General features: G+C 37.8%; 2 protein-coding genes and 2 long non-coding RNA genes across 17 annotated transcripts; 2 read left to right on the top strand and 2 right to left on the bottom strand.

Moving 5' to 3' along the window:
• Window positions 1-48,070: 48,070 nt before the first annotated feature.
• CAMK2D (calcium/calmodulin dependent protein kinase II delta) lies at window positions 48,071-210,279 on the bottom strand. Of its 12 annotated transcripts, none has more exons than XM_039361275.1 (21): window positions 207,733-208,999; window positions 206,275-206,369; window positions 133,212-133,271; window positions 116,853-116,907; window positions 114,615-114,680; window positions 112,122-112,194; window positions 107,143-107,245; window positions 105,876-105,959; window positions 102,537-102,631; window positions 100,131-100,253; window positions 99,094-99,177; window positions 98,296-98,338; window positions 89,356-89,393; window positions 87,611-87,643; window positions 83,384-83,443; window positions 81,948-81,989; window positions 77,995-78,043; window positions 57,374-57,449; window positions 54,241-54,335; window positions 51,523-51,751; window positions 48,071-50,140 (listed from the first exon to the last, which is right to left on the bottom strand). In XM_039361275.1, the coding sequence occupies exons 1-21, from the start codon at window positions 207,795-207,797 to the stop codon at window positions 50,137-50,139; spliced, it is 1,572 nt and encodes a 523-aa protein (XP_039217209.1). In that variant the 5' UTR covers window positions 207,798-208,999; the 3' UTR covers window positions 48,071-50,136. The 12 variants fall into 12 exon arrangements, with proteins under 12 accessions (XP_039217209.1, XP_039217211.1, XP_039217212.1 ...); XM_039361277.1 differs by lacking the exon at window positions 207,733-208,999 and adding an exon at window positions 207,480-207,720; XM_039361278.1 differs by lacking the exon at window positions 207,733-208,999 and adding an exon at window positions 207,054-207,072.
• Window positions 210,280-228,520: 18,241 nt separating this feature from the next.
• Window positions 228,521-228,855, top strand: LOC120316086. The gene is made up of 2 exons (XR_005558865.1): window positions 228,521-228,580; window positions 228,679-228,855. It is a non-coding gene; the product is annotated as an uncharacterized LOC120316086 (long non-coding RNA).
• Window positions 228,856-230,897: 2,042 nt separating this feature from the next.
• On the bottom strand, window positions 230,898-257,167 carry ARSJ (arylsulfatase family member J). 3 transcript variants are annotated; one of them, XR_005558866.1, is made up of 3 exons: window positions 256,263-257,167; window positions 237,952-239,413; window positions 230,898-231,791 (listed from the first exon to the last, which is right to left on the bottom strand). XR_005558866.1 is itself a non-coding variant. In XM_039361288.1 (2 exons), the coding sequence occupies exons 1-2, from the start codon at window positions 256,568-256,570 to the stop codon at window positions 238,030-238,032; spliced, it is 1,692 nt and encodes a 563-aa protein (XP_039217222.1). In that variant the 5' UTR covers window positions 256,571-257,166; the 3' UTR covers window positions 236,954-238,029. The 3 variants fall into 3 exon arrangements, 1 of the variants encoding a protein (XP_039217222.1); XR_005558867.1 differs by having other exon boundaries at window positions 230,898-231,788; XM_039361288.1 differs by lacking the exon at window positions 230,898-231,791 and having other exon boundaries at window positions 236,954-239,413; window positions 256,263-257,166.
• A 158-nt stretch (window positions 257,168-257,325) lies between these two features.
• LOC120316089 lies at window positions 257,326-287,995 on the top strand. The gene is made up of 4 exons (XR_005558868.1): window positions 257,326-257,472; window positions 273,396-273,481; window positions 285,994-286,071; window positions 287,772-287,995. It is a non-coding gene; the product is annotated as an uncharacterized LOC120316089 (long non-coding RNA).
• Window positions 287,996-288,358: the final 363 nt, after the last annotated feature.

Below are 288,358 nucleotides of genomic sequence, written 5' to 3'. Positions count from 1 at the left end.
ATAAGTGCCCTCCTAACCATACTCAAGCACTCTGAGTTTGTTAGCGGTGTCCATTTTGCTCTATAAGTTCATGGTGACCTAACCCTAAGTGGAACTTTCCTCCTATCAGATTTTCCCATGTATTTTACCAGGAAACATAGATAGGGCAGCCTAGAAAAGTAACTGCCCTCCTAACGATACCCAAGCACTCCGAGTTTGTTGGCGCTGTCCATTTTGCTCTATCAGTTCATTGTGACCTAACCTTACGCCTAAGAGAAATTTTCCTTTTATGGGATTTTTGCATGTATTTTACCAGGAAACATAGATAGGGCAGCCAAGAAAAGTAAGTGCCCTCCTAACTATACCCAAGCACTCTGAGTTTGTTGGCAGAGTCCATTTTGCTCTATCAATTCATGGTGACCTAACCCTAACCCTAAGTGGAATTTTCCTCCTATGGTATTTTCCCATGTATTTTACCAGGAAACATAGATAAGTCAGGGTAGAAAAGTAAGTGCCCTCCTAACCATACTCAAGCACTCCGAGTTTGTTGGTAGAGTCCATTTTGCTCTATGAGTTCTTTGTGACGTCACCCTAATCCTAAGTGGAATTTTCCTCCTATGGGATTTTCCCATGTATTTTATCAGGAAACATAGAAAGCGAAGACTAGAAAATAAGTGCGCTCCTAACCATACACAAGCACTCCGAGTTTATTGGCAGCTTCCATTTTGCCCTATGAGTTCATGGTAACCTAACCCTAACTCTAAGTGGAATTTTCCTCCTATGGGATTTTCTTCTGTTTTTTTATCAGGAAACATAGATAGGGCAGCCTAGAAAAATAAGTGCCCTCCTAATCATACCCAAGTACTCCAAGCTTGTTTGCAGTGTCCATTTTGCTCTTTGAGTTCATGGTGACCTAACCCTAACCCTAAGTGGAATTTTCCTTCTATGGGATTTTCCCATGTTTTTTATCAGGAAACATAGATAGGGCAACCTAGAAATATAAGGGCCTTCCTAACAATACCCAAGCACTCCGAGTTTGTTAGCGGTGTCTATTTTGCTCTATCAGTTCATTGTGACCTAACCCTAACCCTAAGTGGAATTTTCCTTTTATGTGATTTTTGCCATGTATTTTACCAGGAAACATGGATAGATCAGCCTAGATCCTGTGGGATTTTCCCATGTATTTTACCAGTAAACATGGATAGGTCAACCTAGAAAAGTAAGTGCCCTCCTAACTATACCCAAGCACTCCGAGTTTGTTGGCAGTGTACATTTTACTCTTTGAGTTCATGGTGACCTAACCCTAAACCTAAGTGGACTTTTCCTCCTATGGGATTTCCGCATGTATTTTACCAGGAAACATGGATAGGTCAGCCTAGAAAAGGAAGTTCCCTCCTAACTATACCCAAGCACTCCGAGTTTGTTGGCGGCTTCCACTTTGCTCTATGAGTTCATGGTAAGCTAAACCTAACCCTAAGTGGAATTTTCCTCCTATGGGATTTTCCAATGTATTTTACCAGGAAACACAGATAAGTCAGCCTAGAAAATAAGTGCCCTCCTAAGCATACCCAAGCACTCCGAGTTTATTGGCAGCTTCCACTTTGCTCTATGTGTTCATGGTAACCTAACCCTAACCCTAAGTGCAATTTTCTTCCTATGGGATTGTCCCATGTATTTTACCAGGAAACATGGATAGGTCAAACTAGAAAAGTAAGTTCCCTCCTAACTATACCCAAGCACTCCGAGTTTGTTGGTGGTGTCCATTTTGTTCTACCAATTCATGGTGACCTAACCCTAACCCTAAGTGGAATTTTCCTCCTATGGGATTTTCCCATATATTTTACCAGGAAATATAGATAGGGCAGCCTAGAAAAGTAACTGCCCTCCTAACTATACTCAAGAACTACGAGTTTGTTGGCGATGTCCATTTTGCTCTATGAGTTCATTATGACTTAACCCTAACCCTAAGTGGAATTTTGCTCCTATGGGATTTCTCCATTTATTTTACCAGGAAACATAGGTAAGTCAGCCTAGAAAATTATGTGCCCTCCTAACCATACTCAAGCACTCCGAGTTTGTTGGCGGCTTCCATTTTGCTGTTTGAGTTCATGGTAACCTAACCCTAACCCTAAGTGGAATTTTCCTCCTATGGGATTTTCTCCTGTTTTTTATCAGGAAACATAGATAGGGCAGCCTAGAAATATAAGGGCCTTCCTAACAATACCCAAGCACTCCGAGTTTGTTAACGGTGTCCATTTTGCTCTATCAGTTCATTGTGACCTAACTCTAACCCTAAGTGGAATTTTCCTCCGAGGGGATTTTCCCATTTATTTTATCAGGAAACATAGATAAGTCAGCCTAGAAAAGTAAGTGCCCTCCTAACCATACCCAAGCACTCCGAGTTTGTTGGCGGCTTCCACTTTGCTCTATGAGTTCATGGTAACCTAAACCTAACCCTAAGTGGAATTTTCCTCTTTTGGGATTTTCCAATGTATTTTACCAGGAAACATAGATAAGTCAGCCTAGAAAATCAGTGCCCTCCTAAGCATACCCAAGCACTCCGAGTTTGTTGGCGGCTTCCACTTTGCTCTATGTGTTCATGGTAACCTAACCCTAACCCTAAGTGGAATTTTTCTCCTATGGGATTTTCCCATAAATTTTATCAGGAAACATAGAAAGGTAAGCCTAGAAAATAAGTGCCCTCCTAACCATACTCAAGCACTCTGAGTTTGTTAGCGGTGTCCATTTTGCTCTATAAGTTCATGGTGACCTAACCCTAAGTGGAACTTTCCTCCTATCAGATTTTCCCATGTATTTTACCAAGAAACATAGATAGGGCAGCCTAGAAAAGTAACTGCCCTCCTAACGATACCCAAGCACTCCGAGTTTGTTGGCGGTGTCCATTTTGCTCTATCAGTTCATTGTGACCTAACCTTACCCCTAAGAGAAATTTTCCTTTTATGGGATTTTTGCATGTATTTTACCAGGAAACATAGATAGGGCAGCCAAGAAAAGTAAGTGCCCTCCTAACGATACCCAAGCACTCCGAGTTTGTTGGCAGAGTCCATTTTGCTCTATCAATTCATGGTGACCTAACTCTAACCCTAAGTGGAATTTTCCTCCTATGGTATTTTCCCATGTATTTTACCAGGAAACATAGATAAGTCAGGGTAGAAAAGTAAGTGCCCTCCTAACCATACTCAAGCACTCCGAGTTTGTTGGTAGAGTCCATTTTGCTCTATGAGTTCTTTGTGACCTCACCCTAATCCTAAGTGGAATTTTCCTCCTATGGGATTTTCCCATGTATTTTATCAGGAAACATAGAAAGCGAAGACTAGAAAATAAGTGCGCTCCTAACCATACACAAGCACTCCGAGTTTATTGGCAGCTTCCATTTTGCCCTATGAGTTCATGGTAACCTAACCCTAACTCTAAGTGGAATTTTCCTCCTATGGGATTTTCTTCTGTTTTTTTATCAGGAAACATAGATAGGGCAGCCTAGAAAAATAAGTGCCCTCCTAATCATACCCAAGTACTCCAAGCTTGTTTGCAGTGTCCATTTTGCTCTTTGAGTTCATGGTGACCTAACCCTAACCCTAAGTGGAATTTTCCTTCTATGGGATTTTCCCATGTTTTTTATCAGGAAACATAGATAGGGCAACCTAGAAATATAAGGGCCTTCCTAACAATACCCAAGCACTCCGAGTTTGTTAGCGGTGTCTATTTTGCTCTATCAGTTCATTGTGACCTAACCCTAACCCTAAGTGGAATTTTCCTTTTATGTGATTTTTGCCATGTATTTTACCAGGAAACATGGATAGATCAGCCTAGATCCTGTGGGATTTTCCCATGTATTTTACCAGTAAACATGGATAGGTCAACCTAGAAAAGTAAGTGCCCTCCTAACTATACCCAAGCACTCCGAGTTTGTTGGCAGTGTACATTTTACTCTTTGAGTTCATGGTGACCTAACCCTAAACCTAAGTGGAATTTTCCTCCTATGGGATTTCCGCATGTATTTTACCAGGAAACATGGATAGGTCAGCCTAGAAAAGGAAGTTCCCTCCTAACTATACCCAAGCACTCCGAGTTTGTTGGTGGTGTCCATTTTGCTCTACCAATTCATGGTGACCTAACCCTAACCCTAAGTGGAATTTTCCTCCTATGGGATTTTCCCATATATTTTGCCAGGAAACATAGATAGGGCAGCCTAGAAAAGTTAGTGCCCTCCTAACTATACTCAAGAACTACGAGTTTTTTGGCGATGTCCATTTTGCTCTATGAGTTCATTGTGACTTAACCCTAACCCTAAGTGGAATTTTGATCCTATGGGATTTCTCCATTTATTTTACCAGGAAACATAGGTAAGTCAGCCTAGAAAAGTATGTGCCCTCCTAACCATACTCAAGCACTCCGAGTTTGTTGGCGGCTTCCATTTTGCTCTATGAGTTCATGGTAACCTAACCCTAACCCTAAGTGGAATTTTCCTCCTATGGGATTTTCTCCTGTTTTTTATCAGGAAACATAGATAGGGCAACCTAGAAAATAAGTGCCCTCCTAAGCATACCCAAGTACTCCGAGTTTGTTTGCAGGATCCATTTTGCTCTATGAGTTCTTTGTGACGTCACCCTAACCCTAAGTGAAATCTTCCTCCTATGGGATTTCCGCATGTATTTTACCAGGAAACATGGATAGGTCAGCCTAGAAAAGGAAGTTCCCTCCTAACTATACCCAAGCACTCCGAGTTTGTTGGTGGTGTCCATTTTGCTCTACCAATTCATGGTGACCTAACCCTAACCCTAAGTGGAATTTTCCTCCTATGGGATTTTCCCATATATTTTACCAGGAAACATAGATAGGGCAGCCTAGAAAAGTTAGTGCCCTCCTAACTATACTCAAGAACTACGAGTTTTTTGGCGATGTCCATTTTGCTCTATGAGTTCATTGTGACTTAACCCTAACCCTAAGTGGAATTTTGCTCCTATGGGATTTCTCCATTTATTTTACCAGGAAACATAGGTAAGTCAGCCTAGAAAAGTATGTGCCCTCCTAACCATACTCAAGCACTCCGAGTTTGTTGGCGGCTTCCATTTTGCTCTATGAGTTCATGGTAACCTAACCCTAACCCTAAGTGGAATTTTCCTCCTATGGGATTTTCTCCTGTTTTTTATCAGGAAACATAGATAGGGCAGCCTAGAAAATAAGTGCCCTCCTAAGCATACCAAGCACTCCGAGTTTGTTGGCGGCTTCCATTTTGCTCTATGTGTTCATGGTAACCTAACCCTAACCCTAAGTGGAATTTTTCTCCTATGGGATTTTCCCATAAATTTTATCAGGAAACATAGAAAGGTAAGCCTAGAAAATAAGTGCCCTCCTAACCATACTCAAGCACTCTGAGTTTGTTAGCGGTGTCAATTTTGCTCTATAAGTTCATGGTGACCTTACCCTAAGTGGAACTTTCCTCCTATCAGATTTTCCCATGTATTTTACCAGGAAACATAGATAGGGCAGCCTAGAAAAGTAACTGCCCTCCTAACGATACCGAAGCACTCCGAGTTTGTTGGTGGTGTCCATTTTGCTCTATCAGTTCATTGTGAACCAACCCTAACCCTAAGAGAAATTTTCCTTTTATGGGATTTTCCCATGTATTTTACCAGGAAACATGGATAGATCAGCCTAAAAATTAAGTGCCCTCCTAACTATACCCAAGCACTCCGAGTTTGTTGGCGGCTTCCACTTTGCTCTATGAGTTCATGGTAAGCTAAACCTAACCCTAAGTGGAATTTTCCTCCTATGGGATTTTCCAATGTATTTTACCAGGAAACACAGATAAGTCAGCCTAGAAAATAAGTGCCCTCCTGAGCATACCCAAGCACTCCGAGTTTATTGGCAGCTTCCACTTTGCTCTATGTGTTCATGGTAACCTAACCCTAACCCTAAGTGGAATTTTCTTCCTATGGGATTGTCCCATGTATTTTACCAGGAAACATGGATAGGTCAAACTAGAAAAGTAAGTTCCCTCCTAACTATACCCAAGCACTCCGAGTTTGTTGGTGGTGTCCATTTTGTTCTACCAATTCATGGTGACCTAACCCTAACCCTATGTGGAATTTTCCTCCTATGGGATTTTCCCATATATTTTACCAGGAAACATAGATAGGGCAGCCTAGAAAAGTAACTGCCCTCCTAACTATACTCAAGAACTACGAGTTTGTTGGCGATGTCCATTTTGCTCTATGAGTTCATTGTGACTTAACCCTAACCCTAAGTGGAATTTTGCTCCTATGGGATTTCTCCATTTATTTTACCAGGAAACATAGGTAAGTCAGCCTAGAAAATTATGTGCCCTCCTAACCATACTCAAGCACTCCGAGTTTGTTGGCGGCTTCCATTTTGCTCTATGAGTTCATGGTAACCTAACCCTAACCCTAAGTGGAATTTTCCTCCTATGGGATTTTCTCCTGTTTTTTATCAGGAAACATAGATAGGGCAGCCTAGAAAATAAGTGCCCTCCTAACCATACTCAAGCACTCTGAGTTTATTAGCGGTGTCCATTTTGCTCTATGTGTTCATGGTAACCTAACCCTAACCCTAAGTGGAATTTTTCTCCTATGGGATTTTCCCATAAATTTTATCAGGAAACATAGAAAGGTAAGCCTAGAAAATAAGTGCCCTCCTAACCATACTCAAGCACTCTGAGTTTGTTAGCGGTGTCAATTTTGCTCTATAAGTTCATGGTGACCTTACCCTAAGTGGAACTTTCCTCCTATCAGATTTTCCCATGTATTTTACCAGGAAACATAGATAGGGCAGCCTAGAAAAGTAACTGCCCTCCTAACGATACCGAAGCACTCCGAGTTTGTTGGTGGTGTCCATTTTGCTCTATCAGTTCATTGTGAACCAACCCTAACCCTAAGAGAAATTTTCCTTTTATGGGATTTTCCCATGTATTTTACCAGGAAACATGGATAGATCAGCCTAAAAATTAAGTGCCCTCCTAACTATACCCAAGCACTCCGAGTTTGTTGGCGGCTTCCACTTTGCTCTATGAGTTCATGGTAAGCTAAACCTAACCCTAAGTGGAATTTTCCTCCTTTGGGATTTTCCAATATATTTTACCAGGAAACACAGATAAGTCAGCCTAGAAAATAAGTGCCCTCCTAAGCATACCCAAGCACTCTGAGTTTATTGGCAGCTTCCACTTTGCTCTATGTGTTCATGGTAACCTAACCCTAACCCTAAGTGGAATTTTCTTCCTATGGGATTGTCCCATGTATTTTACCAGGAAACATGGATAGGTCAAACTAGAAAAGTAAGTTCCCTCCTAACTATACCCAAGCACTCCAAGTTTGTTGGTGGTGTCCATTTTGTTCTACCAATTCATGGTGACCTAACCCTAACCCTAAGTGGAATTTTCCTCCTATGGGATTTTCCCATATATTTTACCAGGAAACATAGATAGGGCAGCCTAGAAAAGTAACTGCCCTCCTAACTATACTCAAGAACTACGAGTTTGTTGGCGATGTCCATTTTGCTCTATGAGTTCATTGTGACTTAACCCTAACCCTAAGTGGAATTTTGCTCCTATGGGATTTCTCCATTTATTTTACCAGGAAACATAGGTAAGTCATCCTAGAAAATTATGTGCCCTCCTAACCATACTCAAGCACTCCGAGTTTGTTGGCGGCTTCCATTTTGCTCTATGAGTTCATGGTAACCTAACCCTAACCCTAAGTGGAATTTTCCTCCTATGGGATTTTCCCATATATTTTACCAGGAAACATAGATAGGGCAGCCTAGAAAAGTTAGTGCCCTCCTAACTATACTCAAGAACTACGAGTTTTTTGGCGATGTCCATTTTGCTCTATGAGTTCATTGTGACTTAACCCTAACCCTAAGTGGAATTTTGCTCCTATGGGATTTCTCCATTTATTTTACCAGGAAACATAGGTAAGTCAGCCTAGAAAAGTATGTGCCCTCCTAACCATACTCAAGCACTCCGAGTTTGTTGGCGGCTTCCATTTTGCTCTATGAGTTCATGGTAACCTAACCCTAACCCTAAGTGGAATTTTCCTCCTATGGGATTTTCTCCTGTTTTTTATCAGGAAACATAGATAGGGCAGCCTAGAAAATAAGTGCCCTCCTAAGCATACCCAAGCACTCCGAATTTGTTGGCGGCTTCCACTTTGCTCTATGTGTTCATGGTAACCTAACCCTAACCCTAAGTGGAATTTTTCTCCTATGGGATTTTCCCATAAATTTTATCAGGAAACATAGAAAGGTAAGCCTAGAAAATAAGTGCCCTCCTAACCATACTCAAGCACTCTGAGTTTGTTAGCGGTGTCAATTTTGCTCTATAAGTTCATGGTGACCTTACCCTAAGTAACCCTAACCCTATAGTGCCTAGAATAACTTTTCTCACTCCGAGTTTGTTGTGTCCATTTTGCTCTATCAGTTCATTGTGAACCAACCCTAACCCTAAGAGAAATTTTCCTTTTATGGGATTTTCCCATGTATTTTACCAGGAAACATAGCCTAAAAATTAAGTGCCCTCCTAACTATACCCAAGCACTCCGAGTTTGTTGGCGGCTTCCATTTTGCTCTATGAGTTCATGGAACCCTAACCCTAAGTGGAATTTTCCTCCTATGGGATTTTCCCTGTTTTTTATCAGGAAACTAAGCCTAGAAAATAAGTGCCCTCCTAACATCAAGCACTCTGAGCTCTATGTGTTCATGGTAACCTAACCCTAACCCTAAGTGGAATTTTTCTCCTATGGGATTTTCCCATAAATTTTATCAGGAAACATAGAAAGGTAAGCCTAGAAAATAAGTGCCCTCCTAACCATACTCAAGCACTCTGAGTTTGTTAGCGGTGTCAATTTTGCTCTATAAGTTCATGGTGACCTTAAGTGGAACTTTCCTCCTATCAGATTTTCCCATGTATTTTACCAGGAAACATAGATAGGGCAGCCTAGAAAAGTAACTGCCCTCCTAACGATACCGAAGCACTCCGAGTTTGTTGGTGGTGTCCATTTTGCTCTATCAGTTCATTGTGAACCAACCCTAACCCTAAGAGAAATTTTCCTTTTATGGGATTTTCCCATGTATTTTACCAGGAAACATGGATAGATCAGCCTAAAAATTAAGTGCCCTCCTAACTATACCCAAGCACTCCGAGTTTGTTGGCGGCTTCCACTTTGCTCTATGAGTTCATGGTAAGCTAAACCTAACCCTAAGTGGAATTTTCCTCCTTTGGGATTTTCCAATGTATTTTACCAGGAAACACAGATAAGTCAGCCTAGAAAATAAGTGCCCTCCTAAGCATACCCAAGCACTCCGAGTTTATTGGCAGCTTCCACTTTGCTCTATGTGTTCATGGTAACCTAACCCTAACCCTAAGTGGAATTTTCTTCCTATGGGATTGTCCCATGTATTTTACCAGGAAACATGGATAGGTCAAACTAGAAAAGTAAGTTCCCTCCTAACTATACCCAAGCACTCCGAGTTTGTTGGTGGTGTCCATTTTGTTCTACCAATTCATGGTGACCTAACCCTAACCCTAAGTGGAATTTTCCTCCTATGGGATTTTCCCATATATTTTACCAGGAAATATAGATAGGGCAGCCTAGAAAAGTAACTGCCCTCCTAACTATACTCAAGAACTACGAGTTTGTTGGCGATGTCCATTTTGCTCTATGAGTTCATTATGACTTAACCCTAACCCTAAGTGGAATTTTGCTCCTATGGGATTTCTCCATTTATTTTACCAGGAAACATAGGTAAGTCAGCCTAGAAAATTATGTGCCCTCCTAACCATACTCAAGCACTCCGAGTTTGTTGGCGGCTTCCATTTTGCTGTATGAGTTCATGGTAACCTAACCCTAACCCTAAGTGGAATTTTCCTCCTATGGGATTTTCTCCTGTTTTTTATCAGGAAACATAGATAGGGCAGCCTAGAAATATAAGGGCCTTCCTAACAATACCCAAGCACTCCGAGTTTGTTAACGGTGTCCATTTTGCTCTATCAGTTCATTGTGACCTAACTCTAACCCTAAGTGGAATTTTCCTCCGAGGGGATTTTCCCATTTATTTTATCAGGAAACATAGATAAGTCAGCCTAGAAAAGTAAGTGCCCTCCTAACCATACCCAAGCACTCCAAGTTTGTTGGCGGCTTCCACTTTGCTCTATGAGTTCATGGTAACCTAAACCTAACCCTAAGTGGAATTTTCCTCTTTTGGGATTTTCCAATGTATTTTACCAGGAAACATAGATAAGTCAGCCTAGAAAATCAGTGCCCTCCTAAGCATACCCAAGCACTCCGAGTTTGTTGGCGGCTTCCACTTTGCTCTATGTGTTCATGGTAACCTAACCCTAACCCTAAGTGGAATTTTTCTCCTATGGGATTTTCCCATAAATTTTATCAGGAAACATAGAAAGGTAAGCCTAGAAAATAAGTGCCCTCCTAACCATACTCAAGCACTCTGAGTTTGTTAGCGGTGTCCATTTTGCTCTATAAGTTCATGGTGACCTAACCCTAAGTGGAACTTTCCTGCTATCAGATTTTCCCATGCATTTTACCAGGAAACATAGATAGGGCAGCCTAGAAAAGTAACTGCCCTCCTAACGATACCCAAGCACTCCGAGTTTGTTGGCGGTGTCCATTTTGCTCTATCAGTTCATTGTGAACCAACCCTAACCCTAAGAGAAAATTTCCTTTTATGGGATTTTCCCATGTATTTTACCAGGAAACATGGATAGATCAGCCTAAAAATTAAGTGCCCTCCTAACTATACCCAAGCACTCCGAGTTTGTTGGTGGTGTCCAATTTGCTCTATCAATTCATGGTGACCTAACCCTAAGTCGATTTTCCTCCTATGGGATTTTCCCATGTATTTTACCAGGAAACATGGATAGGTCAGCCTAGAGAAGTAAGTGCCCTCCTAACTATACCCAAGCACTCGGAGTTTGTTGGCGCTGTCCATTTTGCTCTATCAGTTCATTGTGACCTAACCTTACGCCTAAGAGAAATTTTCCTTTTATGGGATTTTTGCATGTATTTTACCAGGAAACATAGATAGGGCAGCCAAGAAAAGTAAGTGCCCTCCTAACTATACCCAAGCACTCTGAGTTTGTTGGCAGAGTCCATTTTGCTCTATCAATTCATGGTGACCTAACCCTAACCCTAAGTGGAATTTTCCTCCTATGGTATTTTCCCATGTATTTTACCAGGAAACATAGATAAGTCAGGGTAGAAAAGTAAGTGCCCTCCTAACCATACTCAAGCACTCCGAGTTTGTTGGTAGAGTCCATTTTGCTCTATGAGTTCTTTGTGACCTCACCCTAATCCTAAGTGGAATTTTCCTCCTATGGGATTTTCCCATGTATTTTATCAGGAAAATAGAAAGCGAAGACTAGAAAATAAGTGCGCTCCTAACCATACACAAGCACTCCGAGTTTGTTGGCGGCTTCCATTTTGCTGTATGAGTTCATGGTAACCTAACCCTAACCCTAAGTGGAATTTTCCTCCTATGGGATTTTCTCCTGTTTTTTTATCAGGAAACATAGATAGGGCAGCCTAGAAAAATAAGTGCCCTCCTAATCATACCCAAGTACTCCAAGCTTGTTTGCAGTGTCCATTTTGCTCTTTGAGTTCGTGGTGACCTAACCCTAACCCTAAGTGGAATTTTCCTTCTATGGGATTTTCCCATGTTTTTTATCAGGAAACATAGATAGGGCAACCTAGAAATATAAGGGCCTTCCTAACAATACCCAAGCACTCCGAGTTTATTAGCGGTGTCTATTTTGCTCTATCAGTTCATTGTGACCTAACCCTAACCCTAAGTGGAATTTTCCTTTTATGTGATTTTTGCCATGTATTTTACCAGGAAACATGGATAGATCAGCCTAGATCCTGTGGGATTTTCCCATGTATTTTACCAGTAAACATGGATAGGTCAACCTAGAAAAGTAAGTGCCCTCCTAACTATACCCAAGCACTCCGAGTTTGTTGGTGGTGTCCATTTTGCACTACCAATTCATGGTGACCTAATCCTAACCCTAAGTGGAATTTTCCTCCTATGTGATTTTCGTATATATTTTACGAAGAAACATAGTGCAGCCTAGAAAAGTAAGTGCCCTCCTAAGCACACTCAAGCACTCCGAGTTTGTTGGCAGAGTCCATTTTGCTCCATTAGTTCATGGTGACTTAACTCTAACCCTAAGTGGAATTTTCCTTTTATGTGATTTTTGCCATGTATTTTACCAGGAAACATAGGTAAGTCAGCCTAGAAAATTATGTGCCCTCCTAACCATACTCAAGCACTCCGAGTTTGTTGGCGGCTTCCATTTTGCTCTATGAGTTCATGGTAACCTAACCCTAAGTGGAATTTTCCTCCTATGGTATTTTCTCCTGTTTTTTATCAGGAAACATAGATAGGGCAGCCTAGAAATATAAGGGCCTTCCTAACAATACCCAAGCACTCCGAGTTTGTTAGCGGTGTCTATTTTGCTCTATCAGTTCATTGTGACCTAACCCTAACCCTAAGTGGAATTTTCCTCCTATGTGATTTTCCTATGTATTTTACGAAGAAACATAGTGCAGCCTAGAAAAGTAAGTGCCCTCCTAAGCACACTCAAGCACTCCGAGTTTGTTGGCAGAGTCCATTTTGCTCCATTAGTTCATGGTGACTTAACTCTAACCCTACGTGGAATTTTCCTTTTATGTGATTTTTGCCATGTATTTTACCAGGAAACATGGATAGATCAGCCTAGATCCTGTGGGATTTTCCCATGTATTTTACCAGTAAACATGGATAGGTCAATCTAGAAAAGTAAGTGCCCTCCTAACTATACCCAAGCACTCCGAGTTTGTTGTTGGTGTCCATTTTGCACTACCAATTCATGGTGACCTAATCCTAACCCTAAGTGGAATTTTTCTCCTATGGGATTTTCCCATGTATTTTACCAGGAAACATGAATAGGTCAGCCTAGAAAAGTAATTGCACTCCTAACTATACTCAAGAACTACGGGTTTGTTGTCGGTGTCCATTTTGCTCCATTAGTTCATGGTAACCTAACCCTAACCCTAAGTGGAATTTTCCTCCTATGGTATTTTCTCCTGTTTTTTATCAGGAAACATAGATAGGGCAGCCTAGAAATATAAGGGCCTTCCTAACAATACCCAAGCACTCCGAGTTTGTTAGCGGTGTCTATTTTGCTCTATCAGTTCATTGTGACCTAACCCTAACCCTAAGTGGAATTTTCCTCCTATGTGATTTTCCTATGTATTTTACGAAGAAACATAGTACAGCCTAGAAAAGTAAGTTCCCTCCTAAGCGCACTCAAGCACTCCGAGTTTGTTGGCAGAGTCCATTTTGCTCCATTAGTTCATGGTGACTTAACTCTAACCCTAAGTCGAATTTTCCTTTTATGTGATTTTTGCCATGTATTTTACCAGGAAACATGGATAGATCAGCCTAGATCCTGTGGGATTTTCCCATGTATTTTACCAGTAAACATGGATAGGTCAACCTAGAAAAGTAAGTGCCCTCCTAACTATACCCCAGCACTCCGAGTTTGTTGGTGGTGTCCATTTTGCACTACCAATTCATGGTGACCTAATCCTAACCCTAAGTGGAATTGTCCTCCTATGGGATTTTCCCATGTATTTTACCAGGAAACATGAATAGGTCAGCCTAGAAAAGTAAGTGCCCTCCTAACTATACCCAAGAACTACGAGTTTGTTGTCGGTGTCCATTTTGCTCCATTAGTTCATGGTGACCTAATTCTAACCCTAAGTGGAATTTTCCTCCTATGGGATTTTCCCATGTCTTTTACCAGGAAACATAGATAAGTAAGCCTAGAAAAGTAAGTGCCCTCCTAACTATACCCAAGCACTCCGAGTTTGTTGGTGGTGTCCATTTTGCTCTATGAATTCGTGGTGACCTAACTGTAACCCTAAGTGGAATTTTCCTCCTATGGGATTTTCCCATGTATTTTTCCAGGAAACATAGAAAGGGAAGGCTAGAAAATAAGTTCCCTCCTAACCATTACCAAGCACTCCCAGTTTGTTGCCGGTGTCCATTTTGCTCTATCAGTTCATTGTGACCTAACCCTAACCCTAAGTGGAATTTTCCTTCTATGGTATTTTCCCATGTTTTTTATCAGGAAACATAGATAGGGCAGCCTAGAAATATAAGTGCGCTCCTAACCATACACAAGCACTCCGAGTTTACTGGCAGCTTCCATTTTGCCCTATGAGTTCATGGTAACCTAACCCTAACCCTAAGTGGAATTTTCCTCCTATGGGATTTTCTCCTGTTTTTTATCAGGAAACATAGATAGGGCAGCCTAGAAAAGTAAGTGCCCTCCTAATCATACCCAAGTACTCCAAGCTTGTTTGCAGTGTCCATTTTTCTCTTTCAGTTCATGGTGACCTAACCCTAACCCTAAGTGGAATTTTCCTTCTATGGTATTTTCCCATGTTTTTTATCAGGAAACATAGATAGGGCAGCCTAGAAATATAAGGGCCTTCCTAACAATACCCAAGCACTCCGAGCTTGTTAGCGGTGTCTATTTTGCTCTATCAGTTCATTGTGACCTAACCCTAACCCTAAGTGGAATTTTCCTCCTATGTGATTTTCCTATGTATTTTACGAAGAAACATAGTGCAGCCTAGAAAAGTAAGTGCCCTCCTAAGCACACCCAAGCACTCCGAGTTTGTTGGCAGAGTCCATTTTGCTCCATTAGTTCATGGTGACTTAACTCTAACCCTAAGTGGAATTTTCCTTTTATGGGATTTTTGCCATGTATTTTACCAGGAAACATGGATAGATCAGCCTAGATCGTGTGGGATTTTCCCATGTATTTTACCAGGAAACATGGATAGGTCAGCCTAGAAAAGTAAGTGCCCTCCTAACTATACCCAAGAACTACGAGTTTGTTGGCGATGTCCATTTTGCTCTATTAGTTTATTGTGACCTAACCCTAACCCTAAGTGGAATTTTCCTCCTATGGGATTTTCCCATGTATTTTACCAGGAAACATAGATACGTCAGCCTAGAAAAGTAAGCGTCCTCCTAACCATACCCAAGCACTACGAGTTTGTTGGCGGCTTCCACTTTGCTCTATGAGTTCATGGTAACCTAACCCTAACCCAAAGTGGAATTTTCCTCCTATGGGATTTTCCCATGTATTTTATCAGGAAACATAGAAAGGGAAGCCTAGAAAATAAGTGCCCTCCTAACCATACCAAAGCACTCCTTTGTTGGCGGCTTCCACTTTGCTCTATGAGTTCATGGTGACCTAACCCTAACCCTAACTGGAATTTTTCTCCTATGGGATTTTCCCATGTATTTTACCAGGAAACATAGATAAGTAAATCTAGAAAAGTAAGTGCCCTCCTAACTATACCCAAGAACTATGAGTTTGTTGGCGATGTCCACTTTGCTCCATTAGTTCATGGTGACCTAATTCTAACCCTAAGTGGAATTTTCCTCCTATGGGATTTTCCCATGTATTTTACCAGGAAACATAGATAGGTTAGCCTAGAAAAGTAAGTGCCCTCCTAAGTATACCCAAGAACTACGAGTTTGTTGTTGGTGTCCATTTTGCTCTATCAATTCATGGTGACCTAACCCTAACCCTACGTGGAATTTTCCTCCTATGGGATTTTCCCATGTATTTTACCAGGAAACATAGATAGTGCAGCCTAGAAAAGTAAGTGCACTCCTAACCATACTCAAGCACTCCGAGTTTGTTGGTGATGTCCATTTTGCTCTATGAGTTCATAGTGACCTAACCCTAAGCCTAAGTGGAATTTTCCTCCTATGGGATTTTCCCATGTATTTTACCAGGAAACATAGAAAGGGAAGGCTAGAAAATAAGTTCCCTCCTAACCATAACCAAGCACTCCCAGTTTGTTGCCGGTGTCCATTTTGCTCTATCTGTTCATTGTGACCTAACCCTAACCCTAAGTGGAATTTTCCTCCTATGGGATTTTCCCATGTATTTTACCAGGAAACATAGATAAGTCAGCCTAGAAAAGTAAGTGCCCTCCTAACCATACCTAAGCACTCCGAGTTTGTTGGCGGCTTCCACTTTGCTCTATGAGTTCCTGGTCACCTAACCCTAACACTAAGTGGAATTTTCCTCCTATGGGATTTTCCCATGTATTTTATGAGGAAACATAGAAATGGAAGCCTAGAAAATAAGTGCCCTCCTAACCATACCAAAGCACTCCGAGTTTGTTGGCGCCTTTCACTTTACTCTATAAGTTCATGGTGACCTAACCCTAACCCTAAGTGGAATTTTCCTCCTATGGGATTTTCCCATGTATTTTACCAGGAAAAATGGATAGATCAGCCTAGAAAAGTAAGTGCCCTCCTAACTATACCTAAGCACTCCGAGTTTGTTGGCGGTGTCCATTTTGCTCCATTAGTTCATGGTGACTTAACTCTAACCCTAAGTGGAATTTTCCTCCTATGGGATTTTCCCATGTATTTTACCAGGAAACATGATAGGTCAGCCTAGAAAAGTAAGTGCCCTCCTAACTATACCCAAGAACTACGAGTTTGTTGGCGATGTCCATTTTGCTCTATTAGTTTATTGTGACCTAACCCTAACCCTAAGTGGAATTTTCCTCCTATGGGATTTTCCCATGTATTTTATCAGGAAACATAGAAAGGGAAGCCTAGAAAATAAGTGCCCTCCTAACCATACCAAAGCACTCCTTTGTTGGCGGCTTCCACTTTGCTCTATGAGTTCATGGTGACCTAACCCTAACCCTAACTGGAATTTTTCTCCTATGGGATTTTCCCATGTATTTTACCAGGAAACATAGATAAGTAAATCTAGAAAAGTAAGTGCCCTCCTAACTATACCCAAGCACTCCGAGTTTGTTGGTGGTGTCCATTTTGCTCTATGAATTCGTGGTGACCTAACTGTAACCCTAAGTGGAATTTTCCTCCTATGGGATTTTCCCATGTATTTTTCCAGGAAACATAGAAAGGGAATGCTAGAAAATAAGTTCCCTCCTAACCATAACCAAGCACTCCCAGTTTGTTGCCGGTGTCCATTTTGCTCTATCAGTTCATTGTGACCTAACCCTAACCCTAAGTGGAATTTTCCTCCTATGGGATTTTCCCATGTATTTTACCAGGAAACATAGATAAGTCAGCCTAGAAAAGTAAGTGCCCTCCTAACCATACTCAAGCACTCCGAGTTTGTTGGCGGCTTCCACTTTGCTCTATGAGTTCATGGTAACCTAACCCTAACCCTAAGTGGAATTTTCCTCCTATGGGATTTTCCCATGTATTTTATCAGGAAACATAGAAAGGGAAGCCTAGAAAATAAGTGCGCTCCTAACCATACACAAGCACTCCGAGTTTACTGGCAGCTTCCATTTTGCCCTATGAGTTCATGGTAACCTAACCCTAACCCTAAGTGGAATTTTCCTCCTATGGGATTTTCTCCTGTTTTTTATCAGGAAACATAGATAGGGCAGCCTAGAAAAGTAAGTGCCCTCCTAATCATACCCAAGTACTCCAAGCTTGTTTGCAGTGTCCATTTTTCTCTTTCAGTTCATGGTGACCTAACCCTAACCCTAAGTGGAATTTTCCTTCTATGGTATTTTCCCATGTTTTTTATCAGGAAACATAGATAGGGCAGCCTAGAAATATAAGGGCCTTCCTAACAATACCCAAGCACTCCGAGCTTGTTAGCGGTGTCTATTTTGCTCTATCAGTTCATTGTGACCTAACCCTAACCCTAAGTGGAATTTTCCTCCTATGTGATTTTCCTATGTATTTTACGAAGAAACATAGTGCAGCCTAGAAAAGTAAGTGCCCTCATAAGCACACTCAAGCACTCCGAGTTTGTTGGCAGAGTCCATTTTGCTCCATTAGTTCATGGTGACTTAACTCTAACCCTAAGTGGAATTTTCCTTTTATGGGATTTTTGCCATGTATTTTACCAGGAAACATGGATAGATCAGCCTAGATCGTGTGGGATTTTCCCATGTATTTTACCAGGAAACATGGATAGGTCTGCCTAGAAACGTAAGTGCCCTCCTAACTATACCCAAGCACTCCGAGTTTGTTGGTGGTGTCCATTTTGCTCTACCAATTCATGGTGACCTAACCCTAACTCTAAGTGGAAGTTTCTCCTATGGGATTTTCCCATGTATTTTACCAGGAAACATAGATAAGTAAATCTAGAAAAGTAAGTGCCCTCCTAACTATACCCAAGAACTATGAGTTTGTTGGCGATGTCCACTTTGCTCCATTAGTTCATGGTGACCTAATTCTAACCCTAAGTGGACTTTTCCTCCTATGGGATTTTCCCATGTATTTTACCAGGAAACATAGATAGGTTAGCACAGAAAAGTAAGTGCCCTCCTAACCATACCCAAGCACTCCGAGTTTGTTGGCAGCTTTCATTTTGCTCTTTGAGTTCATGGTGACCTAACCCTAAGCCTAAATTGAATTTTCCTCCTATGGGATTTTCCCATGTATTTTACCAGGAAACATAGATAGTGCAGCCTAGAAAAGTAAGTGCACTCCTAACCATACTCAAGCACTCCGAGTTTGTTGGTGATGTCCATTTTGCTCTATGAGTTCATAGTGACCTAACCCTAAGCCTAAGTGGAATTTTCCTCCTATGGGATTTTCCCATGTATTTTACCAGGAAACATAGAAAGGGAAGGCTAGAAAATAAGTTCCCTCCTAACCATAACCCAGCACTCCCAGTTTGTTGCCGGTGTCCATTTTGCTCTATCAGTTCATTGTGACCTAACCCTAACCCTAAGTGGAATTTTCCTCCTATGGGATTTTCCCATGTATTTTACCAGGAAACATAGATAAGTCAGCCTAGAAAAGTAAGTGCCCTCCTAACCATACCTAAGCACTCCGAGTTTGTTGGCGGCTTCCACTTTGCTCTATGAGTTCCTGGTCACCTAACCCTAACCCTAAGTGGAATTTTCCTCCTATGGGATTTTCCCATGTATTTTATGAGGAAACATAGAAATGGAAGCCTAGAAAATAAGTGCCCTCCTAACCATACCAAAGCACTCCGAGTTTGTTGGCGCCTTTCACTTTACTCTATAAGTTCATGGTGACCTAACCCTAACCCTAAGTGGAATTTTCCTCCAATGGGATTTTCCCATGTATTTTACCAGGAAAAATGGATAGATCAGCCTAGAAAAGTAAGTGCCCTCCTAACTATACCTAAGCACTCCGAGTTTGTTGGCGGTGTCCATTTTGCTCCATTAGTTCATGGTGACTTAACTCTAACCCTAAGTGGAATTTTCCTCCTATGGGATTTCCCCATGTATTTTACCAGGAAACATGATAGGTCAGCCTAGAAAAGTAAGTGCCCTCCTAACTATACCCAAGAACTACGAGTTTGTTGGCGATGTCCATTTTGCTCTATTAGTTTATTGTGACCTAACCCTAACCCTAAGTGGAATTTTCCTCCTATGGGATTTTCCCATGTATTTTACCAGGAAACATAGATACGTCAGCCTAGAAAAGTAAGCGTCCTCCTAACCATACCCAAGCACTACGAGTTTGTTGGCGGCTTCCACTTTGCTCTATGAGTTCATGGTAACCTAACCCTAACCCAAAGTGGAATTTTCCTCCTATGGGATTTTCCCATGTATTTTATCAGGAAACATAGAAAGGGAAGCCTAGAAAATAAGTGCCCTCCTAACCATACCAAAGCACTCCTTTGTTGGCGGCTTCCACTTTGCTCTATGAGTTCATGGTGACCTAACCCTAACCCTAACTGGAATTTTTCTCCTATGGGATTTTCCCATGTATTTTACCAGGAAACATAGATAAGTAAATCTAGAAAAGTAAGTGCCCTCCTAACTATACCCAAGAACTATGAGTTTGTTTGCGATGTCCACTTTGCTCCATTAGTTCATGGTGACCTAATTCTAACCCTAAGTGGAATTTTCCTCCTATGGGATTTTCCCATGTATTTTACCAGGAAACATAGATAGGTTAGCCTAGAAAAGTAAGTGCCCTCCTAACTATACCCAAGAACTACGAGTTTGTTGTTGGTGTCCATTTTGCTCTATCAATTCATGGTGACCTAACCCTAACCCTACGTGGAATTTTCCTCCTATGGGATTTTCCCATGTATTTTACCAGGAAACATAGATAGTGCAGCCTAGAAAAGTAAGTGCACTCCTAACCATACTCAAGCACTCCGAGTTTGTTGGTGATGTCCATTTTGCTCTATGAGTTCATAGTGACCTAACCCTAAGCCTAAGTGGAATTTTCCTCCTATGGGATTTTCCCATGTATTTTACCAGGAAACATAGAAAGGGAAGGCTAGAAAATAAGTTCCCTCCTAACCATAACCAAGCACTCCCAGTTTGTTGCCGGTGTCCATTTTGCTCTATCTGTTCATTGTGACCTAACCCTAACCCTAAGTGGAATTTTCCTCCTATGGGATTTTCCCATGTATTTTACCAGGAAACATAGATAAGTCAGCCTAGAAAAGTAAGTGCCCTCCTAACCATACCTAAGCACTCCGAGTTTGTTGGCGGCTTCCACTTTGCTCTATGAGTTCCTGGTAACCTAACCCTAACCCTAAGTGGAATTTTCCTCCTATGGGATTTTCCCATGTATTTTATGAGGAAACATAGAAATGGAAGCCTAGAAAATAAGTGCCCTCCTAACCATACCAAAGCACTCCGAGTTTGTTGGCGCCTTTCACTTTACTCTATAAGTTCATGGTGACCTAACCCTAACCCTAAGTGGAATTTTCCTCCTATGGGATTTTCCCATGTATTTTACCAGGAAAAATGGATAGATCAGCCTAGAAAAGTAAGTGCCCTCCTAACTATACCTAAGCACTCCGAGTTTGTTGGCGGTGTCCATTTTGCTCCATTAGTTCATGGTGACTTAACTCTAACCCTAAGTGGAATTTTCCTCCTATGGGATTTCCCCATGTATTTTACCAGGAAACATGATAGGTCAGCCTAGAAAAGTAAGTGCCCTCCTAACTATACCCAAGAACTACGAGTTTGTTGGCGATGTGCATTTTGCTCTATTAGTTTATTGTGACCTAACCCTAACCCTAAGTGGAATTTTCCTCCTATGGGATTTTCCCATGTATTTTATCAGGAAACATAGAAAGGGAAGCCTAGAAAATAAGTGCCCTCCTAACCATACCAAAGCACTCCTTTGTTGGCGGCTTCCACTTTGCTCTATGAGTTCATGGTGACCTAACACTAACCCTAACTGGAATTTTCCTCCTATGGGATTTTCCCATACATTTTACCAGGAAACATGGATAGGTCAGCCTAGAAAAGTAAGTGCCCTCCTAACTATACCCAAGCACTCCGAGTTTGTTGGCGGTGTCCATTTTACTCTATCAGTTCATGGTGACCTAACCCTAACCCTAAGAGAAATTTTCCTTTTATGGGATTTTTGTATGTATTTTACCAGGAAGCATAGATAGGGCAGCCTAGAAAAGTAAGTGCCCTCCTAACTATACCCAAGCACTCCGAGTTTGTTGGTGGTGTCCATTTTCCTCTACCAATTCATGGTGATTTAACCCTAACCCTAAGTGGAATTTTCCTCCTATGGGATTTTCCCATGTATTTTACCAGGAAACATGGATAGGTCAGTCTAGAAAAGTAGGTGCCCTCCTAACTATACCCAAGAACTATGAGTTTGTTGGTGGTGTCCATTTTGCTCTATCAATTCATGGTGACCTATCCCTAACCCTAAGTGGATTTTCCCCCTATGGTATTTTCCCATGTATTTTATCAGGAAACATAGAAAGGGAAAGCTAGAAAATAAGTGCCCTGCTAACCATACCCAAGCACTCCGAGTTTGTTGGCGGTTTCCATTTTACTCTATCAATTCATTGTGACCTAACCCTAAGTTGAATTTTCCTCCTATGGGATTTTCCCATTTATTTTATCAGGAAACATGGATAGGTCAGCCTAGAAAAGTAAGTGCCCTCCAAACTGTACCCAAGCACTTCGAGTTTGTTGGTGGTGTCCATTTTGCTCCATCAATTAATTGTGACCTACCCCTAACAGAAAGTGAAGAGGAATTAAGGAGCCTCTTGATGCGGGTGAAGAAGGAGAGTGCAAAAGTTGGCTTGAAACTCAACATTAAGAAAACCAAAATTATGGCATCTGGCCCACTCAATTCCTGGCAAAGAGATGGGGAAGAAATGGAGGTGGTGACAGATTTTATTTTTCTGGGCTCCAAGATCACCTTAGATGTGGACTGCAGCCAAGAAATTAAAAGATGCTTGCTGCTGGGAAGAAAAGCTATGGCAAATCTAGACAGCGTACTAAAAAGCAGAGACAACACCCTGCCACCAAAATGCGTATAGTCTAGGCCATGGTTTGCCCAGTTGCAATGTATGGCTGTGAAAGTTGGACCATAAGAAAGGCTGAGCGCCAAAGAATTGAGGCGTTTGAACTATGGTGCTGGAGAAGACTCCTGCGAGTCTCTTGGACTGCAAGGCGTTCAAACCGGTCAGTCCTAGAAGAGATCAACCCTGACTGCTCTTTAGAAGGCCAGATCCTGAAGTTGAAACTCAAATACTTTGGCCACCTAATGAGAAGGAAGGACTCACTGGAGAAGCGCCTAATGCTGGGAAAGATTGAGGGCAATAGAAGAAGGGGACGACAGAGAATGAGGTGGTTGGATGGAGTCACTGAAGCAGTAGGTGTGAACTTAAATGGACTCCAGAAGATGGTAGAGGACAGGAAGACCTGGAGGAACATTGTCCATGGGGTCGCGATGGGTCGGACACGACTTCGCAATTAACAACAACAACAAAAGAAATAAACCTTTTTAATGGCATTTTAAAATGACGGTATTCTCTATCTTTATTAACGGTATTATCACCTTATTAATAGGGCCAGGGGAGGCCCGTTTGCTGCAACGCAGGCGCGGAAGAAGAAATCTGCTTCAAAAGTTTGCTAAGCTCATAGATGTTCAATTCCTAATCCTTCATTCTTTGCTCTAACCAAGAATAAAATAAATTCTTAAACCTAGTTCAGAAAGCCTAGGATGGCCTAATATTAATAATATTAATAAGTCCACGAGTCGTACAAAGAACATACGGACTGCTATCCAATTTGGAGTTTATTTTATTCTTGGTTAGAGCAAAGAATGAAGGATTAGGAATTGAACATCTATGAGCTTAGCAAACTCCAGGCAACTTGTGGACTGGAAAAACTAACATATGTTGATGGAAAAAATTAATAAAAAAGATTGATACAGGAAGTCCACGAGTCATAAAAGAGCCAAGGTTGCCTACCCCTGCCCTAACCGTAACCCTAAAACCCTAACCCTTTGACCTGACCCCTTGATTTTTGACCTGACCCCTCAACCTTTGATCTTCTTGCCCCAAAAGAGAGATAAAGACAAATGCAACACAGCTACTGAAGTTGCCCCTGGGCTTGGAAAAACAGTGCTGACTTGATAGGACCCAAAATGCTACCGGAATCACCCTGGGCTTCATCTGCCTCCCGCTTGCTGCAAAGCTTGCCGCTTACCTGTCTCGTACCCTCCTTTCCGTTTTCGATTCTGCTGCTATGATGGCCCTGCAAGTCCTTTCTGACTACCACCACCACCACCACCCCGGCCAAAAAGGAAAGCATTAGGCCTGTAGGAAAGGGCCTTGTCTGCACAGCTAACCGGACTGTGCGACGGGACCCTGGAAAAACAGGGTAATCTTGCATCTCTTTGACCGAGCTTCAACCTGAAACTTATCCTGATGCTTACTTTGAACTGATTTCAATGGCATAAGGTTCCTCCTGTTTCCCCTTCATGATTTAAAAAACAAAAGTACCGCTGTTGCAAGCAGGCGCCGTTACAGTTACGCTTTTGTGTTTTTTATTTTAAAAGGGTGGACAGCAATTAACGCTAACCGTTTTCAAAATCTGGTTTACGGTGATGTTTATTCCTAGAGTTTAGTATGCTAAGGTTTAAGATGTAATCTATCTTTATAGTTATTTCTAATTTTACATTGGGTACGTTTGTCTCTAAGTTATTTTATAGCTCGGCAGCTTTTGTTTCTTCTGCCATCAAAGTACTTCATAAAACGCTAACGCTGTAATCTACAAACCACATTAACGCAATTGAAATCGCTCTTAAAATTACACAAGAGGATTGCTCAGAAATCAAAAGCTCGGCCAAAGAGATGCGTTCTTACCTTGTCCCTAAATGCCCGGAAAGCGGGGCCCGTGAGCATCACCCAAAGATTCTGTCGCACGGCCTGCCAGGTGTGCCAGAAAAAGCCCTTTCCGGTAGAGTGCCAAGCTCTGCTAGTGGGAAGGCCCTCGGAGAGGTCCCTCCTGCTATTTCCCACCAAAACTGCAATATTGAGAGGAGCGGTGGCCATCGCAACCTCCCACCCTGTTTCCCGCTTCCTCTTGGGGTTTTTACTGGGCTCCCAACCTTACTCCATTTCCATCCCTGTCTCTTTAAAAGGAAAAGCCTTAACCTCACTGAAAGTGGCAAAAAAGGGGGGGGAATCCTCAAGGACAACTTACCTGTTTCCCCCCAGTTCCTTCTTAACAGCCACAGCAAGGGGGGGGTCACCCATCCGGCGGAGGCTCTAGGCTGGAAATCCAGGGAGCGTGACCTCTTTTCTCCACTGCCTTTTCCAAAAAGGCTGAAGCTTTCATCTGGCAGGCGTCCCCACCCTTCCTCATCGCCGCTACATCAGTCGATGAAGCTGTGACTGGGGGAAGTTAGCAAAATTGTAAGCCGGACTCTGCAAAGATCCGGGTCTCCTGCTGCCCCCAGAGAGACCTGCTTTTCCTTTCTCTTACCTCTGGGCGGTGGGTGGGCTGTTTAGGGCAACACTTTAGAGGAAAGGAAGGAATCTCCTACCCTTCCTAACCCTGACTTATTTTGGACGAAGGTCTATAAAGTTAGATGGACGGCGAACAAAATAATAAAAGCCATTAGTTGCAACTTCTCACGTCTCATACCTTTTATCCATCCTTTAAATGATAAACCTATAAGGGAACAATAGGTTATAAACATTTTCAAAATAAACTGCATTTATTTTTATATTGATTGTTTCTTAATAAAAATGCACACAATTTCAAATAGAGATTTGATATAGCACCTATATTAATACATAGGGATCTCTAAGAAATATAGTTTAGAAACATCAAACGTAAATACAAACCTACATATGTACGATCTCCTTAAAGAAATAGCAGGGCAGGACAAACAAAACTATTCTTGAATAAAAACATCTGGATTTGCTTGAAGGGGGCGAGCGGGGTGCTCTTTTAGGAGCAACCTCTTAAGGTGTAACACAGGGAAGCGCGATACGACTGGTTCTTCTACATCTGGGACTCGGGCCCTGGGAAAACACCATTCAACGGCTGCCTTGCTTGGCAGCCTTCGAGGAGACCCCCGAGACGGGTCGGAACCCCCTTCCCGACCCGGACGCCAAAAGCCTGGAGCGTGCCCCGCCGGTCCCGCCTCTAAAAAGGAGCTAAAAAGAAGCCACGGCTGAGCTCGCGTAAACGACCCCGAAGTGTGTTATTAAAACAAGCTAACTTCGTCTCTACGTTCCCAATTTAGCCCCTATAGCTGAAAGAGAAAGAGCGCAAAGAGACCAGGTCTCACAACCTCCAGCGCCGCCACCGCCACCAGTTCTCGGTTGCATTCTTACAGACATGGGCGGCGAAAGGCCAGGAACGGCCAGGCGGACATCTGAGGGGAGAGGACCAAAGGAGTGGCCAGGGAGGAGGCGGGTGTCACAGGTTCCGACTAATGAAGCACTTCAAAGAACTTATGTTCCAGTATAGACAGATGGAATATGCTTTGAGAATAAGGGGTCTGAAAGAAGATAAAACTCAAGATTTGATGGAAATGGTGATTAATGACTTGGCTGTTATTTTGAATATTGATAAAGAAGAGTTACGTGGGGATGTGGAAAGAATTTATAGAGTTAATTCTTGGATTGCAAAACAGAGGAATTTGCCTAGAGATGTGGTGATATATTTTGCTAAGAAGTCTTTGCGAAATCAGATTCTACAAACTTTTTATAATAAAAGATTTCAGATTGCTGCCCAAGATATTATTATTTTAAAGGAAATTCCACCTAAAATTTTAAGAAGCAGAAAAGATTTTGCTTTTTTAGTAAATGAACTTAAAGCAAGACAAATGCCATTTAGATGGGAGATTCCGATGGGCATTGTTTTGAGCCATGCGGGGACACGTTATAGACTTAATACAGTTGCTAAAGCTAAGGAATTTTATAAAACGGTCCTGGGAGCAGGCTCTCCTTTGCCCATGATGCATAAAGTCTTGAGTGACAAAGAGATGGAACAGAAATCTGAAGGTACAGGGATGATGACTGCTGGACAGGTGGTATGGATGTCTCAACCAGAGGTTAAAGAACAGAGAATGACCCGTGCAGCACATAAACGTAAAGAAAAAGAACAACAGAAAAAAGAAAAAGAAAAAGAAATTGAAGAATCTACTCAGCAAATTGCTTCAGTGCCGGTGGGAGGAGCAAGACCCAAAAGCTCTGCTACATATTCATCAGCAGCAGAATTTGAGCGGATCTTCTCCAGGCTGAAGGCCAAGGGAGATGGCAAAGCTCCTGTCTTGGAATGTTAATGGATTAAACATTCCTCAAAAGAGAAAAAAAATTTACCACTATTTGAAACAACATAACAATGATATTATTTGCTTGCAAGAAACTCATATTACAGCTAAAGATCAAAAATATTTAAATAATTCTCGCTTGGGATCTCATTTTGTATCTCCCGCCCCTGGGAAGAAAGGGGGTGTGGTAATCTATGTTAAACAGAATCTATCCGCTACCTTGTTAGAATCAGATCCTTACGGAAGATATGTTATGCTTGAACTTGGTTTATATGGCAAGAAAATTCTTATTGTGGGGTTGTATGCACCAAACCAGCAACAGGAGCAATTTTATAGGTTACTACATCAGAAAATAACTTTGTTGGACTATAGATCTGTGATTTTAATGGGAGACTGGAATGGTGTCTTAGATATACAAATGGACAAAAAAGGCTCTTCTACCTTTTTTAAACAGGCTAAATTACCTAAAGCCTTTTTTGACATGAAAGAAGATTGGGAATTGAGAGACTATTGGCGTGAACGTAATCAAGAAGAAAAGGATTTTACGTTTTTCTCAGATAGACACCAATCTTTCTCAAGAATTGATTTCTTTTTGATCACAACAGATTTATACAACAGGGTGAAGAATGTAAAAATTTTTCCTAGGACATTGTCCGATCATAGTCCAGTTTGGATGGAACTGTTTGTAGAGAAGGAAGATAGGAGATCCTGGAGGGTGAATGAGAATTTATTTAAACAAGAAAAAAATGTTCATAAATTAAAGGAATGTTTAAAGGAATATTTTACTTTAAATATGAATAAGGGAACATCAATGTCAATGGTCTGGGATGCAAGTAAAGCTTTTATGCGTGGTATTTTGATAAAAATGAATAATTTGCATAGACAGAAACAGACTCAGAAACGGAAAGACTTGGAAGAGGAGATTAAATTTGCAGAGCTACAATTTTGCTGGTCACCATGATGGACAGGTTGATGCCAGAATCTGAACTTCCTTTCGCTGGCATCAAGCTTTTCTTGCTAAACCTCTCCCTTCTCATGCAGTCACAGGTCACATTATCCAATTAGTGTGAAGGTCAAAAGTTTACTTCCTCTTTCTTTCCCGGGCTTTTTTCCCCCCCACTCTAAGCTAAGTATTAACCCAATAAATACCAGACAGTTTTGCATATTGTCAAAGCAAGAATATACAGTATTTGCAGCATTGACATTCGGCCCCCCTTACAAGAAGGACAAATCCTGTAAAGTAAACAAAAGCATATGTTAAGTGTTATCTTTCGGTTTGCTGGGGTGTTTCACATGAAACCTTTCGATCAATCTGTTGGCGTTCACTTCACTAGATTTCACCCAGGTGGCTTCAGACAATGGGTATCCCTTCCATTGTACTAAGTACTGTAATTTCCCTCTAAAGATTCTGGAGTCAAGAATACGTTTCACTTCATAGTGGGTCTGCCCTGCCACTACGAGGGGTCCAGGTGCCTTCTTTGGAGGAGGTCTCAAAGTGGAGCCCCGATAAGGCTTCAACAAACTACAATGGAAAACTGGGTGAATTTTCCCTAACAGTTTAGGGAGTTTTAGTTGTACTGTGACTGGGTTGATGACCTTTACTATGGGGAAAGGCCCCAAGAATTTTGGTCCCAATTTCTTGCTGGGCAATTTGAGGCGTAGATATTTAGTTGACAGATAGACCTTTTCCCCAACTTGGAATGTTCTTTGGGGAGCCCTCTTTTTATCAGCCTGCTTTTTATAGGTTTCAAAAGTCTTTTTTAAAGCAGTTTTTGTGTTTTTCATTTCTAAGTTTTGAAATCTTTCCAACGACTCACCCATAACTGTGTTATCTGTCCATTCTGCTTTTGAAGTCTTCGCTCTCAGCTGGGAAATCTGCCAAATTTCTCTCTCCCCCGGGTTGCTGGTTGTCGCTTCCCCCCCCTCCCCCCGGGGAAACAGTTGCAGCTACGGGGCTGGTCTCAGGCAATCTTTCTTTCTCCATAATGAGATCTTCCCCTAAACTTTGCCAGCTCCTCTCAGGCATAGAGGCAGCTGATGGAGTTCGGGACCGCAGATCGTTTGAAAAGAGTGTTGGATTCTGGCATGATGTCACAGGTTCTGACTAATGAAGCACTTCAAAGAACTTTCAGGCATGTTTCCTAAAGTTTTATTTGCAGAGCTACAATTTTGCCGGTCACCATGATGGACAGGTTGATGCCAGAATCTGAACTTCCTTTCGCCTGGCATCAAGCTTTTCTTGCTAAACCCCTCCCTTCTCATGCAGTCACAGGTCACATTATCCAATTAGTGTGAAGGTCAAAAGTTTACTTCCTCTTTCTTTCCCAGGCTTTTTCCCCCCCCCCACTCTAAGCTAAGTATTAACCCAATAAATACCAGACAGTTTTGCATATTGTCAAAGCAAGAATATACAGTATTTGCAGCATTGACAGCGGGGGAGGGGGAAGGTGGGGATCCCCCGCTAACTAGGTAACAGAGAAAGCCGGTATTTTTCTGGAATCAGGAAATACGGGGATGGCTCGGCTCACCTGAGGCAGTAGTAGGCTTCCTTTTTTCCTTCCTGAGGCCTCGTCAGTAGACGTGCGCTCCATCAACGTAGTGCAGAAAAGAGCACGGGAAAAAGCAGGGAACTGTGCTGCGAACGGATAGGAAGTTGGGGACGGCCTCGGCGGATGGACAGGAACTCGGCCATACATACATAGGGCAGCCTAGAAAAGTAAGTGCCCTCCAAAGTTTACCCAAGCACCCCGAGTTTTTTGGAAGCTTCCATTTTGCCCTTTGAGTTCATGGTAACCTAACCCTAACCCTAAGTGGAATTTTCCTCCTATGGGATTTTCCCATGTATTTTACCAGGAAACATAGAAAGGGCAGCCTAGAAAATAAGTGCCCTCCTAACCATACCCAAGCATTCCGAGTTTGTTGGCTGTGTCCATTTTGCTCTATCAATTCATTGTGGCCTAACCCTAAGTGGAATTTTCCTCCTATGGGATTTTCCCATTTATTTTATCAGGAAACAGAGATAGGTCAGCTTAGAGAATTAATTGCCCTCCTAACTATACCCAAGAACTACGAGTTTGTTGGTGATGTCCATTTTGCTCTATCAGTTCATGGTGACCTAACCCTAACCCTAAGTGGAATTTTCCTCTTATGGGATTTTCCCATGTATTTTACCAGGAAATATAGAAAGGGCAGCCTAGAAAAGTAAGTGCCCTCCTAACCATATCCAAGAACTCCGAGTTTGTTGGCGGCTTCCATTTTGTTCTATGAGTTCATGGTAACCTAAACCTAACCCTAAGTGGAATTTTCCTCCTATGGGATTTTCCCATGTATTTTACCAGGAAACATAGATAGGGCAGCCTAGAAAAGTGAGTGCCCTCCTAACTATACCCAAGAACTACGAGTTTGTTGGTGATCTCCATTTTGCTCTATTAGTTCATTGTGACCTAACCCTAACCCTAAGTGGAATTTTCCTCCTATGGGATTTTCCCATGTATTTTACCAGGAAACATAGAAAGGGCAGCCTAGAAAATAAGTGCCCTCCTAACCATACCCAAGCATTCCGAGTTTGTTGGCTGTGTCCATTTTGCTCTATCAATTCATTGTGGCCTAACCCTAAGTGGAATTTTCCTCCTATGGGATTTTCCCATTTATTTTATCAGGAAACAGAGATAGGGCAGCTAGAAATATAAGGGGGCTCCTAACTATACCCAGGCACTACAAGTTTGTTGGTGATCTCCATTTTGCTCTATTAGTTCATTGTGACCTAACCCTAACCCTAAGTGGAATTTTCCTCTTATGGGATTTTCCCATGTATTTTACCAGGAAACATAGATAGGGCAGCCTAGAAAAGTGAGTGCCCTCCTAAGCATACCCAAGCACTCCGAGTTTGTTGGCAGTGTCCATTTTGCTCTATGAGTTCTTTGTGACCTAACTCTAACCATCAGTGGAATTCTCCTCCTATGGGATTTTCCCATGTATTTTCCCAGGAAACATAGAAAGGGCAGCCTAGAAAAGTAAGTGCCCTTCTAACCATACCCAAGCATTCCAGCTGAAGCTTCCGATTATTATTACTTTGTCCTTGTTTGAGCAGGTGGACCTCCAAAACACTGAGGTAGGCAGTCATTATTTTAATTGTTTAAGAAGCTCATGGCCATTTAGAACCAGAGGAAATAATAGAAAATAAAGACATTGTTGCAGGCTAGCAATTTGTTTTGCTTTCATACAAGGTTCTCCTATCAAGTCTACCATGTTTCCCTGAAAGTAAGGCCTACACCAACAATAAGCCTTAACTTGATTTTTTTGGGGTGGGCCTAATATAAGCCCTACCCTGTTGGTTGTTCAGGAGCGGTTTGACAAGAGGAATACGACATTTGAAGCCCATGTCCAGGATCCGTCTTTGTGTGGTGGCTCTTGATGCACTGACTCCAGCCTCAGTCCACTCCTTGTGAAAGTCCCCAACACTTCTGAATGGCCTTTTCCTGACAATCGTCTCCAGGTTGCGGTCATCCCTGTTGCTTGTGCACCTTTTTCTGCCACACTTTTCCCTTCCACATAACTTTCTATTAATGTGCTTTGATACAGCATTTTGGGAACATCCAACTTCTTTTCCAATTACCTTTTAGGCTTTCCCTCCTTATGGAGGGTGTCAATGATGATTTTCTGCACAACTGTCAGGTCAGCAGTCTTTCCCATGATTGTGATTCCTATTGAACCCGACTGAGAGACCATTTAAAGACTCAGGAACCCTTTGCAGGTATTAGCTGATTAGAGTGGGACACTTTGAGCCTAGAATATTGAACCTTTTCACAATATTCTAATTTTCTGAGATTGTGGATTTGGGGTTTTCATGAGCTGTAAGCCATAATCATCTCACTTATGACCCATCACGGTTTGAACTATCTTGCTTTGCATGTAATGAGTCTATCTCATATATTAGGTTCACCTTTTAAGTTGCATTACTGAAATAAATGAACTTTTGCACGATATTCTAATTTTTCGAGTTTCACCTGTATAACATATATTACAAATAGATTGCATAGATTATTGTAATCAAACACAATCTGATACCATTGATAACAAAGATGACGCAACACATGGAAAAATTGCCCTGATGCAAGCTTCTTAAGTGGGTCTATGACAATTCACCATGGCCAACTTGCCACAACCAACTTGCCGTGGCCAACTCACCACGGGACAAGAGTTACATTAATATCAAAGAAGTGGTAGAATAGAATGTTAATGAAAGTATGAAAAAGTAGGAACAAAATGAAATGTGAATGCCAACAATTAAAATAATTAAATGAATTATTAAATTGTCCCATGGCGAGTTGGCCATGGCAAGTTGGCTGTGGCAAATTGATAATCGCAAGTTGGCAGTAGTGAGTTGATGTGGCAAATTTTCCCAATTCCATTGTTAAATAGAAGAAAGGTGTCATAGAAGAATTCCAAAAACTCTTCAGTGTTGGAATGCGCACAGAACGGAAACTATGGTCCACAGAGAAACATGAAAAATTGGAGAGATATTAAATATGAGATGAAGTTTTAATCCTGTTATTTTATATGCAGATGTAGTGTAATTAAATTATTAAAGTGTTTAAAATGTACAATAGATAACATACTGTGCCAAATATCAAAGGGATCTGGGGTGGTGGGCACATTTGGAATTTTGAAAGATGTTGTATTTCCCCCAAAGTCTGCTGATGGGACTTGTCCATTCACGAATTGTTGACATGCAGCACTTTGATAGCTAGCTGCACAGCAGCTGTTTGCCAAATGCTGCCTGTCTCACATTCCAGCATTCCAGCCGAAGCTTCCGATTATTATTACTTTGTCCTTGTTTGAGCAGGTGGACCTCCAAAACACTGAGGTAGGCAGTCATTATTTTAATTATTTAAGAAGCTCATGGCCATTTAGAACCAGGGGAAATAATAGAAAATAAAGAAATTGTTGCAGGCTAGCAATTTGTTTTGCTTTGCATACAAGGTTCTCCTATCAAGTCTACCATGTTTCCCTGAAAGTAAGGCCTACACCAACAATAAGCCCTAGCTTGATTTTTTGGGGTGGGCCTAATATAAGCCCTACCATGAGAATAAGCCCTAGTTTTGAGGCGAGGCACATGCCTAAAAAACAAGGTGGGGAGGTGGGGAGGTTGGAGCTTACCGTTGCAGCAGGCGTCCCATGGATGAACACTTGCCTTGCCAGTCCACTTCCTCTGCGGCCAAAGGAGCAGCTTCATTCTGCAGCTGAGAATGGAGCTCAGGCCTGCATTTTGCAGTCAGAGGCTTTTCTGGAAGGCATGCGCAGCCGAGAACCGAGCTATGGACCATAGCTCAGTTTTGGGCTGCAGAGGCCTTCTGGAAAGGCCTGTGGCTGTGAAATGCAGGCCCGAGCTCCATTCTCAGGTGCAGAATGAAGCTGCTTCTTCAGCTGCAGAAGTGGGCTGGTTGGGCGGGACTGTTGGTGCCACTACCGTGAGTTGAGTGGAAAAGATACCTCCCCAAAATAAAACTGGTGCCTCTTTTGGAGGCAAAAAAATAAATAAGACCAAGTCTTATTTTCAGGGAAACACGATAGGTTGATGGGCACCAAAGAAGCCTCTGATTCATTGCACATCAATATTGCCATCCATGTTGCTGGAAAAGCCAGACTGCAGAAAAAGCTAGACACCTGGTTTTTCCTCACACCCTCATTATTCCATTATAGACTCAGTTCCCAGCCCAGATCACATCTCTCAAATTCATACTAACTTGAACTGTACTGATCAGTTGGGGGACTACTGATGTCCCAAGACTTTGCAGCTATCATTTCTGGGACAGGGCTCATAGGACACTCATTTTGGTGAAATTGGTGGGGTTTTGTGGTAAGACAACCTCTGACAGATTTTACAAGGTTGGTGGCTGAAAGAGTTGTACATAGCAGGAACAGATTAAATTATCTGAAAAGTTTAGGAATGATTCATCAAACTGCCTTTATGTTTTTGCTCATTCTTGTTAAATAGAGATGGTCTAGAAAAACTGAGGAATGCAATCCAAAATATTGAGTCACCCTCCAAATATTTTCATTTCTAAAAAACAGTGTGCTTCATCCTGGTTTTTGGTTATTTTTCCCCATTGAACAAAAATAATTTTAATATATAATTAATAGGATAACTCAAACTATATAATTAAGAATCTTTCTTTTTAGCACGTGAAACCTTAAAAAATGGAGACTTCTGGAATTGGCATCAGATTTTCAGCAATCAATGCATTTCTGCATTAAGGTATTCCACACTAATGATACATTCAACATTCATCATTAAATGTTGAAAGCTGTCAAAAGTATTTTTATTTCTGTATTTTTTTTCATTTCTTCTCTTTCTTTCTGAGGAAAACCTTTTTGCAGTTTACAGTCAAAATGCACTCATTCTCCTTAAAACAAACCATGCAAATGACTATACTGTAGCGCCACACGAGGGCAGTAGATAGTAATTTTCCAGCAATTGCCAATATGTAATCTTTTGGGGCAAGCTTTTGTGAAAGGATTGGCTGAATTCTGTGCATGCTAGCTAATTCTCAGGGACCTATTCCAATAGATTTATTATTTTAAACAACGCATTCAAATTGTCCTGTTTTTAATCAGAACATTATGTGAGGGATAGGGTTAGATGGATAAAATGAAAATCAATTAGTATTTCTCCAAGTACTAAATTTAATCTGCTACTTTATAGTACCTATTGGATTAATATTAATGTCTCCATTTTGAAACTGATTTTAAATTGTTCAGCATGCCTTTAACATAATACTAATTTTAGAATTTTTCTTCTTTGTTTTGCTCCTAATTATTTATTTATGCCCAACTGTAAATGTTAGATTTTTGTCCTTTGACCAAGCAACATGAATTTACATAACAGGAAATGAAAAATAATTCTCTAGAATTATTTGTATTCAAGTACAAATATATGCAGGCAGATTTAATGTTATAATAGGGATCATTATTTAAGTAAGATGTATTTTGTCGGATATATAACATTTTATAACCTTTGGTCTCCTTCCCTCCCCTCCCTTGCCCTCCTCTCCCCTCTCCTCTTTATTTATTGTAGGCTTATAAAAACCCTATTAATCAATAGTAACATTCCTCCTACAATCATTTTTGATGGACATTTTAATTTATTCAGTATGATTCCATTTCTCATTCTTCCATCATCTCTGTTACATCAATTCTAGAACTTTCTAAAAGCCAATCACAATCGCATTCCATTGTTTCACTGACAAGATGTATGCAATATGGATCAAATTGCAAACCACGTTCCCATTTTGTTATAAAAGCAAAAACAATACAATACTTTCTCTCTTCTCCATAATATTTTTCTCATGTAAATAAAAGATTAAAAATTGCTTATACCAGTGTGTAATGGTATGTGGGAAACACCTTGTTTCCTGAGGGGTAAAGGAATTGGGGAAGACTTGTATTTTCAAACAGACAAGATTCTGTTCATGTAGCTTTACAATAAAGCAGAATTAATCCATCTGCTTATGGTTCCTGTCTGGTCTACCTTGTAAGGCTGACACAATGTGTATATTAGCATATCTGAAATCCACATGGGGAAGGGATGTTATGAATAATCTAGAATGCTGTCTTATATCTTTGGCAAGAAGTTCTTCTAGCATATTATCAATTCAAATTATAGTGCTTTTCTGGATTTCAGGCAGAGCTCTTTCCCACTTCTTGCTTTTCAGCTAATTCTTTAGCTGAAACTAATGAACCAATGACTACTAAATTATTATGCTTCTCAAAAAATTCAATTGTCTTACAATTTAAGAGAGAATTTCTATAAAATGTTGCGCCATTGGTATTTGGCACCAGAAAATCAATCTAAGACAGCAGTTCCCACCTTTCTGGCTCCACAGATTGGCAGCAGTGGCAGCGGTGGTGGGCAGGGGAGATGGAATGGTTTTGTGCATGCAACCTAGGTACCACACATATGCAAATGAAGCTTTGCATGCTTGCCCGCCACTTCCATGGCCCGGTTCCCAGCAGGCTGTGGACTGGTAGCGGTCCACAGCCTAGGGCTTGAGGATCCCTGTTCTACATAACAGTACTATCTGTTTCTGGAAACGTGAAAAGCATGAAGGGACATTTTACCATGCATGCCAGATTCGCAAAAAGTGAAAAATATTGGACACAGATGTATAAGGTGATGCAGAGAATTTTGAAAACTTTCAGTTGAAACCAGAACTATTTTTACTAGGACTTATGAACATGATTCATAATGAATCTTGATTCATTTTAAGATTAATTGAAAATTGGTTTTAGATATGATAACTGCAGCAAAGTTATTATATGCACAAACATGGAAAAATATAAAAATACTCACAATAGAGGAGTGGATTGTGAGCATGGCAGAACTTGCTGAAATGGCCAAATTGATTTGTTTGATTTGGAAAGGAATAACAACTATTTTTACAAAGAATGGAAACCCTTTATGGACTTTTTCCTGAAAAAAGTTTTTTTTAACTTATATTTTAACATTTAATATCTTTTCTTTTTTCTAATTATGTTCCTGTTGTTTTAATCTTCAAATTTTTTTCAGTGAAAATTGTATTAAAAAAATACAACAAAATATAACAAAAACTGTGTTCCATAGGTATACGAACAATGATAGCTAAAAACGCAATTTGTCTTTTGAGTGTAACTCCTATGCAATACGTACATAAAATGGGTTGCCAGGACAAGAAGCTTTGTTAATTATTGAAAGATGAGTTTCCCACTTCTTAATTTTAATTTATAATTTACAATTTTAGATAAAGCTTCTTTATACAAGTAAACTCATGCCTCCTGAACAAAAACCAAAGAATCAAGAAATAATTTTCTTGTAGTCAAGGAAACGTGAACAGTCTTGTGGTGTTTTACAATGTTAGGCAACTGAATTTGGGAATATCTGATTTAAATCAACTTAAAAGTCATAATGTTAAAATAATGATAAATTAATCTTATAATTGATTACTCCCTAACTTCCTTCTATATTGGAGGTGTCAAACTCACTGCGTCACATGACGTGTTGTGACGTATTATGACTTTTTTCCTCTTGCCGGAGCTAGGGTGGGTGCAGCTTCTGCGTGACGCATCCGGCCTGTGGGCTGGAAGTTTGACACCTCTGTTCTATATGGAGAATTTGGAGGGATGCAGGGAGGCTCATTTTAGATCAACTGATGAATGAAAATCATGAGTTTTTATTCTTTTCCATGTTAAAAGTTAAATATATTTTATCCCTAACAACCACTTGCAGTATTATGGCTAAAACTTTTAATGATATCTCAATTTGGACTAGCAAAATTTTCAGCTTTACTTTAATTTTCTAATTAAAGTTACTAATGTGTTACATATGATCACTAAATCCTAAGACAAACACTCCACAATAGGTCTTTATAAACACCTGCAATCAATAAATATGCAAAATTTAAAGCTGATTGGAATATGGATTAGAGATCCCCATTTGGTTAAACAATAGAAAACTGTCAATGTTAAGCAGTCCAATAAATCTTAGTTTATGTCTTCAATTTAGTTTTATTTATTAAACAAATTTATATGGCTGCCCAACTCACACATAGGTGTGAGTGGCTTACAACATTTAAAGGTCCAAAACATAAAAACCCATAACACCTCCCTCCCCATGCAACAGCAATGTCTTCTCCAACAAAAAAGGTTCTGGGCTAATTGGACACTATTGCATGTGTACTGAAAAGAAATTACTAAACTGTTGTGTTGTTGGAGAGTTAGTCAGAATAATGTGTAATTAAAGCATGTTTTTGAAACATGTGGCTCAGCAGTTAAAATGCTGGGCTTTTCGGCTGGAAAGGCAGCAGCCCAGGTTTGAGACACAATGTCATGCCTCCATCCAAAGCTTGAATCCAAGGAAGACATGGAGTTAGAGCAGGACTCTGTTGAGGCCCAGGAGGGGGTGTCTGTGGCTTCAAAGGACTGTAGGGAGGAGCGGGCTGAGGCAGGCCAGGGCTTGGAACAGAGAAGGCAGAGTTTGGAACAGAGAAGGCAGAGTTCAGGGGAGGAGCAAGGCCCCCTCCACCTGATCCTAGAGCAAGGAGAGAGAGAGAAGGAGAGAACAACGGAGGCAGGCTCAATTGCTCTGGAGGAGAGTCCCACCCCACTCCACAAGGCACACCTGGGGATTAAGATTTAAGGAGACGCTGTGAGGTGGGGCATTTGCCGGGAACAAATATGGTATCTTGAGATAGTTGTTAATTGTGCTCTTGTCTTTGTTAACCTGGACACTTTGAATTCCAGACCGGTTGGTTTCCTGCTTCATGACCACAGACTGCATTTCTGTGTCTCTCCTTGCAGTCTGCAGGCAAGCTGAGAGTTAAAAGGACTCATTACGATTCTGTTTTGTTTTCTTGTTATCTGTCTTGCCTTGAGGACATTGTAAACTTCTCCGGCTGTATTGAAATTGCCTTTAACTAGAGGCAGCTGAAAGGAACGTGTGTGTGTGTGTGTGTGTGTGTGTGTGTGTATGCGTGCTTTGGTTGAACTCTTGTCAGCGTATGTGGGAGCTTTTGGGGAACATTGGCAGTGATTAAAGGACTGTTTCTCTTGCCAGCTGACTGCTTTGCCTCCATTCGGGGCCCTGGGTCATCACACACAAATGCCACATGATGGAATGAGCTCCGATCCTCTCCCCAGCTCCTGCCAACCTAGCAGTTCGAAAGCATGCAAATACGAGTGGCTCCATGACATAATGCTGGCCAACATCATGGAAATGTCTTCAGGCAGTGCTGGCTCAAAGGCCTTGAAATGGGGATTAGCATTGCCCCCCCCCCCCGAGTCAGCAACAACTAGCAGAATAAATCTGCAGGGACTCCTTTATCTTTTATTTTGAAACATACTAAAGTTACATTCTGGAAAGAAGTAATGACATTAATTTGACTTTGAGACACATTTTAATATTTCCACATGTCCTTATTGTTCCGTATAACATACCTATTACTGGAAACTGATGGCAGGACAATGCAAATGAATTCTCCATGATCTTCTGATTGCCAAGAGACTTGTTCTTCAATATATGGCCCCTGTTATTCATAGGATTGAAGACTTGATGTTACTTGTGACTTATGAATGAGTCATCGGAGGTGAGAACTGATCCTACCGTTTTGGCCTTATTAAAACTTGCCTTTGCTGATTGGCTTGGGATTCCAAGATGGCCACTCTCTGTTGGAGGTGGTTGTCAGTATAAGGCCACTTCATCCCTGTGCTATCAGTCCTTTATATTTCAGGATGGGTTTTTTTTACAACTTTATTATTTAAATTACTTTACTATTTATCTTTTTATAATCTGTAAGCTGCCCAGAGTCACCTTATAGAGATGGGAAGCATACAAAGTTAATAAAAATATAAAATATTTTCTTGTTTCTTTCCACTATTTTTTTAAAAATAAAATAGAGAAAGATCTATTTTATTAAAAGCAAAACCTTTCATAAAGACAAATAGTAATTTAGTGATGTTTTACACTGTTATAAATGCATTTGGGCATGCCACATTAAATCTGTATAAATTATAGTATTATATTTTTTTCTTTTTTGGATCACTTTCGCCATTGGTTATAAAAGACCCTGGCTGCTGAAGGAAATTTTTCTGATGTGTTTGCTGATCAGAATGAAAAAGCAGCAGCATATATGCAATGAGTCTGAATACAGAATATCTGTATTTATATAGTCACAGATATGCAATGAGCAAATATATATAGTAAATTGAAATAAATAAATAAATATCTACATAAATACAAATGGTTTCTAAAGCCAATTTAGAATTTCAATTGCTCAGCTCCTAATATAATATTTCATTTTTGTCGTCATAGAGACCTGAATATGAAATTCTGATCTCAGGCATTATAGTAGTGTAGTCATAAAAACTAAGCATTAAATCTCATGATTTAATTAGAAATGGAGTAAGATGCATTGGAGAAGGCTATTTAGTTCCTTTAAGAACATATAATTCATTATATGAGCCTTTTATTTGCAACGTCATCCACATCATTAAATGAGATCACTGAGTGAAACCTAAAGCCATTTTTTGGGATTAAGAGAATTGAGTGATACAATTATAAATGGCATTTATTGCTAAAACAATGTTAACAATAGCACATTTGTGAAAGCCATCAACACCAAATAAATCAGCTCACTCGAAATAACAGTCATTTGGCAGCAGATCTGACAGGTTTTTGAAATCAAACTCACCATTCCCATGAATGGCTTTTTGGGCCAGTGGGAATGAACATATTTAGAACTGCTCTTTCTGGAGAACCTCTTTTATTCTGTGCAATAAGAGCTGGTCCACATATTAAATTTTCTTCCTTATATCAGTATAGTTAGATCATCCCAATTTGTCTATCTGAGATAAATCTGAACTTTAAAATCTGTCAGCAAGAAAGGAAGGACCGGTATGTTAGCATTATTCAATGACTTCAATTTTTTTTTACACTTTGGGAAGAAGAGAAGTAATAGGGAAATTGCCAATATGTCATTTAAACTTACATCACTGGTATTTTTGACTATGTTCCAGGCTTTTTGATTCCTAGCAATCACACACAGATAATTTTTCTTCCAAAACAATACATCCCTCACTTGTTTTTCAGGTCTCCCAAAAATGAATTCATCATCTCTATAACTAAGTTCATCCAACTTGCCGCTGGTCATCCTCTTCTCTTTTGTTTACCTTTTCCCAGAATTAGAGCCTTTTCCAGAGAGATGGGTCTTGCATAAATTGTCTGCAGTAGGACAATTTGAACCTGGTATAGGTTGGTATACTACAGGTTTCCTGCCTGAGCAGGGGGTTGGACTAGACCTGTAAGCAGTGGTGGGATTCAAATATGTGAACAACCGGTTCTCTGTGTGAATGCCGCTTCTGGAAGTCCATTCTGGGCCTGGGCATCAAAAAATTAGCTACCGGTTGTGCCGAAGTGGTGCAAACTGGCTGGATCCCACCACTGCCTCTAAGGTCCCTTCCAACTCTGTTATTGTGATCCTGGTCATTTGCATATCAAGCAAGAACTGCGGCTTGATTTGTTCAATGATTCATCGGTTTGTTTTCAAAAGTATTAATACACTTTCTATCCTGCTTCTTTAAAGTCTTTTATTTTCATAGCATGTCACAAGAATACTACGGCTTGCATCTTTCTGATTTCTGTAGGTACAGACACATCATGGCATTTGAATATGATTTTCAATCATGGTTGCTCTACTGAGTCCCAGTCTGTGGCATATTTCTTGACTGCTTGTTCCTTTATTATTGATAGTTGATTCTAAACAGAAGAGACTACCCATCACTTCAATACCTTTATTGTCCATCCTAAGAGTAGTTGTACTAGTTGTTTTTAATTTGATCTTTAATTTTAGGGTTTTGGCCTTTGATTTTTTAATACTAGAGCTTGCAGATCCTTTCCAGCAATTCTTCCTTTTCTGAGAAAGAACTATGGCTTTTTACAATAAACTACAAAATAAAATAGAGGATGCAGCTGATCTTGGCAGACCTGTAAAAGTTCTAAACATTTGGATGGAAAATAATAGTAAATTTGTTTTTGTAGCCTAGAATGGAAAATTAAATATTTTAGCAATGGAAAATAATTTATATGTTGTTGCCAAGAAATTTACATGGATGAATCAACAATCACCAGATGTCCAGATTGATTTGCGGGAGACTTTATCTGTTTCCTATAGTGGTACTCATTACAAGTGAGAACATTTCAAAAATTCATCAGCTAAGAATGAGATGCACACCACAACAACACAAGCACATATTTTGCAAATGGAATTGGTAGATCCTATTTTCTTGCTGTTGCTTCTCTCCAATATGCTACAGAAATACTGGAGAGAGCAAATGCTGGATCAAACTTTATATTTAAAAAAAAAATTCAAGGAGGGTTCAGACATTAAACTAACAATAAGAGCAGCACATAACAAAAAGGAACATTCATTTTTTGCATTTATACCTTGCCTCTTCTCTAAAAATTGATAGGATATATGAAGAGCCTAGTATAACTTTATCGCCAAACAATAATCTAGCCAGGGGGCTGTGCTGAAATGACAGACTGTCCCAGAATGTAATAGTAGTAAAGTTGGAAGGGACCTTGGAGGTCATCTAGTCCAACCCCCTGGTCGGGCAGGAAACCCTACACCATTTCGGACAAATGGCTGTCCAGTCTCTTCTTAAAAACTTCCAGTGTTGGAGCATTTACTGCTTCTGGAGGCAAGCTGTTCCACTGATTAATTGTTCTCACTGTCAGGAAGTTTCTCCTTAGTTCTAGGTTGCTTCTCTCCTTGATTAGTTTCCACCCGTTGCTTCTTGTCCTGCCTTCAGGTGCTTTGGAAAATAGCTTAATTCCCTCTTCTTTATGGCAGCCCCTGAGATACCAAATGGAAATTTGATCCACATTCAATCATTACACATGTAACAAGAAAATATATATGCATTTTTGTTAAAAAAAAACACATGAAATGCTAATAGAGATTTTTATATCTTTTCTAACAATTCTGATTCAATTTGGTGACAATAATTTGTGTTTTAGCATTTACCCAAAGTGATCATGAGGAACCTATGAACCTTGTGGAGCCTCTCAAATATTGGAACACTGCTATTATGTCACCCTTAGTTCTTCATCAGACTAGACATGTACAATTCCTGCAATTGTTCTTCATATGTTCTATCCTCCAGTCCCCTAATCTTCTTTGTTGCTCTTCTCTGCGATTTCTAGAGGCTCAAAATCTTTTTTATATAATCACAAAACTGGATGAATATTCCAAGTGTGGTCTTATCAAGGCATTACAAAGTGATACTAAAACTTCATGCGATCTTGACTCTATCTCTGTGTTAATATAGCCTAGACCACATTGGCTTTTTTGGCAGCTGCAGCACACTGCTGCATCATATTTAAGTGGGACTCCAAGATCCCTCTCAGTTACTACTATTGAGACAGGTATCACCTATTCTATACCTGTGCATTTGGTTTTTCTTCCTTAAATGTAGAACCTTACTTTTCTCACCATTGAATTTTATTTTATTAGATAGGGTCATGTTCTAGTCTGTTGAGATCCTTCTGGTTCATGAACCTATCTTCTAGAGTGTTGGCTATTCCCTGCAGCTTGGTGTTGTCTGCATATTTGATGAGTTCCCCTTCTATTCCTCATCTAAATCATTTATGAACGTGTTGAAGATTACTGGGCCTAAGACAGAACCTTGGAGTACCCCATTGCATAAGTCTGCATACCATGGTGATGTACAAATTGAGTATAATTTGTCAGCTTCTGGTTATAACTTGCTTGCTTCTAGGTGTTTGCAGATCTTCTGCTTTATTATCTTTTCCAGGATCTTTGCAGGTATTGATGTTAGGCTGATTGGTCTGTAGCTTCCTGGATCCATTTTTTTCAACTTTGTTCATGTGCATTTATCCAATTACATTGCTTTGCACATATTTTTCCCATTGTACACATTTTTGTAAAGCCTTTTAATTTTCATCCATTGAACATTTTTCTCTGACATTGTAGTTGTTGCTTGCTTCTTGGAACTAACTGGAAACTGGCATCCAGTAAATTATATCCATTCAAGAAGAAGCCTACCCAATCCATGTTTAAAGCAAAACGTCCTCTTCCCTGGCCCCAAGTGACTCTGGCTTTGGGTTATGATAAGCGTGTTGAACTGGATCCACACAAGAGAGCAATGCATCATCTAAATAATGCTATGAGTGGGTACTAGCATAGACAGGTAGAACAAAAAAAACCAAGGTAGTTTAAATTGCTTAATTGTGATCCTTCAAGTGAGTTTTTCCTTTCATGATTGACCTACTTTAATAATTCTCTTTTGACAAGTTAATTTGGTTATCTAACTGAAAGCAAGTACCATCAAAATGAAGACTACAGAAATGAATAATTAGAGACAGAAGGTTGTTTTAGTTACCATATTTATTGCTTTTGTTTGGAATTATATGACTCCTTATGCCCGAGGATCTATGTTCATGTCCCTAGCATTCTTGTTTTATTGCCGGTCAGAGAAGCCCAAAAAATAGCAGGACATTCAGGAAGGCAGTATCGATTATATTTGGAAAGCAAAAGCTGAAACTCTCCCAACATTACATTTGGCAGAATGAGTAGCATCCTAGACAAGAGAAACTCTGAAAAAACATCCTTTTAAAGTTCAAGTAAGACTAAGACTTAAAACATTTGTTTCTACTTATTAAAGTTTAAGTGTTATCTCAGGATGATAGTTATAGGTTTCAGCTCATTTTTTAAAAATCACATCAACTGAATCTTACTTAAATAAGAGCACTGGTGAACTACACTGGAGGTTTCTTCATTAGCCTGTGGTCTGGCATGGGATAATTTATATTCATTTATTCTACATATTTTCTCTGAGGAGATGTGGAATTGAACATAGAAAAAAAGTTTTCTTCAATATTACATGATTCAGCTTCTGGAGACAACCAGGAATTAAACAAAACCCTGAATATAGTCATCATTCTCTTTTGGTGATTGGTGTTTTACCTTCCTGTTGCTGGACAAGACCATTTTTTATCACATCGTTATCTGATAAATAACTCAAGGGTGACAAACATATATAATATTCCCATATCCTCCTATTTTTCCCAAAACAATCATGTGAGATGAGTTGGGCGGAGACAGACTGACTAGCTCAAAGTCACGCAGCAACCTTCCATGTCCAAGGTGAGACTAGAACTCATGTTCTCCCAGTTTCTAGCCTAGTGCCTTAACTAAAAGTGGTTCTGACATGCTTAGAATGTATTTATCTGGCCAAAGGAAACCTGTAAATTTGTATAGAAAAATATGACACTGTATCATTAATTTAAGCATAAGCAATTCTGCACTTGTCTGTCTTTCCTCAAATCTGATCCTTCTTGTAAGTTATTTTCCCCACATTTGTGTTAGCCATAAACTGAATGCAACCCATTACAAGTACAGTGGGGCAAAAAAGTATTTAGTCAGCCACCAATTGTGCAAGTTCTCCCACTTAAAAAGATGAGAGAGCCCTGTAATTGTCATCATAGGTAGATCTCAACTATGAGAGACAAAATGAGAAAACAAATCCAGACAATCACATTATCTGATTTGGAAAGAATTTATTTGCAAATTATGGTGGAAAATAAGTATTTGGTCACCTACAAACAAGCAAGATTTCTGGCTCTCACAGACCTGTAACTTCTCTTTAAGAGGCTCCTCTGTCCTCCACTCATTACCTGTATTAATGGCACCTGTTTCAACTTGTGATCAGTATAAAAGACACCTGTCCACAACCTCAAACAGTCACATTCCAAACTCCACTATGGTGAAGACCAAAGAGCTGTCGAAGGACACCAGAAACAAAATTGTAGACCTGCACCAGGCTGGGAAGACTGAATCTGCAATAGGCAAGCAGCTTGGTGTGAAGAAATCAACTGTGGGAGCAATAATTAGAAAATGGAAGACATACAAGACCACTGATAATCTCCCTCAATCTGGGGCTCCACGCAAGATCTCACCCCGTGGGGTCAACGTGATCACAAGAACGGTGAGCAAAAATCCCAGAACCACACGGAGGGACCTAGTGAATGACCTGCAGAGAGCTGGGACCAACGTAACAAAGGCAATCATCAGTAACACACTACGCCACCAGGGACTCAGATCCTGCAATGCCAGACGTGTCCCCCTGCTTAAGACAGTACATGTCCGGGCACATCTGAAATTTGCTAGAGAGCATTTGGATGATCCAGAAGAGGATTGGGAGAATGTCATATGGTCAGATGAAACCAAAATAGAACTGTTTGGTAGAAACACAACTCGTGGTGTTTGGAGGAGAGAGAATGCTGAGTTGCATCCAAAGAACACCATATCTACTGTGAAGCATGGGGGTGGTAAAGGGACCAGGACGACTGATTTCTCTGCAAAGGGACCAGGACGACTGATCCGTGTACAGGAAAGAATGAATGGGGCCATGTATCGTGAGATTTTGAGTGCAAACCTCCTTCCATCAGCAAGGGCATTGAAGATGAAACGTGGCTGGGTCTTTCAGCATGACAATGATCCCAAACACACCGCCTGGGCAACGAAGGAATGTCTTCGTAAGAAGAATTTCAAGGTCCTGGAGTGGCCTAGCCAGTCTCCAGATCTCAACCCCATAGAAAACCTTTGGAGGGAGTTGAAAGTCTGTGTTGCCCAGTGACAGCCCCAAAACATCACTGCTCTAGAGGGGATCTGCATGGAAGAATGGGCCAACATACCAGCAACAGTGTGTGCCAACCTTGTGAAGACTTACAGAAAACGTTTGACCTCTGTCATTGCCAACAAAGGATATATAACAAAGTATTGAGATGAACTTTTGATATGGACCACATACTTATTTTCCACTATAATTTGCAAATAAATTCTTTCCAAATCAGACAATGTGATTGTCTGGATTTGTTTTCTCATTTTGTCTCTCATAGTTGAGGTCTACCTATGACAATTACAGGCCTCTCTCATCTTTTTAAGTGGCAGAACTTGCACAATTGGTGGCTGACTAAATACTTTTTTGCCCCACTGTACTTATTTTGATATGAAGTGTTTGCAGAAATTCTCTATAAATTCTGAAAATAAAACAAGGCATTATTCATTTGGCAAGCTACAAGAACAAAAAGGAAAAGGAGGGAAAATGAAATGAAAAACAGATGGATTCATTAATATTAATTTATAAAAGCTGAGTGTGAAAGTAAAATAATTCTGCCATTGCTCTTAATAAAAACAGGGGCATTGCAGTAAATGATCTTATAGATGATATGTGCCAGCACGTAGGATCATGGTCATTTCCACTTGGAGAAAAATTCTAAGATCAGACTGCACGTATTGTATCCAGCCAAATTCAGCCTACCTGTAAGGACCCACCTCACTTTGCATCTTAAGAAACTCTTGGAATAGTTCTTCCAACAGGCATCCTTTATTAAGAGAAAATGGTTGCAGGTGTTCTAGACAGGACTTGGGGTCCAAGCTCTCCCATTCAAGGTTTTAAGGGGTTCCCCAGTAGCCCCACCCAATCACCCCCTTCTTCCAGTGACAGTCTCAGGCATTACACTCCCACCCCCTTTTCCTTACTGCCGGCGGGAGGGAGACTTAAGAGAGGAGTACATGAAAGGTAATAGCCCCATTGTTATGGTTAGTCCTTTTGGTGATATCCACATCCAGTCCCTTTGAAGTGTACTGAAGGAAGTGAGGGCCATAAAGCCCCTTTGTTCACCCCCTTCCCTTCATTGTATGACAGAATCCAGAGAAGGCAGAAATGGGGTTTTCTATAGTTGATAACTAGAGATGAAATATAATTGGATTCTGACACTACCATTATACTATGGACACTTGATGGTATTTTGATGAACAGTAATAGTGGATGAACTTTTTAATTGTGATGGATATAAATCAATCTGTTGGTGCCATAGGGCATACTCTGGAAAAACTGAATGGCTTGTTTGGAAAGGACTTATTTTTTTAAAAGCATAATGTTTTTTTTAAAAATTATCTGTTAGATCATTTAAATCTTCATGGCTAAAGATGAACCTGAACCTGAGCCAGTTCATGACTAGAACTACACTGAACCACTACACTACAATGAAAACTGAAAAATACAGTAAGTGAACCAGAAGACTTTATCCATCTTCTCAAAGCAAACCACATGCTTTCCCCCATCCACTCACTATTCTTATATCAAACATAAAATTAAAGTAACAAACATAATTAATAGGTAAATTAAAACAATTCATGTGACAAATTAAATCCCTTTAAAAAATAGCACAACTTCTTTAATTAAAATATTAGTGAAACCTGGCTTTCATTAGCTTTTGATATGAAAGTACCTGTCTTGGTGTAGCTGTTTGTCTTGAAACCTATTGACCCAAGATTTGAATAGGTCACTGCATTTACAGATATTTTTGCAGCACTGAAAAATGCCCTACATCATTTATGTTATGCAAAATTAACCTCAATACAAGTCGCTAATACAGTAAAGTGTGCAGAATAATTAGTACAAAGCAAAAAAAACCCCAAAACTTAAACTTATAGTGCTCTGAAACCAATACTCGGAACAGCACTAGAAGATAGCCTACGAGATGGCGGTACAATATAATAACACCACTAATAGCAATTATTTGAAATGAACAAGAGTGGTTTTTTTTTAAATCATTTATGGCCTGGATTCTTTATCCACAAACTGGAGCACCACCACAGATATTTTTGTAAAATATGACCGGTGCTAAAACATTTCTGGAATGGATAGAAGAGTGTAAGAATATTTCTGGGAAGAAGGAATATTCTGTTTTAAACTTGAAACAACTATTATTACAGTGCAAAATATTTTGAATACAAATCACCTCACATAGCCCCAGTATGTGCAATCTTTTATGATGGTCATTTTGGTAGTAAATGGAAGCAAGGAATGATGAAGCCTGAAATCTCAAAGAAAAACAATGAAACATCAAATGTCAGCATAAATCACAAATTTATTAATTCTTAAATATATCTGTCAGTTCTTTACCATTATGGCAGGAGATATATATCTATATATCTATATCAATATATCAATATATAGATACACGCGCGCACACACACACACATATGTACATATATATGCATACACACATATATATGTGTACACACAGAGACATATATGTATAAACACACAAATACCTATACACTGTCTCATAGTAAACTGCAGTGTATTAAAATGGCAAAAATTAGATGTATAATTCAGGTGGAGTGCAGAGAACTAACTCACATTGTATTTCTCACATCTCAGTGTGGAAGACAGACGATCTAGAATAATATGGCATCACTGCATGCTATGGTAAAAGAGTAAAAAAAAATCTATGCCATATTTCTATAACGTAAAAATACATTAATGCCACCTAAATCTGCTTCACAAAAGAAATTTATTAATAAAAATTATGCATGAGGCCATTATCTTTTCACAGATCCCACTAGCAGATTAATATGGCTTAAGACAATTACTGATGATTGTTCTCAATACTTCTGTGGGTTGAAAGTATATAATAACTATCATCAGAAAAGCTTAAATTTTTCTAACATAATGTTTACAATATCAAGGTATAAAGAATAAGATCCACTTTTGATTAATAATCAGTATAGAGAAATGAAAGTTATACAAATTGGGACTTTTTTTCCTCTGTCTTTAAAAATTTTCAAGCTGTTATAAGTTGTAAATTTTTATTTACCAAAAAGAATATTAATCAAAATATCATGCGCTATACAGTGTTACGAAAATTGATTGCCCCACTTAATGAAAGAAAAATATTTTAATAAGAAAGAAAAGTATTAATACATTTTTTTAAGAAAAACTGAAATAGAAGGAGCAGTACTTTTGGAAATATAATTTTATATTTATATAAGAAAAGCAAACAAACATCCAAATAATGTGTTCAACTGCTTGTTTTGCAGGTATACATGCAGTAATAGACATTTGAGGGACTTTGACATGTAGGAAAATGAAGAAATTAATAAATCTACAATTACTGTTTTATTTCAGACTTTCAAGGCTGTCAACAAGCCATGAAAAATGGATAAATTACTGTTAAATTTGACAACATTATTAGAAAACAGGTGTTTCCTGGTAATAAATTGATACAAAGAAAATTTAGACTTCTGATACTAAGCTTTTAAGACCTAATTGTTCTAGATTGCTACACATCTTATTAGAATATCAGTTAAAAAATCCTCTACATCTTGCTTTAATAAATGTACTGTACATCCAAAAAATGATTAAGAAAAGTTTTATTTTACCCATAAGCTATATCATCAGAAGCTACATTGAATCTGTTTACTGTTTGGCTTCTGAAAGCTAAAAATGCTGTTTTTTTTCCTCAAAATGATGCTGAATAAGCAATTAGAAAAGAAAGAAAAAACTATTTGCCGTTACATTTCCTGAACAAATGACTGCAGTGACAAATTATTCTTGTTAAAGTCAAATCTGTAAATTTTCTCCTTTTTTCTTCTTCTTCCAGTTATACATAGTGAATCCTAGCAAAGGCAGCTTCCCAAGATCTCAAACCAAAATGCTTTGGTCTAAGTCACTATGTCTACCATACATCTTACATTAAAGATGCTGTTTGTAGGAATTTTATTAATCCTTCTATGACACAAGGATTAGGCAACAACCTTTAAAAACAAATGACTCAGAAAAGAATAAAAATTAAAACAAAGTTAATTATTTTTAACCTTTGTTTTTATAGGGTGCACATGCAGATGATATTTGTATTTTGGCTGGAGATGTATAGTCTGAATATACTCTCACATTTCAATTTTTCCCTTTATACTTTATTCTTGTACCTCTCTTTCCAACTGCCATGAAACATTTCCTTCAGTGAAGGGTAAACAAAAGCTATCAATGGAATATACAACAAAATGATGCAATCACTTGAAGAAACTTCACAGCTTCATGCACTCGGAGAACATGCATGAAGAGAGCCAAGGGATGGCCCAGGGGAGCCAACCAAGTGCGGAGTGCGCGGACACAAAGTGGGTGGCACTGACATTAGCTAAAAGACAACAAGCAGAGAGGGGGGGGAGGGAGGGAGAGAAAGGGGAAAAAAGGAATGAATTATTAATTCATTAATTATTTTGTGCTAAATCTAGGGAATATTTTTCAAACAAACTTATTTTTATTGTTCATTAAAAAGACCCAAACAAATCAAATGTCAAACCTATTTTCTTCTTCACATATTAATATTGAGTATAAATATTTATATTCAAATACTTATATTATTTTTTAAAAAAATAAGGAAAACTGATTTAAGTTTGTACAAGAGGATTTTTTTGCACCTTGCTATTAACAATTATTGGGTAATAATCTACATCATATTCAGACAACCGATTCAATTCTATTGATACTGGTGTTGTGATTTCTGTATGAACATTAGAGTATTATAAACCCACTACTTCTTGATTGTAATGAAGGAAATTAAAAACATGTGAACAGAGGTTAAATCCTTCCTGAACATTATTTAGCAAGCCAGGAATGAACATGAAGGTCACTCAACAGAAGACAGAATACTGTACTCTAATCAAGACTCCCTATGCTCAGACACCACATTCTGAAATTGTTGCATAGTTTTGAACCTCAATTGATCTTTGAAAACTTTTTTCTTATTTCTGGTACTTTTTGGCAATACATCTGGAGATTTGGTTTGAAGGGTTATGTCATGCTAAATCATTTTTAGTCTGAAGCTATGAAACAGATGGAGCTCTCAGATTTTTATTCATTTGTTGACACAATACGTAATAATTTGTGGTTATTTCCACAGCCAAATTAATATCACAACATTCATCTGTTACAGCCTAGTCAACTCAAATCTGTTCTTGAATCTGTGACTGTTCATTGAAGCAAATTCTAAGAAATAATCTGTCATCTTTCCCAAAGCTGATTTGATAAATATAAGAAAGATACAAAGTGAAAATTATTCTTGTGATCTTTTTTGCTTGGCTACATCCAATATGCCCCTAATTCCATTAATTCCCACTGTCTCAGTATGGTTTATTTTATGCAAAATGGCACTGAATACTTATTCATGCTTTGCAAATATACCATATTTTATTACAATCTATTTATTTTAATTCTTTAATGTTGTGAGTTGCTAAGGGCAGAGCTCTACTGAAAAATAATATGCAAATCACTGGTGATGTAAATATGGGGCTTTATTTATTTGACAGTATTTTTATACTGCCCCAACTGATACAGATGCTGTGTGGTGTAAAATAAATCGCTTCAAATTCTCAGAGATGATTAGTTTGAGTAGAATTGGCAAAGAAAAACGTGGAATGAGAAAAATACAAAAGATAAAATGGATGCAATGATGCAACAAAGGTCTAAACCTAGTTATGTAGAAAAGTTGCAATGAGGGGACACAGATCCATTACTCACTTGATAGGGACGGTTGGTGATCCTGAACGGTGAAAGTGAACATTTTGCCATTTTCCATCCCGGCGGTGCCAAACCCGTGTCTCTTCTGACTGCATCGTTTTTGGCATTCCACTTCCATCCATATATTGAGTCAGTCGGATATATGCAATGCAGGCAGCATCATCCCCTACCAGGTGGACATGGGGATTCAGGATAATGGTGTGGACTGGCTTGTTGCTCTTAGACAAAGCTATGGAAGGAAAGACATATTATATCTAAACCCTTCATGCACAAAACAGTTGCACTCCAGATCATCAGATCCCTCTTAGGATCAAAGAAAAAGAAATTCTGAGCAGCCACCGATAAACTCATCTAAAATTCTAAGGATTGTGTTCACAGAGTAAAAGCATCAATGAATATATCACACGGCAATGTATGTTTATTGGCACAGGAGATCTTAATTACATAGTGAGTAGTTAAAAACATTAATTCTTGACCAAATTAGGTGAGGATCAAAATTGGATCTATGACATTTTAAATATTGTCCACCTGTTGCAGCCTAAAACATTCCTCACGTGCTCTGAACAGGGGTATTTTTGTTGTGAAATATGCCATTACTGGGTCAAATTATAAATTATTCTGCTGAATGAGTCTGCAGTTCCTGCCATCTTATTTATTTATGGTTTTGTTTTTCTCCTTTAGAGAGATTGGTATAGACTTAAAACTTATCAAAAAAATAAAATCCAAAGTTATTTTCTAGGACACTTACATACAGTAATAGCAAATAGGTTTCAACTTTAGGGCTCTGAAATGCCAAACATCTGGTGACTACCATTATGAAGCTGGGTTCCCCTCCCCCAAACCCTGGAGATATACTGTAGCAGTTGGAAGAAGCAAAGAGAACAATAAAACTAAAACACTGGTTTTCAGTTTGGTTTTCACTGACAACACCATAGGTTTTCCATTCTATATACAACTAGACAACCCAAGATCCCTTGGGTCATCCTTTCAGAGATATTTCCTTACCAAATTCCTCAATGTCTCCAACAATGACAAAGCCTCTAATAAGTACATTTAAGGTATGTTGGTTCAAAAGGTTTTGTTTATGCCACACCATTTTGCCCACGTAAAGGTTATAAGAAAAAGAGTTTTGGTAGTATATTGATGGGTTGCTTCCAACATAAAACATGAACGTTTTTTTTACAACACCTGTATGAATGTTATTCTAATATTTCAGAGTGTTAAAATTACTGTATAATTTATAGTTTATACAAACTCATTTAAGGAACACTGTGTATCTTCAACTCACATCTTCATTTTACAGATATAAAATATACAATGTTCAGATTAATTGATTTGGTTTACAAATAGCTTCAGGCTGCTGATAGATAACATCTTGCTTTTCAATTATCAGGAGCAGTAATATCTTTTTTAAAAAATCAAACTAAAATGTAATCGTTGCTAATACTATCTGAACATATTAGTTTATAAGAGCTTGTTTGTTCACATTATAATCCAATTTCCTGAGTACAGAACATGAATATAAAGCTTATTGAGTAGCACATGTAGTCATCATTTCCCAAAACTAAATTATTTTTATGCCCAAAGGTCTCCTTCAGTCATTTACTTTTCTATTTGGTTTCCCTATGTGAAGAACTATGCATTAGATTTGGTCAAATTTCATCTTATCATCTCATTTTTCTTTATCTAGAGGAAATCATTTCCTAAAGTATTTATTTATTTACTCAATTAATTAATTGGCTGCCCTTCAAGGTAATTCTGGATGGCTTACAATCAGAAATACAGTCCTTTCTGGTTGTAAGCAAAATCAATTTCTACTCAAGCAACAGTTTTGACACACCCTAAACAACTTTTTGAGAGTAGAACCTATGAAGACCTATGCTTCTGCTCTGAACCCACCAAAACAAAAACATTTATTTTTTCTGGTGATGTAATTATTTTTCAAGTGATGTTACTTGCGACCCTTCAGTGGGTTGGGGAAACTAACTGTGGCCCTTGATCGAAGAAATTTTGCCTCCCAATATAAGTTAATTCCTTAAATTATCTGAATTTGCTGACTTTAAAAAAGGGTTGGACCAATTCACGGAAGTCATAAGGATCAATGGGTATTAGCGTTGATGGCAATGTGAAGGCCATCCGCTGGGAGATCACTTTTTGTACTGTGAAAACTGTGAGAACATAGTGCCGGAAAAGATGGAGCAGGGATCTGATCCAGCTGGGAACTGCTTATGTTCCTGTAGATATGATTAGCTATGCAGATGGCCGTCAACTTACAAGAGTTCATTTAGTTACCATTCAAAGTTACAATGGCACTGAAAAAAGTAACTTATGACCGCTTTTCACTTACAAACTTTGCGGCATCTCCATGGTCACATGATCAAAGTTAAAATGCTTGACAACTGACCCATATTTATGACAGTTGCAGTGTCCCAGAGACATATGAACACTTTTTAATGACCTTCTGACAAGCAAAGTCAATGGGGAAACCAGATTCACTTAACAACTATGTTACTGACTTAACAATTTCAGTGATTCACTTAACAACTGTGGCAAGAAGAGTCCTAAGTTGGGATAAAACTCACTTAACAAATGTCTTGCTTAGCAACATAAATTTTGGGCTCAACTGTGGTCATAAGTTGAGAACTACCTGTATATGAACTTTGTAACATTAATCTAAAAGGTTTGACTCAAAAACATAAACATCAGGTAACAGCTTACCATTTTCAAAATAAAACCGGTGGAAGTCCATCCCTTCTACAAGATTTCCCAAAGCTTCAGGCTCAAATGAGGTCAGACCAGGATCACAGATTTTCCTACAAAGTAAAGGAAAAAAAAAATCTCCTGTACACATTATGCGAGAAAAATGAAAAGCCATTATCTACATGCAGGACATCTTACAAAGTCTCAGTTCTTTCTTTAAATCCTGAATTTCTTGTGGTCCCCTTGGAGAACCACAGCTTTAAGGCACTAGTTTTGCCTTGAAAAAGAGCTGTCCTGGTGCTTTTTCTACTCCTTTCTTTGAAACACACACACACACACACACACACACACTCTGACACAGTAGGTGAAGCCTGCTCTGAGATTGCTGATAGCTGAAAATGTCCTCAGCTGAAAGTGCCTTCAGGAGCTCTTCCATCTCCCATTAATGCATGCATTTCTGCAACAGGAAACACTAAGGATGCTACTAGATGAAAATGTTCCAAGAATGTTCTGTTGCACCTTTGACCCACTTCTCTCTTTTCTATTTTTTTTAAACAAGTTTTATTAATTTTCCAATTTTACAAAAATCCAAGTATTAAGGAAGCAACATGGTGATTGGGTAATCCATAATCCAGTAACAAGCTCTTTCATACATATGTCAGGTTACATCATCAAAAATTTCCTCTCTGTTTCCCTTGGTTATTATATCACATTCAAATTAATACATTGCTAGTTATAACTCAATTGGTTAAGACATTTATCAATTTATTTAACTTATACGCATCCATGTCCTGTTTTTAAATTTTACCTAATTTCAATTACAGTATTCCAGTTAGCTTAATATCCATAGTATTTAGATTTTGGGTAACCCAAAGTTCCCTTAGTTCATTACAAAATAGTTGTCATATCTAAAATACACTTATTATTTACTCGAATAAATTCTTACTTTATTTCACAAACATATTCTATTTCTCATCCTAGTACCTCATCATCTACTAATAAAATAACCTTTACCGTCTCAATCCAACTTCTATATTATAATTCAAAACTATTATTCTAGTGGCTATTTTTTATTTCCCTTATAAGTCTAAATCCTAAATATTAAATCAGTTAGTATCTTTTAAAGTCTCCTTAGCCCATTAAATGAGATTTTAAGCTTTCCATTATAAGTCACATAAACAATCCCATTTTTAAAGTCTAGCTCTAGCTTTCTTTTTGTGCCAAGCAGGCTTCCATAGCAATGCCTTTAAATCCTCAGGTGGCTCTCCCTTCATTCCTACACATTATTTAAATCAAGGGAGACCATCCAATTATCAATTTTTCAAGGGAGCTGGCCCCTTCATAATCATTGGATTGTTGGCCTAATAATTCAAATCTCCATGTTTGGCTTAGTAGATTTGTCGTCAGTTCAGTCTGGTCTTCTTCTTCTTCTGGTTTCAGCTGGTTTAAGTAAAAAGTCATGTTCAATGTTGTAATTGTTGTCTGGGTTGTCTAGGTTCTCAATGTGCTGTACATGTTGGTCTTCAGCATGTTCCATCTTAGTATTGCTTTCTTCAGTTTCTGTTGCTTTTTGAATTGCAGATTTTTTAGTTAAGATCAAGGTTTGGCTATCAGAGTTCTCAGTAGATTGTACCTGCTATTCTTTAAAGTCCACTTTGATGTTAATTTCTTCCTCTTCTGTTGCACTTTGGAATGTAAGTTGAAATCTGGGCTGCATTTTGTAACTTTAAGTTGGCGCCTTTATCTTTCAGTCTGGAATTCATTAGCTTAGTAGCCTCAAGGATTTTTCCAAGTATAAGTTTGTAGTTAAGTTATGGGTAGTATTCCTCCATCTCTATGGTATTTATAGATAGTCCTATGGTGGAGGCTATTTTTGATAAAAGTCAATAAATGTCCATCTCCACTATAAAGAATTGTTTTCACCACCCAGCTGCTTCAAATTCTTACCTTTTTTGATAGTGCCAAGGATAAATCTTAGTCTCAGGTCTCCCAGTCAAAAAGAAATTCACTTGCTATACCACGTTTCACCACAAAATGTCCCCGGTAGTATGTAAAGTCTTTTCCCAAACTCAAGTTAGGCTTTTATCCAGTTTTTTTTAAAAAAATGTTCTTTTTTTTCAACTTAGCAGATAGATAAGGTAATAGGACCCCGTAGAAATAGGAACTTTTTGGGACCCCAAATATCCAAAAGGTGCTAGTCCAATTATTTAGTTGTTTAGTTTAGTTGTTCTTTTCTTTTTCTTTTTCCAAAGCTTTATATTCCCAGGGTAGGCAGAAGCCGCCAAGTTAAGAGGGGGGGAAGAAATTTCCAAAGGCTTTTACAGGAAGATAGTTGGGATACAATTATCTTAGGTAAGGTAAGGTCTCACCCAATTCCTCCGCAGTGCTTTCGTTGTGCTTGGTAGTGCTTTTGGCTTTTGGCTGGCACGGCTTAGTGATTGGCCATGTTAATGGCTGATCTTTTCTTCGTTGTTCCAAAGCAGCTGCCTCAGATCAAACGGAAGGGCTCCCACCCTTCCGCAATCTGTCGAGAGTCCTCCTCACAGTGGTCATCCCTCCAGGACGGCTTTTGACCCTTTTCAGGGTCTTCCGACAAAGGAAAACCAGATGGCGGAGAGAGCGCTCTCCCTGCACGTCCACCGGAGCCACGATTGCAAACTGGAAGCCTCTCTTTTCTAATTTTTGATGATATGTGTAAGCTGAGATAAACACTGCATAGATTACATGTCACTGTCTACAGTACATTTTGGAAATATATTAAATATATGAAAGTCTTTATGCTGAACACCATCTAATAATCCTGGTTGTGTGGTTTCTTACCAATCTGAGGCAGAAAATATAGGGAAATTTCAAACAGTTAAAAGAAAGAAGAATTTAACTTCTGTTCCCTGAAAGCAGAAAAATCCAATCTCTGTCCACAACTGTGATATAAACTTAAATAATGAGCTGATTTATTATAACCCTCAATACCCGCTGACCATTAAAATATCCTCTAGCTCGAATATGAGAAATTCTTTCTTCTTCTCCTCAATATGATCAAGAGAATAGCAATCACATTCTGGTTAAAACCACCAGTTTCTGGAAATATACTCTAACATTATACTGATATCCAAGCAAGAAAAAGCAGAATAGGGAGCAGAAAGAAACTTACGTGTAGGCTTCAAAATCCCCATTATTGATAGCTTCTATCAGCTGCTCGGTAACCTTGATGATCTCTTGTTTACGAACTGGAGACGAGAAAAAAACACGTACAATGACAAGATTAAATATAAAATGAAAGTCAATGGAACAAAAGACTATATGAATAACAGTCTCAATCATAGAGTTATCTCTGATCAATTATGATTGTCGTGCATTCAAACAGCCTCTGTAGTTCATCCTTTGCTGTTAACACAGCTACAAGTTGAGTTGCTTCCAATTTTATGTAACGGACTGACCTCTATATATATTTCTGTGTGGACAAATCAGAAGCAAGAATTGGAGATCTATGGCTTATCCCTTTTTATGCCTTCAGTGAATCTTGCAGCTTCAAAACTATTCAGAAAGGATGTAAAAAGGAAGCATGGATATAATAAGAATAATCCTTTGATGAGTTCCATGCATTTGACAGAATATCTTTCTGATACATCGTGCAGGTTATTTATTCTTATTCTCCTTGTAATTTCAAAGATGGATTGTACGGGATCTTTTGAAAGAGTCCTTAATTTCACATCATATAGACAGATTTAACTGTAGTTTAAACTCATTCCATGATGTTTGTCTATCTATCCATTACATAAAAACACACAAAAAAGAACAAGACTATTTGAATACTTTGTAGAAACTTAATCTTTATTCTTTTCTATGGGACCCTTTAATTGCAGCAATTATTTGCATTTTTAAATTTAAATAGGAATAATGTTAGACCATAATCATTCACACATAAATTGAGTGCAGGTACATTGGTTATGGCTGCTGATAGCACACAAACAATATCTTCCCTAGAGTAGGAGAAAGTATTATTACTCCTCTTCGCAATTTCTAAGAAAGACTGTTACACAAAGTGAGTTTTCTTACTCCCAAGAGAAGGTACATTTTCCTCAAGTGTAATTAGATACATTCCATTCCTCCTTAGTTTTCAGATCACTTTCTCCCCCCAATCCTGCAAAACTTTTTCTCATTCAATATATTGTAAAACAAGAAAAGGAAGATAGAATCAATGTTTTGATCAGGGCACTTAGCTCTGTCAAGAAGTATGTATGCTGTAGAGATAGATAGATAGATAGATAGATAGATAGATAGATAGATAGATAGATAGATAGATAGATAGACAGACAGAAAGACAGACAGACAGAAAGACAGATAGAAGCTTTAACATGGAGAACAACAATCAACAGAATCTCAGAAAAGGAGGAGTAAAACAATGTGTCTAGTACTATTAAACAATGAAAATTCATTCATAGAGTAAAATACACAGAATACATTTGTTGTTGCTGAAATTACTTGCTCAAAAGATCCTATGTGGAAGAGATTTTTGAAATCAAGGAGAGGAAGCAAACATATTGAATACACTCTCTTCATTACTAGTAATTATTTGTAAAAAAAAAAAAAACAATAAAGGAGGGATAGAAATAAATAAAAAATAAAATATATATTTTCAACTTTGGGTACCTTGCAATTCTTTGCAAGTTTGTGAGCTGCAGAATGGTTTACACAAAATATATGAAATAAAATTGTATGACTCTATAGGATAAACACATTTCCATCCAACAAAATGCATCATTTATTTATTTTTAATATTTCTATCCTGCAGCAATCAAACAATATTTAATTGCTTTGATATGAACAGAAATAAAACATCCAGTGAGGCTAATACCAATCTAAACAGTTACAGTATTCAAAGCAATAGCTATATTAACCCCACACGTAAATAAAAGATTACAAAAATGATCAAAAAGAAAATAAATAAACAAGGAACGTATCTATGGAGATTCTCAGTCACCCAAAGGTGGACTTTCTTGTTTTTCTTTGAAGACATTTTGCTTCTCATCCAAGAAACATCTTCAGTTCTGACTGGATGGTGGAGAATGGAAGGGAGCTTCTTAGATGAGCAAAACATCTTCAAAGAAAAACAAAGTCCAGTTGCCTCTTGAAAAAGTGTTTTTGGAATAAAAAAGCAACAGAAAGCATAATATTTGGAGTTTGGACTACCACACATGATAAAAGCCAAGGGCCTCACATGGAATGTGTCTCATTCTGCATCAACCTAACCTCTAATCAAGACATTAGAGCAGTGGTTCTCAACCTGTGGGTTGCAACCCTTTTGGGGGTCGAACAACGCTTTCACAGGGGTCGCCTAAGACTATCGGAAAACACATATTTCCGATGGTCTTAGGAACCGAGACACCGCTCCTCTATCCGGCCACCGCCACTGCCCTCCTCCGACGGCTCCTCTGCCTCCAGGGCACCCTTCTCCTCCAACAGCACCTGCTCCTGCTGCCGCAGCGCCATCGCGCACGCCCTGGGAGGCTCAACTGCGTGGGCGGCCGGGCTGAGCCGAACAGCCAAGATTCAGGATTTGTCCTTTCTCTAATTCTGGCTTTCCAAGAGACAGTAAAAAGTGTTCTCTGGCCCTCTCAGATGTGAACAGAGCCTCTTTTACACACCATAAATCAATGCTTGGCTGCCCTGTTAAGCCATCCAAGCAGAAAACTGTCTTTAGCCAGACAAACAATGACTTATTTAGAGGAAAATTACTGAAGGCTGCTGCTGGGTTGCTCTGCTGCTGCCGCCGCTGCTGGCTGAGCTGAGCTGTGGCGCCGAGCTGGTCCCCACGCCTCCCGGTTGACCGGCCGTGCTCTGCCCCGGCCGTGCTCTGCACCGCGCTGGAGTCTCCCCTGTGCCGCTTGGCCCGCCTCCCTTGCCGCCTGGCCCGCTTCCCTTGCCATTGGAGGCCGCCTTGGCCCTCTGGTGCCTGGCACGGCCCTGGGGCTGGTGGGCAGCAGCGGCTCCTTCCCAGCTCGCCAGGCTCCGGGCCTTGGAAGCGGCCAGGCAGTGGCGATGCCCGCATGTGCGTCGGATGCCAGCCGGCTGGGCCGGGAGAAGCGGCGCCTTCTGAGCGGGAGCTGGTGCTCCGGCCGCACCCCTCTCACATGCGATGAGTCGGGGAAGGGTCGTGGCGGTGAAAGGCTGCGTGGTGTGGAAAGGGGCTCCCGTACCCCCGCTGCTGCGATGGCGCTCAGGAGGTTGGAGGGGCAGGCAGGTCCTGGGGAGGCAGCTGGAAGAGGGCAAGAGGTGCCAGGATGAGGATGGGGGGCTCCAGATTGGCGGATGCAAGAGAGAGTCCTTCAATCTTCCTTCCTTCCTTTCCTCTTCAATCTCCTTCCTTCTCCATCTCCTTCCTTTCCCCTTCAATCTTCCTTCCTTCCTTTCCCCTTCAATCTCCTTCCTTCTCCATCTCCTTCTCTTCCCCTTCAATTTCTCCTTCCTTCCTTCCATCTCCATCCCTTCCACTTCAATCTTCCTTCCTTCCTTCCTTCCTTCCTTCCTTCCTTCCTTCCTTCCTTCAATCTCCTTCCTTCTCCATCTCCTTCCTTTCCCCTTTAATCTTCTTTCCTTCCTTCTCCTTCCCTCCCTCCCAATATTTTTGAGCAAGGAAGAGTAAGCTTCTCCAGTGAGCATTGCTATATTGTTTTTGTGATTAATCATTATGCTTTAATTATGTTCAATTCGTAACAATGATACACCCTGCGTATCAGATATTTACATTATGATTCATAACAGTAGCAAAATTACAGTTATGAAGTAGCAACGAAAATAATTTTATAGTTGGGGTCACCACAACATGAGGAACTGCATTAAAGGGTCGCGGCATTAGGAAGGTTGAGAACCACGGCATTAGAGAAATGTTCTTTCTTAAAGAAAAGTTAAATTATCCATAAAAAATAATTTTGTGAGGATTTTCTAACTCTTATAGAGTATTTTTTTCACAAAAGTCCATTTGGTGTCAACATAGTACCCCTATCAACATCATAAAAATGCTTATAATGTAGGCACTTGGCATGTACACAAATATTTAAATAAAGGCTTTAAGATATGTATATTTAATCATTAATAACTAAGACTCAAAACCAAAACCAATCTCAAATGGCACGAAAGTCTATCAATCCATGGACAATTTTCAAACTTACAAAGTAGCAACTGCAACTCAACTAGATAAATAGAGCTGACCAAGAAGTTAAGCTCTTTTACTCATTCAATATTTAGAAGAATTCTGAATCAAAACAATTATATTTGCTACTTCCAAGCATGAAATCCAGCAAAGTGAGAACTTTCCTCCATCATCCAAACAGATGTCTTATAAACATTGTGAAAAACAATTAAAATTTGGAAGAAATACAAGGACTTTAAGAATGTAGTGTATCACACCTGTGCTTCAGAGAGATGAAGATAAACTTTGAAGGCACAGAGTGTGGGTGTTGATGAAAGAGAGAAAGGGAATTGACTTGGAGAACTGAAAGAGAAACAAGTTGTGCATGAAAGGAAAGAAGCAACCTGGAACTAAGGAGAAACTTCCTAACAGTGAGGACAATTAACCAGTGGAACGGCTCATCATCAGAAGTTGTAGGTGTTTCATCATTGGAGGTATTTAAGAGACTGGACAGTCATTTGTCTGAAATGGTATAGGGTCTCCTGCTTGAGCAGGGGGTTGACTAGAAGATCTCCAAAGTCTCTTCCAGCTCTACTCTGTTTAAAATTGATTGAAAGAGCTGAAACTGAACATAAACCATATGGTGGAATGAGCAATGAGGCAGGTGAAGTGAGAAATACTGGGGCCTAACAACCTCACAAGCATTCTAAGATGTATACTAGTTACAACCAAGCAGCAATGAACAATTGATCCCCCCCCCCTAAAAAAAGTATAACCCAATAAGAATTGATAAGCAACCTCAACCTGCAACAGGACCTACTGAAATATGGGAGCTAGAAAGTGAAAAAATGCATGGCCAAGGAATATGATTCTCAGTCCTTAAAGGAGAAAACTAGAGAAAGAACTATGTTGTGGCAATTGAGAAAGTAATGTTTATTGAGTAATGTAAATAATATCCTTGTCACATGTCATATATACTCGAAACTTTTAGGTGTCCATATATACTCCAAAAATACGGTTTGGCTTATACACAAATAATAGAGACTATTAATTTTACATAAGTATATATAGTAGTTTTTTTCCTCAGCTTTTTAAAAATAATCACAGAAAGCCCATCTATGGATAAGCTTTCAAATTTTTAGCTAATGTATCTATGAATAAAACAAATGTGAAGATTAAAAATACCAAAATTCAAAGGTGGCCATTTTTCATGATACTTTAGTTAAAAAGTCAAGTGTTGGATTGTCTGGGGATGGGCTTATATGCAAGTATAGATTGTATTAAGTACAAATAGAAGGTAAAATTGTATATAATAGGCTTAATACACTGGAGATGCATAGTTTGTATAATTAACATACTTCTTGCAAATATGCGAGAGTACTCTGCCTTTTGGTCTGTGATTTATACCATACCTTAACCAGAAGTTCTCAAACTTTCTTGGTTCATGATATTTTTAATATCTCATTAAATTTTTCAATGCTCCTAAGCCACATCTGTGAATCAACCTCAAGCTAGTTGTCCAAATGTATCCAACAGATGTTGAGTATTATGTTTCATGAACTTTTTCTATATAAATATGAAAGGTACAGATACATCACGCCACATTCCAAAAGGGTAGAGCTTACCTAATGAGTATGGTATAATTTAGCAATACCAAGAAAATTTTTGAAGCTGTAATGGAAATAAAATCCCATGAGTCTGAGCAACATCAAAGAACAGTGGCATTATCAGAAAAAGTAAGAAAAGCAATTGGATTCAAGATTAGAATGGAAAATCAAGAGAGACTGGATTGTTTCAATTTAGAGCTTTAGATTTAAAACAGCGGTTCTCAACCTATGGGTCGCGACCCCATTTGGGGTCAAATGACCATTTTACGGGAGTCGCCAAACAACACGTTCCGCCATTTTTCCCCCTCGGGGTGGCGCCGCGCATGTGCGCCACGCATGGGGGCGGTGCTGAGCATGCGCGGCGCGGCCGTGTGACGGGGGTCACTGTCACACAAAGTTTGAGAACCACTGATTTAAAAATTAAGAAAATAACTTTCAATAAGAAAGGTAAAAAAGTAAGCCGTGGTGGCACAGTGGTTAGAATGCAGTACTGCAGGCTACTTCTGCTGACTGCTGGCTGCCAGCAATTCGGCAGTTCGAGTCACTGGCTCAAGATTGACTCTTTTTTTTTTGAAACACATTTTATTGGTTTTTAATTCTTAGAACAAAGTGCTCAGGACACACCGTGGTGCTGGGGTAATCAAACATCCAAAAATAAAACCATATATAAATAACTCAACTCAATACATTCAATGTTCCCTATTTCCCTCAAATAGCATAATACGTTTAAGATGTCCCATTTCTAATTTAAATTTCTATAACTGATAAACCAGTTTTAAAACTTTGTAAGTTTACAATTATCATAATCAAATTTAACTTTAAATCGACAGGTTATCAATTCAGGTATCCCTTCCAGATATATTCTAATTCTTAATCTCTCACATCCCTCATTTTATCACAAGTCTCATTTATTTCTTCTTCCACTACACAATACATATCCTAATTAAAATAAAATATTAATCTACCCTATACATATATAATCCATCAATCGATCAATCTCTTTAAGATAACAAAATAATACTAAGCTTTAAATCATTTCAGTTCATTAAACAAAATTCAAATTTCATCCAATTGATTATCATGCCTTATCACATCTATGTTATCAGACAAAAACATCATCTTACTAATTTAAAACAATCAATTAATTATTGAAACAACCAAATCTAAAAAACCATTTTTTCCATTCCAATTCATAATAATTTTCATCAAAATAAACCTATTATTCCAAAAACTACATTCTTAATCTATTTAAGATATCTGTTCTAATAATCACCCTTTTTTCTTACTTCTAACTCTGAATCTTAATCCTTAAAACAGTCCATAAATCAACAGTGCCTTTTAATCCATTACACATAATTTTAAATTTCTCTTTTCAGTCTTATTCTGACCTTCTTTCTGTGCCAGGCAGGTTTCTATAACCAAGCTTCTCTTTCAGCCGATAGATCTCTCTTTATTGCTTGCAGTGCCCTTTGGAACAATAGGAATCCCATCCTCTGGATTAGGCATCTATTTCTCTCATCCTTAAAGCTTCGTTGCTTTAAAGTTTCAAGTCTCAATCTTTGATACTTCTGATCCTCAAAGCTATAGATGGAATGTTTGTAAGGTAAAATAAATTCCTCTTTGATCTCAGTTGTTTCCTCTTCTAGTATGCTTTGATTTATAGAATGGTCAGATGTAGTCTGGAGATCAGTTTGAAGGTTTGAAGTAAAACTTCTGGTTCTTAATTCTGTAGTAAACTCTTTCATTGTAGCACATACTTCTGCAGTAGCCTCATAAATCTTTTCCAATATAAGTTTGCAGTTTAATCGTGAATGAGATTTCTGCATTTTGATAGTAATTGAAGAGAGTCTCTCTTTTCTTTTTGTGGAGGCTGTATTTAATAAAAGTTAAGCAGTATTCACCCCCACAATTCCCACAGCTGCATCAGCTTATCTTTTCTCTTCAAAAGTAATTTGAAGGTCAAGTCTATTCCATCTCCAAAGAATAACCAGAAGTTGCAGTATTAGGTTTTCGCCAATAGATGTCCTCAGTGGATTAAAAATAATCTTTTCCAGACACCATTCCCCCCCTTTTTTCTATCTTTTAAAATAAAATGTGGAAAAAGAAATAATCTTCCAGCATAAAATGATAGTACAGCTCTTAGAAAAGAGTAATTCTGTACCCCAAAGCAAATGAAAATAAAATATAGTCTTTGAAATTTTGTTCTATTCTTTTGTTCAATGCCTTTCTTCCCAAACATATAGAAGCTGCTTTTTTAAGACAAGGAAATAGTTCTAACAAGGCTCTTACAGGCAAAAAAAAAAAAAAAAAAAGGAAGATAGAGTGAAGAGAGGAGCAAGGGAAAAGTCTCACCCGGGTTCACCACGGTGGTTCTTAATGCTTAGATGGTTCTTTGACTTGCGGTTGGAGCGGCTAGGTCAGGGGTCGACATCCTAAAATGGTGAAAGAGCCACTTGGACCCATTTTCCTCAGAAAAGAAAAAAATGGGAGCCGCAAAATGTGTGCATGCACATGCGCACACATGTAACGGGGCTTGATTGAAGAGTGGAGCCTAAGGCGACACATGCACCAGCCCTGCCCCTATCCAGGTCTGGTATGGATGGCTCTGCCGTCCTGGCTTCTCCCCTCGGAAAAGACTGCTCTCCCCCCTTTGCTGAAGCGGCGAGCGGGGGGGGGCTTGCCTTGGGCACGACGGGGCTGCTGGAGGCTGAGGCCCCCAAAGGCGCGGACCAGGCTATCTTCCATAGTGACAGGAAGGCGACCGGGGGAGCAAAAGCCTGCTCATCTCCCCCGGTGGTGGCGGCGGCAACTGCGGAGCCATCTGGTGGTGTTTACACGGCCCTTCCTCCACGTGACTGAGATAGGCAGTTCTGCCATGCTCTGCCCTGCCCTCGTTTCTCCAGAGCAGAATTGGGGCCGCGCCAAAGGAGCCGGCTGAAAGTGGTGCCTTGGACTACCCCTCCAAGGACGGCGCTTTGGAAGAAGGCGGCACCCTTGCCAGAGAACTAGAGTCAGCCCCACTAACTAACATGTGAACCCCACACTAAGAATGGTCCTGCCTAAACTGAGCTCAATCGGACAGGAAAGTGCCAATCTGATGGAGGCTCCTGCGAAGTCAGCTCGGTCATTGGGATCACGCAGTTCAGTGGGCTTGGCGCCCCCCCAAGCTATTAATTCAGAACCAGGCAGCGATTGGATTGCAATCAGTTGGACAGGATTGCAGCCAACAATAGTAGGACATTAGAGCCGTCAACCCTGGTTTCCACCCGGGCGGGCAGGTGAAACCTCGAAACCTTTTGCGTTCGTTTGCAAAGAGATGCTGGTGGCACATGGCCCGGGTGGGGGGGGGGAAGACAGCTCCGGAGGGAGGCAGCCATGCAGCCAGAAGCCGGCGGTCCCAGTGGAACGGCACAGAAGACCTACTGGTTGGTGTGGGAGGCTCCAGCACTGCTGGTGAGCAAGGCCTGGCATCCGCAGCCCAGTTCCGCACCCCGATGACCAGCTGGACCGGCTTTCACTGCTTCTTTGCAAACGAACGCAAAAGGTTTCGAGGTTTTGCCTGCCTACCCGCCTGGGTGGAGGCCCTGCACCTCCCCTTCTCCTGCAGCCGGGGAAAGAGGGCCGGCCCCGAGCCTGTCCTGGAGGACTTTTTAGGCCACGGATACCCCCCCACACACTCCCTCCCCTGTCAGCCCAGGGCCAGGCACTATGGTTCCGCAGCAGGAGGGAACCCTCCGGGCCTTCGGTTTTCCCAGCTTGCCAGTGAGGCTTGCAAACTCGGCTCCTGCCAGGGAAGCAGCACCTTTTGGGACAGGCTCTGAGCAATTGCACGCTTTGGGGAAGGAGCACGGAGGCCTGCAAGCAGGCAGGCAGGCAGGCAGACGCTGGGCAGCACGAACTAAGCGGCGGCAGGACGGACGCAGGGCCTTAGCTTGTTGCTTATCAAGACCGTGCTCAGTTCGTGCTGCCCAGTGTCTTGATCCGCCACCACTCAGGCCTTTTTTGCCGCTGGAAGCACGCCACATTAGCTGGCACTGCAGGGGGTGGTCCCACGGCAACACTGACAATCCAGGCCATGCGCCACCAGTGTCTCCGGTCCCAAGCCGCGAGCTGCAGGAAATATCCGGGCCCAAGTTGTCCACTGCAAGGACACCCTGCCCACGGCAGTGCTGCCAAACCAACTTCTATGCTGCTGGCATCCCCGGGCTGGTTGTCGGAGTGCAGAACCGGGCTGCAGATGCCAGGCCTTGCTCATTGGCAACGCTGGAGCTTTCCACACCGACCAGTAGGTCTTCTGTGCCGCTCCGCTCGGACCGCCGGCTTCTGGCTACAGGGCTTTCTCCCTCCGGAGCTGTCTTTCCCCCCCTCCCGTCTATGTCGAGCCCATGGCGAACAGCGTCCCACAAACCAAATAAGTTGAACCAATCAATTCAAACTTCTTTCGTGAGAAGTTTGAATTGATTGGTTCAACTTTTTTAGTCCTATTTTTTTTTGGGCACTGCTCGTGGCTGGGAGCCCCAGGAGATGGCTGAAAGAGCCGCATGCGGCTCTGAAGCCGTGGGTTGCTGACCCGTGGGCTAGGTGATCGGCCATTTTACTGGCCAATCTTCTTCTCCGTTGGCCCTCACAGCTGCATAATGGTCTACCGGCGGAGGGAAGCTAGCCGACGAGGAGACAAGTCTCTTCGTACGACTAGAGGTGCCGCGATCCACCTTCTATTTTTCTGATGTTGGTAAAATGAGGAGCCAGATTGTTGGGAGCAATTTGCTGACTCTGAAAACCACTTAAGAGAGGGCTATAAAGCACTGTGAAGCAGTATATAAGTCTAAGTGCTATTGCTAAAAACATAACATTATGTCTATTCATTCCCTTATTATGGTCTCTATTTGAATTGGACAGCCATAATCTCTATAATAACTATTTTCTCTCATGTTTGGAGGCCTTTTTCAGATCCATTCTGTCATCATCATTATTACCATCACTGTTTGTTATTATTTTCCAATACTTCCTGTAGGAACTCTATGTAGAAGTCTGTAAGGACAGTCAGTATAAATAATGAGCTACTGTACTTTCCAGCGTATAAGATGATTTTCGCAAACTTTAAAATTGGCGCCGAATACGGGGGTCGTCTTATACACCGAGTCGTCTTATACGCCCGAAATAACGGTAGTTTCTGGCATATAAGATGACTTTCTAGGCATGCAATTCGGCGCCGAAGATGGGGGTCGTTTTATAAGCCGGGTTGCCTTATATGCAGGAATATACGGTAGTTTTAGTTCACGTTTTTTCTTTCACAAACCTGCTTCAGCAAAGGTTTCAAACGTGCTGATTCCCACAAGAGCAATTTACCTCCCAGTTTTGTATGGAACCTATTCCCCTTGTTATATAGGTAGTCTTCAACCTATGACCACAATTGAGCCCAAAATTTCTGTTGTTAAGTGTGACATGTGTTACGTGAATTTTGCTCCCTTTTATGACATTTCTTTTCTCAGTTGTTAAGTGAATCATTGCAGTTGGTAAGTCTGTAACACAGTTGTTAAGTAAATCTGGTTTCTCATTGACTTTGCTTGTCAGATGGTCACAAAAGGGGATCACATGATCTTCGGACAGAGTAATGGTTGTAAATATGAACCAGTTGCCAAGCATCTGAATTTTGATTACATGACCATGGGATGCTGGAAAGGTCGCAACTGTGAAAATGATCATAAGTCACTTTTTTCAGTGCCATTGTAACTTGAACAGTCACTAAATGAATTGTTGTAAATCAAGGGCTACCTATATTCAGTCTGTACAACTAATTCAGTTTTGTAGAGTCCTTGTCAGCACATAATCTCCAAACAATCAACCAAGCTAAGAGAGCATTAAGAACTCCACAGTTCAGCTCTGAGCTACATATATTCTTTTCTTTGGTATTTCATTTTTTCTTGTGAATCACAGGTAGGAACAATCTGCCTATCTATATGCATATGATGGTAACTAATTACCATTACCAAGACATTGACCCTGTTGTTAATTAACACAAATGAACCAGATACTTCAACTTGTACCTTAAAAGAGAACAAAACTAAGCCCTTAGTAAACAATGGATTTACTTGAGGTAATCCTTGACTTAACAACCGTTCATTTAGTGACCATTCAAAGTTACAATGGCACTGATTTATGACTGTTTTTCACACTGTTGCAGCATCCCGGTGGTCAAGTAATCAAAATTCAGAAGCTTGGCAACTGGCATGTATTTATGACGGTTGCAGTGTCCTGGAATCATGTGATTACTATTTGAGACCTTCTGTCAAGCAAAAACAAGCAGATTCACTTAACAGCCATGTTACGAACTTAACAATTTAAGTGATTCACTTAACAACTTAAGGCAAAATCATTTGTCAATGGCGGCAAAATTCACTTAACAACAATCTTGCTTAAGAACAGAAATGTTGGGCTCAATTGTGGTTGTAAATTTTTAAGACTGCCTATATAATATTCAGTGAAGACTTAAAAAGAACATTCTTAGCAATTTGTTCATTAGATCTTACAATTAATCTTTAAGAATTAGCTTAATTCTCTCTTGATGTTCTCTCTTGATGTTTATAGGGCATGACCCTGGAAATATTCTTCTAAAATGATAAGAAAAGACTATATTAAGGAATGGTATATTTCAACTGAAGACATAAAAGCATCTCCATATATAAACATCCCATCTGAAGAGAAACTATGTGGTATGCAGGCATATATGAAACTGAGCATGCAGAGAAAAAATTACTAGAATATGAGTTCTTTCTTGTCATACATGAAATCCATAAAAGTTGCAATGTACGTGACCTATCTGCAGTAAAACATCCTCTAAATTGCTGGGGGGGGGGAGAAACTAACTTTGGACAATTGTAGATGAATCTGATAGGCTATTTTCATATTACATAGCTGATTGAAAATTGATTTAAGGTTGATTGCATTAAGACTATAATTTGATTACTAGTAAACAATCTTTGAATTTCACACAGAACAAAAACTGGTAAGAAATATTTAACTTTGAAAAACAAATTATTCTGACATTGCATGCTACAAAAAAGAAGCCAAGGATACTTTTTAATGGATGTGAATAATTTTATGTTGTTTTTAAACAGCATGAACAATTCTCTGTATAGTGATCTGACTTTCACATTTCTGGAGCTTCAAGCAATTCATTCAGTAATGAACTGGCAAGAGTATTAAGATAGCTGATTTTCTCTTCAATTTCCTAAGAACCAAAGATCCTCCTGAGATCCAATGCAACTTTAGTGAAAATGCAAATACTTCATTCCCTAAAATGAAAACCAATAAAGTTACAGTATATTTTTTATTCAAACATACTAATAGATATGGATATCTCTTTAACTAATAGTTATATTAGAATAATTGGCACCTGGCCACAGGTAAATAAATAATTACTCTTTCCCAAACATGTAAATCCTACTTCTACATTTGGCATGAAACTTGATTACAAATATGGGATCACAGTAGTGGGAAAAGTCTGGTCCATGTACTTTTGTCCAAGAGCAATAGCAAGACTAGATGCCTTGACTTTGGGGAGCCAAAAAGCCAAAAATTTATACTTCCTCATATTCTAGATTCACTGAATACTATAAAATTGCTAGCTGGCAGTGCAGAGACAATTTCTTTTATCACTGTCTTTAAATTGGTGACACTATGAGTGAGAATACACAGCATGTGAATTTCTGGGGTGGGTTACTTCTGGGATCAACCAGTTATTTTTAATACTGACAATTTTTTAAAAAATTCTTCTTTTGTAACACATCATGTCTTAGACTCTAACACACAGGGATGGGTGTGTTTGAAAACAGAAAAACGACAACAGGCTCCTGATTAAATAAATTCAAGTCAAGGAGTGAGCTTGATTAAAATGGTAGGCTCTTAATTGCACCACTTCTCTCTTTCTTTTCTGCTATTTCCCTCCATTTTACCAACAAAGAAATCCTTATCTGAGAAAAAGACTGTGGGAAATAATAAGATGGGAAAGGATGTCCCGTGAGTTATCCTTTTCTAGAAATTTTGGGGCTTGCAGCTTACAGCCAATGGAAAAAGACACATCAAGAAGGATTTGAAGTCATAGAGAGCCTCCAACTATTCCTTTTCTTTCATTCTCAGTACAGTACAAGGCTTTCCTTTTGGGAAAGAAAAAAAATCAAAGAGTTAATGGGAAGGTTAAAAAATTAATTAAGATTTAAAACAGATATTGGAATCTAATTCTGAGGTCTACCCAATGTATCCTCAGTCATAAAAGCTCCCTGAATGAATCTGCATCTCTTAGGCTGAACCACTTCGCAGGGTTAATTTCTGTATGGAGCACAAAGGGAGAGATTGTATGTATGTTACCTTGAGCTCTTGGAGGAAAGATAGGATATAAATCTAATAAACAAATAATCCTACATATCCTCATTGCAATATTTTTTTGCCTATATCTGGGAAATGAGGCACATCTCAATTATTTCTAGATAAGAAAGACACAGACCTGATTTCCTGAGGGAGGTTTCACTCTCCCTTTGTGTCCGAAGTTTGATTATAGATGCTGTGTAGAGCATCCTCATTAGCCCCATCCATTTCACAAATGTTTTTGGAATCAACAATACCATCTAGAAAAGAAAAGAGCTGCAACATATCTATCTAATAAGAAGAAGTCACATATTAATGTTTTCTATATACTTTAGGAATAAGATGCTTTCGGTTCTCAAATCTAGTGAATGCTTTGTAATCCCTTACTTGAACGCATTTAAAATGCTTAACATTTTCCTGCCCACTGATATTTCTGAAGTTTGTAGCAGCGATTAACATTCAATACAGAATTCTATTATACTTCATAATAAGGAACTAATGTGGTATTCCCACCCATTTACTAAGATTTGTTTTAGTTCTAGGATTCAAGCTTTACTGTTTTTAGATACAAGGCCATCTTTATCAAATGAACTAAAAAATATGGGCAAAAATCAAGTGAGGGTGCAGAGAACTTCCAGGCAGTCACTTAAATGGGCCCACTCATCAATTTCATAATATTCCTATTTAAACGAAGTATCTGCAGTCATATTATTAATATTTAGCATTTACTCTGGGTTTACATCAAGCCTGTTAGAACATGGGTCCCCAACCTCCGGGCTATGTCCCACTACTGGGCTATGGCCTATTCAGAACCGGGCTGTGCGAGAGGTAGGCCAGTGCACATGCACAGCTCCATTCATGTGAGTGGCGCCCCAAAGGCTTCTCTTCTCTCTTGCATGAGTGGAACTGCGCGGTCCACTGCTCACATAGCCCAGTTCTCCTCTCTCCCCCAGCTGGGCCATCGCCTGCTTCCAATGCTCCAAAAGCAGAACCACCAGGCCACACACCCTCTCCATGGCCTGCCACAGATCGCTCAGGCAGCCTAGCAATGCCATGGCAGCCACACCCTCTGCCTGCGCTCTGCAGCATCATCTGTGCACAATGGGGCGTGAGGGCAGAGTCTTGTCCCTGCTGCCCAGCTGCCATGTCCTTGGCTGTGCTGCTCCACATAGGCCGTGCCCGGGGGTGACTCTCCTCTGGGGGGGGCTGCTGGTGAGGAGGGGGCCACGGGGGAAGGCGGGGCTGGGGTGATGGTGTGCGTGCCCACAAAGAGGGCTCTGAGTGCCACCTCTGGCACATGCGCCATAGGTTCGCCACCACTGATATACTGCATTAGTCCCTGTTCATTATAAAATCATGGAAATAAGAAAATATATTCATCCACAACAACAGAGAAGGACTAAGCCTTCAAATTATAGTAAGTGCCTATTTTCATTTCACCTCTAAACTATTTTTAAATGATTCGTCTCTTAATTTCAACTGGGAATGGTTACATGTACTGCATCTCTCAACTTACATAAAGAAGAGGAAGGAGTGGACTGAGAAGGCTCACATTCAAGCAAGAGATCCTGTGAATCTGTCAAACCCTTAAATCTTGCCACTGAATTGGTGGAAAGAAACACAACAGTTGAATAAAGATGAAACTATAGAGTACAAGGAGAAGTGTCAGGAAACATTGATATAGGAGTAACTAGCAAGACAATTAAAAACATGATCAGTAAAATGAAACGTAAGGGGAGAGGTCAGACGCAAGCAACAAGAACAACTCTGAATAGGATAAAGCTATCCTTTACTGTTGAACACCTATTTATAAGAATCTCACAAAACTGACTGCCCTCCCTTGGGAAACAGCAGATATATTCTCAAGGGTTAGATCGCAGAGATTTTCTCCCCCAAATCGACTCCATGCTGGAATGTCTCTTTACTCCCCCCTGGAAGGGCTCCTTCTACTTCAGATCTATGACAATTTGTCGTGGCCAACTCATCACAGTCAACTCACCGCAGCCAGCTGGCCACGGGACAATTCGCCATAGCCAACTTGCCAAGGCCAACTCACCATGGGACAACTGGCCATGGGGCAAAAGTTATATAATATCAAAGAAATGGTGGAATAGAATCATTAAAGAAAGTTTGCTAAAGGAGAGACAAAATGAAATGACAAAAATTAAAATATTTTTTTAATTTATTTTAAATAATTACATTGAATTGTTAAATTGTCCCACAGCGAGTTGGCCAGAGTGAGTTGTTCTGCCATGAGTTGGCCATGGTGAATTGGCTGTGGCGAGTTGGCAGTGGCAAGTTGACCACAATGAGTTGGCTGAGCTGAGTTGTCTCATTCTACTCTATTTCAGCCGGTGATTCTACCACAGGAGAAGAGGAATGATGAATAGAACTTAATACCTACATGTGACCCTCTTTTTGAGAACTGTACTGGAGGTGGAGGGAGATAGAAGAGATAAAAAGAAAAGAAAAGAGGGCCAGAATAAAACCCCAAAGTAATAATTTAAGTACGCAAACAAATGAAAAAAGAATACTGCAACATCAATAAGATGTGTAAGAAAAAAAGAGGCTGACAAATCACATTTGGTTTCAATTTACATACCAGTAGCATAAAAGATATTCTTAAATTCCCACGATAATATATCATCTTACAAAGATAAATGATTATCATAATAAACAAGGTCAATATACTTGTCTGTTTATAACATTGTGAACCAATTACAAATAATGTAAATCAGTAAATGAATCTCTAATTAATATACAAATTTCATTCATTATGCATATTCTAATGATATCTCAGATTATTAGTCCTAAGAACTACAACCTTTAATAATAATTCCCAGTTTAATTTAAAAAATGATTCCATAAAATGCACGGAAGTATCTTGCGTAAGAATAAGAGAACCACGATCTGCTGCAACTAATTTGGTTGAGAACCATTAAATATTGTCCCAAACCAGTGCTTTTTTTCTTAAAAAAAAAAAAGATATCAGAACTCACACATATCATACAATCTGCTTTGCCTACTCTACAAGGTTCCATCCAATAAAGGTGGTGGAACTCCGTTCTGGGCGTTCTAAGAGAAAAAAAGCCCTGTCCCAAACTATTATCTTATATTGTCCTTTCTAACAAACTTGTGACTATAATGATGAAGTCCACTGCATAACATTGAAAGAATAAATTAATCTTATCAAACAAATTTAAAAAGCATTGCTAAAACCAGGACTTGCAAAACAAATAATTGATGCAATAGTTTATATTGTGTTATACAGTTGTTTCATACTTAGAAAGATACTGAAAGGCTCTCATTATTTTTACATGTTTATTCTAATTTCTAACATACATTTAACTAAGGATAGTTAAATAGCATTAATATTTATAACTTTTATCTCTCTATTGAGAAAATCCTGAAACTACCAATAATACAAAGTGGTGAGGTACAATATCTCAGAATTTAGGAATTTATTTAAAAAATGAAAACCCACCTAGGATATTATCAGTATGAGAAGGCCTTTTTAATTTTTTTTTCTACAATTTCTCTCCGTACTAGCCACATGTAATGTATATCTATATATTACTAAAACGCTGATTCCTGTAACCTTTTCGTGGGTGAAACAGTGCACCATAAGTCAAAATATTTTGAACCAACATACTTCAAATGAGCTAATTTACAGAATGTGTCCAAAATCTGGGATCAATGACTCCCATGGAAATGAAGCTTGGCAAATTTTATAAACAAATTTATGACATAAAGATGATCATAAAGCAATTTATGACATAATACAAAATGATGTTTATTTTCACAGCAGATACATCTCTGAATGTATCCCAATATTTCCAGTGAAGGCAGTAGATTAGGAATTCTGTCATTGTTGAAGGCTTTCAAGGAAATATCTCTAAAACAATGACCCAATGGTCCAGGGATTGTCTAGTCCTATTTACAAAAGGGAGTGCTCTATCTAGAAAAATATGCTTTTTTTTATTTAAGTTTTTTGAAAATTTACAGAAACAAAACAACCCTTCCCCAAACCTCCCCAGCCCTCCCATTCCCTCCCCCGACCTTCCCAGAGCTGAACATAGGCTTAATTAAAATTTCTTCAAAAAATCTTAAAAAGAATATGAACCATAAATAAGTCTAAATACATTAATTGAACAAATTATAATATAATTAACAATAATATATAATATATATATAAAAAGACATAAATACCAAAAGAAAATACTTAAAAAGAAAAAAGAATAAAGAAGAGGAAAAAAGATAAAGATAAAAGAAAGTATAATAAAAATAAGAGATAAAAATGAAAAAAAAAGAATAAAATCTATAAAATATTTTAAAATTTAAATATAAATTATTGGAAAGCTAAAAAATATTTTTTAATATCCAACTTATATTGTATAAAATCTATCCATTTCTTCCATACTGCAAAATACTTCTCTTGCGATTGGTCCTTCAAAAAAGCTGAAATCTTTGCCATTTCCGCCAAATAAGAAACTTTAAAAAACCACTCTTGCAAAGTAGGCAAAGATTCCTTCTTCCAACATTGCCCTACTAACAACCTTGCAGCTGTAATTAAGTTTAACATCAGTGTGGTCTCTTTAGTATCACAATCAGTAACAATCCCTAACAAAAACAGTTGTGGGGTAAATTTTACCTCCTTCTAAAAATTCTTTGAATATTCCACCATATCTTAATCCAAAAGGCTTTTATATTTTTACACGACCACCAAATATGATAATAAGTAGCATCCAAACAACCACATCTCCAACATTTGGGCTGTAAGCTTAAAATAATACAAGACATTCGTGAGAGAGGTGGACTCAAGGTACCGAACTTGAAATTGTACTATGATGCGGTGGCCTTAACATTAATTAGTGATTGGGTTAATTTAACAAATGTAGAAATACTCTTCTTGGAGGGTTGGGATTTACTTTTTGGATGGCATGCCTACTTAATTTTTAATAAAAAACTTGACAGAGTTTTTAAATCTCATATTATAAGGTTTTCTTTATTTCGGGTTTGGAGGAAATATTATAGAAGTGATTTTAAAATTCCATTATGGGCTATACCTTGGCATGCGATAGAGGGGATAAGGAGAGGAGTCAAGATGGATGGTGTTTCTTATGCACAATTACTTAGATGGGATGGTAAAAATTGGCAGTTAAAATCTTTGGAAGATCTAGCACAAGAAAATATTATATACTCATGGTTTCAGTATAGACAAGTAGTGGATAGATGGAAGTTGGATCGTAATGTGGGTCTGCTTAAAGAAGATGAAAATTTTCTTAAACAAGTAAAAGATCAAAGACGAACTCATATTAAGAGAGTGTATGGGGTGTTAGTAGAACTGGATTCAGAGGCAGAACTAATTAAAGAATGTATGATTAAATGGGCACAAAATTTTGGTGAACCAGTTCTACTAGATACCTGGGAAATTATTTGGGTGAGGAATGTCAAATTTACACAAGCCCAGAACTTAAGGGAGAATTTTTATAAGATGTTTTATAGATGGCACCTTGATCCACAAAAAATGTCTCGTATGTATCCTGACTTACAGCCCGAAAAATATGCTTTTGACCTTACATGGCAAAGTCTTCTTTGGCCATTTAATTTTGGAGGAATCATAGCTCTAGAATAAATGTAAGAAACTGATGGCTGTTTAAATTGTTAAGTTATGATTTCCATCCTTCCCTGATCATAGATGTGTGCTAATATCCAAATGGCCAGAGTCTTCCATTCATATCTGAATTATTTTGAAAACATGCTATCCTAATAGAAAAAAATGAGTCAAAAATTTTAACAATTACCCAGAAAGCTACAAAAACTAGCATCTAAACAGGTTTTATTTTTAAAAATACTCCATGTAGCTATAGCTACATCTATGTTTATATCTATGATGTCTATATCTGTATCTATACAAGTCCTTGATTTGATGGAATGGGCACTTGCAAGACTAGAGGGGAAATGTCTGGCCACACAGAGCTTTCCCAGTAGGAGGTTCAGATTAAGAGATGGGAGGGGACTGGATAATTCCCAAGATTCAAGGTAATCATATGTTAGAATATTTCAGGATGTATCTAGTAGGTAAGAATTATAGCTTTAGTTTGGCAAAATTCTGCCTATTAGGTATAAGGAAATAAAGAGTGAAACTCGATTGGGTCTTGCTGTTTCATCTCTCGGCTTGTACCTTACACTGTTTATTGACTGCCTTGTCAGTTCACTATGGGTATTCACTATGAATACTTCCACGAATACTATACATTTAAATAATCTTATTTCTTTTGACAGTATAGCTTATGAAACCAAGAAACTGAGAAAAAATATATTCCTAGAAATCTGAGGAAGCAGCACAACTATGGCATGGAGTCCTGTCCATAATACACATGGCCAATTAATATAGGGTGTTCAAGTTCGGTGGATAATAGTTAAAACAGCACAAACAACCTATAGCTGCTGGGAAAATAAATTACTAAAGTTCTAAAGTCAATAAACTTCTGAATGTGATGTAAATGCCCTTATATAGACAGATAAATTGATGCAAGCCACCTCCTATTCCTATTCTATTAATTTTTTTCTAATATAATGAATTTTTTACTTAATGCGTTAAACAAATAATACCAAACATGAGCAGTTGTTACATTTGTATAAAAAATATGACATCTCTTCACATCATACCTTTTACATCTTCATCTTCAATGGTTGTGTTGGAACTCTCTGTTGATTCCTGTGGAAGTACAAGAGTAATTCATTAAATGATCCCACAGTATTAACGTCTGCTTTGGATGTACAATATTAAACAAATTATGCAAAACTCTGAAGCAGACTATATGAATTTAAGCCTAGGACAAATAAACACAGAGAATGACTGCTTCTGGTTTAAGTCAAATATCAAGCAGTTTGAAAGGAACATTAAAAGAGATGCATTTCCTATTGACCTATGCAGATGTCATAGGAACAAAAAGGAAATACAACAGTGAAGAATGGACAGATTTGGTTTTCTTAAACCCTTTTGACACTTTTTAGACAAATGGTAGCAAACTTATGGACACTGTCAGAACTAGCCATTTAAGACTGGCAAGCACAAGATGTAGAGCTAACCATGTAAAAAAATAGGCCAATACTGCAGTTTGATCTACAACCTTTTAATAATGTTGTAGACATAGAAAACCTCCCATTTTACCTTGACCCAATTCAGTCTGTGGCATTTATTGACATTTAGTGTTCTCCTTTTTATTAATTTTACCTAACTCAAGGCAGCAAAAACACCTTCCTTCTCCAATTTTCCCCACAACAATTCTATGAGGTGGGTTGGGCTGAGAGAGAATAACTGGCCAAAAGTCACTCGCTGGCTTTCTTGGCTAAGATGGGACTTGAACTGATGGTCTCCTGCTTTCTAGCCTTAACCACAAGACCAAACTGGCTTTCTATTGCTAAGATTCAGAGTACTTTACAACCAACAGGTCCCACTTGCTCAAGGGCCGCTGAGCATGTGTTTCTTAAACAGTAGCAGCTCTTACCCTACATTCCCACTTCAACTGATAATATGAAAATGGGGAGTTCCAAGGCATGATATTGTATAATAAGCCTTCATCCTAAATGCATAAATAAAAGTGTGCTTTATTAAAGGTATGACTAAAATTACAGACACACTGTAGGATTTAAAAGAATTTGTGTTCTTTGCTGAAACAGCAAAGTCCAATGTGGATGTTGATGATTTACAAGGATTCCTATGAATATTATATATTTCAGTACTGAGAAATATTGCAGTACAAATATAGCTGAAATATAAATAAGATTTTTTATTTTGTTGCATTTTTTAAAAAATATATTCAATAGAGAAGTAGTTATTGGCAAATTATATAATATAGATGTGCTCAAAAAATGTCCATGTTTATGTTTGTTTTTTGTGAAATTTTCACTCTACCCTTTTCAGACATGTTGTTCTCTGCCAGTTTAAAATTACTAGTTTATCAGACAGCAGATTTTAAAAGCCTACTTTCGTATCAAAAAGGTAAGTACCTCTGATGTTTGGTGGATTATAAATAACAAAAATAGTTAGTTGAAACAGTTTAAAGGACACTATCAAAGATAGTAAAAAGTTTAGTCTCGTATTTTTTTAAAAAATGACTTTGCAAAGGTTTTTATGGAAACTTGGGAAAAGAAAAAAACAAAAGCAGAAAAATAAATAAGATTAAAAATAAAATAAGAAGTAAAATATGAAATAAATAAAATAAGAAAAGACATATAAAACTTCATTTAAGAATTAAGGGTAAGTGACTAAGAATTATGGAGCACTAAGAGCCTTTTGAGCACAGTTCTTATGACTCAAGGATAAGGTCAACAGCTCATTAAATAAAGGTTTGCACAAAGTATAGACTTGTATATCTATTAGTTTAACTATTGAGGCAACTAAGATTCATCACCAGGTTAAAAAAGAGACAATTCTTTTTTTCCTATCCCAAATGTACATGTGGGAAAACTACAACACTATATTATGTGACAGATTTATAAGTCTTAACTTATTGTTTGGGATAAACATAATTCACAAACAATATCAACAGATCTTGGTAGTGTCCTTTCTTTCTGTAATGCTAATTCAAATGAAACATATATTGTCAGCAAGATATATGCACATCAACAAATGTGTCAGTGAATGCCACACCATCCCAAATATTTGTCCATCCATTCCAAATGAACCATCATGCTCTGACTGGTTTAAAAATGATACATACAGAGAGTTGTATCATGCTTGGTTATAAAAGTCACTCTTAGAAATGCTTATGAAACCTAGACACACATATGCAGAAGAAATTTCATGCATCACCTTTGAAGCCAACTCCATGGAAACATAGAATTCGCCCATCATGCGGGGCTTTATTTTTATTGGGGGCAGGGGGTAAGCGATGCACATTTAACAAATATTTCCTCTACAAATGTTTTTTTCTTCCATATTGAAACTCATTTTGTTTTCTGTTTAACAGGAAGTAGGAGGGGCAGAAATATAACCATTTATATAATTATACAAAGAAAAGAGAGTTATGATGGTTTGCATAATATAGATTTTGAGGTCAAGTAAAATTTTGATATTAGTGAAAATATACAGTGTAAATTTCATAATGTTTACATATAATATCAAAGCCAAAATATGATATGAGAAAGTGATAGCAAAGCAAACATAAAAAATATAAAAATGAAAATAAGTCACAGATCTATATAAAATGAGCTAGTATATGAGCTTGAGGAAAGATTATAGTATTAATACTAATGTGCAACTACTATCCAGAAACACAACAGAATGATTACAAGTAAATTAAATCAGACAAGAACACTGATGACAAAGTATATAGCAATTACTGGACTATGAAGCAATAATCACATTGTAGAATTAGACATTGTAGAATTAAACACTGTAGCACAGGGTTTCTTCTTTAAAGTGATAGTTGTTTACCTCAGGATTTAACAGTCACTTAGCCCCTTTTCAAGTTTATACAGAAAGAAAATGAAGATTTAACACAATTCAATCCTACACATACAGCTGAACACTAGAATAAAAATGTAACAGGTAGTACCCACAACAACAATTTTGTCCCTGATTGTGTGAGCAGCTGATTGATTTTTGGAAAGAAGTCTGAAATTCAATGGAAAAGTTATTCCTCTTTTTAGGAAAGGAAAGCTTCTTGTATGGACCATATTGTTTTTGGTTGGTGCTACAACTTTTTCAAGGGTTGTATCAACCTGTTATATTCAGTGGGCTATTGGAATCCCCAGGAAGGCAAATAGGAATATAAGGGATATAAATTTATTTTGACTGCCAATAACAGAATTGCTGTTCATAACTGGAAAAGTTTAAGATGATGATTGGACTGATGATATCTTGAGGTAGGTTCCTTGCCTGATCTAATCTCTTATGTTTGATGCATTTTTAACTTTTTAATTTGACTGCTTTTGATATGTTTACTATTTTTCTACTTTTTGCTGTATGCTGCCTAGCCACTTCTCATGAGATAGGCAGCCATATAAATTTTATCAATCAATCAATCAAGAAATAAATAACCAAACATAGTTGATAATCTGTATTCAAGTTTCTAGGGAGGAAGAGATACTATAACTTTATAACTACAAGTTTCTAGGGAGGAAGAGATACTATAACAGCATCTGTTAAAATGCATATAAAGGTGTGGCCACCAGGGAATTTAAAATTAGCAGTGCTTTGTCAAAGAATCCCTAGTTTGATTGCATAAAGATGAATGACCAGGCTGAGAAACACAAGACAAAACAGACCCACAAGTGTCTTCCTTGAATTTTAGTAATTACTGCATTAAAAAAGACCATCCTGCATTTGAAGAAAACTGCATTTTTTTTTCCTGTTCCAAACCAGAAGCTGAAATAGAAACTAGAAGAATTAAACAGCTCGCACTATAATTTCTTGATTCTCAACCTATCTGATCTCTATTGTAGTCGAGGAAAAGTGATCATCAGGATCCAGTTACAAATGGCACAGGGCTCTACAGACTTCATGAATTCCTAATTAATTTCCTAGCTAACACATGCATTAACATAGTGATTTGGAAAACTGAATGGAACATGGAACTTGAAAAGAGCAGAGCAGACTTCCCCTTACTGAATACCTTATTTCCATCTGGATTGTGGATTACTGTAGTTTGGGGCTCCTGAGTGAGAGTAAAATAGAGAGAAAAAATAGTTCTTGGTCAATAGATTTTGCATTAGTAAGAGAAGGAAGAATGAAATGACCAGATGAAATGTGTTAAGTATGGACAAGAGCTAAAGCAATGTCACTGCTGCCAGAGGATGTCACTGGCCAAACTGCTAGAAAGGTAACCATATCTACTGTATCAGCATGCAAAAAATCTTAGTGATGATCTGAAAACTCGCAGGGCTTTGAGTTCTAGAGATCTAGAGAGGCATGAATTTTCCAAGCAAATGCACTGATCATATGATCATCCTTTTGTTTACATCATTTATACCATCCTATTTTTTGTTAGTTTCCATGAGGGGAAAAAGTATATTAATTAACTAAGACACAATTGAAGTTGCAAAAACACGGGGGACCATAATAGGCTAAACACCTGCATGTGCATTGGTAAGTTTGCAACAACCCAAGGAGCAATGAGGAGTGCTGACAGCCTCTAATTCATTTGATTTAGAGTCTTCCAGGGCCACGCAATCTTTAGGTGTGAGCCAGCATTTTCAACCTGGGATGGATTTAAGTGTTTTTGTAATTTGTGCAAAGGCATTTGGGAAATACCTTGGAGACATATCTTACCAAGTTAGTACCACCAGATAAATAGGAGTGTCTTGCAAAACTTGACAAAAACAAAATTTCTTCAAACTTATGAACTATGCAAGGTGGGATAGGACTTTCAATTAATAAAAACAGGGTTTAATTTTAAAGCTTTGCCACATAGCCCTGAGAAATCAGAATAAACAAAAGAAGCAAGGTTATCATATAAATAGCTAAATCATTAATTACACATTCCCCACAGAGGCTATTATAGCACAATGATTTTTATATAATAAAAGATAACTGTGGTATATAGCAAGCTTTCAGTACTAGATGCCTCTAGATCTCAGTAAGCAAAGTCATGCAAAGTCCTGCTGAGAAAGTAAAGGAATGAAAAGCTGAATAAGGTCTACTTGGTTGTTGCCTAGCAATAATCTCATTAGCTCTCCTTGACTTTGAAGAAATTTGGTTGAAACCTAATTTGTAAATACTGAAATAGCAATCAGGCAAAAAGCTAAAGGCAACACAAAAGCACACTCTATTCACTTTCTTACACAGCATGCAAAGAAAACTCAACTGTGGCAGTGATCAATGTTACTGCATAAGTGCATCCACTTCCATGGCACACCGGCTAATTAGAAACACACTCTTTGACAATAAGCTACCTCCTAAGAAATACAATCCCCAGCTCCCAAGAAACAGAAAAAGAAGAAAACTCGACAATTAAAAAGCAAACAAGTGAAAGAAAGACAAAGGAAAGAGAGTGAGAAAAAAAGATGGAAATGGAACTCAAAAACAAGTTAAGGATAAAGCCAGGTATACCAGCGCCGGGGTGGGAATATTTTCTTTAGGGCTGGTTACTACGTTGGTTTTGTTGTTTATCTGTAGATATGCAGAAAATAGAAACAAAACAAGCCTTAGACCTCTCACTTCACATAATCATATCTACCGGTATATATCTGCCTCTGTAAAATGCTATTGAGTCTGTCTTCTACAGAATGCTATTGAATAGCTGCTCTGTGATGATAAAGATAAACAGATGAATTTACAGCATCAAAATGGCAAGAAGAGATTTATAAGAAACGACTGCAGCATCTTTTCAATCAAGTTTAACATTGCTGTATAGGAGGAATTTCACAGATTATATTTCAAACATGTTACGAAGCAGCTTCTTAAAAATACTTTGTATTAAGCAATAAGTTATTAATGCAAATTTAGATAGGACCACATTTCTAAAAGCTGATTTGTCACTTTCCACATTTATATGAGATATTACTGAACATGACAAAGTGTTTTCTAGATATTTTGTTTGAGTCTCATCAACCTTAGCTAGCATTGTCAATTATTAAGAAAATATGGGAGCTGTAGTTCAGAATATTTGAAAATCAAACCATTGTTTGCTGTTGATTACTGAAGAAGTACATCAGGTATGAGTTCATTTTCAGACTGACATATATCTCAGTCTGCTACTGTAAACATAAGGCAATATTTTCTTGCTACTGATCACATGGGTTCAGTATTTACCTTTAAATAGACTCTGTCGCCCAGATTCACCTTGTAGGGTGATGGGTGGCAGAAACGTTTAATAAATGAATAACTAATAAATAAATAAATCCATCGATCCATCCTCAGGTAAGGTTACTTATAAGAAAACAATTTCTTCAGAAAAATATTAATTTTATTTTGTTAAGTAATATCTCTAAATATGACAAAATATGTTAACTCAGTATCAAGGAAGAAAAATGTTCTTATCTGAAGTTCATGCTAAATTTTCAGCACAATATATTTTTTTCTCCAGATACAAATAAAAATCACTTCACTCAATAATAAAATATTTATTATTACTTAAGTACTATAGCAAATATCTCCTGTATATTGAGCCTTAATAAACATTGTAGTCAGAAAGATTGGTTTCCTGAAATATAACTTTAGGCATGATCTGAATTAATGAACATTGCTCAGCTGAATAATTAACATACAGTATTCATAACAATGAATATATATTTTTTTAGTTGTCAAGCACATTTTAAAGTGAATTACATACAAAATTAATAGATCATTTCATCCAAAATTGGATACAATTTTGTAAACAAATTAATCTTTGTCTAATCCACATTATGAACTAGAGTTAAATGCATGTTTTGTATCTGCAGCTTAAAAAACTGCCTCACATGTTAAATATAATTTTGGAAATTTGACTTATTTTTCTTCATCATATAAGCAAATTAAAATTTAGAACTATCATGTATATATATATTTTCGGGCAAATGGTATATGTGTGTCTATAAGTATGCTTCAGGTGTATGTGTGACTATATGTATGCTTGCATACCCACATATACAAGCATAAACACAGAGAAACATAGAGACTGGAGAATGGAAGCAACCATCAAAACAATAGAGCTGAACAGACAAAAGGTTTACCTGATTAGTAACACAGAATATTTTGTATTGCTATTTCTACCAACACAAAAAATGAATACTTTTACAATATAAGTAAAATAAAAATAATACTGTTGTTTTTCACCCATCTTCTTTGACCAACATTAAATGAATACAGATCAGCCAATAATGTCACATTTAGACTTATTATTGGTTATCCAAGTACTATTCAGGCAGACTACACTGGATGTCAAATGCATTACTATCTTTTAAAAAAGCACGAATGGGAGTAAAACACTGAAACCCCAGAGATGATGAATCTGAAGTGGTTATTTAAAGGGAAGATGGTAACAATTTGGAATTCAAAGGGTAGCTTAGGGCAAAAAGAAGTTATGAGTGTCATCCATAAAAATAAAACAAAAATATCAATTCACAGAAGTGAATGAAACTGTGTGATGGCTTATCTTGCATAGATCTGAGATATAACAGCATGGCAGGGGGATACATCACCAATGTCGTTAACCATCTACAGCAGAGGTCCCCAATCTTTTGGGCACCAGGAACCAGTTCCATAGAGAGAGGTTTTTCCTCTTGTTTGTGCAGCCCAGTTTCGGTCATACTGCAGACTGGTGCCAGTCCATGGACCGGGGTTTGCGGATCCCATGATCTACAGTATGCTTAAAATGGGAAATATTCACAATGCTTTTAACAAAAAATACAGTATAAATAGTAAAAAGTAATCATTTTTTTAGGAATGGGGTCTTGCAGTATGACAAAAATTGTACCAGCTAAGCTCTGTAAATGGCAATTTAAGTAATCTACAAACATAACCTACAGACATGTCCACAGACAATGTGCCACTCCTATATTGTTCAGGAAGTTTTGTATCCTTTCAATGAAACTATTTTTTAAAATTACCAATTTATTTTGAATTAAAAGATGGGTGAAAAAACTAATTTCATGCTTTTTTATATATAACATGAAAGTAACTTAATATCTCAAGCAAGCTCATATTAAAAAAAGTCATAAAGTTAATATGAACACAAGCTGGCATACCACAAAATTAGTACTTTAAAAATAGAGGAAAATATCCATAGACAAAAAGAAAAAATGTGGCTTATCAAAGTCCTGAGCAGGAATCAAATATTAAGTATTAATCAAGCAATTTTAATTTCAAGAAGGATATCTGGCCAACAGAAAATATTTTACAATGTAAATCTGTACATTGGTGGTGTAAATACCTTTCAGAACTTACACGCATTTTCAGGCTCTATCTGCATAGTTGTTTTACCATTATATACAAACCATTCAGAAATTACAATGAAGAGCATTATTTTTATTAATAATGATAATTATCACCTTCAGTGCATATAATCTTATATATATATTTTTAAAAAGGACTTACATTTAGAAAAAGGTTTCAGACGCTAATTCAAAATTTATGGTTCCAAAGTAATATTAACCAATACCTTCTAAAATGAATGTGGAATTGTAGACTCTTTCGTAAAGACTGATATGCATCAATCAGTAGGATAAAAATTCTTTTTCTTTTGTCTTAATTTAGACAGAGTGCATCTTTTGCAGATGTATTACAAACATGATAGAAACAGAAAAATAAGGAAACTATTCTGACAGGAAAAATCAACACTAACTGACTGATTCACAGTCTAATCTATTTTGCCACAATATTAAATATTATAAAAATATTTAAATCACCTAAAAATTTAACAAAGATTTAAAATCGCCCAGGAAAACACAAGCATAGCCAAGTAGGATTCAACATTTACTATTCACCAATGTCATTTTACTTTTTTAAAAATTTGAGTTAGCTATTTATGATACTCTGCAACATTTGTTAATAATTTGTTTTTTTTTGCTTGTTTTTATGAATAAATATCTATGAATATAGGTTTGCAGTTCTAAGCGCATAGTAAACATAGTGTTCTACATTAAAGCACTCTCTAAGTGGTGTACACCAGTAAGCAATGTATATATATATATTTACATTGCCCCCAACAATCTGGGTCCTCATTTTACCTACCCCGGAAGGATGGAAGGCTGAGTCAACCTTGAGCCGGTGAGATTTGAACCGCTGACCTGCTGAACAGTCAGCTAAAGTGGCCTGCAGTACTGCACTCTAACTGCTGCGCCACCTCGGCTCAACATCTATCACACTCAATTATATTTAAAATAAGTATGTGATAACAGAAACTGTATTATTTGGTATAAATACTGCACAATACCCACCAGTGGGTAGTGGCTCCAGTGATGGTTTAAATTGACACTTCCAAATTCCTGCCAGGTTCTAAGACTACTGGAATGAATGTAATCACTTTTTTTCCTTTACTTTCCAGAAATTTACCTGATTTAAGTAAAAGGAGATTATAGGAAAAATATGGAAAGCTTTCAAATAACAAAGGTACTATACTGCAATAGGATCATGGCCAGTATTCCATCAGTTTCATGGCAATATTTGCACAGTATGTAAAAAAATGCAAATGATTTATTTAGGATGTAACACCACAATGATACAGAAGTCACAAGTGTGCATTTTAAAAGTCTTGTAGCTTCTGATGTTACATTACCAACTCAATGATAAATACATCTATTTCATTTCTAAGTGTGAACATTTCATAGGATGAAAAGTCTGGCAGATAAAGTTCCTCACCATCATCTGAACACTCGAACTGGACTTCCTTTTCTGATATGACCAGTCAGAGAGAAAGGAAAAGAAGAAAATATGACTGGTTGGATTTAAAGAATCAATGCACGGAGAACAACATGTTTGTTGTAGTTTGGCTGCTTATTTTAAAAATGCCCAATTTGCAGAAATGGGAGAAATATTTTGCATATGAATAGAATCTCCTCTTTGATAGGCACTGAAAAATTAATTCTCTTTTCATGGTGCCCTATGAGAACAGGTATGAGAAAGAATTCTAAATATTCGTCATAACATCCCCACTCCAAATTGCTGGTAGTAATTATCATCAGCACATCTGTTTAAATAGACCAATTTTAACCAAGACTGTTAGAGATTTGCAATAAAAAATACTATTGAACTACCTGAATATGGGGCATACAGTATTACAGATACATTAAGGCAAGGCATTTCTACTGAACAGATCAATAGTAGGAAAGAAGCAGCCATTTTGTTCCACTGGAAGAGATAGATTTTGGATACAGAGAAATCTGACATAGTCATTGGGGTTAGTTGAAAAAGGAGTAGAACATATTCTCGGTACCACAAATAGCATTCTGCAGTAGGTCCAGCTAATCTTGGGAAATGCACCGGCCGGGTCCAGAAATAAATCGTATTGAATTTGGTTGTTTCAGAATGTCTGGCTTAGATTACCAGTGTGCTTAAACATGAAATATATAAATGTATGTATATCACAAATTTAATAGAAACATACAATGAGTTATTTACTCCAAAGTTCAGATTCAAGAAAAGAAAAATGCAAGAATAGAAACTTAACTCCAAGAATGTTCAGATAAACAGAAAGATCCATAGAGATTACACTTCTAACAGCAACTGAAACATTTCATTTAATGCTAATTATCTTGGATTAAGCTAATTTTTATGTACTACCTGAAACATTATATATGGAACAATCTCTCCTTGTATGTCATTCTAGGGCCAGAGGCTCAGAAATTCTATGTCATATAGAAAAGCTACAACCTTCTTCTATTTCTTACTAATATTGCTTACTCAATCAGAACTTATAATTGAGATCTTAAAATGTATTATTTTCTGCCCAGTACACTGATTTTTTTCTGGCAGAATACAGGTCAATGATTGACCAATTTGTGATAATTTTTTCAATGCTAATATCATAAAATGGCTGCTATTCAAAAATGGCTAGAAAGGGATAAATCACTAACATGACTAGAAAGTAAATTAATTAATTAACACATTGGTTCATATATTGCCCCTTCCTAAGATAAGATTCTAAGCAGGCCACAAGGAAAATCAAAACATATGCAACTCTGAAATATTAAGAAATTCAACAAGTAAAACACGTTATGTGGCTTTTGAACTAAGTAATTATAATTTATCCTTGCCTCATCTACTTCTAAGTAAATATTACTTGCTGCCCCAAAGGCCTCTTGAAAACATACTCTATTAACTTAACTTTCTGTTAAAAAGAAAGTGAAAAGAAAGAGAACTGTATTCTTAACTTTCTGTAAAAAAAACAGCAAGGCAGTGGTGATACCATCCTCTGTTTGTGTTTGGGTGTATATGCGTGTGCACATTTGTTTGCATGTTCTTATGTATGTGCGTACATATATAGACTTCTTAATGAAGAACAGGAGCAGTTATATCAATGCCCAAAGGCATGGAATTTAGAAGGTGATTTGCCAGTGAAAAATGAGTGAGACTATCATTAGCTGCCCTTTATATTTGTAACTTACCTTTACTCCATCAGGTTTCTTCAATAAACTCTTGGCTGCTATAAATAAGAAGGAAACAAATAGGGTCAGTTGACTAATTTAACAAGAAAACTATGAAAAATATTTTTCTTAATTTTGTGAATTTCATTTATTATTATTTGCCATTTCATTTTTCTACCATCTCTTAACAAAGCATTTTCATAATAGTGTGATATCTTTCTTAAACAAACAACAATTATGAGTCACCCAATTTTTTTGGGAAAATATGGAGGGTGGATTCGGTTTCTGCCAGGTACTGTGATCATTTTAAATTAGATTTTATCAAGCATCTAGCACAATCCCCATGGGTTGCTGGTAAAAGAAAGCAAATGTAATGTAATATCCAGCTCTTACTCAAAACTGTTGCCATTTTGATATGTAAAGTATACAAAAAGGAGAAACAGACAAACCTGCAGAAAATTATAGGTCACAATTTTATATGATTTTACATTATTGTTTGTTGGTTTAAAAACTTTTCTTACTAAAAATCTTTCCATCTATAAAAAGATTAGGCTATTATTACTAGTATAAGGTACTATATATATGATAAAATATAGACACTTTGCTTATAAATGAGTGATGGAACAAACCTACTCGTAGATGAGAAAGAAATTCCTGAAGTTGGGCAAGTGAAGAACTGAGGTAAGAAAGCATTCCATGTCTCTCATAGTTTTGCTTTAAATTACCCCTTATTAAACTCAGTGGAATTGATTGAGGCCAGCCCTTCCCACTTGGATCAGAAGAAAATGAAGGGGATTGATCATTTCCTTTCCTCCTCACTTCTACCTAATGGTTTGGGGAACATTCCAAGATCTGGATCTTGTGATTTAGGAATTCTCAGCAGTGGAGACTAAAAAAAAAAAGAAGATGGGAAGAAGTATTAAGCAACATTTTGTCCTCCAAAAAGGAACAAAGCAGAAAGAATAAAAGAAGATTGAATGGTGCATGTTAACACCTATGATCTTGTGGCATGTCCTTGGATTTTCTTTTTAAAAAAGGTAAAAGTTGTACACTTAAGAATAATGAATCTATTTGATAAACTTTTGTAAATGACCTAGCTATTTATTTTGTTTTGTTTTTTTTCCAAGAGAAAATCAGAGTTGGAAAATTGGGCAGATATGCCTTATTCTTCAGTGCCACCCTCACTTGTATTCTTGTTGAAATTATGAGCATAACATTAACAGATATATGAAAAATTAGTATTAATAATATAACTACAATATTGTTAGAATTTATACTTTAGATATCATTATTGCTATATAAATGAAGTTTGTATAGCAATAACTTTACTTGTCATATGAAATAAGTAACTTTTCAAATTATGAATGCATTTGGAACTAGAAATTTAACAAACCATTTTGAGCAAAATGCAATTATCTTAATGAGAGTGAAGCATTATCTGTGGCACTATTAACTTCTGCTCTGAACAGAAACATTTTATGGATAGGAATTCTGTTTTCAAGATGGCAAAGAAAAAATATACAAGATTCTTTCTGCATAAACAATTTGAAAACTGACTTTGCACTTTCCAAAAACTTTATTCTATGGCAGAAGGATTATGCTGCTTTTATAGGTGGTAATTTAGACTCAAAATATTTAAATTGAAGTAGGAGTACAAAAGTTTTCCCAGCAACAGTTGGATGGCTGATGCAAGTCCCAAACAAATGTATTTGTTAGCATTGTTTAATTTTGCTATCTCCATTGCAAAATCCAATTTATAAGACAAACTGCATTGAAGTTGAGGCAAGCCCCCTCCCCTTGCACTTTAGGAAGACTAAGAATATTTATTCACTAAAATATAATTATTCAGATTTTTAAAAATTGAGTATGGTATTTATACATTTTAATATTTTAGTCTTTTTGGCCTTTTGCTTTTGTGTTTATTTTTAAGATACTTTATCATTGTTATTTTTGTACATTGCAAAGAGCCATTAAGGAAATGGGTAAAATATAAATTTTCTAAACCAATAAATATATTGTGGGGAAATTATGTAAGTCCTGCCACTTCAAGAACCCAACCAACCAAGTTTTATTTATCATGTTTGCCACAATAATATATTAATGCCTCTTACGTTTCAAAAATAATATCAGTCTTCAATAATTGAAACTGCCTATGTGGCTGAAGCAATGAGGAAAGGTTCTTGTAAAACATTATTTGAGGAATAATTCTTCCAGCAGTTGATACTTTGGGACTATACATTTCTAAACACAACAATGTATGGATACAAGCATAAATGAAATTAGTATAATTTTACTAATCACTAAGCTTGGTGAATTTGTAGCCTTTTAGCTTGGGTATAATAAGCACCTACCTGATTAACTTTTTGTAAATCTTTGGATTACATTTGGCTGAATATTAACAGGATCCAAATGAATTCATCCTTCTTCTTTAAGAACTGCATTTAAAACAACCCTGAAATGCAGGGTTACAATATCAAGCAAAAAAGTCCAAATCTAACTCAGTGATAAAAATTGTGGACTTGCTTTGAATCAGTAATCATGTTTTCATCTTTTATTACTGAAAGTATCTACACCAACCTTCTCCAGCCAAATTGGTATAACTTCCCAGAATTCCCATCTTGGCTAAAAATTCTTGGAGTTGCAGGTCAATGTATCTAAAGGGCATCTTACTGAAAGAGACTGATATTGACAAAGCATTCCAAGTCTTTGCCTCCTCATGGTCTTACTCCTGATTAACTAAATTAACTTATGCATGCGTTGTACAAAAAGAGAAACTGTGGTTAAATGTTAGTTTATTAATCAAAACCTATAAGCCTGTATTTTATATGAGTTTTAAGAATTGATTCATAAAATATTAAAACAGCCCCCTATTTCAGTCATACTAAGAACACTGAAATAGTATCTGTACATTTACTATATAAGGGAACAGCCTTTTCAATAGTTCACACAAGAGCCATAATAGACTGAGAGAGTTTTTTCTTAAGAATGTGGAGCAAAAATTGGACTGTTAAGGGAAAAACAATCAGATACCCAGATTTCTGAAATCTTATCATAATCCCTTTCAATAAATCTTGTTAAAAGAATCTTGTATTCTATGTAAATGGGTCCATGAAAAATTTGACACAGATAAAACTAAAGAAAGATTCCTCCTAAAGAAAAAAAATAAAGTGATGCAAGTAATGGGAAATAAAGATGTGCATCATGATGATTGGATTTAAATAATTGTGTCAGACATCATAACACAAATAGATAGTTGTGACTTGTGTGCAATATTATACTGCATCTGTTTTGATATCATTGTCGCTTATTATGGAGGCCACAAAAGAGAGGTTTCTGTTCAGACATCAAAGCTATCTTGTAACAAACTGTAAAATGTACATCCAAACTGAACGAACTACTCTGAATATGTGCTTTAGTATAAAAGTGTAAAATTAATTATTTAAATTATATTCTAATGCATGCTAGAGTATAAAGTTGGGTATAAATTAAATAATTAATTTTTAAAAAGAAAGAAATCTTAATTATTCCGTATTACATACTGCATCTACATTAAAACTAAGGTATCACAATGTGCATATCAGCAATATGAACTAAAATAATGATTTACTTGAGGAAGATGCCCCAAATCCCCATTTTGACAAATTATTTTATCATCTTCTTAAAGCTGTAATAAATTTTGAAAACATAAGATTTTCCCCAAGTAAATGAGAACCAGCACAGAAGGCGTATGCTAAGTTATATTAAAATGAAACAGATATTTCACCCATTTCAGTTTTTAAATATTCCTAATCACTCTAGGGATTGGGGGGGGGAACTATCTGGCACTGAGTTTATTTTTCTTAATAAAAGACTATTACATTGAAAGCCCTATTGATTGGTAAGCAGTCCAACCCAAAGAATGAAAATGAGGCTGAAACTGGAAGTTATGGGAGCCATGACAAGCAGTGCCCGAAACGTCCTCAGCCTTCCTCCTCAATATCTAGGATTTTGAAACATGTCATCTTACTTCCTGTAAGATTTTGTTCTGTTCTAAAGCAGCATACAAAAGGCAACAACATCACATAGGTTGGAGCAAGCATTTCTTAGGAGTTTCAGCTTCTTAGGAGCTTACCTCACAAGAAACAAATATTCTACATTACAGGAAGAAACAAAAGGGGAAAAAAGTAAAATATGTTTATAAGTAAATTGAAATGCACAAAAATTACTAAAAGAAAAAAAGGAAGAGTAGCATGTTATATACAGAAAGAAAATGAATAAATTAAAATCAAATGCCCTTCTGATATCTGGGTGCCACATTGTCTTAAATTACATACAATGGGTACCATGACATATATTAACAAACAACACACAAGTTGAATGAATTGATTTACAGTTATTATTTATTTAGTGTATGGCAGTTTGGCTGCCTAAGAGTACTAGCCCATTTGGTTTACACTCGCAAGCTTTCCAAGGTGTACCCCAGGGGATGAGCTAGTTTTATACCAAAAACTGATCTACAGAACTCTTGAGTAAGAAAAGAGTAAAGAGCTAAATCAAGATACAAAATCACATTTGACATAGTGGACCAGTAAGTGCTGAAAATGATAGGTATGTGTTATAAATCATTTTAATGATAAGGAATCTTTTCTGGAATTCTATCTATAGTTAAGCAGAAATAGGTATTTCACAAAAGTTTCATTTTTAATTGAAACAACCATTCAGAAATCATTACAAAATTGTTCTGACTCCAATATACATATTAAAATGAAAGAGCAGGGCTTCCTTTGGCCATCAAAACAGGCAACAGACGGCCACCTGAATGGCAAGTTTAAATTCCTCCAACAAAATTATTAAATTTAAAGCAACAACAGTACTTGAAGAACATTCAGTTCTGCTCCTGGTTCCCTCACTTTTAAAAGAAAGTTATCACATTTCTTGGCAAGCTATACCATTCCTGAGCAGCAGAGGATAAATTTTTCACAACAAATTGCTTAATTTCTATTATTAATGAATATATTTAATTATTAAAATTTAGGAGATTTGTACATTCTTATTTTTTCTTCCCCTTTATGGATTACTGCCTTGTCATCGCAAAGGGGCTTGCATAACTCAACGAAGTTATGAGCTGCGCCATGCAGGGCCACCCAAGACGGACAGGTCATAGCAGAGAGTTCTGACAAAATGTGATCCACTGGAGAAGGAAATGGCAAACCACTCCAGTATCTTTGCCATGAAAACCCCATGGACAGTACTAAAAGGAGACTCCTGCGAGTCCCTTGGACTGCAAGGCGTTCAAACCGGTCAGTCCTAGAAGAGATCAACCCTGACTGCTCTTTAGAAGGCCAGATCCTGAAGTTGAAACTCAAATACTTTGGCCACCTAATGAGAAGGAAGGACTCACTGGAGAAGGGCATAATGCTGGGAAAGATTGAGGGCAATAGAAGAATGGGACGAAAGAGAATGAGATGGCTGGATGGAGTCACTGAAGCAGTAGGTGTGAACTTAAATGGACTCCAGAAGATGGTAGAGGACAGAAAGACCTGGAGGAACGTTGTCCATGGGGTCGTGATGGGTTGGACACGACTTCGCAATTAACAACAACAACAACAATTTTTCTTGGTTGCATAACTTCTGTGAATAGAGGAGATTTATAGATTATAAATGTAAGGATCCTCTTAATATGAAGGGCCAATCTTCTCTCCAAATGCTTTGGAAGCTGTTCTGTATTAAACTTCTGCCTGAATTTATTAGATTGAACAATAAAGTAGCGTCATCAAATTTGAAAAAAATAGGCAGCAAACATTTACATGTAAGAGGTGTATATCTCTCTGCCATTAATGGAATGGTAGAAAGAGTGAATACAAAGAAATAAAGAAAAAATTGATCTTGATCCTGGTGTTCCAAATAACACATACATTTATTATACGCTTGTATGTATTTGTGCTTTTTTCTTATTCTACATGAATCAATTATCACTGGGTTATTTTAAGTTTTCAAATTTAATTTGTGTATTTTTTATGTAGCTTCCATCAAAGTTCAAAATAATTTCCATCAAAATGAGTTTTTTTTTTTTAAAAAAGGTGTGCATGTAGTAGTGTACAAATATGGATTTAAAATCTAAAGGAATACAGAAAACAATATATGCCGAATTCCACATTTTTCAAAATCCCTATTAACAAAGTAAAACAAGAGGAGTGAAAAAGACGTCTGAACAAACAATGACTGTAAATTTTGAAAATAATTATGGGATGACTTTTCCATATTTCTATTTATATAGAAATATATATATATATATTGTATATTTCTAAGTTGGCTTTTTAAATTATAACTGTATTTAGTTTTGTTTTATAATCTGATTATAGAATACCAATCCATCTACTTGAATATATATCATGTAAATAGACAGAAGCAGATAAATACAGTAATATTTTGTAAGATGCCCATTGAAGTGCATGTCTATAATAATAAATGTGGAAAAGTTAAAAATGTGATTAGTAAAGAATACATCTAGAGTAAAAAAAAGCGCTAAAGACAAAACTGAATGGTGGAAACACCATCAAAGCCATCAATACCTGGACTATACCTATGATACAAAATATTCCTTGAATTATTAACTAGGCACAAACTGAAACAGGCAGTTTGAATTGAAAAACAAGAAAGCTAATGATTATTCACTATGTACTACATCCCATACCTGCCTACAGAAATGGAGGTAGATGTTCACTTCAAAGAAAAGCAAACTTTGGCTGATTACACATAAGACAGCCAAGAACAAGCACTGATGCCAGTTAAAAATTGGAACTTATTGAATGTGCAGGAAACAAAACATGAATATCAAAATAATGTAATAAGAACAGAATGCTGGCAAGAAAAAGCATTATAAAGATCAAGGGAATGGTGGATAAAGATAAAATTTGGCAATGGTTTATGACTGGAACATTAAAAAAAAGAATCTGGAGGTTTAATTTTGGCTGCTCAAAAGCAAGCTATTTAAACTCATATAATCAAGACCAGAATTGAAAAATTGTCAAAGGATTCAAAGTGCAGATTGTGCAAAGAGGCAATGGACAGTGGATCATATACTCAGCTTGTGCAAGAAGACTGCACTGATTCTTTTTGTAAATAATGTTTGTAAAACTCTTAGTTCATCACAGACCAGATTTAACTGTAGTTGAAAAGAACAAAGTGTGAATAATTGATGTGGCAATACCAGGGAATTGTGGAATAGCAGACAAAGAATTGGAGAAGATCACAAAATATCAAGATCTGAAAATCAAAGTTGAAAGATTATGGCATAAACAGGCTGTGGTAGCCCAATTGTTATTGGCACTCTAGGCATCATACCAAACAATATTGGCTGGCACTTAGAAAAACTGTGCATTGACAAATTTCTACCTGTCAATTACAATTACAATAATAAAGTTGGAAGGGACTGTTGAGGTCTTCTAGTCCAACCTCCTGCTTAGGCAGGAAACTCTATACCATTTCAGACAAATGGCTGTCCAGTCTCTTCTTAAAAACTTCCAGTGTTGGAGCATTCACCACTTCTGGAGGCAGGTTGTTCCACTGATTAATTGTTCTAACTGTCAGGAAATTTTTCCTTAGTTCTAAGTTCTCCTTAATGTCAAACTCACCACTTGCTTGAATCTGCACATATACTATACTTATACATTACAACATCCTATGTTCCTGGGAAGAACTCAATGTATATGAAGGCCAACAACAAGTAAAGAACTGTCAGTTATGATTTCACACTGTTGTCTGTAACACCATCAAACAAAAACATCTGCCTATCCCAGGTCCTTGAAAATAGGTGAATAAAAATGCCAAATCCAGTTTGAACATCTGGCTGACTATGCATCAAATCATAAAAAATAATAATACAAGTCCTTGGGAAGGACTTGATAGGTGGACAAAAATGCCAAAATCAGTTTTAAACATCCGGCTAATTGTGAGACCAACCCTAACACAAAATAACAAAGATCTGCAAAGAGAATTTAGAAAGACTATGGCAACAGAAAGCAAACATAGTACCAACAATAATAGGCACCTTGGGTGTAATTCCAAACAACCTATAGCATCACTCGAACATCATTCACATTGACAAAAGTGCCATAAGTCAACTGCAAAAGGCAGCCAGATGTTTGGAACAGCTTATATTCTGGGAGAATATAATATTATGAAACAATGACATCTGCCTATATCAGGTACTTGGATAGGTGGACAAAAATGTCAACTCCAATCTAAACATCTGGCTAAATTATTACAATCCTGTAATACTTGTCTACTGTCAGTTCTCATGCTAGCTGGAAAAGTCTTATCTAGAACAATATAAGTAAACTTAAATATCAGAAGCATTTTAAGGTTTCAAGCAGAGACCTGCTCAAATTATATTTTTGGCACAATGAAGAGATTATGGAAGAAATTTGATATACCTTGCATAGGAGTCTAGCAGACAACTACCATACATTTTGAACAAGCGGTTTTTTATCTCATACTGCATATGGCAAGGATGTAATCTAATACAGAAGGAGGACTGTCTGAATACTGAAGAAAAATCCTTCATATCAGGTACCCAATTATTCCTCCAGACACATTTAAAAGGAAAACATAACTCAACAATTGACAGAAATGTTTTAATAAAGTCTGTCAAGAATTAACTGTAGAATTCTTTTCCAATATAAATATAAAATAAAATTTAGGAAAGGATTTGTTGTGATTCTCATGTTTGCGTATTTTAACAAATGCTTTCAAATCTTGTAGTATATTCAGCTGTAATATCAAAAGAAGCTAGAAAAAACACTGAAGAAAGAATGAAATGAAAAGAGATGGTTATTTCATCCCATTCCATTTATAACTAGAGAATGCATAAATAAAAATAAATATATTTGGCAAAACAAACAAAATAGTATATGAACAAATTGATGATTTTTTAAAATACATTCCATGAATGCCATATCAATAGAAGTGAACTACACATACCTGAGAAATTTCTTGTAGCCAACATTGTTGTTAAAATGGCTCCCTGAAAATCCAACATAATGCCAATATTTTAGCAGATTTTTTAAATATCAAAATATGCAAAATTGAATTCTAAATCTATTCATCTTAATATATAGTATTTATAAACAGTATACTTTTCTTCTTAAGTTTGTTGAGGTTTTGTTTTCAAATATGGTAAAAGTATGTGTCAGTTGTATTTGCAATTAAAAACATAAACTGACAATACTTCATACTTTTTGAAAAAAAAGCATCACAATGTCATATTAAAAAGGGAGGTATGCTTGCATTTATTTTCAATTTCACTCATGAACACAAATTTCCCTCCACCCTTCCAAAGTACACATATGTAAACACACATTCAGCCCCACACAGAAAAGAGAGGAAAAGGAATATTAAAGAGAAATCTCTCTAGGGCTCAATGTAAATGTAGTTTCAGATAATCAGTATCTGCTACATTATTTTCAATATCCTGAGAATGCTGTACTCCCACACACAGAGAGCAAGAATTTGCACATACAAATTGGGAAACTGGCTTTATTTTATTAGTTTAAATATTAAAACAAAGGAGTACTGACATCAAATTCTGCCACAAGGCAATACAAAATCTGCACAAAGAAGAAGAATAAAAGCCGATATCCATGTAAATTGGATACTTTTACATATAAAATTAATTAGTATGGATTAGTTAGAATATATTTTTGGGAATGCCATTTTCCCAGCCAGCTATTTAAAGAATAAATAAAGAAAACAAAAGGATTCGTAAAAAAGTACCCTTACCTTGAGTTTCCTTCTTGCATTGAACTTCTTCAAACAATCTACAGTCTCCTGCCGGTGCATCATAGAAGCAACAGTAGAGCGTTGCTGAAAGACAAGAACAGAGTATATGTTTCAATGCATGCAGCTTTATCTACACTGTTATTTAATATAACTCTTTTTTGGGAGGTGCATCCAGAAGTCAATGACAATTTGAGTTCCCAGTCAGAATAACAATGTTCCTTCCCACCACTTAAGGTCAATTTAATTGTGTTGCCGCTACATATTAGATTCCAATAGGGACTTTTTGATCTTTGAATTCTTTTTGTCTTTAAGTTGATCACAGATTATCAATTTCAATATATTATTCAGATCCTGCTTTTATATCTTCTGCTTTGTAAGTTTAATTTAGTTGCTTAATTAAAAGTACAGGTATTCCTGATTTACTGAGCACAATTGGACCTGGCAACTTGGTAATTAAGTGAAGCAGTCACTAAGTGAAAATGTTAACACTACTTACAATCTCACTTCAGCTTTCCTTTGCTTACAGTTATGTGAAGGTTGTAAATATGATTGATCATAAATATATTTTTTCATCACTGCTGTAATTATGAATGGCCACTAAATGAGGCAGTTACTATATGAGGATAACCTACAGCTGTTATCTTACATGTCCCTTTAACAGAAACCTCATGTATTGGCACTACAGAACACCCAATACTCTGGGGAACAAAGGAAAACATAGCTAACAGAATAACAGAGTTGGAAGGGACCTGGCAAATCTTGTAGTCCAACTCACTACTGAAGCAGGAAATCCTATATCATTTCAGACAAATGATTGTCCAATCTCTTCTACCACTGCGGTATAAATTCTGTGTGTCTGAGGGTAAGCTACAATACTGAGTTAAGATTTTATAGAAGGAAGTTAAGAGGCTGCAAAATAGTACAATGAATAGAGAAGGTGTGTATATGCATGTGTAACCAAATACCTAACCTTGCATTTTGCCCCCAACCACATGACTGCTAGGCAAAACATGATTAATGAAGTAAATACTGCTTACACAGATCCATGGGTGTTTGAGGGCCTCTGATGCATGGATGCGTTTGGCAGGATTGATTGTAAGCATTTTGTTGATAAGATCTTTTGCTTCTGGGGTCACCGTATCCCATTCTGGGGAAGGAAACTTGAAAAACACGAATTCATGTAAAATCCAACCGATATAACAACCAAGATGGAAGTGAACTGTTTTAATTTGTGAATTACGATAAGAAGGCTTTTGATAAAACACCAAGTAAATGACTATGTCTTTTAGCCACTTTGCCATATTTTAAGAAAATAAAACATATAATAGAAATCATGTCACATTGAACTAGAGCTGCAGCTTTTGTAGGGATCTTTACTCCTTAAAAACAAAGAAAGGATTATTTTGCCTCTTTTCTAGGGAATAAATAATTTTGCACAGTCTTTGAGGTTGTCTTAATGTGGGCTGGTGGATGATGAGATTTTTCTCCCTCTCTCAAATATGGCAATCTTCCCTCTCTTCCTATGAACTTACAGAAGCATTTGTACAGCTATTTCCCCAATTCACTTCACTTTGAATTCTTCCCATTCTCACAAATTGAGCAATTAAAAACAAGGTGAATGGTATAGCATAGCACTAATGAAAACAAACAAGTTAATTAGCATTGAGCTGAGATACAGAAAACTTGAGTCAAGACTAGATAAAAGAAAACTCAATTGTATGAGATATGAAGAGAGGGAATAGGTTCAAATAATTGGGAAAGATAATCTACTCTTGAACTGACCACTGCGTGCCACTGATTCTTGCCTGTTGGTTATGGAAAGCCATCACTCATGTACATTTCAGCATGGCTGAAGCCTGTAAGACTGGCTGTCCTTCTGAAAGAAGGCTATTATTTTATGAAAAGCAATTTGTATGATGGACTCCTCTGAGATAGCAAGAAGGATAATCATGCTGCAGAAGAGATATTTGCCTATTTTGAAATACATTCCAATAGGTATCAGTGCTTAAAAGGCAGGGTGGGAAGAAAACCTATCATTTTTTTAAAATGATTCTTGTGGCTGCAATTGCTGGACTTGAAAATTATGAGTGGTGAGAAAATAGAATGGAAACACGAAACACTGTGGGCGGCACCAGTTCTTCATGGCTCATTTCCCATCTTTCTGCCCCAGATCTACGTACACAAACTTGTAAAAAATATCAATACAGATTGTAAGTGTGGGAACCTGTAATAAATTGTGGTCAATGAGTGATGTGTCAGGGATGGGCACAATATGATGGTAGAAAAACTATACTGGGAATATTTAATTTACATCAGCATCACTAAGTACCTTCCAGCTCTTTTGGACTACACCTCCCATTAACTGTGGTTGGCATGATGAAAGCTGCAGTCTAACAGTAATGGAGGGATGTGGGTTAAAAAAATAGATTCCTCAAGCTGGACAGATCAATTTAGACCACCTAATTCAACCTTGTGCTCAAGCAAGGAATCCAAATAAATTCTTCATGAACAGATGGCTGTCCCGCTTTTACTTGAGCATGTATCTCAAAGGGAAAATGGGAAATATATGGATAATCAGAGCTCTGGAAGGTTGATTTTAAGATGTACGAGATCAGTTAGCTTAACCAGGGACCTATGTGGTTCAGCATGTTTACACAGTGGTAAACCATCCCCGTCCCGGCAACCCACAAGTGGTAACTGGAAGGTGATAGACTTCAATGCTCACTCTTTAGTAATTGATATTTAAGGCCTGCTGTCTGGAAGATTAATGGCCACAAATTTGTCTAATCCTTTTTAAAAAAATTGTGGCTACTTCTCGTGAGTGTGTGTGTGTGTGTGTGCCTTTGAGTCAGTGTTGACTCCTGGACACTGCCTGGACAGGTTCCTACAGAGTTCTGAAGAAGTGACTTGTCACTGTCTTCTTTCTGTGGCTGAGAGTGATCAGCCAGCTGGCTTTTTAACTACAAAGGGACTAGAACTCACAATCTCCTGATTTAACATGGTGTCTTAACCACTACAGCAAACTGGCTATCTCTATACCTGATTCCAAAAATATAATTATAGCTGTGTAGATACTTATGTGAGAAATTCTTTATTTATTGTTTCTAAAACAGATTTTTGACTTTGCTTTTAAAAGAAATCAAATTATATTACTACATAGGACTACATGCCAATCACCATGCATCAATTTACCCTTATTGTGTCTCTTGAAAGCACATATTGTAAATACTCAAGTCTGCATAATTATTTGAGTATCAGCTAGTAGTGTGTTATACTACATAGAAGAGAAAATACTACAAAGGAAAAAAAATCATCAGAACAATTTCAGAGGTTGGGAGGGAAGTTACGGAATATCAGAATCACAAATACTTAATTGTGTTATGTTTTTGGAGATAATAAATAATTATGATAAAAACAAACGGAAATTGAGGCCTGTTACTTACATCATAAGCACCAGCTTTGATCTGTTGATAGAGTCTATGTTGATCTTCATCCCAAAAGGGAGGGTATCCCACCAAGAGGATATAGAGTATAACACCTGCAAATGGTATTAAATTAATGAGTAAAAGTAGCTCATGTAAAGAATAACTGAGGGAGAAGATACATGGGAAATCCATGAGATCTCCTAGCGCATAAGGCACATGGACACTAATTTTAATCAGACTAGTATACTGAAGAAAGATCAGCAGCATTTTCTTTCACTAAACCTTCTTTTTCTGAATATAGAGACCCAAATGCAGGTGCATATATGTTACATAATCATCCTGGCCAGAGAAATTAGGAGCAGACTTGAATTTCAGATATATGAGAAATGGAAGAGGGAAACTATTACAAGTAATCCTTGAGTTACGAATGTAATGGAGCTTACCCATTACATTCGTAACTCGAAAATTTGTGGGAGTGAATCTCGTACTTTGAACATGATTCACTCCCTGCTTTCGCCCATGCATTCGCTAATCAAATGCATGGATGAATCTGCGGTTCATTAACTGCACGAGGTATCTCAGGGTGGGGAAGGCCATGGAGGGCCTAGTGATGGAACAGACCCCAAGGCCTCCTCGATCCACTAAGATACCTCATGCTTCCCCCTATCTTCCTGCCATGCTGGACTCACCTTGAAAAGGTCCGTCTCCTCTCTGCTGTGGTTCCTGCTGCTGGGTGAATCTGAGGCTGGGGGACGCTTCTGCATGCCTCTGGAGGCTAGATCCAGGCGTCGGAGGCCTTTTCCAGGCCACTGCCGCCTGAATCTGAGGCCAAGGGACGCTTCTGCATGCCTCAGTAGGCCCGTTTCTGGGTAGCAGCGGCCTGGAAAAGGCCTCCGGCACCCAGATTGGACCTCTGGAGGGCAGTGGAAGCGTCCCCCGGCTTCAGTTTCATTTTTTGTTGCAGAGAACAAAAGCCTAAAGTACCATGAGATCACACAAGATTAGTAGCGTGAGATCTGGCGCCACCCATCTTGCGTGAACTTGCATTACTTTAGGCCTCCATTCTCTGTGAACACAACGAAGGCCTGGAGCAGCCAAGAAAATGAAGGATCTTGATCTTCGCAAGGTGAGTATTGAAGGTCTAATGCCTAGGGAGACCCGGGGTGGGGAGGGAGGGAATTGCTGGAAACAATAAATGCTTTTGTTTAGAGTCCCAAAGTAGAGTCTGCAAATATGTAGAAAGAAATGATATGAAGAACATGAAAAATATTTACCCACACACAGTCTGAAACAGAATAAACAACATTAGGGTTACCAATTTCTTCATGTATAAAAGGAGAGAGGCTAAATGAATGACCTTACTCAACAGCCTCATGTGACATTAATTCTTCCCTTTTACTGACAAATTGATGTCTGCAAAGAGAAAACTTGTGTGAAAGCAAACATCTAAACTGGTATTGTTGTAATGAAATTTAAAGGCTATATGATATAATTTGCACATTGGAAAATCTACAAATATAATCACTTGGGGAGACAATGGGGAGACAATGTCTTTCCTTAAAAGCTACACTGTACACTGAGGTTAGCAAACTTTTCAGGGATCAAGTATCGCGTGTGATATAATAACTTACATACTCCCAAATAATCTCACCTGAAATCTTGCAAGGTTGACAATTTGTCCAACCTAAGACCTTGAAATATCTGTGCAAAATAATGGGGAGATTTGGCAACCATTTCTCCATGAACACTATCTAGAAGAGTCATGGATGCCTTGATATCTTCAGATCATGTTGATCCTTATAGTAGATTGAAATATGTGTTCCCTGAATTCCTAATGTTGTTCTAACTAATTTTTAGCTTTTTAAATGTAAAGCATCATTGGTGTGAAATGTAAACTATTTTCATGAATCTAATAAGCATTCTGACCTGTTTATAGGGTTTCGCTTGATATTACAGAAAACTAATGAAACACAGATGTATATAAATTAAATAAAGTATATTACAACAAATTTTATAGGTTTTTTTTTGCAACTGCTCTTATCTTGTTTTTTAATTCTGATAGACTGATTATTTTCAAGTTAAGGTGCGAATTGAAGGTGGATACACACAAGACTACTAAAATTTGCAACTGACCAATGCTTGTTAAAGAAAGCAATATATTAGTTATATCAATGAATAATAATGCTTATTAGCATGTATTGCTGTAATCTCACTTTGCCTCAAAGGGTATGAGAGCCAATTTGGTCTAGTGCAGGAGTAGGCAACCTTGGCTCTTTTATGACTCGTGGACTTCAACTCCCAGAATTCCTGAGCCAGCCATGCTGGCTCAGGAATTTTGGGAGTTGAAGTCCACGAGTCATAAAAGAGCCAAGGTTGCCTAGCCTTGGTCTAATGGTTAAGGCATGAGGTAAGAAACCAGAAGACTGGGTGTTCTAATCACACTTTAAGCATGAAAGCTGGATGGGTGACTTTGGATCAGCCACACTCTCTCAGCCCAATCCACAAGTTTGTTGCTATGGGAAAAAGAAGTATTAGGTATGTTCACCACTTTGAGTTATTTATAAAAACAATTAAAGTGGGAAATAAACAAACAAACTAATAAATGTCAAGCTTCATACAGTTGGGGAAGATCAACAAAAACTACAGATATTTCAACAAGGTATTTTAATACTTTTTTGGGGGTGGTCAGTGTTCACTCCTTGCACTGCCTGGACCAGTCTCTGCAGTTTTCTTTGCAGCAAGACTTTTGGAAGTGGTTTGCCATTGCTTTCCTCCTATGGCTGAGAAAGAGTGACAAGGCCACAGTTACCAACTGGCTTTGTGTCTAAGGTGGGATTAGAATTCACAGTCTCTTGGTTTCTAGCCAAGCCAGAAGGATAGAAACAGTAAGAGGAATTTCCATCCCTCATTTATAGTGAGGTAAGACAAACTGTCTTTGAATGATCTGAAAGATATCTTCCCAGTTTCTTCCTATATGGAAATTGCTCTTTGGGCAATCAGCTGTCAGCTGATAGGTCTACTATCCCTTGATTATGTCCACTGCATTCCTTTCCCAGTTTCTTTACAATCTCTCATGGGTTGCTAAATTTTCATGATGATAGAAGATAGAAAATAATAGAAGATAGAAAACAAAATGGAAAACAGGAGGCTTAATTATGAAATATATATATAGTAAAGTGTGTATATATACTATATATATATATATATATATATATATATATATATATATATATATATATATATATATATATATATATATAAAATTTACACAGAAGGATAACAAAGTTGCCTGCTTTAGAGATATGTATGCATTCCCAAATCTCATCTCCCTGTCTTACAAAATCATAACTGGCTTACCACAGGCCCACATGTCTACCGGCTTCCCGTAGGGATCTTTTCGTAGCACCTCAGGGGAAAGGTAACCTGGTGTACCAGCAAAACCTGAAAAGTAAGTCTGCTTAGTGGCTATAGTAAGCTATCCGGAAGAAAACAAATATTAAAATCCCTTTTTAAGTAGCCGTGTTTAGGCTACATTGTCACCATCTATTCTACCTTAGCTTTGCCTCCCCCTCTCTCTCGTAATATATATAGTCCTCAACTTACAACCATGCGATTAGCGATTGTTCAAAGTTACAACAGCACGGGAAAAAGTCACTCATGCTTATGGGAGTTGCAGCATCTCCACAGTTACATGATCAAAATTTGGGTGCTTGACAACCAGCATGTATTTACAATTACAGTGTCCTGGGGTTATTGGGGGAAGCCCAATTCACTTAACAACTGCAGTGATTTGCTCAACAACCATGGCAAAAAAGGTTGTAATATGAGATGCAACTCACTTAATAGTCACCTTATTTAACAATGAGAATTCTGGCCCCAATTGTGGCCGTAAGCTGAGGACTATTTGTAGAAACATTTGTGAATTACTTCCAAACCTATACCAATGTTTTTTTAACCCTTCCTTTTTTTTTACCATTTTACCACTTGTTTTATGTTCTAGGGCAGTGTCTCTCAACTTCGGCTGTTTTAAGATATGTGGACTTCAACTTCCAGAATTCTCCAGCCAATACAGTGGGAGATGGTCCATATATCTTATAGCAACCAAGGTTGAGAGACACTGCTCTAGGAATCTTTGAATATTTTGGAAAACAGAAAAGGGCAACCAAATTAATGATTCCCCTTTTCAATAGTAAATAAGACCTCCGGCATGACCACATCCCTTTTAACACCTCCATCACCTGAATTTTTGTTCATTTTGCATAATTATAAAAATATTTTAATATCACCTATATAAATATAGATTTTGAGAGAACTTTTTCAAAATCTTTTTATGTAGGTTTTTAAAAAAATATTTCTCCAAAGTAAGCTGATAGGTACAGATAGTCACTTTTATTTTTTACATGCAACTTTCACATTTTGGGGGCAACAGTTAATGTAGATTTCTGACTGGACAAAAATGATGCTAGAACAGCTTGGTTTATTAATACAGTGATAATTAAGACAACCTTTGCAAATCTGTAGTAGATTTCTTTAATGTCCCACTTGCAGGCACACTAATTTAATACAGTGTAGCGATGTTGGGATAAATGGGGAGGTATAATACAAACTGAAAATGTCTTCTTACCAAACCAGGCCTGTTGTTCACCTTGCACTTCAATTGCTAATCCAAAATCTGCCAGTTTTACAGCTGCTCCTTTTGACTTGCTTGCTAGAAGCAAGTTCTCAGGCTTTATGTAGGGCAGAAGAGGGGGGGAAAAGAAAAAAGAAAGTAGAAGATAAGTCAGCATTTCTAATTCAGTACTTTCTTTATGTGGATTACATTGGAGACAGACATAACATGCTTTTCCTGTTTTCAAACATAACTAATAAATGTTTGATTCTAAGAAATTTTAAATGGATCCAAAATCCACAAATTATTTAGAGTAGGGCTGTTTTATTCTGTTACATTTTTAAACCCTCTGTTCTCTTTAGAAACCCTTTTAGAAGCCTCTAAGACTGATCTGTCAAGTATCTACAAATTTTATTCGGGAATCTGAAGTTTTTCCCAATAATAGAATTATTAACTTTCTCCAACTTGATGCCCATCAAATTAGTTGGCCTGAAATTCCCAGAATGCCAAGCTCTTTAACACTTCTGGAGAATACTAGATGGCCCACAGAATCACCTTTTCAATGAATTCCTCCTGTAGGTCTCATATAACCGATTACTGACATGAGATCAACCCTCAAATATTTTTCCTTGCTAAAAACAGATATATATCATAAACATAGTTTATTACAAAAAAGAAATATTACCTAGACAGATTACCTATATCTGTCTTGTCAAAATCTATATGACTGCTAGATACAAATAAAGATACAAATAAAACTTTCTTGCAATTCAATTATGAAGTCCTAGGATCTAGCTTATATTACAATTAAGATCATCTTAAAATGTCAATATTCCATTATATCTAAACATACTCAATACTACAGGTAGTCCTCAACTTATAACCATAATTGAGTCCAAAATTTCTGTTAAGTGAGACATTTGTTAAGTGAGTTTTGCCCCATTTTATGACCTTTCTTGCTATAGTTGTTAAGTGAATCTCGTTTCCCCACTGATTTTGCTTGTCAAAAGATCACAAAAAGTGACCACATTACCTTGGGACATAGCAATGGTAATGAGTCAGTTGCCAAGCTTTTGAATTTTGATTGCATGATCATGGGGATGCTACAAAATAGTCATAAGTCACTTTTTTCATTGCCATTGTAACTTTGAATGGTCACTAAATGAACTGTTATAAGTCAAAAACTACCTGTATTTTTGTATTTTGGAATCTAAACTTTTTTTAAAAAAAAATACTGTTTATAACAAGAATTATAAGAAGTGCAATCAATTTTACAAACAATTTGCTGGGCTAATTAATCTGTAAGGTTTTTTAAGGCAGGAAAAAAGTTAGTAAAGCTTAGTTTTTAGTAAGATGATCAATGCTTTCTATCTATAACTTTCCTATGCAGGAGCTGTCATGTTAAACCAGCTTCTGTCTAAACTTGCACTTTTTGGATGGCTGGGAATGGAATTTCAAAAATTCTCATAAAGTCAATTTAGAGCACCTCCATTTTGATAGGCAAATACCTAGGTCTTGCACAACACAAAACTGGGATAACAACCTAATCTTCTTCACTCTGTGAGAAACACTGAATATTGTAAACAAGTAACTTTGAACATAAATATGTGAAGCAAATATTGCAGTCGTAAGGAAAGAAATATGGTCGAATAATTACAAAACAGCCATACACTCAATAGCAAGCTCATCTGACTTCTGGGCAACTGACCATGCCCTTAAAAAACATGCATCAGCCATTTCAGGACTATGGAAATGTCAATAGATTTGTCATGCATGAGTTCTGAATAGGTTGGGGCAAATGTACACAACTGGACAAAAATATGGGGGATTTGATGGAATCTTGAGACTCCATCCAAGAAAGAAACAAGTCAGTGTGTGGATCACAAAGTTGCACTTTAGCTGCAGATGTGCATATAGTAGACAGAAAACAATAATTTATTTGAGCTTATTATAATACTGATAAAAGAAGCATACAACATATTTTGTGTTAATATTTAAACTGTATGTATAAATAGTATCCTAAAAGAATATTACAAATCTAAATGAATATTTTACCACCACATATTTGATGCCCTAGCTGGCAAAATAAAATAAAATTTAAAAAAAAAATCACGTCAAAAGGGGTAATTTCTCTATGATTCTTCTGGAAAAATGATATTTGGCCAAATCCAACAATGATAGTGAAAGAAATGGAACTAGTCACCAGGTGGATCCAAAGCTAATCATTAAAGAAAATTACATCTGTGTTGAAATTAAGTCCAGTTAATTGTATTCTATAAATGTGAGTCAGATTTGTTTTAATGGGTTTTCAGTACTAATTCAAGACTGAATGAAGTCATTCATCTCTTGAAACATTCTGGGGCCATCTTGTACATCATCCATGCAAAATGATTTTAAAATATACATAGGTGTTTAAACAGTATATGATTTACAGAATCCTTTATCCAAGATAAAATGTTCAGGTTTTGTATATGAAGAAAGGGTTTAATTTAAAAACAAAACAGAATCCAGAATGTTGACAGAAATAATTTATTGCATATATTGTTATACTGGTGGCAAGATGAATGTTTTTAAAAATAAGGACTTCTGTTCTCTTAATTATTTTTTCTTTTAAAAGAATCTCTAACAGTTTTGAAACTATTTCTATTTTATTCTGTCAAGTATCTAATGGAAGATATTTTTAATTAATTTTTTGTTTTGTATTAAATTTGACAAAGAATCGTGGGTTATTTTAAATAAATGAATTGTGATATAGGCTCTTGTGTATGCATTAACTAGACGCCTGAGGAAGCAAGTGTTAGGTAGCTAACTAAATAAATGTTCCCTGATTACTGAAAAAAATTATATACAATTGTATACCCCAACACACATCTTCATTTTTTCTTATTGTATTCTTTTGTATTTTTTGTATATACCTTCCTATCTAGTCAATAATTTTATGCATCATATGGGTTCTAGTCCAAAGCATATTTAGGACTATTATTAGAAATAATGTACAGGAATATATGCACACTCAACCTCCCCAATTATCCTCACCCAGTGTAAGATAGTGTTGTTTATTTGTCATGGTTAGCCAATAAATACATCAACATACTGTAACATACAGAGGATAAACGACTGCAGAATATGATCTACTTTGGGAATAAATCATTCCAAATAAATGTCAAGAGGAACTATTGTTATCTAAAGTGAGCCATGCAGATTTGTGAATGTTCATAGTATGAAATATATTAATAAATTCCAGAGACCTTATTGAGTCTCTTCCTTCTGAAAATGTGTTGCGAAAATAACAGGCAGCTCTATAGTTTACTATTGTACAGATCTCATCCAAACATAGAGTAACTGAAAGAAATTGCTTTAAAATGTTTTATGAGATTCTGCTTAGTTTTCAGATTGGGTTATTTAGATATTATTGTTACAATTTGTAAAACATAATAGAAAATATGTTGTTCTAAATTTATGAAAAGAAAATGTGCATTTATGTGTAAGTGCATGTAAGTTCTGAATTAAGTTCCAAAAGAATGACAAACCTTTTGCTCATATTCATTACTACTGTTCGAAATTTGCTAACTATATATTTTAGGTCTAAAGATTTTTTTTAATTGTAGAAATAAAATTTAAAAATCAGTTGGAACTGCTGGTCAATAATGTTACATTAGGAAAAAACTGACAAAACTAATTATATGTGAAAGCTGATTAACCTTAGCCATATTTGCATAATTGAATTAATATGTATAGAGAGAGGTGGGAATAAAGTAAGCAAAGCATCACAAGAATCCTAAATATGCAAGGAAAAAATAGTTCTTGCCACCATGAACAACTTGCAAAATAATCGGTGGATGCCTCTTTGCTTCTAGATGCAAAAATGCAGCTATGTAGTGCTTTGAATCTGTGATATATGATTATCTTCCCCCACAGCATTACTCACCTTCAAGTCCCGATGGACTACGCCCATCTGATGGCAGTGTAGCACAGCCTCCAGGATCTGCTGAATGCAATGACTGCATGCAAACACCAGGGGGCGTATATTAGTTCGAAGCTGTACACTCACTGTCTGTATAACCTCAGTGAGACTGGGTTAAAGTGCAAAATGATGAACAAGCTGAGATCGTGATTCACAACCTCTTAAAATGTAGGGACCTGCATTCCTCCGCTAGAACAGCTATTTCCTCAAACACTGTGAATGTGCACTGCAAATACATGCATGCTTTAGCCCATTTTTATGTAGGGCATGAACAGGAGGGGTAAGGATATGTTTGGGCTCAACCTCAATGAAAGGGTTGAAGGCAATATTCTTGGGCATATACATAATATATTGAGAAGAAGACAATGAGAGTATATCATTGCTTTGATATGGTTGGGTTAAATATCTGGTGCAGTTTGTTCCTTCTCTCCCTTATTCGCCTTGGAGGCCTTTTTGCACCAGCACCCCTGAAAGTAAATTTACTTTAAGTAGTTTTGTATTTGAGATGACTTATTCACCCTTCATGGTTTCATTTAGTCAAGCAATTATTTGATCACTGTTGCCTGAGGGATCTATCCTACTCTAGCAGAGCAATGCATAACCAGTCATTCTGCTACAATAACCCATTGTCTCTGAACAGAAGTGGTGTTTTAAACCTGCAGGCTAACATCTATCACAGACAAAGGTCAGTCACAGATACAGGCTACAGGACTGAGGAAATCTCCTTCCAAAACAGTTCCTGATACTTATGGCACCTACCACACCTCTTGGAAGGTCCCTGTATTAGCAGTACCTATTCTACCTTTTTCTGTGATGGACATTAAACCTGTGACACTTGCAGAGTGGAAAGCAGCATCATGCATTACCCATTTCTCATATTAAGGGTGAAGAGGATAGCCAAGGGAACTTCTCAGCCGACCCACCCTTAAAACTCAAGCCAGGAAGAAAAAAGAAAAGAGACAGAAGAGAGACAAAAACAAATAAAATAATAAAAATGTCTTAGCAAACCTACGGGGCACCAGATACTGACCTTGAGGTCTCTGTGCACTATGCCATTTAGGTGACAATGATTAACACTTTCTAGAATCTGCTGTATACAATGACTGCAAAGATACAAGGGCAGAATGGGAGGGGGAAAAACATTTTAAGGCACATAATCACATTACAGAAAATAATTTAATAATAATACTGAAATAACTTAAAATAGCAATAACTTAAAATAATGAAATCACATTTTTGGACAGGTTTTAATTACACACAGAACTGAAACACAGCATTTCTCTCTTTCTCTTTGGAAAAACTGTCAAGAGACTCAAAAGAAATGACATTTAACATATAACATATAATGCTGCTGGATATAAACTTTTGGTGGAATATTTGCTGAAATGTGAGAGGAAAAGTTAAATATATACTAGGTGATAGATCTATAGTAAATAATACAAGCTTATTGTAGCTTATTGTGCAGTGGAAACATCAATATAAGTAGCACAGAGAACCTGTGTAACCACTGGTCATGATGGTCAAGAATATGCATAATGACCAACAAAGAATTTTGCTCATTGACTAGTCAATGTGTTTGGAATGACGTTGAAAAATATGAAATTGTGGGTATTTTACAACCTGAAGAGCATGAATATTTGCTAATCAATGTAGATTATACTCTATTGTGTAGTGTGACTAAGAGAGTGCATATTAGTTGAACAACAAAGAAATACAATGCAAATCCTTCTAATATATGCATGCTTTCCACATATTAATAAATGGCATAATGGCTATTTTTATGTGTATTATTCTTTCATGTTTAACTTCAACATATATACAACATTTTAATATAGATGCATAAGGAAAAAAAACAGAGCAAATTAAAAAAAGCACAAGGCTTCTTGAAAACCAAACAGTTTAATAGAACAGGAAATGGGGGGGGGTCAGTTTGTGTAATTGAAAGGTGCATTTGAAGCAGTCAATTACTAGCAGTCATCTTTAAAAAAAACAATAGGGAGTCTCTGGAATTAATTTAGTAGGATCCTAGGGGGAAAATTCAGTAGATAACCTCATTGAAGAAGAAGAGGCATCTCTTTTTTCTTCCTCTTCTGCTAAAGATGCCTGTAGTGCTTTCACAGAAGTTGATAAGATACTCCATGATGTTTTTAGAGAAAGTAGAGTCAGCAAAAATAACTTCTTTTCTCCAACAGAGATAACTCTGCTTATGAACCATTACTTTTCTGGTGTTAGAGATGATGCACCCTTCAACCCACTCATTTATTTATCTTTCTCTCTACCTCAGCCATTATATTTATTACACACTTGCTAAATTTGAAAAAAAAATAGATAATAAATTATAAAGATGGGCCTTTAGATGCTTTGAGTTCAGTACTAAAGAAAGTAATGAATAATTCTTCTCTTTTACAGCAACAGATGAACTTTTTATTGATGTCAATAAGATTAAAAGACTGAACATTATTCTGATATCACCACTACAGTGGCAGGCAAAGAATAAAGCCACATGAACTGTTTTTCATTGTGTGCAATGGAAAAGGAAGAAAAAAATAGCTGACAGTTTGGTTCCAGATATAGACTAGTTAGGGGTATTGGAACTCATTAGTTTTGGAATCTTTTAGAATTTGCTGGCTTCCTTGATTTTAATGGGTACAAATTATTTAGACCACAAATATCATCTTTTTCCTTTTTAAAACTCCAACAAAAACTAGTATGAAACTTCCTACATGAGCAAATCAATCATTGCCATACCTATTTTTCCTTTTTCCCCTCAGGAATAGTTGAATAGGATATTTTGGGTGGTATTTGAAGAAAGAAAAAACCTACTTTACTACCATCATGTTGCTCTAGTCCAGTGGTTCTCAACCTGTGGGTCGGGACCCCATTTGGGGTCGAACGACCATTTCACAGAGGTCGCCAAACAATGCAGTCTGCCATTTTTTCCCCCTTTTCCTTAGCTGTGCTACTCCCTTTTATTCTATTGGCTTTTGAAAGCCAATAGAATAGACTCTCTTGAATAGAGTCTAATTCTATTGGCTTTCAAAAGCCAATAGGAATTGTCCAGGCTGTCTCTGCCCTGCTGAGCCCGCCAAAAGTCCCATTCTGCAAACGGTGCTGCACCAGTTGAATAGTCCTCGACTTACAACTGGTTGAGGGTCGCGGCATTAAAAAGGTTGAGAACCACTGCTCTAGTCTAATAACAGAGGGAATGTAATATAAGAGGAAAATAGTATTGATACAACCCATAGAATAATAATGGCACATTTATTTGTAGAACTAAATTTTCATATGGTAATATTCCAATAAGATATGCATTGTGGAAAGAAATATCTAAAAATAGACTCTGCAAAAGCAAACAGGTGGAATCCCAATATGCTAAATGAGTACTGTTTTCCAAGACTGAGATTTAAGAAAAGTTACTGTAATTTGTTGCAGGGTATCACACTAAATTTATTTTTATTTTATCAAATTTAAAGACCACCCAGATGATTTTTTTTAAAAAAAAAAATAAAAGATTAGCACTGACCTTGCATCTGCTTCACTGTAATATTCTCTTGCAACAATGTCCTCAAATAATTCACCTCCAGTAACTCTAGCAATGATATAAAACATTTTTACAGTTAAAAAAACTAAGTTGGAAATTTATTTTTTACCCAACTTTTTTGCAAATACTAAATTATGGCTGCTTCATATAATGAAGGATCTGCAACCAGACTCGGTTCTAAATACAGATAATGTATATATCCTTAGTAAATAAACGTTTATTGGACCTACACATTATTTTTTTTAAAAAAAAATCACTGACTTCTAAACATTCTGCGCAGAAGAATTTTTGATGTTGTTTTTTTCAAAACTGCATGAAAAACCAGGAATGAGTAGGTATATTTCATTGTTGGACCTTTATAATATAATGCATAAAATAAACTGCACAATTTATTGTACTGTCCAATGACGCTATTTTAAGCAGATAAAGTAGCAAAGGATTATCTTCCTATACCATTTCAAATTGCCACTCTCTCACTTTGGATGAGATACCAGTTCTATTTGGCTATTATTCAACACTTAACTTGATGGTTTTCCAACATAAAAAGCAGGATTGCGTTCCAATGACAGCATTGCAAAAAGAGTACGATTTTGCTCATCTGCTCAAATCACATTATTTTTTTAATGATTTTTGATGAATTTTATGAATTTTATCTTTATCTTTTATTATCTTTATTTAAATACTGAAGATTTTCAACATTTAGCTAATTTTTTTAAACAAAGTCCAAATAAAGCATACAATAAAGAATTGAGAGAAAACAATTTATATAAAATGAGGCTTTTCATTTCATTTTTTTTTATTTAGTTCAAAACACATCGTTCTGTGAGATCTGAAATGAGAAATGTTCAGGCAACAACAATCCCACTTAATGACCTTTACATTTCACCCAATAGTGTTTTCAGCAAAAAGAAATGTGTTTCAGAAACAAAAGACAAATTCTTTATAAAAATATTTTTAAATGCTGGATATAACTGGCTGAAAGGACGCCTTATTTTTATTTATTTTCAAATTTCTAGACTGCCCATCTCACTTGAATAACTCTAGGTGGTTTACAAATAAAAACCATACATTACTGTGGAAGCGTAATTAAAATCAGAGTTAGAAACAGAATTTAAAAATGTTAAAAATTAAAAGGTTAAACGTTAAAGAGGCAGAGGGAGTGCTCTTAAGGTACAAACCACTCCCAAGGTGGCATATCCTTCTTAAATGCCCACGCCAATTGGCAAAGGTGGTCTTAATGCTCATGTGGAAGGCCATAAGTGGGGGCGCCCACCTCACCCCTGGGGGCAAGATGTTTCATATTTATTGACTACATTTACTTAACAGCAATTATATATTTTTTGTTTAGTTATCTCTTTATCTTTATTTTGTTTTTAGTAAATCAGGTTGCCTGAAAAACGAAACAGGTTTGCGGTATAAAAATGTACCCATTTTTTCTGACAAATCTTACAGATTTTGAATTATTTCCAGTTTACATTGTTATAATTTTTTTTCAACATTTCTGCTTAAATTGTAATAGTTTTGTTTATTTGAAATATCTGTCTTGATAAAATGAGAAATTCATACCAAGCAACAAAAATAATTTAAAACATACCACAAACTATTTCTGATCTAATGTTGTGTTGGTTGAATTTCTCTTCACAATAGCATCAATGTTGCTGCAGAAAACAACATCCTGGCTTTGTTAACCTGGAAATTCTGGTTTAACTCCAGCTAGAAATCAAGAACTGATCAGAATGTACTGACTACAGTTTCCTTTTATTCTTTATTAGAATAACGATTGCCAAGCATCAATATTATGTGCTATGCTTATATAATTTGGGTTGTTTTTCATAATTCTTTTTTCATTCTTAGAGAATCCCCGAGAAAGTAAATATTCCATAAATAGTTTTCAATAGTTATAAACATGGATTTCACAGTGATATGGTCTGAACATGGTGAACGAGAGTTGCCTGGAAGGCACTGGCTTCCCTTGCAGATAGAAGATGGCTACTGGTTTTTTGTATACCAAGAACAACTATATATATATAAATATGGGGAGATATATATATATATATATATATATATATATATATATATATATATATGTTTATAGATTTGTTTATGGGGACCTTTGGCAATCTCTGCTCTCTTTGTTTTTTATCTGGATCATATGACAAAGTCTTTCATTTTATATATTACATGCTATTGGACAAACTGTAATCAAGCAAGTCAACTTACAAATCAAAGACTAAGTAATGAAATCCTTCTTCTGATATGCTGTCATGAAGTCGCACTGTTGAAAGAAGAGAAAAAAATTGTCTATTTTTTCCCTAGGTACTCATAATTTTATTTTGCTTTCCTTCTACCCTTCTGTTAATATATAATATTCTACTCTTTTCCTTGGATTACTTCTTCAGTTGAAAACAATGCTGTCATATAAAACAGATACATTTGCAGTATCTTAGCATAATTCTGTAAATATTATAGATTAACATCTAATATATTCTTTTACATTCATAAATTTTTGCAAATTAAATTTCAGTTTGATAGTTATATGCAGGCCCCAAGTAAGGAAATCTATCCATTAAGAGAGAAAAAATGTTTTTCCTAAATCCATTAAATAAAAATCAGCACATACATACAATGTTTCAAGTGTCAGCAAATACTGAGTAGCAAACAGAATAAGCTGATCAACCGTTACTTTAAAAATGAAAATATGCAAATGATATAATACAATAACCAAGGCTCATTCTCTTTCACACATTTCATAGTCAATCTATCAAAAACACTTTGTTCTAGCTAGAAAGGAATAGATATGGAACTCAAAATATTTTGTTTTACATTAGGAATCCAGTCAGGGCATGGCAGTTTATACTGACAGAAGATCTACTGTACAGAAAGGTAGTTTAGTTTAACCATACATTTCCATTTTTCAAGTTCAAGCTTGAAATGACATAACCCTTGATTCAAAATATATTTTTGAGAGCTGAAACGCGTAGTCTGACCTTCTAAATCAGGGGTCCCCAACCCCTGGTCCGTGGACCAGCATTGGTCTGCAGCATGCCAGAAACTGGACCACACAAACAAACTAAGCCCCATCCACAAGATGCAGGCAATAAGCTAAACCATGTTGCCTCTGACCCGCGGAAAAACCTCTCTCCATGGAACCGGCCCTAAAGGTTGGGGGCCACTGTTGTAGGTGAACAATTAGTTTTATCAAGTATTCATTTGACTCCTAGGTAGAAATGCATACATTTCACTTGCAAAAACCTCTTTTACTTCTTTATGATCAGTGGAATTTATGGACTAACAAAAAATCATTTTGCTTTCTTGAAAGCTGGACCCACAATGCATCCATAGCCATACCTTCCCATAACGAATGTTTCTTCAATAAATAACATTTGGCCACTGATAACTGCCAGCTTCAGATCCTGCACTTGATGGTCTTTTAACCACCACCACCACCATCATCATTATCACCTCTTCAGTTATCCAAATTCTTATTTCAGAATAGGTACTATTTTGTTTCAGAAAATAACACTGTATTTTAAAAGTAAAAATAAAACTCTGAGAACCTGTAACATATATTTAACCACCCTCTCTCAACTATACATATTTCTAAAAAAGGAGGAGGAAGAAATATGCCGTGACAAGCAATGTAGGCTGGACTTCTTTGCTTTCACCCCGTCACTTTGAATTATCATTTAGGTCCCCAACTGAAATCCTGTCTTGAATACAGGCATTTTACTGTCTCCAGCAGTCCAAATACTATATTCTCTTAATCACATGACTGTAGGGAAAAATTAAGCTTCCTTGCAACATATTATGAACTACTTAGCTTCTTTCACTATAATTTCTAAGCTAGTTTTGTATGTGACTAATGTCTAAATTATCTCTTTCCAACTTAACTAGCTTGTTACTCAGAATTTATTCAATATTTGACAAATGTTTTCTTGTTAATGTGTTTTAACACAGATTCAGCAAAGAGCAGGCACAGAGAAAGAAATAAGGATGACCAGGAGATTACTAAACTAAATTTTATAGTTTAGTTGTTTACCCTTTAAGGAAATAAAAATCTGGAACAATAGATCAGTTTGATAGAAGAACCAGCTGTGAAGACAGTGATAACTTCCCCTAGACTGGATGAGTGAATGCTAGACAGCTATCCATTCAAGATGTTTTTATTGAGATTTCAGTACTGAAACAGGTTTTGAATCAATAGTGTAAATTACCTCCTCAGTGACTGCATAATTCTATGAACATATATGAAAACAAAACACATCAGACTTGCCTTTGGTTAGATGGTCTGCTATGCAAATTTGATTAATAAATAAAGAAATCAATACTGTGTTCTCTTTATTTTTCTGTTATGGAAGTTTTAAAGGGGCCCCTTTAAAATGTATCTAAGTTGAACCTAAGAGCGCTGTTATATTAGTGACATGCTTCTAATATTTATTTTCCATCCTTGTGTGCAAATGCAAAATCAATACTGATTCTGCTAAAACAAGGTGCTGCACAATTCATTACCACTCCATTATGTTAACTGTGACTGATGCTAGTTCTTCCTGTAGCCCTTGCATCAATATTAATGTATTTTCCCTATTTTTTCTACTAGCCTATACAGCTTTATTTTGTGGTAATAAAACTTAAAGACTATGAAAATTTTAAAACAATGACAAAATATTAGCATTTTTTGTCTTCAAAATATTTCAGAACAAGAACAGTTTGCTCTTGTGTAAACTAATGTTTTACATTTCATTAAGCTTAAAATTTATTTTCCTTTTTTATGTTTAAGAAATAGCAATTGCACTTAAGACCTATATACCGCTTCACAGTGCTTTACAGCCCTCTCTAAGCGGTTTACAGAGTCAGCATATTATCTCCAACAATCTGGGTCCTCATTTTATCCACCCCGGAAGGATGGAACCTTGAGCCGGTGAGAATTGAAAACTGCTGGAGCGAGCAATCAGCAGAAGTAGCCTGCAATACTGCATTCTAATCACTGCGCCACCACAGCTATTGGTATAATATCTACCAAAATAAGAGTTGGGAATTCTCTACGAGTATTCCATTTTAAAGTAGCTAATGACATAATTTATATTATTAGTGAAACTAAACAAACTATAATAGTAAAAACTTAAAAAAAAAAAACAAGCATGGATATAAATGATAATGTACAGGCAATGACGAAATTCAGTTCTGAAATTCTTCCTGTCCTAAATTGTTGTGCAGTGTGTTTACAAATGAGATTTCTCTAACATTGGGCTATAACCAACTATGTTATTTGTTTTTTAAAATATGCTTTTGGGGTTTATATTAGACCCAAAGGCTTTTGTTAAAAACAAGTTGTAATGACGATGAAGTCTATAGTTTTTTGCCTTGTTGAATGCTGCCTTCCTTTTTATTTGCTTTATATCAGAGGTCTCCAACCTTTCCGGGCTCGAGGATCAGAGGAAAGGAGAGCAGCTTCAAAATTGGGGTGCATGCGTGTGCGTGGGGTCATGCACACTGGCGTGGCACTAGCATCCCCATGGCGGCTAGCGGCACATGCACAAACAGGCTGCGGACACCCACCCCCGCTAGCATTCCCGTTCGCACTTGTGTGCATGTGCAAACAGGACTGTGGGCGCTAACACAAGTGAGGGAAAATGCGCACACATGCATGCACGTACTGGCCAGCCATTTCTGTGGCCTGCTGGCCAAGAGCCCATGGCCCAGTCCCAGGCCGTGGACCATAGGTTGGGGACCCCTGTTTTATATAATTAAAAGAAGCTTTAAAACATTCGTTCAGGTTAGACAACTGGGTAAATAGCCATACTACTGCCTACACATTCCATATTGCTTGCAATTGTTTTACTATATTAAATACAGTTAGATGTCAGAGAGAGAAAGAAAGAAAAGGGGAAGGAGGTCAGAAGAAACAAAATTTGAAACAAAAGGGAAGGAAATGATTGCTGCTATATTTGGCACTACACTTCCAGTTGTCAAGTCTGTGCAGTCAGGTTCCACACAACTTTGTTAGAAATAGAAATGTTTCAATATTCTAGCAAGGGTTCCTAAAATCAATCAAACTGATGGCTGGCAGGAGCTATTTCAATTTTGATTAATAAAACACAGGTAGACATGAAATTTGACTTTTATTTGGCACCTTCAAACCATTTCCAATTCTGCATCTTCCATTCTGTATACTGATCAATTTGTGATTCATCACTGCGTTATCCCTCCAAAACAGAGAATATGCACTCTGTCTGAATTTACATTTTCCTAATTAACACATTTATTGGAAACATGGTATATTTATTTCTAACTTGATTTAATCAGGTTTACCATCTTCTGGTTCCTCACTAAATCTTTTTTACTTAGTCAGAGACTCAAAGACAACTTCTGAATACCTTATTAATTCAAACATCTAGCTATCTGAATTTCACAACATAATTCCTCAGGCTGACGAGTTTTAAAAATGAATAATCTATTATTATCTGACAATATTTTAGATAAGATATAAATGTAAGAATATGGTACAGTATAGCCAAATGCAAGCAGGTTGAAATAGGAGATTCTAGAAGAAATATAGGTATACTCTGTGTGTGTGTGTGTGCATGTGTGTGCAGATATAGATAAATAGACAGACAGATAGATAGACAGACAGACAGATGATAGATTTAAAGGCTGCTTGAAATTAGAATGATTCTGGGAGGCTTACATTTTAAAATAATACAAATAATAAAAAAAAACATATCTGGGCAAGACAACTAAATATGCTATAAAATTATATACAATGGGTTCTACTGCTATCCTATATCCAAGGTCTGGGAGAACAATTAGATTCAACACCACCAAGGTAGGCACTTCATAAATCTCTGGGAAATGCTATTCCAAAAGGCACGTACCACAATAGGAAGACAAGCTTTCTACTTCTTGTAGATGACAACATTTAATTGACAAGACCCAACATTTGCCAGTTCTTATTAGACAGGTAGAAACCATGGAAGATAGGATGTCCTTCAAACAAGCTATGCCATGAAGGGCTTAATTGGTGATAATCATCAACCTGAATTATACCTGGAAGGTTTATTTATTTGTGTCAGAAGCATCACAATTAAAATAAGGCATTTTAAACATAAAATATAAACTACAATATTAAAGCATGATAAGTTAAACAAATCTTGCTCAGAAACTAGCAACATTAATTGCATTTTTAAAAAAATATATTTTATTAATTTTTTTACATAATCACCTTGATATTTGGTAAACAGCGTGTTGTCTGGGATTATTTTTACAAAAAATCATTAACAATTAGTTACTATAATTCCGTAATCCACATGGTAGTTTTCCTTGATTTTCTCTTCTTCCAATAATATTCTCATTTGTCAGCCTTAAATTAGTACATTTCTTAGTATTTTAATAGATAAAAATTGAATATAAACATTTTTCTAGTATTTCTACAAGTAACAACCACATCAATATGAAGCTTCTTTTCTAATTAATCATCTTAATCACCTTATCATGGATCTTGTTTTTAAATTTCTTATTTAAATTTATTTTTTCCACAATGTTTGAATACATTTTTACCTATTAAGATTTTCTTAGAGTTAATTACACTTAAGTATTTAAGTCTTTTTCTGCATACAAGCCATCCCAACAATTTTACATTTCTCATATCTTAAAACAAAAACAAAAAAGAGAAGAAAAAAAAGAAGGAAATAATATACTATTTGAAAAACATGTCCCTCTTAAGCTAAAATACATTTATGTCCAAAAAATTTATATTCTTTTTAGCCATATTCAAACAAATATTTAATCTTTAAGTATTTCGTCCAATAAATCCACAACTAATCCTTTAGAACTATTCAAAACATTCTTATTAATTGAAATTTTCTCAAAATCCATTACATTTGAGTATCTGAAACATTTCCGTCGTATAAACCATCTCAACATTTTTATATTTCTCATATCATAAAAAAATATTACGTTACTTAAGGAGCCTATCCCTCTTAAACTAAAATGCATTTATATCTGAAATTTTATTTCTTTAACCATATTCAAACAGGTGCTTAATATTTGAATATTCCATCTGACAAATCCTATCATCTAATTTCTTAATTCTAACTTTAGACTTTTTTTTTTGCCAAACATCTTTCCTATATGCTCCTCTGGACCAAAAGATCTTCCCATAGTTTTGTAGATATTGTTGTAAGTACAAGAGACGAGTCAAGTAAGGTGTTTTTGTGGGAATATTTCACCCCTTCGTATTCCTTGAAAATCTTTTTCTTTCTTTCTCTCTTGGTTTCTCTTATCATTTTTTGTCTCATAAGTTCTCGTAGTTCTCCTGACAGCTCTGTAATCCATTTTGTCAAATCTTTTTTCTTGTCCTTAGAATTATTTTGCAATCTTGAAGTATAAGTTGTCTTTTCCATGTCCAATATTTCTGGCACATTTTTCTCTGCCTGGGTTAAATCATAGTTCCTTCCATTGTTGAATTCCATCTTTAAATCTCTTTCTCTGGTTTATGTTCAGTTGTCTGCTTTACTTGATCGCTCTCTTTTTTATTTTCTGAGAGTTTTTTTGTTATAAAGTTAAATTGAAGATGTGTTCATTTAAATTTTCAAAGTTATTTTTAATTTCCTCGTGTTTTGAAGTTATTGTCATTTGTATTAGTTGTAACATAGTATACATTTCCTCCTGGAAAGTATGCCTTCTGTTTTCATCAACAATCTTTTGCCAAGAAAGTCTTAACTAATTCCACCAATTTCACGCTTATCCAGATTTGTCTTATATTCATTTCATTTCAGTATATTTCTGTCCCCCATAAAAATTTAATTCACCACTTCCGTCTGTGGAAGGGTGGAGCAAAAATCCCCTTCCTCTCACTTTTGGAGGATTTTTGCGTCTTAGTTTTTTTTTTCCAGGAAATCAATTATCAAGTAGAAGAGAGAGAATCAGTATTCTTACCCAGTTCCAAATACATTGTTTACGATCAAGCTTAACTTAGTGCTTTTTGGCTTCAGCTGCTTATAGTTTGAGCTAGACTGTGGAGTAAAGCTAGCCTTTCTTCTGTTGGTTTCTGGAGGGCTTTCCCCGAATGACCAGATCAATTGCCGTCTCTGCACGGTCATCGGGGCTTCCCTCCTTCTTTGTTGCCTCTCCGGGATCACTTTAAGCCCATTTAGGGTCCCCAAACAGAAAAGAACTGGCTGTAGGGTGCGGAGCACCGCGATCCCTTGGCTACTTGTGCTACTGCGCAAAACTGGAAGTCTGCAACATTAATTGCATTTTGTCATGCTGCCATGAGGTCCTTAAGTATATACTGATCAGGGCACAAACAGCAGGTATACATATGTGTTGTTGTCTGCATGTTACCATAATTGACAAGGGCAGAGGGCACTGGATAGGCCCATTTGTTCAGAGTGTCTCTGGGTCTGAGGTACATGAAAAGGGCCTCCCCAAAGAATGTGTGCTGTTAATTCATTTGGGCCTCTCCTGGGCAACAGTTTATAATTGGGTAGTCCTTTCAATACAGAAGAATCTGAAGCGTAGTGAGGTGCTCATTTCCATCTGTGACACTATGTGTACCTGGAAGGTGACCAGCAACTAGCACTTGCCCTGTTGGATTCTGCACCAGCTGTAATTTCCAAGTCATCTTCAAGAGCAGCCTCATATATTTGCAATAGTCCAACCATATGGTGATTAAATCATGAATGACTATCTAGAGGGCCTCGCAATCCATGAACATACATATTAACTAGAACTTTACAAAGGTCCTCATTCCATAGCTGTCACATGTTCTTCAAGCACGAACTCTGAGTCTAAGACTATCCCCATATTGAACACCAATCTCATTCAACTCCATCCAAAATTAAAGCTGGAAAGTCAACTTAAAGGGCCCAAATATCATCAGTCATTCAGTTACATTACATCACGAGTCACTGGTCTTAAAAGCTTTATTTGATGGATACTAATCCTGGTTCATATATTGCTAATTAAATTTACTGATTTTCAAAAAAACACAAAGTTAAAAGATAAGACAAATAGGAAAAAAAATGAAAAAGGTCAAGGGCCAAGAAGAAAAGAAGTAAAGGTACAAAAAAGAAAAAGAGTAAATAGAAAAAGACTGACTTCCAATTTTCTTTGTTATAGATACAAGTAAAAATTTGTATGTATTATTTCCATAGTCCGATATAATTCTAATCATCAAATCAACTTCATTTCTTTCAGTCTCTCACAAAAAAGGATTGAATTCTTTACAATTTCCAAATTTATACACGAATTAAAATGTATTAAGAATGTGCATTTTCATGGCAAAGATTACGGCTTTCTTAAAGGAGCAATCTCAAGAGAAATTTTTTGTTGTATGGGAAAAATGGATAAATTTTATTCAACACAATTTGAATATGGAAAAATATTATTTAGCTTTTTCATAATTTGTATTGATGGCTTTTTTTTCTTTTTTTCTTTTGTTTCCGTCTTATGAACTTTTATTTTTTTTTATTCTTTCTTCCTTCTTTTTCTTTCTCTCTTTCCTTTTTCTTTTTTCTCTCTTTTTTAAGTATTTTTTTTTCTTAATGCTTATATTATATATATATTATTATTAATTATTTTATAAGTTGTAAATGTTGTTTAAGTTTTTTTAAAAAAATTTTTTTTTAAATAAGCCTATATTCAGTTCTGGGAAGTTCGGGGAGGGGGGAGGGAGGGGTGGGTTTGGGTGAGGGTTGTTGTTTATTTGTAAAACTTTTAAAAAATTTTCAATAAAAAAAAAAAGAATGTGCATTTTCCAAATTAAATTATGCAATTATTCAACTATCTTACCCTTATAACATAAACAATAACACATAGATTGGTGAAAATTACAAGTCAACATTTTGCAAAACAGCCCCACTAACAGAATTAGGATACTGCATAACAGACACACAATGCTTAGGCCATGAAAGACATTGCTATATAGCAGTGATGGCGAACCTTTTAGAGACTGAGTGCCCCCAAACTGGTCCTGCCCCCATTCTACCTCTTGCCCCACCCCTGCTCTGCCCCCACTCCATCCCCCACCCCGCTTGCCCGCAGGGCCACTCACCGCCTCCAGGGCCCACCGCAGATCGCCCAGGCAGCCCAGCAGCACCATGATGGCCATGCCTTCTGCCCGCGCCCCGCAGCATCAACTGTGTACGATGGGGCATGAGAGCAGAGTCTTGTCTACGCTGCCTGGCTGCCATGTTCCTGGCTGCGCTACTTCATGTGAGCCATGCTCGGGGGCGACTCTCCTCCAGGGGGGCTGCTGGTGAGGAGGGGGTCACGGGGGAGGCAAGGCTGGGGCAATGGCATGTGTGCCCACAGAGAGGGCTCCAAGTGCCACCTCTGGCACGCGTGCCGTAGGTTCACCACCACTGCTATATAGTATATTTCATTATTATTATTTTGAAACCTCTCTTTTTTTGTTTTTATACTTCTATATTTTGTTTTTATCATATACTGTAGTTGTTGTGTATTATTTATTTACTGTCCCCTAGTGAGTTTTTGACTCCTCATGGCTGATTGAACAAGTCCCTACAAGATTTTTGGCAAAGTTTCTGAAGTTTGCCATTGCCTTCTTGACAGGGCTGACAGAAAGTGACTGGCCCAAGATCACCCAGCTGGCTCTGTGCCTAATGTGAAACTCAGTTTCCTGATTTCTAGCTGATGCCTTAACCATTACATCAAACTGGCTCCAGTTGTTGTATAATATTTTACCTGAAATGAAATTTAGTAATTCTGTTTGCATTTGTTACTGTTGTACTATCTTTGTTATTATTTGTATAGGTTTAAATGATTAAAATATTTAAAAAGTTAAATGTGATCTCCATATTCACCTACAAAGCTGTATTTATAATTATTTTGTGATACTGATTTCTCATTAGAAATAGTTAAAAAATAGTTAGTTGCACATATAAGGCAACTACCAACAAAGAGATAGTATATTACGGTAACATATTCTCCTCAAAAACAAATTTAATTTGAAAAACATAATGTCCTGCCCAGCAATGTTCTATAATAGTATTTTCCTTCTAAATAGTAGTTCATAATATTTTTAGATGAGAATTAGATACTGATTTTGCTACTCCTTTCTGTAAACATCCAACTGACTTTTAAAATTATATTCTTTTTTCAAAAAGGAAAGAGAAAATCCAAACAGATAATTTATTTTTACCATAAAATGTTGTTTTTAAAATGTTTCTTTTTAATAAAATGTTCTTCAGATGAAATAATTTTATAGATACATCTATTGGTGAATGGCACATATTTAACAGTACCAAGAAGATTACCAGAAAATTATATTTTAACTACATTTTAAAGAATAAGTTTTAATTCTCCCAAATTCTCCAAGGATACAAAGGTTTTCATTAATAATAATTTGGGAGAAGTATATTTCCTGGTCAACTATGGCAGCTGAAATATTTATTTAACTTGTTCAGAAGTTGAAAAGTTGAAGTAAAAATATTTAATCTCAGGTTAAATGAAGCTTTAAGTGCTTTTTGATGTAGAAAAGTGGGATAAAAACATTTTACATAAATAATTAATGTCATTAAAAAAACATATGCCAATGGACTAAAGCTTCATAAAATCAGTTTTTGAAAATTCTCTGATGTTGATTCAAAGTAAAAAGAAGCTGTCAGGAAATGTGTGCAATGACAGATAAGACAGATGGACCCTATTTTCCTCAGGACCCAGATTCTTCTCATACACTACCGTTTCCTTTGACTTCCAAAGAAATTTGGCATGATTCAATAGATCTTACATAAGAAGCCTTAACTAAGTTAGAACTCTCTTTCTCTCTTACATAAATTCCATTCATTTCACAGACACAACTGTCCTTTTCATGTGGCCATCCAGCTACACACAAGGAAGACATTTCAGAAGACTTAAAACTGGGTTGCTTTTTGTATTTTTCTTGGATTTTTAAATGCTGTTTCTCTATTTTCTTCTAGAACCAAATGACATGCTAAAAAGCATGTAGAACAATGACTGCTTTACTGATACTTTCATATGGTTCCTCTGAAGATTTACATGCTTCCTCTGGTAATTAAAGTGCCAATAATTTCCCAGACAGATACCAAGATTTAAGATCAATGGAAACTTTAGCAGGTTAATTACAATGATGCCTAGAATTGTTGCCATTCTCCTAACAAATCCAATTGTTAGCTATTAATTGAGAATCTTCACAATGACATGAATAGTTTGTACACAAATGGAAAACACACGGCAAGAAACAAGTGAAACATAACAACCATATATTTAATATGCCCACCTCCACTATTGCCATTTCTATATGCTCTGCGCATTGTATATAATGGACAGGTTCTCTCTGTCTAGTCCAGTGGTTCTCAACCTGTGGGTCGGGACCCCATTTGGGGTCGAACGACCATTTCACGGGGTCGCCAAACAACGCAGTCCGCCATTTTTTTCCCCCTTTTCCTTAGCTGTGCTACTCCCTTTTATTCTATTGGCTTTTGAAAGCCAATAGAATAGACTCTCTTGAATAGAGTCTAATTCTATTGGTTTTCAAAAGCCAATAGGAATTGTCCAGGCTGTCTCTGCCCTGCTGAGCCCGCCAAAAGTCCCATTCTGCAAACAGAGCTGCACCAGTTGAGTAGTCCTCGACTTACGACCGGTTGAATAGTCCTCAACTTACGACCGGTTGGGAGTTGCGACATTACGAAGGTTGAGAACCACTGGTCTAGTCCTATATAGTGGTCTCCAGAGTTCCTCATAGTTAGTGCAAAGATTCCTAGAAGTTAAGAAACACATTCAAAGGACATGTTGTGCTGCATATGCACCCTTGAGTCAGTTTTTAATCCTGGAGACTGGCTGGAGAAGTCTCTGTAACGTTCTTGCAAAGTTTTATGGAGGTGGTTTGCCACTGCGTCCTTCCCAGGGCTGAGAGACAATGACTGGCCCAAGGTTGCCCAGCTGGTTTCTGCCTATGGCAGGAATAGGAACAATCTCCTTTTCTATTTGTACAGATTTTATGTACAGAAAAATTCACACCAGGTTTATATACTTAAACATCATCCAGCTTCCATGTATTTATTATACATGGGTAGAAAACGGTCAGAAAGACCTTGAGGTTTTATACTATAATCTCTCTCTCTCTTTATGCATCTGTGTACAGAGACACAAATATGTACATCAAAGTAGTATAGTACTTATAACTTTAACACATATTCATATATATCCATTTCGCCTTACAATTCTCAAATGAAACTAATGATCAACACCATTATCTACATAATACAGTATTTTATACCCTGAGGATGTGCCACTACATTCCATGCATAATATATCCAAATTGGTGGGATGCAATCAATAGCATCTAGATTAGAAAACAGTGTGTTCGTGCTTGGAATAAATTTGGACCTTGATTATCTTTATAACACACTGGTCAAAATGTATTACAGTTCAATCATTATTACTGAAAAGAAATTTTGTATGAAATACTTAAGGGTGGTAACCTATCTCTTCCTTCTCCAGCTTGTGAAATTGTGTTATAAGAAAATAATTTACCAAAGCTATGATGAATGACTACAATGAATATATTGGGGCTTACCTAGTGTGGTTCATGTATTTGGAAGATTGACTTGACTTAAAGTCAATGTATTTGGAAGATTAACTTAACTTAAAATGTAAGAGATAACTGGTAAAGAGCATGAATGAATGAAAACACATAGCCTGTACTCAGTGAAGAGAAAGGTGGAGGATGAGCAAAAAAGTCAGAAATCTACAAGATGAAAGATTGTTGCTGAATGAATTAATAATGATAGTTGTTAAACGTAATATATGTGGGAGAATAAATGCAATGTTTGGCAAAAGGTTCAAGACAGAAGCCTAGAATGTGTGATTTCTTCTTGGTTGTTTACTGTATTTATACTTAAATGTATAAGAATGTGCACGGTGATGGCAGAGGTTTGTTGGTTAGAATTTAAACATGTGTGTATTTTTTATGCAGATTATGTCTTGTTGGCTGAAAAAAACAAATTATTTTCAGCAAATACTAAATGGCTTGCATGATGCAACATACCACTTGAACTGAAAATGAATGTATCAGAAACCAAGATAGTTGTGTCTGAAAATGAATATATTTTAAAAATCAAGACAGTTATGCTTTGAGTGGAGTGTCCAATTTCAAATTACACATTAAAAATGAAGAACAGAGCAGGCAGATACATTTCCAAACTGATCAAGATATAGGTCTGAGTTTTATTTATGTTTAAATAAAATTAGACAAATAAGTATGGTGCCTTGAGGAAAATATATAGAGAAATTTTAAGATCCGCAGATAGTGGTACAATGTAATGGGTAGCATATGATTTTGCATGAGGAATGGATGTTTGTCAAAAGAAGCAGAATGATTGTGATTAACAGCCTGATTCTGCTATTTTGCTCTTAAGAAAAACATAAAAAAGCAGAATGTAGTGGAAATAAGGTATTTAAAAACTGCATATGGAAAGCCAGAGCAGGTGGAATCAAGGCTAAATTAGTATTGAATGAATGTGGATTAGTTTAAAGAGAGTGACTGGTTTGAAAAAAAAATGAACACAAAGGTAGGTTGGAGCAAATAAATCCCAAATATATAAAAGAAGAGTTCATCAGCCAAAAGGAAAATCAATACTGAGAAAATTATGGTTGGATGGTGTTGATGAGAGTCTAAAAAAAAATAACCTCAAAAATCAAAATGAGTCTATAACATCCAGGTAATTCTCGACTTACAACCATTTGTTTAGCAACCATTCAAAGTGGCAATGGCACTGAAAAAAGTGATTTACAACTGGTCATGCACTTACGAGTGTTGCAGCATCCTCACGTTGATCACATTCCACTGATCAACATTCCGGGACTTGGCAATGGATATTTGTGATGACAGTTTCAGAATCCAGAAATAATGTAATCACCATTTGTGATCTTCCTAGCTGGCTTCCAAAAAGCAAAAACAATGGGGAAAGCCGGATTTGCTTAATGACCACATGATTCACTTAACAACTGTGGCAAAAAAGGTCATAAAATAGGGTATCACTCATTTAACAACAATTCTGGTCCCAATTATGAGCATAAGTCGAGGACCACCTATAAAGAAGCAAGTATGGTTTGCAATAATAAAAAGTTATACAGCCATACAATAAACAGTTGGCATAAACTAGATTTAGCTAGCTTTTCCATCCATTTATTTAATCTCATGGTGTAATTTGTTTAGCTTACAATTTCTTACTTTGTGAAGAACTGACTCTCCCAATAGCTTGACAGTTTGTGTGTGTATGTATATATATATATATGTGTGTGTGTGTGTGTGTGTGTGTGTGTGTGCATATAATTTCAGTTTTCAGTCATTCTATTTAAAGATTAATATGTTTAACCTTTTTTTAAAATGCATGTCTTCTAAATAATTAAAGGCATTATACTGAATTTTAGTTGATTACAAAAGGAAGCCAAATGTTTCAAGCAAGATAAAACTACAAGAATAATTATACTGAGATATATATTCTGGAACGGGCAGAAAACCCTTTATCCTTGGAATACTCTGGTCTCTGACTTCCTTCCTCCCAAAAGAGTAGCAACTCAAGGAGAAAATTGCCTCCAAATGTGCCCAACATTTTGACGCAAGAAACAAAATACAATCTTCTGTCTTCAAGTCTTCTCTAACTCTGCCACACTGGAATTACCTATTTCATATTTTTCTCTTCTACAGTATAATATAGAATGAAAAATAAACAATTTTTATTTCACCATTACAAAAGTGGGTATTATTTTCTCAAACCAAATAGCCAAATCTTATATAATGTTAACATTCTCTATTTTTCACAGGTGCATGGTAAGGCCTAAGAAACTCAGAATTTCATTATAGAAAAAAACTGCTGAACACTACGCCAGAGGCCCAAAGTCAAGCAGTAGCTTTTCTATGTCCATAAATATATTCAAACTGACAGGAACCACCAAAACATCAGTTTAGACAGGATAATGCAACAGAGCAGTACTGCAACAATATGTAAGAATGGCTAAGCTGTATAGGTAGTCCTCGACTTACAACTATTTGTTTAGTGATTGTTACAGTGGCACTGAACAAAGGGAGTCAGAAATGGTCCCTGAAGTTATAAACCAATGCAGTGACCATGTGGTCACATGATCAAAATGTGGGTGCTCAGCGGTCTACCTGCACTTATGACTACAGGGGCACTTCAACTCTCCCCACCCCATATATGCCCTTTTGGCCCCCTGAACTCCAGGGCCCCTGCCACTTTAGCTGACCTTCTCTATCCTTTTGTTCCCACTCTTGAATAAGCCTGGCTAGCCTGGCCATTCCTGAGACAACTACTAGCTGCATGAGACTTTCTTCCCAAGGTCATGCATAGTGGTCTTCTTACAAGACCAGGGGGATATGGCTTCAGGTGGCCCTACTGAAGAGGCAGGGTAGAAATTCCTTATCAGCAGCAAGAGGAAAAAGATGGTGAAGGTTAGATGGAGCAGTAGGGGCTTCAGAGTTCATAGTGGTGAGAGCAACTATGGCTGGGACTGGATTGGGACACTTCCTGTAAAGCTGTGGCTTTGCATCATGCTGTTGGAGTTTCCCAGGGAAGAGATGGAATGAAGAGGTACCTGGGGGAATTGAAGGGGAGGCATTTCCTTATCTTGGAAGAACCAAATTTTAGGGCTGGGATGGCTCAAACCTGGAATGGCTTGGATTGGGGTGGGTTCTTGCCTAATTTGCTTAACGACAGCAACAGCGAATGTCAAGATTGCCATGGCTAAGCAATGCAGTCATACAAAATCATGCTTATGACCACACTGCTTAACAACTGAAATGCTGGTCCCAATAGTGATTATAAGTCAAGGACTACCTGTACAATGTGCAGAACTGAATCTGACTTGCTATAAATTCTTCAACAAGTTTCATGTGTTCTGTTTCACTTTGTCATGAAGGGCATGGTTGCTTCTTCACTCTATAGCGAAGAATGAGGTCAAATCTAACAAGACCTTCCCCACTGTCTTTTGTTCAAGGTATAGTAAAAGCGACATAGCATTGTCTCTGAATGGCGAAGGGAAATTCTGTGAAACTGGGAAATATTTGCATATCCAAATATATAAAGCGCATTGAGAAAACAGAATGCTTTCCTAGGCCAGATTCCAAACCTAGTCATAAAAAGGAGTCATTCTTCCTCTTGGACAACCCTAAAGACTAGAAGTTTTCACCTCTATTTTAAAACAATACTGCTTGAACCAAAAGTCTTGTTTATCATAACTATAATTTTTTTGAACAACCCAACTGCAAACCATAGTTTATGAAACCTGTTTATCTAAAACAAGTTTAGAGTTTGTAGAAGACACTAATTACCATCAATTCTTCATGTTCCTCATTTTGGGCATAGTGGATAAAAGGAAGAGATTGTATTCTAAAGGTGAGATAGAGATGCTAGGCTTGATCTCCATTTATTACAATATCCTCATCTGAAAGGAGCTTATGTCTGACAACAGTACTACACCAGAGTAAAACTAATATTGCTTCCCCTCTTACTGTTATGGAACTATTTTCAAGATAATTGTCCTACTAAGATTATCAATGGAGGTATCCTTCCTTACCAATATTAGGGTGCTTCAAAAGGCGACAGATTCTAGCTTCTCTCTCTAATTTCTGGTGATCTGTAAGAAATGAAAATATACATAATTTTACAAAAAATATTTTTTTTGATTTAACAGAGGCAAAACAAATTATAACCTGACCATACAATATATAATTCACTTTGTGTAATTTAAATTGCAATAATTCTCTATTCCAGGTAGATGTTTTCCTGACAGAAACAAAACAAGAAACGATCATCAAACCTACTCAAGTCAAAAATTGAAAGGGGCGTTGTCTTACCTGACCGCCTTTTCTCAGCAGGATGATGTAGAATCCACCGGATGGGTTCATTACAGCCTTCCTACCCGATAGACTAGGTCAAAACTTTGGCCACACCCCTCCTTTGGGCGTGACTCCAGTTTTGACTGAGACGAGAGCTGATCTAATGAGTTCCTCATAGTAGCTCCTTGTTAGTCACCTGCCTAGACTATCTGCATGGGGTGTGTGTGTGGATTCTACATCATCCTGCTGAGAAAAGGCGTTCAGATAAGACAACGCCCCTTCTCCAGCAGGATGGCTGTAGAATCCACCGGATGGGACATATCAAAGCCCTTATGTCCCCTTGGGAGGGAGAGTCTAGGCCACTGGATCCTGAGCAGAGACAACCTGTTGGAGTACACATCTGCCAAAGGCAGCATCAGCCGCCGCGAAGGAATCTACGCGGTAATGTCTAACAAAAACCAAGGGAGAAGAGCAAGTTGCGGCTCTACAAATTTCCTCTTCCGAGGCCTGTGTAGACCACGCGGCCGATGCAGCAGTGCTGCGTGTTGAGTGAGCCGTAACGTGTGAGGGAACAGGAATTGACTGAGAGGAATAGGCTTGAGCTATACAAGCTCTAATCCACCTACCTATAGTTGAAGAGGAAACTTTCTTCCCCATAGTCGATGGTTGGAAAGAAACAAATAGGGCTTCCGACTTACGGAAGGAAGAAGTACGCTTTACATAGTAACACAGAGCTCTGCATACGTCTAGCTTGTGCCACTGATGTTCCAACCTGTGTGTGGGATTTGGACAGAAATTAGGGAGAATTAGCTCCTGAGATCTGTGAAAAATGGTGTTAACCTTTGGGATGAACGCGGGGTCTGGTCTAGGGACCACCTTGTCCTCGAAGAAAGTGCATAGATCTTTCCTGACTGAGAGCGCTGCTAATTCTGAGATTCTTCTAGCTGAGGTAATAGCCACTAGAAAGGTTACTTTTAAGGACAAGTATGGAGAGAACATGAACTGAGAGGTTCGAATGGAGGTGATGTCAAGGCCTGTAGTACCTTAGTTAAATCCCAAGAAGGATACCGATGTACTACAGGTGGTCTGGTATTGACTGCTCCCTTTAGAAAGGCACTAATTGCCAGATGTTGTGACAAGGGACTTGAATTGTCGCAGGAAAGAACGGTTGAGAGGGCCGCTAATTGTCTGCGAATGGTACTGGATGATAAGCCCTTATTCAACCCTTCTAACAAATAATCTAGGATGTTAGGAATAGTAACCGAGAGTGGTTCTAAGCAATGTCTAGAACACCACTTGCAAAATCCTTTCCATGTAGCATCGTAGATCCTGTTTGTCAAAGGACGCCTTGATGCTTGAATGATCGATATCACCCCGGGTGAGTATGATTGTCTGGTTAAAGTCTGCCTCTCAAGTGCCAAGCAGCTAGTTGTAGCCACTGTGGGTCTAGATGCAGGAGTTTGCCCTGACTGAGAACCACTCGGTCCGGGGGAATCCTCCACGGAGGTGATATCGAAAGATCCACCAGGTCGGCAAACCACGGACGTCGTGGCCAATGTGGAGCAATCAAGACTACTTCTGCACCTTCCAGGATCAACTTGCGTATGGTTGCCGGTATCAAAGGGAGTGGTGGGAAGGCGTACAGGAGTTGCGCCGGCCACCGACATCGGAGAGTGTCCGTTCCCTCCGTTCCTGGTGTCGGGAATCTGGAGAAGAACCTGGGTAGTTGTGTGTTCTTCGGGGTAGCAAATAGGTCCAGGTGCGGTCGTCCGAACCTTTGTGAGATTTCCTCAAACAGAGCCAGATCCAGATGCCATTCTGCATGGTCCACTTTGGCTCTACTCAGGGAGTCTGCCTGGAAATTTGCCTCCCCTGAAATGTGTTCTGCCCTGATGGAACCCAAATTTGACTCTGCCCACAGACCCAGGGCGATGCTTCTTGCATCAGTTCCCAGGATCGGGTCCCTCCCTCCTTGTTGACGTGGGCTTTTGCTGCCACGTTGTCGGTCAGAATGAGAATATGTTTCCTTTTTACTAGATGGGAGAATCGAAGGAGGGCCAGGTGTATGGCCTGGAGTTCGAGCCAATTGAGGTTGTGAGCGAGATCTGAGCGTTTCCTCTGAGCATTTCCACTGATCCTGAGCTAGGTGAGTTCCCAGGTGAGCTCCCCAACCGAATAGACTCGCGTCTGTTGTGAGAGTGATCCGGGTTGGTTCCCTGAATATGCTTCCCTTGATCATCGCGGGTGATATCCACCAATGTAGGGACCGTAATGTGTGATGTGGGACTGTGACCTTCCTGTTGGAGGTACTGAGGTTCCTTCTCTGATAAGGGAGGAGAAACCACTGTAAGTGTCTGGAGTGGAGTCTTGCCCATGGAACAATGCCCATGCAAGATATCATTTTCCCCAGGAGTTTTGACAGTTGTGCCAGAGGCACTCTCCTGTCCTTCCGAACCTGATGGACCAGTTTCCTGATGCTGATTCAACGCTCTTGAGAAAGATATAGCCTGCAAAGGGATGAGTCTATTATTGCTCCCAGGTGCTGAAGTCTCCTTGTGGGAGTGATGTGGCTCTTTTTGAAGTTCACAGAAAATCCATGATTCTGAAGGGTGAGTATCGTGGTCTGAATGTCTGATTGTGCTGTTTTGAGAGAGCTGGACTGAATTAGAATGTCGTCCAGGTAAAATTGTACGCGCACTGGCATCATTCTGAGGTGCCGGCTATGACTGCTAGTATCTTGGTTAAGACCCTTGGGGCTGAGGAGAGCCCGAAGGGTAGGGCCCTGTATTGATATTGCCGGTGAGCGTAGCAAAATCTGAGGAATTTGCGATATTGGGGATGAATGAGAATATGTAGGTACGCCTCCGTGAGGTCTATTGAGGATAATAGGTCTCCCTTCCTGATACTGGCTAATATGGACTTCAGGGACTGCATCTTGAACCTTCTATAGGTTAAATAATAATTCAGTCCCTTTAAGTCCAGTATCGCCCTCCACCCTCCTGAGGTCTTTGGAATCACAAAGAGGATGGAGTAGAACCCCTTTCCCTCCTGTTCCTTTGGTGCTATTTCTATGGCCTGAATTGGTAAGAGGTGTGCAATGGCCGAGTCTACCAAGTCTGCCTTGGAGGAGTTTCTGGAGAGGGGACACCTGATGAAGAGGTCTGGTGGGGGAGAGTAGAACTCTAGGGTGAGACCGTACCTGATTGTTTCTAATACCCAGGCGTCGGAAGTGGTCTGTTCCCAGACCTCGCTGAACCTTCCTAACCGACCCATGGGAGAGTCTTCCCTGGCGTCACTTGGATCGCCTGTAAGGTCGGCCTCCCGATCCTCTGAAGGGACGTTTGGATTGAAATTGGCCTCTGGCTCCCATGTTTGGGCGATCCTGGGAACGATCCTGTTTAGAAAAGAAGGATCGCAAGCCTCTTGACCAGTCCCAGGATTGCCCTGTTCGAAAGGGCTGTCTCCACTCCCAGGAGCTGCTGGGACAGAAGCCCTGTTTACGAAAATCCTGTGGAGTTTTTCTATCCAGCTTTTTTGAGGGGTGGACTAAAATCTTATGTTTGTCCCTGCCCTCACTTACATGTGGATCCAAAATGGATCCGAACAAGAGTGTCCCATTGTATTTGGAAGTTGATAGATGCCACTTGGCTTTTAGGTCAGTTTTCCAATTCTTGAGCCATAGGAGCCTGCGCGAGGCTACCGTGGCTGCTATGGATCTTGCTGAGTATTTAGTTGCGTGTAAAGAGGCGTCAGCCATGTATTGTGAGGCAGCCAGTATCTTGGCCAAAGTTTGGTGTGTTCTGACCTGATCAGGAGGTACACTGGCTTGTAGCTCGCGAAGCCACATGATACAGGCCCTGGCGAAGAAAGATGAGGAGATTGCAACCTTGGCCGCCCAGGCTGAGGCCAGATGTGCGTGATGGAGGGAGTGTTCAAACTTCTTGTCTTCCACTCTCAGAGCTTCTGCCATGTCCCCTGGAATAGCAGATGTGGAGAACAATGAAATCAGGGGACTGTCAACCGTGGGAACATCCAACAAGGAGGAAAAAGAAGGAGCAACATTAAATAGCTTTCTCTCCACACTGTTAGGAGTAGGTGGTGCTGCCAGAGATGACCATTGCTCCTCCACAGAGGTGCGAAAGACCTCAGGACAAGGAATGAGGATAGATAGGCCTGCTCTTTTTCTACGGAAGCTTAACAGCGTATCATTAATAATTTTCAGAAATTATGTTTTGCACAAATCACTGCCAGTTTTGGAATTTCAGTGAATGATAACCATAATTAATGAGTGAAGAAGGAGAGAAATGTATTCAGAGAAGGCAGAGGAAGAGGTAGGTATACCACATCTTGATGGCAAAAATTTAGATGCTCACTTGATGAGGTACATAAAGCTCTGATTGTTGCCATCTATATTCTACAGTATTTGCCACCTAGATATGCCTAACTTCTTCAACTGCACTCCCTTAATCCAAACACCTCCTAATTTACAGGTACTCCTTGACTTATGACCACCAATGAGCCCATTTTCATTGTTTACCCCATTTTACAAGCTTTTTTGTTAAGCAAATCATTGCAGTTGTTAAGTGAATCTGACTTCCCCTGTTGATTTCCAACCAGCTGGAAAGTTACAAATGGTGATCACATGACCCCAGGACAATGCAATTGTGATAAATATATGCCAGTTGCTAAACATCCAGACTTTAATCATGTGACCATTGGGATACTGCAATGGTTGTAAGTCTAACAAGCAGTCATAAATCATTTTTTTTAGTGCCATTGAAAGTCCGAATAGTTGCTAAATGAATGGTGGAAGTCAAGGACTATGTATATTTAAGGAAAAAATATCCAAATCCATAATAAAACCCAGATTTAATTATGTTACCTCCCCTAATCTTTTACAAAAAATATAACCTTGCTATCAGAATTAGTACAAAGGTTAGTACAAATGTGTGTGTGTGTGTGTGTGTGTGTGTACACACACACACACACACACACAGCTTTTCAAACATTGTAATGAAATGGACTAAGTAGCACATTTCTTTTTTCTTCTGTTTTGCACCATTGTTTCTTCCTTCAAAAAAAAAAAAGAAAAAAGAAAAAAAAGACAACTTGTTTTTTCTACTTTAAACAATGAATATATGTTAGCTCCAACCTAAAAAAACATCATTCTGCTCATTATGAATATTAATACTGTACTAGTTTGACTTCAATGTATCCCATGGTTGCCAATTCAAAATCACATTGCTCCCACAGACAAAAACAGTTCATGCTAGGCTTATCCACTTTGTATTAGGAATGCTTAAAAAAAATCTGGAAGATTTTTCTGAGTCTCCAAATACCAAATATTTAAAGGCTTTTCTTGTTACAGTAATGTTATATTGAGCTGGTCCTCAGTATACTATCATGATTATATATTATGATGATAAATCTGAATTTTATCAGTAGTCAATGCCTTGTCTCAATATGTTTTAGAGGCACCATGCAGTAGTTTGTATTAAGGATCACTGTGCCTATATGAATAAGGAAAACAATTAGTATTTAGTACTGATAATCATTTTTGCTAACAAAGTATAACTAAAAATTGAGCAATATAATTTTTAACATTAAAGCTTTTGAGGCTAAAAAAGTTTGTATGCAGAAAGCTAACACAGGCTGCTGAAACTGAGCATCATTGGATCATAACCAAGCTGGGCTTATAATAGGAGGCCTCAAGGAGTACTGCTATTACTAGCAATGGAGCAAATAATTTACTTCATGAACTTTAATCTAATTTTCTGCTTCTTTGAGAAGAGTTCATAGTTTTGCCTGAGTTAACCTGCCACTAAGCAATCATTCAGTTTTAGTAATAGGTAAGTATTCTGAATGAGGTTTTTATATGGCAGTGGAATATACAATGATGGACTATATAAGTCAAATTCTCGCAGGTATGTGAGGCAGGTATGCAAGTAAGATGTTGTATCAGTATAAATATAATATATAATAGAGTATTTTGGAAACTTGAGCCATGAGGCAAACAAAACAATACTGTACATTCTACAAAGTATTCTGCAATGCTCCTAAAAAGTGACCAAGAGCTGAATTTCTAAGATAACTATTATTATATAATTGGGATAAATAGGGCTGTGAATTCAAAGGGAAGAGATGCTTCTGCACATTCAGGATGTGAGCATACCATCTGTTATGTCCTGGGCCTGCTGAGTCATTTAGCAGGTGCAGGAGGCTGCAGAAAGGCCCGGGCAGACCACGTGGATGCCCAGGACCAGATAGGCTGTCTCCCGCCTATTGCGCATGCGCAAGGTGGGAGAAATACGTTGCATTGATTGGTTGACGCTGTCCCTGCAAAAGGGGTATAAAAGGAATCCGCACCATTTTGTTTTGGTTCTGTTGTGAACTGAATAAAGACAAGACTGTTTGTTACTCCTGCCTCATCTCAATGCCTTTTACTTGGAAACAGAACATTGGCGACAAACGTGGGATTTGCTGCAAGGGAAACAACGAAAGAAGATAGGCTGACTCACCAAGAGAGGCCTGAAGCGCTGGGAAGTTCGGCATCCAGAGAGTGCGACTCTGCCTGCCAGTACGAGAACGCTGGAGGGGAGTTCGGCAAAAGGGACCCCTTCTCAACCTTTGCAGCACGAGGCGCTGATGAGGCTACTGGGCAGTAACGATGTCCAAACTAGGCCATCTCTCCGAATTTGACACAGCTCATCCGGAACACTGGAGTTCTTACGTGGCCCGGGTAGAGAACTACTTTTGGGTAAACGAAATCCGAGGAGATGGTCTTAAAACTGCCACGCTACTGTGTATCTATGGGCAAGAGATTTTCGATATTGCAGAGAATCTGGTCACCCCAGCACCACTTGAATCAATTGCTTACGCTGAGCTGAAAAGAATGCTGCAAGAACATTTTGAACCAAAGCTTTTGGTGATTGCATGGCGTCACGCATTCGAGCAGAGGACAAGAGGCCTGGTGAGTCTGCTGCAGACTTTATTGCTGCATTACGACAAGCAGCTAGGCCATGCGAATTCAAGATCTGGAAGAGAGACTTCGGGATTGTTTAGTTTGTGGACTAAGAAGTCGTGAGCTACAACAGAAGATCTTCGCAAGGGAAGATGTCTCTTTCCAAGATGCCTTGAGATAAATTGCAGCTGAAGAAGCGGCGGGCAGAGCTGTGAAGGCCTTGCGGCTTGCCAAGAACCGTCGATCTCCATCCATCAAGTGGTCGCTCGAGAAGAATCTGAACAGGAGCCAGAGATGGAGGTGGATCGACTACAGCAGCCAGCGGAGAGAAGGTCTCAAGAGCACAGAGACAAGGCAACCTCATTCCCTCGGTGTTTCGGATGTGGAGGACGCCACAAGCGCTCCGCTCTGCCATTTGCCGGGCATGTGGTAGGCAAGGCCACATTGCCTCCATCTGTTTGGGTCGCCAGAAGGACCGGTCTTCAGAAGAATTGTTTCACAAAAGTACCAGAGTCCCCAGCCAGAACAGGGTGGGTTTTTGTGCATCCCGTAGAAGCATTTTTAAAACAGGGGCCCATAGGCCGCTTAGGAAGAAGCTTCACATTGACGTGAAGTTGCAAGGAGTTCCATTATCAATGGAGTTGGACGCAGGGTCTGCTTTATCGATCATTTCCCAAGACATTTTCAAAAAGATTTGTTGTAGAAGTGGCCTACAACTTAAACTCAGGCCTTCAAATTTAATTCTTACTGACTTCCAGAATTCCCGAGTCAGCGTGAAGGGGGAGGCCACGCTTAAGATGCAGCGTAGGAATTTTGAAGGGTTGCTAGATATGGTGGTAGTTGGGGGTGATCGCATGTGTCTTATTGGACTCGATTGGTTTGAGGCACTTGGAATCCAAGTGATTGGACTTCACAGTTTGCAAATGACAGGCCTTGCAGAAGTTTGCAAGGAGTTTGCAGATGTGTTCAGTTCAGAGCTTGGCTCATATAAGGGGCTTCCCATTGCTTTACGTTTAGATCCAGCAGTCACACCCATTAAGATTAAGCTCAGACGGGTGCCCTTCAAGTTGAAGAATAAGAATAATGCAGAGTTGGATAAGCTGCTCCAGCAGGGCATTTTAGAGCCTACGGACGGCAGTCCATGGGAAACCCCCATAGTCATGCTGAAGGCCAATGGAGAAATCCGAATTTGTGTGGACTATAATGTACACTTAACAAAGCATTGCAGCAGCACTCATACCCAGTGCTAGTGGTGAGCCATATTCTGGCCTCCCTCAAAGGAGGCCGTGTTTTTGCCGAGCTTGACTTGGCTCAGGCCTATCAACAATTACCAGTTGATGAGGCAACGGCAGAGGCCCAAACAATTGTAACGCACCAGGGAGCATTTAAAGTTAAAAGGCTGCAGTTTGGGGTTAATGTAGCCCCTGGCATCTTCCAGAGTGTGATGGAGTGAACACTCCACAATATTCCAGGCGTTTGCCTGTATTTGATGATGTCCTCATCGCTGGGGAATCATCTGAAAATCTGGCTCAAAGGCTTAGAGCTGTCTTGCTGTGTTTCTGCCAAGCGGGGCTGAAGCTAAAGCAAGACAAATGTAAGATTGGAGTCACTTCTGCAAAGTTTCTGGGCTTCCGTATTGATGCTGAAGGCATCCAACCTGCTGAATCTAAGCTTAAAGCAATTCAGCAGGCCCCAAGTCCCAAGTCCAAAAGCAAACTTCAGGCTTTTCTGGGACCGTTACATTTTTACCATTCATTCCTCCCTCACAAGGCTGCAGTAGCTGAGCCATTACACCGGCTCTTGGATAAACAGGCTCCATAGCTGTGGACAAAAGTCCACAAAAGGAGTTTTGCAGAGGTCAAGGTCTTGCTATCTTCAAATGTGGTTCTAGCGCATTTCAATGAGCATTTGCCTGTATGCATAGCCTGCGATGCATCCCCTTATGGGATTGGGGCTGTGCTGAGTCACTTGAAGGCTGATGGGACACAAGTCCCTGTAGTCTACTATTCTAGGACCCTATAATCTGCTGAACGTAATTACACACAGATCGATAGGGAAGCCTTGGCCATAGTGGCTGGCATAAAAAAGTTCCATGACTTTTTATATAGCCGCCATTTCATGGTCTTTACAGACCATAAGCCACTGCTGGGGTTGTTTACAACCAACAAGCAAACCCCACAAATCATCTGTCCTAGAATGCTGAGATGGTCAATTTTCCTTTCTGCATATGACTATACACTGATTCACAAACCAGGCAAAGAAATGGGCCATGCAGATGGCCTCAGCAGATTACCTCTACAGCTAGTGGAGTCAGATCCTGCTCCAGCTCACCACATACTTTCCATTCAGGAGTTGCCTGAGTCTCCCCTCAATGCTAGGAATGTGGCTGCAGAAACAGCCACTGATCACATGCTAACATGCGTGCTGACATGGGTGCTGTCAGGGTGGCCTGACACGTGTCCTGGCACAGAGTTCCAGAATTTCTGGAAGAGGAAGCATGAGCTATCCACCTTCAAGGATTGTGTCCTCTCAGGTAGTAGGTAGTGATCCCAACCTCATTGAAGACTAGAGTCTTGCTCTCTCTGCATGAGGGACATCCAGATATAGTCCGGATGAAGGCGCTTGCACGCAGCCATCTTTGGTGGCCTGGGCTTGATCAAGAGATCGAGCCCAGGTCCACAGGTGTACTGTTTGCCAACAGTCCAGGCCTGAAATGCCTCAGGCTCCTGTACATAGGTGGGAGGTGACACACGCTCCTTGGTTGAGGGTTCATATCGACTACACTGAGCCCTTTCAGGGGCAATTCTTCTTTCTCCTCATGGACAGCCATTCCAAGTGGCTAGAGGTCGTTCCAGTCTCCTCCACTACTACTGCCAGGACCATCCAGGTGTTGAGAGGGATCGTCACCTCTCAAGGGCTTCTAGATGTCCTTGTCTCCGACAACGGATCCCAATTCACTTCTTCTGAGTTTCAGGCTTTTCTACAGGCTAACATGATCCGTCATGCCACATCAGCACCATTTCATCCTTTGTCCAACGGCCAAGCTGAGCGTATGGTGCGCACAACCAAAGATGCTTTGAATAGAATCACTCATGGCAGTTGGCATCACAGGCTAGCTGACTTTCTTTTGTGCCACCACACAACACCTTGCACAGCTACTGGCAAGAGCCCAGCTGAACTCCGCTGGGGTCGCAGACTCATTACAAAACTGGACAGGCTGCACCCAGACCGGGTCTCTTCACAGGTGTCGCAGCCGTGGGCACCTAGGAGACTTCAGGTGGGCAATCTGGTCTGGGCAAGGAACTATGGACCAGGACATCTCTGAGTGACAGCAGTGGTATGCAAGGTCTCTGGGCCGCTTTCATATGAAGTGGCCTTGGATGATGGTCGGGTGATCCGTCAACACATCGACCAACTGCGCTGGAGGCTTTCCAGCCACACTTCCGCTCCTGGCTCTGCTCTCGGGGGGGGGGGAGGACCCCAATTATGATTGTGGACCACAGTCTCTCCGCAAAAGCAGAATTTCCCAGGCGCCAGTAGGGAGTCTTGCCATGGAGGCGGCTCCTGACTCTGGCACTCCTGACCCTAGCACCGGCACTGGGTCCATGGGACATTGCTCGCAATCGCCTTTTAAGGCCAATCCATGCTGGTCTTGGGCTCATGGGACAGTGCTCCCAAGAGGGGTCCATTGTGGATTTGGGGAATTCCACACCACCAATGGACTTGGGGAATTCCACACCACCAAGGAACTCTGGTCTGAGTTTAGAGGATCTAGCTAGTCAGCAGCATGGAGGGTCGCCTGAGTCTAGGGGGCATCAAAGTCCTGGTCCGCCTAGCCTGGCAGGCGAGCTGGCAGACCAGGCAATCACAACCACTCTAAGAAGTTTAGAGCGAGCCAGAGATCCACCCAAGCATTTACAGGAGTATGTAAGACTCCTGTCAGTAGGTGGGCAGGTGCAGGGGTACTTAGAAATCAGAACATGCTCAAAAGAACTAATGTATGATTTTTAGTAATGCAAAAATAGTAAGTATTACTGTGCTGTGAATAAGGGAGTGACAAGGTATTAGATTTGTAGTATTGTAAAATATTAAGTACTATGTTTTGATCCAAGAGGGGAGGGGGGGTTTAGTCCTGGGCCTGCTGAGTCATTCAGCAGGTGCAGGAGGCTGCAGAAAGACCCGAGCAGACCATGTGGATGCCCAGGACCAGACAGGCTGTCTCCCACCTATTGCGCATGTGCAAGGCGGGAGAAATACATTGCATTGATTGGTTGACACTGTCCCTGCAAAAGGGGTATAAAAGGAATCCACACCATTTTGTTTTGGTTCTGTTGTGAATTGAATAAAGACAAGACTGTTTGTTACTCCTGCCTCGTCTCAATGCCTTTTACTTGGAAACAGAACACCATCCTTCTGCAACTTCTTAAAGCAGCTGCATTTTTCCCTCCAGGATCCTTCTTCAATTGTTGCACAATTCCAGGAAAAGACATGTTTGGCTCTTATAAATGCCATGATCTACCCCAGAATGTATTTCAGCCTTTGAAACTGAAGAGATAGTCAGCCCTATGTTGCAGCTGCTAATAGCCTTGCTCTGAAAACTTTGAATATGTGTTAATCTCATAATGAATCACTACTCATAGTGAATAGAAGAATTACCATACAAATTTGACATGGCTGAACACTTAAAGGGAGTAAATAAAATAAAATAAATTATTCTGGTGTTTTAGCTCGTGTTTTCAATTAGTCTGGATACCCATGGTGAGCAAAACATTTTAACATCTGCATAATGAAATATATAAAAGTGAAACATTTTAATTTCTTACTACATACTCTACAGTCAGTAAGTCCCTAAATAAATTAAAATGAAGTTTACTCAACCTATGGACTTCATACCACACTTAATAATTTATCTCATTTGACCCAATACTAATCATTAATGCCAAGCTGTTAAAATATTCCTTGATAATGAACAGTAAACAAAACAGGTATTATGGCAGAGAAAACATTCCAGTTATCATCTGACTTTGCTGATTTTTGACTATAATGAAGATTTGATGATGGTATCTTGAATGGTATAATAAAAAGTAATATATCGGGAATTATATTTCTCTATTTTTACACAGTCAATTGAAATTGGCATCTTTATATTAAAAAAAACAAAGAGCACTGCTATTTATCCTGTTACAGTGTGTCATCTGATCTTAATTTTCAAATTCATCTAAGCAAAAGTGCAACTAATTAGGTTAGTATTGGATTTAAACCAAATAGAAATATAAAGTAAAAAAGAATTAGGGGAAGTTGCACTGCCCATCATCATAGGAAACAAGAAAAAGAAAATATTTCAGGTATGGAATCAGGCAGAAAGTAAAGAATATACAGTATAATTTTAAAAAACGTAATCCGGTTGTCTTTTGAAAAAGCACCTTTGAGACAACCATGACCTGTATGTCTAAAACTTTCTATAGGAATATAGCCTAAAATGGATTTTATCAACCTACAGTCTTTCACTTGCATCAGGCAGTAAGTGGCCTGATGGCAAAAGACCTGATGCAGTCCCTTAGCCAAGACAGAAAATTGGGACAGGTTATATAATAGGGATCTCCTCTTTGGGTTTCTTCATACAACAGTTGAAATATTGACAGTATCTGCAAATGAGCGTAACGCTCATTGATTAAAAGGGGAACAGGGCACCATATAAATCTCTAGCAGATTTTCCTCTCTGTGTGGGGTAGAAGCAGAATTGTGGCATGATAAGTAACAGCCTTTTCTTTTCTGCATGTTGATGGATGTTTCTACCACCTCCATACCTTCAATGGAAGAAAAATGGAAAATACATATTCGCTTAAATATGGAAGAAGATTGAGGATACCAAATTTTGTGGATAGCAGATGGAGAACTTTGGAAACAAAATACATATTTCCATTTTTTGGTGAAAAGAATTAAAACAATGTCTAATGTAAACCATGTTGGGCCTCTGATAATTTCTATTGCTCCCAATTATCTTTTTTTAATTAAAAAATCTTTCTTTTTCATTTTCATTGAACATAATTTGCTGCAATCCATTCAAGCAGCAACAGATTATACCACAAGCCAGTATTTTTATTTAAAGTGTTGAGGCTATCATCCAGAGTTTATTTTGGACATGCTTAAGAATTAGTATGTATTCAAGGAAGCTTTCTAATTGTTTTTATTTGAATAGTACATCCAAGCAAAACATGCCAGACTGCAAACATTTCCGAAACTATTCTAATTTTTCTTTTTCAGAATCAAGGACGTTTTATAGAACTGCTATTTTTCACAAGACGTGCATTTCCAAACTTAAGACAATTCAAAAACAGCTTGCTTATTCTTGTCACATCGTACATGGCTTTCTTGTCCAGGAAGCCATTCTGTTCAAATAGTTTTGAAGAGAAAGAACACAATCCTTGGTCCCTATCCATCTAAAATTCTCTAAAGCCAGGGCTAGTTTCTGGACTTTTCAAAGTAACCTACTTCCCCCAACCAAATCCTTTAGGAAACATAATCTTCTCCAAGGGTAACATTGCTATCTTCTCTATTCATGACTTTCTCTGGAGTGCTATCTGGTGTCCCCAAAAAGATCCTGTTCTAATATATCACAGACTTCAATGGCAAAAGTATTTTTCTCTTTCAGCAGAGCCCACTCTTACTAATATTTCCTATTTTTACATACTTGTCAGGTAGCCATGATTGCCAAGACAACTCTCACAGAGATTACAAAAGTATAATGGATTCTTGTAGGCGATGCCACAAAAAGAGCCAATTATTTTTAAAGGCCTGTTGGATGAAAGGAAACTAAATGAGGACACACAATATGCCTAAAGTTATTTGTTTGCATGGGCACTGCCATTCCTTCAGTCTTCTGAATAAGATTAGGCAAAACATATTCAATTAATCTGACACACTTTGTAACGACTGGATACAAATGGGGTATAGATAGGGTAACCAAATATCTAACAGGGCAAAGAAGGACACGGACAATTGGAAAGGAGGACAAATAAGAAGTAAAAGAGGACTGTTGGGTTTTTGTTGGCATCCATGACAAAAAGTACAAACTACAAAAAACTGTGAAAAGAAAAGAAAAAAGTACATAGGCCCCATGTATATTACTATTTCCATTATCAGAAAGACTGGCTCTTCAATTGAAGGAATGTGTTAGAAGTGGTTAGGAGGCAAAAGCATGTAATTGATTAAGATTTTGCCAATTTCAGACTGTAGCATAAGCCCTTGGAAGGTACTAATCAAATAATGCAAGCCACAGAGCTGAGCTTGTTCACTTATGATTAATACTTATTAAGGAAGTGCTAAAACCTAAAGAAAAGCTGCTTGAAGAGATACCCAAAAAGACAGATAATATTTAACTTTAAATGTTAAACTTTATGCTTGCCAGATGGAGCTCATCAAAATAAAAAGACATAGTAGCCTCCTTTTGCTGGATATCTGGTGAGCCTAGTGATAGAATAATGAGGAAAGAATATCTGTGGATTACTCAGCTCATACATTAAGGGTTTCATTTTCTTTAAAAAATTAAGATATTAATTTATATTCATATACTCTTAAAACAGGAATGAAAAAAGATATTGTATTCATAAGCTTCTAAATACTCTTCTATTTATTTAAACCATTTATATAGCTGTCCGACTTATAACCAACTCCAGGCAATCAAGAGTACTATAAAACAAGGGTCCCCAATCCCTGGTCCGTGGACCAGTACCAGGCCGTGACTTGCCAGCCAATGGTCTGCACAAACAAGCAAAGCCCCATCCGTGATATGCAGGCAGCACACAAAAACACGCACCCTCCGGTCTGTGGGAAAACCTCTCTTCACGGAACTGGTCCCTGCTGCTATAAAACACTTGTACCTTGTTACTGTTCACGATAGCCCTAAGTGCTACTGATTTCTTCACATTCTCTTCATGGACTGAGAACAAATTTCTCAAAGTAGGAATCTTTAATATCCACCTAGGTCCTCCTATGATTAGAATCCTCATTTCCCCAAAGTTCTAATCACTGTGAAGGTCTACAATGATTACAGAATAAATTTGACTACTCACTTTTAATCTCATTGTATGGGCAGCAATGTGTACAGTAGCCATTCTTTTCAACAGCAGAATGCAAAATTAATAGTTATCCTATGAATTCATATCTAACTAACAATGTATCCATTCATATTTTCATTATTTTATGTTCCTAATATTCTTTTATCTGAGTTATCCTTTTGCTTCTTTTTAATTACTACTTTAATTATAGCTTTTAACTGTAATTCAACATCTTCATATTCACATTCTAAGGAAGACTCAGATTCTAATTCAAAATCACTAATGTAATTTTCAATTCTAGAAATAATATCTATGTTAAAAAATGGTTCTAAAAATAAGACTTACATAGATGAAAACCTCTGTACTTACTCCCTTTGGCATATTAAAACATACAGAAACACATACTTGCAAATTCTGTGGTTTTGCCCATGGCATATAGTATACATCAAATGCAAGAGGTAACTGAAAATATCTGGCTGTATGTCAGCTGTCATCAAGAGGACACATTCACTGCTTTAATGAACAAACAACATCTTGAAGTAGTTGGAAAGGCAAGGACGGATTTGTGTGCCTTAAAGTAAAACATCAACAATAGCAACTGTGCAGAGACACAGGAAACCAAACTCCCTCTGAGCATTAAGCTGCTGTAGAAGAATAAGTCCATGGTTGGCCAAATCAATCTTTTAAAATATTAAATAAAGGCAAAATCTCTCTGGATAATTGTGAGAACATTACTGCTTCCCTGCCCAGAAAAAACAGCGTCCAGAAAGGTGGGATCAAAATTCAAAAGCGTCTTCCACCCCAGGAAAAAAACGCAGAACATCTTCCGAGAGGCTGTCCCTCCCTTTGGAGAGAGAGCCCCATGGCATATAAGTATTACAATTGAAAAAAAAAAATTGATTCTTGACTGGTACTAGTTACTGAAACTATAGCACATTTCAATTTAATCTTTAAAAGACAATGAAAATCTTAATGAACTTGTAAATGTTATAACTACCACTAATATCTTATATGAATATTTGCTTTTTAGGTAAATAGGAAAATAAAGATGAAGAACTGTTGTATGCAACAGCAAAAGATAATATGAAAAAAGAGAAATGCTTAGAGCTGCCTTGGCAGAAAAAAAATCCATATTTCAGCTGTGTATCTAGAAACTATATGGTTACTACAAGAGCATTCTGGAACTTACCTACATATTAATAACTTGAGATCTGATACGTAACACTGTATCAGGAATGAAGGGATGAAGAAAGAAGGATAAAAGAAGATGATGGGAGGAAAAAAAGAATTTGCCTCATTTTATGACTTTTTGCCACAGTTGTTAAGTGAATAATTGCATTTGTTAAGTTAGTAACGTGGTTGCTAAGTGAATCTGGCTTCCCCATTGACTTTGCTTGTCAGAAGGTCACAAAATCTGACCACGATGGCGGGACACTGCAACCATCATAAATATGAATCAGTTGCCAACCATCTGAATGTTGATCGTGTGACCACGGGGATGCTGCAACGGTTGTATGAAAAATGGTCATGTCACTTTTTTCAGTGCCATTGTAACTTTGGTCACTAAATGTACTGTTCTAAGTCGAGGACTACCTGTATACACATGAAAGCCTTAGTAAATGAGATTTTTATCTGTATTTTATCTCCCCCAGCAAAAGACACAAATCTATTTTGCTCCCCTGTACAGCAAAAAATACCAACCACTAATGTAAGAATATCCAACAATTACAACATTTCCAATAACTAAGTTATGCAGAAAACAGTATTTTTGCCTGTAGGTGACAATTAAATTCATATTGGTTTTTTTCATGACGGCAAAAGGAAAACAGTTTGCCCTTGTCTTCTTATGGGATTCTACCCCCCCCCCCTCAAATTCCTAGATTAGACTATATCTCTGCTATTGTCTAGTGGTCTCCATTAACAAGGATCCAACTCTTCAGCTTAACTTTTCACGATTGCACCAGACAAAATGTATCTTCCAATGACGTTGTGGCTATTGAAAACAGCATGGGAAATATCTTTTTCTCCCCTTCCCACATATTATAGATAGGTTTACAAAATTCTGAGCCTGTGTTGATGGAAGAGACAAAGTAGGATAAGGATTTTTAAAAATGCAAATATTTTATTAAAGATAACTGTGGAAAAAACATTATAATTAGGATGGAAATGCTGAAGACTGATGTTGCATCCCCAACTCTTTATTTCATGCAGAATTCTCAGTCCTGGGTTGCAAAATTCCAGACAACCAGTGGATGGAAGCAAAGAGACATACTACCACTTTATACTCATCTAACAGTCACCCAAATTTTTTCAATTAAGGTTGTAATCCTACTTTATGAAAGGGAAAAGATAATATTCCCCAAAGTAAAATTAAGTTTCACTTCATTATCAAAAGCCTGGAATATGCCTTCAATTCAGGGGGAACAATTCAGAAATGTGAAGGCAATGCAGTTAACTCAAGGTTCGTTCCACAAACAGAAATCACAACATCTCAAGCTGATGCTACCCTAAAGTATCTTGATGGCAGGGGATAGACTCAAGTAAGGCTCAATAACATATTCCTTACCGGTCATCTACAATATTGGAATTCAACATTATGGGAGCACAAGCACTAGAACACAGTCAAACTAGAGTCTTGGACTTCAAGAGACCTAATTTCAATAAACTTAGAGAGGGTTTGGGAAGGATTCCATGGATGAGAATCCTCCAGGGGAAAACAACTCAAGAGGCTTGGGAAATTTTGAAAAGTGAGATAATAAAAGCCCAGTCTAGCACAATACCAACAAAGAGGGAAAAATAACAGCTCTCAAAAGAAACCAGCATGGCTGCACAAAGAACTCTCTGATAAATTGAAAGATAAAAAGGACAAGTATAGAAAGTTAAAAGAGGGACACATAACTAAGTCAGAATATCAGCAAATAGCCTGAGCCTGCAAAGATGAAGTGAGGAAAGCTAAGGCTCAAAATGAACTAAGGCTTGCGACCAAAGACAAAAATAACAAAAAAAGCTTCTTTCAACATGTAAAAAACAAGAAAAAAGTTAAGGAAACGATTGGTCCATTAGTGGGTGAAAGTGGCAAGAAGGTGACAAGCAACAGGGAGAAAGCAGACTATTTAACTCGTTTTTCGCATCTGTCTTTATACAAAGGGAAAAAGCAGACCAACCTATCAAAAATAGTGCCATAAAAAACAGAATAGAAACACAAGTTAAGATAGGCAAGAAAACGGTAAGTGAGCACTTGTCCAGCCTAGACAAGTTCAAATCACCAGGACCAGATGGATTACATCCCAAGGTTTTCAAGGAACTGGCAGATGTGATCTCAGAACCACTGAACTACGTTTTTCAAAGATCCTGGAGCACTGAGGAATTACCAGAGGACTGGAAAAGAGCTGATGTAGCTCCCATCTTCAAAAAAGGGAAAAAAATGGATCCAGGAAATTACAGACCTATCAGCCTGACCTCAATACCTGGGAAGATTCTGGAAAAGATAATCAAACAACGAATCAGCGAATACCTACAGGCAAACAAAGTCATTACTAAAAGCCAATGCGGGTTTGTCAAAAACAGATCATGCCAGACAAACCTTATTGCATTCTTTGACCAAGTGACAAAATTAGTGGACTAGAGGAATGCTGTGGATATAATTTACTTGGACTTCAGTAAGGCATTTGACAAAGTAGATCACAACCTACTACCTGATAAGATATAAAAATGTGGGTTAGACAGCATCACCACCAGATGGATTTGTAACTGGCTGACCGGCCGTACTCAGTGTGTGGTCCTCAATGGAACCGCATCTACATGGAGGGAAGTATGTAGTGGGGTGTCCCAGGGCTCTGTTCTGGGCCCAGTGCTCTTCAACATCTTCATCAATTATTTGGACGAGGGGATCGATGGGGAACTCATCAAATTTGCAGACAACACCAAGCTGGCAGGAATAGCCAACACTCCAGAAGACAGGCTTAGGATACAGGAGGATCTGGACAGACTTGAATACTGGGCGCTATCTAACAAAATGAAATTCAATGGTGAAAAAAGCAAGGTTCTGCATTTAGGCAAGAAAACCCAAATGCACAGGCACAGTATAGGTGGTACCTCACTTAAAAGTAGTAACTGTGAGAGTGATCTCGGAGTCCTAGTGGACAATCATTTAAATATGAGCCAGCAGTGTGCTGCAGCTGCCAAAAAAGCCAACACAGTGCTAGGCTGCATTAATAGAGAGATAGAATCAAGATCACGTGAAGTATTAATACCACTTTACAATGCCTTGGTAAGGCCACACTTGGAATACTGCATCCAGTTTTGGTCACCACGATGTAAAAAAGATGTTGAGACTCTAGAAAGAGTACAGAGTAGAGCAACAAAGATGATTAGGGGACTGGAGGTTAAAACATATAAGGAAAGGTTGATGGAATTGGGTATGTCTAGTTTAATGAAGAGAAGGACGAGGGGGGACATGATAGCAGTGTTCCAATATCTCAGGGGCTGCCAGAGAAGAGGAAGTCAAGCTATTTTCCAAAGTGCCTGAAGGCAGGACAAGAAGCAACAGATGGAAACTAATCAAGGAGAGAAGCAACCTAGAACTAAGGAGAAACCTCCTGACAGTTAGAACAATTAACCAGTGGAACAACCTGCCTCCAGAAGCGGTGAATGCTCCAACACTGGAAGTTTTTAAGAAGAAACTGGACAGCCATTTGTCCGAAATGCCATAGGGTTAACTGCCTGAGCAGGGGGTTGGACTTGATGACCTCCAAGGTCCCTTCCAACTTGATGATGATGATGATTTTAAATTGTTTAAGGTGAAACATACTATAAAACGTATACATATCCTTTATATATTAAATGGCTACTCATTTAGAACCTTAAATATCTCCAAAAAGAGGTGCTAAATTGGGAAGAAAGCATCAAGACAGTTCCTAATTACCCATATACAAATGGGCAGAAAGGTCAAGACAGTTTGTTTTCAACTTTCAGATAAGGAAATGGATCAAATTTTCTTCAACCATGTTTAACTAAATAAACTTCATTTTTCACTATTGGGCCATTTCCTCTCTTATGTCTTAAGTTACAAAGAATACCAACGATTTCTTTAGACCAGAGAATTCTAAAGACAAATTGAAGGAATAAGAGGCAACATAATTTTTAGAATTAAGACCTCTGACTAGAATCTCAAAATACTCAGGTATCTTCCCTTGCATAAGAAATCATATGTCAAGAGGTATAGACTTCTTTGAACACTAATGCATATACAGTGTGGACAAACTTTCATTCATTATCAGGTATTAGAATAAAAATAAGTCCTATTTAAATCATCTTTCTGGCATGTCTCCTTTTTGACATTAGACCTCATCCTCAAAGAGTTCCATTGAAAAGTAAAGTTCATAGCTTATAAATGGTGAGTCATGTTTGAAGCTTGGCTCTGTTGCTTTTTTTGTTGCCTAAATATTCCAACCTTCTAAATTTTGGCCAGTAGCACTTCAGTACATACAAGAAATGACTCAGAAATACAAAGTGGTTTCCAAAAACAGCATATAAATGACTCTGAGATGACTATTTTCTTTCAGGGAAAAATAATTTCCCTGTAAATAATCTACATTCAAGTATAAAACGAATATAGTATAATGTCATTATATTATTATAAATGCTTGTTGAAATTACCAGAATTTCAGCCTAAGCACAATTACTAAGGAATAAGTGCTATTAAATTTCTTAGAGGTTACATTCAGTGGTGGGATTCAGCCAGTTCACAACACTTCTGCATAACCGGTAGCTAATTTTTTGTTGTCCAGGCTCAGAATGGACTTCCGGAAGCGGCATCCACACAGAGAACCGGTTGTTCACATATTTGAATCCCACCACTGGTGACATTGTGGGAAACAAACCGGCACCTCCAGATGTTTTAAATAATAATTTCTATAAATTCCAGACATTAGGTCTATTGACCAAATTAAGGGAGCTGTAAAACATCTGGTGAACACCAAGTGCCTAGGTCTGGAACTACATCTTTTGAAAAATGCCAACCTCATCATTTCTTTAAACTTTATTTAAAACTACCAGCTATTAAATTTACTAAGCTTAGACAAAGCTATTGTATAATAAATAAAATAAAGGAATAGATTCATACACAGGATTTACATTGGATCTGCAGATTTCCCCTCACTTCACTTCTAAATAGTCTGGAGGAAAACCTAAATAGAATTGAGTTTCATTTTCACAAATCTTGTTAGCACCTATTGGCAGGTCCAACAGCCCCAAGTACAAATAACTGAAGATGGTTAACCTTTTATCCCACAAAACTGGGACTCATTTTGTTCTACTTGGACAGAAGTTAATTGAGCTAAATTCCTGCCTGAAAGCTTCTCCTAATTATTATTGATTTTTGAAGGTTACCAGGATCAGAATAAAATTGCAGACATACTTTTTAAAAATTATTTTAACTTGCTGTTTCTAAGTCTTTTAAAAGAAATTCTCTGCTTAATCAAAATCCTCTTATTTAACCTCCAGCTAACTCATGGTGAAGGAAAAAGCCTACAATCCAAAGGAAAAACATGATGATCATTACTAATAACTAAGGCTGTGCAGTTCTTCAGATTTTAAACATGTGGAAACAGTTTAAACATCTGTCTCCAACTCCCTGTATATTTTCTAGGGATTGCTTGGCTGTGTCATTTAACACAAACGCAAGAAAAGATGTATTTGGTCTTAAAGAATTGCAGGCAGGGTCTACATAACTCAATATCCCAACTTATTGTGTTGTAGTTTTCGTCTGATAAAATCTGATGTCACAATAACAGGCTTCTCTTCATGACTCCAGCTTTTCAGCCTACTTCCAACCCCTATAATTCTTAAAATCTGCTTTGGAGGATTTGAGGCCCTTCAGGGCAGATTTTCAAAGTATGTTGAGGCAGTTTCAGGAGATAAAGAAAGATGCCTGGTTCAGAATGCAGAATAATTCTGTGATGCAAATATTTCTCTTGGATTTCACTCTTTGTATCTATTTTGTCCTGCTTTTCATTTAGAGATTATAATATAATATTCCTAGCTAGTCTTCATTTATGCAAGTTGTGCCACAATTCAAGAGCTGATTTTGTAGGTAGTTTTAAAAGAAATTTAGTATTTATGAAGTCACCACAGAAAATAACTGAATCCACCAAAATGGTAAAAGTTATAGAATTTTTAATGTCCATTAGATTAAAACTGTAACAGCTCTTCTGTAACTGTTCCCCGTCAATTTGCAACCTAGGAAGGAGGGGAGAGAAACAAATTTAATATCTGAATATGTGAAAATATTTTTGGGAAGGAAAACGTTGCAATCAGTTATTCAGTTAACAAGTAGGAATGCTCCAAAACGCCCATGCTATTGTACAATACTTGAAATAATTTAGCCTAAAAATCATACTAGAAAACATTTGCATGTACACATATATCATAGATCTTTCTGAATAATAACAAAGAGAAATTCTATTGGGAAAAAAAATCAAGGAAAATATAGAAGGAAAATATATCACCCTAATGAATTCAACCAAATTTCATTGCTGAGGATGCACAATGTGCATTTTGCAAATACATGGCCTCCAAATCCCATTTATTTAGCCTCCAGAGCCTTCTTGGTCTGCAACTGCCAAACACTGGCAACATGGTATCCCATTATTCTAAACAGGAAACACATACATACACACAGAAATATAAATACTAAAACAGCTTTACTTTTTTTAAAAAAAGAAAACTCACAAAAAAGAAAACTCAAACAAAAGAAGATGTACAGAAAATCTTGGAGCACATCATGTAGCATTGCCTTACTCATTTTGCATAACTGAAACATTAAGTATGATACCTGGCACTAAAAGGAGCCCATGTATATTAAGGGTCTGGGTAGGTAGTGCTCAGAAATATCTCTGAAGAAAAGTGATGCTGAAGGCTGATTTGTTTTCTTTGCAGCTTCCTCATGGCTTCCTCAGAGCATAAAGCTTGGCAAAAACCAAGGGAGATGTCAGTGTGACAACTATGGATTCTTTATTGGAGACTTGGGACCTATTACATTCCAGCATATCGGGGGGAAATAAGAAGGCAGGAAACAGAACTGTTGTCTGTTGCCGCTTTTCCCCTTAAGAAATATTTCCACATAAGAACTGCAAAACTCTATTTTATGTTGGCTGGAGTCCTTAATCAGAGTGTACTACCACGGAGCTTGGAATAGTTACAGATTCCACTTGTGTGGAACTAAACCAAACTAAGAAACCAATACAGAGCATCGCAATGAGTTAGAGTGATTGAATGTTGGGAAAACAAATCCAACAAAATGCTGGTGTTTTTACAATATGAAGAAGAACAAATGAAAAATCAGAAAGGAGCTTTAGAAAATATATTCTGAAAAACCACATCCAACAGTTTTTACATCTTTCAATGACTGTGCTACTAATTGCTCTCACTTTACTGATAAGGAATCAAGGGTGGGCTGGGTATCCTGAGGTGAAAAACAAAGGATAAAATTCACAATGGTGAATATCTTTCCAAATGGTGTGCGCTCCTTGTCTGTCTGTCTATCTATCATATTTCTAAACAGCACATTTCTCTCAAAGAGGGGCTCTGGGTGGTGTACAATGTAATATAACCAATAAATAAAACAACATATGAGAAATAACATTAAAATTAGGGTTAATTTTTTTTAAAATTATAGAATAATGATAATTAAACATGAAAAGGGGAAAAAATCTGAAGATGGCCATTTAACATTAGATTATTACATGGGAGGGGCTCTCAAGAAACTAGCCAGCTTTATGGTTGCAGAGTCCTCTGTGGTCCCCCATGCCAGGCCTCAGAGCCAAGTTGTGACCCTTTGTGGGAGACCAAGAGATTAGGGGGTTATTACCTTCCTGCTGCCAAACCAATCAAAGCACCCAATACCAAAAGAACGCCCAACTCTCTTCCTATAAAAATTCACTGGGAATTAATGTCAGCCTTTATAAATGAGCAATAATATGATCTAACATTTTGCCTCTTCTCCTTTCTTTCTTTCCCCTGAATAAATGTAAATAGTTAATAATCTTCTTTAGTTTGCTCTTCCAAAGTAAACCAACCCTTTCCCAATAACCTGCTATATACAGCATAGCAGCCTATTTAAAATTGGGCTCTGATATTCAAAGCAGGAGGTCTTCAACCCATTCCTTTTTCAGAAAACAATGTATAAAACAATGTAAGGGAAGAAGTTTGCTCAGCCATTCTGCATCTATGGAACCTTCAATTAATTCTATTCAAGATGAAATTCCTGGTTCATCTTAAAGAAGGAAAAGAACACCAATTTCTCTTCAAAAAAACAAACCATTTTTACAAAAGTGAAGGTAGCTTGTCATGGGCCCCCGATCGCTTGGAAGCATGCAGATGATAAAAATAGCTAGATAGATGAAAATACCTAATTATGAACTGCTCTGTAACTGTTGCCCTATACTGGTGTACAACTTGCATATAAAAGAAGAATTTTCCTCTTGGTCTTCTCTTACAGAATAAAATCACTGGATGATAAAATATTTTATTTTGGATACCAACGAAATTTTCAGGATATCACAATGCCTGATTCAAGCAAAATGTAAGCTTAGTTTTAAAAAAATTTAAATGAAATGAATATACATTTTATGAAGACTTTTCCATGGATTGCCAGAACAGCATCTGTACAGGTTTTATATAAGTCTGGTTAATGATTACCAATTAACATTTGATATTATGAAATGAATTCAGATTATGTCTGTTTTGCATATATATGTAGATATTCCTCATCCAATTCTAATAAAGGGGAAGCTTTTTGCTGCATTAATTTTACTGTATAGTAAAGATAGACTACAAGGTACTGTTTCTAAGTATCTACAATTTAATAAAAATTATTATAATCACATTGAATAGAAAATGAAGCTTCTATTATATAATAAGGTATTTCATGATTTTTTCCTCCCAGATTTCAACACTAATGAGAATTTTTAAGAGACTCTACATTTACATGTCTAACACATAACACTAGTTAGGAGATAGACATCATATGGATTCATTAGGCAAACTCCAAAGAAAAAAAAAGCTTATGTGTTGCATTGAAAGCTATTATTATTTGAAATGTTTTCTGCCATCATTTAAAAAAAATTACATTGCTGTTATTATATTTATCAATACAAGTAGTCCTTGACATAAGAGAATTGAACCCAAAATTTCTATTGCTAAGAGAAATATTTGTTAAGTGAATTTTGGCCCATTTTATGACCTTTTTTCCACAGTTGTTAAATGAATCATTGCAGTTGTTAAGTTGGTAACACAATTGTTAAGTGAATCTGGCTTTCCCATTGACTTTGCTTGTTAGCAGGTTGCAAAAGGTGATCATATAACCCTGGGACACTGCAATCATAATCAGTTGGCAAGCATCTGAATTTTGATCATGTGACCCTGGGGATGCTGCAATGGTCGTGTGGAAAAATTGTCATAAGTCACATTCTTCAGGGCTATTGTAACTTTGAACCGTCACTAAATGAACTATTGTAAGTTGAGTTGAACCTTTGATTTAACATTTTAGTTTTGAAAGCTCAAACCAAGTAAAAACCAAAGCCTCTGATAAATATTACCTAATTAAGAGAAATGATTTAAAATTTTTGATTTTATGGATTTTAAACAGGAAATGTCATCTTTTAATCACTGCTCCCAAGGACATAATTTAAAAATATTTCCTATAGATGATACCCAACATAATCTATCTTCCTGTAAGGGAGCAAGCTCCTCTTTATCCTCTCTTGCTTATTATTTTCTATAAAAGGTAAGATGTTATGCTTTATTGGTATATTTTTGTATATACATCAGAATTTTTAAAATTAAACTACAGCAAGTTTTTAAATTATATTTAGAGTAGAATATAATAACAGAGTTGGAAGGGACCTTGGAGGTCTTCTAATCCAACCCCCTGCTTAGGCAGGAAACCCTATACCAGGGGTCCCCAACCCCCGGTCCGTGGACCAATACCGGGTCACAGCATGCCAGCAACCTGTCCAAAGAAACAAGCAAAGCCCCATCTGCAGGATGTAGAGAGCATACAAAATCATGCACCCTCTGGTCCACAGAAAAATCTCTCTCCACGGAACCAGTTCCTGGTGCCCAAAAGGTTGGGGACCTCTGCCCTATACCATTTCAGACAAATGGTTGTCTAATCTGTTCTTAAAAATTTCCAATGTTGGAACATTCACAACTTCTGGAGGCAGGTTTTTCCACTGATTAATTGTTCTGTCAGGAAATTTCTCCTTAGTTCTAGGTTGCTTCTGTCCTTGATTAGTTTCCATCATTGCTTCTTGATCTGCCTTCAGGTGCTTTGGAAAATAGCTTGACTCCCTCTTCTTTGTGGTAACCCCTGAGATATTGGAACACTGCTGTCATGACACCCCTAGTCCTTCTTTTCATTAAACTAGACATACCCAATTCCAGCATTCTTTACATGTTTTATCCTCCAGTTCCCTGATCATCTTTGTTGCTCTTCTCTGCATTCTTTCTAGAGTCTCAACATCTTTTTTATATCGTGGTGACCAAAACTGGATGCAATATTCCAAGTGTGGCCTTACCAAGACATTATAAAGTGGTATTAACACTTCAAATGATCTTGATTCTATCCCTCTGTTAATGCAGCCTAGAACTGTGTTGGCTTTTTTGGCAGCTGCAGCACACTGCTGGCTCATATTTAAGTGATTGTCCACTAGGACTCCAAGATCCCTCTCACAGTTACTACTTTTAAGTGAGGTACCACCTATACTGTGCCTGTGCATTTGGGTTTTCTTGCCTAAATGAAGAATCTTGCTTTTTTCAGCACTGAATTTCATTTTTTTGTATCTATAGATAATATTTGTACCTATAGAAATAACACCTGCATACCAATATGATGTAGACAATTATGGGTGATGAAAATTTCTCTTCCTGAAAAAATTACAGTACGTAGGTTAAAAATCATTAAGGTCTCAATCAGAAGAAGCTGAAAAATAGTTTTGAGTCCAATTTCATGTAAGTTTCTATATACTACCAAAAAGAAGAACACTGTAGTTAATGAAGTGTCCATATAACATCTTATGTACATAAAACTGATATTGAGTAACTAATTAGGTAAATATGTCAATCAGACAAACTGCTGGCCATCTTACATGTTACATGACAAAATTTGGCCCCACTTTAGGAAATTGAGTCATTTGAATCTGAAAGTAAAAGTTTTAAATAAAATTGGACAGAGTAGCCATAGGATTAGCAGTTTAAGGGGGTTATAATAAAAGATGTCTGTTGGTCCCAATGATTCCTTTACAAAACATAGCTTAACATGATACATGAATACAGATGTTTACATTTTGTGCACACAGAAAAAAGAATCCTCAAAATTATTCACCCACTGTATTTTCAATTATCCATTAGCATATATTGTTTAATAAATTCTTAAACCATTATTTAATATTTTTTTTCAAAGGAAGTAAGGGGAAAAACAAATTTAAAGAATATCTGTGAGGTCTATAGACAATGGCTTCAGTGTCATTAATTAATACAAGAAAGAAACAAAGCATTGTGGCCTTAAGTGAAAATTGTAGAAATATTAATGGATTACATTGTATGTGTACTGTATTCCTTAATATCATACATAGCATTTAACATAAATCAGCCTAAATCTGTTCAAATTACTGCATTTTTATAAGCTCACATGCTTTGGTATGTAAGTTTTGGAAAAAAGTAGTACAATTTTTAAAAAGTTGTTTTTAGGCATTTTGCAATGTGGAAAAATGAGAGAAAAATCACAAAAAGTGGTTTTAAATAAAATGGGTGTGCAATTTTGCAACAAAGAAAGTACACAAGTGCAGTTTTGTGCTTTAAGTCTATACCTAAAAATGCACTGACATATCATTCAAAAAGACTTTTGGGAATCCAGGAAAAGTAGTAACTTTCTGTCAAGCCTTAATGGCAATCCCAGAATTACTTTTGTGTGGGTGTGTGCCTTTAAGTTAATGTTGACTCCTGGTGACCACCTGGACAAGTACATTCAGGTTTCTTGAGAAAATTTCAGAAATGGTTTTCCATTGCCTACTTTCTAGGGCTGAGAGAGAGCAACCAGATTAAGGTCACCCAGTTGGCTTTGAGCCTAAGGCAGGACTAGAACTCATAATGTCCCCATTTCTAGCCTGGCGCTTTAACCACACCAAATTGACTTACTACCCTATAAAATATCCAACTCTTTTAAAAGTATCTACCCATTGTATTTCCAAAATAAATTTGCCTTTCATTTTTACTTTTTCTAGAATGGTCCCTGTGTAAATTAAAGCTTCCTGATAACCTTGCAAACACGTAATTCATATTCCAATACATAAATCGGAAAATATACATAACACCTGATTTCAATCTAACATTAGTTAACTCTACAATTTATCTGAATTATATTTTTCTGTCCTCCCCAGTTGACATGCAATATGCAATGTTAGACATAAATGAGCTTAGTGAGAAAACAAGTGGCAGATCTTGTTTGCTTTTATGTTGTTAAGCAACTGGAGCTTTATCAGGTTCCTTCAGCTAATTAATTACCCATCCTGCCTTAGTGGAAAGTAAGATCCCCAAATAGCTTTAAGCTCTCCACAAAGTCTTTACATGTTACTATCAACAGACACAGCTCTGTCAGATATAGTAATTCCGAGGGAGCAAATCTCAATTAAGAATTCTATCCACATTTCTGCTCTGCTTCTACATTTGAAAAGAAACATACTTTACAGGACAAAGGAAACCAGGCCTTCCTGAAGGAAGAAACCTGTAAACATATCTGAAAAACAAAGTAATACATTCAATATATCACAGTGAAAATACAAAAGAGGACTTTCTACACTATACTCATTGTGGCTTATCTGTTACCTCTAATTTCAGCCACAATATAGGACATAAACAAAATTCACATTTAGCTACTGCCCAGAGTCAACACAATGTTAAATAGGTCATGGGTCTGACAACTTTTTATTAATATTTACAAATTTGTTCTCATTTAGTACTGAAAGCTTTACTCTTTCATAATAAGTAGAGTAAAAGCAGAGATTTTATTGGTTTGTGTACTTGATTCCACTTGAGATAAAATGTTTAAGTGCTTACCTACACTTTCTTTTTAAGAACACAGCAGGTGACATGTAGTATTTTGTAATATTAGGGTTTAATTTCCAAGTGTACAATTCAAAATGTCTATCATATTTTGAGATCAGCCATCACTTTCAAAATATTATATATTAAAAACGATTCATTTTTGTTCTTCTGAGTTTGAACCTTCAAGGAAATTGATTTCTTATTTCTGGCACTAATATAGATATAAACCTCTAAGTTGCTAGCAAAAGAGACAGAATCTCATTGAAATATAGGTAGTTGCATAATATATAAAATAATGAATTTGGTAGACTAAGCTTGTCTAGTCTACCATTTCCTCAATCTCTGCTTATTTATTATAGAAAGATCAAGTTGTGATTTCATTCAGCTCAAACCAAAATCTCACAATAACATTAAAGCTGTTCTAAATTGCAACCTCCTTGCAATTTTTCAAAAGTATGTTAATAAAAATATATATCATTTAGCTAATCCACCGTCTTAACCTACCTAAGAGTCATGGTGGCACAGTGGCTAGAATACAGTATTGCAGGCTGACTCTGCCTATTGCCAGGAGTTCGATCCTGACCGGTTCAAGATTGACTCAGCCTTCTATCCTTCCGAAGTTGGTAAAATGAGGACCCCAGATTGTTGGGGGACAATATATTGACTCCGCAAACTGCTTAGAGAGGACTATAAGCACTGTGAAGTGGTGTATAAGTCTAAGTGCTGTTGCTTCTGTAAACCGATGTCTTCTAGGTGCAGTTGACCTTTTACTTTCCAGTAATATTGAAATGATGGTCAAACTGAAAGGGTTAACACTGTTTAGGATTCTAAATCTGCTGTACGTGACAACCATCTGAAAAACTTTTAATATCCTCTATACCATCCCTCAACTTCTGATCTGCTTAGAAGAATGCTTATAGGTCAGGGGTGTCAAACTGCCGGCCTATGGGCCGGATTCATCATGGCGAAACTGCACCCATTCCATTGCTGGCAATGAAAAAAGTCACGATACGTCACGACACATCACGTGACGTTGCAAGTTTGACACCCATTATAGGTAATTTTCAACTTACAATGGCAACCAATGCTGTTGTAAAGCATGACATTACGTGACCACATCACTTAGCAACAGCAATTCCTTTAGTATGATTAAAAGACTGTGTGGATTGTTATGTAAGGACCACATGTGACCTTTTGACTTCCTATCAGGTTTCCTATTAACTTTGTATGATGACCCAAGGCACGGCACCGAAGCAATGCAATCAGCTGGAAATTCAAACCACCCTTTAATTGCTCCAAATTTTCCCCAAATGCTCTGTTTCTGGCAAGCCTCCAAACACAGGAAGACACACACACACACCTCTGGCTGCAAGTAGTTTCACATATTGTCTGATTAAGAGAGGAATTTACTCAAGGTCATGGAGATAAGAAAGAATGACACATACATCATAAACCTAACAAGTCTATGTAAATACACGCTTGCCTGAACAGTTTCAGAAGCCAAAATACAATCTGAGATCTTAAACATCCAAGCAACATTGTCAGCCAGTTCAATGGTCAAGAGTGTCCAGGTTTCCAAGCAGAAGTCACAGAATGAGAGATCAGCAACAACACACACAAAACTCCAAGGAATCAGCGTTTGTTCCTGACAAATGCCTCTCCCCACAGCGTCTCCTTAAATCTCATTCTCCAGGTGTGCTTTGTGGAGAGGGACAGACGCTCTCCTCCCAAGTAATTGAGCCTGCTTGCATTGTTCCCTTCTTCTCTTCACTCTCCATGCTCTAGGATCAGGTGGGGGTGGCCCTTGCTCATCGCCTGAACTCTGTCTCTCCTGTTCAGCCTGTCCCACTTCTGAAGGGCCCTTGCCTGCCTTGGCCTGTTCTTCCCCACATTCCTCTGAAGCCACAGACACCTCTCCCTCGACCTCCATAGGGTCCTGTTCCAGTTCATTTTCCTCCGCAGATTCCAATGGAGGCATGACACTTTGTTTGAAAGAAGCCACCAGGAAATGTCAGAAAATGTAATCATGTGACTACAGCTTATTGTAACATAATTGCAAGGTGGACCAGAGCACAAGGATCATGATAACATGACCAGGGGGATGCTGCAACAGCTGTAACTAAGTACCATTAATTCATCCTGTTTGTAATTTTGAATAGTCACTGAATGAACAGTCATAACCTGAGGACTACCAATATAGCTAATCTATCCAACTGCTGTATATAAAGATTCTGTATCCACTTTTCACAAAAGCAAACATGGCAAAAAATAGACTTTAAATGATGCTAAGTTGAAATATGTCAACAGTATTTTAAAGCAATAAAGTTTATACATCAAAATAGAGAAGGCTCTAGTTCTGTGAACACAGACATCTTGGGCAGAAAATAAAATAGTTCAATATCCTATTTTATTGTTAACTTTTAGCCAGACAATAATGTAATCAAAAGGAATGTATTCTGGAAAAAAAATCATTTTATATTATCAATTGGTGCCATTTTAAGTACAGCTTTCCCTTTAAAACAATTAATTAACATTACTCTTAATACAATAAGGTATTTAATACTATATTCTTTGTTGCTTTTTTCTCTTCTTAAATATTTATCAGTTTAGTATGTATAATTTTATTTTCATTTCTGAGCTATGATCTGAATCTCAACATTATAACATATCAACCCTGAAATATCAAAATCTAAATCCTCTCTGTACCGAAAGTAGCAATACAACAGCCATATTTTTTCATTACAGAATTTCATTTAGAATTTAGATCCCTGTAAGAAGTCACTGATTCGTCAACTAATTGGAAAACCTATTGTGATTTCTTTTTCATCATGTTGTATTATTTCATTTCCAAATGAAAATGTCAACTTTCCTTTGCAGTTACACTGTGACAAATTTCTTAAATGTTTTGCCTACCATGCAGATATGAATTCTATTTAAATCACACCAGCTTAAGATATGAGTGACTTAAGACAAAATTAAGTCTCTTGTACAAATTCAGACAGCAGAAATACTGCTAGGATAAGGAGTCCTTTTCTAGGTTCAGGCACAAAACAAGGAACACCTTCTTTGGTCGCAGTCACCAAAAACAAGATAGAAATAATGACACTTGATCAGGGGTTTTTCTGTTCAGTCTGTCTCAAGATGATTAGTTACAGGAAATCTAAATGGGACATTATTTCAGGCAGGTAGAATGTAAACCAGGGGTGTCAAACTGCTGGCCCGCAGGCCGGACATGTCACGTGGAAGCCGCGCCCACCCAATTGCCGGCAATGGCAAAACCGGCCCGATATGTTGCACGACGTCACATGATGTCACGAGTTTGACATGCCTGATTTAAATGATCTGTAAGACATATGGGCAATTTGCTACAGGAACTTGGAAACAGTGAAACAGAATGCAAAGTGTAGGGAGTTCTTTCAATGAGTAATATCTTTTGTGACTTTTTCTTAATAAATTGATGCAAAATGGAACAGAACTGTGTTTTAAAAGGCAAAGAAATCATGTTATGCATCAAGAGTTCTTTGATCATTCCTCTGAATCTATCTGAATGGGCAAATTCATTCTTGTAGTCCATGTTCTACTAGAGGTTCAGTATTGCATTTGTTAGGTCTCAGCTGGCTAAAGGTATTCCTGAGCCCTGGCTCTTGATCTTATGCTGGAACTCTTTGATTGTTCTTGTAAATTTTTCCATCTGTGTTGTCTGTTCTTACCAGCATAAATCGGTCTATCATATTTTTATGTTGTTTCTTTCATATTTTTAATATTCTGGGTTCTTAAAGAAGAAACTAGAGGATGAAATTAAGCATTGGCTAATATATTTATTTTGATCATGTTCCTTAGGATTGTTTGAGTTAGAGGTTTACGTAGCGTCCACTACGTATTCAGATGCGGCGACCAATTTGCCCAGGATTTGATGTGCTCGCACCTGGTCTGGGGGAATCAAAGCCTGGAGTTTGCAAAGCCAGATGATGGAGGATCTGGTGAAGAAGGACAACAAAGTCGCTGCCTTCACTGACCACACTAAGGCTTGATGAGACTTGTGAAAGGAAAATTCAAACCTCCTGTCCTCTGCTCTTAGCGCCTCGGCCATGTCCCCTGGTACAGCGGGGGAAGAAAATAGAGATGTTAAAGGTGTGTCCATAAGTGGCACTTCAAGGAGCGAAGAGAAGGAGGGTGCGACGTTAAAGAGTTTTTTCTCTACACCACTGGGAGTGGGGAGAGTACCAAGGGATGCCCATTGCTTTTGGACCGTGCTGCGGAAGAAGGGCAGACAAGGAATGTGTTTCTCCACAACCGCCGGCTCAGAGAACAAGGGGTTCGAGTCCTGGGTAGTGGGAGGTGTCGGCTGTGGGTCCTGGTCCGGGGCAATTTTGGCTGAAGTGCATGCCTTCAGGAGCAGCGACTTGAACAGTGATGGGTCAAAAAGACCGGTAACAGGAGAAGGATCTGGAGAGGTTTCCTCGTCATCTGACATCAGCATGCCAGCCGTCTCGTAATCATCCAATCCCGATTCTCCACCCTGAGAAGATCTGTCCGAGAAGGCAGAGCCAGGAAAAAGGGATGTCTCAATCCGGGGCAAAGATGTCAATGGAGGCACAGGCTCGTGAGTGGGCCGCTGGCCCAAGGAAGAGGCCATGTACTCAGTGAAGGCTTGAGCCATCAGAGCCTGAAGCTGGTCAGGCCACACCCCCTGTTCCACTGGGCAAAGGCCTGCTGCCGTAGGCGTAAATGTGGCCTCCGGGCCCGGTTGAACTCTAGGGGAAGGGGAAACTCCCCGATGACCTGTCGTCTGGCAAGAGGAAGGGAGATCCATCTGTCCAGTTTCCCCCTGAGGAGACCAAGCTCATGGAGCTGCATTAAGTGGCGTGTGTTGAGGCTTGAAAAGCGATCTCTCCAGTGGAACAGGGGAAACCAATTCTATCCCACTGGAAGTGAGCCTCTGAGCTCTGGAGAATTCCCTTTCCAGTGCCTGATGCCTCCTTGTGGCCACTTTCTCAGAGATGGGGTTAAATATTCCATCAAATCAAGCCTTCCCTGCAGATACAGGTAGTCTTTGACTTACAGCAGCATCTAGTTACAACGGCATTGAAAAAAGTGATTTACGACTGTTTTTAAACAACCATTGCAGCATCCCCATGGACACGTGATCAAATCTGGATGCTTGACAGCTGGTTCATGTTTATGTCCTAGGGTCATGTGATTCCCTTTGGCAAGCAAAGTCAATGGAGAAGCCTGATTCACAACAACCATGTTACTAACTTACTAACTGCAGTGATTCACTTAATAACTGTGGCAAGAAGGGTAGTAAAATTGGGGGGAATTATTTAACGTTTCACTTAGCAACAGAAACTTTCGAATCAGTGGTGGTCGTAAATCGAAGATTACCTGCATAAATCTGCCAGAGAGAGGAGTTTATTATAAATATTTATAATATATAGACATTTGAAAGTCCATTTTGTCTTTTTGAGGACTCATTTAGACATGTGATCCTCCATTTGTAAACAGCTACAGAGTTCCAGAACCTATTCTGGCATCTTAATTTTGTCTGTGCAGGAACACATTACCGTGACAACAATTTCAATTTTTTATAAAAGCCTTTACCTTTTCTAGATTAATTTCTATAGACAAATTTACACAAATAAGCTATGCAAATGAAATCCACATCAATCTATTATGAAAGAGACCTCTCTTCGCTGCTCAAATATTCGTATTAGTGACCAAATATTTATACTACTGTAGTACATAAACATTTATCCATGGGAAAGGGATTTTTGCCAAAAAGGTAGAAGTAAACTATACAAAAATCTTCCTCTTAACTTAATCAAGAAGAAGCAGAAAATTATGAGGCTTTAATTTTGGCTCTGCTCCTGTTCCATGTACTCTTTGTGTCAACTTTTAAATGTGTTCCATGCTATACAAAAACTAAATGTTTCTATTCAGAATGCAGGAAAAAGCATTCAGCTCTAAGCAATAATTGTAATTAAAGATTGGATTTTTTTTCTCTTTCCATAGACTAGTATGCAAGGATAAAAAGCTCTACTAAGGCATTATTGTTATTAATCAGTACATTTCACTAAAATAAATAGCAAGCACTACAGATGGAAAATTCATTCACTTAACTTCCAGAAAAGGAGGAGTCTTTAATTCTCCAAAGACAGACTTTTTCATCTAAAGAGGAAAAGAACTAAGCAAACAGCTACAGTACAGTATTCTAATTATTATTATTTTTAAATAGTGCTTTTGAGTCAATATTGACTCTTGACAATTACCTGGACTGAAGCCCTGCAGTTTTCTTGGCAAGATTAGGGCTGAGAGTGCGTCTATAAAAGCCAATAAGTCTTTCAGAAAAATTTAATGTGGGAAACAAATTCTGTCCAATAGGGAGGCACTGGAGCACACGGTCATATCACGTAAACAATTTGTAACATTACACAATTTTGAGCACTTCAAGAAACTTTTTTAAACTTTCAAATCCCTAAACTGCTCATTTTTTTTTAATTAACTAGGTGATTAACATATTGTTCTAACCAAAATCTGAAGGAGGGTACTTAAAAGATCCCAACAAACCTCCAAATATTCAACCCTATTTTCACGCAACTAATTACTATTAATTCAAACTTCATAAAGAAGATTAAAGTCCAATGAAAATGTAATAATGTTTGACCTCTTTACTAAAGTTATGAGTTATGAAATGCAAGAGGGGGGGGGAGAAGTTAGCTTATTTTTAACAAAGATATATTTGTAAACATACATTTTTTGAAAAAAAATCTAAAAGCGGCAAGACTGAGACTCAAAAATCTGCCTGATCAGCAATGCCTTTCTTCATCCCTAGGAATACCAAGTTGTCACTACATCATCTGGCAACTGTTACTGAAGCAAGGCTAGCAGTGTCATTAAATCAAATAAGGTGACTGCCTGTCATGGAAGATTGAAAAGCTATTAAATAGGTTGTATTTTCTAAGGCTCCATTTCAGATATTCAATTGTGATGAAAGCTGACTTGACCAATGTCCAAGTTAAATAAATCTGCTGTATCAAATTAAAATCTGAAACTGAATTTCCAAACTGAACAGAATGTTTTTCAATTGATTCAAATGATTTGGATGTTTCTTTTTATAGGGTCAAAAAATGAGAAATCAGAATCAATTTGATTACTCAAATCTAACACCTAAATCAAGATAGCTTTATGAATTGTCAAACTGAACTGGATTTCTTATGCCAGCACACTAAACTTTAGCACATTAATCTATTCAAAGGGGGGGAAAACAGCTCCAGAAAATCTCATGTAATCAGCTACGAATTGCCCACTTTGGGTGTAAGTGAAATTTTACATTCTCAAAGAAAATGGGAAAGGAAAAATGATTTTAAGTAATGTACCCTGCCATCCTCTATATTCCCATAAAATCTATTTCAGATAATTTGGATATCCTTTAACAACAATGCATGAGATAACAAAGGATAATCACCAAAAAGTAAAATAGATATCTATTGGATTAAAAATCTGTCCATGAAGGACCATCTGTTTTTAGAAAGACAGATTTGTAATTTGTAAATATATATTTTTAATGGGTTTTGGATGGTTATAGAAAGAGATGAGAATTTACCTCCTAGGTATATATGTAGAAAGCTAGAAGTTAGATTACAGAAGACAATAGGGGAAGAAGGAAACAGAAACAAAGATTTATGGACATAGTTTGTGTTGAGTTTTGTGTTGGGCCCACTAGTTGTTGTAGAAGCTTTGCAGCAAGTGTCACACTTCTAAAATGAGGTTTAAAGTTTAAAAGTTTAAAGAACCACCACCAGATGGATCCGTAGCTGGCTGACCGGCCGTACTCAGCGAGTGGTCCTCAATGGAACTGCATCTATATGGAGGGAAGTGTGTAGTGGGGTGCCCAGGGCTCTGTTCTGGGCCCAGTGCTCTTCAACATCTTCATTAACGATTTGGATGAAGGGATAGATGGGAACTCATCAAATTTGCAGACGACACCAAGCTGGCAGGAATAGCCAACACTCCAGAAGACAGGCTTAAGATACAGAAGGATCTGGACAGATTTGAACACTGGGCACTAACTAACAAAATGAAATTCAAGGGTGAAAAAAGCAAGGTTCTACATTTAGGCAAGAAAAACCAAATGCACAAGTACAGCATAGGTGGCACCATGCTCAATAGTAGTAACTGTGAGAGGGACCTCGGAGTCCTAGTAGACAATCAGTTAAATATGAGCCAGCAGTGTGCGGCAGCTGCCAAAAAGGCAAACACAGTACTAGGCTGCATTAACAGAGGGATAGAATCAAGATCACGCGAAGTATTAATACCACTCTTCAATGCCTTGGTAAGGCCACACTTGGAATACTGCATCCAGTTTTGGTCACCACGATGTACAAAAGATGTGGAGACTCTAGAAAGAGTACAGAGAAGAGCAACAAAGATGATTAGGGGACTGGAGGCTAAAACATATAAGGAACGGTTGCGAGAATTGGGTATGTATAGTTTAACGAAGAGAAGGACAAGGGGGGAAATGATAGCAGTATTCCAATATCTCAGGGGCTGCCATAAAGAAGAGGGAATTAAGCTATTTTCCAAAGCACCTGAAGGCAGGACAAGAAGCAATGGGTGGAAACTAATCAAGGAGAGAAGCAACCTAGAACTAAGGAGAAACTTCCTGAAAGTGAGAACAATTAATCAGTGGAACAGCTTGCCTCCAGAAGCAGTAAATGCTCCAACACTGGAAGTTTTTAAGAAGAGACTGGACAGCCATTTGTCCGAAATGGTGTAGGGTTTCCTGCCCGAGCAGGGGGTTGGACTAGATGACCTCCAAGGTCCCTTCCAACTTTACTATTATTATTATTATTATAAAGTCAAAACTGTCGGCCTTGTGGCAGGCTTGTAAACTGTTTATGTCAATATGGTCAATGGGATGTGAAGAATGTGGCCTGACAGCTGCTGTTGATACAGATCGATTTTGCTCATGTTGAAGCTGGGACCAGAGTACAAGCAGTCAAATAAAGCAAGAGTGGTGGATCATCTCTGAAGGTATCAGTAAGCACATCCATTGGCTGGATGATTTTGGACGATTGCAAGGATTTTCTATTGTTCATGTAGATATCAAGAGAGAGGTCCAGAATAGTAGCAGTAAGCAGTATATGCCTCCCTGGGCCAGAAAGAGAATGGGCTGAAGAGAAGATAAATCAACAATCTGAGGGCTCTCTCAACTTCAAGTTAACAATCCTGACTCTACTGGCTATTTCACTGGCTTCAAACTGTTGATGGTAAACACCAGTCTGCTTCTTGTAAGACTTTGCTTCTTCTCAAGTTGTTGGTGGGGAGCAGAACTGGTGGACAAATTGGCAGTCTTGCTATAACATGTAGCAGCCTGATTATTAACTGGTGTAAGGTCCCAGGAACATATTATATTTGGGCAATGGGTATTACAAGGGATTGTCAATGTATTTTTGTATAGAATTTAAAGTGCTGGTCTTAAAGTACAACACTTATCCAACCATAATTAACTGTCTAATATGCATAACCAGGAAAAAAAACTGTTGATAGTCTGGGAGTTGCAATCCACAAGTCTTAAACTGCTAAGGTTGGACAGCCCTGCCTTAGAGGTTAGACTTTCCCTAGTGCCGAATGCTGTCTAGAAATCAGTTAAGAGTTCTTCTATAATTTCTTTATAGATTAAAGGAATGACATTATCATATAAACATCATACCTCAATCTTCCCACTTAGATACACATATTCACCGGTATTTCATTCATTTTAAAATGGATGCTGATTTCATCTCTATTAATTATTACCTTGACTGCCTTACTATTTTGGATTATGTTGTGTACTGCCAGCAATCTTAAAACTGCAGTAGCGTCGAAATTAATCACCTCACCAATTAATCAATAGAAAGAAGTTGGTATACTTTCAGTATGAAGGGAAAAATTAATACAATCCTACACTTAATACCTGTTATATATGCATATTTAAAAGGCAAAGTTCTTACCAGTTTTGTTAGCACTTAATTAAATGAAAATATTACACTAGTATGGCACAGCAGTTTTAGTTCTGATAACTTAAGACAGAATACCAAAATTTTAGGGAGGGAGGCAGTTAATATGCATAATTTGGAATAGATGTTAGTGTTTCAGCAAAATTAAGTATCATTCACAATTTATGCTAAACAGCCATTATATGAATTTAACAGACTAAATTATTCACACATCAGTATATTTTCCCTTTCTAAATGTATTTGCATGATTTACAAGAAGTATCTATTTATAAGTTAAACATTGCTTTCACTTTGAATAACACAATGAGAGGACTATGAATCACTTCACCAGATTACAGCACCTTAAACCTGAAATGGCAAAAATTATCAGTATATCACAACTGCAAAGAGGCACTTAAGGGGATGAAATAGATCTTTAAGCCTATTGTTGTCATTTCTTGCATAAGAACCTCTCAAATTTTGTAATACTGAACTCCACCATAAATCTCAAGCAACCTTCAATACAGACCTCTGAATATGTGTTTTAGCAAAGATTAACAATAGACAATAACATAATGTTTAGATAAAAACTGACTATTTTGAAAATAATATAATTTTATAATCCAGAAAAAAATAAACCTTTGGTTGTTCTTATCTTCTTCACGTAGATAAGATGCAGGCTGTTTCTATAACTCATAACCAAATAACAATTGATTATTAACACAGAAAAATAAGATAGTACCGGTAAGTGGCTTCTACCACAACCAGCACTATAGATAATAAATATAATAGAGAGACTACAACTATCAATTCTTGAAAAGTCAAAATATAAACTATCCCTAATCCTATATATAAATTACCTCCAAACCTACATTGCTATGAATAAAATTTAGAAAAAAGCTTTCTTTTTAAATATTAACATTCGATGTCCTTAAAAATCAATTGCAGCTTAATTAAATTATACATCCAACTTCTCTGTGTTGCTACTGGTAGTTAAAAAGGGCAATAACTAAATACCCAGAGAGTAAATTGCCCTTGAGATAATATTTGATCATCACAGAAAAGCAAATGGCCTGAATGACATTCCATTAAATCTTAAAATGTATGAAAAATGGATACATCAATGATATACACTGTCTCTCATGCATGTAAATGCAATCATTATAATAAAGGAGCAATGAGAAAAATGCTGAAGCACTTTTTTAGCAAAAACGTTTTGACCATTGACCACTGAAATTGTACGCCGATCTGCAAACATTTCAATAAAATTTAAGTTGTAAAATTGTCGAAGAAGTAAATCAGCAAATCAGCCATTCCTCATACAATTAAAATTACAGATTGCTCTGTGTATATGTGTCTCTGTGTGTGTGTTGGATAAATCCATTTCAGCATCTGCATTTAGGATAGATTTACTCCTAATGCAATTATAGAATTTAATTACTACTTGAAGATTCTATCAATGGACTCAAGTATATTACTAAAGCTATGCTTTGAAGAGCAAACCTTCAAAAAGTCCTCTCACAGGTTGGCTGTTCAAATTCTACAATTTTATAATGGTTTCAGTTTCATTCCCAGTTCAAACAGGGAAATAAAATAAGGTTTCAAACAAATCTGGATATTACTGCCTAAGATAACCTCGCATCTCTTGAATGTGCTAAGTCCTTGAAATGTCTGGCATGACATATATCAGTTTTCCAGATAAAAAAGCATTTAGAATTTACATACCTCAAAGCATCTTACTCTAGCAATGGCAACTCAGTTCTAAGGCAAAGTACAATAAGTTTCATGGAATCTGTTTTGTAGAAAAACAGTGTAGGATGGAATGAGATGGATTGCTTAGATTAAAACAAATCAGGGATGACTACAGGGGTGATAACATAATATGAATGTACAGAGTTTTTACCTTTTTCTTGATGCTGTTTATATTCTTTTTTTTTATTAAAATTTTTTAAAATTTTACAATAAAATTCCCTTCCCCAAACCCTCCCAACCCCCCCCAATACCCTCCCCCCATCTTCCCAGAGCTGAATACAGGCTTAATTAAAACTTAAAAGAAAAAATTTAAACACCAATAAACCATAAACAAATTTGATTATAGTCATTAAACAAATTATAAAATACTTTAACACCAATATATATAGAAAACAGAAAGAGGAAAAAAAAGAAACAAGAAGAAAAAAAATAAAAAAGGTAATAATAATTATACTTCTAATTATACTTCTAAATAATATCTTAAACTTTAAATATAAATTATTCAAAAACTAAATAATATTTTTTATATCGTACTTATATTGTATAAAATTTATCCATCTTTTCCACACCCAAAAATACTTCTCTTGTGATTGCTTTTTCAAGAAAGCCGAAATCTTTGCCATTTCCGCTAAGTAGGAAACTTTAAAAAACCATTCTTGCAAGGTAGGCAAAGATTCCTTCTTCCAACACTGCCCTATTAACAACCTAGCCGCTGTAATTAAATTTAACATTAATATAGTCTCTTTATTATCACAATCCGAAACAATACCCAGCAAAAACAGTTGTGGGGTAAATTTTATCCTTCTTTTAAAAATTCTTTGAATATTCCACCATATCTTAATCCAAAAAGCTTTTATGTTTTTACATGACCACCAAATATGATAATAAGTAGCATCCAAGCAACCACATCTCCAACATTTAGGCTGCAGGTTTGAATACATGCGAGACATTTTCTGTGGGTAAAGGTGCCATCTATAAAACATTTTATAAAAATTTTCTTGTACATTTTGGGCTTGTGTAAATTTAACATTCCTCACCCAAATAATCTCCCAAGTATCTAATGGAATCGGTTCATCAAAGTTTTGTGCCCATTTAACCATACAATCTTTAACTAATTCTGCTTCTGAGTCCAATTCCACTAACACCCCATAAATTCTTTTGATGTGGGTTCGACTTTGATCTCTAATTTGTTTTAACAAATTCTCATCCTGTCTAAGCAGACCCACATTATTGATAAATATACATCAATATGATAAATCTTTAGAGACAATGGAAACTAATTGAATAAGAAAAATACAGATGGTGAGAGTCAGGAAGAGATTAAGGAAGTAAGATAAACCATATAGGCAAAAATAGTTGGGTCTGAGAAAGGAAGAGGAAAGTCATAAAATAGATAAATAGTTTTTTTAAAGGAAATGGCTAGCCAGGAAGGTTGAATGGAAAATAGGAAAATAAGCTGAATAAGATAAGAAGAGAGGCACATTGAATTGAAAAGGAGGAAAAGAACTTATTGCTTAAAATGGAGATATAAATATATACTAAGTTTAAAATAACTATTTACATGTCTATGTGAATATGATTTAGTATGTTATCAGGAAATGTGTATAGGCGGACGGAAAGAGTGTAACCTCATACTACCTCAGCCAATGGGGAAAGGGGAGGGCTGTAGCGGCCGGTGATAGGGATGAATAAAAGAAGGAGATATTTTGGGTTAAAACTTTGGAGAGAACCAAGCTTTGATAGCTTCTCTCCCCGCTTATTGCAATAAACGAAACAAAAGGCCTTCACTGTGTCTTGGCTGGTTATTGGTCAGGCGAACTTGCCTCTGGTCACGAAGGAAAGTAGCCAGGAGCACATAACATTATAATCTACTTTCCACCTATCCAATAGTTGTCTATACTGAAACCATGAATAAATAATATTTTCTTGTGCTAGCTCATCCATATGTTTTAATTGCCAATTTTTACCATCCCATCGAAGTAATTGTGCATGAGAAATACTATCCATCTTAACTCCTCTCCTTATCCCTTCTATCACATGCCATGGGATAGCCCATAATGGAATTCTTGAATCACTTCTATAATATTTCTTCCAAACCCGAAGTAAGGAAGTTCTTAAAATATGAGACTTAAAAACCCTATCCATCTTCTTATTAAAAATTAAATAGGCATGCCATCCAAAAAGTAAATCCCATCCCTCCAGGAGGAGTATATCTACATTTGTTAAATTAACCCAATCACTAATTAATGTTAACACCACAGTATCATAATACAATTTCAGATTCGGTACCTTGAGTCCACCTCTCTCTCGAATATTTTAAGTTTTACTCTTGGTTTTTTCCCCTGCCCAGATGAATTTATTGATACCTTTCTGCCATTCATCTACATTTGCTTCTTTCTTTAAGATAGGTATCATTTGAAATAAAAAAAGAAACTTTGGCAAGACATTCATTTTGATCTCTGCAATTCTCCCCAATAGGGATAATTGCAGCTTTTTCCAATTATCCAAATTCTTTTGTATTTTAACCCACAGCCTTTCATAATTATTTTTATACAGTTTTGCATTGGAAGCAGATAAAATAACCCCCAGATATTTTACCCTGTTAACAACCTCGAAATCTGTCAACCTAACCAGGGTCTCCTTGTCCAAGTTGGTCATGTTTTTAGGCAATATTTTAGTCTTATTATTGTTAATTTTAAAACCCGAAACTTGTCCATAATGATGTATCAATTGTAACAACGCCATTACAGAGTGAGTTGGTTGAGATAAAGTGACAACCAAATCATCTGCAAAAGCCCTTAATTTATATTCTTTTTTATTAACTTCTATTCCTTTTATTTTCTGTGATTCCCGGATTTTAATCAGCAAAATTTCCAAGGTTAAAACAAACAACAATGGCGACAAAGGACAACCCTGTCTAGTCCCCTTTTCAATTGAAAATACCTCTGATAAATCTCCATTAACTATAAGTTGTGTCATTTGTTTTTGATAAATAGCACGAAGAGCCTGTAAAATGTTTTCTCCAAAGTTCATTTCCTCAATTAATCTTAACATAAATTGCCAATTTAACTGATCAAAAGCTTTTTCGGCATCTAAAAATATCAATCCTGCAGAAACTTGGTTGTTTTTATCCAAATATTCTATTAAATTAATAATTTGTCTAACGTTATTCTTCATATACCTTCCAGTTATAAAACCTGTTTGATCCATATGTATTAGTTGATTCAACACACTCATAAGTCTATTGGCTAGAATTTTCGAAAAAATCTTATAATCTACATTCAAAAGAGATATAGGTCTGTAATTCTTTGCTGTTTATATTCTTGATATGGATAAATGACTAATCAACAAAATAATTTTGTTATTGATACAAGAAATTCTAAGCAACTGAATCTTGAAAATACAATGTAAATGCAATATGTAACTACATTAAAATTGCCAAGCTCAGAAAAGTCCTAGTACCTAGGTCTGTATCTTCCAACATTGACATTTCTGCCATTCAAATATCTTCACACATGTACCCATACGCACAGAGTTCTGTGCTCCCATTTAGAAAATAGAAAAACAGGATAAATTAGTGAAGGATACAAGAATTATCCATTCTTAAGTAATCACAGCCTGTGCCAGTTTCCTTAGAAGCTGCATAAAAGAATATGAATTGCTCTTCCAGCACAATATATTTATCTACTGCTGGAATTGTGAAATATCTTGTAAAGAATAACTATTTTGTTGCTAAGTAATATCTCTCAGAAAGGGAAAGAGAACCTTTGAAAATAGTACCTCAAATTTGTAAGACAAAACCTATACACAGTCACCCACTCATGTAGCACTAATTGGCTTTTTAAAGTATATCATATAAACTATGATGGATTGTGTTAATGAAACATCAGGAAATAGGTTGAAAATACGTACATTCGGCTCTGATGAATCTAACATGTTTCTGATGGCCTTTGCTAATGTATTAACATGTGGCTCTTGTAATCTACTTCCTTGATCGTTTATTTGCAGTTCTTTGGCTGGTATAAAACTACTTATCTAGCTGTACCAAATCTGAAATATTTTCTCTTTCTTATATGTAATTCCAGATGCCTCCGTCTCTTTATTAACTGGCAAAAAATACAATTTATATAACAGAAGTTGCCTGTTAAAAAGTTGGCTCTTTTTGTAAAGCTAAGCTTTACTGATAGTGCTGCGGTTGTAAAACATTTTAATATTTCTTTAACTTAACATTTAATTTTTTCCAAGTATTTTTCAGTAATGCAAAGAAAGTAGAAATGAAGAATATATTTTTGCATAAAAATGTAATATGCATATTTTAAAATACGATTATTTAAAAATAATTATGCTAGCATTACGTTACTTGATCTGATACTGTCTAAAATGAAGTTTTACTATGCAAACTTTCCTTATATTAATTAATACTTAAATATAAATATGTTTTAATAGGCATGCATTATAATAGTAGAACATTCCTGCTGGACATATCTATAAATACAACATCTTTTTCAGAGCATATAATATACAAGCTTGTTGTAACTAAAAGCACATCTGAATTAGGTAACAATCAATAAAATGGCAACCATTATATTAATTGCATGTATAAAATTATCCTCATTTTTGTCCTCCACATCCTCCTCCATCTTTTCCCCCTCCCCATAGTGTAGGAGATGACCAGGCTGAGCTCAAGGGAGGAGTCAAATGTATGATTAGTTATGAGTCCCTTCAAGCCCACACAAAATCTATGTCCAGCCCCTTTTGAATTCCATTAACTCTTATCTGCTGCCAACTTCCTTTGACTGTTAGTAGTCCAGATTCTTGTAAAGCAGGGGTCCCCAAACCCCAGGGTGCGGCCTACTACTGGGCCACGGCCTATGCACAAATGGGCCACACGAGTGGTGGGCCAGCATGCATGCATGCAGCTCGATTCGCATGAGCAGCAGGCTGGTGCACATGCATGCATTCAACTTGTTGAGCTGCATGTGCATGAGCACCGGCCCGCCACACATGTGGCCCAGTTCCCTTTTCTCCCCCACACACAGCTGGGCCACCAAGCAGCAAAGATTGGGGACCGTTGTTGTAGAGAGCTTAAACTTGCAATAAACCTTTATATTAATTTGAGCTACCTGGATTTCTTAATTTCCCCTGTGCTTGACACATAGTTTGAACAACTCAAGGTAGCACAGATATGGCTCCTGGCTTTTATTTCACAGAGAACAATACTGTTATTATTATAGTAGCAGAGCTTGTAGAAGCTACACAGAAATGGACAGCTACAGAAATCACCTGAGAATTCATTGTATGGTACCATGAAGTCCATAAGGAAATGAGATAGGTTGCATATATTTACATGAAAGTTTAGAATATTTAACGTTTAACGTTCACCTACTGAATTTACTATGTAATGGGATCTATATTTTCTTCTGTCCTTCAGTTCCCTCACAATTGCTTTTCAAATAAGTGCTGAAAAACTGTAGGAAGAAGGCAGACATTCCTTCACATTCTATACTACTTCTGCTAATAGCAGTGTACAGGTAATCTTCGACTTACAGCCATTTGTTTAATGACCATTCAAAGTTACAATGGCACTGAAAAAAGTGAGTTATGATCATTTTGCACACTTACAACTGTTGCAACATCCCCGTAGTCACATGATCAAAATTTGGCAACTGGCATGTATTTATGAGAGATGCAGTGGGTAATGTGATCCCTTTTGCGACCTTCTGACTAGCAAAGCCAAAGGGGAAGCCAGATTCACTTAACAACGGTGTTACTAACTTAACAACTATAGTGCTCCACTTAACAACTGTGGTAAGAAAAGTTGTAAAATGGGGCAAAACCACTTACCAACTAGCTTGCTTAGCAACAGAAATTTTGGTAAGTCAAGAACTACCTGTATTAGGTAACAGAAGTATTTTAGGGTTTCAGCCATCAAATTTTAAAATATCATCTATCTGTAGTGCAGTGTTTACATTTTTCTTGATGAATCTAACACAATTGCAATTCATCAATTATCCACGCCAGAATTCAGATTAACCTCTTTAAAGTTTACTGGCCATTTTAAGCCCAACTGGAAAAGGTGATACAAGTAGCAGACCTACCATTTCCTTCTGCCTTTTCTAGGCTGGTATCCTCCAGATATGTCAAACGTCGTATAATCCCCCAGCCAATCTGTTTAGGGATTATTAGAGTGGTCCAGGAGATATGGAGAGGACCAAATTGGCAAAGACCACTTTTGCCCCCAAAAATTGATAATTATCAATAGTCAGTTTGCACTGAAATTTTATAGTTCAAAGTGTTTTGTAGATGCAGCCTATTATGCCTGAAATCTTTTTCTTTCTGCAGCATATTATTTCGAACCTGCATCCAATTACAAATGTTTTCTTACTGTGCCAGTCATGTAGTATTGGCAGCAACATGCCCAGCCAGCTGCAGAAATTTGAGACTCTCCTTTTATTTCTCCAGGACCTTGCAGTATTGTGTAAAATCCTTTCATGCTGTATTCTCTCTCTGTGTCTTAAAATCTATAGCAGTTATTTAATAAGGTTAATTGAAATAAGATGGTGCTTGAGGAGAGGGGTGCATTTAAAATGAGAAAGGAAAATATTAGTGCATGCAGTGAACCGAGAAGAAAAGGTATTCTTCAAAGCCCCTCGAGATGAACAATGGAATCCAGTTGTATAGTACAGATAGTCCTTGACTTACAAGCACAATTGAGCCCAAACTTTCCACTGCTAAGCAAAACAGTTGTTAAGTGAATTTTGCCCTATTTTATCTGCTTTCTATTGCTGTCTTCTCAATTCTGGCCTTGCATGTATTTCTTCTTAAGGCTTGGTCTTGTGCAGCCAGAATTAGCCCCTCTGGCTCTTTCTTCAATTCCCCTGCTCTTCACCATTGCCAGGTTTTGTTGTTTTCTGCATTGCCTGCACTTTTTTTTATGTACTGGTTATGTATTACTTTGTCTCGGCATATCTTTTTTTAATTCTTCACTTGGTCTTTTTCTTATAGGCCACTTAATCATTCCGGTACCTAGTAAGCCTTTACGGTATACTAACTTCAGTGCATCTTTTTCACTGTCGTTCAGATATTCTTCCAATGCCTTTTTTTTCTCTTCAACTGTCCAGTGTACTTGCAACATTCCACACCTACCCATTTTCCTTAGTAAGTAGAGTCTGTCAATATTTTTGCGTAGATGAAGGGCATGATACATTGTTATTATTTTTCTGGTCTTACTATATAGGGCTTTTAGTTCTTCTTCAGTCTAGTCCACTATTCCAGCTGTTGAATTGCCCATGTATTAATTGCTTGATGGTATATCCCCACTGAGCTTGGATTTTAACATCACGTTCATGATGTACTCACCTGTTATCTTCTTGGCTTCAAAGTGCTTGATGTTTTCATTTTCAAGGATGCCGGTTTCCCTAGTGATCGTCTATTATTATTACTACTCCCATTTTTGCATCCTTTCTTCAGAACCCAAGGACATTGCCAGTCAATGAACTAGGCTGCACTATTTCAGTTTTCTAACATCTATGGGACCTATCTTGGTCATAGAAACAGCTTCAAAAAAATATAGGAAGCCAGAAACAGTCACTTTCCATAATGCCACTTCCATTATTTGATATGGCAGCAAATCTGGAGAATGATACAGCAGATTTGAAGGGGTTAACATTCAGACCAATAATAAGGAAAGTAACAGTGTGCAAACTATTGTACAATATTGTTAATTTTACATGCAAGCAAAATAAAGCTTAGGATCATCCATCGCAGATCAGAGCCTTACATGGAAAAAAATGTAAAATATTCAAACTAGCTTTAGAAGTGGTCAAGAAAATGAGACATTATTGCCAATGCATGCTGGATAATTGAGAAAAATTAAAGAATACCAAAAAATAGTTCATTGATTATAGAAAAGCTTTCAACTGATATGGTCACATCGAGCTGTGGAATATGCTTAGAAAAGTGAGAATCTCTGAACACTTTTTCATTCCAGATGAAACCTATTCACAGGTCAGGAAACTACAGTCAAAAAGCTCTATACTCTCTCCCCTTATTTATTCAAGACTGTATACCTTCCTTTTACTTATTCAACCAGTATGCTGAATACATATTGAGAGAAGCTGGATTGGAAGATCAGCATGGTTTTAAAACTGGAGGAAGCGTCAATAACTTGTGCTATGCTGATGGTGCTACTTTGATAGCTGAAAATGTAATAATAATAATAGTAATAATAATAATTGGAAGGGACCTTGGAGGTCATCTAGTCCAACCCCTGCTCAGGCAGGAAACACTATATACAGTACCATTTCGGACAAATGGCTGTCCAGTCTCTTCTTAAAAACTTCCAGTGTTGGAGCATTCACCACTTCTGGAGGCAGGTTGTCCCACTGGTTAATTGTTCTAACTGTCAGGAAGTTTCTCCTTAGTTCTAGGTTGCTTCTCTCCTTGATTAGTTTGTAAATGATCTGCAAACTCTAGTAATGAAAGTCAAGAAGCACAATGAGAAAACGGGACTAAGCTTACTTAAAGGAAACCAAACTAATGACCACAGCAATCAGCTTTAGAATTGACAATGAAGATATTGCCTTTTAGAATTTATTATAAACAATAAAGGAACCATCACAGAATTAATACACTGCAGACTAGCACTTGCTAGATAGCCATGAAGGCCTTGTAAAAGGTTAAAATGCCAGGATATATCTACACCTACAAAGATCAGAAGTGGATAATGGTTTTCCTATATCACTCTATGGAAGTGAAAGTTGGACTCTGAAGTCACAGCACAGAAACATCATTGATGGTTTTGAACTTTTGAATTGGAGAAGGCATCTGAGAAGGGGCATTACCTGAACGCCTTTTCTCAGCACGGAGATGGAGAATCCACCAATGGGTTTAGACTGTATTCCTGCCCAATCAGATCAAGTCAGCCAAAGTTGCCACGCCCGTCCTGGACCATAGAGTTCCCAGTCTTGACGCGAGTGTAGCCATTGACTGATAGCAAGACATTGTGGCTCTCAAACTAAAAACTAACCCTAGGCCTAGATGACCTACAAGTGGATTCTCCATCTCTGTGCTGAGAAAAGGCATTCAGGTAAGACGACGCCCCTTCTCCAGCACTGGAGATGGATAATCCACCAATCGGACATACCAAAGCCTACTGTCCCTGAGGGTGGGAAACAGACTGGTCCGGTGTGGCACTTTGATGCCTGTTAGAGAACCCTCCTACCGAAGGAAGCCTCTGTGGAGGCAAACCTATCGATCTTGTAGTGCCAAATAAAAGGAGATGGCGAAGCCCATGTGGCCGCCCTGCAGACTTCCTCAATGGATGCCTGAGTAGCCCAGGCCACTGAAGTAGCTGCACTCCATGTGGAGTGCACTCTAACCCGTCTTGGAACCGGCAATGACTCAGCTTGATATGCTCTGGCAATGCATGCTCTAACCCACCTGCCAATTGTGGAAGAGGAAACCTTCCGACCTCTGGAGGAAGAGTGGAAAGATATAAAGAGGGCTTCTGATTTGCAGAATTCAGCTGTCCATGAAATATAGTACCGAAGTGCTCTGCGGACATCCAAACTATGCCACTGCCATTCCAGACCGTGTGATGGGTTGGGGCAAAAATCCGGCAGCACTATCTCCAGTGATCTATGGAATAGAGAGTTGACTTTTGGACAAAGGTAGGGTCGAGTCGGAGGATCACTTGATCCTGGTGGAAAACGCACAAGTCATCCCGGATCGAGAGCACTGCCAATTCAGAGATGCGTCATGCCGACGTGATTGCCACCAAGAATACCACCTTGTGGGACAGGTAGCGAAGGTCGCACGTCCTTAGGGCTCAAAGGACGACTTAGTAAGAGCCCGGACGACCCATGGTAACTCCCACAATGGGTACCTGTGCACAGTAGGGGGTCTGGTATTAGTGGCCCCTTTAAGGAATGAGCGGATTAAGGGGTGATGACCCAATGTCCCAGCTGAGTCACATGTGAGGACTGTGGAAAGCGCTGCAATCTGTCTGCGCAATGTGTTTGGTGCCACACCCCTCTCCAGACCGTCTAGCAAGTAGTCCAAGATATGGGGAATTGTGAGTTCCGAGAGCGACAACTGTCGGCCGGAGCACCATAATCAGAAGTTTTTTCACGTGGCTCATAAATGCAGTTTGTGGAAGGGCAGTGGGAGGTCTGGATTACTGTGATGACCCCTGGTGAGCAAAGCTCCCTTGTTAAGATTGAGCGCTCAAGTGCCAGACGGCTAACTGGAGTCATTGGGGGTCTGGGTGAAGAATAACCCCTTGGCTGAGAGAGACCCATTCCGGAGAGATCCGCCAAGGGTCTGCGAGGGAAAGACTCATCAGATCGGCGAACCAAGGTCTCTTTGGCCAATAAGGAGCCGCCAGGAGTATCTCCGCTCACTCCCGAAGGAGCTTGCGTATTACCGCTGGGAGAAGAGGTAGAGGGGGAAAAGCGTAAAGCAGACTCTGTGGCCATGGGCTCCGAAGAGCATCCGTCTGTTCTGCCCCTGCAGATAGCAACCTGGAAAAGAAGCGAGTCAGTTGGGCATTGGACGAGGATGCGAAGAGGTCCACAAGTGGGAGGCCGAAACGGTGACAAATTTCTCTGAAGACCTTCGGATGGAGGCGCCATTCCGAGTAATCTACCATTGTCCTGCTCAGAAGATTGGCCTGGGTGTTTGCTTCCCCTGAAATATGATTGGCCTTGATGGAGGCCAAATTGTGTTCTGCCCAGGATCCCAGTAAGAGAGACTCGGTCAATAGAGTCCGAGAGCGGGTACCCACTTGACAGTTTATGTGAGCCTTGGCTGCCACATTGTCCGTGAGGACCAGTACGTGGCGGCATGTCACCCGGTTGTGAAAGTGATGAAAGGCTAGGTGGATGGTTCATAGTTCGAGCCAATTTATGTTGTGCCGGAGGTCTGAGTTGGATCAACGGCCCTGTGCCCACTGCGACCGAAGGTGTGCTCCCCAGCTGAACAGCCTGGCGTCGGTCGTGAGTACTATCCGGTCCGGCTCCTTGAAGCATGACCCTGAGCATGGCTGGTGATAGCTACCACATGAGGGAATGCAACACCTGTTGTGGGAGTCTTACCCTTTGTTGGGATGCACTGAGGTTCCGCCTCTGGAAGGGGAGCATGAACCATTGTAGTTCTCTGGAGTGGAGCCTGGACCACGGGACGATTGCTATGGCCGAGATCATCTTCCCTAACAATTGGGAGAGGCTGGCCAATGTTATTGACTGACCCCTGTGTATTTGGAGGACTGAGTCCCTTATGCTGTCCCGGCGCTCTTGCGATAGGTACACCTGGCACTCCACTGTGTCTATGATGGCCCTGAGGTGTAATAGCCTTGTTGTGGGGACCAAGTGGCTCTTGGGAAAGTTTACCGAGAACTCGTGGTCCTGGAGCAGCTTTACCACCAGTTTGAGGTCCGACACAGCGGACCGGGTGGACAATGACTGGATTAATATGTCGTCCAATAGCATTGGACTCTGACTGGTATCATCCTTAAATGAACTGCCAGAACCACCAGGATCTTGGTAAACACTCTGGGAGCCGATGAAAGGCCAAATGGGAGCGCCCTGTACTGGAAGTGGCGTCCCTTGTATGTGAACCGTAGAAACCGGTGGTGGGCTAGAGAGATAGTGATATGAAGGTACGCCTCCGTGAGGTCGATAGACCAGCTTATGCTTCCCAAGATGGAGCGGAGCGTTTGCATCTTGAATTTGCGGTATGCAAGGTGAAAATTCAAGCCTTTGAGATCTAGAATGGCTCTCCATCCCCCTGACACCTTGGGAACAACGAAGAGGATGGAGTAAAATCCCTGACCTCTCTGGTCCACTGGTACTGGTTCTATGGCTCGTATGTGTAATAAATGTTGAATGACCTCATTCATCAGCCTTTTCTTTGTTTAGTTCCAGGGGTATGGACAAGAGAGGAACCGATTTGGGGGGGTTGGAGATAAACTCCAGGGAAAGACCATGATGAACGGTGTTGAGCACCCATGCGTCCGTAGTGGTGGCCTCCAACTGGTAGGAAATAGAGAGAGTCTGCTCCCTATGGGAGGTACTGATGGGGAGTCACCTGGAGCGGCGGAATGGCCTGCTGTTCCCTCGAAAGGGCCGCTTGCCCTGTGATTGTTGTCTGGGTCTGGGAGTTTGCCCATCAGGCTATCTCTCTTGCCTATCTTGCCTGGCCGGGAAGGGGTGGAAGGGCTGGGTATAATTGTATCTAGCCCTTGCACGAAAGGACTGTCTTCGTGGATAATAACTGGAGTGTTTGTCCGATCTTTTGAGGAGATGATTAAGGACCTTGCGTTTGTCCTTATTTTCAGTTAAGTAGGGATTTAGGACGTCCCCAAATAATTTACCTCCCTGATATGGAGCAGCTGCCAGCTTCCACTTAGTGTTCTATCCCAGCCTATTGTCGTCCTTGTTAACTTCACAAGGACAAAACCCCTGCTACTACAATAGGCTGGAGACTTACAAACAAAAACAAAAAACCTCTTTTAATTTTGTTGACAAACCTGTCAAATACAGCAACCTCAAGTCCAAAAGATGAAAATCAGACGTGAAGTCACAAGAGAAGTCACAGATCAAGATTCCAAAACGCAGTTTTCAAATGGTTGCCTTCAGCAACCAGCACCACCCACACCTCCTCCCTTTATTTAGCAGTCCTAAGGCAGTGCCTCTCCTTGCCGTTTCTTCTTACTTTGGAGGTGCCTCATTGACCTCTGTTGACTTACTCTTGCTAATTGACGTAGCATCGGCTTGCCAGTGTTTCAACCAAAGCATATGGTGACCAGTGATACTGGACGCCATAGCTCTGGATGAAAACCTGGCGGCCTGGAGGGTTGCATCTGACACATACTTCGTGGCTGCCACCATCTTACTAAGGTCCTGGTGTGTGCGGATATCCTCTGCTGGAATCCGGGCTTGAAGTTGCCGGAGCCAACAGAGGGCGGCCCTATTGAAAAATGAGACGGAGGTTGCAGCCCTGATCGCCCATGCAGCTGCTTGGTGTGTTCTGCGATGTGGACTCGCACTTGCGATCCTCAGCCTTAAGGACCTCCGAAAAATCCCCAGAGATGGCGGTGGCTGATACTAGGGGCCCTAAGGGTTCGTCCTTGGCTAGTACCTCCAGAGCCTCCTCCAGATCCTTGGCAACATTGTACAACCTTTTGTCAGCGTTACCTGGGAGAGGAAGAGAAAACGGAGAAGCCCACTGTTTCCGGATCGCATTCAGAAACAAAGAAGGACAAGGAATGCGGTGTTGAGACGCGAACAGCTCGACAAAGTTTGGGTTCTGCCTCCGAGTCTGGGGGAATGGGAGTTGTTGTTGATGAAGGTCCGCCAAGATGGGCGGTGGATGTGGCCTTACGTAGTAAGGTGATAAAGAAAGAAGGATTAAAGAGGCCACTGAATGAAGGAGCCTCTGGAGGAATTTCATCCTCTTCAGACATTTGAACCTCCTGTTCTGTGGCATGTTGATTGAGGTAAGAATCCTCAAAAACTGATGACCCAGATGGAGAGGATTATAATAGGCCTCAGTCCCTGGTTGTTGGATAGGACGGGGAATGGTAGGTCTGGAAGCCTGAGCCCTGGCATCAAGGGCTCGGTCTACTGCTTGTGCAATCAGTAAGGCTAGACAGTCCTCCGTAGGGAAGGGGGTCGGCTCGCTAGGGCTGAGCCCTGCCGCAGTAGTGGTGAATGTGGCCTCAGAAGCCCCCTGAGGCACCCGTGCAGTAGAGGATTGGGAAACAGAAGGAAATTCGCCTGTCATGCACTGCGCAGGGGAATGTAAGGATTCCCCCATTGACCAGATCCCCAGAGGGGAGGTTGGCACCCCCAGGGGTAAGTCAAAGGCTAACCCTCCGGTCTGAGGTGTCTCCAACCTGGCTCTTTTCTGCGCCTTGGAGAATTCCTTTTCTAAGGCTTGGTGTCTCCGGTTGGCCCGTTTGTTTTTTTGAAAGATTTGGTGGTAGATCTGACCCTAGTGGCAGCTGTCTTATCAATGCTTTCCAGACCAAGTGGACCCGATGAGGATGGCAAGGCTCCCTTCGAGGAAAGAGTAGATTCCTCCATTCTCCAACAGAACAGGAACACAATAAGGGGCCCCTGGTATCTGGAGAGTATTACACGCTGGGTAAGGACAGACGTACTACAGGGGACATCTGGAACCCAGGTACAGCCTCTGCGTGGATAAGGACAGGCGCACAACTGGGGACGCCTGGAATCCAACTATGGCTGTGCACGGATAAGGACAGACACACTACTGGGGATGTCTGGAATCCGGCCTGAAGTACTATGGATAAGGACAGGCACACTACTGGGGGTGCCTGGAATCCAAGTATAGTTGTTGCATGGATAAGGACAGACACACTACTGGGGGTGCCTGGAATCTGAGTGGAGCCGAATTGTATGATGATGACAAATTAGGGACCAGGAGACACCAAACCTTGAAAGGTGAAAACTGGATGTTCAAAACATCCAGTCAGGACTCAGACAGGAATGAGAGATGAATTTTAGAGAGGCCTGCAGGCTCTGTAGTTTCCTGTAGTAGGCCTCAGTTCCTGATCGCAAAATGGCGGCCGTCTACAAAATGGAGGCCTGACTGAGTATCACGAATGGGCTGAGTAAATCGGACCTGCTCTGGCTGTGCCCGTTTTGCCTTGAATACCTCCCCATGTGGAGAGCCCCTGCTTTAAATGCAAGCCTCGGTGGTAAGAAAGAAGAATCCCCTTCCTTCAGGGTCCCCCGAGTTTGAAAGGGCCTGCCTTGAGGAGGTATAATTGATCACATGGCCAAAATGGTGGCCACGTGTGAGGGCAGACTCTAAGGAGCAAGCCTAATCTGAGAAACTCAAGTTTAGGGGGAGAAATGCGACTGAAGCGAAAAAGGAAAAAAGTGGCCCTTTTAACCTCTCCGAGCAGCCGCCTACCAGCTAATTGGCGCTGCCTTCGCTCACGCGCACCTCCTCCAGATGAAAATGGTGATCGTGAGTCAAGAGCAGCAACCAGAGCTCAGTCTGCTGGAGCAGTCTCAAAGGAGCCCCTCACGATCTTGAAGGAGATCTAGGAGATGTGGGGATCGTCTGCCTGTAAGTCTCTTTCTGTGTAAACAGCCACTGGAGCTGCAGCCGCAAGCTCCGATGGAAACTCAAAGTCCCCCCCCCCAAGTTTGAATGAGGGCTATCAGCCGTTAATCCCCTGCCTGATCAGGTGTTAAAATAAAGGGGACGATTTAGGAAGGGAGGAAGATGGGGAAGGAGCCCCTTCCCCTAAGGCAAGCTAGATGTATTATCCCCCCCCCCCCAATGCAGGAGATTGGGAACAATTTCCAAGTTCCTGACTGGAAGAGAAACAGAAATTTTTGTAATGTTAGGCCAAATTCTGTGCTAAATACAGCACAACAAGCTACTGGGAAAGGAAAATCCACCAATGAAGACTATACCTGCCTAAGAGCCAAATTTGCACATCTGTCCTGGGCAAGATCAAGTCAAGACTGGGAACTCTATGGTCCAGGATGGCGTGGCAACTTTGGCTGACTTGATCTGATTGGGCAGTAATAGTCTAAACCCATTGGTGGATTATCCATCTCCAGTGCTGGAAAATACTATGGGTGGCCACTCCAGGATTTCACGGAAGGCACAAATAGCCAGGCTTACATTACCATAGTTCACACACATTATGTGAAAGCCTTACTCTCTGGAGAAGTCCATAGCACTGGGAACATTGGAAAGAAAGAAAAGAAGAGGACAAGCAGAAATACTGCAAGGTGAATGGACTCAATTACAGCAGCAATGAGTACACAGTTGGAATATCTGAAGGACCAGGATGGTGACAAATCATCCTTGAGAAAAATCTATTTCTGTGGTTCTTAAGAGTCAACATTGATTTGATGACATATATCAGTGGTGGCAAACCTATGGCACGGGTGCCAGAGGCGGCACTCAGAGCCCTCTCTGTGGGCACATGTGCCATTGTCCCAGCCTCGCCTCCTCCGCGACCCCTTCTTCAGCAGCCCCCCTGAAGGAGTCACCCCTGAGCGTGGCCCACGTGGAGCAGCGCAGCCAAGGACACGGCAGCCAGGCAGCGTGGACAAGACTCTGCCCTCACACCCCATTGTGCAGTTAATGCTGCAGGACGTGGGCAGAGGGCATGATCGCCATAGTGCTGCTGGGCTGCCTGGGTGATCTGTGGCGGGCCCTGGAAGTGGTGAGTGGCCCTGTGGGCAGGCGACGCAGGGGATGGAGGCGGGGTAGGGATGGGGCAGGGGATGGAATGGGGCAGGGCCAGTTTTTGGGCACTCGGTCTCTAAAAGGTTCGCCATCACTGGCCTATGTGATTGCTGTGCAGTCCCTAGAAAATACATGAAAGGAGCCATTAACGGGGTACTACAAAAGGATTTGTAGCAAGCCTGGTCATTATGCTTTTTAAGATATAGTTTGCAGAGGATGGTTGTCACAGTCCTCATTTAATATTTTTGTGGAGGAGGCTGCAGTGAGCAAAATGATCATGGAAATTGGGCAAAACACTGTTACAGATAAAAGTGGGACTATGATTTTAGATTTAGAAGAGATTTCTTAATTTAAATAACAAGGTTATTTAACAAGGATGCAGTTTAAGTTTGGGGTCTCGTCGTGTTTGCTACTTGAAATCTATGAAGGCAGTAGTATGCATGAATGACTTCTACTTTCCTGGGATAATAGGCTAGTCAAATGGAATGAACTGTTCTCTTCCTCAGCATTCTGTAAATATTTTAAAGTATGAAGTTGGATCAATTTCATGAATAAGCAATTTAATTATAGAAAAAATAGAGCAATGCAATATGGTGCAATGCTGATTATGATGCAGCATCTATAAAATTATTGGAACAGTGTGGATTTCCTATGACGATAGCCGGGGAGTTCTTTTTACAGTTCACAGAGAGGGAATAGATTGGAAACTATTCATTAATGTGGTATATAAATATTAAGTGGCCAAAAGCATTAAAAATGAGTTATTCTTTTACAATAATTCTAAGAGAATTGAAGCAGATGGATTGACGGACAGATGGATGGATAGGAGAGATGGGGAGAAAGAGATATTATATATGTCAGTGATGGCGAACCTTTTACAGACTGAGTGCCCAAACTGCAACCCAAAACCCACTTATGCATCGTCGAGTGTCGGGTGGGCGTGGCCCACTGGGTGGGCGTGGCCCACTTGGTGGGCATGGCTGTGGTGGTAATGGCAGACTGGATGGGACTAAAAAGTTCAATCAATCAATTCCAACTTTGCAAGATCTTTTTTTTCCCCGCGAAAAGTTGAAATTGACTGACTGAACCTTTTTTTTTTGCACATGACAGCGGAGGCCTAAACGAAAAGGTTTTCTAAAACCCAGCTGAAGGCCTAGGACTGTGGTGATGGCTCTCGTGCCCACAGAGAGGGCTCTGAGTGCCGCCTCTGGCACCTGTGCCATAGGTTCGCCACCACTGATCTAGTAGAATAATACGAATCTTCTCTGAAATGCAGGTTTTCTAAAAAATATTCTCAATCAAGCATCATATTTTGATTTATAAAAATGATAAAATGTATTATCTTCTATGGAATCAAATCAAACTTCAAGAAATCAACTTAGTAAGAATTCATTATGGGTTGCTAGTTTACTTAATACTGCATTAAACCAGAACTATTATTAGACAATGAATTGGTAAATCTCAATACTGTACAAATACAAATGTGAAGATATCTGTCACACAACAAAGTGGTTTTTTTTTAATAGCAAGTTGGTTTCAAACGATTAGGATTAAACCTCATTATTATTGTGGCCTCTTTTCAGGGCCATGCAATTTGGACTATTGTCTACAGTCTTTGACAAGAGAATAGACAGTCAGCTATCTCTTATACAGATTGCACTCTTTTTCAAAACAAAATCATGTCTCAAGTAGGATCTTCCTAAGCATAACACAGGCTCAACCCAGGGGTGATTAAAAAAAAAAGGGCAAGATATCAGCTATGAGGATGTGATAAAGCTCTACTATTATTGTCTCTGATGTTTATTTTCTTTATGTTTACTCAGTACACTTGTGTGTTTTGCACAACTTAAACACTTTGAACAGAGTTTCTTTTAAATGAGGAGTAATTCTATGTCATGATCTACTCAGAATCTTGTATCTTTCCTTTTTAAAAGCAATTTATGCTGTGAACAATCATATCTCCTTCACCACTGTTTTGAATGTGACAGCTTTCAAAGGAATTTTTACCTTTGCTCTTTTCTTTTTAAATATATGAAGGATGAAACCAGCCAGATACATTGTGCATCACGTGATGTCACAAGTTTAACATGTTTGAGCAAGAGTGTCTCAATTCAAAGAGTAAACCAATCAAAATAGGTACATTATTCAAGAACTGCTCCCATCCTCAAGCAACAGCAATATTTTGCTGCTGAATTTGGTGACATCTGACAGGTACAGAACAGGGACATCAGGATTTCATATGGGCCATGGATACTTTATCCCAGATTATTCTACTTATGCCTCTGTATCACTCCTGACCACACATGGGGGATAACTGAATGCTTAGCCATAAAAATAACATTATACATATAAAAAATCTATACATAGTAAACTAGCATGCTAGGCTTCTGGGCAAAAAAAAAATTCTAATATAAAAAAATTCATATATTCTTTCATATATAGGGAGTTCTCAGATCATACTATTCTATGCAAGCTAGGATCTCTAATCTGGAAGGCATGAAATTGTTAAAGGCATGAAATATTACTTGAAAGTGGTGGCCTTATACAATATAAACCATGTTTGCAGGATAACTGTTATTTACTGGGATCAAAAAATGGGTTTTAAAGCTTAGAAGTTCCATAGATATCACCCTTGTTGCTATCCAGGCTATATGTTCCATATTCTTGTTTTAAAGAGTCTTTTATTTAAATAAATAGTGAGTTGCCATGCTGTAACATACAGCATCAGTCTTAATCCATCAACCTATTGATCTAAGGCAATGCCTTTTTCACAAACATTCCATTAAGATGGCAGAGACCATTTTAGGGACTGTTGATTGTTTGATTAATGGATATTTTTGGAGTGGTCAAGTTCCACATACCATCAGAATATATGCTCAGCAAAAAAGTGCCTATCTACAATTCAAGGCTCTACTCTGAAAATGATCTCAAAGAGTCAGATTAGACAGTGGAAACCTGCTTGTAAATTTTGTATATGACCAAGAACAAAGACATAAAGGCAGACACACTTTAAGTGAGTGCTGGAGAAGAACCTGATCACTAATGGCATGTGGTCTACAAATATGTCTGCATATTCAGCAAGGATGTTTGCACTAAGGAACCTTTGTACATGCAACTGTGATGGTCAGGATACAAGCTCATAAGAAAAAAACAATAATACATTTTATTTTATGAAACCATTGGCAGAAAAAAGCAAACTACTCATCTGTCTAGAGAATTTCTTCAATAAATAAATCTGCAATTAGAATAAAAAGTTAAATTGCAGTTAGATAGAGAGAAGAGGTACGTAGCTTTTATCGCCTCCCCAAGTTTCATAAAAGGTTCCCACCAAATTATACATTTTAATGTGACAGAGAGGAAAACTATTAAAGACCTGAGAAATAATTGTACAAATGGATATTAAATTACACCTTTAAATGTTAATTAAATCAAGCTTAGTTTTTGTCTTGGCCTCACCATTTATTTTTCATAACTGTGCCCATTTTTAATGCATATCCAGCATGTTACTCAATGAAGAAGTATGGCTTTGGATCTGAAAAAGATTTGGGAATATGATCTAAACTACTTAGTTACATTTTAATAGGGACATTCTTATCTGTAAGATTAAAATCTTTAGTTCGAATCAGCTTTGTGAAATCAACCTCTTTCAAGAGTAGTTACAAACAGTTTCTGGGTAAGGCATTTGTAAAGTGGAATGGGACAACTTGCCGCAGCCAATTCGCCATGGCCAATTTGTCACAGTCAATTCAGCATGGCCAATTCACTGCGGGACAATTCGTCATGGCCAACTCACCACAGGACAACTCACTGCAGTACAATTCAACAATTCAATTTAATTATTTAAACTAATTAAAAAAATATTTTAATTTTTGTCATTCACATTTTATTTTGTCCCTTCTTTGGCATCCTTTCTTTAATGATTCTATTGGATTATTTCTTTCATATTAGTGTAACTCTTCTCTCATGGTTGGCCATGGTGAGTTGACCATGATGAGTTAGCCATGGCAAGTTGGTTGCGGTGAGTTGTCATTAAATCTTTGTAAATTGTGCTAGTGGTAAAAGTAGCAGAAGCAGCACAAGCAAAAGAGGAGGAGGGACAGCAAAAGGAAAAAATATAAAATGGAGAAAAATTCACACACTCACTTGTTGTATAGATAGGGCAATGTGGCAAAGGATGTAAACAAACATAAAAGCATTTTCAGTAGCACTGCAACTGCATGAAGAGGAAGAAAGTTATAAATATATACCTAAATATAAACACAAGAGTGGTTCACTATATTTCCTAATGTGAACTGACAGCTGGACTGATGGGGCCTTCTGACTCAAAGCAGATGTTTCATTCAACTTCAAGCATGATTGATCTAAAATAAAATAGTTATAAAGAGGTTCTTACTTGCTGAAAGAATGTGAATTCTGCATATTACAATTAATAGATCCAAAAAACGAAGTATAATGGCTCTTGTGTAGAATTTCTTTTTAAAAAATCCTTCTATTATTGATACAAAGGCTACTACAGTAAATGCATGAAGGCTTTTTTTTTTACTTAAAAAACTTAAATAAATCTATTTTAAACCCAATTTTGGACAGTTCACAACAACTATAAAATCAGCATCAGCATCATCATAAAATGGTGCCTTAGTCATCTCGAGATGCCTGCAAGCAGCTTCAAATGTCATCATTCTATCCCAGCACCTGGCTAAAATGCAAGACTTGATGGTCTTCTGAAAGGCTAAAAAAGTCTGCCAAATCTCCAAGGAGAGGAAATATTCCATAAGGTGGGGACAGCCATCGAAAAGGCACACTTCCAACGTCCCACTAGATTTCAGGGAAAGGACCTGAAAGGTTGTGTACTTGAACAAGTTCATAGCCAGAAATAGGGCAATTACTGACATACATTTCCTCCGTAATATTTTTATATGCAAATATCAAAACTTGTTGGTAGGGGTTATTTTTTTATTTTTTTTATTTTTGCCATTTGTCTAGTTTACCAGACTGGCAACAAAGCAGGTGCTGCCTGGTTAGCGGAAGAGTTTGTGGTTTTCATTTACTTGAGAAGCTGTCTTCAACAAATGACAACAAAAGAACTGGGAAGCTGGTGAAACAATACTAAAATAACAATAAATCTGTAAAACAAAAAAACATCTGGAAAAGTCATTTCTAACCTGCTGTTTACTGTCTTTTCCCCTTGTGATGAGAAATTAATTCATACATTTAATTTTTTTATTGCTCATGATATATTTGAGAATTTTGATTGGCTGACAGGAAACTTTTTGTGTAAAACAGAAAAAAAATGAACTTATGTTCTATGGTTTTGATGAGTAGACAGGATAGACTATATAAAGGAATAGAGTCATGCTATAATCATAGAGCAAGAAGTAAATTTATATTTGTACTTACAACTGCTGTAAAACAGTATCATCTTAACCTTTTCATTATTTATTTATTCGTACTTTATATTAGTTTGGATAAGATTTTATTTTCCTTTTAATATGTGTGTTGTGTGTTTTCTGTATGTATAATTAAAATTAGTACCATATAAACAGCATTCTAACTTCCTGTTGGTTACCCTTATGTCGGTTAGCTGTGGTATAAGTTCTTTAATTCTAATACATAATTAGGTATACTGCAGTCTATTTCTGCCAGAACTTTGGCCCCCTTTTATGATGGCTGCTTCTGCAGTTTAAACACAGTATTTTAAATATCCGAATAGCTTCTAAAAAACGTTGACCTGAATACATGAACCATCAACCACACACCACAGTTTCCAACACATTGTGTGTAGCTTCTCATAACCTCAACAAGCAATAATTTTGTATAAAAGAGAAATGGCCTTAGAAAGCTTCCATTCCTTATTTTAGATTTGGAACAAAAGAACATATATTTAGATTTAAATATTCAAGCTAGTTAAATGTTAAATACCATAACATTCTGTATTATAATCTAAGATTATAGATTTCAAAACACTATAGTCTTTTAATTAAAGCAGTCTAGTCATGTCACTGTCTTGGTAGGATTGGTATTGGTGGGAGCAAGTTGATGGATGTCATCTCTTAAGGATCTGGGATATTTTTATAATACTGTATTGGCTGAGGCTTATAAATTTTAGAGAAGGGTACTACTGAATATAACAAAGTAGATTTAGTAAACAACATGGCTAATATTAACAGAATGATAGATGTTCAGACACACAAAGGGGGCGGGTCTTGCACTTACACACCCCTTTCTCATCCCGTCCTGATATTTGTCTCTGGACAGTTTATTCATATTTTTAGTGGCATTCAGTACACATCAGGGTTTTCAATAATAAAAAATGTATATAATTTATCTCTTTTCAAATATTTACATTCTATCAAACTAGCTAAATCCGTTACTTATGAATACGTATGAATACTTATACATGCGTGCATACATATACAATTTGTACATATATGCATTTGTTTCAAATACACCCATGTTCCCTTCCATAAATATTAGTTTGCTCTAGTAATAATTTAGGTTCCTTTCTGTTGTCAAAGAATCAAAGGGTTGGAAGGGACCTTGGAGGTCATCTAGCTCAACCCCCTGCTCAAACTAGGAGACCTTTTACCATCTCGGTCAAATGGTTGTCTAGTTTATTTTTGAAAATCTCCACTGATGGAGCATCGACAACTCCAGGAGGCAAGCTATTCCACTGAATAATTGTTCTTCCTATGTAACTAAATATTAATAAAAAAGTAATAACTATGAACTATTTCATGAAACAAAACTGATTAAAATCTCAAATCCCTGAACATTTGGCTCATAAAAATATTATGCTAGGTTTAAAGATTTACTGCATACACTGTATGGACTGTTTGGAAAATTAAGTCTACTTCTGAAATAGTTTCATGTGTCTTCCTAAGCAAAAGAACAAAAGAACATCTAACAAAAGAAGGAAAGTTTGCTGATTTGCTTAAATTAAGAAACTAGAATATTTTTAATAGAAAAGGAGCTCCTTTGATTTTAGAAAAATAGTGTAACTCATTTTGGGAAGGATGTATGTGGAATGACTTTAAAGAGGTGATCCTATATGCCACAAATGTACCATTTTACTATGATAATGAATATAGATTACAGAAATTAGAGTATTTTCAGTATACAATTTTTCTGTAGCTGCCATGAACACCATTCACATTTAATTTATTACAAATAATCAATTTTAACTAACATTTGCAGCAATACATTTAACGGTGTCCAATAGCTAGCTCCAGCCCAGAAGGCATATATTAAGTAAAGAGTAGTGGTGGAGATATCTTATGAAGAGGAACAAACTCTCCTCAACATGAGTATAAAGTGGATGGTGACATACAGAAGCACTTGAAGTACATAAATTGTCCACTCAAATTCTCAATGATTATGTGTGCAATTATTGCAGGTCTTTTCAAATTGCACTCACTGCCACTTAGTAAGCAGAGCACAGAGAAAGCACCCAGGGCTAGATAAATGCATGAGACACTTTTTCATCCTCTCCATATCATCTGTGACCCCAGCCTGCTCTGACTGACGTTGTTCCAGCTTTAAACGTGACTCTTATGCCTGAGGACGCACAGCAGCTGGACCACTGGCGGTAGTGGCAAAAGTTTAGCTTACCTCACAAGAGGAAGCAAAGAAGAGGGTAATAATTTTTGACCCCTCTGACCTTCTATTTTCCACCAATTTGCCAGCAAGGAAAGCCAGATCCAGGTTAAGAATAGAGTAGGTTCCCAATAATAGGAGGAAAGGCGATAAAATGTGTGCATAGTCTGGGAAAAGGCACAAAGTCTGCACTGTGCATGACAAATACAAGAGATGGGTGGTCTACATTATTGGCTTGTTATTCATAGAGGAATGTGGATATGATCTTGATGAAGGTATACAAGAGAAGTTAAAGAAAAGAAAAGAAAATATAACTCAGTCCTGGGGAAGAAATAAGAAATTCAAAAGAACCCCACTTTGACACTGTTTGGTCATAGGCAGAGGGAAACTTCATTCAATATTCTGTTATGATATCCTACAGCAGTGGTGGTGAACCTATGGCACGGGTGCCAGAAGCGGCACTCAGAGCCCTCTCTGTGGGCACACGTGCCATTGCCCCAGCCTTGCCTCCCCCCACAACCCCCTCCTCTCCAGCAGCCTTCCTGAAGGAGAGTTGCCCCCGAGCGTGGCCCACACAGAGCAGCGCAGCCAAGGACATGGCAGTCAGGCAGCGTAGACAAGACTCTGCCCTCACACCCCATTATGCAGTTGATGCTGCAAGGTGCAGGTAGAGGGTGTAGCCGCCATAGTGCTGCTGGGCTGCCTAGGCAATCTGTGGCGGGCCCTGGAGGCAGTGAGTGGTCCTGTGGGTAGGCAGGGCAGGGGATGGGGGGGCAGTGTGGGGACGGGCAGGGTGTGGAGCTGGGGCTGGGCCAGTTTTTGGGCACTAGGTCTCTAAAAGGTTCGCCATCACTGTCCTACAGCAATCAAGTAGCATTCCTGGATTTCTTGAGTTTTCTGCTTCATGGCCTAGTTTAACCTCAAGAGTTGATATCATAAACCACACTAACTTGTAATACCAAAACTTAATATTAGTTTTCATTCTTAATTGTGATTGTTGATTGGCTTTTTTGATGCATGTAGCAGCCACTGTAGGAAAATAAGACATTGCACTAGAAAGGTTTTCAGTTTGCTTTTCTTATCTTTTGGTTCTGTAAATAAAATTTAAAGTGCCTTAAGTCAAGCCTAACTCTTGCTGACTTTGTAAGTCATCTCTGTGTAGATTCTGATGGGTTGAGATTTGGCAGCAATATGTTTTGTTATTATCTTCTTCCAGGACTTTTTCAGCTTTGAAGCCTATCATAGAGTCCACCCAGTATTATTTCTAAGTCTCCCATCCAAACATTAAACTGGCCTAGCCCTGCTTAGTTTTTGACCCAGATGAGACCCAGATGTTGACATCCTGTTATACTCATTAAAATTACATAAAAGCTGAAGGCAATATCAGCACTCAGTGAATATATGCCAAAAACAGCCGCTGACTTCTAAGTCCTTTCCTTCATTCACTCAAGAAATGTAAGGCATATAAGCCCAAAATAGAAGGAACAGCAAACTGCAATATTCTCTATCTGAATGAAAGACTTTGAAATTCAATTTTAGGGAAAGATGAGGAAAGATTTAATACATGAATAAGTTACAAAGATGCTTTGTAACTTATTCATGTATTAAAAACTGGGATTTCCTATTCTGAACTTATTATTATTAAAGTGTTACAGCACTGTGTTCTTCTCTCCTGGTTTATTTAAGAACAAAAGGTGATAGTCAGGAATATCCTTTTCTGCATCATATTATTCTATATACCAGAATATTCTGCTAGGTACAAACTGTGTTTTCCTTGGAGACCGGCCTGGAGAAAGAATTATGTTTCATAATTAAGTGTATGTCTTCTTCCCTTGTTGACAGCTAAACTGTAGGAACTTTGGAACAGAAATGGGTCCTATTCATTGCTGTCTGTTATACAGATGGAATAGATGGCTCTCTTTTTTTCTGCCCCTTGTTGTAGGCGCTTTTAGGAAACAGATGAACATTTCCAGGGCTCAAATCACAATGGCCAAACTAGCAAAACATGAAGTTTAAACATATTTCAGGATAGCCTTCACTTCAGGCAGAGGAATGCAATATGCTTGATTGGATAATAGCATATGTGAAAAGGATCTTAGAATTTTAAATGATCACAGGTTGAATGAGGATTAATAATATGGATAATCTGCCAAGCAGGGTGCAGTTATACACAGAGAAAACAGTTGGTCCTCCAATTATGACCACACCTGAGCCCAAAATTTCTGTTGCTGAGATATTTGTAAAGTGAGTTTTGTCCTGTTTTACAACTTTCCTTGCCACAGTTGTTAAGTAAATCACTATAGTTGTTAAGCTAGTAACACGGTTGTTTAATGAATCTGGCTTCCCTACTGACTTTGCTTGTCAGAAGGTTGCAAAAGGGGATCACATGACTCCAGGACGTTGCAACTGTCATAAATATGAGTCAGTTGCCAAGCATCTGAGTTTTGATCATATGACCACGGGGATGCTGCAATGTTTATTTAAGTGTGAAAAACAGTCGTAAGTCACTTTTTTTCAATGTCATTGTAACTTTGAACTGTCACTAAATGAACTGTTGTTAGGTTGAGGACCACCTGTAGTAACTTTATTCTATTCTACACTGTCAGATTCTGCTTCTCGTGCTATGTGCAGTTCTGGCCACCATACTGTAAAAAGGATTCAGCAAATTGGAAGAGGGAAATGAAAGTAAACAGCGGACTAAAAGGTGAAACAGAATGAGGAAACTGGAAATGCTTATCCCCAAGAAGAAAAGACCAAGTGAAAATATGAAAATAGCACTTTTCAAGTACCTTGGAGGAGCACCAGAGACAACCACAACTTACTCTTTATTATCCCAGAGTAAAGACATGGAAAAATAGTCTTAAATGACAAGAAAACAGTTTTTAAATAGTCTTAAACTACAAGAAAGCAGCTTTTAGTTCAGGGATGGAAAAATGTTTTATGAATAACAAGAGCTAAACAGCAGAATCAATTACCAAAGGAAATTATAGCATCCAATGCAGGAAATACAGTATCGTCAAGCAGAAGTTGGCACACCTTTGCTGTGGATGCTTTAATTTGGAGGTTTATACTGAGTAGGTATCAGACTAAATAATTACTTCCAATTGTTTTATTTCAATTTTCTTAGCAAATTCTTGCTCCTTTCAACCCTTTCTTCCATCCTGTACTTGGACCAGAATGAGACCACAAACAATGGTTCTAGTTTTGAGTCAAAGAAAAGCACGCACTTCATAAGAACTAGTACACAAGGGAAAACAAAGACTATTCCAATCTGTTAAAGCTCCAAACCATCATAGACTGACTTTGCATTTATACAATAAATGTATTATGTATCGTATTGTGATAATTAAAAAATAAAGAACACAATGTATTAGTTTTTAGTTCAAAGAAAATTAACAAGCTTCTTGTATTGCATTCCTTAAGCCCAAACAAACTGAGAATAGACAAATGCAATGGTAAACAGCTTTGATGACATTTCTAAATCATAATAACTATCTGGAACCTATATATTGAAAGCCCATAGTGTCATTGGTACTAGATGTTAAATGCCATAGCTTGCAGTTCTTCCTGGCCTTCTATTTGTATCTAGCTATTCAGTGTGAAAATAAGAAACTGGACTAGATGAACATAATCCAGCAGGTCTCATTTTCTCTTTCTCTATACATTCACATCGATACACACAAGAATAGTAAAACTTCTTCAAAGGTAAGCAGGTGTTTAGTTTACTCTCAGAGGAAGTACATCCTGTGATGTTTTCCTCTTTGCCTATAATGATAGCAACAGCACTTAGACTTATATACCACTTCAAAGTGCTATACTGCCCTCTCTAAGCAGTATACAGAGTCACATATTGCCCCCTGGGTCCTCATTTTACCAACTCGGAAGGATGGAAGGCTGAGTCAACCTTGAGCTGGTGAGAATCGAACTGCTGGCAATCGGCAGAATTAACCTCCAATACTGCATTCTAACCAGTGCACTACTATGGCTTATGATCCACATCAATCATACCAGAAAGACAAAACTGAATTGATATGGACAGTCCTTGCTTCTGAAACAACAGGGACAACCACTTATACACTTATAGTTAGAAAAAAATAAAAAACTAACATTGTTTTCATTCTTCCTATTCTTCTTGCAGAGAGGCATTAAGACATTTCCCAAAAACAAGACAAGAGAAGAAATGAGGAGAAGGTGATGCTGCAACATATCAAACAGCAGCAGTAGTGGATCCAAAAGATGAGAAAGAGAAAAAAAAGTAGAATATGATGTACATGGAATTTGTCTTTTCTGCTTAACAATGTTGTATGTTTGATTTGTAAATCATATTTAATGCATTAAGCCCCCCAAAATAATTTTTAAACCATATTAACCTTAATAACACCATCCCTATGTGTTCTTATTTTTTTCCTTTCAAATTACAAATTAAACAGTACTGGTATCTGTGTTGAAAGATACAAAAATTGACTGCAGTTTTACGAAAAGTTTCAAAGAAAATAAAGCACTAAAAAAGAAAGATTGATTTTTCAGATTGAAAGCACTGGACCAACAAGGTTACAAACTAGAATCAACTGAACATCACTTCCAATTATAATCCAGGAGTTATCAAAATCACTTGTTGAAGTTCCCAAATTAGACTACAGAAGGGTAAACAGATTCACAATACCGCTTTATCCATTTTATTTCTAAAATAGCTTCTTAGACACTTAGTATTCCAGAAAGGATGCCCTCAGGGTGACAAGAATCATAGGTCCTATTTCCTTTGCTTCATTACAATTCTCTTTCATAACAAAAAGTATTTCAGGATCACAGCAAACTGTTTTAGCAACATAAATATGCTCAAAAGTGAAAGTCCACCAATAAATATTATATTGTATAAAACAGTCTTAAAATGATGTCAAAGGACATTTAGATACACAATGTAGGTATTCAAAACAATGTCAATATTTTCAAGCTAAATGTGCCTAAGGGCATTAATCTGTATGCTGATAAAATTCAGTGTTGTTCACACCTGAACTTTCATATTTCATAACAATAACATATAAAGAAGTCCTTTCAAACTACAGATGGGAAAAAATACTTCTTAACAGTTATCTCAGATAAAAATGTTCTTTAAAATACAAGCCATTCTTATATTAATCTGGGATTTATTACACTTGGGTTAACCAAACAAAGTTTATGTACTGTGTGAAATGGCTATTTTAGACTTAAGCATGTTCTAACAATGTAAATGAGCAACACATTCATAATTTATCACATGTTTCATTTGTATCTTAACATTTCTTTAAGGAGTTCAATGTGGTATAAAACCCACATTGGCTTTTCTGAAGAAATGGATTTATAGTAGGTTAATATTCTCTATGCTATACTTATTACTTATTATGGTCATGCTTATTACTTGATCCACACATTATTTTGCAAAGCATGAGATGGAAGTTAATGTAAATTTAAGAATTCTTCAACTGATTATTAAGCATCCCTAATGGATAATGTAACTTAGCTGAATCCATATTGTATTATAAATACTGCTTGTTATACTCTGCTAACTAGAAGCAGCAATTTACCTTTGACTTGTCATATTTTATTATATTTTTTCCATTGTCACACTCCTTCCCAACTCATCTGCATCCTATTGATTTCTTCTTTTCTTTAGTAAAGCAAAAATTTTCTAGTTCTTTGCTGTTATTTTTTTAATCCACACAGTTAAATCTTTTAACAAAATAATTAGTTTGAGGCTCAATAAAATAGTTCACCTGTCATAATGGGATTATTTTTTTCTCCAATTGCCTTTTAAACAATTTAATTATGGGGAAATGTTCAAGATTTAATACAGTTTGACATCCATAGCAGTTTGACATCCATATAGTAGAAGACAAAATTCTTATATTATACAAAATGGATGAGATGAAATCATACAATAGATGAGCCCCCTAAGAATTTGGTTAAAGAATAATATTGGTTAAAGAAAGCTTTCCTTCTTTTATAGCGTAATGGGGGAGGGGGGGGGAAATGCTCAAAGATTGTGCAAAAAACAATAGGAATAAGCTATTTGTGGAGGACAATGGAAATAGCTAAGGTGGATAGTTAAAACTCACCTCATTCACATCTAAATTAAATATGGAACATTTAAATGTTTATATTACTTATTTTCTACAGCCAGTATAATAGTTTGCTATTTTAGGCATTTCAACAGTTCCCAAAGGTCTATTTAAATTATTTTTTTATTTCCTCTATATATTGAAAATACTAAAAACAGAGCACAGTTTTAAAAAATATGCAATTAATTATCACTACATAGTTAGTAATTGCACAAAATTTAACAATTTGGTCCATCAAATCCTAATTACTGAATTTATAATGAAATGAAAAATCTGGTTGAAATGTTTCTAAGCTACAAAATATTCAAATGCATTAAATCTTTTTCAGTTTACAACATACTGTTAGCTCTAGCGGTTAATAGAAAAAACAAACAAACAAGCAAACAAATAAATGCTACTGCAGTGTATCACTTCAAATTCCAGATGGCAAAAGGCTAGGGATGTAATATTAAAGGAAACAAGGAGAAAGAGTATTTAGTATATGATTATACAAATTATTTATTTATTTTCATTTAATCTTGCTTTTTTTAAAAAAAGAAAAGATTGCCTTAAATTTAGGACTGCTACTTTCGGGGTGTCTATAACATTTCAAAATAAACATACATAGGGATTAGGCCAGTGATGGTGAAACTTTTAGAGACTGAGTGCCCAAACTGCAACCAAAAACCCACTTATGCATCGACGAGTGCCAGGTGGGAGTGGCCCATTGGGTGGCTGCGGTGGTAATGGCAGACTGGGTGGGACTAAAAAGTTCAATCAATTCCAACTTTGCAAGATCTTTTTCTTCCACTGAGAAGTTGAAATTGACTGATTGAACTTTTTTTTTTTTTTTTTTGCACACAGCGGTGAAGGCCTAAAGTGAAAAGGTTTTATAAAACTCAGCTGAAGGCCTAGGACTGGGGTGATGGCACGCGTGCCCACAGAGAGGACTCTGAGTGCCGCCTCTGGCACCCGTGCCATAGGTTCGCCACCACTGGATTAGGCTATATATCCTATTAAAACCTGTTGTATCAATTTTAAGCAAACATCCTTCAGACAAAAACTGCCTGCCAATTTACCATTAATAATCTTCTAAATATCATAGTTTGATGTATGTGTAAAAACAAATGTACAGAAACAGTTCATTATCAATGATATATACATAATAAATGTTGTGTTCCAATCCCATAGCTTTTATTGTTAAACTATACATTATGGGTCTGTATACTGAAGGGTTCCATTTATTTCCATACTCATGAAAAAGTTATACATTATTCTGATATATGTCATCAGAAAATAATCCATAATCTCAATATTCCATGGAAATACATCAATATGGCTTTACCATGAACAAGAAAACAAATTTAAGGAGATAATCTCACATACACACTGAGAGCGTAATCCATTGGAAGCCTTTCCTACATAACAATACTGAAGCTCCAGAGGAAAGCTTGCTCTATGCAACTTCCACACAACTTAGCAGAGGTTTTTGGGGAAAATAAATGTTACTTGTAATATTTTGGAGAGTGCCCCAGACACCTTAAAATTGAACTTGCATAATCCTGATGCACTGAACACTGCAAATCTTAAAGTTATATGTAAAGGGGGGAAATTTGACTGAACCAAGCTGAAACTATTTAACTTACAGCATGGAGAAAGACAAAGATCAGTTTTACTTTAAACCAAGTATGTTTTAATAGAGAAGCACGTCACTTCTATGTTTTTTGTTTTTTAATGCCAAACTGAATGACTTGGGTATATAGGTAAAAGGGTGTTCGTAAATTAATATGGTCCTCCATTTCTCCAATGAAAGCAAAGAAAAGCAGAAAACCTAAATGTAATAGTTGAGCTAATTCCAAAATTACAGATCTAAATTAAAATAGCACTGGAAACACTCTTAAATTTTCCCATAAAAATACATTAGGATAAATATGGCTTTCTAAAACAAAACAGCAAACATCTTTGTTTTCATTCCCATCTAGTTAATTCATGTCTAGCTGCATTACTGCAAATATATTTCACAATAGTTTAAGAGTACCCACCCCTTGCTGACAGCTTTTTAGTGTTGATAATTTTGGCAGCATATTCTTGTGCTGTAGTGATTTTCATGCATCTTCTCACCACTGAGAAAGCTCCCCTGGAAATCAATAAACAAGAGTAACATAAATGCCAATTTTGGGTAGGCTACTTAACCATCTAATAATCTGAACAGTGTCAAGAAACAAGACATTTTTTTTCTTAAAAAAATACTGCCTTATTTGGGTTTGCAGCAGTGGATTTAAACTGTATGGAAAAGGTATCTTCTTCAAATATATTGAATGCATGCACGTACTGTTGCAAGTGGCTACCTTAACACCAGAATTGTGTGAATTTTTCACACCCATTTTGTATTTTTACTGTGCTTTGATTCAAAGATATGAGCGAATATATTTTTTGCAGGGAATAATGTTCTTACATTTTATCCGTTTTCCTCCTCAGATATAACAACCAAAACACCCATTCTATTTATTTAAGCTCAAGCCTCTATGGAGTGGCCTGGATGCCATAAATCTCACTACCTGCAGTTTTAAGCACGAGCATTCATGTGCAATTCCCTTGCAGAGCGAGCACGGAAATTAGGCAGTTCTTTATGACAGGCTCCCAACGCTAATACTCCGCCTGCCATTGGTCAAGCATTTTCAAGTCGTTTATATAACAGACTTAACATAGAACTGAATTGATAGATATTTTTGCGGGGGTAAGGAAATACAGTAATAAAAAGCAAGAGGCGGAGCCCGCTGATTTAACTCTAAATTACAATCTTCGCCTGAAGAAAATGCACCTTTGGGTTACATTTCCTGATACTTAAACGTGGGTCAAGCCTCCTGCCGCCCACGTTTCTTTTCGATTGCGGTCGTTCGAACGGACGTCCGAATACAAGCCACCCACGCTGCCCAAGGGCCAATTTCGTCATCGGTGGTTCTCCCAGGATCATGTGTCCCCTCCACTTTACGAGAGGCGGGCAAGGTGGAAAATCCCGCGTCAGAATCTTGTTTCCGACAAGACCGATCGCTGCAAGAGCTTACACCCCGCGTAAGAAACCAAGAGCGGGAAGACCTGCTACGACCGGATTGCACACTGACACACACAGAAACACGCCCTGCCGCCCGGGCTGAACTTTGCGCGTCGATAAACGCGGCAGCTCACGGTCGGAAGCTTCACGCCGAGCAAAACAGGCGAGGGAAGGTGATCGCCTTTATCCGAGCACCTGCGTTCCGCTCCCTCCGCCCGGCCATCAGCCCAGCTCAGCCTCCCGCAGCTCGGGCGGCTGGCCCCGAAAGCGGCGAGGAGGAGCCGCTGAACAAGCGCGCTATCCCCTTCGCGAGGAGCGACCTGGGGGCAGGGCTCGACCCAGAGCAGCTCCCCGCTGGCGCGCCATTCCTCCCAGCTGTCAAAGCTCCTTTTTCCCCGCACTGCCGCCCAAAGCTCTCCGGTGGCCACTAGCAAGGCGAGCCACTTACTTTCCAAGCTCCTCAAAGAGCTGATACTCGTCGGTAAACCTGGTGCAGGTTGCGGTTGAAGCCATCCTTAGTCCGGCTCTTGCAGCCCCTGGCGCTTCCGAAGAAGAAGAGGACTGAGGGAAGGTGGATTCAGCAAAGGGGAGGCGGTCAGGGCGGAAGATGGGAGGGCAAAGGCGCTTCTTCTTCTCCTCCGCCTCCTCTTTTCCTCCGGGCGAGTCTCTCAGCCACGCTCCTTCTTGGCAGCTTCTTGAGACTTTCCGGCTGGCTTGTTTGTTTGGGAGGTGAGCCGGAGGGGAGGCAGGGTCGGGCTTCTCCGCGAACTTCCCTCTCTCGGCGCGCACGCTTCGGGGGTCTCTCCGGGTAGAGCTGGCTACGGAAACGCTCTCATCCAAAATGGAAACCCCAAGCCGCCGAGCAAAGCCTGCGCTTACGCGGGAGAAACAGCAGCCCTCAGGCTGATTTAATAGGGAACGGGACGAAGGAGAGGCGAGGGAGGATGACACCCTTGCCCCTGCTCGGGCAACCTCAGATGCCGCTCCTTTCTACCGGGAATCCCCCGAAGCGCTTCTTTCCCGAGGGCTGCCTCGCCAGCGGCGCCTCCGGGGGACTCTTGCGCTCGATTCAAGGCAAGGGAAGCCCGACCGGCAGCTTGTCCTTTCTGCTCGCTTTCCAGCAGCCGTCGCCTTGGCGGGTCTCTCTATACCACACCTCCCTCTAGCGACCGCTGGACGAGCCCCGTTGCCTGGCTGGCCAGAGCGGAGCAAAGCAGCCCCCGATCTTCCTGGCTTTTCCTTTAAGTCTCTACACCGACTGCGGAATGTAGTGCCCTACAGGTTTTGTGGCCAGTTCCATGAGCGCGCCCCTCCTTCCTTCCTTCCTTCCTTCTCTCCCTCCCTCCCTCACCGATTCTTTGATCCAAGACGTGTGAATGAACGAACGTGTAAAGCTTTCCAAGGAGATCGCCTGAAATGAAAGACTTGGCAACACGGGGGCGCTAAGAAAGAACGCCGGGTCACGGATCCTTTTGCATTGCTGCCTTTACCGCAGGGCTTCTGCTTTAGAACGACTTTCGGCCCAAATCGCCCAGCTTTAGAGGCAGCCGATCCCAAGCAGGATCCACTCCCAGGCTGTAGGAGGGGAAGCCTCCCCGCCCCGTCCCTCTCCTCCGCGTTCCATTTCTTGGCGTCACAATCGACGCGATACCTCGTGCGCTCCATCCGCCACTCTGCGTTTGGAAACAAAAAGGGAGGAGAGAAAGCAGAACGTCGCTTCTCCGATTCTCGCGAGACAGCCCAGCCTATTTTATGGAGGGGGCAGTTGGGTTTTGGGGAACGTTTAGGAAGGATGCTCGGCTGTGGGCTGTTTTGATTAGCGGGGCGCTGCGTTTTTGTTTTAAATTGGAAGTCTTAATTTTATTTTAAAAAAATAAGTTATGCATTATACTTTATAGGAATAAGAGCATGTCAGGATAAGCACACACTCGCCTCCCACTCGAAAGGATTCTGAGTCACGTCCTTAAAATTAGATTAGAAGGCTGTGATGCCGGTACTGTATGCTTTTAGACGCGACACTGTAAAAGCCTTCCGCATAATCCGTGCAAACGACGGTGCAGGTAATTGTGGGGGTACCTCGCTGAAGTCTATGAGAGTAAGCGACAAAGCGGGGTTTGAACAAAGATGGGATTCCAGTGCCCTTCCATATACACATACATGTGGTTTGGGCTTACACAATTATATATGGGTCAGCCTGATTTAAGATACTGTAGTGTAAGGCTTTTCAAAGTTGCAATGTCTGCTATTCGTTGAGGAAGCGGAGCTCAGTCAAATGTATTCTACATTTCAAAAATTCACACAGAAATTCCTCTGCCTCATCCGTTTGTTATTCTCTTTCCAACTGACGCTATCATTTTTTAATAAGGAATATGCTACTGGAGTTACTTAATTTGTGGGAATTGCCTTTGAGTGATTATGACTAACTGTGTAACTAATTAAGATTTTTTTAAAATCTATACTGGAAACCTGATTCCTCCTGTTTGTATCTCAGTGCAGCTTGCTGGTTTCATTCCTGTTGGGGTGTGTGCATATTTTCATGAATTATGGCAACTCTTCCTTTTGGCACTGAAGTCAAGTTTACTGGAGCCTTTCATTGAGACAAAGCAAGAAGCTCCTCTTAAAATTAAAAAATATCCTGTAGATTCTACATATAGGTTCAAATAAAGCCAATGACATCAAGCTTATGGTGTCAGGCTTATGGTATCAAAGGAAGGAACATTTTATTTACACAAACAGACAAAAAACCACCAATAAATATGAAATTATAAGAAAACTTCCATTTCAGTGCAGTATACTATAATGTTATTGTTTCACGCAGTGTGTCCGTTTTATACAGAATTTATTTTTAGAATAACTATAATGACAAAAAGAATGAGCATTTAATTATCAAATTATGAGACTAATCACCATCTTGATAAATTTTAGGACTTGTATGAGACTGCTCAATATTGTGGTAAATTATATGGATGCTTATAATTAAAATATAGGAAAATATATAGATTAAAAATATTGCAAAACATTAAGCTACTGTCTTATTTCTGTAGCCTTAAATGGCCATGACTTTTGAATAATTTGTGTTAATTGGCAAAGGATATTAAGACTTATTATAATTTTAATTTGCAAATGTTCTGTCTCTTCTTAGTCATTAGTATAATTGGTTACCAAAGGGAAGACACAATCCATAAATGTTTAGAAAGGAAAGCTTTGCCAAGAATGTTTTTTAGCAATGTCTACCAGACTAAGTTGATAGCATTTGCTAGATCTTATTTTTATTGTCAAATGGATCCAGCCAAATCCAGAGAGTTATTTAGAGAATTTAAATAAAGTATCTGATGACTAGGTATTGCAGTGTAAACAAAAACAAAAACCGTAGAAAAAATATAAATGAGAAATACTGTTACAAAAAATAAGCATGCATAAAATGTTTAAATAAAGTTTGCAATAGTGGCAAATATCTAGCTCCAGTGAAGAATGAGAGTGAAGGTTCCTTCTCTGAGCTTGTGGGTTGGTTTCCAAATGTTTTGTTACCAGGCTAGGTAACATCTTCAGCAGGGTTTAGGGGATGTCAGTGTCAGTACTCTTCTGTTTATAAGGGCTTCAGGTGTGGGTGGGGCAGTGAGGGTTTTGTGATAAGTCAGATGTGAGTCATCAGTGAGAGTCTTGTGATGGTGAGGTTACATCAGGTCAGGGTCATTGGGAGGTGAACTGGTGGGAGAGAAGGGCTTAAAATAAAGCCCCCCAAATCCTGAGAATTAAATTGCTTGCAATAATTGTGGTATGAAATGCCTTCTGCTAAGTCTCTACCATTCTCTGAGGCTGGTAGTAGAATATAATGTGAAGGAGATGAAATGCTTTGAAATATCTCAAAGAAACTTTGGCACTGGGTAAGTGAGAAGCATTTTAAATGCCTCCTCAGTGGCCTCAAATCTTTACTTCTCACTATAATCTAAAATGAAACAATATAATTGCAATCATAATTGAGTGTTGACTGCTAAAATGCAATGTGAAAATAACCCCAGTTCTCAGAATACTGCAATTAAAATATCCAGATTTTAAAATATGTATCCAGAACAAATCCTTCCAAAGTAAAGATTTATGTATTTTACGTGTTTTATGACTAAGCACCAACATTTTATTTCTAGGCTATATGCTTATGAAGTTCGACTTGTATCTAGAAATACAGCTGCAATCTTTAATTATCTAAGTTTGTATGGCCCTAAAAGTCATGTCAACATATAATAGATTTCAAGGGCACTAAATTACAGAAATTACCAGTTTGGTGGCATAGGTTTAAAATATCCTTTAACTTTTATTGCTTGTTATCTTTGGGATTAACAACTGTTTAATATTTATGGCACTATTTACAAATGATTTATGAATATTATCCTAAACTAGGTTTATGCCTTTTAGGAAGTTTCTTGTCCTTTATGTAGCATCATAAATTCTGGCATTGACTAACATGTCAAAGAAGTGGTGGCTGTATTAAATCATCATCATCGTTTTAATATTTCTGCATCTCCTGTACACTTCCAAGGGTAAATTTCTATAATTGGGAGTGTCAAATAGCAAATGCTAGTGTTCGTAAATATTTTTGTAACGTATTGAACATGATAACCATATGTTAAAAAAATGACTTTAGATCCAAAGTTATGTCCTTTAAAATAGGAAGTCATTAGATTTGATTGATTGTTCTAGCTTTATCAATTTCAGATAAGCAAGTGCTGTATGGCAGTGGCCATAGGTTGATTTTTTTTTTTTAGGATAATTTGCACCTGCTACAAATTTCGTGATTGTAACCTACATATCTGGTTGAAAATATTGGAGAAAAGGGTATAATTACTATATTAGTAGTACGTACAATCTTGGGGATTGATCAGAGTTTAGATCACCATTGACATCTCTCTGTAAAGCTAGGAATCTCATTTTCTGAAGTTAATCCAGGTTTGATAATCTCAAAATAAAATAAAACTAAGAATGATCTGTTTGGCATTGGATGTACTAGAGTATCATTTGTTAATGTGTATGAATAACTTTTCATTGGGAATCCAGGTAAACCCTAAAGGAGATTCCAGATTCAGGAGCTTGAAGAGGAAGACATCTCCTAACTAATAATGGCAATAGCACTTTATATACCCCTTCGTAGTGCTTTACAATGCTCTCTAAATGGTTTGCAGAATCAGCATATTGCCCCCAACAGTCTGGCTCCTCATTTTACTCACCTCAGAAGGGTGGAAGCCTGAGTCAGTCAAACTCCTGACAGTGGACAGAATTAGCCTAACATGTTGTATTCTAACTACTGCACCACCACAGCTCTTCCATAATTGGGTATGCCATAAGTTGACTTGTTCACAAATGCAAGCAACAGTTATATGGGGAGTCAGGTAGCAGTGGATAATGCCTGATGTTGTCATCATACAAACAATGCAAATTATGAGCTTTCATCAAACATGATATCATACAGAAATATAGCCTGATGTATGACATGATGTGGTATGTTAACATAATTGTGGCATTAGAGAGTTATGCGCAAATGCAATGGTATATCTGTTCCAGAACAGCAGGACAGAGGTGATATATGCCCCATTATATCTGTCTTTAGTCTAATGTTGACATTGCCACTGATCATAATAGTATCACAAGGCTTGATAAACAGTCATGAGTCTAGATTATGTGGATAGCATTCCTCCTAGAGACAGATTCTCCAGAAGGATTGCCAGGCATGCCAATGACACATTCTGAGCTATCCCCTCTTGAACAGTGGGCTATTGGGCATATATTACTGGACATAATCCAAACCTAAAGATGCCCATTTACCATCTAATTGCTGCAGGTAGCAGCAAGCTTTCTATCCAAATGGTCAAGATTACATGCAGCACTTATTGCCTGTTCCTTAAAATCCCTTGGTAGTGGTCAAGCTATAATAAATGGAGTTTATGAATATTAAATCAGTATGACTCATGATGTTTGCAAATAATCCCAGCAGCACTGTTTATAGCAGTGTCGTGTATATGCACTTGCTTGCCTTTTCTGTTTAAACATACCACAAAATTGTGCTTAGCCTTTTTTTTTTGTCCTTTTTTTCTTCTAATTACCAAAATGAAAAATGCCTATCACAAAGAAAGAAGCAAAATGCTTGTGATTTAATGCTTGATGTTAGGAAGGAAGGCTAGCTTTCTGTAGAATTTCATTCTACAGTATAGCTGTGATATATCCTAGGCATAATTAGACTGTTGACACAAGGATTTTAAAAAATCCTTATTTTTATATATAGTTGGCAGATAAGTTTAGGATCTCAATTTTAATTAATTATCTGTTTCATAGCAGTATAATAATTTTAGTTTTTTGGTAATGGTTAATATATGATCATAATTAGAGTTGGAAAGTTATTTGTAATTTTTCAACTAGTGTGGACACATAAGAAATCAATTTAAATACATTAATAAAACAGCACTTAATAAGTATAGGATTCCCAAAATAATGGAGTGAAATCAAGAAACAAGAACATACATTCCATTTCAGTTGTTAAATCCTATATTCATGTGACTGATTTCTGAATTCATTTATCTTTTGCATATATAATATTTCTTGCTTAATATTAGAGTCTCTTTTAACAATTAAGATATGTTTGCATGTACTCAACCCTGCAATTCTCAAGTTCTTAGGATGCTGCAGAATTCCCTCTGCGCATGAAGTCCTTAGCGTGATAGAAACCTCTGCCATCATGCACCTATTGTCATGGGAAGATGGCATGAGAAAGGCAGATTAAGGGAAAATACAGAGCTAAATTTTATTAATTTGAGAGATGCTACTATGGACTTAAAAGACCAGTCTCACATATGGTAAACTAGCACAGCATAAAATATCATGATTCCTTACTTTGACAGGGCAGGTCTGTTTTTATTTATGTATTAGGTAATACATAATTAATCTATGTAATTAATGTATCATGACACAAGGAGGCAAAGAACTAGTATGGCTATCTTTCCAAAAATGACAGTGATTTATTAACAAAAGAGGTCGTTTATTGCTTGCTTTATCATGGAAAGCAAATTTACTCCTTATTTTGCTCAATTTAGCAAAAGTTTCTTCACAAAAGAGCTAGTTTTTTTTTTTAAAAAAAAAAAGCTCCACAATTGCTCAAGTTTTTTTTCTTTATGGGCCACTTTCTGTGCTTCCTGATGCTGGAAATAAGGAGTTCTTCATAAAGGGATTAATGAAATACGAGTATGTTTGCAGCTTCCAATCTTAAGAGTTGAGTTGGGAGAGGTATTGCATGATAAAAATCATGTCATTTCAACCTTTGGAAAATGTTTTGCATTTATGAAAGACTGACTAGCCTAGATAAATAATGCAAACTGCAGGCTTTAGAAAGAAAGTTTATACAGAAGAGAAAGATGATTCTTAATACTGAACTAGGTACAAAACAGATTTCTCTGCAAATTAAGGTTTTAGTTTAATAACTAGTCTTGCTCAAGGTAATATATGGGAAGCTCTCTCCTAATGTTAGCCCCACTACAATGATCTGATGGCTTGGTGTAGAGAGTCATGGAGATTACCTTGGGGAAACTGCAAACATGGTTTAAGCCTGGCAAACAGTATGAGAAGGAAGCTCAGAGCAGCCATACCCTAATTCACTACCATATAAAAGAGTGAAAATAGAAAATTCAGATTTTCAAGATTATAACTATAGCCTACACCAATAAAATATAGTTGCAGTCAAACATGTTGAGCCTTTTTCCAGACTTTTCCTGGCAGCTGGGCACAGAAAGGGATGGTCACAAAGTCACCAAGTGAGCTTGATTGTCAAGTTTCTTAATAATTCCACTGGTTGTTCAGCACCTTAACAAGTGCATTATACTAGTAGCTTCTGGGGTGATTTTTTTATTGATTAAATTTGTATGCCACTCGTCTATCAAGCAACTACCAATTAAAAGCCATTGTACCACATCCTTCCTTGTGTAACACATTTTTTTGTGATACAGAACAAAAAAAGTAGGAAGTAGGCAGAAAGAAAATGTAAAAAGATTATAGATGAAAGTCTTCAACTCAGAATTTATCCCTTCATGTGTATGTGAATCAGGCAAAGCAATGGCACAATATACTGAGCATAGAGTCTCAAGAGGCCTAAAATTGCCTTAAAGTAGAAAGTCATTGCAGAGAAAACTAATGATAAGAAGTCTAAAAGCTGCACTGGAAGGATGAAAAATGGTTGTGATTAGCTTGAACGTACAAAGCTGCCCCTAAATAAATTGCTCCTGGTTAGTAGATTTTTTGTTGTGTAGCCATATAAGAAATGCTATAGCTTCCATATAATATTTCTTCCAATTTCTTAAAGACCTGGCATACATCAGAGGCTATTACCAGCAGGCACAATATTTCTGAAAGAAATATAGATGTGACACTACCTTTGACACTGAGTGCCATTTAACCAAGTTTAAGGAAAGCCTGCAAAGATTTTAGTAATCCTAATGCTAATATTAATCTGCCCTAGCAACAATCTCTTTCAAAGCTAGCTATAGGAGCTGACATATTTATGTAGCATATTTGAGTACGGTACTGTTTAATCCCACTTCTCTGTTATCCTGTTTTGTTTTTACGTTGTGTTTTATAATGCCAAATAATTAAAAATATTTTCCTGCAACTGGATGCTGTTTGACTGAGTTGAACTGCTACAGTGTCCAGTATAGTTGATGGCTACGGATTATGGGGGTTAGCATAAGAATGGAAGAATGAAATGAAGTATTTTTATGTTGCTTCTTATTTTTTGAGGGACACCATTGATTTTAGCAATATGTTCCTACTTGCCTGCCAGCTCTTCAATTGTTGTGCAAAAGGTCTTTTTATGTTGGACTGATTCCACTCTGATGAAGTTTATAACAAAATCAAAAATCTGTTGCATCCAGATTCATCAAATGTCTGTACCTTTTCCTGGCTCAGAAATGCATTTTAGCATTTTTCCTTTAGATATAGCCTCCTTGATGTCAGCCAAATGGATAGAATTTTGTTCAGCGGGGAGGCCATTAGCTGTCTCACAAGGAAAACAATAATGAAAGCAAGATATTCCACAAAATGGAAAAACAAGCCAAGAATCCAATAACATGTATGGGAGGCACATCTTGGGAAAAAGAAAAGGAAGAATATTAAATTAAAACCATATACAGAACTTGGCCTTATAGTCATTTGGAAAATTTATAAGACCCCCTTTTCCCTTATTTCCTTAGGCAGTACAGCTGTCTTGCCATGGTACATCCTAAGCACAAATGTAATAGAATTGAAAGAATGGAATTGCAAAATATATTTTAATACCACAGTGTTGATGTTGTTCTAGACTTAGTTTACATGCCTTATGTATTGGGTTATATATAGAAATTTTAATGTTGTAAGCTGCCACATGTCAGGTTGCCTTCTGGATTTGTGCTTCTGTTAGGGGATTGTTGCAGAGCACTTGTGCTAAATGCCTCCTAAGTGTGATATAAAAAGAGGCCAAGTATTCAGGGTGGTAATGGAAATTTAGAAAAGGGAGGTCAAGTCTCTTCCCCTTCCTCTAAGCTTATGATATATAAGCATTGCCAAACTGATAAAAATATTCTGGATCTTAAAGCTGTTTATAATACATAGAATTCATGCCTAGGTTAACAAACATCTTTTGAAGACCTGCATTCCACATGTGTACTCCAGATACATGTCAACGCTGCTAACATCAGATGTTCTTTCTTTGACAACAGATGGAAATGCAGCCATCTTTTCTCTATCGCTTTTAGAGTTCGTTGATGCTGGGAGGGGGAATGTGGATAAGAGTCCAGCTAGTCATAACAATAATAACTCAGCCTTGGGAACCCAAGGTTATTAAGTCCAGAGTTGATATAAATTTGGCGGGCAGGAGAGATGGGGAGAAAGCCTGTGCTTCAAGTTAATTGGGGAATGTGATTTATGATGGTTAATTGGAGGAGGGAATTATGCTTTGCTACTTTGTGCCAGGGGAGGGGAATTCAGTTTTTGGCTTTTAACTATGTAGTGCCGATACTTTGTTTCTCGAATAAAAGATTCTTTAAGGAGAACAATGCCTCGAAGTTCTTTTGAAGAGATTCATCTTTCGGAACCATGACATTACAACTAAATTAGTTCTAGTTTCTATAAAACAAAAGCTACATTCAAGAGTTGTCTTTGGAACTGTTTAGATAAAACCTGTACCTGGCATCCTAGTGGATACTGCAACTTTCAGCTATGATAGTTCACTTGAGGTATTTGACCCATATAGTTTTGAGAATGCAGTCTGCATATTATTGGTTTTTTTTTCAAAATTTTATTTATAATACAATTAAAAAAAACATTGGATATAACGTGACATTCCAGTATATACATTCTTATCAAATTGTTCCACATTTTACAATCGGTTCTTCATCTCTGAATATACATCTAAATTTTATATACAATACTTATTCTAAAATTACATATATTTCTATCTTAACACTAGCCTATAATCCCAACCGTCCTCCTTGAATCCTTCCAATGGTAAAATTTATCCCAGGTTTCAAAATAAACTGATCTACATTTGTCTTTCAATACCATTGTGAGCCTGTCCATTTCCGCACATTGTAATATTTTATGTAGTGTCTCTTCCTCTGTGGGAATTTCTTTGCTCTTCCATTTTTGCACGAACGCAAGCCTAGCTGCAGTCAAGACATGTAACAGCAAGTAGATTGTTTCCCTTATTGTATTTCTCCGTGGTTATTCCCAACAGGAAAAGTTCACATTTTAACTCTTAAGTCCAACATTAATATATCTTTCAGCCATCTTCGTATCCTATTCCAATACTCACAAGCCTTGGGGCATTCCCACCACATATGGTAATATGATCCTATTGCTGTTTTACATTTCCAGCATAAAGGTGAGATATTTGGACCCATTTTGGCTAGCCTTACGGATGGGAAGTGCCATCTATAAAACATCTTGTAGAGATTTTCCTTGTACGAGGTAGCTAGAGTGAGTTTCCTATTTCTTTCCCACAATTCTTGCCAAATATGCAGATCGATACTGAAACCAAAATCCCTACTCCAAATTAGCATAGTCTCCTTGACCTGTTCTTCATACATTGCCTGATCTAAAAGAAAGTGATATATTTTTTAAATCATTTTATCCTCGGGCCCTAATAATATTTTGTCTAGTTCTGTTGGTTTTATTTTTATACCCCACTCTTTTTTGTCTTTCCTATATCTTGCTTGTAGTTGGAGGTATGCCCACCATTATAATTCTATCCCTGCATCTTGAAGATTTTTCCTCGATTTTAATTCTCTCTCTATGCATATTATTGTTATGGGTCTGGAATGCCTTAGGTTCCTTGTGTAGTGTAATAGCTACATTTATCCATGTAATTAGTTTTCAGCAATCATAGGAGTGTCATGATAAAACCTATGTTTAAGTCTTTTTATGTACACACATAAAGAGGATTACCTATGAGTTATAAAATCCTGGACAAGTATGCAAAATACTTTAGCTTACTCTAAAGCTGAGGCTGGCAACGTGGTATCTGATTCCTTGATTCTCAGCAGGTTCCCACATTCACATGATTTCATTTTTTTAAACAAAATATGGTTTAAATTTAAACATAATCAAATATTGGTTGACTTATAGCAATGCAAAGTGCCAGATTTTAGCAGCATGTTTATCTGCAAAAATTCTTTAGATGGCATATAGGCCAATAATCATTCTGAGGTAGTAAAAATGATGTGTGTTTGCAACCCAGTGCTTTGTTTGGTAAAGTGCCACTTGTCAATAAAAAAGACAAATTTATAACAAATGATAGAGAGGCTATTAGAATGTTTAGATAGTACAGCTGGGAATCACTCAGCTTGTTTGGTTTTTATATACCTTTCAGATGAGTCATTCTGAACTGGAGGAGCAGAGCTTAAGAAGCTCGGAAGCCAGTTATCTCTAGATGGGGGTTAGAAAGATTAGGATCTGCGGAACTTGAGCCTGAAGTTCTGGTGCAGTCAGATAATTAGCTACCTGTTGTAGAAACCAAGCAACAAGCTAAGTTGGCAGTTCCAGAGACTGAGGAAGAAACGATCTTAGCCCTTGCACCCACAGAAAGATCAAGCAAGTAGAATAAAAATGTTAAATGAAGTTCCTCAAAAGGAATAGGGATGATTCAGTAAAATAGACATGCCTGAGGCAGGACTACTGTATTTTCCGGCGTATAAGATGATTTTCTAAACTATGAAAATCTTCTCAAAAGTTGGGGGTCGTCTTATACGCCCAGTCGTCTTATACGCCGGAAAATATGGTACATCAAAGCAAACACCCCTGTATCCTGCGCCCCATGCTCCTCACCCCTTGGCGTGGGGATTGGCTGTCCGGATGAGAGTTTAAGTGTCCCATGCAGCCAAATAGCCCTAGAAAAGTGTCCCTCCGAGAAACAGCCGGGAGGAAGGGGCGAGGTTGGAGCGTTGGCGGACCAATGCTGGGAGAGGAGCACTGGTGGAGAGCCAGCCGAGTAAGAATGCCCGTGTTGGGTCAGCGGCAGGGGCTCCCCAAGAAGAAATGACCCCGCTCCCCTTGCTGTGGAAGTGCTGCTCAGAGCTCGCAGAAGGGCAGCAATTTCGCAGAAGCATCCGCCCCCTCGGGTGGGGATCCTTCCCCTCCCAGTCTAGGGCGGTGGAGGGAGGCTGTGCAAGCGGGGCTTTTCCTCCCCCGGGGAAACCCCCACCACCAATCTCTGCTCAGGTGGGCGGCAGGAGCAGCTGGTGGGAGCCGGCTGGCTGCGCAGAGGGTGCCGCTTCCTCGGGGTTGACCGCACCCAGTGTCATCACGCTGAGTGCCAGAAGCCCTGGGACCCGACGGACGCTCAGCGTTTCCTCCTCTGTGCTCCTCTTTCTTTGGTAACCTGCTGCCGTGGCTGGTGCTCTCGCTGCGCAGATGACAGAGCGATCCGCCCACGGGGTGTCCCGAAAGTGGTCTGGCAGGTGCCTCTACTGACGGACTTTAGGATGCGCTGCCTTTGCCAGCCCCACCCGGCGTGGGCAGCCTTGGGGGTCGGGCAAGTGGGAGTAGAGGGTGTTTTCAGATCTCACAGAGAAAATGGATCCAAAGTCTCTACCTGTTGGACCGCTGGGCTTGGCTAGCGCCATGATCCGCTTTCCTCCCCCCTCCCGCTCTCCTTTAGTCCTCCCTGATCGGCACCTGGAAAAATGACCTCAACTTCACCATGGAGATCAACAGCGTCGGTAACACGGGGGTGTTCAGTGGCCTCTGCAAAACGGCAGTCTCGGCCTCCGACAATCCCATCGGGCCATCTCCGCTGCAGGCCATCCAGAACCAGGGGCCCCAGCCCACCTTTGGCTTAACCGTCAACTGGAACTTCTGGTTCTGCCAGAAGGCCAGGATTGTGTTCTTGTGTGTCTGGGGGGGGGGGAGAATCTCACCTCTGATGGTAGAATATTCTGGGGGGGCACAGCAGAAATCTTCTCCTGGAGCCCAGCAGCAGAAATTTTTGGCCAATGGGATCCAAATTAGGCTGCTTCCACTGGAACGAGAGGGGATTGGGATGAGGCAATTCCTCATATACTGCAAAGCTTCACAAGTGCACCCCCAAGCTTATTATGGAGTGTTACCCAAGCTTATTATGGAGTGTTACTTAAGCAGATCAGAAACAAGCGATGAAATATAATGAAATGCTAATGTTTTTAGGACTTACATTACTTTTATTAGAAAGTTAAAATACCCATATTTTCCGGCATATAAGATGACTTGCTAAACCATGAAAATCTTCTCAAAATTTGGGGGTCATCTTATACGCCCAGTCGTCTTATACGCCGGAAAATATGGTATATAAAAAGAGTTTGGGAGTCACACTTTTGTTGGCACAAATCTTTCTCATCTTGAACCTGATTTCCTGTGCCATTTCTCTTTTCCTAGCTGATCTTTATTGCCTGCATCTTCAATTTGTCTGCCTGGTACTTCAGCTGCTGAAATAAGCTTGCTTATTTTATGTGTATGTGCTCTCACATTGGTGTGCCGATCTGGGGAGTTTTATAGCTGCCATATATACTGACTTCCTGAACTTATAATTGCTGGTGTAGGGTGTTGGTCATGTCCAATTATGGGCAGCCAATTTGTGAGGTCACTCATGACAGATTTTCATTTGTGTCTACTGATTCAAAAATATTGCTTTAGAGTAGCCTATCCTACTTCGTTGTCATTTACAACCTGCTGCAATTTGGCTCCAGTTGTTTCCCAGCTAACATCATCAGTAGTCATGATGACAAATGTTTGTGGGATTTGCGTCTTATTTGGAAGACATTTTAGGAGTGACTTACTTCCAGCAACGGCTTTAGTAGCTCCAAAATGCACGTGTTACCTTCTAACACTGGGAAACTTACCTTGTGATATGCCTACAATTACCGTAACTTTTTGTCAGTTTATTTTGATATCTATATTTAATGCAAACATCAACAAAAGCTTTGTGAGTTGAATAGAGAAGCCTTTTTTAAAGGCCACCTTTCTTTTCTTCTTTTTGGGAAGAAGAAAGGAAAAGAACTAGTATGGAGATAATGCCTTGGAGCTAAAATGGAGTTGACAGCTCTGGCTTTTGAAAAAATGTAGCTTTAATAAAGAACAAAATGTGCTGGTAAATTCAAGTTGGATGGGCTATGTTTCATGCTGAAAGATTGTTGGTCTAAGAGAGTTCTGGAGAGGTTTGCTGAAATGAGTTGTTGGGTACAATCCTGAGAAGTGTTCTGAAGATGTGAAGAGGAGGAACTGCTATAGGGACTTCTTTACCCCATGCAGAAGATTCTTTGTGAAGTTGAAGAGAATTGGAAGAAAAAGAAATCAAAGGTTTTCCAACTAGAGAAAGAAGGGCCAGTTGCCAGCAACTAATCTCTACTACTAATCTCTAAAATCCTTTCTTAACTCTAAAACTAGGATGATGTAGGGATAAAGTTAAGCTCACATCATAATCTGAAAACATGCACTTGTGGAATTATGCTTTAGGCTGTCTTGAATAAAATCACCTAAATGTTCTCAATTTGTAAATTAAATTGGGTTGAAAGAAAAATCTTCAGGTCCAGTCCAAGCTGGGAATAAACAAAATGGAAGCTGCTTAGGAAAGAAGGTTCAGTTTATTGAAGAACAGAACAGCAACACATGCAGTTCTGTGAAAGCTGACAAAATGGAGCTGGGAATGGTGGGTTTTTATACCTTCTTGGGGTTCTGTGTTTGGAGTTATTCCTGTTTGAGGTTGTTCCTGTTCCTGTACAATGAACTTTGACCTGCGGTTCAGTGTGCCCTATTGGTATGAGAAGTGAAACATCTTTTAGGAAAAACAAAGACAGTCCATTTGCTTTTTGAAAAAGCACCTTTGGGACAACCATGACTTGGATGACTGAGAATCTCCATAGATATTAAATGAATTCTGAGGTTTATGGTTAGTAAAGCTTAGATTCTACTATTAATCTTCCCAGAATGTAGAATATATTTATTTTAAAAATCTGATTATATGATTACAGAAATTAATTTGAATCCTATGTATGTTTTATCAAAACCCATTTTTAGAAATGATGAGACAGAACATTTCTGAATGCTAAATTTAACCTTGAGGAATGATGACATGCTATTTATAATAAGCCTAATGACTTTTTCCATCCCTAAATTGCAGTATCCCAATAACCAACTTCAGGTGAACATGGGGAGATCATGGTAGGATAAAGGTGTTCTAGAATTCTGAGAACCAGTATTTTAAATTCTTTTCCCACTGTAAGATACAAATTACATGGGGAATGTTTCAGTCTGAATCCTCCATATAAATAAATGCTTGATCCATAAGGAGCAGAATGAGAAATTATTTGGACATCTGTGTGCTGGGAGGGGGCGCAGTGGCTCAGTGGTTAAAGACTCTGAGCTTGTCAGCTGGAAAGCTGAAAGCCCCAGTTTAAGACCTGAGTACCTCATGATGGTGTAAGCTCCCATCTTTGCCCCAGCATTGTCTACCTAGCAGTTCAAAAGTGTGCAAATGCGAATAGATAAATAGGTACCACTTTGGTGGGAAGATAACAGTGCTCCATGTCCTTGAGCATATAAACATGCCGGTCACATAATTTCAGAAAATGTCTTCTGACAACATTGGCTCCCTCAGTGCCCCCTAGAGTTGGATATGACCAAACGGGAAAACTTTTACCTTTTATGTGCTGGGAATCTGTAAGAATCTTGGTTTCTTTTTGCTAGGCCATCACATATGATTAAGGATTTACATTCCTTCCTTGCACAAAAAATCCAGAGAAATCAACTGTTTATGCCACAAATGTATGCTGTTCTAACTAAGATAAGAATCAAGCTGTAATCTTTGTTTCTTACCTTCTTAGTCTTAAAAAATAGTTTGAGTTTAGTAGGCTGTAATACGATTTTCAGCCCACCAAAGTATTGGCTTGCCCTTTATCACATCTGTACAGTCCTATATGTTCGCTATTTATTAATTTACATGCTGAGAAAGTTTGCTCCCCCCCAAGTCTATGGAGATTCTCAGTCATCCAGGTCATGGTTGTCCCAAAGGTGCTTTTTCAAGAGGCAACTGGACTTTCTTGTTTTTCTTTGAAAATGTTTTGCTTCTTTAAAAGGAAGTCCACCACCATCTCCAAGATCAAAAAAAGATGAGAGCAAGGCAGAAGCACAGTTGGCTGTAGTGCCATTTTTGGGAGAAGAATTACTGGTGGAATCTATGCAACAGAATTTGTAAATAACGGAAGACCCAAGGGAATAGAGAATTACATGTGCTGCTCATAAACGTAGAGAAAGACAACAACAACAAAACAACAGCAACAACAACAAAAGGTAGATGATGGAGTCTCATCATAGTTTACTTCGGAGCCAGTGGGAGGAGCAAGGCCAAAGAGGTCATCGACTGCAAATTTAGAGGTTTTGTTCCAAAGCCTTCAACCTGCCAAGAATGGCAAATCTTCTAACCTGGAATGTTAATGGGCGTAATTCACCACAGAAGAGAAAGAAAATCTTTCATTATTTGAAACAACACAGAAATGATATTATTTGTTTACAAGAGACTCATATTATTTCTAAAGATCAAAAATATTTTGTCTAATTCCGGGCTGGGGATACATTTCATAGCTCCTGCTTTGCAGAAAAAAGGAGGTGTAGTCATCTATGTGAGAAAGGAGCTTTCACTGAAGGAAGATATGTTATTAATAAATGATAAGAGAACTCTTCTTGTCGGGTTATATGCTCCCAATCAACAACAAAAATATTTTTATAAGATGATTCACCAGAAATTAACTTCTTTGGATTACAAGTCAGTTATTATGATGGGAGATTGGAATGGTGTTTTAGACTCAAGTAAATATAAGAAGGGTTCTTCTAAAGTTTTTAATCATGCAAGACTTCCTAAAGTTTGTTTGTTTTTTTATCTAAAGGACGATTTGGAACTTAGAGACATTTGGAGAGAACGGAACATTGAGGAAAAAGATTTTACCTTTTTTTCAGATAGGCACCAATCTTATTCTAGAATTGATTTTTTTTGGTTACTAATGATTTCCTTTCTAGGGTGAAGAATATTAAGATATTTCCTAGAATAATTTCAGATCACAGTCCTGTATGGTTGGAAATTTCGTTGGAACAAAGGACTAGAAGGTCTTGGAGGTTGAACGAGAATTTATTTAGATATGAAGAGAATATACAGAGATGTAGAGGTTATTTAAAGGAATGTTTTGCTTGGAATATGAATAAGGGTACCTCGATGCCAATGGTATGGGATTCTAGTAAAGCATATATCAGGGGGATTTTGATTTCTATGAACAATGCTCATAGACGTAAACAGATTCAGAAATGTAAAGATCTTGAAGATGAGATTAAATGTAAGGAAAAGATTTTAATATCAAACCCAATGGATAATAATTTAAAGGTTTCTATTACTCTGCTGAAGGAGCAATTTAATATGTTATTAGCGGATCAGATGGCAACTAATTTGAGGTATGTGAAACATAATACATTTTGTAATGCAAATAAACCTGGTAGATGGTTGGCTTATCAATTACGTAAGAAACAGAAATCAAAGATTATAGATAAAATAATTTATAAAGGTAAAGAAGTCTTATCAACAAAATTTGATTAAAAAGTCTTTTTTAGATTTTTATTCAAAGTTATATGCTAGTGAAATTATACAAACTTCAGATATAGAAAAATATCTACAGGAAGCACATTTTCCTAGACTTACGAGTGACCAATGTGATGGGATTAATGGTTTAATTACCTCTGAAGAGATTATTTTTGCAATTAAACAATTGAAGCTTGGTAAGACTCCAGGTACTGATGGGCTAACAGCAATTTATTATAAGATGCTATCTGAAGAAATGATAGAACCATTAAAGGAACTTTTTAATGATATCTTGTCCGGAGCAGAGTTACCTCCATCTTGGAGAACGGCCTTCATATCATTGATTCCAAAGGAAGACCAGGATCTGTCCCAACCTAGAAATTACAGGCCTATATCTCTTTTAAATACAGATTACAAGATTTTTGCAAAGATATTGGCAAATAGATTAATGCAGGTTTTGAAACAATTGATTCATACTGACTAATCTGGATTTATAATGGGAAGATATATGAAAAATAATGTAAGACAAATTGTTAATTTAATAGAGTATTTGGATAAGAACAACCAAATCCCTGCTGCTTTAATATTTATAGATGCTGAGAAAGCTTTTGATCAATTAGATTGGAAATTTTTATTGAAAGTTGTAGAGGAAATGAATTTTGGAGATAAATTTTTGTGTGCTCTCAAGGCCATATATCAGCAACAATCGGCACAAATTATAATTAATGGGGGATTAACAGACGTATTTAAAATAGGAAAAGGTACAAGACAGGGTTGTCCTTTATCCCCCTTGTTATTTGTATTAACAATGGAGATTTTACTTACTAAAATTCGAGATTCATCTAGATTAAAAGGAATAAAAATAAGTAAGATTGATTACAGGCTGAGAGCTTTTGCTGATAATTTGGTTGTGACGTTATCCCATCCAACAGATTCGGTCAAAGATTTGGTTGAAATTTTAGCACAGTATGGACAGGTCTCTGGTTTTAAGGTGAATAAGAATAAAACTAAAATATTATTGAAAAATATGTCTATGAAGGGAAAAGATTTTATAGCTGAAGCAACAGGTTATGAAGTAGTTAATAAGGTTAAGTATTTAGGAGTATATATTACAACATCTAATGGAAAATTGTATAAGAATAATTATGAATGCTTATGGGTTAAAGTTCAAAAAGATTTAAAAGATTGGCAAAAACTGCAATTATCGTTACAGGGGAGAATTTCAGTAGTAAAGATGAATGTTCTACCAAAGTTTCTTTTTTTGTTTCAGATGATACCTATTTTAAAGAAGGATGCTAATTTGGATGAGTGGCAGAAGGGTATCAGTACATTTATTTGGGGTGGGAAGAAATCAAGGGTAAAGTTTAAGATTTTACAAGATGCTCGAGAAAGAGGTGGACTTAAAGCACTTAATCTGAAACTATATTATGATGCGGCCGCTTTAACTTTAGTAAGTGATTGGTTTAATCTAACAAATAAAAATATTCTTGTTCTTGAAGGGTGGGATTTATTATATGGTTGGCATGCATACTTAATTTTTGATAAGAAAGTAGATTGGGTCTTTAAGTCACACATTTTAAGAAATGCTTTACTTCGAGTTTGGAAGAAATATTATTATAAGCTAAATTATAAAATACCTATTTGGGGGATTCCTGGACAAGCAATTCAGGGGGTCTCCAAGGGGGTGAATTTTGATAATATTTTGTACAAAGAGTTACTTATTTGGTTGGGTACTGATTGGCAACTAAAGTCTTCAGATGTGTTAAGGCAAGAAAATATTTTACAATCGTGGTTTCAATATTTGCAAATAGTGCAGAGGTGGACTTTAGATAAGAAAGCGGGAATTACTTTAGTAGATGAAAATTTGGTAATTCAGATTAAGGATCAGAAACATGCCCATATTAAAAGAATTTACAATGAGTTAATAAAATTGGATTCGGAAACAGAATTAGTAAAAGATTGTATGATTAAATGGGCCCAGAATATTCAGGAACCGATTTCATTGGACCTATGGGAGGTAATTTGGATTAGAAATGTTAAATTTACGCAGGCTCAAAATTTGAGGGAAAATTTTTATAAAATGTTTTATAGATGGCATCTGGATCTTAAAAAGTTGTCTTGTATGTACCCGAACCTGCAACCTAAATGTTGGAGATGCGGTTGCTTGGATGCAACCTATTTTCATGTTTGGTGGACTTGTAAAAATATTAAAGTCTTCTGGATTATGATTTGGTGGAACATTCAAAAGGTTTTTAAAAGGAAGATTAAGTTTACTCCCCAGTTGTTTCTTTTGGGTATTTTTGTGGATTTTGATGCTAAAGAAACTATTTTAATGTTGAATTTAATAACAGCAGCAAGATTATTGGTGGGTCAATATTGGAAGAAGGATACTCTGCCTTCTTTAGAAGAATGGGTATTTAAGGTTTCTAATTTAGCAGAAATGGCCAAAATTTCTGCTTATTTAAAGGACCATTCACAAGAGAGATATTTTAATGTATGGAGAAGATGGATAGAATATGTTCAGAAGAAGTATGGAACTACAAAGTTTCACTTATTTTATGAGTAATGAATTTGTTTATAAACTTATGATGTTAAAGTTTGAAGAGAGTTAAGGGTTAGTATAATTTTGGTTATTGTATAATTAGTAAACTTAAATAGATTATGTTTAATATGTTTGTATAACCCTGTACTTGGCTTTGGGAAGTCGAGGGGGGTGGGGGAGGGGGGTGGGGGAGGATGGGTTGAAGTTTAAGTAGTTCAGATAAGTAGAAATAGTTTTATTGTATATAATATTGATGTTTTAATTTGGAGAGAGGAATTGCTTGGGCATTTCCCCTGGACTGCATCCGAAGTGAGAAGATAGAAGAAGGGGAGAAGCAAGTAGAAAGGTTGAGGAGAAGGAGGAGAGGGGGAGAGTGAGGAAGAGGAAGAAGAGGGAAAGAGGCAAGTTGGTTAGAGGGTGGATGCGGTTTGGGGGGAAATGGGTGAGCAATACCGAAAGTTGTGTGTATCAATTTGTTTTATTTTTTATCTGAAGTATTTTTATGATTGTAATGTATTGTAAAATTGAAAATAAAAATTTTTTTACAGAAAAAAAAAGAAAATGTTTTGCTTCCAATCCAAGAAGCTTCTTCAGTTTGAAAAAACAAGAAAGTCCAGTTGCCTCTTGAAAAAGCACCTTTGGATTCCCCCTCCCCAGGTAAAATATAACAAGAGTTTTACGCTGAAGTGGATCCAACATGAAACATAATAAATCCGCCATATCCAACATCTAATTCCATTTTGCTTCTTTGGCAGGAATAGTAAAGACATCCTGAGTCAAGCTCGATTCCAGATGATTACATCCACACAGTTTTCTTGGCAGCATTGTGGAAGAGGTTTGCCAATGTCTTTTTCCAGAATGTTTCTTCAACTTTCCAGTCTAATGCAAATGTTTACTTCATTCAGAAAAGATAAATAAAACATTTTCCCACAGCAGTTGAAAACAATATTTTTTTTCTTTTTGGTAACATATATGGATCTATACTGAAGAAGCAATATGGATTTCTTCTTCTCATTAATAGGGGACATGTGATCTCCCAGAGATTGCTAATTTAAGAATCATATTTAGGATGTGTGATTTGCAACCTCCCTCCTAAAATTCCTATACTCAAACAGCAGGGGGGAGGCTGGAGGTTCAGTGGTGTCATTTTTGAATTTGTCTATTAAGATGAATCCCAAATTGAAGCAGGTTATCATGGACCTCAAAGGTAAGTGTGCATTGCTAAAGCAGTCAGTATATATCTTATTATTCTTGTTATGAAATCATCTTATTCTTGTTTATAAATTTACAGATATTTCTAAAATTCCGTTTTCACTTTGTCAGTTTGGAAAACTGAGTATAGATTAATAAGAAAAAAATGAAGTTCAACAATTGTAGAAGCAGGCTGCAGAATAACAAAATTAACAAAAGAGAAGGGGGTCTGAATACTTTCTGAATGAACTGTACACTGCACGTGTGCGTGTGTGTGTGTGTGCTTAGCAACAGTATATATGGAGTCTGTAAATCAAAGTTTTATGTGGTACATTTAGGACAGGAGTCTCAGCCTAGGGGAAATTGATACCTTTGTGTGAAAGGTTTTGGCCAATATAGGTAGTCCTCAACTTACAATAATTTGTTTAGTGACCATTCAAAATTATAACAGCACTGTAAAAAGTGACTTATGACATCTTTCACACTAGGACCATTGTGGCATCCCTGTGGTCACGTGATCAAAATTTGGATGCTTGGCAACTGACTCATATTTATGATGGTTGCATCTCAATCCTCTTAGTCTGATTCTCAAGAGGACAATTCTGTCTTTTTAAGTGAAGCTCTTTATTTTCCTTGTAAAAGAAAAAATCATATTTCAAATGAGCTGGTACTAAAATGTATAGTTTAAATTCAGTTTTAAATTGTATTTTCATCCCTCTCATATATGCATTTGTAACTGCGGACAGTTGGTTTTCAGTAAAACAATTAGTTCCAAGCCACATTGGCTAGGATTTCTGGATCATGCAGATCCAATGCATCTAAGAGTCCTGTATTGGGAAGACTGCCTCTTGTCTTTGTGGCCCCCTGAATACGTATGCCCTGTTTATGGAGACTCTTCCGTGTGCATGGATTCTTGTTAAAACAGACTAGAATAACAGAGTTGGAAGAGACCTTGGAGGTCTTCTAGTCTGATCATGGTTAATTTCAGTCTTTTCTGTGAACATTTTTCTAGTTATTCATTCATATCATTGCTCATACATAATTGCATCTGTCTGAATAAGTGATTTAACAATGTGTCAACAGGAACAATAGCGTCATGATTTTATAAAAATGGAAATCCTAGTATAGTATAGGGTCTCTCCCACTTTCATCCCTACTCCCTATGGCCATAACAGATTGGTGTTTTCTGCTCTCATACCTTTCAATATTGAGACTATGTAGTCCAGAAACCCTCCCCATTATTAGGGAAGGCTGTGCCAATTGTTTCTCTTCAACAGATTTCATTTGTATTCATGTATGAGTGTGCACGTTTGTGTGTGTGTGTGTGTGTGTGTGTGTGTGTGTGTGTATGTGTAGAGAGAGCGAGAGAGAACATATGTGTGGATTTCTATAATTAACGCAAGCAACTTTTGTGCAAAATGTATAAGATGCACACCAGGCAGTTAGTAGCAACTACTAACTTGTACTACCACCAGTACATGTAATTGCACATTTCATACACTTGTTAACATTTCTCCTGCCAAAAGACTTCAGTCATGGGTAGGTTATTCTTCCATGACTAAGGGCATTTTCTTCTCTTTCAGGACTACGTTCTGGAGTAGCGGAGCAGCTACAACAAAACGATTGGAGCTATGTAGATTTTCTGCTTTTCTGGCTGTTTTTTTACTATATTTTATAAAGCCATCTCAACATTTTTTTTTTAATTTGGAAAGTCAATGCCATAACAGAGTATACATTTTCATAAAAATAAACTATTTTAATAGATATATACAATATATTCACATAGCTTTTTCTTTTTCCCAAGAAAATAAAGTAATTGGTTACACAGTCCTGTCATTATCTTGACAAGGGAGATAAGCACATAGTGAAGAGTTGCACCTAAGTAAGTTTTTTTCACAGATCTTTCTGATTTACGGCTACATGAAGCAGCATTCTCTTAGGAATAGCAATGGAGTATAAAACTAACCACCCATAAAGTACAAGCCAAAATATTTGGACTCGTGACACACAATTAATTATGTCATGCTTCTCCCCTCTCCCTTTTCTTATTTTTGCAAACTATACAACTCTTCATTCAGGCTTATCTTGGTGAGCTCCTTTAACATCAGAACATATTTGAGAATTAGCTCCATAACGGGTTAGAAACTGATGGGATGGAGCTTAGCTCTCAGTAGGCATTCTGGTTCTGCAGTAGGCTGATGGCAGCAATTAGAAAAGCAAACCTACCTTTTTAATATTTGGGAGTCTTGTCTATTTCTTTTTGTTTGTTTGGCCACTTTGCAAATCCTTTAAGGTAGTATACAAAGAATATCAAAAACGTTACAATTTTTTAAAAACTTTCTTCAGAATAAAGACTGTATGGACAATGGGATAATGCTGGTCCAGGAATAGAAGTTTATAGAGAAGGTACATATCCAAGGTTCATTAGGATGATGTTGTCTTGATGGGAGCTGGAGTATGCTGACCCTGCCAATTCTTGTAGGACAGGTGGAAACAATTGGAGAAAGGTTACCCTGTAATATACAGAGCCTAACCCATCAAGGGCTTTTTTAGATAACAATCAGCACTTTGAATGGCAAGTGAAATCTAAATGGCAAGGCTTGCTGTAACTGCTCATACTTCTGCATCCTGAACCAGGAAGGGCAACCTCATATAGTCTGTCTTGAAGTAGGATCTTCTGATACAGGAAAAGAGTGCAATTAGTACATGAGATAAACCTGTGGAAGAGTTTTTCCAGCCGCAGCTGCCATTTGCTCACAGTAGAAGTCTAGGTAGGAAATCAAAATTGCATGCCAGTAAGCTGGACAGACCCTAAAAATGAAGAATCCCTAAATCCAGAGTCATCTAGTTATGTTAGAGTTACATCTAAATAATTTCCCCCAATTCTAGACCCCAATCGCACCCAGTCACTGATCCAGAATAGGATTTGCACAATTAGACATGTACAGGTTTGTATCACTTAGCATATTGTTACCTGATCTCATGCTGGTCAGTGATCATGTACAGCAGCTATTTGTAGATGTTAACAAACAGCAGGGTAAGTGACAACTGTGAAATATCCCACAAAGCAAAGACTTACTATTTCCTTCCCAGCACCAAATAGAACTGAACCTGGGAAAGGAGAACCACTGAAGCATAGTCTCTCATTCCCAACTCTCCAAATCAATTCTAAGATATTGAAAACCAGCAAGACATAAAGAAGTACCAAGAAAGCTTGGATCTGGATTGCATATTGGTTCATGAGAGTTTAGCTTTTAGCCACTGCCCTTAGATACAAGCAATTCCCTTATATGTTAGTAAGATATATTTGTGGCTAAATTCTGCCAAATGAATTCACATGATGACTATAAAACTAGTATAAAGATCTCCTAGCTGCAGGCTTTCTTGGCTTATGTTGAATCTATGAGATTTATTGAAACTGCTGGGAAACAGCCTCTTCAAATCAGCCAAGAGTGATTTTAAAGGGTGTAGGAGAGTTAATGAAAATTTTGGCTTTGTAAGATCTTCAAACACCCTTGCAGTTTTTCAAAGCTAAAAAGAGAAGCTGAATGGTGTGATGAACTGATTATTTTAATTGCCTTGCTACCCTTGGCTGTTTCCCTCTTCTGATAGAATTCATTAGGAAGGTTTGTTTAAAGGGAGACTCGGATTTGTTCTGCTCCTTTTATCAGTTTTACTATGACCTTTTTGATCCTCCATGTTACCCTAAATTTCCATTACACTCATTTTATTAGATCATACCATTTATCAGACAAATCTATTTGGTAGTATAATCCAGCCCAACTTTGTATCCAGTTTATATGCCCTTTTTTTCCTTTCCCCTCAGATTAAAATGTTTATTGATTTATAGTCAAAAGTCAACATAAAATCTTTTCTCTGCTATTACCTGTATTTCCTATATCTTGTCCTAGCTCAGTCTAAAATGACTATGTTCACTGCTTGTACTCTAGGATGCATATATATATATATATCCAAACTATTTTTATGTCATTGTAAATGTTACATTATAGTGCATTATATATGCAATTTATGATATATTTCTATTTTTAAAACAATGTTGGACTAGCAATGTTGCCTCAACATTATGGAAGCACAAGCAATAGAACACAGTCAAACTAGAGTCTTGGACTTCAAGAGAGCTAATTTCAATAAACTTAGAGAGGGCTTGGGAAGGATTCCATGGATGAGAATCCTCCAGGGGAAAACAACTCAAGAAGCTTGGGAAATTTTGAAAAATTAGATAATAAAAGCCCAGTCTAGCACAATACCAACAAAAAGGAAAAATAACAGCTCTCAAAAGAAACCAGCATGGCTGCATAAAGAACTCTCTGACAAATTGAAAGGTAAAAAGAACTAGAAAGTAGAAAGAAGGGCACATAACTAAGTCATAATATCAGCAAATAGCCCAAGCCTCCAAAGATGAAGTGAGGAAAGCCAAGGCTCAAAATGAACTAAGGCTTGCGACCAAAGTCAAAGATAACAAAAAAAGCTTCTTTCAACATGTAAAAAACAAGAAAAAAATGAAGGAAATGATTGGTCCATTAGTGGGTGAAAGTGGCAAGAAGGTGACAAGCAACAGGGAGAAAGCAGAACTATTTAACTCCTTTTTTGCATCTGTCTTTACACAAAGGGAAACAGACCAACCTATCGAAAACAGTGCCATAAAAAACAGAATAGAAACGCAAGTTAAGATAGGCAAAAAAATGGTAAGTGAGCACCTGTCCAGCCTAGACGAGTTCAAATCGCCAGGACCAGATTGATTATACCCCAAGGTTCTCAAGGAACTGGCAGATGTGATCTCAGAACCACTGAACTATATTTTTCAAAGATCCTGGAGCACAGGGGAACTCCAGAGGACTGGAAAAGAGCCGATGTAGTTCCTATCTACAAAAAAGGAAGGAAAAAGGACCCAGGAAATTACAGAAATGTCAGCCTGACCTCAATACCTGGGAAGATCCTGGAAAAGATAATCAAACAACGAATCAGCGAACACCTAGATGCAAACAAAGTCATTACTAAAAGCCAACATGGGTTTGTCAAAAACAGATCATGCCAGACAAACCTTATTGCATTCTTTGACCAAGTGACAAAATTAGTGGATCAGAGGAATGCTGTGGACATAATTTACTTGGACTTCAGTAAGGCATTTGATAAAGTAGATCACAACCTACTACTTGACAAGATAGAAAAATGTGAGGTAGAAAGCACCACCACCAGATGGATCCGTAGCTGGCTGACCGGCCGTACTCAGTGTATGGTCCTCAATGGAACCGCATCTACGTGGAGGGAAGTGTGTAGTGTGGTGCCCCAGGGCTCTGTTCTGGGCCCAATGCTCTTCAATACTTATATCAATGATTTGGACGAGGGGATAGATGGGGAACTCATCAAATTTGCAGATGACACCAAGCTGGCAGGAAAAGCCAACACTCCAGAAGACAGGCTTAAGATACAGAAGGATCTGGACAGACTTGAACATTGGGTGCTATCTAACAAAATGAAATTCATTGGTGAAAAAAGCAAGGTTCTACATTTAGGCAAGAAAAGCCAAATGCACAGGTATAGCATAGGGCAGGAGTAGGCAACCCAAAACACTTAAAGAGCCACTTGGACCCGTTTCCCACCAAAAACAAAACACTGGGAGCCGCAAAACCCTTTTGATATCTAAAATGAAGATAACACTGCATATATCCTTTTTTACCTTTATTATAGGTGTGTGTGTGTTTGTGTGTGTGTGTGTATGTGTGTGTGTATATATATATGTGTATGTATGTATGTGTATACACACACACACACACACACACACACAGGTAAAAAAAGGATATATGCAGTGTTATCTTCATTTTAGATGTAAAAAGAGTCTCTTTCTCTCTCTGTCTCTCTCTCCCTCCCTCCCTATCTGCCCTTGGTCTGCCACTCCTCTTCCCTCCCCCGCCCGCTCTCTTTCTTTCTCTCTCTCTCTCTCCCTCCCTCTCTCCCTCTCTTTCTCTTTCTCCCCCCCTCCTATCTGCTGCTCACCTGGCAAGCTTCAAGCTGTTGTCCAACAAGCAACCTCGTCTCTTTTATGACTCATGGACTTCAACTCCCAGAATTCCTGAGTCAGCCTAGCTGGGCTAGCTAGCTCTCTCCTGCCCTTCCTGCTTCATGCAGAGACGCAGCAAAGGGAGGAGCTCCGCCCAGTAAGCTTTTCAGCTCCTCGGAGAATACTGTGAGTGCACTCTCTTTTACACATACACACACACACAAAAAAACACAAACACACACACACACAGAGAGAGAAGCAGGGAAGCGCAATTGCCTCTCTCTGTCTCTGTCTCTCTCTGCAAAGGCAGAGGAGGCTGGGAGCCACAGGGGAAGGCCCAAAGAGCCGCATGCGGCTCCGGAGCCGCAGGTTGCCGACCTGTGGCATAGGGGGTACCTTGCTCAATAGTAGTAACTGTGAGAGGGACCTTGGAATCCTAGTAGACAATCACCTAAATATGAGCCAGCAGTGTGCTGCAGCTGCCAAAAAGGCCAACACAGTGCTAGGCTGCATTAACAGAGGGATAGAATCAAGATCACGTGAAATGTTAATACCACTTTACAATGCCTTGGTAAGGCCACACTTGGAATGCTGCATCCAGTTTTGGTCACCGCGATGTAAAAAAGAAGTTGAGACTCTAGAAAGAGTACAGAGAAGAACAACAAAGATGATTAGGGGACTGGAGGCTAAAACATATAAGGAATTGGGTATGTCTAGTTTAATGAAGAGAAAGACGAGGGGGGACATGATAGCAGTGTTCCAATATCTCAAGGGCTGCCACAAAGTGGGAGTCAAGCTATTTTCCAAGGCACCTGAAGGCAGGACAAGAAGCAACGGATGGAAATTAATCAAGGAGAGAAGCAACCTAGAACTAAGGAGAAACTTTCTGACAGTTAGAACAATTAATCAGTGGAACAGCCTGCCTCCAGAAGCAGTGAATGCTCCAACACTGGAGGTTTTTAAGAAGAGACTGGACAGCCATTTGTCCGAAATGGTATAGGGTTTCCTGCCTGAGCAGGGGGTTGGACTAGATGACCTCCAAGGTCCCTTCCAACTTTACTACTACTACTATTATTATTATAAATATTTATTTATTTTTATTAAATATAGGCCAGTTTGATCTAATGGTTAAGGTACCAGGCTAGAAAGTCAGGAGGCTGTGAGTTCTAGTTTTGCCTTAGGCATGAAAGCCAGGTGGGTGGCTTTCTCTCAGTCCAATTCGCTTCATAGAGTTGTTGGTGCGTGGAAAATAGGAGGAGGAAGGACTATTAGGCATGTCTGCCACCTTGAGTTATTTATAAAAATAATAAAAGTAGGATTTTTTTAAAAAAATCTAAAATAAATACAGTTTAACTATTTTAAATATTCACAACTGTAGAAAGAAAAATGATCAAAAAATCAATAATAAATATATAAATAGTTATCTATATATTCTTTGATAAACAATGGAGGGAGTATGGTGCTATCACTTTACTTTGGGACTTAAAAGAGATATATCTAAATATCTCAAGGATTTATTTGGGTGAAACCTTGAATTCACAGGTTTTTCATTCGGTTTTATAGGTGAACAAAATGCTGGCATTTTGATGCTTGCCCCTTAAGAGTTTATGACTGAATAGAGATATAGATTAATGGAAAATGTCTATCAAATCAGTGTTGACTCTTAGCAACCACTTAGATCAGGGGTCTTCAAACTTGGCCCTTTTATGACTTGTGGACTTCAACTCCCAGATTCCTCAGCCAGCGTGGCTGAGGAATTCTGGGATTGAAGTCCACAAGTCATAAAAGGGCCAAGTTTGAAGACTCCTGACTTAGATTTTCTCCATGACAAAAGACACATCTACATGAAGGTAAATGATATGTTGTGATAATGTAGTCAAATCACATGACGTACATGTAAGGATACCAACTATGAAAAGCTGGAGTTACATTGTAACATCACAATGTAAGTTTTTTATTCTTTATGTTGTGGTTATTACTAGATGCCTGTGTGGTTATTGAATTAAATGTCTAACAGATTCAAGTAGAATCTTGTATTTAAATCTTGAATCATACATTTCAGTGAAAACATGGTCAGATTTCTTTAATAGTGATCTCAGACCTCATATGTATTCAGTTTCCATAGAGGATATTCCTTAGCAGTACTTGGTGTATTACATGACTGCCATTCTTTGCCAAGTTATTTGTGGATAGTGTAGTAATTTGAGTGTACTCATGCACCCATCATCTGATCCAGGATTTCAGTTTATATCTTTTTGTAATTATAACCATTTATAAGAAGTTTTGTACATATTTTATTTTTATTGGAAGGAATTATAGCCTGGCACATTCTAGAAAAGAAAAAAATTATTTTCCAGTTGAAAGCCAGGCAAAATCTAAAGCAGCCTTTTTACAACTTAAGTTACTTTGGTAGCAATGTCAGAATCTACTTCATCCAATCAAAATTAGGAGATAAACCCAAACTCTTTTTAACTTTTTATCTTTTTCATTTTGGTCTATTTTCTTTAATCCAATGGAGATTTTACGCATCTAATTAAATGTGCAGATGGGTCCGAGATCAAGAACCTATAGTCAAGTGTCCTAGAAATTGGGGTTGATTTAGTCATGAGTGCAAAACATCTTACTTGTCCTTAAGACTTTATAATTCTCTGCATAGGTGTTGATGTTTACCACATCTTACAAATGGATTATTCTGTTCCAATTAAAGCCTAAACAAAAACTGCAAGAATGCAAAAATGACATTTTGGTGTTATTTCAATTACAAACATTGGAGAACATTTCACTTCCATGTCAGCAATGACATCCTGAGGCTACACACCTTAGCTGGAAATCAGCCTATAATGCTTTTGATGAAGGTAAGTATGATAAGAATTGCAGCATAAAACTCCAGCTGAAATCATTGATTTATAAGGCAATTCAAGGAATGTCCTTGCTGCCTATTAGATTTCTTCTTGGTTTTTTGTTTTTTACCCAGTTTGTTTTTATTTAATATCTTATTGTTTTTATCCTCCTTAAACCATGGGCCCCACACTCCTCCATTAAAATTTGGGTTGCTCCTGGGGTCTTTAGGTGGGTAGCGAACAGGAACGGCTGTTTTATTGAACTGGGAAAGCCTTCGCAGCAGCTGCTTGACTATACTTGGATATTTCCTAGAAAGATCCTCTCGTTCATAAGGATCAGCCGTGATATTGAACAACCACACAGTTTTACCAGCTGTCCATGAAACCCGTTCATTGTGCCAGCGATTGGGGCCAACATTACTAAAAGATTGAGGAGGGACCCAGTCACCATATCCTGGATTTCCTGTTAGTAGTTTCCAGTGGTTTACACGGATGGCTGACTGAATGGCAGTGTTCCATATTCCAAAGCCAGCTGCCCAAGAACCATTTTTGGCTTTTGTGTATATGGGATCAATATTGTGTAAAATATCTATTCTTGGAGACCGCCTGCCTTCACTGATGGTCTCCCACACATCATAGCCATCCAGTTGTATATCTTCATCAATCTGCCCTTCTGCTAAGGTAATAAGTGTTGGAAACCAGTCAGTTATATGTATAAGCTCCTTGCATATACTTCCCTTTATTTTAAGTAAAGGGCTATGAACAAAGCCAATGGCTCGAATCCCTCCCTCCCAGTAAGTACCCTTGCTTCCTCTGAGAGGCCAGTTATTTCCACCAGCTGTTGGCTGGCCTCCATTGTCTGAGGAGTAAATTATAACACTGTTGCTATAATAACCATATCGCTTTAATGCATGGGTCACATTGTTGATAGCTTCATCCAAGCATGCCAGCATAGCAGCGTATCTGCGCCGATTGATATTATTAATTGATCTATAATGTTCATAATACTTGCCCGGGGCCTGAAGTGGTGAGTGAACAGCTTGGTATGCAAGGTATAAGAATATAGGTTCTCTAGGGTTATGGGAAGCTAAGATTTGTTCCACTCTTTGAGTGTACATCTGTGTAGAATACATTCCATTGTCGTGATCCCAAGCAACATTGTCATTTTCATATAAGTCATAGCCACACATTCTAGGGCTGTCACATTTGTAATGAGTGTAATAATCACCACTACCCAAAAGAGAGCCAAAAAAGGTATCAAACCCCCGTTGAGTTGGCATACATTCTTTGCGATAAAAGCCCAAGTGCCATTTGCCAATCATGTGGGTTGAATAACCTGCTTCTTTCAGTTTGTGAGGTAGTGTAACATTGTCCAAAGGCAGGCAGTTTGGCTGGGTGGGCCGTATGACAGAATGCTGAAGACCTGTATGGATTTGATACCTGAAAGAAAGAAAGAAAATACACCTTAGATAAAGGAGATACAATGTAAATAGGTATCATACATAGGATGGAATGCACAATGGAGCTTGGAGCACAGATCTATCCATCTTTACCTGGAAGCAAGCCCACATACATTCCTTATGGTTCTCAAGCTAAATACTAGGTTCCAGATCTGAGATTTTGGATATGTTGTATGAAAAGTCATTCTTGTTGAAACACTTTAGTCAAGAAAGGTATTCCTTCTTTATCCTCTGAGGACTCTTTGCCAAGTGACATATGGAGGGTGGATACAAGACTTTCTCAGTTATGGAACCTCACCAATAGAGTGCTTTCTCTAAGATGGTATGCTTGGCATAATGTCTTTCAGACACCAGGCAAAGCCAGTTCTCTTTTCTCAGGCATTTTTACAGTTTTAAAATCAATATGGTTTTAAGATTTTAAGATCTAACTGGAATAGTGGCCATTTTGTTTCCTACGCTAAAAATTGTACCTGCATGTTATTGTTTTTATTTATTTATTACAGTTTTTACATTTTTTGTAATACTTTAAATAATAGTAATCCATAAAGACCATTTTGTTTACTGGGTGGATTGAAAGAAATAATCCCCGTGACTTCATTTATTAGTCTAAATAATTATTGGATCTTCAAATACACAAAAAACTATATTACAGAAGACAGGGACCTATATGAACACTAGAAAGGAAAGCTGGATGGAATTTGATGCTGACTTGTCATGCTAAGACCCATTTCCTGTAGCATGAGAACTTTAAATAAAAGCAGATCTTCCTGTCCATCCAACCCCAGCAAAGCAATCTGAGAAAGAATATGCTTACTTATGAGCTACTTGTACAAATACCACAGCCAAAAAAAAAACTATAAAAAGAAGCTTGGAATGTTTAGATTTTTTTAAAAAAAAAACTTCCACAATTTTTAATTATTCACATGCATAAATATACATTATATCTTTAATCAAAAACAGCCCAGTTATCATTCCAACTAATATATGGAACATATGCAAGGAATCCTCAAGTTTATTGTGTATGGAATAAGCACTATGTCACCCAGATGACATTGTAGCAATTACATTTTTGGTTACAAGTTACACAAAATGTAAAACAATGCTTTTGAATTGCGATGGTGGAGAAAATGTCTGAGATCAGGTTGGACTGCTAGAAAGACCAATTGTTCAATACTAGAATGCTCACTAGAAGCATTAATAATGAAGCTAAAGGTTAAATATTTTGATTGCATAATGTAAAGGGAAAAGTCAAGGGAGAATACATAGAAAAATGAAAGGCTTTCGAAAAAGAGGTGACAATACAATGATACAAGGAAAAACTTAAAAAAAAACAAGTGAAATTATTTCAAACAAGTCACAGAAGCAAAATGAATGGCTGAATAACATTTTGAAAATGGAAGAAATATACAAACACAATTATCTCATTCACTGAAAAGCTTGAAGTCCGTGCTCTTAAAGATAAAAGTAGCGGGAGGTAGGGCCCACATTTTCTGAATGTATTTAATAGTCCACATTTTCAAAAAGTTGCAGAAGCAGTGATTTAAATCTACTGTCTTGCTTTGAAAAGTCATTTATGTTGTTATTATTTCTTTCCTCTAAGGCTGTCCTGAAGTCCATTTGTGTAATCTTGTTATTTTCAATTGATACCTTTTACATAAGACAACATATTTGTCAAAAATAAATATTTGAAAAGGTTAAAGGAATTCTTGTAGCACTCTTAAGAGGACTGCTGTAATATATTCTTCATCTTTCCTGGAATTTCAGAGCTGTATTGTATTGAATCTATGTGTGTGTGTGTGTGTGTGTGTGTGTGTGTGTGTGTGTGTGTATGTTTTCTGAGGTTTTCGCAGGTGTTTGTATGTAGGTCTTTGGTTGTTCGGGTTTTCTCCCGCGTAAAATTGGAAGTGTCTTGGCGACGTTTCGACGAAGTCCCATTCGTCATCTTCAGGCTGGTGTTTTCAGCTTCGTGCTTCGAGCAGCAATGTGTGGTCTTAGCTGTTTCTTCCTTTTAACTGCCAGTGGGGGTATGAACTGATTGGGTGGGAGCTTGGCTGTGTTCTGATTGGGTGGAGGTGTGTTCTGATTGGTTAGGGGCTTGGCTGTGCTCTGATTGGCTGGGGGTTGGCTGTGCTCTGATTGGCTGGGGGGTTGGCTGTGCTCTGATTGGCTGGGGGAGTGTTCTGTTTGGTTGTGCTCAGGTTAGTCTGAGTTGCAGGGGGTTTAAGATTTTGGGCTGCCTTGCTATTTTTTGGCTTCGCGTTCGTGGTCGTGCCTCATCTTCATGGAGGTGTCAGTTTGCTTCATGTATGGATTGGAGGGGTTTAAAGTGGCTAATGATGCAGCTGTGGTCTGGCTTCTGGTTTGTGGTCGTGCCTCATCATCGGTGTGGCTTTGGGTTTGCTTTTTGCATGGATGTGTGGTGGTGACATCCTGTGTGGTTTTTGTGAGTGTGGGTCTGATATCATTTTTTGTGTTTAGGGAGTCGTTTGTCAATAAGGGCGGGTTTCCAAATGACTGGTAGGCGGGAGGTATCATCTCGCTTGTTCATGCTGTGTGGGCGTTTTTCTATCTCGATGGTTTCTCTGATTATTCTGTTATTAAAATGTTCACTTTTGGCAATGGTTCTGGTATTTTTAAAGTCAATTTCATGTCCTGTGGCTTTAAGGTGTTGGACCAGGGAAGATGTTGGTTGTGTTTTAAACCTGTGCCTGTACACTTTTACTGTTCTCCCTTAATTAAAGACCACCCCAAATACTGTAACATTTGTTCTCGTGCCCTAATCACGCCAGCTGCTGTTTTTCTTTCCTGTTCTGTATCTCCTGGGCACAAATCTTCTGAAGGAATACTCTTCAGAGAGAGTGTCTAATTTGGGAATTTATTCTAATTTGCAAGGATTATTCCACCAGCTAGTTTAATATCTCATTAAGCATGTTTCCCATTGCTGAATTACATATTATATATCATTAGCTGTTATCTGTTAGCTGTTATCAGAATATTTTTAAAAATCTTTTAGACATTTAAAATAATAATGGTCTCTGGAGATATTGCAAATAAAAAAATGTTATTTGTGACAATTTCATAATATGGATAGAATAAAAGTAATTATCATATGCACGTATGAATATTCTATTGAAATCTCCCTTGGGTAGCTTCATTAAAATATTTAAACTGCTCAGTGCTCCTCCAGGAAAAACAACAACATATTATCAAGATTAAAGTTTTAAAGACTAGAAGACTTTATTCTACAAATTGATTAAAAAATCTGTTTAAAAGTCTATCCATTGCACATAAAATTCCACAACATTACGTCCTCCAGCAAATGGCTAAGTTAAATTTCTATTATGGGAACTGTAGACAGTGCATCTGACCAGTAACAAATTGGGGAAAGTTGTTCAGTGAATGCCAATTATAGCAGAATTTTGGAAAGCCACTGTCAAAAAACAGCTGAACCTGGGCTAAATTGGTTGTGTGATTTAGCATGAAACAACCTTTCATACTAGTTAATCATTAGTTATCATTCAGCTAATTCTATATTAGCTCTGTATTCTATTATAGAACCACTAGCACTATAAGAAATATTTGCAATATATGTTCATCAGAAACTGTTCAGACTAGATGGAGAAACTTTTATTCTGGCCTATCAAATGTAGCATTAAGTTGAAAAATTTTGCTTGCAGTGAATTACCACTTTCCAGTGCTTTTTTTTGTAAGAAAAAAGGTGCCAGAACTCACATCTTGTTAATTTTTTATTTAAAAAATTATATATTCAGTTCTTAGCAGGACCGGTGGTTGAAAAGTAATTAGTTTTTTTTTTCATTTTTAAATTTGAGGTCACACTTTTACACTAAAAATTTAAAAAAGATTTTCAATTCACCAACGATTTTTTAAAATAAATTATTTACCTTTCGCACGTAGTCAATTACTGTACACACCCCCACATGTCAGTTATGTAACAAAACATAATGGTCGCCACCCGCAGTAAGCACTCAGCACGTTACTACACAACCAATCACAAGCCGAGCAGCACCATCACAACCAGCACAGACGAAGTACGCATGCATCGGACTCAACACACAAGCAGTCCGCATGCACCGTTTTAATGATTTTGCCGCCGACCTGCTACACTCGACAGGGCGATTCAAGTCCACATGGACCAAACATCAAATTTTCAAAAGTTACTTTTAAAACTTGGAAAATCTGTTGAAAAAAAGTGCCAGAACTCCATTCTGGTGCGTTCTATGACAAAAAAAAGCACTGCCACTTTCTGAACAGATATTGAAAGGTTTCTTATTTTGAAACTTACCTGGGCAACATGATCTTGTTCAGGGGTGTTTCTTACCTCCTATTTCCTAATTTGTTCCAGATCATTATGCATTTTAAATTGTTCTAGCAGTACTGACTTTCTAGGTCCTGACCTATGTATGGCAGTTGTTTACATTTTATAAAAATACATTGCCATTTAAAAAAAAACAATATAACAACCAAATAAATTCATAATAGTACAAAACATTTTTAAATAAAAAGAAACCAGTATTTATTTCCTTAAATAAAATCATTGTTAACATGATACATTGAAAATAAAAAAAATTGAAAAGCTATGAAAAAGACATTTGGGAGATCATTCCTTCTAAGTCAGATTCTCAAGCCATCTAATCTAGTGCTGTCAACACTGACAAATTGCAAGTCTCCAGAAATTCAGGGACAATATTTTTCCTGGTCATTCCTGGAGTTGTTGGAGACTGTTCCAAAGATCATGGAAAAAGAATTGTAAAGACAAGAAAAGGCCTTATTTCCAAGGGTTATCTCTTGCCTTTTGTTGATGAAACAACTATTCTCTACTATTCTACAGTCCAGAATTTTCTAACTGGACTTTAGTATAATTAATGCTAGCAGAAATTGATGAGAGTTGCAATCCAATAGAAAATACTAGATGGGGAGTGGGCAGGTTCATTCAGATCATGAAACAGTGGTAGAATTAGCTATTTAGGTCAATGTGCTTTTGAAATATTTGTGAAATCAATTTCCTGGGTAAGGATGCATTCCTAGCTAGGAAAATATTATCCCAAAATAAAAATGATATGCAGACAAGATTATGATTTACATCTTTTTTTTATTTTCAGGTATAATAAGAGAAGGTGCTTTCTGTTATTGAAAACACAAATGTCCCAAACACCATGTATGCGTGCAAGATGAAATTACTTTATCTCAGAGGAGATTAGCTTCATTTCCAAGAACAAGCTCAACATTAATTTTAAAAGTATCTTATATTGGGTTTTGTACGGGAGTTTTACTTTTGTAAGCCTCCCGGAGTCACCTTGAGTTGTGCAGCCATATAATTTTTTTAATAAATAAAATAATAAATATACTTATGTATATTTGTGTGTTTGTTTGAGAGAGAGAAAGAGAAAGTAAACTGACTTTTTTGGCAATACCTGTTGCCTATTTGAATACATCAGTATAGAACAAGGATTAAAATAAGTCAGCTGAAATGTATCATAACATTAAAGACTAAGTACTTGAATCATCTGACCCAGTTTTGCATGCATTTACATTACCCAAACAGACTGATATACTCCTTCAAATTATATTGAGGATTGTTTCTTGGAGGGACAAGGTAAACAGATTAAATTAATTGGAAAGTCCTTTTTTATTTGCTTTGAGTTGCAATTGTTTTGGAAACTAGATTTTCTACTCTAGCAGTTGAAAGATAGATACATGGTTTTTGGCTTTAATATCCAAACATCCAAACCAATTTAAGACTGCAACAAGTTTTGCAAATGCAATTATATTTTCTTCTATTCTCTCAGACTAGCTACTGTTGTTTGTTATTATGGCACCATACTCAAACAACTCAGCAAGTAGATCACTTGGCAGGCATTTTACTAAATCAGTTAAAAAGTCTATTCAGGTTCCCTCCACTCTCAGTTTTACACTTAAGAAGGAGAAAAAAGCAAGTGCTTTCAGTAAGCAAGAGTTGTGTATCCCTGGACAATAAAGAACAATAGTAATACTAAAGATGTTAATTTAATAAATATTAGATACTCACCTCTTAATTCAATGACATCATAGTTAGCCTTCAATTAAATTTTTTCCCTACTCATTTTCTCCCGATGTCATTAAACAAAATTTACCTTTGTGTTATATGTATTTTTCCCAGGCAGAATATTTATACTTAGCTCTGTCCAGCTGTCTATATATTTGAGATACTCTATAACTTTATATGAGACAGAATGTAAATTCTCATTAAATGTATTCATAAATTGTGATGGAGACATTGCAGAGGTCACTGTATAGCTGATATAAATAAAAATTTGTATTTTACATAGACATGGCAGCTTTCTGATAAGTTATGTGAGCTTTTATTTTCCACATTTTGAGCAGTGCATAAATATTCTGTGAATTGCATTTTTTGATACCAAGAGTGAGTCAACTTCCTCCTTCCTGAGTTGTGTCATCTGTGTTAAGACTCATTATATTCTCTACAGTCATCAAACAGCAATCCCATAAAAAAGAAAGAGTCCAAAAAATAAAGCTCATGCTGCAGAACTGCTAACTCCACTCTTAGCATTAGTAAAAAAAAAAAAAAAAAAAAGCTGCATAAAATAGTTTTGCACTGTTAGCAAAGATTGATGGTTGAAAGAAATCAATTCAGATACCACTATAGAATATTCAGTATGATAGAACACTTCCAGAGCCAGTTGCCAAAGCAAATTAAATGAGCTCTTAAGCTCTTCCAACAAGAATGATGTTCTTGGATAGAGAATCAAGCAAGGAGAAACTTGAGTTCTAAGCACTTTGTTTCACATAGTTCTACACAACCAAGGCAGGAAGAAAGTTAAGAAAGAGTCTGATAAATAAGGTTTCCAGACATCTGACAAAGATGGTGCTAGCAAAAAGGAATTAATATAAAGCCCCAGTAGCTCTACTATCTAGAACACTGATGGTGAATTTATGACACGCCTGTTAAAGGAGACACACCATTAAACTTTAGGTGACATGCCAGTATTCAGTAAGACCTAACAACAACTATTCTTGACAACATGCCCTGTTTCATGTGATGTTTGGAGGCTGTGAATATCAGATGTGCTCTCACATGGCCTTCAGGCCCTCTGGAAGTCCCATAAGAGATAGATAATTGCTTCTATTTTGTTCGGTTGACACACCTACAGAGTCAAGTTAGGCATTTTCTGAATTTTTGACATCCTGAGCCCAAAAGATTTCCATCACTGAACTAGAATATTTTGTAGTGCCAATTCTTTTGGGACTTTCATGTCTTTCTTTTTCTTCTTCTTGTGCCAATATCCATTATCAGACGCTGGCGATCATGTTGGTGATCCTGTTTATCTCTTTAGGTTATTAAATTTGATGACATGTTTTAGAAGTCAAAAATAAAATTATAGTTGGCAATTGATACAATATTTGAAATAATATTTGAAGTAGTGGTATTCCAAGCAATCAGATAATAAGCAGACAATCTATGATTTTAGCACATTCATCTCAGTGACAGAAGGAGTTCAGAAAGTCTGAGTGACAGAATCAACCAAGCAGTAGTTCAAAGAGAGTGGCAAGGAAAAGGCTGCGGACAGCATCTTAAAAGTGATTCCTTTTATACAATGTTTAGTTGTAGGAAGAAAAAGAAAAGAAAGAAAGAAAGAAAGAAAGAAAGAAAGAAAGAAAGAAAGAAAGAAAGGACAAGATTTTCTTTTTTAGTTTCCTGCCATAGCAAAGTGGGAGAATTTCCCAAGATAAAGCACTCTCAAACACACACATACAATATTTGCTAAGAAAGAGCAGCTTTTGCACAGAACTACTTCCCTTGCGAATGGAGAATAAAATAGAATATTTCAGGAATGAAGATGGAGGCAAGGAGATGCATATGGAAAAAAAAATCACCTTTGCAGCTTTGAGCTCTTTGTACATAGAGTTCTGCTCTCTTTTCTTTCAATAGGGCAGTATATATAAAGCTCAGGGTTGAACTAACAAACTTCATCAGTGTTGCACTGATGATATTACTTAGCCAGGTAATGAAATATCTGCAAGCAAACAACAAAGCTCAGAGAGCACCAAGGGCTTCATAAGTTTTCTAAAACAATAAAAATAAAAAAGCCTTTTATTAGTGCTATTATTGCTTAAATATTGTAGTGAAGTGGGAAATAAAAAATAGAGATGTAAAAAGATATAGTATAATAAAAAAAGACATTGTAAAAAAGTAATATTCAACATCTCTGTGTTAAGGGCCCTGTTTCATAGCCTTATTATTGATAAGAGTTTTACTTGGTGTCATTTATATTTATTTTATACTTGTTTTAATTGTTTTAATGTCTTATGGGTACCATCCACAGTCAATTGTTGAGATGAGCACTTACAGAAATTAAATAAATGAATAATATTTTCACCCTCTTCCTTTTATTTTTCACTACCATCAGTTGTTACTTAGATATTATACTTTCTTTAAACTTGTACAGATGGTGTTTATATCTATTGAAGTCTTTTAGTTGTTCGTTAATTTCTTTCTTATCTTCAAAAGCTATGTTTATATGTTTTAGCTTGCCTTGCTCTGTAATATGTTGTCTAAAAGGGAGTCATTCCTGCTTGAATTTGGTTAGACTTCAGTTATAAATATATACCGCCAGTTTCACCATTGCCTCCTATTCTCCAATTTTGCCTCAATATCATATAATTGGCAAGATTCTTGTTTTTTCAGTATTGTGCCACTTTCTTTCTGCTGTCAGCATTTATTTCAATAAATTGTGATATTTTTCATTCATACTCTCATGAATCATTTGTAATAAATGGTTACAAAGTGTTTTAAACTGAAATTTTATTTTCGCAATTCCCTGAATATTTTGATATATTCCTTTCCAGTACTTTTGAATGGTCAGAATTATTACTGTCAGGTTAACAAATTTATGTTTCTCCTGATATCAATATGAATCCTTGGAAAAATGGTGTTTCTTGAGGTATCACCTCTATGACTGTATCAATGCATACAGCCCTTCAGCACCATGGTTGAAAAATAAGCAGAAAAGGTGGGAATAGATGAAGCCTACATGATCACACATTCAAAACGAGGAGTTCATGTAGGTACATTCATGATATGGATCTAGATGAGATATCTGTCTCTCTCCAGGCCCCAAAGCAATGTAATAAATCATCGTGTGTGTGTGTGTGTGTGTGTGTGTGTGTGTGTGTGTATGCAGAACGAATCCACTCAACTTTCCCAGGGTTGCTGGGAGCCCCAAGATTCTGTTGGAAATTATAAGAGGGGTTCCTACCTGAGAATGGTGGAATCAGCCCATGTGTGTGTCATGACACAACTGCCATCATTATCTCCCCCAAAACATTGCTTTACTTTTGTTGTAGACAGAGGAAAGACGGAGAACAAATGCTTCCCAATTATTCTCCCATTCTATTGAGAGATATACATAACAGATATTGTATGTTGAAAAAATATCTTTTTGTACCCAAGTTGTAAAACAGAGCTTATTATCACAATGTATTTTGTATTTTTTTAATCTCCCTGTTTTTTGACATATTACCAGTAGGTCTTGGGGTTTTTTTGGCTCATAGAATTTTTTTTTAATGGAATGGAATATTGAAATTGTATTTAACACATCTTCTAGCCTTTTAAAGTAAAAATCTACTGAAATAAAGCACTATATTTTAAATATACTATATCCCAAAAGCACATTATCTTTGGCTCATAATCCAACACACATCTGGTTCTCTTCTATGCAATACAATTTGCTTCATATGGTGGAAAGTTCACAAGTATAGAAAGAAAGGAGTTCAATGGTAAGCTTAAATGGCTCTGGTGCTATAAAATGGACATGTTCCACCCTGTTTAATGGAACTTTCCTCGTGTATAACAAGCCAAGTCCAGCAAAACTACTTATTATATAAACATATCTGAATATAAGATACAGTATCTGTGACTCAGATTTCTGCTTTATGAAGACCTTTGAAATGTCAGGCTCTCAGTCAATTAAAAAGACTGTCAAGATAAGATTACTAAACTGGTCTAGTCTAGTCAATATTCTGCGGTATTCATAATAAAAGAAAACTGTCAGGAAAAAGAGAACATTGGTAAGATAACTAAAGCTATTTTGAGTTATTCAGTGATCAGGAATGGAACTGAAAACAAAATGACAAAATGATAGAGGACAGGTTTAGAAGACTTATAAATTGAAGAGGAAAATATATCTTGAAAGGGCATTTTAATATGAAATTGATTAGGACTCCTTATGTTCAACTGCTGAAGAACCAATAAACTTTGTCAAGTGTTCCATTCATGGTTATACTATAAGACACCCATCTACAGTACAAAGAAATAAGAGGAATTGGAAGGACCCATTGTAACATTACAAGTATGACTGACACTTCTTAGGAACTGAAGAATGGGTGGAATGTCTACTATATTGCATGTTGTTGTAAAAAAATTTGAATGTCCATTATTCATAATAAATTAAATGATCAAGCTAGACTTTTCATCTGACCAAAAAAAGGTAGTGATGACATGTTCTTGCTATAAGTAAGCAGAAGTATTCTTACAAAGGGTACTACATTGTAGCTATTTTGGAAGTTATGTGAAAGTGAACACATATCTTGCATTAAACAATTGTCATTTGACATAATATTGTATAGTTCCAGCAGAGAAAAATGTGTTCTGCCAAGTGCTATAAAATGAACATTCTTGAGAAATACAGTAGTAGAAAAAGTCATGGAGTACATTGAAAAAGTGGGAGTAGATTAAATATAAATATCAAACTAATTACAACAGAGACAGCAACAATGGAGACAGTAAAAGTGTATGGGGGAGGGGTATTTATTGCCTTTTAGGATTAACTATCAACAGTAAAGGAACCAGCAGTCAAAAATACACCACAAACTACTATTTGATAGAGCAGACCTGAAAGCTTTGGAAAAGATACCGAGATGCTGAGATGTGTCGATACCTACAAATAATAGTCATGTAGGCAATGGTCTATACTGGCAAAAGTTGGACTTTGAAGAAGCAGAATAAAAAGAGCATTGACACTTTTGAAATTTGGTGTTCAAGAAGACTCCAGAGAATATCGTGGACAGTCAAAGGGAAAAAAATCCTCAAACAATTCAACCCAGAGTTCTCACTTCAGGTACAAATAGCCAGTCTGAAAATTATGTTTTGGATATAATATGAGAAGACTTCTCCCCTTAGAGAAGTCTATAAACCTTGGAAAAAGTAAAAAAAAAGAAATAGGGAGGACAATCAGCAGCAAGATGACCTCAATTACAATAGTGACTGGTGCATTATTGGAAGACCTGAACTATCATATTGGGAACACATCCTCCTTGATAAAAATTTACCTTTTTTATCACTAAGAACTGATACTGACTTGATGGAGCATAATCAATCAATCAATCAATCAATCAACCAATTTAAATGCCTCCAATAACTCACCAATAATTTAACATTGTTTATGGCTAAAATCAGGAGCGTTTATTGGTTTTGTATTGATTTATGTTGGAGTCCATCTATCATTTTATTTCCATTAACTTCTTTTGACTAAAATTCTGGATTTTCTGTTTGCTTTGAATACTACAGTTATGAATATTTGCTGACATTTCAAGAACCATTTACATTTCGCTACCTCATGAACCATTAAATCGCACAATTCTGATACAGAGATCCCATATAAGAAACATCCATTTTCTCAATTTTTTTCTTACTTTGTTATCCAATGACTACAATAGATTTTATGCTCTTAGATAATTATTCTTAAATCTTTTTGTATCATTAAGTGACTTTCTCAACTGTTATACATCTAAATTTATCTCTGCTAATAAATCTATATAATTTATATATTTGTTCCATCTGTAAATTTCAATAAATGAAGAGAAATCAGGTAAGGTGAACTTAAGCACAATGCTGTAAAGAGAACTCACTGACATGGCATTAATCCAGATAGTTAAGACTATGGTGGAGAAACGTAGGCAAGGAATGAGAAATTTAAATGACTCTTAATAAAGAAAACTTCCTTTATACACACACACACACACACACACACACACACATCAGTAGGCAGCTCCTTCAGACTATAGATCAGCGGTTCTCAACCTATGGGTCGCGACCCCATTTGGGGTCGAACGACCATTTTACGGGGGTCGCCAAACAACGCGATCCGCCATTTTTCCCCCTCGGGGTGGCGCCGCGCATGCGCGTCGCACATGGGGGTGCCGTCGCGCATGGGGGTGCCGTCGCGCATGGGAGCGGCGTGTCGCGTCCATGTGACGGGGGTCGCCGTCACACAAAGGTTGAGAACCGCTGCTATAGATGATATCTACAGCTATAATTTTAACAATTATATGGGCATACATTTCTTAGTAATAAATCTAATAAACATTTGAAGTTGTAGTATATGACATTGAAAGCATTAGAAACTCCAACAGATTTATGTGTAAGACTGGCAGTAATATTAATTACATGAAGAGAATATTTAAGCATGCCCTCTAGCATTCTTCAAAGATCTGAGAACATCACAGAAAAGTAGTCAAACTTTGATATTTTTTCTCTACAACTGAGACCAGAACTACTTTTAATATATGTAAGCAAATAAATAGATGTTTATATAGAAGATAACATTTTGATAGTAAGCATATTTAAACATTTTTAGAAGATGCTTACAGACTCTTGTTCAAGCAAAGTCTCTTTGGAGATGTTCTACAACTTAAAATATCATCAGAAATTAAAGTTAATAAATTCATCTCCAATGATGTATTATTTTAAGAGTAAACATGACCCTTGAATTTGGTTCAAAATGAAATACTTTAGAAATAAACCTAAAGGTACTTTTTCAGAAATTCAAGGAGAACATCAGGAATTGCTTTGAAATCCTGAACCTCGTTGATAGAGAACCAGAAGCATTATGGAATGAACTTAACCTGAGGAAAAGAATGGCAAGTATGTTAAAACAGTATTTTGATATGCTCCCCCGTATCAAGTTTTATTGGATTTGAAATTTGGCAAAATTGTATATCTTTCAGCTGACACATTTCTGATTAGATAATCCATAAATAATGCCACAAAAAGGAGTTAAGATTTTAAGATGACAAATGAAACGATCTTAGCTTTCATTCATCCACTTGAAACTTTAATTTTACAGGTGAAAACCTCATGGTGCAAAGGCCCTGATTTATGTCTTCCCAGGAAGACAGACAGGATAAATAAAATCAGGTCAAGAATGATGCTATTGTTCTATGGTAAGACTGATTTTACATGATTTTAAAACCATGTAAAGATATTAAGTTATACATAAGTGATAGGTCTATTTCATTAATTAATGTGAACAGTATGATTTTAACTACTTTATTGGTTAGGTGGTTTCAGAAGGCAATCAACTCTCCCAGTCAAGGTTTAAAAAAAAATAAACAAACATTAAATGCAGAACCCAGGCAAACAATCAAGGATCATTATAGTGGGTTTTTGACAGTATGTACAGGAGAGGGTCTACCAAAAGAATAGTGAAAGTCACTGCAAACAGATGTCCTGATATTTATATATTTCAGAAAGGAAAGGAAATGATGCAGGCATACATACGCAGAGGTAACAGATGATATAAGCATACATATTAATTAAATAATAGATCTCAAGTTATTTCTCTCCCTTGTACTGTTAACTATCTTTAAAAAAATATCTTAATAAAAAAGAAACATGTCTGTGGATTGTCACAGGCATATTGTGATATGACTTGTGTGAGCTGGACACACCAAGGCTACATTCTTTTACTGTATGTTTCTATTCTATTTACACGTTACCATTCTTCAGAAAATTCCCTCCCACAGGCAATTTATATTTATTAATTGATTGATTAGATATAGCTGAAGACAGAAAGGATTTCAGGGCTTTTTTTGTCATAGAACACCCAGAACAGAGTTCCGGCACCTTTTTTGGATGGAACCTTGTAGGGTAGGCAAAGCGGGTTGTATGACGTGTGAATTCCCGCACTTTTTTTTTTTTCAAAAAAAGCACTGCTAATATCTATAGTTTCAGAAAAGCCCTTCAATTTAGTTCAGATTAAAATTTCGAAGCAAGTAATTAGTTTTGCTGGGTTTCTAAGGGATTTTGTTTATTGGATTAAGATGTATTATTTGCCATGGTACATTACAGTATCAGAAACCACAACAGTGCGGTATCTGGCAGGCTGCCACTCCACCCTTGCTTTCCAATTTAATCCTTGATTCTTTAGCTAGGATTATATGGGAACCTTTGGGCAATGTGGGTTTTGCTTTGGTGGGATATTATTTTTATAGCCCAATGATATTTTGCAATAAATACACAGGATAATTTATATAGGTAACACAGTGTTTTAGAAAACTTTCTGGCTATAAAATTAACTGGGATAAATCTTGCTTACTTCCATTATGCTCTAGCGCAGCGGTTCTCAACCTGTGGGTCGCGACCCCATTTGGGATCAAACGACCATTTCACGGGGGTCGCCAAACAAGGCTATCCACCATTTTCCCCCCTTTTCTTTAGCTGTGCTACTCCCTCTTATTCTATTGGCTTATTCTATTGGCTTTTGATATTGGGGCCCGGTGGTTGCCTTACCTGCCTTGGGCTGGGCCAGCTGGTGGCCCAGCCGGTGGTCGGTCTGCGCTGTCTCTGCCGCTTGCCAGCTACGCCTCAGCCTGCGCAGGGGGCAGCACCACGCATGTGTGGCACTCCTGGGCAAGGAAATACAGGTAGTCCTCGACTTACGACCGGTTGCGGGGTCGCGGCATTAGGAAGGTTGAGAACTGCTTCTCTAGCACAGGGGTCTTTAAACTTGGCCCTTTTATGACTTATGGACTTCAACTCCCAGAATTCCTCAACCAGGCACGCTGGCTGAGGAATTCTGGGAGTTGAAGTCGACAAATCATAAAAGGGCCAAGTTTGAAGACCCCTGCTCAGCATATCATTGCAGTATGTAAAGAGTATAAAGATCTGAGTTTTGTGATTTCCACTGATTATATTCATTAATTGGGATGGCATATTCCCCCAAAAGATTTCTAAATAGGTAAAAATATGTTGAAACTTTAAAAAAAAATTATTAAGTATAAATAGATGTATTAAAATTCCATTGTGTCTGAGAGTAACAGTAATTTTATTAAAATGTATATTGTCCCTTATTTGATTTATGATCTTAGAAGTATCCCAGTATTAATAGCAAAAAAATTTTCAGGTTGATACATTATTTAGGAAATTTATTTGGGATGGTAATCCCCCAAGGCTTTCATTAGCTGAACTACTTAAAATTTGAGGAAAGATGGTTTAATTTATCTGATTTGCAAAAATATCATTGTACTGAAATTATATCAGTCATAAATATGTAAATCAAAATTTAATGCATCATAATGCTTTATGGCCTTTGTTGGAAAATTATTATTTATAGCTTCAGCAATCATGATATAAGTTCTTAGAACATCTAGTAGGAAAGAGTCTTATTTCCAAGACTACAGGCTGGGAGAAATCTTTGGGCTATATTGTGGTGTAAACTGGATTCTGATCATGAATTTAACTCTTCGGAAAAATTCTACTTTAAAAATAGATGATAAATATTTATTGGAAAATATGGGTGGAAGCCAGGATAGCAACTTTTCCTGACTTTAAAGAGAATTGGGTCATCTGAATTCACAACAGTGGCCATATTTTCAACTTAAACAAATTTAATGGCTCATTCTGACCAGAAATGTTGGCTGTTTCAGAAGCATATGTGATGCTTTCCTATTCTGGGAGTCCACAAATGTTAAAATTGCCAAGTTTGGAGACTCCTGGGCTAAAGAATTGAAATCTCCAATACTGTCTCATTAATAGATTCATGTTCTTAAACATGTTTAAATGGTATTGGTATTTAAACACATTTAAATGGTATTTATACCAGCTGATTAATAAGAAAGATCCTGTGAATCTTTCGACACTTTGGGAGGAATTGTACTTTATGTACGTAAGTGGTTTATGGGGAAATTTTTTAAATAAAATATTAAAGATATTAATGTGATATTCAATTATATACCACAGTTCTGGAATAACTGTCCATGAGGAAGTATGATTGTACCACTGAAAAATTGGAAAAGTGATATTATTCCAGATAGTAAAGACTGCCTTTGAAAATGTGTAACTTATCTATTTCATGCTTATCAAAGAATGAAGTGATATGTCCTTCTTTGGCATAGGTTTTATGATATGATACAATAATATTTTCCATTAAGATTATCATAAGCTAATGATTGTGAGTTTAATTTATAAGGTAGGTTTTTTTTCCTGTTTCATTTCATTCCTTTCTTTTTTGATAGTATGGATTGTTTAGTTTGATATTTTTTATTATTTTATTATTATTATATTCACAATTATTATATTCAAAATATTATGAAATCAGTAATTTTAAGAATGGATTTAATAAAGTACAGGTGTTGATTTGGGCTTCCAATAAGTCCCCATTTCCAGGTGTAATATGTTAGTCTGTAATAAACAATGTGGAGTTGTGATGCTTTAAAAAGAAAATGACCTCATAAGATTCTCTCATCAGCAAAATAAGATTCTCAGTTTACTGGAAGTAAGTCCACCCACTAAATTCAATGAGACTTAATTCTGAGCAGTCATATTTAGAATTGTGCTAAACTGATATTTTAGAATATTGTCAAATTTGTGTGGTGTTGTCAAAGACCACTTGGGAAATAAAAGAGGACATAAGCACACTAAACTATTTTTTAAAAAAAGACTAATCTATTCATTAAATAAAATAAACATCTTTTTTTTCAGACAAGGTCACTGAGATCAAGTTAATGATCACACACACACCCATATCACCTACCTCCCAGTGATGAACTGACTTCTGGACGGGGTGCACATTGGTTGGACATAGTAATTCTCTAGCTTAACTCCTTCCGCGGCTAGTTTATCCAGAGTAGGAGTCCGGATCTCTGAACCGTGATAACCAACGTCTCTGAAGCCCTGGTCGTCCGCCAGAATGAAGATGAGGTGGGGCTGGAAAGGGGAGTCTTCTTCCAACTTGGCCGTCCCGTTCGGTCCCTCGGAGTCTTCTGCCGTCGCCCCAGCCAGGTAGCCTTGAGTGAGGAGGCTGAGCACGGAGAAACCGGCCAGCAACCACCCGGCTCGCATTTTCCCTCGGCAGAGCCGGGTTCAGCGTCGCTCGTCCCTTCCACTTCCCTAGGAGAGAAGCTTCCTGCGGCGGAAAGAGAAATTAGGACTCAAGAAGTCTTTCCAAAGAGGAAGGGTTGGAGGGAGGGCGAGCCCATGGCAGACGTCACCCGGCCAAGACTCGGGAGTGTCCAGGGTGGGACGGGAGAGGAGGAGTCGAGGTGGTCCCGGCGATCTCCAGCCATCGACGGCGCGCTCGGCAGCTTTCAGCCGCCAATACTGACCGCTCCCTGCTTCATCTTAACCTGGCCTCAACAACCTGGGAAGGCTGCAGCGGAGCTCATGCCCGCTCGCTGCAGGCAAACCGGGAGCTCGCCTCCTGCCCCGGTCCCACAACTGGCGGGACAGACTCGGGGAAAACTCCCGCGCGCACCCGCTAAGCTCGCTCGGTTCGACTTCCCGGATTTCTCCAGGGAAGAATCGCTTCCAGCCAAATGAGGCTTCTCTCCTTCTCAAGAGAGCTAAGGGAAGACCCGCCAGGTCTTCGCTGCCAACCGGAGCGCCGGCGAATAACTCCCGCTTCGTTTCCTTTCCCCCTCCGCCCGTCCGCCTCGCTCCCGCCCCGCCCTTGGCGAGGAAAGGCCAACCGAGCGGGCGCCTCCCTGCCTCGGCCCGGGTGCGCGCACGCCCTCCTTTGCCTGCTAGAAGTGACCGAGGGAAGAACTGTCGGCTTAGCCAAGGCTCTTGGAAGGACTTTACAAATTTAGTAGCGCTGGGACTATCCAAAAACAATTATTTTCTTTTTTTTTTTTAAAGAGAGCGACGACTCAAACGGTTGAAACTAGAATCGAATCAATTTACTCCGTCTACTCCAACAAAAAAGTGTAAGGGGTTGGGGAATTCTTGAACGACTCTTATTACAGGTATGGTAGTCATCGATTTACAATAGTTCATTTAGTGATCTATGAAAAAAAGTGACCTATGACCATTTTTCACACTTAGGACTGTTGCAGCATCCCTTGGTCACGTGATCAAAATTTGGATGCTTGGCAACTCACTCATAGTTATGACAGTTGCAGTGTCCCAGGGTCACGTAATCCCCTTTTGTGACCTGACAAGCCAAGCCAATGAGAAAGCTAGATTTACTTAACAAATGTGTTACTAACTTAACAACTGCAAACATTCACTTAACTGTGGCAAGAAAGGTCATAAAATGGGGCAAAACTCAATTAACAAATGTTTCACTTAGCAACATCAATTTTGGGCTGAATTGTGGTCATAAGTTGAGGACTACCTGTATACATAGCTGGAAGAGGAATTATGTACCATTATTGCTGCCTATTTTTCTGTTGCTCTGGGTGTTTTTCCCAAGCATAAGAGCCTTTTCCAGCATTCCTTGCTTTCTTTTTACGTGTTAAGATTATTCAAGCTTTAACAGACCAGGGAGCAGACTATTGTAATGTCATTTTATAGTCCAAGAAATTGACAACACTTTCTCCTTCACAAATTCACAAGCAAAAATTTCCTTCTCTAACCTTCCATTGTCTCATCTGTACTTCTTAAAAAAGAGAGGTCAGATATGTGTCAGACTCTCCTTGGATATATGTCATGTTCTCCCCTGCTGGTTTCAAAGGGGTGTTAAATACTAAATGACAGAATTCATATAACATGTCAAAAGCTAAACATAAAGCAAACATTGTTTTATTAATGTGCCGGCTAGAAGCAAAGGAGATACATTAGAAACCTACATGGCCTCTTAGTGTAATCCCAAAACCAGAAAAATAATATTCTAATGCTACCTAATGAAACAACCATTAGATAGGAATAGACCAATTTGTGCAGCTGTGGTTTGGCCAACATTCTCAACTAATTTGGCTAGGATTTATATTTTTGCAACTTGTTTGAAATTAGATACTGTAATATGTTTAATTTGTGGTGCAATCTGCTATAGAACTCCAGGGAGATGGATAAGCAATGTTAAAAATAACAAAGTTTAATATGATGTGTGGATGCAGCCAATATTTGTAATTCTTAACTCTGAAGGAACCTGTTTGGAGGAAGCTTTTTGGCAAGTATCATTTATAGTTGAGGGGTGAGAATAGTACATCTGTTGCAATTTTTCCTTTGGCTCAGCAGCAAATTGTGCAAGAGTTCTATCCTTTGCATTTGTCTTTCCTGTAGTAGGAATGTTTGAAAACAAATGTGCATTGAAAACATTATTGCAATTAATTATTTGTTTGTTAGATTTATATTTAAGCTTTTATTCAGGAATTGAAGGCAGCATCAGCTTAAAAAAACAATAAATTTATTGTCCCATAAACTTTCTTGGATTACAGGGTAGTTGATCAGTTGCATGTACAAATGTCTTGAAAGACAAATGTGTGTAAGAGAGTGTTAGATGGTGATGGAGAACAAAACTGAGAAGGGGATGGTAAAGGAAAGGAAGGAAGTGTAGACTTTTTGAAACAGTGATATAAATCACAATTTTGGGAATGGTATTACTAGTTTTCCTCTTGAACTGATTGAGATAACCATCAATGTACTTTCCTCCTTCTTTTCCTAGACTTGCAAGTCATTGTACAATATTCTTCATGCTTGTTACTTTAATTTTTTTAGTGTTATTTGCTTTTAACTAAACGTGTATGTATTGCTGGTACAGCACATATGTCTCTAATTTTGAAAGACATGTTCATTATTCCTACTTTCCCATCACTGTTTCCCATTTCCCAACATTCAGGCTATTTTCTTTTCATACTCAGTTTGTTTTTCTTTAGTCTATTTTGTGCTTGGTAATGGTGCTGTATGTCTTGAAAAGCCTTTATATCATCCTTTTGTAGAAATTTATTTTACTACAAAAATACGGTTTTCAATGCTTCAGATACAGAAAATGTGAATACAAAGTATTTATTTTCAACTATATACCAGTGTGATGTGCTTGATTGCTACCATTGTGGTACCATAGAAGAGTATGCCTACAAAATATAACTTTAAAATAATATCACCTGGATTTCATTTTAATGTATGCATTCAATAATTTAATGTAGCTTTAGTCTGTAGATTTTTTTAAATATGATACAGTAACTGTGGCTTATATTTCCTGATATATTTATTAAATAAAATGAGCATATCACATAGAGTTGAAGGAAGCTACTTAGGTCTTAGGCACCAAACATCTGCTCAGAGCTGGAATTTAAATTAAAACATGTCTGATCAATGTCTATTAGATTCTCAGACTATCATATGCAATAAAAGAGATCCCATTGTTCCCCCAATGTAGCCATTATCAACTGGCTTTTACTTTCCTGATTATAATTTCATGTCCTGAACAATGCTGTAACTTTATTTTGGGTGATAGTCTTTCATCCATACAGCATATTATCATATAAAGTGAGGAAAGCTAAGGCTCAAAATGAACTAAGGCTTGCGACCAAAGTCAAAAATAACAAAAAAAGCTTCTTTCAACATGTAAAAAACAAGAAAAAAGTGAAGGAAATGATTGGTCCATTAGTGGGGGAAAATGGCAAGAAGGTGACAAGCAACAGGGAGAAAGCAGAACTATTTAACTCGTTTTTTGCATCTATCTTTACACAAAGGGAAAAAACAGACCAACCTGTCAAAAATAGTGCCATAAAAAACAGTATAGAAACGCAAGTTAAGATAGGCAAGAAAACGGTAAGTGAGCACCTGTCCAGCCTCAAATCACCAGGACCAGATGGATTACACCCCAGGGTTCTCAAGGAACTGGCAGATGTGAGCTCAGAACCATTGAACTATATTTTTCAAAGATCCTGGAGCACTGGGGAACTACTGGAGGACTGGAAAAGAGCTGATGTAGTTCCCATCTTCAAAAAAGGGAAAAAAATGGACCCAGGAAATTACAGACATATCAGCCTGACCTCAATACCTGGGAAGATTCTGGAAAAGATAATCAAACAACGAATCAGCGAACATCTAGAGGCAAACGAATTCATTACTAAAACCCAACATGGGTTTGTCAAAAACAGATCATGCCAGACAAATCTTATTGCGTTCTTTAACCAAGTGACAAAATTAGTGGATCAGAGGAATGCTGTGGACATAATTTACTTGGACTTCAGTAAGGCATTTGATAAAGTAGATCACAACCTACTACTTGATAAGATAGAAAATGTGGGTTAGACAGCATCATCACCAGATGGATCCATAGCTGGCTGACCAGCCATACTCAGCATGTGGTCCTCAATGGAACCATATCTACATGGAGGGAAGTGTGTCGTGGGGTGCCCAGGGCTCTGTTCTGGGCCAAGTGCTCTTCAACATCTTCATCAACGATTTGGACAAGGGGATAGATGGGGAAATCATCAAATTTGCAGATGACACCAAGCTGGCAGGAAGAGCCAACACTCCAGAATACAGGCTTAGGATACAGGAGGATCTGGACAGACTTGAACACTTCTGCAAACGGTGCTGCACCAGTTGAGTAGTCCTTGACTTACGACCGGTTGAGTAGTCCTCAACTTACGACCGGTTGGGAGTCGCGGCATTAAAAAGGTTGAGAACCACTGATCTACATGGAAGGAGGTGTGTAGTGGGGTGCCCCAGGCCTCTGTTCTGAGCCCAGTGCTCTTCAACATCTTCATCAACAATTTGGATGAGGGAACTCATCAAATTTGCAGATGACACCAAGCTGGCAGGAATAGCCAACACTCCAGAAGACAGGTTTAAGATACAGGAGGATCCGGACAGACTTGAACACTGGGCACTATCTAACAAAATGAAATTCATTGGTGAAAAAAGTAAGGTTCTACATTTAGGCAAGAAAAACCAAATGTAGAGGTATAGTATAGGGGGTACCTTGCTCAATAGTAGTAACTGTGAAGAGGGACCTCGGAATCCTAGTGGACAATCACTTAAATATGAGCCAGCAGTGTGCTGCAGCTTCCAAAAAGGCCAACACAGTGCTGAGCTGCATTAACAGAGGGATAGAATCAAGATCATATGAAGTATTAATACCACTTTACAATGCCTTGGTAAGGCCACACTTGGAATACTGCATCCAGTTTTGGTCACCACGATGTAAAAAAGATGTTAAGACTCTAGAAAGAGTACAGAGAAGAGCAACAAAGATGATTAGGGGACTGGAGGCCAAAGCATATAAGGCAGTGGTTCTCAACCTGTGGGTCTCGTCCCCTTTGGGGATCCAACGACCCTTTCACAGGGGTCGCCTAAGACCATTGGAAAACACATATTTCCAATGGTCTTAGGAACTGAGACACTGCCAAAGCTGCCGCCGCCGCCTCAGGAATGTGCAGTGGATGAGCCAAGGAAAGGAACTAAATGAGGAGAGGGGGCGTGCCCGCCTGCGTGTTTGTGTGTGCGTTTGTGTAGAATCGCTATTTTTCAATTCCCAATATTACGAAGAAAAAAAAAGATTGACATGAACAAAATGTGGTGGAAGACAAGCGATGTGTGTGTGTGTGTGTGTGTGTGTGTGCACGCATGCGTGGTGTTAATCATATTCTTTCCCTTGTCACGCGCCTTGAGCCACGACGCCAATAACCGTCGGCTCTCAGTTCTTGACGAGAGGGGCTCTTCTCTCTTTTTCCATCCTTGCTTAGAGCGAAATGTTGAAAACCATATGACACCGAGAGGCGTGTGTCCGGCTGGCAAGGCTCAGGGAAATGCCAGGATCATTGCCCCTTCTGCCTGATCAGCGCTTCTCTGAGGCCGGGAGAGCTCAGCCCCTTTCCGCCTAATTGGCACTCCTCCAAGGCCGGGAGAGCTCGGGAAGCGCCAGGATCAGTGCCCCTTTCCGCCTGATCGGTGCTTCTCCGAGGCCGGGAGAGCTCGGCCTCTTTCCGCCTAATTGGTGCTCCAAGGCCGGGAGAGCTCAGGGGAAGCACCAGGATCAGCTCCCCTTTCTGCCTAATTGGCGCTTCTTCTGGAGCTGATCCTGGTGCTTCTCCTGAGCCCTGAAGAAGCACCAATCTCCTAGAAAGCGGCATTGATCCTGGTGCATCTGCTGAGCCCTGAAGAAGCGCCTATCACCTGAAAAGCAACATTGATCCGGGCCATCGCACTCACACACACACAAACACGTGCACGCAGTTACAGCTGAAGGCGTTTCAGCCTTCAACTAGGCTCCCAGTCCTCTGGTGCCTCATTGGCTCAGGCCAGCCGTCCGTCAGAATCTACGTCCCGTGATTGGCTGGCTCCCTCAACACGTCCCAGAAAGGGTTTGGCTCTTCATGCCAGCTTTCCCCCTCGTGGGGCTCCTGATACTGTAAGCCCCGCTAGCCGGGAAGGCGCACCGGAGTCCCGGCTGCCAGTAAGGTGATCGACCCACTCCTCTCCCATTGCCCACTCTGCCCAGCTTGAGCCTGGCTGGAGCAGCCTTGCTGCTTCCAAAGGTAGCCACTTCAAAGTCACACGGGCAGCCCTCGGCCGCTCCCCTCCTCTCCACACCTCCAAATCGATCCCCAATTGGAGAGAGAGGGAGGGAGGGAGGGAGAGAAAGAAAGGGAGAAAGAAAGAGGAAGAGAGAGGGAGAGAGAAATACAGAGAGGGAGAAGAAAGGGAAAGAAAGGGAGAGAGAGGGAGGGAGAGAGAAAGAGGGAGAGAGAAAGGGAGAGGGAGAGAAATAAAGAGAGGGAGAGAGAAAGAGGGAGAGAGAAAAAGTAAGGGAGATAGAGAAAGAAAGGGAGAGAGAAAGAGAGGGAGAGAGAAAGGGAAGGAAAGGGAGAGAGAAAGAGAGGGAGAGAGAAAGGGGGAGAGAAAGAAAGGGAGAGAAAGAGAGAAATAGAAGGGGAGAGAAAGAGAGAGGGAGAGAGAAAGAGAGAGGGAGAGAGAGAAAGAAAGAGGGAGACAGAGAGAGAGAGAGAGAGGAAGAGAGAGATTAAATTAGTAACATGGTTGTTAAGTGAATCTGGTTTCCCAACAAACTTTGCTTGTCAGAAGGTTGCAAAAGGTGATCTCATGATCCTGGAACAATGTGACTATCATAAATATGAATCAGTTGCCAAGCATCGAAATGTAAATCACATGACCCTGGAGATGTTGCAACGGTCATAAGTGTGAAAAATGGTCATAAGTCATTTTTTTCAGTGCCGTTGTAACTTTGAACAAGCAAACTGTTGTAAGTTAAGGACTACCTGTACTTTATCACTTTTTTCCAAATTTTTTTTTGGTCAAGTTTTGGACACCTCGCTAGGTGACTGGTGGTACTCGAATGTTGCCATATTCTAAAAGTGGTACAATCGGTGAAAAGGTTGAAATTCCCTGATCTAAATAATATTATCAGTAGGAGTGAATCCACTGTTTTTCCAACAAGATTGGAAATACTTTTATGTTTAATGTGATGATGTAATACATTCTAATCCAGGAACTCTCAGTTTCATTGCTTAATTTTCTTTCCATCTTACTGCTTATTTTCAAACCCAGTTTGTTTTTGTGATTAATCACTATGCTTTAATTATGTTCAATTTGTAACAATGAAAATACATCCTGCATATCAGATATTTACATTACGATTCATAACAGTAGCAAAATCACAGTTATGAAGTAGCAACAAAAATAATTTTATGGTTGGGGGTCACCATAACATGAGGAACTGTATTAAAGGGTCACGGCATTAGGAAGGTTGAGAACTACTGATATACGGAAAGGCTGCTGAAATTGGATATGTCTAGTTTAATTAAGAGAAGGATGAGGGGGGACATGATAGCAGTATTCCAATATCTCAGGGGCTGCCACAAAGAAGAGGGAGTCAAGCTATTTTCCAAGGCGCCTGAAGGCAGGACAAGAAGCAACAGATGGAAACTAATCAAAGAGAGAAGCAACCTAGAACTAAGGAGAAACTTCCTGACAGTTAGAACAATTAACCAGTGGAACAACCTGCCTCCAGAAGTGGTGAATGCTCCAACACTGGAAGTTTTTAAGAAGAGACTGTACAGCCATTTGTGTAAAATGGTATAGGGTTTCCTGCCTGAGCAGGGGGTTGAGCTAGATGACCTCCAAGGCCCCTTCCAACTTTATTATTATTATTACTATTATTATTATTATTATTATTAGTAGTAGTAATAGTAGTAGTAGTAGTAGTAGTAGTATCTAAACAAAGGTGATTTTCTTAATACTAATTGAAGGAAAAACATGGAATCAATTTGATGGCACTAGAACAGTGGTTCTCAACCTTTTTAATGCCGCGACCCCCAACCGGTCATAAGTCGAGGACTACTCAACCGGTTGTAAGTCAAGGACTACTCAGCTGGTGCAGCACCGTTTGCAGAATGGGACTTCTGGTGGGCTCAGCAGGGCAGAGACAGCCTGGACAATTCCTATTCAAGAGAGTCTATTCTATTGGCTTTCAAAAGCCAATAAAATAAAAGGGAGTAACACAGCTAAGGAAAAGGGGGAAAAAATGGCAGACTGCGTTGCTTGGCGACCCCCGTGAAATGGTTGTTCGACCCCAAATGGGGTCCCGACCCACAGGTTGAGAACCACTGTACTAGAAGCTCAATAATTCCCAGGAAACAAAGAGATCTGGAGGATCTCTTTGGCTGAACTAGAATGCTTAGTAAGACAATTATGAGCTCCTATAGTAGATTTCTCTTAAAAGGGAAAGCTACACCTTTTTGATTTCAGTCACAGTTTACTGAAGTTTCTGGCTTGGAAATGAATATTGTGCAGCAATAATATTTAGTGATTATTTCCTAATTATGGAATTAGGAAAGATTAAAAATATAGAAAGAATTAGGAAGATTTCTCTTACTCCATTTTTGCTAGTTTTTTATCAGTGCTCTCTACTTTATTTTAATTTTGCTTTATAAAGTTAACATAAATTAAACCTTAATTAGAAATATATTTCCCAACTGTATACTATGGTTTCTACGAAGCAGTTGTTGCAAAGCAAATGCATCTAAAGTATGAATAAAAACTGATAATTTTTTATACTCATGGGAGTGACTTTATTCTTTGTACTATAATTGCTAAAGCTGATTATTAATTGATAAAAAGATACCGATGAAATGACTATGTAGGTCCCATTATTTTAGTATGACTGTACACTGAATTTTTAAAAAAATCCTATTAAAATATATAGTCAGTAGGCTATATTTTGATACAAGTTTTCATAAGAGACATGAATATGGACAAATATTATGAGCTGCTGCATTTGCCTCTATATCTCAAAAATGGAAATTAACATTAAGATTTTTTTCCTATATTTAATTATACAAAATTTATTTTAGTACCAAGCTCTCAGTCTGATGTAAATTTCTAACAGGATTATAGTCAGTCTATTTGTTACATTTCACTTTTAAGGAAGCATCAACTTCCAAAGATGCTTTTAATTAGAAAAGATAAAAAGATGCAATATATTGTTCTCATTCTTCAAGTTCCAGGGTCCTCTATCCTGACTAAAGTGCAAAATATTTTTAAATTATCAGGAAAGACTCTACAGTCTGACATCATGTAACCTCTGTTTCATATCCAGTCTTTCCAAAGTCATTTCTCCTACTCCAAGATAACAGCAATTGTTACAAAACAGCAACTAAATTAGTTAACTGAGAATATAAGGATATTGGCTTTTCTCTTACGCTCTTTATATATTGAATTCTGGATACAGGGACTAGTTTGTAATAAAGATATCATATCACTGAAGACTGGCTAACAACTTGGTTCTGCCCTCACACACACACCGCAATATATTCAACAGGTAGAAATATAATTGTCTTATCTTGTAATAAACAAGAATTATGACATCTACCACTTTGTCTGAAAAAAGGAACACAATTTTAAAAGCTCTGGCATGATTAGAGCTATAAATGATGAATTCTGCTGCTTTAAATAGCTGGAATTTCAAATTTCAGTTTAACAGGAAACAGTAAATGAAAAATATAGACTTGGCCTGGTCTACATGCAAAACACAATGAAGTGGAAATTTTTTTGATTCCGTATTCTTATCCTAATAAAAAAGTTTCCCAAATGACTATCAATTTGTATAAATATTAAAGCCAAATATAAAATGCAGGCTTCATTTACTTTATATCAAGAATGTGATTCCCTGTACACAAAAAAGGTTAAAAAACACATCTCTTATGTTTTATTTAGAAAACATCATAATAATAATCCCTCAACAAATAAGGTATTACAAGATGCAAAGGAAATGGAAATTTTGGTCTACATGATTTGAAATTGTATTTTTCATATTGCTGTTTGGTTTAGATGAAAAAGGGGGTGCTGCTGAAAAATTGAAGGCCCTTGAAGGACCTGACCTGACATGAATACTGTATTTGTAGTATGACAAAGTCAAGGTTAATGGAGATTTTTAAAAAGCATTATGTTAGATGTGCAATCTAGATTGAGAATATGGAATAGATACAAACCTAGGTTGTGTATCATTTTGGCTTCCAACCCCAGAAGCATTTTATAAATGAAAAACAATAGGCAAACAAAAATGGTTAACTTACTTTGAAATAGTAGAATTTTGGGAAAGGGAATGTGATTCATTGGTTTGTTTTCTTGGATGTCCATGGTGTTCTCAGGAGTTTTCTCCAACACCAAAGTTCAAAGGCAATAATATTCATCCTATTTTCTTCTTCAGAGTCCAACTTTCTCTTCCACAGAATGTCAAAAGAATATCACAATCCTACCAAATGCTAGTCTGGGTGTATTTTGTGATTACTTGTTCCTTTACTGTTGATGATTGATCATAAAAGACAGAAGGTACCCACAACTTTGATACCGTTATTGTTAATGTTAAGACTGGTCAATCTACCTGTTGTCAATAGTTTGAACTTCATTTTATTTATTGTAGTCCATTTTCTCACTTTGCTTCTTGACTTTTATTGCTAGAGTTTGCAGATCCTTTGCATTTTTTGCTGTTAGGATAGTATTACCATAACAGAGATATTGATGTTTGTTCCTTCAATCTTAAAACCATGCTAATTACTGATTACACCATAATTATAGTATAAAACTTCTTATCTCTTGCTTTTTAGGCATACTTGGAAATATAAGAATCAATTGTAGGAGTGGGAAAATTTTTTAAAGAATGTATTTGAATCCTAAATTTATAATGAATAGAAGGCATAATAGGGCAACCAAAGCTGTAAAAAAAAATCAGTGCAATAAACATAGGAATGTAAAGTGTTTGGTTCCAGTCCAAATTCCATGTTTAGAAGACTCATTGAAATCAGTGAAACCTCTGTTCTTCATGATAAAGAAATTCCACTATCCTCAGCTCTGACATGAATATATATCTACTCAATCTCCTACTTATAAAATGATAAAATAATTAAACATTTTAAAAATAAATTAGAGGGTTGGAAGTAGGCAGGAAAAGAGTCATTTAGTGAACTGTTAGAACAGAAATAAAAGCAATTAGCTCCTGATTATTGGTTTGTAAGAACTAATTATACAGAAGCAGGCTTGGTTGCTTTATCTGTATGCACATGTTGTTCTGTTTGCTAAGGGAACATTAATTATAGTAGCACATTTTCTCTCATTAAGAGAGTCTAAACTTCCCTTTAACTGGAAGTAGTAATCAGATCTTTTAGTACTTTCATTGCTGAAATCCTGAACCTACCACCAGAATGCAAAATTGCTTAAAAACAGCAGATAAGCATAAGAAAACCCTGCCCAAGGATGAATTTATTTAATCTCTTCCTTCTCTGTTGTAGTCCATGTGTCCCAGTAACAATTATTAGAACAACCATTCGCTGCTGTATTGAGATGAAATATGGCAGCTATGAATTTTTGATTTAAAATTTGGGAAGATAGTTCAAATCATAGCAACTGCATGAAAAAAAAGCAAATGGTTTGTTATTGATAATGAAACAATGCTTTCCCCCTTTTTTGCTTTGCTACTAAGGCAGCAGCTGCAAAGCTAGTCAGCAGGGCACTGGGACCAGACCTGTTTCAGGGCTAGTCTTCATTGTGCTGAGAGCCACAGAAAATGAAACAATTTCTGTCAGCTTCACAGATAGACAATTAGAACTTGAAACAGGATTGTTAGATAGAGGCATGACAATTCAGCCTATTATATTTAGGCTTTCAAGATATCTGTTCTGGAAACAGTTTTCAGAAGCTAGTAGAAAGACAAGAGAGGCAGCTTCCTTCCACTCCAGAGGGAAGGGATCTCTGACACATTCTATGGATTCTAGTTAATATACCTGCTAAATTCTGCTTCTCTTTTCTGTTGTTGTTTACTTTAAATTTATTTTCTAAGTAAAGGGATAAAACCTTAGAACTTTCAAATTCTTACTGTACTGTACTGAACACAAGAAACATTTCCGATAGAGGACAAATGTGATTCACATGTTAGTGAACCGTGAAATTATGAACCACAATTAAACTGCTAGCTCCAAAGGTAAGTTATCTTCTATGTTCAGTTAGCTCATGAGCTCTGAGTTCTCCCTCCTAGGAACGTAAAGGGAATATGGATATAAAAATAGGCTTTTTATATAGGTGTCCTGTCCCTATGGAATATGCTGCCTCTGGCAATCTGTAATGTTGCAATGCAAAGCAACTAAAAACCTACTTTTTAAAAATTTGAAAATTAGAAGAGATGCAATGGATTTGTTTTTAACCCTTATGTCCTTTGAGATATGTTGTCATTGTTTTTATTGTGGTTATGCTTTTTGATTATTATTACTCTTGGAAGTATTATGATTTTCTTATTTAATATTAGCAACTCAGAGCTTTTGGGGGAAAGTGCAATATAAATGTTAGTAAATTAATACATACGTGTATAATAGATTAATGAAAGAGCCTTAACTCTCTGCAAGGATGCACTGATCATGGTAGGCACCAGTATATGTCATCAGCATTGAAATTGCTCAAATATCTTGGAAGTCTGATACTATAGCACTGATACCCACAAATAAAAATATCAGCGTCACCTGATAGATTTCTAAATATCATCTCAATGTTCTAGATTTTTTAAAAAAATATTTCAACCCCTTTTGCTTAAGAAATGGTTCATGCGTATCTCCATCAGGGCAATTTTCCTTACTCTCTATAAAGAAAGATTTTTATGCATGCATGTTTCCATGTGAACAACAATTCTGATGTTGCAGAGTCCCAATATCATGCAAAGACTTCCTCTGGCAAATACTAGCATTGCAGCAGTATCTGCAATGAAAATGAATAAAACTAAGATAGCAATTCTGACACGGTTTTGCAAAAAAACACCAAGGATGGAGTGGAGAATGCAATGGGAAACTTCTCCAGTTGTTTGATGTGCTTTTGGTACAGAACTCAGGACTCAAATCCTTATAGGAGGGAAGGGATAACCACAGTTCTGTAAATGTTTAGCTTTATGGAGATAGAGATGTTGTGTTTGTTGAGCAAATAAACAACTAGCTGCCCCTGTGGCCTTCTGATCCTGGAGTCAATTTCTTTGTCCAAAGACCTATCACTTGAGACAAGACTTCCCAAATATTTGAAACTGTTTACATCTGTCATCTGGTTATTGTCACCAGTGATTTTTTGGATCTAAAGGCTGGGCATTTGGCAAAAGCTGAGAAAGTACTAAGAAAGCTCAAGCAGATAAGTCAGGCCAAAGAGCCTTTTAATTACATGTAAAACCATTTTAAAACTGCACATACAAATTTGATACATAAGATTTTGAAAACTACATTACACATAATAGCTACATCAAATTCTAAAAGCTACATCTCCCCTCCAAATCTGAAATTTTGTGAAGTCCTAAATTGTAGTTTGTTTAGCTTTGTGCCTAAATCCAGCATTGCCATGTGTAGAAACATCTGGGCTATTATTTCTCAATCTTGGCAACTTTAAGATGGGTGGCCTTCAACTTCCAGAATCCCCTAGCAAACCTTGCTTCACTGGGAGTTGAAGTCTAACTATCTTAAATCTGCCGAGATTGAGAAACACAAATCTAGCCTAATGAATAGACTTTCTTGCTTCTTCTATACCCCCATGTAACAATTTAATTTGCACAGTTCAGGAGAAATCAGGATTCTGGAGAAATAAAAAACTGGCACTTTCTTTTATTTTGACTAGTTCTGCTAAAAGTATTACCCATTTATGAAGTAAGCTATCATTAGGCTATGATTCCTTCCAAAATGGTTATTGCTACGTTCCATCCTGGTCGTTTTTCATTAACCTATAAAAGGATTAGTTAGCTAGCTTCTTAGTACTCAGAATGGATTGTGAGAAGGTCAAACATGTTGTTTGCAATATTTAGAGGCCACTTTATATTTTTAGTGTATTATGCCATAATCTTGAATGTTTCGAGCCCAGAATTTAAATAGTCAGACTCTCATCAAGCTATATTTGGTTAGATAGAAAGCAGGATTCCTGCAGACCTCAGTTTATATACCTCTTTCTGCTAAAAATATTATATCACATTATATTATGCCATGAACAATTTATCTGATTTTTCTTAAATGCCCAAAGAATCATACATAATGAGAGGTTTTTTAAGAGGGAAACAATCAAAAGTTCTTTTATACTATTATTTTAATAAGTTTCTGACAGTCCAAAAACATAGCCCAGGTTTTATTTGAAGGGCATCCATGCAGGCTTGCTTGTAGTTGAAGGTGTTTCTTCATGGTAACAGAGCACAGCACCAAACAACCAAGGGACTGGATAAAGCTTTTCTGTTTTTCTCTATTTATATAATTTATGTATTAAGAAAAAAAGAAGACATGATTAGACAAATATGGAAAATCTCATTGGGTTCTCTGTATAAAGTTGCTCCTCTCCCCATTCATTTGAAGTAACTTGAAGCTTTTTGCATTTTTGTATAATCATACTGAAAAAAATAATTCTGATTATATTGCTGCATTGGGTAAACATCCTTCTCTCACCTCCAGTTAAATTACTTGGATCATATCAGTGGATAACTGTTATTTCCTTGTCCATACCAGGAGATTTTATGACTTTTGCTTTATTACAGATTTATCTCCACATTTCAACACTACAGATTAGTTACTTATATATAAGATGAATCCTAGAAGATATTAGATAGACATTGATTACACAATAAAAGCATATGATAGCTTTTGTGGGATAGTATTTCCTTAGTAAGGATAGGCAGTAAGGGAAGTGAAAACTACATGTTACCTTGTTTCCTATCTTGGAATTATTATCAAATAGATACTTCACTGCCAACTCTGTATTTCTGATGCAAACATTAAGTTAAGTACACTAGCGATAAATCCCTTTACACTCTGAATAATGATGCTTTAAATCAGCAAAATTATTCAAAGTGTGAAAACACCCAATAAGCAAAACTTCAAAGCTTCTGTTATTAGAAAATGCATATATCTGAATATGGCAATTATTATTATTATTTGTGCTTGCTAGGACTTGTAATCTAGAGGAAACACCTCTCATTGCTTTTCTTGGTCTTTTACCTAAAGTTTATAATAGCATCCCGCAACACGATGTTTTCAGGAACTGAAGATTCTGGGAGTTGAAAACCATGAGTGAAAACAACTGATTTATATATCTGGATTCTGATCATAACTGAACCAAAAGCTTACTTGTATCTATGTTTATTTGAGATTTTGTCATCTCAAAATAGCTGTTCCTAAGGAATTTCAAGAAAAGGAACCAATTGTGGTTTCTACAAGTCTTATAATTCCCAGTTGATGCCTACTGTTATCCCATATATTGTGCTGAAAGAACATACAGAGGAATACAAGGGGATTATGAGGCTGTGGAAGTTGGCCCTTCTTGCTACAAATTATGAAGTCGCCATACTTCTCTAAGGTCTCTGTAAATTGGGTTGTTCAAAAAGGTACTCTACTCATCTATAATACTATTGTAAGACTGAAGAACTGTTTCATGTAAGGGCAGACCTGGCCCCTTTTGAGTTCCCCTTCATGAGTCTGTCTATTGCCCAGTACACAAAGAACACCTTTTCTATGAGGAAAACTATGAGGCTGCTATGTTCAGTAGTAATAAAAGTGGTTGCTGCCTCATATCATCTTCACGTATATTTTGTTGACTCTAGAAATATCTTTCCCCATCTTAAATATTGTAGAACTCTTGTGTAAGCAGGCTACTAGGATTAATAAAGTATTGATATGCCTTAAAATATGTTATAAAATGAACAAACCATATATCTATGTTAGAGCAACAAGGAATCTAATTTTACCATTTGGGGGCAAGGGAGCATTTTATTTATAATAACTTTTATGCTTAAAAGTACAAATCTTGTTGGATTCAATCATTTAATCATGGATAGGATGAAACAATATTCTTCAGAACTTGTCCTTATAATAGATAGCAATACATGCTTTATGGTGAAATCCCTTGTGTATGTAAATATTGGTACAATTTGGGCCACAGAAAGAAATACAAAGCAGTAGCTGCAACTTTTGTTTAAAGTTAGTAAAAGGTCCTTTAAATCCTCCTGTTAGAATTGGCAGCTTTAGAAATTACTATTTGTTGTAACTGAAGACTGAATAATACTTTTCATTAGGCAGCATTTCAAAAATTTGACTTAAGAGGCTTTTTGGAGCATACTCATTTACTTTAGAAGAAACTTTTTAGAATGATTTATTGTTGGAGCCTGAGTAGGATAACAATGGAGAGATGGAGAAAAAAAATCAAATAATAATGGCCACCCTCATGTGCTGTATTGAAATTCATTTGTGCTTATTATTTATTTATCCATTCATTAAATATATCTGTTGCCTGACTCCAGAAATTGTAATGACTCGCTGCCTGAAAATAAAACTATACATAAAAATAACATTAAAAACTACAGCATAAACATTGACTATAAGCCTCAATTCTTACATTATCTAACTCTAGGAATAGTAAGAAACATGTAGCAGCTGCAGCTTTATGTCCATTGCTTCTTAACATATCTGTCTGTTTCTCCTCCTAGAAAACATTGTCACCATCTGCCATCGTTCTGATACCAGAAGCAAACAAGTAGAGATGTACTGTGGAATCTTCATTTGGATGGCTATTGTAAGAACAGTATATTAAACTAGCTGGACTTTTGGCCCATTCCATTATGGCAGGCAGGCAGGATGGGTGGGTGGGTGGGTGGAAAAAAATTATTATGCATCCCCTTCAGCTGCTGCAGGTCAAATAAAGAGAGGCGTAATCTAAGCTGCAATCTCTTTGCCTGCTATTTTTTTTCTATCTAGTTTCTTTATGATTGTTTGAAAATCAGGCCTGTAGCCAACAGCTCCTAGGCAGGTAGTTATCCTCTTGGTTTTGCCAGCCAGGAAATGATGCACCACACCCTACTTTCATGAATTGTTCTAATTTAGAAAAGGAGAGAAGTAATTTTAATTCAAAGACAGAAAGCCCTAGGCAAATTGTGTTAATGAAACCTTCAGAACAAATGGCAATCCTTGCCAATCCTGAAATGGAACAGAACACACACACAAAAGTACACTTTTATCTAAATGGCTAACAATTCAACATAGCTAAAATGTTTCAAAACAATACAATAATCAGTAGTAATCAGAAATTTTGCTCACACTGCAGTAAAAGTAAGACTAACGTCAACCATTTCTTCCTTAAGGACATTTTGAAATAGGACAAGTATAGGAAATCTTAAAAAGTAAATCTTTGTGAATTTTTAAACAAAGTAGCTAAATCGTCTAATCTGAAGAACATAACTATTAGATTTAATATTTCTCTATGTTATGACACAGCTTAGGAACTATGTCCGTCTACCGTTTTTATCTTGCTGGGTATTGTACAAAATTAATCTTCTGTGCACATGAGGCAGATTCCTGTGCTGCTGGATAAGTCAGTAATCTAGGTTTTGAAGTTACAGGAACATCCTGCCACAAAACAGATTTCTTGTAATACTAATCATGAATTGATATAAATGTAAACAAGTGCCAGCCTTGTGAAATTGACCAGACAGGAAACCCAATCAGATGAACTAATTCTACTTTATTGTGAGGTTATATTAACAGAATTTTACAAATCTGAAACTATATTTCTCTTCCTGTCCCCTTTACAGCCCAAGAACTTAGGGGAAGTTCCTTCTGAGATGAGTTGACTTTTATCTGACCATTCCCTTAGCTGCATCTCTTCTCCCAAGGTCATTCCCACTTGCCATTAGAAGAAATATTTAAAAACCAAGCATTGTGTAGAGGTTTTTTTTTTTTTTTTTTTTTTTTTTTTAGGATTAGATAACATGGTTGATGAATCATGTCTGCTCTGTAAACTTTAGGTCAGCTTTCTCCAAACTGGTACATTATGCAGCACATTTGCAGAAACCAATTTGGGGGAACTTACTTGAAAATATATTTCTCTTGTTGACCCTCAAAGTAGCAACCATTTTTGAAGTGTCTCCTCATATGTGTTAAGGAGCAAAGAAGTATATTTATTTATCATTATACTTTAAAACAGGCTTCATATCTTATATTCTTTTTCTGATCTCAGATTTTAAGCACATAATATCTAATCAGCTTTTTTTTAAAGCAAATTGTAGGGGATTGGTTTGAAGTGTGTGTGTCTATGTGAGACTGTGTGTGTGATAATGTTTCCCCCTCTTCCCCCATTGTATAATTAAGTCCTCTGTCTGCAAGGACATTATATCTGGCTCCCAGCATATGTTTGATGTGAATAAATAACTATTAGTACAAATAAAATAAAATATAGGAAGAGGAATTTTTGCAGTCATATACTCAGAGTCAGTTCTTCCAAGGATATTAGCGTTCTAAAAGCATTCAATGAAATAAAAACCAGGCCAAGAGAACATATGGCCCTTAGATTTTTCTTAGATTAGGTCATTGTAAACTATGATCTCTCCAAGAAGAATTTTTCCCCCTACAGACATTTACATTCTCAGATTTTTGACATGATACACAGAAATTATTACACTCTCAATTTTTGGATAGTCTCAGTCTTATTCTCTCTATTATATTCTAGGAAAATATCCACAGCCTTCTAGAATGACTAACAGACTGTAGCCTGTATTGAAGCCAAAATCAACGTTTATGATTGTTTTTATACACAGGTCGGAGTTTTTTCATGCCTTACACAGACAGCATTCCTCTAACCACTACCACCACCTCCTTCTCGTCCTCCTCCTCCTCCTCCTGCAGTCAATCACCATTGACCAGCAACTTTATCTTCCAATATGCCATCAATCTTTGCACAAAGTTTCTGATGTTTCCCCTGATTCCTATTATTTCTAGGCATTTGATTATCCAATCATGTGGCAGGGAGTCAAATGTCTTCTTGTAATCAATCCATGCTACATTCAAGTTGATCTTTTTATATTTTTCAGTTTTCCAAAATCATCTTCTCAACTAGGAGCTGACTTTTTGTTTTTCAACTGTTTGGGCAGTTTCTATTCTGCTCAGGTGGAAGTTTTTTTATTTTTTTTTAGATGCTTTTGGATTGCTACCATATCAGTCAGCAACTTGAAACTTATGCGATGGCAGGCAATTGGTCTGTAGTTTCTTGATGCTGGATCTTTCATTATCAGATAGGATTTGGCAGAAGTTAACCAATATTCAATTTCACATCATGCATTATATTGTTAAACTGCTTGGCAATGAGTGGGTATAGACTATAGTCAAATGTTTCAACCAAAAACATGCAAATTTATCTTCACCTGGTGCTCACCAATTCTTTTATCTTCCTTGCCCTTTTCTCCACATTTCTGGTGTTATTACAAGTTATTTCATTTCAGCTGGGTTTTTCCCCCTTCTCCACATACTTCAGTTCTTCAGTTTGTTTTCTTTCATCTGTTCTAGTTTGCTTGCATCTGATCTTAGTTTGCTGGTCTTACTTTCATCTTGATCTTCTGTTTTGGTGATGCACTATTTGGCTTTTTGTCTATCTGTTTGTTGATTTCACATTCAGTTATGACTGCACCTGTGCTGTACATTAGCTGGTTTATTTCTTGCAATGAGGTGATGTTTATATTTGATATGATAGTACTGGGATCTTTAAATGCTTCTGCTAGCTTTTTCTTTGTTAACAAGCTTCAGTGCAGGAACCTTATTCTACTATTCTGTAGTGTTCTAGATGCTCAGATGTTATAATTCCTTTTGTCTTTTAAATAGGGGGCTTGTTCTTTCTGAGGATAAGGCAGAGGAGAGGATGCCTGGTTTGGGAATGAAAACAATTCAATAGCTATGCTGGCTTCCTCTTCTACCAACCGTCTCTGGTTTGCTTTTAAAGTCTGGTCTACTTCTAGCAAAGCTTTGATTTTTTTTGCCCTGGAAAAATCTTTGTAATTCTTCTAATTCTACTTTTGTGAATACTTTATTTCATATTATAAATCAGCATGGATCTCCTAGCTCTGTTCTATTATTTTTAATTCTGGATATTGTTCTTTCCAGAACTATGCATCTCTTCAGATATCCTTTTCTTGTTGGACTTGATTTGTAATAGCAGATCATCATTTTTTTGTTTTCAGTCTTCATATATTTGTGACAAATAAACAATGTTTCTTCCAGTAGTCCTGCAGCTGCTGGCCCTGATTGTTGACTGAGCAAGGTCCATTCACATGAGCGATGGGCGCTTGTGCAGGAAGGTCCATTTGCATGACTGGCAGGTGCTGGTGCTTGCAAGCAAAGCTCCATTTTTGTGAGCTGTGGGCGCACGCACCCACCACTTGTAAAAATGGAGCTGCACTTGCGTACATACTGGCTGCTTGTGCAGAACCATCTCCTCTCCCTCCCTGCTGGTCCTCAAAGCTGGAAAGGTTGGAAGACCCACAGTTTAGTGGAAAGTTCCAAAAATTATATTTGTGAATTTCCTCTGCAAATTTACTAATAAGAAATGGTCAATTTTGTAAAGTCTGAAAGTAATTCTGAAAGTGGTAAGGCACTGTCTGCTTATTGCGCCTAAAATAAATTCTTATAGATCAGCATAATGAATAACTCCAATATAAATGATAACTAATTTTAGTAACTAAAATGAGGAATAAAGTTATAAATTGTAGTATCACATTGATACTGTCATACTGTAAATCATAAATAGCATTCTGAGGATGAAAATGTGTGAGTATATATCAAGCACATCTTTTAAAAATGATATCACCTTTGATTTTTAATCCAGAGATGGCAAGCATCATGCTCTCATGTTCAGTTCATTAACATGACTTTTAAATTTGTAGAATAATAAGTCAACAATTTGGTGATTAAAGAAGAAGTCAGAGAGACAAACCACTGTGAGTCTATTCCCCATTCAGCCACAGACTTCCTCTGTATTTAATACTTCCCATCTGTAAAATTCTAGCCTTATGCTCATGGGTGACGTGAGATTAAATGAATTTATATTTATACAGAACATATAGATTTGTTTGGATTCCCTAGTGAAGACAAGGAATGAATATTATTATTTCCATGGCAATAGGCAGTTCTATCAAAAATACAGCTTTATGGTTTAATTTTGAGATCTCACCAAAGGTTCAATCAGAAAGAACAATTCTTAAATTAAAAAACTTACCTCTGAGGCAGAAACATTTTTAGAATAAACATTTTATTACTAGTTTTAGCTGGTAACATATATCCATAACTTCATGCTGCCTGTGGGTCAGGGACTTCTTATAGCCCAGAGCCATGGCATGCCAAGAACCCCTAAGCCAGAGAGCCTTTTTTCCCCAGCCTCCCTACATTTGTGCTGCACTGCAGCACCCCCAAACTTGCACGTAGCCTGCCTAAGTAGAGAACTACTGGTAGAAGTGTCTTTCACATGCTGAGCTTCTTTCATAAATGAAGACCCTGGGCAGGCTATGAATTCAAATGGAGGCTCTAGGTAAGGCACAAATGAAATTGGTGCAAAAGAAGGCGATATGAAAGGTGCCCCCAGCCAGTGCAATAGGTTTGCATACTGGGGCACTGACAGCAGCAGGCAGGCCTAGGAGGAGGGGACGGCAGGTGGTACAATGGGTAGACAGGCAGTCAAAAGATGGGCATAAATATGAATGGGCCAGAGTGGGCCTGAATTTTGTTCATGTGACCACGAGCAGCTACAACAGCCAGAATCTCAAGGTCTGGTAGAAAGTTTTTTCATTCAGCACTGTCATACCTTTGAATGGTCACTGAAGAAATAGACGTTAAGTGAGAGCTATATGTAATGGTATAGTCCAGAGGTGCCCAACCTTTTAGGCACCAGGGGCTAGTTTTTCTGCGGACCGTAGGGGGTGCGGTTTTGTGTGCTGCCTGCATCCTGCAGATGGAGCTTTGCTTGTTTGTGCAGACCAGTTGCTGGCATGCTGCAGCCAGTACTGGTCCATGGACCGGGAGCTTGGGACCCCTGGTATAGTCTATATAACTTTCAGCAGAGAAAACCTTTGGGTAATAAATTCTACCTGCATAGCATGTGGAATCAATGCATAACAAAATAGGCCTGGCCTTTCACATTCACAATATGCAAAATTAAACATCATCACTCAACTAATAGGACACTTACTACAGCCAAGATTGGGAGAAATGGAGGAGAAAAATATATTTGAAATACTGCTGCCTTTTTATGGTAACAGGGTGTCAGCAACCATGTTCATGTGTTTTCTTTATATCTATGCCATTTTCTAAAGTCACATACCAACTCACTATGCCTCATTGCCTTGGAATGCATACAAGCTGCATGAACTTGTGTTTTTTTATCAAGTAATTACTACATGAAAAATAGGAAGTTCTGTGTTTTATAAGAGTTGTTATACTTAAGCACATTCCTTAGTTTAAGCTAATATATGGACTAATGTTTAGATTTCTTTTAAAGACAAATATGCTGAAGCAGATGACAATTAAAAGAATACTTGTTTGAATATAACAGTTTTGCCTGGGATTTATGTCAGCAGAATGTTCTGAGGCCTGCAGAATTGTCCCTGTCCCTGCACCTTCCCTCTGAAATGAGGTTTTCCCTGAAATCCGGATGGCCTCCCCCTCCTGGTGTTTCAATGGACCTTGAAGACACGGATCTTTGTCCAGACCTTTGGCAAGGATGATTGAAATTCTTCTTGGGTAGTGCAAGTTATTTTTGGCTCTTGTCCATCTTGTCATCTTTTATTTTTATTCCTTGCTGTATTGTTTTATTATATTTTTTTTTAAAAAAAGATTTACTTGCAAACTACGCAGAGTTGTTGGGAGTTGGGCAGTATAGAAAAGTAATAGCAACCACCGCAACTGATATGTGGAGTTCTTGGTATTCGCTGAACTTGGTTGTTAGCTTGCAAACTTTTCATTAGATAACATCATCAGTGCGAGTGTGGTATTTGTTGCCTGTTTATATTTATTTATTTACTTATTTATGAAATTTGTTTGCTGCCTGTCTTGCCACAAGATGACCCTGGGCAGCTTACAACACTGAAAACAATAAAATCATATGTATGTATGTATGTATGTATGTATGTATATGTATGTGTATGTATGTATGTATATGTGTGTGTGTGTGTGTGTGTGTGTGTGTGTGTGTGTGTAATCACAATAAAAATACAGATTATGACTAAAAGTTGGGAAGGAAGTAGAACATACGGGTGGGGAGATGGGATCTGTTACTGATACATCAACCACCTCCACCCTGATACTTCCCCATTGAAGCTCCAAGCCAGCTGACAGAGCCAGGTATTCAGGCCCCTATAGAAGATTGGTGGGTGGGAGCCAATCTCACCTTAGGGGCAAAATATTCCAAATTGCAGGAATTTCCTGACTGATGGGGTCCACAGCATGCTTTCTCTGTCAGCATGGGTCAGGTGGGTCAGTTCCATTAGTTCCTGCCAGGTGTGTGTGTGTGTGTGTGTGTGTGTGTGTGTGGTGATATTCTCCTTGGGTGGTTTCTTGATTAATTAAAGCAAAAGGGCACCTCTGCAGAAAGCTTAGAGAAATATGTGGATGGACAATCCCAAATGAGTTAGCTGATTTCTCTTAAAACAATAGGATGATTTTGTTTCCCCAACAAGCTAAAGTCCAGTCTGCAGACTTTCTCTGCCTTTTAAGAATGGAAGTTCAGGGCTATTCAGTGAGATGAAAATACTGAAAGAGTTCATCCCTGAATCAGAAGAGGATGTTTACAAGTAATTTTTTTTTTAAAAAAGAAAGTAAATACTCTCCAAGCTGTGACTTATACTATCATGTATCATTTCCACCCAAAATTATTGTACAACTATTTTAAAATTATCTTTCCACATTGGAAATCACCTGAGAAGATGATGAAATACTGAAATGAAATATATTATAGGAAAGTAATTGACAGATAGCAAGACAGATCTTTTTTCCTCAGCAGATCTATTTGCTTTTAAATTTTAATTTTGAAATCAGATTTTCCACCCTATGTTTTCATGTCATTGGCAAACATATTTAAATGCTAAAATAAAAATGAAATATTATCATGACATCTTTCAAGTTTCATAACTGTTGAAGATTGGAAATAAGCTTGCAACTAATCACTGCATTCTTCAATATAGTACTTCCAGATAATTTTACAGAACACACAATCTCAATCAACATAGTGACAGTAGCAATTGACATGAAGTATATGAGGAGTGTCCTATGTCACCATTCCAATAGCTGTGCATTGCTGGTTTTATTTCTAAGTTTCCTGAAAAACACAAAAATATTGATAAGAAGTCCATTTATGTTTATGCAATATGGTTCCAAAGACAAACATTTTAAGAATGTGTTGAAATTCTTTTCAGAATTCTGTTATGACCATTTGCCAATGAAATATTGGATAGCATTGAATTCTAAGTATGTATTGCTCTATTAGATAAAAGCAAAGAAATAGTGTTCTGGCTTTGACATTTTGTAGCGTCTAATATGGGATATGGATGAGACTCCATGCCACATTTAACTTGTTCTATAAATTTGGATTCTTTTTTAGTTTACTTGCTGGCTGCATTGAAAAGCAGCCTCAAGTGCATCTAAAACTGATTTGGTTACAGAGATTTGCCCCCCCCCCAAATTAAGCAGCGTGCTACATAAAAAGTATGGGGAACAGGAATACAACTGCCCCTTCCCCAAGTGTGTGATCCACCAGTTGGCAGTATTACTGCCTGATAGGGTTCTTCCATTATTTCCTGAGGTGGATTATTTTAAAATTGATCTTTCTAGTTGTAATCTCCAGGGCACCATAGGCACTGTGATTATAGTACGTACTCTCAAAATAATATTGCCTTTCTAATTATTTTACTGTAGTTTTCTCCTACAGTTTTATTCTGGTATACCCTTCTGATGTTGTTAGAATTTTCCTTAATGAATAGGCTTTCTTTTATAGGTTTTGCCAAACAGCTGTCATTCTTCATTCTTTAATTATTGCCTTTTGTGATATATCTTGTCATTTTCACAATATACATCATCTTATAATTAGTCAATCAAATTGCCATGCTCTCCATATTTGTATATTTTAATACCAGACTGCTTTAGGTGCTACATGAGTGTGCCAATGTACCATTTTTAACTTTGTTCATGGAAATAACAGCATCAAGTACATTCAGGCAGAATTGGGAGCCTGATATCATGTCCCTACGACTAAGTGAGAAAAAAAGTTTGAGACTGGATGGAGAATGAAGAGTAAATGGGAATAGCTATAGGTTTTGTGAAAGCAGCAAGGGCAAATTTTCTGAAAGCGTATTTCAGTAGGCATCTGGCTGCTTGAATATTATACTACTGAAGTTTTACACTGGAGTTTACACTTCCTCCAAGCATTCCTCTTAAGACACAGAATAGCTATTCAGAAGGAAGTGCAATTTTAAGAGGAGAGAACCAATTAGTGGATACTGTGGCAACACCTCATATTTCAATTGTATACTTTCTGTTTAAACTCCTTATTAGGAAATGGAATTAGCTCTCAAAATTTTCTGATTCATGCTATAGTAAACCTCTCAAAATATTTGCCCTTAAAACTAGATGTTCTGTTAAGTTGTGCTACAATTGTATTTCAAAAGCTTGTAAGAAATTGTATATATTTCAATTTTACACCATGTGGTGGATTAATTTTTAAATACAATTTTTAAACCCCTTCCTTCCTTCCTTCCTTCCTTCCTTCCTTCCTTCCTTCCTTCCTTCCTTCCTTCCTTCCTTCCTTCCTTCCTTCCTTCCTTCCTTCCTTCCCTGTTTCCAGCAAGGAAATACCTAGGCTATAATATAACATTGGAAATAAAGACAGCATGAAATATAAGAGGCAGTAATAAAATAAAGGTTAGTTTCAAAATAGATTAGGTGGAAAAATATAAATTTATAATTCATTCAGCCACTATAAATATTATAACTGAATGGTTGGATATATTTTAATTTGGAAGCATAGACAGCTACTCCATTCTGGACTGATTTTGATATGCTGGAAGATTGGCTAGATATGCATAAATGTTAAAAGTCTCTCTGCCTGCCTGCCTGCCTATTTGTTTGTTTGTCTGTCTGTCTGTCTGTCTCAATTCATCTGTTATTTCCCACATTTTTAAAATTTACAATAACTAGAGATATCAGCATTTCTTATTAACAGTCATATATTATTGACTACTAATACAAAATATGACTGCTCTCCTGCCCTCTTTAAATATCAATCCTGCTAAATCCTCAAGAAATAATCACAACATAAGCTTTCCATCTTACAGGGAAAATATAAGTTAATGTGTTAGTTTTAATCTTACTTTTTAAAAACATGATTTTCAAATGGTTTCTTATGCCTGCTTAGAGGCATTTATCCATTGCCAGAATAGAGTATCTTAGAACTTGGCTACAGCACTATCATAAAAATGAGTTTCTGTCACAGTCTTGAACAACCAAACAGTAATACAAACTTTCTGATGATAGAAGTAATTTAAATAAATCTGATGTTGAGTGATGGGGAAGAATTTCTCCCTGTCCATTGATATAATGCTTCATTGTCTACAGGAAATGAGAAGTATCTTTGAAAATATTTTAAATGTTTTCTGAAAGGTGCAAATTTAGCCCAATATTTCTCATCCATGCACAGCCATTGTTTCAATAGTATATGATTACTGGCAACTCTTGATTTTTTAAATTTCTAACAGGGAATGTTAAAAAATGTCAGTCCATGCTTTATTAAAATTATCACAGTAGAAAGATTACCTGATCATTCACCTCCAAAGATGATTCCTTTAAAGTGGAGACATCAAACTGCTGAAGGCATAATAAATCTGTTTTTCTCATTACATTCTCATTTTTGTTCCTTTATTTTTAATTCATAGATTATGATCATGAGATGAAGCATTGCTTAAGCATGATAATAAAGACTTTTAGGCTCCATACCAATGTTTACTAATTTTTATTTAAAATTATCTCCTCTTGCATGGATATAAAATATTCTTAGAATACTCTCAAGTGCATTTTTTTATTGTGGTAGCTATACAGATATGGAATGCATACTTGCATAACCAGAATATTTCACTGATGAAATATCTTTTAAAGAAAAATTATAGAAAAAGAAGGCTGGGTTTATGTTGGCAGTTTGCTGCTGAAATTTGCCTCTACTGTTACAGGATGGGATCTAAAGTACTGTAAAGTTAATGGTGGAAATTTTAGCTTGCATTTCTCAAAAAGCTCCCTCTGGTTTCTTAAGCACACACATGCACAAATATTTTAAAGCACTTTGTTATATAGCATGAGTTTCTGATCAAAATAGAAGTGTGTGTGGGGGGGAGAGAGAATGACTCCAATGGACATAAGTCTATAAGTAAACTTTGGACCCCAGAAAAAAGCTCTGAGGTAGGATCATTACAGTTTTTTGTCTTTATATCACTCCTAGAAGTTTCAGAATATTAACCCATTAGAGCACTATAAAAAGAGTTTTAGAACAGAATGAAGGATTCTACATTCCTGAGCACCATAGCATAAATATAATTTCAATTACAGGTAGTTCTCAACTAACAATCATTCCTTTAGCAACCATTCAAAGTTATAAGGCACTGAAAAAGGCATTGGTCCTCATATTTACAACCATTGCAGCATCCCCACTGTCACATAACCAATATTTATTTTGATGTATTTTTGATGTCAGCATCCAGAGTCATGTGATCACATTTGTAACCTTCCCAGCTGCCTTATGACAAGCAAAGTCAATGGAGGAATCAGATTTGCTTAACAACTATGTAATTCACTTAACAACTGCAGTGATTTGCTTAACAACCATGGCAACAAGTAATAAAATTTGGCATGACGTATTTAATAACTGCTTCGTTAACAACAGAAATTCAAGTCTCAGTTGTGGCTGCTAGTCATGGACTACCTGTATCAAGTCTAATAAACAAGACATTTATTCCCTGCTCTTCCATAAACAGGAAACTCTTTGGAAACTGTTGGAAAATGAACTAATTGTAGCAGACTAAGATGCGAATGCAGTTAAAAGATTGATCTACTGTGGCAGACATAATAATATATTAACCTGGTCTATATTGTTCTCTGAAATAATATTTTCCCAGCTCCTCTTTTAAAAAAGCTTTTCATTGTATTACCTGAATAATCTAAATATTATGTTTCTGTTTCTAGAAATAGCATTTTTTGCACTTCCCCAAAGCTTTCTAAACTGTAGAATAGTGGCTAACGAGTGATCTCCTGATTTTTTTTGCAGAAAACTTTTTTCTAATATATATATATATATATGTATGTATGTATGTATGTATGTATGTATGTATGTATATATATGACACCCACCATGAAGATGAGGCACGACCATGAACGCAAAGCCGAAGCCGAACAACAGCAATGCAGTTCACCAACTCAAATCCCCCTGCAACTAAGACTAACCCGAGCACAACAAAGCCCCCACCCAAACAGAACACTCCCCCAGCCAATCAGAGCACAGCCAACCCCCAGCCAATCAGAGCACAGCCAACCCCCTAACCAATCAGAACACACCTCCACCCAATCAGAACATAGCTAAGCTCCCATTCAATCAGTTCATACCTCCACTAGCAGTTAAAAGGAAGAAACAGCTACGATCATACATTGCTCCTAGAAGCAAGAAGCTGAAAGCACCAGCCTAAAGATGACGAATGGGACTTCGTCGAAACGTTGCCAAGACACTTCCAATTTTACGCGGGAGAAAACCCGAATAACCAAAGACCTATATCTATATGTATACGTAAAATTTTACACGGGAGAAAACCTGAATAACCAAAGACCTACATATAAACACCCGCGAAAACCTCAGAAAACATACATACATACATACATACATACATACATACATACATACATACATACATATCAAAAGCTGTCAAATTGTGAAAAAAGGTTAAAAAATTCCAATTCTGCTTCTTTGGTAATATTGTGCCATTGCCACATTCACCTCATTGCCACATCTCTCATTCCTGCCTTTGAAAATACTGTCCATTGTGTTGGCTACAAAATATTGCTGGTTAATAATGCAGTCAAATAAACAGCTGATTAATAAAGAATAGGGAGGTATTATCAGTGTCAATATCACTAATATATTTATTTCTATGTTTGCATGCAGGTACTTTTCAGTATATTCTGCTGTCCAGTCTGGTCCCTCCACATCTAATAATTGTGCCTCTGATTTTTCCTGATCATATTTAGGTCTTAGCATCTCTCCCTGTTGAAATTGTTCTCTGGGATTTCTGCCAAACTAGAATTCTGGATTATGGATTGAAGAATGTAAGTAGGTAAAATATTGTTACATGTATGTTATTATTAGAAGTTCAGTTTCATAGAAGAGGATATAGGGCTACAAACATCCTGTGGTAAATAGAAAAAACATGTCAGAATTGTGAATCCAGTTTTAATATTAACTCAAAAAAGTGTAAATATAGATGTATACAGTGACAGCATTGATTAAAAACCTATCTTACTAAAAGAATTTCACATTAAGAACACACAACTTCCAGTACCAAAGGCTAGATTAAAGGAATGGGCAATAGGAATAACATTTTCTAGCTACTCTTGTGATGTGCATTTGACAGTATAAAGCAAATGAAAAAGAACAAATATGATTATGTCTTGCCTAAGGATTTCTTAAATCAGAAATCCGTAGAGATTAAAGAGCTACCTTGAATTCCTGATGAATGCATAACCATAAATTCACTTCTAGATGCAAAAATATCTCCTTTGCTCAGCATGAATAACCATGTCCCCAAAACAGAAAAGCAGCTACATTTCAGTAGCTTTTGTTGTAGCAGGAAATTGAGGATTTATTTCATATTTTATTTTATTTTATTTTCTAAACCATTTGGATGTCCCTCACTCACCACTTCATATATCACTTAGCAAAATTAATAGTTTCTCCAGAGAGCTTTAAAAATCCTTTGTGGTAAACCATAGCAATTAATTATCCATTGCCGCCATTTAAAATAGATTTAACAAATTACTAACTTACTACATAATACCAATTAGTAAATCTAAAGTAGCTGTTTTATTAACCATTTAGTAACTTGTTCTTTTAGAGCATAGGTGTCAAACTCGCCGCATCACGTGATGTGTTGCAATGTATTGCGACATTTTTTGCATTGCCAGAGCTGGGGTGGGTGCAATCTCAGTATGATGCAACTGGCCCATGGGCTGGCAGTTTGACATTCCTGTTTTAGAGACTAACATTGCAAATTGCTGCTACAGATATCCCAGACTCAAGTTGAAGATAGGCATCTGTGAATATATCTGCCAAATTTTCAGCTTCCTGTTAACACTATTGTCCTGTTCCAAGGAAATGAATGTATTTCCGCCCTACTGTCTGATTCCTTAGCTCAGCTCTTAATTAGGTAAGCCAATCTTCCAAGTGCTTGGATATGGATGGGAGCATTATATCCATTGCTAGAATTATTGCCACTTCTATTATCTCCAACTCTGATAAATTTAAGAGAAGTGATAGAATTTGGTATGTGTGTTTTCAGGATTAGATCAAGCTACAGATTAGTCACCTCTAAATATATAGGAAGAATATATGTTAAACAAGATATTAAAACATCAACAAAAATAAAATCCTACATAAAAAAATCCCCATCTGCTATTTCCAGCCAAAACATATCCTTTCCACATTTTGTAAATTGGACAACTTACAACTCAGTCCATTCAATGTTGTACAGCAAAGGACTAGCACAAATTCATAACAAAAAAGGTAGAGAAATTTTTTTTGATAGCTTAATTGATATTCAGACAATAAATAAATGCTAAATTTTAAAAAAGGCAATTTAAAATGTAAAAGAATGATTTCAAATGGTTAAGAAAAACATGGCAAATATACCTTTTCTTATAATGTCTAGTGTAAAGTGAACCAGAGTAAATACACTCCATTTATGTGTCTGCTTTTGGGAGCAGGTTTTTGCCTTTTAAATCTATATTGTGTTATACTCCCTCCTACGCAGGTAAGCTGCCTTCACTACCAAACCTCTGAGAAACTACATCCCCAACACCCGTGAACTGCTTAAGAAGACAGTTTGTAAGAAAACATTCAGCAACCTGAATTGACCGTGAGAGCAAGAGGGAGAAGAATAGAAATAGCAATAGCATTTATATATCGCTTCACAGTGCTTTACAGCCCTCTCTAAGCAGTTTACAGAATCAGCATATTGCCCCCAACAATTTGCATGCCCCCAACAATTTGCATCCTCATTTTACCAATCTTGGAAGAATGGAAGGCTGAGTCATCCTTGAACCAGTAAGAATTGAACTGCTGGCACTCAGCAGAATTAACCTGCAATATTGCCTTCTAACCACTGCGCCACCATGGCTCTTCAAGTGGAATCAATCAGGAACCAGTGGCTTAGTAAGCCAATTTGTTTATATTCAATTGTGTTATCATTGAATCCAGAAAGTAAAATCAGAAATTTAGGTCAAAAATCTTGTTCCATTTATTTTATTTTATTTTATTTTATTTTATTTTATTTTATTTTATTTTATTTTATTTATTTATTTATTTATTTATTTATGAGACTTATATACCGCTTTAAGT

The sequence above is a fragment of the Crotalus tigris genome, unplaced genomic scaffold (genome assembly GCF_016545835.1).
Source record: "Crotalus tigris isolate CLP2741 ecotype Arizona unplaced genomic scaffold, ASM1654583v1 scf7180000019244.426175, whole genome shotgun sequence".
In the NCBI taxonomy this organism is placed as follows: Eukaryota; Metazoa; Chordata; class Lepidosauria; order Squamata; family Viperidae; genus Crotalus; species Crotalus tigris.
Note: the sequence above shows the minus strand (reverse complement) of the source record. Positions and strands in the feature narration are given on the sequence as shown.

Coding starts and splice junctions, on each gene's coding strand:
- ARSJ (XM_039361288.1), bottom strand. CDS start 256,570: ATGCGAGCCGGGTGGTTGCTGGCCGGTTTCTCCGTGCTCAGCCTCCTC. Junction 239,414..256,262: donor AGTCAGTTCATCACTGGGAG/GTAGGTGATATG, acceptor TCTTTCTTTCAG/GTATCAAATCCATACAGGTC.
- CAMK2D (XM_039361275.1), bottom strand. CDS start 207,797: ATGGCTTCAACCGCAACCTGCACCAGGTTTACCGACGAGTATCAGCTC. Junction 98,339..99,093: donor ATGCAAGAAGGAAACTCAAG/GTAAGGGTACTT, acceptor TTGGATTTTCAG/GGAGCCATTTTAACAACAAT. Junction 87,644..89,355: donor AGAAACCTGATGGAGTAAAG/GTAAGTTACAAA, acceptor TGGTCATATCAG/AAAAGGAAGTCCAGTTCGAG.